This window comes from Phacochoerus africanus, chromosome 4, assembly GCF_016906955.1.
Source record: "Phacochoerus africanus isolate WHEZ1 chromosome 4, ROS_Pafr_v1, whole genome shotgun sequence".
NCBI lineage: Eukaryota > Metazoa > Chordata > Mammalia > Artiodactyla > Suidae > Phacochoerus > Phacochoerus africanus.
The window spans coordinates 45,246,230-45,534,587 of NC_062547.1; the positions used below are offsets into that span (position 1 = coordinate 45,246,230).

A 288,358-nucleotide genomic window follows, 5' to 3' on the forward strand; every position below is an offset into this window, starting at 1 on the left:
ACCCAGATCTCATGTTCTGCAGAGAGAGAAAAATAATAAAAGTGTGCATAACATTGTGAACTCTTTGTGGAAAAGCTGCTGTATTTCTTTTGGCCTTGCCAGTCCCAGGACCACACTTGGCACTCAGTGCTTAGAGAAGAGTGGAGAGGAACCACCTAAATTAAGAAGCTGTTGGGAGTTCCCATCATGGCTCAGTGGGTTAAGAACCTGACATAGGGTCCATGAGGATGCAGGTTCCATCCCTGGCCTTGAGTCAGACTCCGAAATGGTGAGGGCCTGTGAACCTTCTTTCAGAACCTGAAGTAACCAACCAGTTCGTGACTCCCCCAAGGTAGCCATCACCCAAGGAAAATGCCATGTGTCACTTTCATTAGAAATTAGCAGGATTTCCTGAATACTAATATTTTACAGAACACTGAGTAGAAATACCCAGGCCAGATATAAATGAGTTTCTAATAATCTCATGAACAAAATTGTGTTCTATAACACTCTTGCTGTAGCCTTATATACACTATTAAAGTGCCTGAAAATTATAGAAATTATTTTATCGGCTATGTTAATTTCCTCTTGAAACATCTCAACATATCAACTTGAAATTAAGCATCAGAATTCTGCGGTTGCATGTTAATAATCTTAGGTAAACAAACCCAAGGCTGAAATTGTCTACCAAGAATGGAGGGCAGCTTGTTGAAGGTTCACAAACACAATATCGAATAATTATACGTTACAACACTTAACCGTGGGAACACGCAGAAAATTTACAAAGATCAATTGCTCATAAAAAAAAAAGAAAAAAATTTAATCAAATGAGAGCGTTATCTAGTAAATGGTTAGGCAACTTGATGGGAATTCCTTTGATAACACCATTTTGATTTGATTAGTTGTACTATTTTTGTATCTTTAGTAAACAGAGTTTGATTATACTGATGAGTTTCTTTTCTGCAGAAATATTACAAACCCATTAGTGGTGAAGAAAAAGATGTAGGAGGAGGATTCAAAATACATTTTTAAAATTACAACCCACCCTTCTCTCTCTTTCTCTTTGTTTTCCGGTGATACTAGTGTGTGAGGGCCACTGTAATATAGTATAGTAGCCCCCCCATCCACAGGGGATATGACCCAAGATCCCCAGTGGATGCCCAAAATCAAACCCTAGGTATACAGTTGGCCCTCCATATTCATTGGTTGTGCATCCACCAATCCAACCAACCATAGATCAAAAATATTTAAAAAAAAAATTCTGGAACATTCCAAAAAGTAAAACTTGAATTTGCCATGTGCCAGCAATCATTGACATAGCTTTTACATTGTATTAGGTACTGTAAGTAATCTAGAGATGATTTAAAGCATAAGGGAGGAAGTATATAGGTTGTATGCAAATGCCACAACATTTCATGCAAGGGACTTGAGCATCTGTGGATTTTGGTTTCAGGGGACTTGGAATAAATCCCTTCTGGATACAGAGGGATAGCTGTACTATGCTTTTCCTATACCTACATACCTATAATAAAGTTTAGTTTATAAATTAGGCACAGTAAGGGATTAATAACAATAACTAATTAAAAATAACAACTATAATGATATGTTGTAATAAAAGTTCTGAGAATGTGGTCTCTCTCTCTCAAAACATCTTATTATACAAAAGTAATGCCTTTTCCATCTTAAGCACCTATCGTACCATGTGGCTGTCATTTTGCAGCCTGAGGCATGACAGTAAAACTAGCATAGATTTCCTTTTCCTCCTTGACAATTTTATGGGTAGGTGATTCGTTCTTACCATAGATCTTAGCAACTTCAGCATACAATTTTTTTTTTCCTATTACAAACTTTCACCTTTTACTTAAAGGAAGCACTTTACAGCTTCTCTTTGGTCTATCCAAATTGCCAGCACCACTACTCTTGCACTTTGTGGCCATTTTAAAATAAAACAAAGATGACCTGAACATAAGCTTTGTGATACCAAGACAGTTTCTCTGATAACCTAGATGGCTACCAAGTGACCAAGGCAGGATATACTGGACAGAGGGACAGTTCACATCTCGGAGGCATGAAGCAGCACAGCATGGGATGGTGCAAGACTTCATCACCCTACTCAGAATGGTGTGCAGTTCAAAACTGATGAATTGTTTATTTTCTGACCACATTTGACTTGAATAATTGAAACCAAGCAAGCAAAGCATGGATAAGGGGAGCCTACTATACCACAGACTTTGTGACCTAATAGAAATTGAGGTTCTCACAATTTTGGAGGCCAGAAATCTGAAATCAAAGTGTTGGCAGGTTGGTTCCTTCTGAGACCTGTCTCCGGGGCTTGTGGATGGTTGTCTTCTCCCTGTGTCTTCATGTGGTCTTCCCCCGTATCTACCTTTGTCCAAATTTCCTCCTCTTATAAGGATACCAGTTGTATTGGCTTAGGACTCACCCTAGCAACTTCATTTTAGCTTAATCAGTTTCTTAAAGGCCCCATTCCAAATACAGTCACAGGAGTTCCCAGTGGTAATGAACCTGGCTAGTATCCATGAGGATGCAGGTTCACTCTCTGACCCCAGTGGGTTAAGAATCTGGCATAGCTGTGAGGTGTGGTGTAGGTAGAAGAATCGGCTTGGATCCTGCATTGCTTTGGCTGTGGTGTTGCTGGCAACTGCAACTCCCATTCAGCCCCTAGCCCCAAGCTCCCATTCATATGCCATAGGTGAGGACCTAAAAGGAAAAAAAAAAAAAGAGGTGTCCAAATTCAGTCACATTCTAAGGTACTAGGGGTTAGGACTTCAGCATATGAATTAGGGGGCGGGTGCACAATTAATACCATAACACTTCTCTTCCTCCATTAAATTTTTCCTTTTAAATATTTGCATTATTCTCTGTCATTCATATTGAATCACAATTCTTTCTATTGATTTTTATCTCCTCAATTTCTTTCTCATTTTTCTTCCTCAAGTCCTCATTATCCCTTACTTAGATTCCTACAGCAGCCTGTTCCCTGACTTCTCCCATCATCCAGCAGCCAGAGTGATCTTTCATAAAAATCTTGTAGCTGCTCCCCTGCTTAAAACTTTTCCTTAATATTTAAATATCCAAAATTCTAAGAAGCTATAAATTACACTTCTAAGGATTTATCCAAAGGAAAGAATCAGCAAACTGTACAAGTATGTACTTGCAAAGATTTTCTTATAGAATTGTTTGCAATAGAGAAAATTGAAAATCACCCAAACCCCCAATAATATAAGGCTAGTTAAATACAACTTAGATGTGTATTCACGAAATAAAATACCATTCAGCCATGAAAGTGATGAGATCAAGGAATATGTTTGTTGACAATTTAAAAATATCCTCTGTTAAAATTTTAAAAATGCTAAACACTATCTATACTATGTTCTTACTTAAAATATAGATGAATAAAGGATGGATAGATTAAGGGAATTCTGGAGAGACAAAGATCAAATTTTGCCAGTGTTTATCTTTGGTAGTATTACAAGTGATTTTTTTGTTTATCTTGTACCATCTGTTTCTTCAAAAACAGCAATATATTGCTCATAGGATATATTAAATTTTAACAAGAAAAACTCTTCTAATCCTCTTTTCCCCACAGATATAAATTCAAGCTTCTTAGCATTTGTCCAAATATCTTCACCCTGGAGCTAGACTAACTTTCCAGGCACACTTCCTATTACCCCACATTGCCATCCTCCAACCCAACCCTCTGCCACTCTCTGTTCCCCTAGCATGTCTTGGCAGTCTCCTGTCTCTATGCCCTTTCATAGGTTTTTCTCTCTATTACTGAATTAACTTTCTTCACAATGTTTGACTGACAAACTCCTATGCATCCTTCAAAACCAATTTCAAACATCACCTCCCATGTGACCTTTTCCGTATCCCTCAAGATACAGTTGCTCCCTCTTCTGGATCCCCACAGTTCTTTGTTTACAAGCTCAACATATAGTTTCTTTCATCTTGATGATTTTTTATGTTCTTTTACTACACTGTGGCAACTTCAAAGACTAAATTCAAACCTTAGTAGTTAAAGATCCCACAGGAAGTTGGCCCCCATTTATGATGGGGTACATCTGCTGTAGGGAGGAATGGGAGGATTGAAAGATGGCTTGAGAACTTAGATCCAGTCCCCCTTTCTCAGGGCTTTTTCTGACCATCCCTACTCTTGCCTCAGGCTAGACCATGTCCCTCCAGGTTATCTTGGCCATTTCCTCCACTGATTACTGCCAGCCTCCCTCTTGAGACTTTCTCCCTAGGAGCAGGATCCATGCAACTCAATGTGCATGTCCAATGCTCGGCACTATAAGCACTCAGATCTTTTTTTAATAACTAAGTGAGAAAAGTTGCCAGTCCAGCGCCTGCCCCACAGCAGCCTCAATCTAGGTAACGTGTCCCCTTTCCCGAAGCCTTCCTCAGATGCTCTGAATATTCCACACTCTGTTCTATGCCCAAGAAATCCCTGCCCTCTACAGGAGTCCCTGGCAGAAATCACATCACTGTTCTCTTTCAGAATGATTTTGAAATATTCCCACCAGAGATGTTCTTTTAAGGCTGGAGGAAGCTCTACCTCATGCTCCATAATGAGCTATGACATTTCTCTCAGCTTTATTTATGGCTCTTTTAGGAAGGACCCCTTTCAGGACCATTAAGAAGAGTGTGGACAAGGATATATGCACTGGGAAGAAAAAAAAAAGAATAAAAGGAAATATAATAAAATGTAAACCCTGGCTTTCTCAGGGTAGTGGGCCAGTGTGAGAGATTCTTCTCCATATTTTCTATAATTTCTATATTGAACAGGCATTGTGTTTCTAATAATAAAATAGCATCCTTTTAAAGAGAAAGGCTGGAGTTCCTGCTGTGGTGCAATGGGTTAAGAATCTTATTGCAGTGGCTCTGGTTGCTGAAGAGGTACGGGTTTAATCTCTAGCCTGGTGTAGTGGGTTAAAGGATCCAGCATTGCCACAGCTGCAGAACAGGTCACAGCTGTGCCTCAGATCCAGTCCCTGGCCCAGAAACTTCCGTATGACATGGGTGTGGCCATAAAAAAATAACTAAAAAATAAAGAGAAAAACTGTCCTGTTATGTCTGCAATAACATATGAGTAAATTTCAGATTGCATTTCATCACTGTTATGTGCAGACATAATCTCACACCCTGGGAAAATGAGCCCATGTGGGATAGCAGAATGGGGCACAAAATGGCCTCAGTCTCCTTCCCAGCTCATGGGATACTCACCTGTCTGGGGACAAATCAGCATCAGAAAGCCTGGGCCAAAGAAGCAGGAGGTAGTCCCAAAAAAGCTCCATGGGCCTCAGGAGGAAAGTCACGGAGCCTCCAGAAATGAAGAAAGGTCTCAGAGTCTCTGAAAATATTCCAGAATGATTTTCCTGGCCTCACTCTCAGTTGGTTTTGTTTCCTTTCTGACAGACTGAAACCTTTCACTTGATTCAACTAGTCGCATATGACCTTATTTCCATCCATCTGGTTCCCTCAGTCTGTGGCAGCTCCCTCTTCAAGTGTGCCTCCAGATCTGTCATGACCACAGCAGGCTGCTTTAGGAGCCTCGCCTGCCTTATGGGGAACACTATACACTCATGAATCTTAAGATCCAGCTACTATAAAAGATTAAGAGCAGAGAGTCTGGAACCAGACGGCTCAGTTGAAATCTCAGCTCGGATACTCGGCCCATGGTTAGGTTGATGGTAATGATAGTACCTACCTCAGGGAGTAGGTAGGATTATTAATGGGGTCTCTCCATGTAAAGCATTTAGCATAGTTCCAGGTACAAGGAATGTGAGGCAAGTATTAGCTGTTACTCTCATTGTGATCAAAACTGCACTGGTTTTCCTTTAGGTTTTTCTGTTTGGGTTTTGTGAGGGGAGAGGAGTTTAGCTGCTAAAACTTGCCATCAATGGATAGGAAGATTAAAGTCAACCCTGCACCCCTCAGATCTTGGACTTTCCACTTGTCAGAATTGTGCAATTGATTTTCGAACCTACAGGCAGCACAAGGAATTTGCATATTTTCCAAAGAAATTCCAGAGAGAAAGTGAGAGGCCAAGTGAGAGAGGGGCAGAGAAAGAACAGTGACAGAGACAGAGAAACAGAACAGATTGAAACTGCTAGCCTGGCAACAAGAATGAGGGCCTCAGAAAAGCTGTTCATTTTCCCAGCTGGGGTGTTTTTTTTTTTTTCGTTTTTTTCCCCGGCTTTCCTTTTTTCATTTGTGTTCACACTTCCCCCTCTTGTGGCTCATCAGAAAATCACAAGTGCTCATGGTTTTCCAGCGGATTTTGAAGTTGGTGAATAGTCTAACTGGCAGTCCTAGGTGAAGCAGCTGGATCAAACCCAGAGGTAGGGATGGAGGGAGCAGACCACACCTGCTCCTCATTCAAGTGTCCTGAGAGCAGAAAGAGCCTGCTCCTCTCTCTCTCTCTCCATTAAAGAAAGACCCACTCAGAGTTCCTGTCATGGCATAGCAGAAACGAATCTGACTAGGAACCATGAGGTTGTGGGTTTGATCCCTGGCCTCGCTCAGTGGGTTAAGGATCCTGCATTGCTGTGGCCCTGGCACAGGCCAGCTGCTGAAGCTCTGATTAGACCCCTGGTCTGGGAATCTCCATATGCCATGGGTGTGGCCCTAAAAAAAAAAAAAAAAAAAAAAAAAAAAGACGAACTCTAGGAATGGGTGTCATTTCCTCAGGTGAATCTCCCAATGGGCTTTTTTGGGGGAAGGGGAGGGTGTAGACTCCTTTGGGAACAGGCCAGTAGGAGAGCAAATGATCCAAGTTCAAGGAGAACTGTGTCCCTCATTGCTCATACGCACCCTCTTCCAAAGCATCTCTGTGTCTCTGCTCACACTAACTTACACCAAGTGCCCATCCTTCAAGAACTAGGGTAAATGTCACCCCTTTCATGATCTCTTTAACCCCCACTTCCAAAACCCTTACTCCCAGTGGAAGTGTTTTTTTTTTTTTTTTCTTGTCCCTCCCCACAGTACCTATCTAGGATGCTAATGTGACACCGGTCTGCTTTGCTTTCTGGTGCAATTATACATACCCATGTCTTATCATCCCATGAGACAGTGAAGCAGAAAGCGGAGGGCCTGGGTTTCATTAATCCCCAAAGACCCAAGTCTCCAGCACAAAGCCTGCTCTGTGGGAGGGACTTAGAATACACTGGGTTTCACACTGGGATGTGTGACTTCACCCATGGGCAATGGTACCATTCCATGGTAGAGGGGCCAGGTGAGGCTGGATCTGAGAGTCTAGGAGTCCCCAAGTGCATCCAGTCCTTTCCACGAGGACTTTCCTGACAAAGGCCATCACACTTATCTATGTGTCCATTTCAAATTTATAGCCCACCTGCATCTGAAAAGTATTTAAATGATCTCTACCACTTATTTTCAAAGGATTCAGAAGCAAAGGAAGGTAGTGAAGGAGGGAGGGAGGGAAACAGGGTGGGAGGAAAGGAGGAAGAGGGGGAGGAGAGGAAGACAACAGTGAAGAAGAAGATGGGGTGAAAGAAAGATACGACAACAAATGTCATGGTTGGCAAATCCAATCCCAGGGTATGTGGACGGCCATTGTACTTTTGTTTGCATTTTTCCGTACTTTGGACATTTTTTCTAAAATGTTGGAGAAAATGAAAAAGAGAACATTGTTTGCAAGTTTAAAAATAAAGGAAATGGCAGAGTAAGACAATACAATCAGGGCACAATAAAAATTACTGTCTTAATCTACGGACTATGCATGGGCTTTGGGGGTTACAAAGCTCAGGAAATTTTAAGTACAAATGCTACGTTTGTGCATTTTCCTAAGGAGGAGGTTTACTTTTTTCACAAGATTCTCAAGGGGTTTGTAATATCGCATGCACCTCAAAAGAGTTAAAATAGTAACCTAAAGGGAACCAAGAGAATAGCCGTTACCAGACATGAGAGAATCAGTGGCCGTAAAATGACAGACTTGAGTAATCAAATTTCAGAGACAAGAAATACCTTGGAGATCGCACAGCCCAGACCTCTATATCCAGATGGGGAAACTAAGTCCATGGAAAGGTCAGTGAGTTTGACTCCAACAAATGTAACATGTTTCACTGGCTCATAAATGACAACTGGGCCCACCATGGTCTCCTTATGCCAGGGGGAATTTTTCCCCCTAGAAAAGCCATCCTGAAACACATCACCAGACAATGGCCATTTGTCGGCCCCACTAGACAAGGACACACATCTTTGTTCTGAGCCAGATGACTACATTCTTACAGGGCTGATTGCAAAGGAAGCTTTGTCGAGGAGGTTATGGGTGTCTCAGTGGGACCGGGGACACGGAGCGGTAGGGTAGAAGGAGTGGGGCCACTAACTAAGATTGATGGATGGTGCGAGCCCAGGCAGGCCAAACACAATGCAGAGATGGCCAAGCGGGGGAGCAAAATTAGTTTGCAAGATTAGAACGTATTAACACAAGTCAGACAACTGTCATGTCACAGCTCCTCACCGTAATGCTGATTGGCAGGCAAGCATTTCTGATTCTGATGGCCACGGAAGCGAGGTGTCTGCAATCTGTCTCGCATGACATCCGCTGGCTGTCAGATCCCCCCTGCTTGGAGAAGTCAGCTTTTCTTGGAAAACTGTGTCCCCTGGGTCTCATAGGGCCAGCCTCCTGGGCCAAAGGTGTGTGGCAAGATAGGAGAAGGCGAGGAGGATGTGGCGGCTGTCAAGAATTTCAGCTGAAGTAGAAAGGTAGAGCTCAATTCCTGAGCTCAGTGCAACAGGTAATTTTGGGTCACTCACAGGCAGGCCTGGAACTGGATGGGGACGTCAGGGAGATGCAAGAGGCTCCATCATTCGGGCCTTAAGGAATGTTTGATTTCACTGGGGAGCCCAGATATACAATGTGGCCAAGTTCAGCAAGGATGCATAGCAAGCCAGAGGCAGCAAAGACTATCCCTGGACAAGCTCCATCCAGTTGATTCTGAGGAATGCCCACTTATCTCTGCCCCACTCACTCTTCTTTAGACTAATAGGTCAGCATTTCAGTATCATTATCATTCAAACCTGAAAATTTGGAAATAGTTATGGCTGGTTACCCAAGTCTTGGGTGGCACTTTTTCTTTGCTTGCTTGCATTGTTTGACTGAGAATCTGGGTTTAATAGATACAAAGTATTGCCTTTGGAATGGATAGGCAATGAGATCCTGCTGTATAGAACTGGAAACTATATCTAGTCACTTGTGATGGAGCATGATAGAGGATGGTGTGAGAAAAGGAATGTGTATAAGTGTGACTGGGTCACTTTGCTGTACAGTAGAAAATTGACAGAACACTGTAAACCAACTATAATGGAAAAAATAAAGATCATTTAAAAAAAAAAAAGAAATGTTGGGAGTTCCCTTCATGGCGCAAAGGAAACAAATCCATCTAGGAACCATGAGGTTGCAGGTTTGACCCCTGGTCTTACTCAGTGGGTTAAGGATCCGGCATTGCCATGAACTGTGGTGTACGTTGCAGACATGGTTCAGATCTGGCATTGCTGTGGCTGTGGTGTAGGCCAGTGGCTGTTGCTCCAATTGGACCCTTAGTCTGGGAACCTCCATATGCCATGGGTGCACCCCCCCAAAAAAAAGAACTTTTGAAAAAGCATATGTATTAGTCTACATAGGCCAGCTTATACTTAGGTGACAAACAAGCCTGAAATGCTACTGGCTTCACATAACAAATACGGATTTCTTTTTCTTTTCTTTTTTTTTCTTTTTTTCTTTTTTTTGCTTTTTAGGGCTGTACTTGCAGCATATGGAAGTTCCCAGGCTAGAGGTCTAATCGGAACTGTAGCCTCCAGCCTACACCACAGCCACAACAACACCAGATCCAAGCCACATCTGCAATCTACACCACAGTGCATAGCAATGCTGGATCCTTAACCCACTGAGTGAGCCCAGGGATCTAACCCACGTCCTCATAGATACTAGTTGGGTTGGTTAACCACTGAGCCACAAAAGGAACTCTAGATATCTTATTCTACAAAATCAGCTGCTAATCCAGACAACTCCTTGTGATAATTCTTCAAAATAGTGATATTCAGCAATTCAGGCTGCTTCGGTCTTGTGGTCCCTCCGTCTCAATGTGAAGCCATGGCAGGAAAAGAGTCAGCTGAAAATAAGCATACCAACTTTTTTATGCTTTGGTCCAGAAATCAGTCAATCAATCAATCAATCAATCAATCTATCTCCCTCTCTCTCTCTCTCTCTCTCTCTCACACACACACACACACACACACACCCCAATTCTGCCTACAGCTCCAGTTCTGCCTACAGATAATTGGCTTGAACCAGTCAGATGGCCTTAACTTAAGTTCAGGGTAGGGACTGGGAGGGAACAGATGACATGTCTCTGTACAATGTGTAAACATAGAGCACACAATTTTGTACTCACCAATGAACTGAAGAGCATTATTAGTATGTGTGCCCTCTGTCACCTTCTCAGAAGCCAGCCCTTTCTGTCCCCCCTCAGAAGTAACTGTCCTCCTGAATTTTGTTTTTATTATTTCCTTGTTTTTCTTTACATTTTACCACATATTATTGTATCTTGAAAGAACATAGTTGTTCAGTTATGCATTTTTTGAACTTCATATAAATGGATGCATGAACTTTGTGATGTTCCTTTTTTACTCAAGATTTATTCATTTTTTTGGCATGGCTGGGGTTCAAACATTTTTCACTGTTTTATAGATTGCTACTGAAAGAATATTAGCAAGTGACCCTTCATACTGTTGAATGGACATTCGGGTTTTCTCCACTTTGGAATATTATAGAGGATGCTGCTATATACATTTTTGCATATGTCCCCAGGGTGGACTTGGGCAAAAATTTCTCTGTAGGAAGTTATCTGAGATGCAAGAAATAATGTTAAGCATAGATGTTAGTAATTATGTGACTCCAAAAACAATCATGTCTTCTGGGTTAGAAAAAAAGGATAAATACAAATGAAACCATAACAGTTGTCTGATAAGGATTGATTTGAAGTTAAAATACCTTAAGGTCCTTGCAATGCTTTGGAGGATAGTAAATATATTGTTTAATTTTTTTTTTTTTTACTTTGACAAGTTAATCAGCAAGATTCACTTTTAGGATAACCACGAAAAGACAAGACATTAAGTAAAGATGAATAATACAAAGGAAAAAATTATTCAAAAATGGCAAAAAGAAAGAGAAATGGTAAGACATATAGAAAGCACAAAAGAAGCTGGTAGAAATGAATAGTTACAATCAATGTAAATAGACTGGGTCTCTTTAAAGACAAATATTATCAGACTGCTTTAAAAAATGAAGCAGCCAGAGTTCCTATTGTGACTCAGCAGGTTAAGAACCTGACTAGTCTGGAGTTCCCATCGTGGTGCAGCAGAAACGAATCTGACTAGGAACAGGTTGCAGGTTTGATCACTGGCCTCACTCAGTGGGTGAAGGATTTGGCGTTGCCATGAACTGTGGTGTAGGTCGCAGATGCGGCTCAGATCTGGCATGGCTGTGGCTGTGGTGGAGGCCAGCGGCAACAGGTCCAATTAGACCCCTAGGCTGGGAACCTCCATATGCGATGGGTATGGCCTTAAAAAGACAAAAAAAAGACACACGCACAAAAAGAACCTGACTAGTCTCTGTGAGGATGAGAATTCAATCCCTGGTCTCTCTCAGTGGGTTAAGGATTCAGCACTGCAGCAAGCTGCACTGTAGGTCACAGATGTGGCTCAGATCCTGCATTGCTGTTGCTGTGGTGTAGGCCGGCAGCTGCAGCCCAGATTCTACCCCTAGCCTGAGAACTCCCATATGCTGCAGGTATGGCCCTAAAACGAAAAAGAAGAAAAAATTCAAAAAAAAAAAATTAAGCAATCATCTCTGACCAGGAGGTACCTCCAACAGTAGACGAGGTCATCACACAGGGCTCTCTGGAACTAGGAGTGACCTCACGTCGAATATCTACCCTCAAGCTTTGGGTTTAAGGCTTCCAGGACAGAATATGCATTCATACTATAACAGTTTCTTGAAATAAATTGCAACCCTTCCATATTTGTCCCTGGACTGGAATAGTTGTCCAGTTAAAGTCCTTTAAATGTTAGCTCCAACTCAGCTCTCAAACCCATCTATTTTATTTTATTTTATTTTTGTGTGTGTCTTTTTGCTATTTCTTTGGGCCGCTCCCGCGGCATATGGAGGTTCCCAGGCTAGGGGTTGAATCAGAGCTGTAGCCCCCGGCCTACACCAGAGCCACAGCAACGCGGGATCCGAGCCGCGTCTGCAACCTACACCACAGCTCACAGCAACGCCGGATCGTTAACCCACTGAGCAAGGGCAAGGACCGAACCCGCAACCTCATGGTTCCTAGTCAGATTCGTTAACCACTGCGCCACGACGGGAACTCCTCAAACCCATCTATTTTAGATGCAATTTATAAAGTTTCCTCATGGATGCAGTTAAGGAAAAACATGTACAAAAAACTTATTAATGCTTAAATGAAAGTTGGAGTTAAGCTGATGTGCTGTTGGACTCAATGTGGGTTATGAGAGAAAGGCGGAATGAGGTATCCATTGAAGCCTTTCAGCCTGAGCCCTGAAATCATGGCTAATGTTTCTCTGAGATGAAGGCGGCTGTAGGAGCACAAGAAAATTCCCTCTAGGATATGTTAAAGCATCCAGGCCACCTGATATAAATTTTTTTTGTCACATGAAGGGCAGTTATATACAAATCTTTAGTGAAAATTTTCAGAAGAGTAAAAAGGTTAGCACTAAGAAAATTCAAAAATCATCCCTCTTGAAGAAGTATCAAGTTTCATTAATTATGCCAAAGAACCATGATGATTTGCAAAATTCTGTGTACGTGGGTAGTCAACAGCTTGGCTCTGGGGAATTTGGGGAGAACCTGGCCTTAGGGTGCAGTGTTGGATAGCCCCAGGGACATTTAACTCTGCTACAATGTGAGCAGTGACCCCTGGGAATTGTGCAATCAATGGCCCTGGCTTGACCGATCTAATGCTACTCAGAAGAGCTGTGGAGAGAGACAGGAGAGCAAACCTCTGTAGCAGGCACCTCTAATGAAAAGCTTCCTTGATGAACACTGAACAGATGTGGACTTGAACTTCCAATGGAATGAAGCCTGGCTTTTAAGCCAATCAATAATGTAGACATGTTGCTTTCTTCTTACTGAAAAAGCACGAATCTTCACTCTGTGGGCAAAACTTTGACTCCCATGGAGCTAAACAGTGAAGACCTTTTGGGGGGTCATTTTTGAAGACTTTCTGAGTACAGGGGAGAAATGTGACTGTGCTTTGGCAGACTCTGCAAAGCTCAGATCCTGTCAAATCCTGAGGCTTTGTTGACCATGCTCTGCTTAGCAGCATGTGACTGCGACATCATACCAACACTGATGAAATTATCATCACGAGTATTAGTCATATGGAAGCATTCTCCTTATTGGTCTCTGTCTCTGTTTGGAGTTTTTAAAGGAGCAGGTTGCTGATGAGGCCTCAAACTGAGGACCATGTCCATTTTCATTTGCAAAACAAAAGCATTTTCTTAATAACCAATTTGGGACCAAGTTGGAGAAATACAAACGATGTATTAAAATGATGCGGTTCAGAACAACATGAATTTGGTTTTTGCATGTGCAATTTGGGTTTGTGACATTCTTTGTTACAATCTCCTCTTGCGTCTTTTGTATTTTGATAAAGCTGATTATAATGATATGTCTGAACAACAAAGACTTAAAAGAAACAGACAAGAAAATGTCATGTGGCATGCTATTCAAAAGATGACCTATTTTAACCATTGCAAGCCATCCTCTTTTCACAGTAGGATTTTCTTCACCAACTGCTATTGAACCAATTCCCATGAGAGTCTTTGAATAAAAAGAAACCAAATCCAAAAGATACCAGGAATTCCCATTGGCTGTGAAGGAGAAAAGAAGCACCATATCATAGCTGAGGAAGGAAAAAAAGGCCTCTAAAAAATGGAGAATCTGAAAGCATTACATTCTAGGTGCCTAAAGATGATTAGGAGACCTTGGCCATTTGATTTCAGATTAGAAAAGCAGACATCAGTGCCTCAAATGAAGGTTCTAAACAGGCAGAAAAACTCACGAAGTCTTATAATTGTGGCTAATTGAATATTTAATAGGCTACTTTAATATGTAATAGGCAAAGATTTCATCAAAGTACCCATTCCAAAAGCATAACCGAGTATTCTGAATGTTTGTGCACCTGGAAGGGAAAAAATATTATGGTATTGATAGAATAATAACTGCTAATGAAATACCTATACCTTTGAAGACAAAATTGTTGACATACTGAGTAGAGTATCATTGTTTCACAAGCAGGAACTACTAGTTAATTAGGATATTTTATCACCAGGAATTCAGATTCAAATGAATGCAAAAATATAAAAATTGCAGATTACCTTGTATTTCTTGATGAATAACGGATGTTCCATTTTCTGTACCAATTTGAATTTAGTAATGTAGGTATTCAGAGTAATTGTCACTTTCAAACTGCATTTTGTTTCAAGACACTAAAGCCATAAGAAAAACTGCCACAGCATATACGCAGTCCATATAATCACATTCATTTTAGCTTCCACGACCTCTGTTCAGAAAGGTTAGGCTGCGGTTATAGGACTGTTCTGAAAATGCTGTGACAGGGTGACTGAAATATCACATAAGGCCTGAAAAATGAGGTAACTAATGAATCATGAAATCTTCCTATGCTAACCTTATTTGAAGAACTATATAAAGTAGTTGGGAAAGTAGATTGGATGTTACAAATGAGACTTCTGGAATATATGTATAGGGACATACTTTTCTTCTGTGACTTTTCCACTCCATGACGAACAGTGTTCAAACTGCCCATTTGCTGTGTGGGCTATCATATTCTATTGCTCGCTAGTCTTGGATACAACAGTAAATGCACTCATACCAACAAGTTGTGCAGGTTGAGGTAACTTATAATTGAACAGGGGTTTTATAGAGTCTGCAATAGCAACCAAAGTATATGGGGGAAATACTGGATTTCTTGTGGCCCCAAGTTCCACCCATTAAGAAAACTTCTACTTGTCCTTCCTAACTCACTCCTTGTAAAATTAGTGTTTCATTCTTCAAAAATAAGGGATACCACCAGCAAGTCTCTGTTTAATTAATTATATGTAACAATAAGTGACCTAAAATTTTTAAAAATTTTTTATGTTGATTTGCAATGTTCTGTCAATTACTGCTGAATAGCAAAGTGATCTAGTAATACATATATATACATTCTTTTCTTCACATTATCCTCCATCATGTTCTATCCCAAGTGATTAGATATAGTTTCCTGTGCTATACAGCAGTATCTCATTGCTTATCCATTCCAAATGCAATAGTTTACGTCTATTAACCCCAAACTCCCACTCCCTCCTGCTCCCCCTTGGCAACCACAAGTCTGTTCTCCATGTCCATGAGTTTCTTTATTTTCTGTAGATAGATGAATGCATATTTTTCAATGAAATTTTTGTCCTGATATAGGCCCAGGAGTGGGATTGCTGGGTCATACGTTAGTTCTATATTTAGTTTCCTGAAGTAGCTCCATACTGTTTTCCAGGGTGGTTGTACCAACCTACAATCCTGCCAACAGTGTAAGAGGGTTTCCTTTTCTCCACACCCTCTCCAGCGTTTGTTATTTGTAGACTTACTAATGATGGCCATTCTGACTGGTGTGAAGTTGTACCTCACTGTAGTTTTGATTTGCATTTCTCTGATAATTAGTAATGTAGAGCATGTTTTCATGTGCCTCTTGTCCATCCAATGTCTTCTTTGGATAAATGTCTATTCAGGTCTTCTGCCCATTTTTCAATTTGTTTGTGTTTTTGTTGTTCAGTTGATGAATTGTTTATATATTTTGGAGATTAGGCCCTTGCCAGTTGCATCGTTTGAAACTATATTCTTCCACTCCGTAATTTGTCTTTTTTTTTTTTTTTTAAGGTTTCCTTTGCTGGGCAAAAGCTTTTAAGTTTAATTAGGTCCCATTGGTATATTTTTGTTTTTATTTCTGTTGCTTTGGGAGACTGACTTAAGAAAACATTTATATGGTTGATGTCAGAGAATGTTTTGCCTATGTTCTCGTCTAGGAGTTTTATAGTGTCTTGTTTTATGTTTAAGTCTTTAAGCCATTTTGAGTTTATTTTTGTGCATAGTATGAAGGTGTGCTCTAGTTTCATTGATTTACTTGCAGCTGTCCAGTGTTCCCAGCACCCACTTGCTGAAGAGACTGTGTTTTTCCCATTTTATATTCTTACCTCCTTTGTTGAAGACTGACCATAGCTGTCTGGGTTTATTTCTGTGTTCTCTATTCTATTCCATTGGTCTGTATGTCTGTTTTGGTACCAGTACCACACTGTCTTGATGATTGTAGCTTTGTAATATTGTCTGAAGTCTGAGAGAGTTGTGCCTTCGGCTTGGTTTTTGTTCCTCAGGATTGCTTTGGCAATTATGGTCTTTTGTGGTTCCATATAAATTTTTGGATTGTTTATTCTAGTTCTGTGAAAAATGTCATGGGTAATTTTTTTTTTTCTTTTTAGGACTGCACCCATGGAATATGGAAGTTCCCAGGCTAGGGATCAAATCAGAGCTACAGCTCCTGGCCTATATCACAGCCACAACAACTTGGGATCTGAGCTGCAGCTGAGACCTACACTACAGCTCACATCAATGTTGGATCCTTAACCCACTGAGCAAGGCCAGGGATCGAACCCATGTCCTCATGGATACTAGTTGGATTCTTTTCTACTGCACCACAACAGGAACTCCCTGTCATGGGTAATTTAATAGAGATTACACTGAATCTGTAGATTGCTTTGGGTAGTATGGATATTTTAAAAATATGAATTCTTCCAATCCAGGAGCATGGATTATCTTTCCATTTCTTTGAATCCTCTTTAATTTCCTTGAGTAATGTTTTATAGGTCTTGGCATTAAATCTGTCACCTCCTTGGTCAGGTTTATTTCTAGGTATTTAATTTTGGGGGGTGCAATTTTAAAAGTTATTGCATTTTTAAATTCCTTTCCTAATATTTCATTTTTAGTATACAGAAATGCAATTGATTTCTGAATGTTAATCTTGTATCCTGCTACTTTGCTGAATTCATTGATCAAGCAGTTTTTGTGTAGAGTCCTTAGGACTTACTGTATATAGTTTCATGTCATCTGCATAGAGTGACAACTTTACCTCTTCGCTTTCAATTTGGATATCTTTTATTTCTCTGTTTGTCTGATGGCTGTGGCTAGGAACTTTTTTGGCAGCATCTCATTGATTTTGAATGGTTCTGTTTTCATTATCATTTGTCTCAATACATTTTTTAATTTCCTTTTTGATTTTCTCATTGACCCATTGATTTTTTAGGAGCACATTGTTTAGTCTCCATGTAGTCAGTTTTTTCTCATTTCTTTTCCTGTAGTTGATTTCTAGTTTCATGCCATTGTGGTCAGAGAAGATACTTGAAATAATTTCTATACTCTTAAATTCATTGAGGTTAGTTTTGTGCCCCTGTATGTGCTCAATCCTTGAGAATGTTCCATGTGCACTTGAAAAGAATGTATATTCTGTTTTTTTTTTGGATGAAATGTCCTAAAAATATCAATTAAGTCTATCTTTTCTATTGTGTCATTTAAGATCTCTGTTGCCTTATTGATTTCCTATCCAGAGGATCTGTCCATTGATGTGACTGGGGTGTTAATATTCCCTACTATTATTGTATTCCCATCAATTTCTCCTTTTATATCTGCTAGCATTTGTTGTATATATTTGGGTGTTCTTACATTAGGGACATATATTGACAAGTGTAATATCCTCTTCTTGAATTGATCCTTTTATCCTTGAGTAGTGTACTTCTTTGTCTTTCTTCATAACCTTCATTTTAAGGTCCATTTTCTCTGATTTGAGTATTGCAACTCCTGCTTTCCTGTCTTTTCCATTTGCATGAAATATCATTTTCCATCCCCTGACTTTCAATTTATATGTGTCCTTTGCCCTAAGGTAAAGTCTATTATAGGCAGCATATTGTAGGCTCTTGTTATTTTAATCCAGTCAGCCACTCTATGTCTCTTGATTGGAGCGTTCAGTCCATTGACATTCAAGGTGATTATTGATAAATATGTATTTATTGCCATTTTAAACCTTGTTTTCCAGTAGATTCTATGTTTCTTCTTTGTTCCTTTCTTTTTTTTGGTTGTATGACTTCCTTTTATTTTATGCTTATGTCCTCTTCTTTTTAGTTTTTGTGAATGTATTATTTGGTTTTGATTTGTGGTTTCCCTGTTTTTCAACTATATTAATCCCTTCCTACGTCTATTTGCTTAAGCCTGATAATCATATAGGCTCACACATTCTAAAAAAAAAAAAAAAAAAGAGTCTAGATTTTAAAAATTTCCTTCCCCACATTTTTGAAATCCTCTTTTAACATCTTCATGTGTATCCTTTTGCTGTTCATTGTGTTTCTCATCACTTTTACAATAGTTTTTTTTTTCTTTTAGATCTGTATGCTGGCTTATTTAAGTGATTACTTTCCAGTTGTGATTTCCTTCATCCTATTTCTTCTTTTATTTAGAAGAGCCCTTTCAGTATTTATTTTAGAATGGGTTTAGTATAGCTCTACTCTTTCAGTTTTTGTTTGTTAGAGAAATTCTTTATTTCTCTGTCTATTTTAAATAATATTCTTGTTGGATAGAGTATTCTAGGCTGCAAATCTCTTCCTTTTAGAACTTTGAATATATCTTGCCACTCTCTTCTGGCCTGTGGTGTTTCTGTAGAGAAATCAGCTGATAATTATGGATGTTCCATTATAATTTACTCTTTTTCTCTTGCTGCCTTTAAAATCCTCTTTTACTTTTGCCATTTTTATTATAATATGTCTTGGCGTAGGCCTGTTTGGGTTCAACTTGCTTGGGGGCCTCTGTGCATCTTGCATCTTGATACCTGTTTCCTTTATATTTGGAAAGTTTTCAGCCATCATTTCTTCAAATATAGTTTCAATCCCCTTTTCTTTTTCTTCTCCTTCTGGAATCCACATTATGGGTAAATCAGGCCACTTTATATTATCCCATAGATCTCTTATATTGCTTTCATGTTTTTTCATTTGGTTTTCTGTCTGTTGTCTTGATTTCCATTATTATATCTTCCAAGTGACTAATTTGTTCCTCTGCATTATTCATTCTGCTCTTCAGTGCCTTTAACTCAGCTTGTATTTCTGCAAATGAATTTTCTATTTTTTCTTTGACTCCTTATGTTTTCCAGTTCTTTTCTAAAGTAATCTGCATTACTGTTCATATCCACTCTTAATTTCTTCATATTTTCTCTTAATTTCTTCAGTATTTTTCACTATCTCATTTTTTACTTTGGTGTCTGTTAGACTGCAGAGGTCTGTTTCATTGTTTGCTCCCTCAGGTGAATTCTCCTGTTCTTTCAGGTAGGAATGGTTCCTGAGCTTCTTCATTTTTCTTATATTTTTCTCATTCTGAAAATTCAGGGAAAACAACTGCCGTAGTCATGGAGAGCTACTTACGTGCAAGAGTGCCCTTGGGTATTTTGTGAGGGCTCATTATTTTTAGTGTGCTGCACATGCTTCCAGGGAAATGGAGGCAAGAGGCAGGGCTAGTAGCCAGTGCCTGTTTTCAGGGCCCTGGGAATGGCTATGGCCCTCAGGCAGGTGTAGGCAGTGCCAGGAGCATTTGGCATTGGCAGCAGTAGGGCATGTGCATTCCTGGACGAGTGAGAGCAAAAATGGGTAGTGTTTGGTTGCAGTGCACTCCTTTGTGCTGAACTCTGAGGTGACTTGGGCCACAAGTGGTGCCTGTTCCCAGGACCCTAGTGGTGGCAGGCCACACCCACCTTTGGATTCTGAGCTGACTGAGTTTGCCCCTGCCACCTGTGGACCATGCAAGAGGCACCCCACCCTGCTTATCCCATGCAGGAGGTGCTACCACCTGTAGGCTAAGCAATAGGGGCCCATTGCCCATAGCCCACAAAAGAGACAGTTTGCTTCTTGCCACCCTCCAAGAGTCCATGTGTGCACAAAGAAATATATTCCTATGGAGGTCCACCTCTCCTCCTCTCACCCTCCCCGACAATGGTACCTTGCTTCTCCTGCAGGCCAAGACCTCCTCCCAGATTCCCTTGGCTGTGGCCCTTCACTCCCCAGCCTATGGTGCACTTCTCTCTAGCCTCCTCAGTTCTCTCCCCAGAACTGACCTCCAGAGCCTGAGTCTCACTGCCCATCCCCCTTACGAGCATCTCAGGCTGTGGTGTCCCAAGAGGTGGTACCAATGGCCTTTGCAGCTCTCTGAATTAGAGCTGCCCTCCTCAGCCCAGCTGCTGTGGTTTTCTCTGAGGCTTTGAGGTCCCTCCTGTCTCGGCTGATCTCCTTCTCAGAACGCTTCCCAGGGTATGGGTTCCTTTTCTCTTTCACAGCTCCCTCTCAGGATTGCTAGTCCCATCCTGATTCCTTTCTCTCTCTCTCTCTTTTTTCCCTTTTGTTCTACCCAGTTTTGTGGAGGATTTCTTGCCCTTGTTTGAGGTTTAAGTTCTGCCACATGGATGTCCTGTGATAATCCTTCTACAAGTAGATTTTTTTAATGTGTTTGTGGGAGAGGTGAATACCACATTGTACTCCTCCACCATCTTTATCCTGCCCCCTAAAAATTTCTGACAGAGTCCTATGATGTCCAGTGTAGTTCTTAAGTTATCTGGAAAAGTTTCTGTTCCAATGTGTCCCTGACATTCAAAACTTTGAACAATGTGCAAAGTAACTCTTTGAGATCACATCCATTGAACTCCATCCCTGACCAAAGATGAACAAAAGAGTGACATATTTCTTCAACTCACAATTTAAAATGTGGAGGTTGTGGGATGCCCCCATTACTTCCTAAGGAACACAGAGTGTATGAGTTCACAATTCCCTTTGTCTATTTCAGTGGTTCCTGGATGACTGTTATCTACCTTCCTTCTTTGGCACCCTCCCTGTGAATGACGTTAGCATTTCTCACTGAAGGTGGAGCTAACTCTGAATTTTCCTTCTGAAATATATAAGCCTGAGATAAAGGCTGGACAAAGGCTTCCCTTATGTCCAATGGGGCCGTAGAAAAATCTGTCTCTTATTTAGGTCCTACCTAGTCTTAGTTGTGCATAGTCTCACTAATGAGGTATGATCAATATTTCTTTTTATGGCACTTAACCTAGTGTATTCCAAAATTCCATGTCACTAATGAAAGGTACTGTGAAGTCTCACTCTTCTACTTTCTTTCTTCCTTTCTTTTTTTTTTTGTTTTTTTTTTTAGGGCTGTACTCACAGCATATGGAAGTTCCTGGGCTAGGGGTTGAATTAGAGCAGGCCTACACCACAGTTCATGGCAATGCCAGAATCTTAACCCACTGAGCAAGACCAGGGATTGAACCCATATCCTCATGGATACTAGTCGGATTTGTTTCTGCTGAGCCATGACAGGAATTCCCTCACTCTTCTACTCTTAATTGGAGAAAAAGTTTCCAAGAGATTATCTAGACTCATTATGTGGCTCTTCTCCTGGCCCTGTGGAGATATCCAAACTGCTTCATAAAACACCTTACTTTGATGTGAGCCTTGATGATACCTCTTTGAGAACAGTTGGTGAGATGCTGCTTTGGGCCTTGATTTTGTGTGATATATGATAAAAGTGTAATATTTCTCTTTTGTCTTAATGGTATAAGTGTACCTGGAAATGCTTGCCTACAGCCTTTAAAATATCATAATGGGCCTTGGAGAACATGAGATGATGCTACATGAAAGAACAGTAGTCCAGATATCTTTTATCCCTTCTTCTGTTGGTATTAGAGTATCTCATCCCTTCACTGATGATGAACAAATGTGGGACATTTCCCTTTTCCTGTGACTCAAAGGGACATAGCTTTTATTTATAGTGAGGCAATGGAATGGACTCTATCTTTTTATAGATGTATAACTTTAGAACCTATACAACAAATTGCTCTGTTCTTAGTGTCATACTAGAAAGATCTTTATTTTAATCTACTTTATTCCCTTCTCCAAAAATGCAAATAATCTTCCTCTAGGGTTAAAATGGACTCTTGGGCTGGTTCTCACTTTTTCTCCACATCTAAGAAGCCTTTTAAGACCTTATCCTTATATTCTGGTGAACACCCTTCATTCCTGGAAATCATTTTAGAACTTGAACAAGTATCTGTCTAGGATCCCAGGCCTGATTGATTTTGATCCTGAGTACCAGCAAGTACTTCTTGTCTTTGAGAATCACAAGTGTCTTGGAAAGTTTCATTTAGACAAAGAATATCATGTACTTATAAGTTTTAGAAAAATTTTACTATGGTGACTGAAAGGAAAAAATATTGCTATAAGATACAGATAGATTAAAAGTTAAAGGAAAAAGAAAAAATATGTATCTTACAAATACTGTACTAAAGGAATAAGATTTTTTCAATGAAATATAAACATGAAATTCAGAGAATACCCCAAACCATAATTCCTTTGAACAGTCTAATAAAATTTACAAACTTCTGACAAACATGACTAATATAAAAAAGAAAAGCCCAGAAATACTAGAAATGAAGAATAGGACATAATTCAGATTTGGTAGAATTTAAAAGATAATAATGAAATATTCTCATATTTTTATGCCAGTAAATAATTGATACATGAATTATAAAACCCTCCAAAAATGAAGTTTACCAAAATTGACCCTATGAAAAAACAAAAAGGATAGTCCAATAGCCCTTAAATAAAGTAAATTGGTGCTTTAAAAAAAAAAAACTTGCAAAGGTCTTATTGATTTGTCTTACTGGTTAGTCAAAATATTCCTATCTTAAAAATTATTCCAGAAATAAATTTATGTAATTTTTTTTTATTGAGTATCACATAACTTGGATTTCAAAACCGACTATGGATAAAGAAATTCGGTGAAAGAGACACTGCAGAAAATCTATTTGCATTCAAAGAACACGTGTAAAGACTGTAATACATTCATTCTGCCCAACATAAGTATCACCGTTGACAGATATTTTAACTTTAGAATTCTTAATCCACAAAACATTCTATTAGTGTTCACTAAAATGTACCCACATATTTGCCATTTCCTTTACTTTTGCTTTCATCCCTCAGATCTTCCATTTATTTTTCTTTTCTATTTTTAGGGTTAATTTTTATTTCTTAAAGTGTAGTTGTGCCAATTTCTGCTGTGTAGCAAAGTTACCTAGTCATACATACATATACATTCCTTATTTATGTAGACCTCCCATCATGGTCTATCCCAAGAAACTAGATATTATTCCCTGAGACCTTCCTTCTAAAACCCTTCCTTCCGCTTAAAACACATTCTTTAGAATTTCCTTTAGTGAGGGCTATTTGACGACAAATTTCATAGTTTTTTTTTTTTTTCTGAAAGTGTTATTTGCCCTTCATTCTTTTTTGGGGGGCCACTCCTGAGGCATATGGAGGTTCCCAGGCTAGGGGTCAAATCAGAGCTATAGCTGCTGGCTTTTGCCACAGCCATGTGGAATCCCAGCCGCCTCCGTTACCTATACCACAGCTCATGGCAACCCTGGATCCTTAACCCACTGAGTGAAGCCAGGTATCAAACTTGCATCCTCATGGATACTAGTCAGGTTTGTTACCACTGAGCCAAGATGGGAACTCCTCCCTTTATTCTTTTTGTTTGTTTGTGTTTTGTCTTCTTAGGGCCGCACCCACAGCATAAGGAGGTTCCCAAGCTAGGGGTTGAATTGGAGCTGTAGCCGCTGGCCTACACCAGAGCCACAGCAACATGGGATCCGAGCTGCGTCTGCGACCAACACCACAGCTCACAGCGATGCCGGTTCCTTAGCCCACTGAGTGAGGCCAGGGATTGAACCTGTGTCTTCATGGATACTAGTCAGATTCGTTTCCATTGAGCCACAATGGGAACGCCCTCCCTTTATTCTTAAAAAAAGTTCCCTGTAGTTATTTTCCCTCAGTACATGGAAGGCAGAATAATATCTCTCCCCAAAGATATCTACACCCTAATGCCTGGAACCTGTGAATAGATTACATTCCGTGGCAAAGGGAATTTGCAGATGCAATTAAGGCAATTGATCCTAAAAAGAGGGAGTACCCAGGTGAGTCCAGTCTAACCACATGAGCCTTTAAAAGCAGAGGACTTACTGAAATCAGGCATATGTAGCTGAAAAGGAAGAGAGATGTAGCAGAGGAGAGAGATTCCAAACATGAGAAAGATTTGAGGCGCTGCTGGCTCTGAGACATAAGGACTTATCCACCAGGAAGAAAGAGAACTCTAGGATCTGAGGGCAACCCCAGCTGACAGCCAACAAGGAACAGGGACTTCAGTTCTGCAGGTGCAAGGAAAACTAAGTCATATCAACAACCTCAATGAGCTTGGAAATGGGTTCTTCCCAGGGCCTCCCAATAAGAGGTCAGCTGGCTAACAGCCTTATAAAACTCAGAGCAGAGAAACTGGCAGAGTCAACCTGGACTACAGACCCACAAAACCGTGAGATGGTGTATTTGTGTTATATTAAGCTGCTAAATTCATGCTCATTTGTTGTGACAGCAATAGAAAACTATTACTCATACATCGACAGTCTCATTCCATGTACGGCTTTCATTTTTGCTGTTGAAAAATGGCGGTTGTGGAGTTCCCGTCGTGGCGCAGTGGTTAACGAATCCGACTAGGAACATGAGGTTGCGGGTTCGGTCCTTGCCCTTGCTCAGTGGGTTAAGGATCTGGCGTTGCCGTGAGCTGTGGTGTAGGTCGCAGATGCGGCTCGGATCCCCCGTTGCTGTGGCTCTGGCGTAGGCTGGTGGCTACAGCTCCGATTTGACCCCTAGCCTGGGAACCTCCATATGCCGCGGGAGCGGCCCAAGAAATGGCAAAAAGACAAAAAAAAAGAAAAAGAAAAATGGCGGTTGTTTTAATTATCATTTCTTTTAAAGTGTTTTTTCCTCTGCCTAACTTTAAGATCTGGTCTTTGATGTTCTGTGATTTCATTTTTGTATGTCTGCACGTGGATTTCTTTATATTATTCCGGGTGGGAAATCATTGTATCTTTTGTCAGTGCTGGAACATTTTGAGTCCTGATATCTATCTATACATATGATCACTGCTCCATTCTCTTTCCTTCTCTTTTGGAATTTTGGAATATATTTTTGACATATACTGAAACTGTTGACTCTGTATTCAATTTTTCTTACCCTCTTTTCTATACTGTCCATCAAAGACACTCAGATATGTGCTTTTTTTGTATATATTCTTCCAGTTTATCAGTTTACTCCTCAGTGGCGTCTAATCTGCCTTTTTTCTTTCCAGCTTTATTGAGATATAATTGACAAACAGCACTATATAAGTCTAAGGCGTATAGCATAAAGACTTGATTTCCTTTTTTTTTGCTTTTTAGGGCCGCACCCATGGCCTGTGGAGGTTCCCAGGCTAGGGGTCCAATCAGAGCTACAGCTGCCAGCCTACACCACAGCCACAGCAATGCGGGATCCTTAACCCACTGAGCGAGGCCAGGGATCAAAAACCCTCAACCTCATGGTCCCTAGTCTGATTCGTTTCTGCTGCACCACGACAGGAACTCCATGACTTGATTTACAAACATCATAAAGTGATTATCATAGTTAAGTTTAGTGAACATCCATTGTCTCATACAGATCAAAAATTAAATAGAAAATTGCTTTCTTATGATGAGGATGCAAGATTTACTCAGCAGCTTTCATAAATTATGTAGAGCTGTGTTAATTATATTATGTCATACATTACATCCCTAGTACTTAATTTATCTTATAACTGGAAGTCTGTCCTTTTGGACTGCCTTCATTCAATTCCCCCTCCACCACCCCCACCCCCACCTCTGATAACAAATCTGATCATATTTTAATGAGTCTCTTTATGAAGTATAATTGACCTCCAACACAATTCCTGTTACACAGCATACTGATTCAATATTTCTGTAAATTTCACAATGCTCACCTTTTTAAAACCATCTATTTTTAATTTATAATATATATATATTTATTGTTTTTAGAAGTTTATTCCTGTTTTAAACCCATTTCATAATTTGTCTTGCCTTTTTCAAATAGTGTGTATCCTCTTTTCATTTCTCTAAAAATTAAATATTCTCATTTATAGTCTGCATTTGATGATTCAAATATCTACATTCAATGTAGGTCTATTTCTTCTAATTTTTTTTCTAGCCCTTAGAGTGATTAATTTCCTCTTGTTTTGTTGGGTTTGTGGGTTTTGTTTTTTTTTTTTAAACGAAGTTTATATATCCTGGACCCTTATCTGTGGAAATGCTTCGAGGCCTTTGAAATTGTTTCATCCAGAGAAAATTGTATTTTCATCTGATTAAAGGACCACTTTAATTAAAATCCTGGGCTTGGATTTTTTTTTTTTTTTTTTGTCTTTTGTCTTTTAGGGACGCACCTGCGGCATATGGAGGTTAGGGGTCCAATGAGAGCTACAGCTGCTGGCCTATGCCACAGCCGTGTAGGATCTGAGCCACGTCTGCAACCTACACCACAGCTCACAGCAACGGGATCCTTAACTGGCTGAGCAAGGCCAGGGATTGAACTTGCAGCCTCTTGGTTACTAGTTGGGTTTGTCAACCACTGAGCTGCTACGGGAACTCCCAGATTTTTTTTTTTTTTTTTGACTGGCCCAAATAATGTAAATTCAGGCTGCAAATTCTTGTGAGAACCATCTTGTGGCATAAACTTTTCTGCACTGGTGCCAAGAATCAAGACAGGCAGTTTTCCTTCCAGCCTCTCCTGGGTCAGAGGTTCGGGCTTATTTCTAGCCCACACGTATACTAAGGATGCAATTCTTTAGAATCCCAACTTTTGGCTGGCAGGCTTTTCTTTAACTTTCCACTTCAGGCAGGCCCTCGACTTGGTTTTCATTTAGCAGTACCACAAAGGTTCTGAGAGCCATGCTCTTTTTCATCTGGTTTAGCGAATGGCCTCCAAGTAAAAGCCTGCTTCTTGAATTTCTACTTTCATTTGATTCCTAGAGTCTTATTCCCTTGCCAGCTCGTTAGAGCCTTTAATAAGGTGTTGTCTATAATGTATTTACTGTTTTCAGTTGTTTTCAATAAGGCCAATTAGGGCACCCTGTATCTGGCACATGGCTAGACATGGAAGTTCCAGGGGCTCTTACCCTTCTGCACGATGAATTCTCCCAGGGGAAGGCAAGTTAACATCTGTCTTTTCTCTGTCTTTCTCCTATCTCTGGTACCTTCTGAGGCACTAGAACCCAGCAAGATGGAAGCCCCATCCTACCCTCCATTAGTAGGTGTAGGCTTACTGGTCTGATTCACGCTGCTGTCCTCTCCACTGTTCCCACTGTGCCTAATGCTCTGGCCATGCCTGCTCCAGTTCTGCATCTTCCTCACAGCCCCCATTCTGCTGACCCAAATCAACCTCACCAGATTCCCATACCTGGCACAGAGATGAGTTACATTGGACTGCACTTGATCTCTGATTGCCAGTTCCTTTCCGGGAGGTCTCTTTGTCTGCTAACATTCCTGTCTGACCCGATCCTCCCTGGCACAAACAAGGACGAGAACTGTACCCTAACCCGTGCTAGAGCCAAGTGTTCACAGTCATGTTTCAGAATGCAGCATGCAGTAAGAAAGGAAGAAGCACAAACTTTGGCCCCAAAGTATCAAAGTTCACAGCCCGGAACTTTACCACTTAAATTGTCTCTGCCTCCATTTCCCCACGTGAAAATAACTTTTGTCAGATTATTAAAAGTACTGGAGAGGATGTATATAAAGCAGCTTTTGCAAAATAAATGTTTTAATTTGGTACCAGCTGGCAAGAAGAATATAAACAATGGCTACGGTGTTTCTATGGTTGAGATTTTTATTCTGTCCTGTGAAGACTGGATTTTGAATAATTACAGAAAGAATAAGTTTGCTGTTAGCTATCAGTGCTGATGTAGGAAAGGAGAATCAATTATCTGCTGCCAAAATGGAATGTGGCCTAGTGTGGGATGTAGGAGGATTGACAGCCAAAATACTAAAACCAAAACTGAGAATGTGGCAGAAAAGAGAACTTGGGTCAGAAGCAACAAACACCACCTGGGGAGCAAATGGTAAATCCTTGCCGTTTCTTACACTGCTCTTCCCTCCCTCACCCCTGGCAGGCATTACTAATCAATGATGATGAAAAGAATAATAGTTCTTTACCAAATTCATTTATTTATTCCCCAAAATAATTCCACGATACAGGTATTATTTTTATTAGACTTTTATAGCTAAAGACACTGAAGCATGAAGAGGAAATGTGTTTAAGATAAAAGCAAGCAACAGAGCAGCCTGGCTCCAGAATGCAAGCCTTTAGCCACTTATGATATGTTTCCTCTGTAAGAAGAGTATACTATCCTGCTCTTAAGAGACTTCCCACCCATATAGCCATGCAGGAAGCCACTAACAATTATCTGTTATCTCCTAAATAAAACAAACAAACAAAAAAAACCAAATCTGACAACTGACTTTCATCCAACAATTAAAAAAATGAGTGAAATTTGCTTAAAAATGTAATTTCAACTCAAATCATACAACTCTTTCTTACGTTGGGTGAGTATGGTGTAGAAGAAATAGTTATATAATGATCAAGAGTTCCTTTTCAGAAGGAAAAAAAAAAAAGCAATTTCATGGTTATCAACATTTATACCAGAAGAATTAATGGAATTCTTTTCATTTGTTGGTAAAGATAACCCCAAATTTAGATAATTTCACTAGCAAAAAAAAAAATGCAATAAGTAATAATTCACTGTCTTGTCTTTATTAAGCAACAACAAAATCTGAGTACTAGAACTTTCTTTTTGGGGGTGGGGGGGCACTACACTTGCGGCATATGGAAGTTCCCAGGCCAGGGGTCAAATCAGAGCTACATCTGTAGGCCTACACCACAGCCACAGCAATGCCAGATCCGAGCCTCATCTGTGACCTACACCACAGTTCATGGCAATGTCAGATCCTTAACCCACTGAGCAAGGCCAGTGATCAAATCTGCATCCTCATGGATACTAGTAGGGGTCGTTACTACTGAGCCACAACAGGAAATTCCAAGAATTGTCCATTGATATGTATGGAGCAAGCCCCAAATAAAGGAACTGGGTGTCTTAGTTCCCTGAGCTGCCTCTTCTCAGTTCATGGATCTCCATTTAAATCTACTGACTCACCAAAGATCCACAGAACCTAGATGGATGAGAATTGACTCTGGAAAAATGTTCAGAAAGTGAACTTATATCCAGGATCTGACAAGATTTCCTTTCCTGCTACACAAGCACAGAGCATTCGCTGAGCCAGGCCCAGAAAACAAGAACATTGTATTGTATGGTTACCAGACGGCCCCTTCCCCTCTCTTTGGAATTTGACAAGCAAATTGGCATTTGTGCTGCTGAGACTGTCACAGAACAGTGATTGTTAATTATACCCTAGATGTCCTGCCTCATTCTGTCATGGATGTATTATGCTAAATGTGTGTAGTGAGCAAAAGATCTTAAATTTGATTTCAAGTTGCATATCTCAGCCTGCTGCCAGACCCGCCCCAGGGCAGAGAGCCTCTAAAGCAGGCTGTTGAGAGTTTGGCTCCAGAATTCCTGGTTCTAACTTAGGCTGGGAAGTATTCAAAGGGTCCAGAAGATGTCAGTATGAATCCTTGAGTCTCTCCAGGTCAAGTACTAACACATCAAATTACATCAGCCACTGCCCTGGAAAGGTCTCTCTAGATAGGCCGTTGTATGAGCATTAGCTTCGGAGACAATATCTCCCCTAAGGATCTACTCCTCTAATTGGTCAAATTCTGACCTCATGTCTCAACCCCAAAGCAGGATGAATAATGCAGTCTCGGTTTTAAAGAACTTCAAGAGATGAACAGGTGAATACAAAACAGGCAACATACAAAAGCAAGTTAAATAGTAACCTGAAAGTTACAGAAAGACTCCCAGACATTCTTACAAGGAAACAGCCTGGAGTTTCACCTGCTTGTCTGGAGTCTCTCTTGTCCAGGGTTTGAGTCGTGACTCGACCTAAGATTCAGCAAAGCGAAGGAAGCCTTGATTTTACTTATTTTTTTATTTTTTTGCTTTTTAGGACTGAACCTGTGGCATATGGAGATTCCCAGGCTAGGGGTCCAATCAGAACTACAGCTGCTACCCTACACCACAGCCACAGCAATGCCAGATCCAAGCTGCATCTGCGACTTATATCAGAGCTCACAGCAACGCCAGATCCTTAACCCACTGAGCGAAGCCAGGGATCAAACCCACAACCTCATGGTTCCTAGTTAGATTCGTTTCTGCTGCACCATGATGGGAACTCCAAGGAAGACTTGATCTTAAAGGCAGAAGATAACGCACAGCTGAAGTGGGCCCACATGGTCCACTGTGGGAAGGAGAGGAAGGCCCACCAGCACGTTCAAACTCTCCAGAAGGCCATCAGACTCAGTTGCCAAGAGATAGACAGGGAGATGGCCCTCCTGGGCAAGATCTTAGAGAAGGTGAAAATATCCACCGGTCATTTGACTCAAAGCTACCAGCATGGATGGAGTGATGGGAACCTTACTTGAGGAGCAACCTCAGAGAAAGAGACACAGACTGCCTTCACCAATGACCACTTTCTTCCTATTTGGTGATGTGACATCCAGCATCTGCAAGCATCTTCTACTTTTGCTGGCCAATTTCTTCACTACTCTCTGAAGAATCCCTGTGGGAGAGCTCCATGTCACTGCCAAATACTAGGCCCTTGAGGAAAATTCTGGAAAGCAAGATAGGATTTGCCTTCTGGAGGTGGGAGATGAGGTTGCATGTAAATTTTAAGGAAAGGCCTCCACCTTCTTTTCTTTCTTGCCTTTTTCTTCCAGTCTTATCCATGGCATATGGAACTTTCTGGGCCAGGGATGGAATCTGAGCTGGGCTGTGACCTGCGCCCCTTCTGCAGCAACATGGGATCCTTAACCCAGTGCACCAGGCTAGGAATTGAGTCAGTGCCTCCACAGAGACAAGCCAGGTCGTTAACCCCCTGAAACACAGGGGGAACTCCAAGACCTCTACTTTGCTTGCCTGCTACAAGGGCCTTGGAAACGTCTTATTCAAAATTAGGAAATTGGGAGTTCTGGTTGTGGCACAGCAGAAATGAATCCAACTAGGAACCATGAGGTTTCAGGTTCGATCCCTGGCCTCGCTCAGTGGGTTAAGGATCTGGCGTTGCCATCAACTATGGTGTAGGTCACAGACACAGCTCAGATCTGGTGTTGCCATGATGTAGGCTGGCAGCTGTAGCTCCGATTCGACCAGCCTGGAAACCTCCATATGCTGCGGGTTAGACCCTAAAAAGCAAATAAAAAATTAGGAAATTGCCTGCAAGGACCTCTATAAGGAAGCAGCTAACCTAGTATGAGGCAGTGAATTTCCTCAGATGGGTCATGTGTTGCGTTTCTCAGGACAATCCATCCAAATAAAATTTCCCCGAAGAACTTTGAACTTGAGAAGCTCTGTAGAATGATAGGTAAGCTCATTATTAAAATTTAATATGTTTAAGGCGTAAAGAAGAAATGTTTTCAAAGACTCAAGAAGTGGTGTGCCCCTCCTCCCACCTTGTCCTTCAAGGCATGTCTGGGTTCAAGGGAAAGCACAGCAGAGCTGGAGCTGTGGGAGAAGCCTAGCCTGAAAAGTGGAGCTAACAAAGACCCTGAAAGCTTCTCTCTCCCTCTTTCCTGGCCTTCCCCAAGGCCAGAAACATGAGGAGCCTCACTCACATGTAGTGTCACCCCCATATCCTGGCCATCATCCACCGTTACCATGGTCTGCACCAAACTGAGAAATGACTCTGCTTGAAAGATTGATATGCCTGCAGAGGGACCAATTTAGTCTCAGGATGGAGGAGAGACCACAGACTTTAAAGAAAATGCCATGTAAGTGATGTAAGTAAACTGACAATCTCATTTTTAAAATATGTGTTGGCAAAATGTGAAATATGCAAATAGCCCTTTATGGATTTCTGTTTGGACTCCGTGGTTTTCTTTGAGGGCCTCAAGTCTAAGACTTACAAACACACACATAAAAATAGTCTCTAATTTCTGCTTTTATCCGTCATGGATAGCCTCAAACTGTATAAAGAATCACTGATAAAAATCACAAGAAAGGAGACAGAAGACTGTGGACATAAATAGAACCTCTACAAAGGGACCATCAGAAATCTCTAACAAAAAGGAATTTTAAAACAATTGTTCCCAAAAGCTGTCATTGCGTTAAAAATGGAGCTGATAACATACGGCATCTACTTTGATTTGTCTTTGATGCTTAACTCTGAAACTAGGCTAAGGAAAAACTATTTGAGAGATTTTTCTGGTATTGATCAGAACTGCACAGGATTTCTACTTTGATTATTTAAGTTATATTTCATTGTCACATTCCTATTCACTTTCTCCCTGAAATAATCTTCATATCTACTGCTGTAATTTTAACAAATGAATAAATAAAATTTTTTTATCAATGCTTAAAATTATTTCATTTGAAATGGGAGTTCTCATCGTGATTCAGTGGTTAACAGATCCAACTAGGAACCATGAGGTTGAGGGTTTGGTCCCTGCCCTTGCTCAGTGGGTTAGTGATCCAGCGTTGCCATGACCTGTGGTGTAGGTTGCAGACACGGCTCGGATCCTGCGTGGCTGTGGCATAGGCCGGTGGCTACAGCTCTGATTAGACCCCTAGCCTGGGAATCTCCATATGCCACAAGTGCGGCCCTAGAAAAGACAAAAAAAGGAAAAAAAAATATTTCATTAGAAATGTAAACTTAAGTGTGAGAAAAAGAATGTGTGTGTGTGTGTGTGTGTATATATATATATACACACATACATATACAGGTCACTTTGCTGTACAGCAGAAATTGACAGAACATTGTAAATCAACTATAGTAAAAAATAAAAATCTTTAAAAAAAATACAAATTAAAGCTATATTTTTCAAACAAAGAGAAAGTTCAGAATTTGTCAAAGTGCTATACTTCTGTTTTTAAGATCAAGCATGATGTTTGGACTTATGCGTAAAATACTTGTGCACCAAAGTGGAATGTTCATGGGCTTAGTGTCAGACAGTCTTTGTTCAAATCCTGTCTTCCATGACCAGTTTTGTGATGTTGGGCAGGACGAAGAGTCTCTGTGAACCTCAGTTTCCTTATTTGTAAGAAGGGATTAATAACTATTAGCACAGTCATTTTAGAAATTTAATGAAGCTGTGGACATTATGGTCCCTGGTACAGAGCAGGTGCTCAAAATAGGGCAACTATGGAGATAGTAGTTGTAATTTTTTGGACCCAAGTCCTAGCTCCTACCTTAATTTGCTGTCTAATTTTAGGCAAGTCTCTTTACTCCTAAGTGTACGATGTAGAGATGGGACTAGATGGTCCCTACATCCTTTGCAGGAAAAAGTTTCTGTTTCTAACAAGTTATGGATCTAATATCTGAGGCACTGTAAGAAGGGTCAGGGAAAACTGCATAGATGCAAACATGAAATTTGGTTGATTTTAAATGTAGCCACATTTACTGTCATCAGGCACTGGTCTAAAACTTTTTCATTTATGAACACATTTAATTCTCACAACTCTATGATTAAAGCATTATCATTACCCTATCTTACAGATGAGAAAACAGAAAAGCACAGAGAGGTTATGTACCTTGCCCAAGGTCACACAGTAAGTGGCAGAGCCAGGATTCAAACCAAGGAAAGACATAGAACTCTTATTTGTTTTAACCAGTATGCTTTATGGGTTTTCTAAGGAGATTGGCTTACTGATAACTAACCCTCCGTCCTCCAGTCTCAATTCACAAGTAATACTAACACTTATTCATTATTACTTTTCTTTCCTGGGCCCAGAGCAGACCCTTGTAATATGTTTGCCAGAAGACAATGGTTCTACATAGGTCCAGAGGCATAGTTACCTTCTAGTAAGTATCTGGTGCTAAGTGCATGTTTTTTTCCTAATTAATTAGCCTCTTAATCAAAGAAATGTGGTTTCAATCCTCACATTAGTAACAACCATTTGATTTTGGCAATATATTTCACTTCTCCAAGCCTCTGTTGCCCTATGTGTAATGAAAGATATAGATGGGAATCTTTTTAAATTTATTTTTTATTGAAGTATAGTTGATTTATGATGTCTTAAGTTTCAGATAAGCAGCAAAATAATTCACATTTTTGTGTGAATTATATTCATTCACATATATATGTGTGTATACATATATATATATATACACACAAACACACATTCTTTTTCAGATTTCTTTCCCTTATAAGTTATAATGAATTATTGAGTATAGTTCCATATACTATATGGTAGGTCTTTGTTGGTAATCTATTAAATATATAGTAGTATGTACATGTTAATCCCAAACTCGTAATTGATCCCTACAACCCCTTTTCCCCTTTGGTAACCATAAGTTTGTTTTCTAGTTGATTAAGAGTGTTGTGTCAATTTCTGCTGTACAGCAAAGGAACCCAGTCATACATATATATATTCTTTGCCTCATATTATCTTCATCATGTTCTATCACAAGAGATTAGATATAGTTCCCTGTGCTGTAGAATAGGATCTCATTGCTTATCCATTCTAAATGTAGCAGTTTTCATCAACCAACCCCAAATACCCTGCCCATCACATTCTCCCCACCCCCACTCCTTGGCAACCACGACTTTTTTCTCAATGGCTATGAGTCTTTCTCTTTTAGGTGCATTCGTGCCATATTTTAGATTCCACATGCAAGTGATATCGTGGTATTTGTCTCTCTGACCTCACTTAGTATGAGAATCTCTAATTGTATCCGTGTTGTTGCAAATTGCATGATTTCATTCTTTTTTATGACTGAGTGGTATTCCATTATAAATATGTACCTTGCTTCCTCCTTTTTTTTTTTTTTTTTCTTTTCAGGGCTGCACCCACGGCATATGGAGTTTCCCAGACTAGGGGTCCAATTAGAGCTGTAGCTGCTGACCTATGCCACAGCGACAGCAATGTCAGATCTGAGTCACGTCTGCAACCTACACCACAGCTCACAGCAAGGCCAGATCCTTTTACCAGTGAGTGAGGCCAGGGATTGAACCTGCATCCCCATGGATGCTAGTCAGATTCATTTCCACTAAGCCATGATGGGAACTCCTGTTCTTCTTTTTGTAATTCTTACAGTTGGTAGGTTAAGTTGTTGATTTGAGATTTTTCTTCTTTTTTGAGGAAGGCCTGTTTTGCTGTATACTTCCCTCTAAGAACTGCTTTTGCAGCATTCCATAGATTTTGAATGGTTGTGTTTTCATTGTCATTTGTCTCCAAATTTTTTAAATTTCCTTTTTGATTTCCTTGTTGACCCATTTGTTTTTTAATAGCATGTTGGTTAGCTTCCATGCAGTCAGTTTTTTTTTTTTTCGCATTTTTCCCCCTTGGTTGATTTCTAGTTTCATTCCACTGTGGTCAGAGAATGTTTGAAACAATGTCTATACTCTTAAATTGGCTGAGGTTAGTTTTGTATCCCAGTACCTGATCAATCCTAGAAAATGTTCCATATGCACTTGAAAAGAAGCATATTCCTGTTTTTTCAGATGTGCTGTTCTGAAAATATCAATTAAATCTAATCGTTCTATTATTGTGTCATTTAGGATCTCTGTTGCCTTGTTGATTTTCTGTCTAGAGAATCTGTCCATTGATGTGAGTGCAGTGTTAATGTCTCCTGCTGTTATTGCGTTCCCATCAATTTCTCCTTTTCTGACTGCTAGTATTTGCTTGTATGTATTTGGGTGCTCCTATATTAATGGCATATAAATCAACAAATGTAACATTCTCTTCCTGAATTGATCCTTTTATCCTTAAATAGTGTCCTACTTTATCTTTCTTTATGGCCTTTGTTTTAAAGTCTTTTTTGTCTGCTATGAGTATTGTGACTCCTGCTTTCCTGTTATTTCCATTCGCATGAAATATCTTTTTCCATCCCCTGACTTTGAATTTATATGTGTCCTTTGGCTTAAGGTGAGTCTCTTGTAAGCAGCATATTGTAGGCTCTTGTTTTTTCAGCCAGTCTGCCACTGTCTTTTGATTGAAGCATTCAGTCCATTGACATTCAAGGTAATTATTGATATTATGTATTTATTGCCATTTTAAACCTTATTTTCCTGTTGATTCTATGTTTCTCCTTTGCTCCTTTCTTTCTTTGGTTGGACGACTTCCTTTTATTTTATGCTGGTGTCCTTTTGTTTTTAGTTTTTGTGAAAGCATTATTTGATTTTGATTTTTGGTTGCCCTGTTTTTCAAATATGTTAACCCCTTCCTATATCTGCTTGCTTTAGCCTGATTGTCATATATGGTCAAATACATTCTTAAAAAAAAAAAGAGAGTCTAGATTTTCTTAATCTCCTTCCCCACATATTATGATTTTAATGTCTTTTTTTTAACATCTTCATGTTTATCCTTTTGCTGTTCCTTGTGTCTATCGTCACTTTTACAAATAATTTATTTTTTCTTTTTGATCTGTATACGGCCTTATGTAAGTGATGACTTTCCAACTGTGATTTCCTCCATCCTACATCTTATGTCTTTCCTATTTAGAGGAGACCTTTCAACGTCTTTAAATATGTTTTGCCACTCCCCTCTGACCTGTAGAGTTTCTGATGAAAAATCAGATGATAACTGTTCTGCAGACTCTTGAGAACATGCAGATTCAGTCTGAATTCGGACAACCGAAAGAAGAGCCAAGACACTGTGGGTAGGTCCGACTACTGGCTTCACAAGTGGTGGTGGCAGCAGCAGCAGTGACAGGGAAAGTCCCGCCCACCTTTTATACTAGTACAGAGCAAAGCCGGCAATTTGCCAAAATGTTACATAAGGGGTGGTCAGCATCCTATCCTGCTGTGCCTGTACATGTGTAAACATCATTATGTAATACTTGCTGCATCATTCCTCACTGGAACAACATAGTGGCTAGGCAAAAAGAGCCAGAGTTACTCCATTTCCCCACGATAACCTTATAGGGGTTCTCATGTTATGTTATTTGTAGCTTTTCCCTAGCTGTTTTCAGTATTTTTTCTTTGTCTTTAATTTTGGTCAGTTTGAGTATTATGTGTCTCACAAGTAGATCTGACCCAGATTCTTATGGAGTCTATGCTTTGCCCTGGGACCCAGTGCACCTGAAACCCTATATGTGCCTTCCAAGAGTGGAGTCTCTATTTCTTCCAGTCCTATGGAGGACTCCTGCACACAAGCCCTACTAGCCTTCAGTACCAAATGCTCTAGGGGCTCTTCCTCCCAATACCAGACCTCTGGGCTGGGGAACCTGACATGGAGACTAGAACTCTGACTCCTGTGGGAGAGCCTCTCCAATATAGTTATTTTCTTGTCTGGGGGTCGCCCACCCAGCAGGTATGGGATTGTTATATCACAAATTGGCCCTCCTACCATCTTACTGCGGCTTATTCTATATCTTTGGGTGTAGGATATCCTTTTTGGTAATTTCTAGTCTATTGCTTTGATAGTTATTCAGCAGTTAATTGTAGTTTTGGTGTTTTAGTGGGAGAAGGTAAGCTTAACTCCTTATTTTCCACCATCTTGCCCAATCAGATTCTTGATATTTCAATTTTCTTAAATTAACCAATGCTTAATTTGTGGTCCAGTATGTGATTCTATCCTGGATAATGTTCTATGTGCACTTGATAAAAATATGTAATCTTCTAACTTAGAATGTAACACTCTATAATTATCAAGTCCTCTGGTATAATGTGTCATTTAAGGCCCCTGATTACTTGTTGATTTTTCTGTCTGGATGATATGCCTATTAATGTAAGTAGGATGTTAAATCCCCCCCCCATTATTGTGTTACTGATTTCACCTTTTATGGCTGTTAGCATTTGACTTGTTGTTGAGGTGAGCCTCTGTTGATGCACATATATTTACAATTGACGTATCTTCTTGGATTGACCTGTTGGTCAATATGTAGGGTCCTTGTTTGTCTCTAATAACAGTCTTTATTTTAAAGAGTGATTTGTCTGGTATAAATATTACTATTCCTGCTTTCTTTTGATTTCCATTTGCATGGAATACCTTTTTCCATTCCCTAAGTTTCAGTCTGTGTTTCTAGATCTGAAGTGTGTCTCTTGTAGATAGTATACATACAGATTTTTTTTTAAAATCCATTCAGCCATTCTTTTGATGGAGAATTTAATCCATTTAAATTTAAAGAAATACTCAATACGTATGTTCTATTGCCATTTTGTAAATTGTTTTAGATTTATTTTTGTAGATCATTTTTTATCTCTTTTTCTCATCTATTGTGATTTGATGATTATCTTTAGTGTTGGATTTGGATTCTTTTTTGTGTGTCTCTCTTATTACAGAATTTTTTCTTGGTTTGTGGTTACAATGAAATTTTTATATAATAGTCAATATTTATAATGATTGTTAGATATTGCTGATCTCTTGATTTGAAATGCATTTAAAATACCCTGCTCTCATCTCTTCTCCTTTCCTGATTTCCAGTTTTTATATTATTTGTGTAGGGATTATTTTCTACATTTACTGATGAGCTTTTCCTTTTCACAATTTTTTGGTTTATAGTTGTGGCCCTTTCTGTTCTGCCTAGAGAATTTCCTTTAGCATTTGTGATAAAGCTGGTGCAATGATGCTGAATTCTTTTAACATTTGCTTGTCTGTAACATTTTTTATTTCTCCATCAAATCTGAACTAGATCATTGGCTTGGGAGAGTTTTTTTTAAGTTTTATTGAATTACAATTGAGTTACAATGTTTTAAATTTCTGCTGTACAACAAAGTGATTTGGTTATACATATATACATACCCATACCTTTAAGTTTCTCTTCCCAAATAGGTTATCACAGAATATTGGGTAGAGGTCCCTGTGGGGAGACTATTCTTAGTTGTAGATTTTTTCTCTTTCATTACTTTAAATATATTATACCACTCTTTTCTGACCTGCAGAGATTCTGCTGAAAAATCAGCTGATAAACTTATGGGAGTGACTTGTATGTTATTTGCTGCTTTTCCCATGTTGATTTTAATATTTCCTGTCTTTAATTTTTGTAATTTGGTTACTAAATATCTCAGAGAGTTTCTCATAGGGTTAATCCTTTATGGACCCTGTTCTTTCTGTACTTCAGTGACTGTTTCCTTTACCAGATTAGAGAATATTTCTACTATTATCTTTTCAAATATTTTTTCATCCCCTTTCTCTTTCTTCTCATTTTGGGATCCCTATAAGCTAAATCTGGGTGCATTTGATGTTGCCACATAGGTCTCTTAAACTGTCCTCATTTCTTTTCCTTCTTTTTTCTGTTCTGCAGCAGTGATTTGTACCAGCCCATCTTCAAGTTAACTGATCCTTTCTTCTGCCTCATTTATTCTGATGTGGATTTCTTTTTGTGTATTTTTTATTTCATTTATTGTATTTTTCAACTATGTTTGGTTGTTATTCATATTTTCTAACTCTTTGTTTAAAACTTCTTATAACCCCTCACTCTGTGTATCCATTCTTTTTTTTGAACTTGTATGAATATTTTCATTTTTTAAATAAATTTTATTGGAGTATAGTTGACTTACAAACTGTGTTAGTTTCAGGTGCACAACAAAGTAAATCAATTATACATATACATATGTCAATTCCTTTTTGGATTCTTTTCCCATATAGGTTATTACACAGTTTAAATAAATTACCCCACACTATAGAATACATCCTTGTTACCTATCTATTTTATATATAGTAGTGTGTATATATCAATACCAAGCCCCATGTTTTCCCTTTGTTAACCATAAATTTGGTTTCAAAGTCTTTGAGTCTGTTTCTCTTCTGTAATTTCTTTTATTAGATTCCAAATTTTAATGACCTCATATATTTGTCATTGTCTGACTTCACTTAGTATGACAATTTCTAGGTCCATCCATGTTGCTACAAATGGCATTATTTAATTCTTTTTTATGGCTGAATAATATTCCATTGTGTAGATGTACTAATTCTTCTGTTGATGGACATTTAGGTTGCCTCCATGCCTTGGCTATTGTAAATAATGCTGTAATGAACACTGCGGTTCATGTATCTTTTTAAATTATGGTTTTCTCTGGATAGATGCCCAGGAGTGGGATTGCTGGATTATATGGTAGTTCTATATTTAGTTTTTAAGGAACCTCCATACCATTCTCCATAATGGTTGCACCAGATTACATTCCCATCAACAGTGAGGAGTTTTCCTTTCTCTACAATTTTATTGTTCATAAACTTTTTGATGATGGCCATTCTGACTGGTATGAGGTAATACCTCATTGTAATTTTGATTTGCATTTCTCTTTTAATTAGTGATGGGTATCCATTCTTTTCCTGAGTTCTTGGATAATCTTTACAATCATTACTCTGAACTATTTCCTGGTTAGATTGTCTATCTCCACTTCACTTAGTTATTCTGGGATTTTACTTTATTCCTTCTCTTGGAACATATTGTTCTTCTGTTTTGTTGTGTCTAAATTTCTATTTGTATTTTTATGTATGTGTTAGTTTATTTATTTTTCTTGACCTTGGAGAAGTGGGTCTCTGTAGGGGATGTCCTATGTGTTCCAGCAGAAAGTCCCCTCTCATCATTCAAGGGCCAGGGGCCAGCTGGACCCAAGGGTAGGATGTGAGCTGCATTTTCAGACTCAATTCTGTGGGCTGTTGATTGTAGTTTTCTTGCTTCTGGTCTCTGTCCCCTGATGGGTGAGGCTTGTCTAACAGCTTGCACAGGCTTTCTGGTTGGAGGACCCAGTGCCTGCTCACTGCTGGGTGGATTTGGATCTTGGCTTTCTAATGGGCAAGGATGTGTCAAGAGGCAGATGTGGTCCCAGGAAGTCTTCAGGCAGCCTTTCAGCTGATGAGTAGGGCTGTGTTCTTCCCCTGTTACTTATTTGGCCGGAGGTATCCCAATGCTGGAGACTACAGGCTGTTAGGTGGGCCCAGGTCTTGGCACCAAAATGGCAGCCTCCAAGAGAGTTCACACTGATAGATATCCCCCACTCCCTCTACCAGTAGTGTCCTCATTCCTAGAGAGTGAGCCACAACCACCTGCCTCTCCTGGAGACCACAAAGACCAGTGGGTAGGTTTGGTCCAGATTCAATAAAGTCACTGTTTTTTCCCTGGGTTCCAGTGCACAGAGAAACCTCCAAGAGTGTGAGCCCTCCAAGAGTGATGTCTTTTTTCCCTCCACTCCTGTGGAGCTCCTGCATTTGAGCCCCAGTGGCCTTCAAAGCCACATGCTCTGGGGGCTTCTCCTCCTGACCACCAGGCATGGGAGTCTGGTGTTGGGCTTGGAACTCTCACTCCTGTGGGAGAACTTCCACAATATAATTGTTCTCCAGTTTGTGGGTCACCCGCCTGAGGTGTATGGGATTTAATTATGGCATGAGTGAACTTCTCCTACTGTTTCATTGTGGTTTCTTCCTTATGTCTTTGGATGTAGAATATCTCTTTTTGTAATTCCCAGTCTTTTTTATCAATGTCAGCAGTTGGTTGTGATTTTGGTGTGCTTGTGAGAGGAAGTGACCTAAAGAACCTACTCTGCCATCTTGTCACCTCAGGAAAAAAAATTGGACATCCTTAAAGGACATATTTTCTCTTTTTTTCTTATTGGAATTTGGGGATAATGTCCAGAGCTGGAGCAGCCATTTTCATTGGATGTAGATAGCACATATTGAATTTCCATAGGCCTCTCTCTTCCAGCCTACTTACCACCACAGGAACCCAACAACGACTTTTAAGATACAACACCAAAGTCATTATTCATGAAAGAAATAATTGATGGGCTGAAGTTTATTAAAATTACAAACTTCTGGTCTGCAAAATATGGAGTTCCCATTGTGGCACAGTGAAAATGAATCCTACTGGTACCATGAGGTTGTGGGTTCAATCCCTGGCCTTGCTCAGTGGGTTAAGGATCTGGTGGTGTTGTGAGCTGTGGTGTAGGTCACAGATGTGGCTCAGATCCCGAGTTGCTGTGGCTATGGTGTAGGCTGGCAGCTGTAGTTCTGATTTGACACCTAGCCTGGGAACCTAGGCTGTGGGTGCAGCCCTAAAAGGCAATATATATCTATCTATATATATAGATATATAGATATATATTATGTCGAAGTAATGAGTAGACAAAACACAAATTTGGATAAAATATTTGTAAAAGACCTATCTGGTAAAGGCCTATTTTCAAAAGTATACACAGAACTCTTAAAACTCAGTAATTAGAAAAGCAACCTGATTTTATAAGTAGGCCAAAGACCTTAACAGATACCTCACAAAATAAGATATAAAGATGGAAAATAGGCATAGGAAAATGTGTTCAATATCATATGTCATTAAGGAAATGCAAATGAAAATAGCAATGATATACTACTACACACCTATTAGAATAGCCAAAATCTAAACACTGACAGCGTCAAATGCTCATGAGGATGTGAAACAAAAGGGAACTTTCATTCATTGCTGATGGGAATGGAAAATAGTTCCAGTCACTTTAGAAGACAGTTTGGTGGTTTCTCACAAAACTAAACATACTCTTACTACACACAGCCCAGCAATTATGCTCCTTGGCATTTATCCAAAGGAGTTGAAAACTTATGTTCACACAAAACCCTGTGCATAGATGTTTATAGCAGCTTAATTTACAATTGTCAAAACTTGGAAGAAACCAAGATGTCCTTCAGTAAATGAACAGATAAATAAGTTGTGGTACATACAGACAATGGAATATTATTCAGTGCCAAAAATAAATGGGCTATTAAATCATGAAAAGATGCGGAAACATTAAATGCACATCTCTAACTGAAAGAAGCCAAACTGAAAGAACTACATAACATATAATTCCAACTATATGACATTCTGGAAAAGGCAAAACTATGGAGACTGTTAAAAAATCAGTGGTTGTTAGCATTCCCATCCTGGCACAGCAGAAATGAATCTGACTAGGAACCATGAGGTTGCAGGTTCGATCCCTGGCCTCACTCAGTGGGTTAAGAATTCGGCATTGCTGTGAGCTGTGGTGTAGGTCACAGACGTGGCTCGTATCTGGAGTAGCTGTGGTTCTGGTGTAGGTATAGCTACCGATTAGACCCCTAGTGTGGGAACCTCCATATGCTGCTGGTATGGCCCTAAAAAGCCAAAAAAAAAAAAAAAATCAGTGGTTGTAGGAGTTGAGATGAGGAGGGAAGAAAAGACAGATCCCGGAGGGTTTTTAAGGCAGTGAAATACTCTGTATGATAACATAATGATAATCACACTTCATTATGCATTTGTCCAACCCAGTAGGATGTACACAGCCAAGAATGGATGATAATGTAAACTATGGACTTTGGGTGATCATAATGTGTCAACATAGGTTTATTGTAACAAATGCACCATTTTGGTGGGGGATATTGATAACAGAGCAGGCTACACATGTGGGGGCAGGGGGTATGTGGCAAATCTCTATACCTCACCTGTGAAACTTAACAGCAAGTAAAATTAAGTCTTAATGATAATGATAATTTCAAAAGAATAGGAAAGAAAGATCTAAGGCTGAGGGAACCAAGAGCCTTTTCAGTAGTGTTGAAATACAAATGGCAGAAGGGATACCTCCATTGTAAAATCCTCTCTGAGGCCATACTGCCCTCTAGGGACTTGTAGCTCTGTCCTGTCTTTTCTCTGGCTATATTAAAGTTCAGAATAATTACTGTCCTTTTAATATCTCTTTGTAACACCCACATATTCATAGCATAAAGAGATGATGTAACAAAGAAAGGAAACTTTATTAAAAAGCAAAAGAAGAGAAGGTAGAAAAGTTGAATATGGAATGGGAAACTCAGGCTAAAAAATTGAAGAGCCTTAAAAAAAAAAACAATGTTATTTAGAAAGGTGGAATTTTTTAAAGAGAACATTTAAAAGAGGAATGAAAGAGTGACATCAAACCATGGATGGAATTTACAGTTAAAATCTGTAGGTGGTGGGATAAAGTCCTGCCCTCCTCCTCTGGGCTATAAAGGTCAGGACAGACAGGATGATCTGACTCAGCCTTAGCTGATGAGATCCTCAAAGTCTAGAGATTTTACAACAGCCTGAAGTGTGGACCGCATGCTTGGCTGAATCTGTGAGCAGCTTCTGGGCTTCCAGTGGCTGATCTAACCAAGATGCCAGCTGAAGAATCCTACTCTGGCTCTTAGAATAAGTGATACATGAAAAAGTCCTTCCTGGAGATCCCATTGTGGGTCAACAGGTTGAATCCAACTAATATTCATGAGGATGTGAGTTCAATCCCTGGCCTTGCTCAATGGGTTAAGAGTCTGGGATTGCCACAAATTGAGCCATAGGTCACAGATGTGGCTCAGATCTGGCATTGCTGTGGCTGTGGCATAGGCTAGCAGTTGTGGCTCCAATTTGACCCCTAGCCTTGGAATTTCCATATGCCACAGATGCAGCCATTAAAAAAAAAAAAAAAAAAAAAGGTCCTTCTTTAGCTTAGCTTAGTGGTTTCATTTGAGGTCTGCCCCACTATCAGAGTTAATGCAGATCCTATTTAATGACCATCTCCTGCATGCAGTCATTTCCCCATGCATCACCCCCTCATAATTCTCATATTTGTGAATTAAGATTCCTGAATATGTTACAAGATGGCAGAGTAGAAGGACTTTGAGCTCGCCTCCTCTCACAAGTACACCAAAATCACAACTTTCTTCTGAACAACCATCAGTAAAAAAAAGAATAGAACCAACAAAAAAAAGATGCCATACCTCCAAAGACATAAAGGAACCACAATGAGATGGTAGAAGTAATATATTCAAATATATTCAAATCCCATACCCCCCGATTTGGATGACTCACAAACTGGAAAATAATTATATTGCAGAATGTTTCCCAAAGGAGTGAGAGTTCTGAGCCCCATGTCAGGCTCCCCAGCCCAGGGTCCAGCATTGGAAAGAACACCCAGGGCATTTGGCTTTGAAGGCCAGTGGGGTTTAATTGAAGGACCTCCAAGTTCTGGGGGCAAGAAAGACTTCACTCTCAAAGGGAGAATACAAAATCTCACATGCACCAGGACCAAAGGCAAAAGCAGCAATTTTATGGGAGCCTGGGCCAGACCTATATGCTGGTCTTGGAGGGTCTCCTAGGGAGGTAGTAGATCACCCTGGAGACATAAAAACTGGTGACAAATATATTGGGGAGTATCCACCTGCAGGAATTCTTACTGGAGACTGACATCTTGCTTGGGTCATTAGCACCAAGACCTTGTTTGTCCCGTCATTTGCAAATGTGTTCTCCCAGTCCAGAGGTTGTCTCTTCATTTCATTTTTTTATGGCTTCATTTGCTCTGCAAAAGATATTAAGTTTGATTAGGTCCCATTTCTTTATTTTTGCTTTTATTTCTGTTGCCTTGGGAGACTATCCTAAGAATACATTGGTACAATTTATATCAGAGAATATTTTGCCTCTCTTCTCTTCCTAGGAATGTTATACTGTGTTGTCTTATATTTAAGTCTCTCAGCCATTTTGAGTTTATTTTTCTGTATGGTATGAGGGCGTGTTCTAACTTTATTGATGTACATGTAGCTGTCCAAACTTTCCCAGCATCATTTGCTGAACAGATGGTCTTTTCCCCCATTGTATGTTCTTGCCTCCTTTGTTGAAGATACTTGACTGTAGGTGTCTGGGTTTATTTCTGGGCTCTATTCTTTCCATTGATCCCTATGTCAGTTTTTGTGCCAATACTATGCTATTATGATTACTGTAGCTTTATAGCATTGTCTGAAATCTGGGAGGGTTGTGCCTCCTGCTTTGTTCTTTTACCTCAGGATTGTTTTGGCAATTCTGAGACTTTATGGTTACACATAAATTTTAGGATTATTTGTTCTTGTTCTGTGAAAAATGTCATGAGTAATTGGATAGATAGAGATTGCATTAAATCTGTAGATTGCTTTTGCTAGTATGGCCATTTAAACAACAGTAATTCTTCCAATCCAAGAGCAGGTGATGTCTTCCCATTTCTTTGAATCATCTTCAACTTTCTTATTAATGTTTTGTAGTTTTCAGCATATAAGTCTTCTACCTCCTTTATCAGGTTTATTCCTAGGTATTTTATTTTATTTTTGATGCAATTTTAAAAGAGATTGTTTGTTTACATTCCTTGCCTGATATTTCCTTCTTAGTGTAAAGAAATGTGAAAGATTTCTCTATGTTAATCTTGTATCCTGCTATTTTGCTGAATTCATTTATCAGTTCTAGTAGTTCTTGTGTGGAGGCTTTAGGGTTTTCTGTATATAGAATCACCATCTGCATGTAGTGACAATTTACCACTTCCCTTCCAATTTGGATAGCTTTTGCTTCTATTTCTTGTCTGCTTGCTGTGTCTAGACATTCCACTACTATGCGGAATGGAAGTGGTGAGAGTGGGCATCCCTGTCTTCTTCCAGATTTTAGTGGGAAGTCTTTCACCTTTTCTTTGCTGAGTATTATGTTGGCTATGGATTTCTCATAAATAGCTGCTTTTGTTATGTTGAGATATATTCCCTCTACACCAACTTTGTCAAGAGTTTTTATCATGAATGGATGTTGAATTTTGTCAGATGCTCTTTTCTGCATCTGTTAAAATAATCATGTTATTTTGGTCTTGTCTTTGGCTGATGTGATGTATCCCATTGATTGATTTGCCTGGGTGAACCATTCTTGTGCCCCTGGGTTGAATCCAACTTCTTTGTAGTGTATGATCTTTTTATGTGTTCTGGATTCAGTTTGTTAATATTTTGTTGAAAATATTTGCATGTCTATTCATCAAAGATTTTGGATGGCAGTTTTCTTTTTTGGTAGTGTCTTTGTCAATTTCGATGGGCTGTATGTTTCTAGGAAGTTGTCCATTTCTTCTAGTTTGTTGAATTTATTGGCATATAATTATTCATAGTAATTCCTTATTTTTTTATTTATGCAGTATCAGTTGTGATTTCTCTTCTTTTATTTCTTTTTTTGGCCACACATACAGCATGCAGAAGTTCCTGGGCCAGAGATCAAACTCATGCCACAGCAGTGACCTGAGCCACAGCATTGGCACTGTCTTGTCCTTAACTGCTAGGCCACCAGGGAACTCCTTCTACTATTTCATTTCTCATTTATTTGGGTCCTCACTCTTTTGTGGTTGCCCTATTTTTAAAATATGTTAACTCCTTCCTATATCTACTTGCTTTAGACTGATAGTCATGTAGGCTCAAAAAAATTCTAGGGAAAAAATTGCATTTTCTTACTCTCCTCTATATTTTATGATTTTGATGTCCTTTTTTATGTTCATGTTTATACTTTTGCTGTTCATTGTGGTTAGCATCACTTCCACAGAAATTTTTTGATTAAAAAAAAAATCTAGGTACTAGGTACTAAGTGATTGTCTTTCCATTGTGATTTTGCTCTTTCCTGTAGATTACTTCTTTTCCATTTAGAGAAAGCCATCCTGTTTTAATATTGCTGTGTTCTTTTAGTTTTTTTCTTGTCTAGAAATTCTTTATCTTTACTTTGATTCTAAATGATAATATCCTAGTTTGCAGATTTTTCCCTTTCAGGACTTTGAATATGACTCACCTCTCCCTCCTAGCCCTTAACGTTTTTGTAGAGGAATCAACAGATAGCCTTATGGAGGTTCCCTTGTAATTAACTCTTTGTTTTTCTCTTGATACTGTAGAATTATTTTAGGATACTCTACTTTTAATCTTGATATCTTAATTATTATATGTTTTCTTGGGTTCATCTTCTTTGGAACCCTCTGTGCCTCCTATACCTAGTTATTTGTTTCCTTCTTTGTATTTAGGAAGTTTGCAGCCATAATTTCTTCAAATAAATTTTCAATCCCTTCCTCTCTTTCTTACCTCTTCTGGGATCCCTATTATGCATAGATTGGTACACATTATTTTATCCCATAGGTCTCTTATGTTGCTTTTACTTTTTTAAAATTTGGGTTTCTGTCTCCTGTTCTATTTGGGTGATTTCCATTTTATTTATTTATTTATTTGGTCTGCACCCATGGCATATGGAAGTTCACAGGCTAGGGGTTGAATCAGAGTTTCAGCTACCAGCCTACACCACAGCCACAGCAAGGCCAGATCCAAGCCACATCTGCAACCCACACCATAGCTCAGGGCAGCATTGGATCCTTAACCCACTGAATGAAGCCACAGGTCAAACTCAAGTCCTCACGGATACTAGTCAGTTTCGTTACTGCTCAACCATGATGGGAACTCCTGATTTCTATTATTCTAACTTCCAAATCACTTAATTGTTCTGCACTTTTCATTCTGCTATTCATTGTCTTTAGTTCAGCTTTTGTCTCAGCCAATTAATTTTTAAATATTTCTTGGCACCTCCTTATAATTTTTAATTTCTTTTTACAGTAATCTGCATTTCTGCTGATAGTGTTTCTTATTTCTTTCAGTATTTTCATTTTCTCCTTTTTGAACTCAGTGCCTATTAGACTGAATACATTGTTCTTTCAGGCGAATTCTCTTAATCTTTTAATTGGGAGTGGTTCCTCTGCTTCTTCACTTATATTTCTCTTACTCTATGGGTTTACAAGAAACAGTTATCTACTCTAGTATTGGAGAGCTGTTATTATGTAGGAGCATACATTTGCAGCCTGTGCAGATTTAATATTTTGGGGGGTAAGAGCCGTCTTTAGTATGGATGTCTGCCACCTCTTTTCTCAGTGTATGCTGGCCATTATCCCCTTGATAGGAGGTGTGACTGGTGTTGTGGTGACCAGAGCCTATACTGGATATTTAGTGGACTTCTCTTGTCTCTGTGGTTTTCACTGCCCTGTAATGGGCAGGGTTTACTTCCTGGTTGTTGGAGTAGAAACCCCCAGATACTTTTCTGAGCTGCAGTTCTGATCAGTGTGTGGTAGGCAGAATTGGAGCGCTCTCACTGGGAGAGGAGCTATTGAGTATTCCTCTGCTGGAGCTGTTCACTGCTGAGTGTGTTCTGTTGTGTCACCTGTCACCCATTGTGCTGGCTCACAAAGTACATTATTGTTGGCATTTCCCTCAGCCCCATCTCAACCATAGGAATACCATCAGTTAGCCCTGGTGCCTCTCAAGTACTGTTTTCACAGGTCCACCAGCAGAGATACCAAGACTGCAATAATCATGCACCTGGACCTATATGGCAGCTGTGGAAGCAGCTCAACCCCTGCCCCCATGGTCATGTGCCCATAAATGCTACAGCTGCTAAAGCTAGACCCAACCCAGCCATGGGAGCATCTATTGTCTGTTCGTATGCCCCACAGGTGCTGAATTTACAAAGTTGGCAGATTATGTGTACATTGGCTTGCACAGCTGTAGGAAGAGATTTCAACCCTGCTTCCTAAGTCATGTGGTCCCTGGGGCTCAGCTGTGATTTCAGCCCAAACTCTCTATGTGGGCAACCCACTGGCATCTGTTCCTGGGTCCCACCAAGGCAGTGGTTGGCATGGGACCTGGCTGGGCTATATGAGCCTTACCAGGCAGGAGCTGGCTGAGGCAGCAGGTGGGGAATGAAAGCCAGCTGGGATGGTGGCTGAAATAAGCAAGCCTGGAACCCATAGATGCAGGGGCTTGTATGTGGAGGAAGAGGTAGCTGTGGCAGCCCCATTCTCCTTGTGCCATCTAATAATGACGTGTTTCTTCTGTGTCAGGCAGGGCGCTCCTCTGTGATCACTCATAGTGGCAGCCATGTCACACTCCAGCCCCTTTAGGTTGTCTCCAGGCAGCCAATGCCATTCCTCTCCCCAAATCTGTCCTCTAAACCCTGAGTTCGAGGACTCAGCTCTCACCCATTTCAGTGAAAGCTGTCTCAGGCTAAGGTGCATGAGGCAGTGGCATAGACCATCTGTGTAGGTCTCTCTTTGTATTTCCTGTCACAAACCACTTGTTTCACCCTGCTCTGAGACTCTGAAGCTGATTGTCTGTCCTGGCTGATCTCCTTGCCAGTGAGGGGGCTTCCCATCATGCGGGAATCTCTCTTCTCTTTCAGCTCCCTCCCAGGGACAAAGGTCCTGTCCTGCTTCCTTTCCCCTCCTGGGGCAAAGGTCCTGTCCCCCTTCCTACCCAGTTACGTGGAGACTTTTTTTGTCCTTTTAGGTATTTAAGGTCTTTTGCTAGTGTTTAGTAGGTGTGCTATGAGAATGTTCTATGTGTAGATATATATAGATATAGATATAGATATAGATATAGATATATATAGATACATGCATGCATGCTCATTTGTCACATCTTATTTACCCATTCATTTGTTGGTAGACATTTTAGGTTGCTTTCAGGTCTTGGCTATTGTAATTAGTACTACATTATGTCCAAGAGTTGGATTGCTAGATCATATGGTAACCCTAATTTTTTTTAGGACCACACCAAGGCATTTGGAAGTTCCCAGGCTAAGGGTTGAACCAGAGCTATAGCTGCCAGCCTATGCCACAGCCACAGCCACAGCAATGCTGGATCCCTGACATACTGAGCGAGGCCAGGGATCCAGCCTGAATCCTCATAGATACTAGTCAGATTCGTTTCCACTGCACCACAACAGGAACTCCTGGTAACTCTATTTTTATTTTTAAGGAACCTCCATACTGTTTTCTATTGCAGTTGCACCAATTTAATTTCCTTCAACAATGCAGCAGTGTTCCCTTTTCTCCTCACCCTCTCCTGCATTTGCTACTTGTAGACTTTTTAACAATGGCCATTCTTACCAGTGTGAGTTGGTACCACATTGTAGTTTTAATTTGCATTCTTCTAATAACTAGTGACGTTGAGTATCTCTTCATATGCCTATTGACCATCTCTATGTCCTATTTGAGAAATGTCAATTTAATTATTTTACTCACTTTTTGATCAGCTTGTATGTTTTTGTTCTTGTATTGAGTTGTATGAGCTATTTATACATTTTGGAAATTAAGCCCTTGTTGGTTGCATCATTTGCAAATATTTTCTCCCAGTCCATATGTGTTTTTTTCATATTATTTATGGTTTGCTCTGCTGCACACAAGTTTTTAACTTTAGCTCTCATTTGTTTATTTTTGCTTTTATTTCTATTGCCTTTGAAGATTGACCTAAGAATACATTAGTACAATTTATGTCAGAGAATGTTTTGCCTATATTCTCTTTCAGGATTTTCATGATGTCATGTCTTATATTTAAGGCTTTAAGGCATTTTGAGTTTATTTTTGTGTATGGTATGAGGGTGTGTTATAACTTCATTAGCTTACAACAGTTATCCAAATTTCCCAATACCACTTCCTAAAAAGCTGTCTTATTCCCCTTGTATATTCTTGCCTACTTTGTCAAAGATTAATTTACTGTGCATGTGTGGGTTTATTTATGGGCTCTCTATTCTTTCCATTGACTTATTTTTCTGTTTTGTGCCAATACTATGCTATTTTGATCATTGATTTAATTGCATATTACTATGTGGCTTAGTAGTATTGTCTTCAATTTTGGAGGGTTATGCCTTCTGCTTTATTCTGTCCTCTTCAATGTTTTGGAAGAGCTTGAGAAGGATCAGCATAAGCTCTTATTTTTATATTTGTTTACTTGGATCCTTTCTTTTCTTCTTGGTGTCCCTAGCTGGGCACGAAATTTGTCAATTTTGTTAACCCTTTCAACAAACCAGATCTTGGTTTTATTGATTTTTTTCCTACTGGTTGTAAACCTCTATTTTATTTATTTCCTCACTGATCTTTATTATTTCCCTCCTCCTGTTGACTTTAGGTTTTGTTTGTTCTTGTTTTTTAATCCTTTTAGGTGGTAGGTTGGTGGGGGTTGAGTTTTTTTTTTTCTTTCTGAGAAAGTCTTGTATTACTATGAACTTCCCTCTAAGACCTGCTTTTGCTGCATCCCATAGATTTTGATGGTTGTATTTTCATTGTCAGTTGACTCACAGTGTTTTTAAAATTTTTCTCTTTGATTTCATCATTGACCCATTAGTTTTTTAGTAGCATGTTATTTAGTCTCAATTTAACTGCATTTTTCTTTTCTCTTTCTCTGCTTGATTTCTAGTTTCATGCCATTGTCGTCAGAGAAAATGATAGGAATGATTTCTATCCTCTTAAGTTTGTTGATGCTTCTTTTGTGTCCCAGTATGTGGGCAGTTGTAGGGAATATTTCATGTACACTTGAAAATAATTTGTATTTTGTTTGGAGGGCTATTTATCCTAAAACTATCAAGTCTAAATATTCTATTGTATAATCTAGGATCTCTGTTGCCTTATTGTTTGTCTACCTGGAGGATCTCTCCATTGATGTGAGTGGGGTGTTAAAAAATTACTATTATTGTGTTACTGTCAATTTCTCCCTTCATGTCTGTTAATGTTTTTTTTTTAAATTTATTTAGGTGCTCCTATATTGGGTGCATATGTTTAGTGAATGGAGACTCCTCTTCTTGTATTGATCATTTTATCATTATATAGTGTCACTCCTGATCTTTATTTATATCTTTTGTTTTAAAGTATATTTTTCCTGAGTAGTGCTTTCCCCACTTTCATGTCCTTTCCATTTGCATGAAATATCTATTCCCCTCACTTTCTTTTCTTTTCTTTTTTTTTTCTTTTTTTGTCTTTTTGCCTTTTCTGGAGCTGCTCCCACAGCGTATGGAGGTTCCCAGGCTAGGGGTCTAATCAGAGCTGTAGCTGATGGCCTACACCAGAGCCATAGCAATGTGAGATCCAAAGCACATCTGCGACCTACACCACAGCATATGGCAATGCCAGATCCTTAACCCACTGAGTGAGGCCAGGGATTGAACCCAAAACCTCATGGTTCCTAGTTGATTCATTAACCACTGAGCCATGATGGGAACTCTTCCCCTCACTTTCAATCTATGTATGTCCTTCTTCCTAAAGTGAGTCTCTTATAGGCATCATATTATACACTCTTGGGTTTTCACTCAGTATGCCACTTTGTCTTTTATTTGGAGCATTTAGTCCATTCACATTTAAGGTAATTTTTCATATATATTTGTTGCCATTTTAAACCTGGTTTTCCAGTTGATATTTTATTCTTCCTTTCTTTTTCCTTTTGTGGGTTGATGGTTTTATAATTGTGCTTTCTTCTTTTTGTTTTTGAAAATCTATTGTACATTTTTGATTTGTGCTACCTTGTTTTTCAGGTAAACTAACCTGTTGCTGTACCGACTTGCTTTTTTTTTTTTGTCTTTTGTCTTTTTGTTGTTGTTGTTGTTGTTGCTATTTCTTGGGCCACTCCCACGGCATATGGAGGTTCCCAGGCTAGGGGTTGAATTGGAGCTGTAGCCACCGGCCTACGCCAGAGCCACAGCAACGCGGGATCCGAGCCGTGTCTGCAACCTACACCACAGCTCATGGCGACGCCGGATCGTTAACCCACTGAGCAAGGGCAGGGACCGAACCCGCAACCTCGTGGTTCCTAGTCGGATTCGTTAACCACTGCACCACGATGGGAACTCCCCGACTTGCTTTATATTCTTTTCTTATCTTGTTGCATTAGCTAGAACCTCCAGTATGATGTTGAAAGGAGTGTTTAGAGGAGATATCCTTGCCTTGTACTTGATCTTTTGTGAGAGTTTTAGTTTCTTAGTAGGAAAACTTCCAAGATGATGTTAGGAGTAGGTTTTTTGTAGATATTCTTTATCAAATGGAGGAAATTTCCCTTTATTCCTAGATTATTTTTTTCATGTTCCAAATGCAAACCCCATGGAAATTTTATTTATTTTTTAAAAATGTTGTAATTAAAGGATAGTTGATTTACAATGTTGTATCAATTTCTGCTGTATAGCAAAGTGACACAGTCATAATATATACACATTCTTTCACTCATATTATCTTCCATCAGGTTCTATTATAAGAGGTTGGATATAGTTGTCGTGCTATACAGTAAAACCTCATTGCTTATCCATTGTAAATGTAATAGTTTGCATCTACAAACCCCAAATTCCCAATCCATCCCACTTCCTCCCACTTCCTCTTGGCAACTGCAAATAAGTTCTCCATGACTGTAAGTCTGTTTCTGTTCTGTAGATGAGTCCATTTTGCCATATTTTAGATTCCACATATATTTGTCTTTCTCTTTATGACTTACTTCACTTACTATGAGAATCTCTAGTTGCATTGATGTTGCTGCAAATGGCATGATTTCATTCCATTTTATGGCCAAGTAGTATTCCATTGTGTATACGTACCACATCTTCCTAATCCATTCATCTGTCAATGGTCATTTATGTTTTTCCCATGTCTTGGCTATTGTGAATAGTGCTGCAATGAACATACAGGTGTATGTATCTTTTTCAGTGAAAGTTTTGTCCAGGTACATGCTCAGGAGTGGGATCGCTGAGTCATATGGTAGTTGTGTATTTAATTTTTAGAGGTATTTCCATACTGTTTTCCATTGTGATTGTACCATTTTACATTTCCACCAACAGTGAAGGAGGGTTCCCTTTTCTCCACATCCTCTCCAGCACTTGTTAATGATTGCCACTCTAACTGATGTGATGAGGTACCTTGTTTTTTTTGATTTGGAATTCTCTAATAATTAGTAATGTTGAGAATTTTTTCATATACCTGCTGGCCATCTGTCTGTCTTTGGAGAAATATCTATTTAGGTATTCTTCCCATTTTTCAATTGGGTTGTTTGTTTTTTTGTTGTTGAGTTGTATGTGTTTATTTTTGTGTATGGTGTTAGAAAGTGTTCTAATTTCATTCTTTTATATGTGGTTGTCCAGTCTTCCCAGAACCATTTATTAAAGAGACGATCATTCCTCCACTGTATGTTATTGCTCCCTTTGTCATAGATTAATTGACTGTAGGTGCTTGGCTTTATTTCCAGGCTTTCAATCCTCTTCCATTGATCTATATTTCCATTTTTGTGCCAATACCATACTATTTTGATTACTGTAGCTTTGTACTAAAGTCTGAAGTTAGGGAGCCTGATTTCTTCAGTTTATTTTTTTCTTTTCAGTATTGCTCTGGCTATTCAATGTCTTTAGTGTTTCAACATACATTTTAAAATATTTTGTTCTAGTTTTGTAAAATGTCATTGGTAATTTGGTAGCAATTGCACTGAATCTGCAGATTGCCTTAGGTCAGATTGTCATTTTGACTATATTGATTCTTCCAATCCAAGAGCATGGTATACTTTTCCATCTATTTGTGTCTTCTTTGATTTCTTTAATCAGCATCTTATAGTTTTCAGAGTACAGGGCTTTTCTTTCTTTAAGTAGGTTTATTCCTAGATATTTTATTCTTTTGAGGCAATGGAAAATGGCATGGTTTCCTTAATTTCTCTTTCTGATCTTTCATTGTTAGCTTATAGAAATGCAGTCAATTTCTGTGTATTGACTTTGTATCCTATGACTTTACCAAATTCATTGATGAGCTCTAATAGTTTTCTGCTAGTGTCTTTAGGATTTTCTAGGTGTAAAATCACATCATCTGCAAACAGTGATAATTTTACTTCTTCTTTTCCAACTTGGATTCCATTTATTTCTTTTTCTTCTCTGATTGCCTTGGCTAAGATTTCCAAAACTAGTTGAAAAACATTGATGAAAGAGGACATCCTTGTCTTCTTCCTTATCTTAGTGGAAATGCTTTTCAGTTTTTCACCATTTAGATTGATATTAGCTGTGGGTTTATCATAAATGGTGCTTTTTTTTTTTTGGCTTTTTAGTGTTACATCTGCAGCATATGGAGGTTCCCAGGATAGGGGTCAAATGGGAGCTATAGCTGCTGGCCTATGCCACAGCCACAGCAATAGGATATCCAAACTACATCTACAACCTACACCATAGCTCACAGCAACACCGGATCCTTAACCCACTGAGCAAGGCCAGGAATCTATCCTGCGTCCTCATGGATGTAGTCAGGTTCATTTCTGCTGAGCCATGATGGGAATGCCATAAATGTTTTTTACTATATTGAGGTAGTTCCCCTGTATGCCCACTCTCTGAAGAGTGTTTTGTTTTTTTTTTTTAAAGAATAGGTGTTGAATTTTATCAAAAGCTTTTTCTGCATCTACTGAGATGATCATATGGTTTTTATTTTTCAGTTTGTTGATGTGGTGTATCACATTGATAGATTTGTGGATATTAAAGAATCCTTGCATCCCTGGGATAAATCCTACTTGACCATGGTGTACAATCATTTTAATGTATATTTATATGGGGTTTGTTAATATTTTGTTGTAGATTTTTGCATCTATGTTCATCAGGATATTGGCCTGTAATTTTCTTTTTTTGTGTTATCTTTGTCTGGTTTGCATAACAGGGTAATGATGGTTTCATACAATGAACTTGAGGGTGTTCCTTTCTCTGCAATTTTCTGTAAAAGTTTCAGAAGAAGAGATGTTAACTCTTCTCTCAATGTTTGGTAGAACTCAGCTGTTAAGAATCAGGTTCTGGGCATTCCCATCATGGTACAGTGGTTAATAAATCTGACTAGGAACCATGGGGTTGCGGGTTTGATCCCTGGCCTTGCTCAGTGGGTTAAAGGTCCAGCATTGCCATGAGCTGTGGTGTAGGTTGCAGATGCAGCTTGGATCCTGCATTGCTGTGGCCCTGGAGTAGGCCAGCAGCTACAGCTCCAATTTGACCCCTAGCCTGGGAACCTCCATATGCCAAAGGAAGCAGCCTTAGAAAAGGCAAAAACACGAAAAAAAAAAAAAAAGAATCAGGTTCTGGGCTTTTGTCTTTTGGAAGTTTTTGGAAATTTTTAAATCACATTTTCAATATCAGTACTTATGATTGGTCTATTCATATTTTCTATTTCTTCCTGGTTCACTCTTGGTATGTTGTACATTTGTAAGAATCTGTCCATTTCTTCTAGCTTGTCCATTTTATTGGCATATAGTTGCTCATAATAGTCTCTCATGATCCTTTGTATTTCTGCAATGTCAGTTGTAACTTGTCCTTTTTCATTTTAATTTTATTGATTTGAACCCTCTCCCCTTTTTTCTTGATGCATCTAACTAATGGTTTATCAATTTTGTTGATCTTTTCAAAGAACCAACTTTTGGTTTCAATTATCTTCTCAGCTGCTTTCTTTTTCTCTATGTTGTTAATTTCTGCTCTAATCTATATGATTTCTTTCCTTCTACTAATTTTGGGCTTAGTCTGTTCTTCCTTCTCTAGATGTTTAAGATGTCAGGTTAGGTTATTTGAGTTTTTTCTTCTTTCCTGAGATAAGATTGTGTTGCTATAAACCTCCCTCTCAGAGCTGCTTTTGCTGTGTCCCATAGGTTTTGTATTGTTGCATCTTCATTGTCATTTGTCTCTATGTATCTTTTAATATCCTCTTTGATTTCTTCAATGATGCATTGTTTAGTAGCATATTGTTTCACTTCCAAAGTTTGTGGGTTTTTTGCTGTTTTTTTTCTTCTTGTAGTTGATTTCTAGGCTCATAGCATTGTGATTAGAGAAAATGCTTGAAATAATTTCAGTTTTTAAAAATTAACCAAGGTTTCACCTGTGCCCAAAATGTGATCTATCCTGGAGAATGTTCCATGTGCATTTGAGAAGAAAGTATATTCTAATGCTTTGGTGTGAAAAGTTCTATAGATAATCTAGTTAAGTCTATTTAATCTAGTATATCATTTAAAGCCTGTGTTTCCTTATTGATTTTCTGTCTGATGATCTGTCCATTGCTGTAAGTGGGGTGTTAAAGTCCCCCACTATTATTGTGTTACTGTCAATTTCCCCTTTTACGGCTGTTAGTAGTTGCCTTATATATTGTGCTGAACCTAGGTTGGGTGCATATATATTTACAATTGTTATTTCTTCTTCTTGTATTGATCCTTGATAATTATGTAATGTACTTCTTTGTCTCTTGTGACCTTCTTTATTTTAAAATCTATTTTGTTTGATGTGAGTATTGCTACTCCTGCTTTTCCATAATTTCCATTTGCATATAATATTTTATTCCATCCCCTTACTTTAAGTCTGTATGTGTCCTTAGATCTGAAGTGGGTCTCCTGTTGACAGCATATATATGGGTTTTGATTTTGAGTCCATTCAGCCGTCTTTGTCTTTTAGTTGGAGCATTTAATACATTTACATTCAATGTAATTACAGATAAGTACTTATTGTCATTTCCTTATTTTATTTTATTTTATTTTGGCTTTCTATTTTGGGTCTTTTTTCTTCCCTTCTTCTTTTTGTTGTCTTCTTTTATGATTTTCTGACTGTCTTTAGTGTTATGTTTGGCTTGGTTTTCCTTTTTTATGTGTGTGACCATTATAGTTATTTGACTTGTGGTTGCCCTTATATTTCAATGTAGCCATCTATATGTGTGCAGAATTCTTTCTGCTTGCTGGTCTCTTAATTTCAAATGCATTTTCAATGTTCTGAATTTGTCCTATCCTTTTCTCATGCTTGCTAGTTTAGATATCATACTTGACAAGGGGTGATTTCCTACTTTTAAATTATCTTTGCCTTTACCAGTGAGCTTTTTCATTTTTAATATTCTCATTTCTAATTGTGGCTTTTCTTTTTTTGCTTAGAGAAGTTCCTTTAGTAGTTGATGTACCAGTTAAGCTGATTTGGAGGTACTGAATCCTCTTAAATTTTGCTTGTCTGTTAAGCTTTCCATCTTTCCATCAAATCTGAATGAGAGCTCTGCTGGGTAGAGTATTCCTGGTTCTAGGCTCCTCCTCTTTATCGCCTCAAATGTATTCTGTTATTCCCTTCCAGCTTGTAGAGTTTCTGCTGAAAGATCAGCTGTTATCCTTATGGGGATTCCCTTATATGTAATTTGTTGCTTTTCCCTTGTGGCTCTTAATATTTTTCTTTGAACTTAATTTTTATCAGTTTGATTAATATGTCTCGATATATTTCTTCTTGGGTTTATTTTGTATAGAATTCTCTGTGCTTCTTCTGCTTGAATGTGTGTTCCCTTCCCTTACTGGGGAAAATTTCAGTTATACTATCTTCAAATATTTTCTCTGGACCTTTCTCTCTCTCTTCTCCTTCTGGAACCCTATGATGTGAATGTTGGTGTGTTTAATGTTGTCCCAGAGTTCTCTTAGAGTCTCCTCAGTTTTTTTCATTCTTTTTTCTTTATGCTTTTCTGTAGTAGTGATTTCCACCACTCTGTCTTCTACCTCATTTATTCATTCTTCTGCCTCCATTAACCCGCTATTGGTTTTTTCTTGATTATTTTTCATTTCAGCTATTGCACTATTCATCTTGCTCATTAAATCCTCTAGCTCTTTGTCAACATTTCTTTTAAGTTCTCCATCTGTGTCTTTATTCTTTTTTCAAGATCTTGGATCATCTTTACAATCATAACTCTGAATTCTTTTGCAGGTAAATTGACTATCTCTTAATTATTTAGTGGTTGTTGTCTTGTTCCTTTGTCTGAAAACTGCTTCTTTGTCATTTCATAGTGTCTACATTTCCGTTTATCATCCCCTTGACAGTTGGTATGTAGATGTTGAATCAGGTGCCCAGTCCTGGAGTTCTTAGGGGTGATAGTGGTTCATGTGTACCCAGAGCATGTGTAGGGAGCAATGGTATCACACTTCTCCTGTAGCTGGGTGGCTGCTAGGGATTGGGATAGGGTCTGTGAGGCAGGTATTTCACTGTTCACAGTATTGCTTTTGTAGCTTGCAGGGGTAGCAGTGTCTCTTACAGGCCCTCCAGTTAGCTTGTAGTTTTGAAGGCTATTTTTCGTAGCTTGCAAAGTCAGCAGTTTCTCCTGTCACCCCTCCCTTTGCAGGGAAGGCTCTAGGGACTGCTCTCTGTAGATACAGGGGCAGATGATGCTGTTCTGCCAGCACTCCCCTTGCTTGGCCACTCTATGGATCTCTCTAAAGCCTCAGGGGTGAGGGTGGGGGACTTCTCCCTAATTGTTGCCCACAGGCTCTCTCCATAGCTGCAGGGTATATGTTTCTGGAGGTCCCTCCCCCTGCCTTGCTGCTGGTAGGAATGCTCTCTGTAGCCTTGCAGATTGGAATCTGGGTTAATGGGTCTCCCCTGGCTCCCTTGGTGTGGAACAAATGCCGCTGACATGAGCCTTCCCAGGGCCACTTCAGCGGCCCTGTATCTTGTGCTTTTCTCTGGTTGGGGAGCCCACAGTTCCATCAGACAGCAGGCACCAGTAGCCCTCTCACAGGAATGGGTCCTGCCACCTGCCTTCGGGAGCTGATTGGATGCTGCTGGCACAAGCCTCTGCAGACTTTCTGTGTAGAGCTGAGATGCCTGTGGTTTCCTTGATCTTTCAGGGGGATGGGCACTGCCACTGCTGGCAGCTCTTCTGGCACAGGTTGGGCTCCACTAGTGCCCCCTGCCAGCAGGAACCAAGAATTGTGTTATTTCCCCAGTCAGTTACTATGCTTGCTCCAAGAAGTCTCTATCCCTAGGGGCAGGACCACTTCCCAGCCATTTCTAGGCAGCCACTACCACCCAGTGGTTCCCCGGGTGAGGCAGGCAGTGTCCTGTAGTTTGACTAAGGGGGTGTAGGAAACAAGACTGTAGTGGTGGATCCCACTTCTTCCAGCACCCCCAAACAATGGTGTCTAGTCTCTAAGCCCAACTGGGTTGCTTCCACTTAGATTCTCTCCATTGTGGTCACCCTATACTCTAGTCCCTCCAAGCTGTTTCCACATGGCCAACCCCGGTTTTTTCCCCACATAGCTGGCCCCAGCTCCCCCTTTGGGTCTGATCTCTAAGGCCAAAGTTTTAGTTCCCAACATCTGCTGGCACCCACCTTTGGTTCCCCATTGCCCATAACACTGACCGTTTGTGGAGAACTGTCTCCTTTTTAACTGTTTCGCACCATTTGTCTAGAGTTCCTCCTCCGTTTTTGCCAATCTTGTCACTTGTGAGGGAACTTTCTGGGGTACAGGAGCTATTCCTCTTTCCAGCTCCCTCCTGGGGGACCAGGATCCATCTTGTTTCCCTTTGCTTCTTTTTCTCTTGTTCTTCTTTCATATTTCTTATGTCCTATCTGGTTTTGTAAGGTCTTTCTTGTTCTATCATAATCTTGAGGTCTTTTGTCAGTTTTTTGCAAATTTTCTGTGCTGAGAGTTCCATATGTAGTTGTATTTTGGGGAGTAGATAAGCCTTACATCCTGCTACTCTGCCATCTTAGCCCTATCTCCATGATAGCCATTCTGACCAGTGTAAGGTGGTACCTCATTGTATTTTTGATTTGCATTTCTCTAATCATTAGTGATATTGAACAATTTTCCATGTGTTTACTGGCTATCAGTATGACTTTATAAAAATGTCTATGTAAGTCTTCTGCCCATTTTTTCAATTAAGTTGTTTGGTTTTGTTTTTGTTGTTGTTGTTCCATTGTATGAAATTTTTGTATATGTTGGAGATTAAGCCCTTGTCAAGCCCTGAATTCATTGATCAGTTCAGGTAGTTTTTGTGTAGAGTCCTTAGAATTTTGCATCATTTGAAACTATTTTCTCCTATTCTATAATTGTCTTTTTTTTAATGGTTTCCTTTGCTGTGCAAAAGCTTTTAAGTTTGATTAGGTCCCACTGGTTTATTTTTGTTTTTATTTCTATTGCTTTGGGAGACTGATTTAAGAAAACATTTGTATGGTTGATGTCAGAGAATGTTTTGCCTATGTTCTCTTCTAGGAGTTTTATAGTGTCTTGTTTTATGTTTAAGTCTTTAAGCCATTTTGAGTTTATTTTTGTGCATAGTGTGAGGATGTGTTCTAGTTTCTTTGATTTACATGCAGCTGAGGAGACTGTGTTTTTCCCATTTTATATTCTTGTCTCCTTTGTTGAAGATTAATTGACCATAGCTGTCTGGGTTTATTTCTATGTTCTCCATTCTGTTTCATTGGTCTGTATGTCTGTTTTTGTACCAGTACCACACTGTCTTGATGACTACAGCTTTGTAATATTGACTGAAGTCTGGGAGAGTTATGGCTCCTGCTTGCTTTTTGTTCCTCAGGATTGCTTTGGCAATACTGGGTCTTTTACAGTTCCTTATAAATTTTTGGATTATTTGTTCTAGTTCTGTGAAAAATACCATGGGTAGTTTGATAAGAATCATATCAAATCTGTAGATTGCTTTGGATAGTATGGCCATTTTAACATTATTTTTTCCAATCCAGGAGCCTGTGATAGCTTTCCATTTATTTGAATCCTTTTTAATTTCCCTGATTAATGTTTTATAGTTCTCAACATATAAGTCTTTCATCTCCTTGGTCAGGTTTATTCCTAGGTATTTAATTTTGGGGTGCAATTTTAAAAGGTATTGCTTTTTAACATTGTTTTGCTAATATTTCATTGTTAATATACAGAAATGCAACCAATTTCTGAATGTTAATCTTGTATTCTACTTTTCTGAATTCATTGACCAGTTCAGGTAGTTTTTGTGTAGAGTCCTTAGAATTTTCTCTATATAGTATCATGTTATCTACATGTAGTGACAATTTTACCCCTTCTCTTCCAGTTATGATACCTTTTATTTCTTTTGTTTTTCTGAATGCTGTGACTAGGACTTCCAATACTATGTTGCATAAAAGTGGTGAGAGTGGGCATCCTTGTCTTATTCCAGATTTTAGCATAAAGGCTTTCAGCATTTCTCCATTGAGTATTATATTGGCTGTGGGTTTGTCATCAGTGCCTCTCATCATGTTGCGATATGATCCCTCTATGCCCACTTTGGTAAGATTTTTTTTATCATGAATGGATATTAGATTTTGTCAAATGCTTTTTCTTCATTTATTGAGATGATTATGTGGGTTTTTTTTTTTTTTAGTTTTCTTTTGTTAATGTGGTGTATGACACTCATTGGTTTGTTTATGTTAAACCATCCTTGTGAACTTGGGATGAAACTCACTTGGTCGTGCTGTATGGTCTTTTTTATGCATTGTTGGATTCAGCTGGCTAAAGTTTTATTGAGAATTATTGATTCCCTATTCAGAGATATTGGCCTGTATTTTTTGGTAGTATCTTTGGTTTTGGTATTAGCATGATGGTGGCTTCATAAAATGTCTTTAAGAGTGTTACTTCTTCAGTCTCTTGGAAAAGCTTAAGAAGTGTAGATATAAATTCTTTGTATGTTTGGTAGAATTCCCTGTGAGGCCATCTGGCCCTGGACTTTTGTTTGTAGGGAGTGTTTTTATTACATATTCAATTTCATTTCTAGTGATAAGTGTGTTCAAATGATCTATTTCTTCTTGATTCACTTTTGGCAGGCTGTATGTCTCTAGAAATTTGTTCATTTCATCTAGGTTGTTAAATTTATTGACATATTATTGTTCATAGTATTCTCTTATGTTTTTTGTTTTTTTTTTTTTTTTGGTTGTTGTTGTTATTTCTGCAGTATCTGTTGAGATTTTTCCTTTTTCATTTCTTATTTTATTTGAGTTCCTTCTCTCCTCTTTGTGAGTATGGCCACAGCTTCGTGAATTTAGTTTACCCTTTTGAACAACCAGCTTGGTTTTATTGACCTTTTTTATATTTTTTTGGATTGATATTTTATTGATTTCCTCTCTGATCTTTATGGTTTCCTTCCTTCTGCTGACTTTAGGTTTTGATTGTTCTTCATTTTCTAATTCTTATATGTGGTAGGTTAGGTTGTTGAATTGAGATTTTTCTTCTTTTTTGAGGAAGGCCTGTTTCACTATGTACTTCCCTCTAAAACTGCATTTGCAGCATGCCATAGGTTTTGAATGTTTTCATTGTCATTTGTCTCCAGATATTTTTTAATTTCCTTTTTGATTTCCTCATAGACCCATTTGTTTTTTAGTAGCTTCTTGCTTCATCTCCATGTAATCAGGTTTTTTTTTTTTTTCACATTTTCCTCCTGTGTTTGTGTTCTTTATTCATGCCATTGCAGTCAGGGAATATGCTTGATATAATTTCTACTCTTAAATTTGTTGAGGTTACTTTTGTACCCCAGTATGTGGTCAGCGCTAGAGAATGTTCCATGTGCTTTTGACAAGAAGTATATTCTGGGTGTTTTTGTTTTTGTGGATATAATGTCCTGAAAATATCAATTAAGTCTAAATATTCCATTGTGTCATTTGGGATCTCTGTTGCTTTGTTGCTTTTCTGTCTAGAGAATCTGTCCATTGATGTTAGTGAGGTGTTAATTATTGTATTCCCATCAATGTCTCCTTTTATGTCTGTTAGCATTTGTTTTATGTATTTGGATGCTCCTACATTAGGTGCATGTATATTGACAAGTATAATATCCTCCTCTTGAATTGTTCCTTTTATCATTAGTGTTCTTTTTTCTTTATGTCCTTTGTTTTAAAGTCTATTTTTTTCTGATATGAGTATTGTGACTCCCATTTTCCTGTCATTTTTATTTACATGAAATATTTTTTCCATCCCCTCACTTTCAGTGTATATGTGTCCTTTGGTCTAAGGTAAGTCTTTTGTAGGTAGCATATTGTAGGCTCTTGGTTTTTTTATCCAGTCTACCACCCTGTGCTTTTTTATTGGAGAATTCAGTCCAATGACATTCAAGGTAATTATTGATACTATGTATTTATTGCCATTTTTAACCTTGTTTTCCAGTTGATTCCATGTTTTTCCTTTTTTTCCCCCCTTGGTTTGATGATTTCCTTTTATCTTATGCTTGTGTCCTTTTGTTTTTAGTTTCTGTGAATGTATTTTTTTGTTTTGATTTGTAGTTGCCCTCTTTTTCAAGTACATTAACTCCTTCCTATACCTGCTTGTTTTAGCCTGATAGTCATATAGGCTCAAACACATTTAAAAAAAAAGTCTAGATTTTCTTACTCTCCTTCCCCACATTTTATGATTTTATCCTTTTTCACATCTTCGTGTTTATCCTTTTGCTGTTCCTTGTGTTTATTGTCACTTTTACAAATAGTTGGGTTTTTTTCTTTTTGATCTGTATCCTGGCTTATTTTATTACTTTCCAATTGTGTTTCCTCCATCCTGTATCTTCTTACTTCTTTCGTCTTTAGAGGAGAGCTTTCAATATTTCCATTAGAATGGGTTTAATATTGCTCTATTCTTTTAGTTTTTACTTGTCTAAGAAATTCTTTATCCATTTTAAATGATAATCTTGCTGAGCAGAGTGTTCTCAGCCGCACATTTTTTCCCTTTTATCTTATTTATTTATTTATTTATTTATGCTTTTTTAGGGTCACAGTTGCAGCATGTGGAAGTTCCCAGGATAGGGGTCAAAATCAGAGCTGCAGATGCAGGCCTATACCACAGCAACAGCAACACGGGATCTGAGCTGTATCTTTGACCTACACCACAGCTCACAGTAATGGTGGATCATTAACCCACTGAATGAGGCCAGGGATAGAAGCTACATCCTCATGGATACTAGTTGGGTTCATTACCACTGAGCCACAATGGGCACTCCAATTTTTCCCTTTTAGAACTTTGAATATATCTTGCCACTCTCTTCTTGCCTGTAGCATTTCTGTAGAGGAATCAGATGATAGCCTTATGGAGTTCCCTTATAATTAACTTTTTTTTTTTTTGCTCCTGTGAGCAAGTGAAACTAGACTAATTAACTTTTTTGCTTTTATCTTTCTGCCTTTACAATCCTCTCCTTATCTTTAACTTTTGCCATTTTTATTATAATATGTCTTGGTATAGATCTGTTTGGATTCACCTTATATGGGATCCTCTGTGACTCTTGTATCTCGACATTTGTTTCTTTTAGATTTGGATAGGGTTCAGTCATAATTTCTTCAAATATAATTTCAATCCCCTTTTCTTTTTCTTCTCCTTCTGGAATCTCCCATATACATACTGGCCTACTTTATATTATTCCATAGACCTTTTTATATTGCTTTCAGGTTTTTTCACTTGGTTTTCAATCTGCAGTCTTGATTGTGTGATTTCCCTCCAAGTCACTTATTCGTTTCTCTGCATTATTCATTCTGCTCTTCAATGCCTTTAACTCAGATTTCCTCTCTGAAAATGAATTTTCCAATTTTCCATGGCTCCTCGTTATAGTTTATAGTTCCCTTCTAAAGTAATCTGCATTACTGTTGATATATGCTCTTAATTTCTTCAGTATTTTCATTACCTCCTTTTTGAACTTGGTGTCTACTAGATTACAGAATTCTGTTTTATCATTTGCTTCCTTGGGGGAATTCTCCTGTTCTTTTAACTGGGAATGGTTCCTATGCCTCTTCATTTTGCCTATATTTTTCTTATTCTGTAAGTTTAGAGAAAAAATTATCCAAAGTAGTCTTGGATTGCTATTTATATGGGAGCATCCCTGGGTATCTTTTGAGGGCTTACTATTTCTTTTGGCATGAAGTCTACTTTTTATTTGGATGTTTGCTCTCTCTTTCCTTAGTGTGTGTAGGTGTTCTCCCCTTGATAGGGGGTGTGCTGGTGTATGGTCTGCATGTGCTTGCAGGGAGATGGGAGCAATGGGCAGGGCCTGTATCTGGGCCCTTGACAGTGGCAAGGACATATAGGGAGGTGCAGACACAGGCTGATCTGGGTTGCAGGGCCCTGGGCAGTGGCAAAGACCATTGAGGAGGTGGAGGCAGTACCCAGAGCCTTTGGCAGTGGCAACAGCAGGGTGTGTTTTTTCCCATCGGAGTGTGTTCAACTGGAGGTGCTCCATTGCATGGCCCTCCTCACAGCACACCATGTGATTACTAGGGTCACAGGCAGCACCTGTTCATGGGACCTTTAGTGGGGGGGGGACACTCCTACCTCAGGAGTCCAAGATGGCTGCAGTGGTTTGCGCCCACCCCCATAGCAAGAGGCACCCCATCCACCTACATCCTGTACATGCACAAAGAAAGATGTTCTGATGTCAGCCCCACCCCTCCTCCTCATACCCTCCCCAGCAATGGCACCTTGACTCCCCTGTAGGCCCATCCCTACTCCTGCTCTCTCTATGCTTTGGTGCTCTGCTCCTCAGCCTGTGGCACATCACTCCCTAGCTCCCTCAGGTTGTATCTACATACCCAACCCTAGTCCCTTCCCCAGAACTGACCTCCAAATCCTGAGTCTCAGTGCCCAGCCCCCATTCAAGTGTCTCAGGCTGTGGTGTCCCAGGCAGTGGTACCAATGGTCTATGACCCTCTTTGCTTTGCCTTCCTCAGTCTGACTGCTGCACTTTTATCTGAGGTTTTGCAGTCCCCCCTCTGTTCCAGCTGATATCCCCAACAGTTAGGTGGCCTCCTAGGGTATGGATTCCTTTCCTCTTTCACAGCTCCCTCTCAGGAGTGCTGTTCCCATTCTGATTCTTTTTTTCTTCTCTTCTCTCTCTCTCCCCCTCTTTCTTTTGTTTTACCCAGTCATGCAGAGGGTTTCTTGCTCTTTGTTGGAGGTCTGAGGTCTTCTGACTACTTTCAGTAGATGTTCTGTGCAAATCATCCTACTTGTAGATTTTTTTATTTTGGTTATGTTTGTTGGCAAAGGGGAGCACCACGTCTTACTTCTCTGCCATCTTGATCCCCTCTGATAATTCCTAGTTTAATAAGAGTTTTTATCATGAATGGGGATTGTATTTTGTCAAATGCTTTTCTGCATATATTGATATGACCATATAATCTTTTTTTAGTCTCAGTATAATGGGGTTCAGAACTTTCTTGAATTGTAGAAAATAATATCACAATAATATTAAATCTTTCAGAAATATTCACAGACTTTTATGATACTTTTAAGCAATGATATTGGTAGACTATCTCTCTGGGGAAAAAAAAAGTCTCTGACTTGTAGCATCTGCCAATTTATGTGATATAAATACTCTCACTATTGTCAATTACAAGCTACCAAAATGAGCTCACTGAATGTGAAGTTGAGAAGAAATTCTCACCATTGTCCCTTGTGAATTGGCTCAAGCCAGTCAGCTCCAGCACATTACCATTTACATGCATTTATTTTTATTTATTTATTTATTTATTGCTTTTTAGGACTGCACCTGTGGCATATAGAAGTTCCCAGGCTAGGAGTCGGACTGGAGCTGCAGCTGCTGGCCTATGTCACAGCCACAGCAACGTAGGATCCAAGCCATGTCTGCAACCTACACCACAGCTCATGGCAACACCAGATCCTTAACCCACTGAGTGAGGCCAGGGATCAAACTTGCATCCTCATGAATACCAGTCAGGTTCATAAACTGCTGAGACACAAAAGGAACTCCACATATACTTCTGAAGAAGTATTTTTCATGAAAACCTCATCTGAGAATGCTACTTACCATGTGGTCAAAGACTAGCAAGCCAAGGGAAACTGAGTTCCTGCAGCTTTGAAAATCTTGATCTCCCACTAAATCACTCAGAACTCGACCCACTTATGTATCTATGAAAACAATTCAATTTCCTATGCAATTTTAATAGCTGAGAATTTTTTAATAACTGTGAAATCTTGGGAAACAAGAATTTAGTCTGACACAATTTAATCAGAAAATTAAGACACATTTTGTATGTTTTCTTTTATTAAAGAATAAAACTAGAATTTCCTTCCAGTATATTTTGTCCAACTATGAAATTCATTTAAAATCTCAGAGCAAATCCAACTTTTAAAAAAAGACTGCTGGGCAGCTAAAATTTTTTTTAAAAAATGAGACAAGATTATATATTGAGAGTAGAGAATGAAAGAGGAAGTGAAATCACCCATGACAATCTGTCATATTAGCCATTATGCATTTCAACATCTGCAACTGAAAAGTCACAGAAGTCAAAAAATAAAAATGAAAACGACTCCTAAGGACCACACACTTCCTCATGATATTGCTAGAATATTTAGCCCTCTGTTCATTTCACATAAAAAATAAATTAAGTATAAATAAAGAGGTGAGGGGACTGGTGTGTAGTCAGTTATGTTCACAGGCATGTATTCAGAGGGGCCTTGAAAATGAGGTCTTTTCTTCTCCCCCACTTCCTACACAAAACTCTCCTCCATGTTGCTGCAGAGTAAGAAAGAGTCCACAAGCCGAGGCTGGACCAGCTGCTGGAAGTCAGAGTCCTGGAGGCCTTCAGGGCAGACTCCAGCCAATCTACGCAGAGCAGCCTGGAGAGAAAGTAGGAGAGATCAGGCTGGGACCTGCTCAGGTGCATGTATTCCTTCAACTTTCCTGAGAGATGCATTTCAGTAAGTGGTTTATTTATCAGCCAATTTGAGTTGATCATCACCTTGACACCTTAGTCATCTGATCCTTTTAGTCACCAAGTCACTCTATCAACCTGATCACATAGTCACCTAGTTTCATTTGTATCTTGATCACTATAGTGGATGTTTTCTGAAAGTTTTATGGTCTTGCCATCTTGGTTTTCCAGGCATCTGAGGAAAGGAGTAGTTTTGAAGATCTGTCATTTTAAGAATCTGGCCAATTTAGTGAAATATTTAATTTCAGGATTTGTTTATCTTAGGCTGGAATTCCCAGAAACTTCAGTGGAATTGTGTTTTTTCTTCCAGGTCCCTAGAGAAATCTTAGAACATCAAGGACTATTCATTTAGCCATAAATTCAGCAATGTTCTGAGCAAAGCATTTTGGGGTGGGAAAGAGAAAAGAAAGAGAGGAAAGACGCTCATAAAGTTGAAGGAGATGGACATTCCACCACCCAGATGGAAATAAGAACAGGAGAGAGAGGTGCAGGCAGAGTGAAACCGCAGCCCAGTAGAGAGATGCATTCATCCTGCAAAGCCTGGCCAACTGTCACCTCCTCGGTGAAGCTTTCCATTCCATGAAGCAGAGAAAATCCTTCCCTCCCCTGTACCCACAGCCCTAGGCTGACTTCAACCTTCTCATACTTGATTGCAACTGCTTTTTAAGTGTTTTTCTCCCACATGAGACTCTAAGCTCCTCAAGGATAGAGACTGTTTTGTTTTTCTCTCTATCTACAGCAGGTAGAACAGGGCTTGGCACAGACTCAATAAATATTTGCTGGGGGCGGGGGGAATGAACAAGTGAACTCAACTTAAAATTTGAGTTCTACTGCTAGAGTAACCTGAAACTATGAAAATGAGTCCTATATCTATGTGGACCTCTTTCCCAGTTAGCTGAGACAATGCATACTAGGTGCTCAGTGAATATAAATTCCTTCCTTCTGGCCTATGCACAGCAGGGAACAAGGTGGGAACTTGAGGATACCCTTCCCTTGGGGAAACAAAGAGGAAGTGAAATATCAGAATGACGGAAGAAGCAATGAAGAGGAATGCAAACTCTCATTGAGTATCTGCACACAGTATCTCCTTTAATCCCCACAGGATACAGCAAGGTAAGTATCCTGATCTCCAACTTAGAAATAAGGGGACTAAGGCTCATAGAGGGAAAGTGGCCTTCCTGAGATCACACAGCAGCGCAAGTCTAGGGCCATCATACCTACACAAACAAAAAGCATACTGCAATCCCAGAACACTAAGTTATACTGAGTACAAGCCAGGCATATAGCTCATTACCTGGACATGAGAGCAACTATTGCTGATAAATAGCCAAGTTGGTAAAAAGAGGATGATGTAAGCTGTTTGTTGGACTAACAGGTACTACCATGTGCAAGCTGGATCAAGGAGAAGGGACATGCACCTCTGTGCACATGAGCAGGGTCTGAGACACTAATGGAGACTAGACTCTAGGAGACTATCTCCAGCTAGTATGTCCTGCTTCTCCTGGGGTATGATTTCCCCAAAGGTAACAGCTAAACTCCATCGTACTTTCTGGTTCTTCTTTGCTCCAAATAAGAGAAATAACCCCACTGCCTTTGAGTTATCACAGTAAAAATGGAACCAGGGATCTTCCACAGATGTGAGAATATGAGGCCATCGATGTATTTTACACCATCAAGGGTAAAAATAAAGCAAGAGGGGGGAAAGAAAAAAAGAAGAGAGACAATGAAATAGATAGAAAATGGATCTATGAAAAGAAAAAAATAAGAAGAAAATAGACAGGGAAAAAGATTGAATCATAAAAACAGAACAATCGGGGACTATTAAAAGAGAGACAGAAATAAGCTTGGGAAAGAAAAGAGACTAAGCATACGGGGAGATAAAGAGATGGTGTCAGAAAAAAAGACTGCACCTGGGACAGGAGGATAAGAGGAGAGAGGTAGCAGGACATGGGGAGGAAGTAGAGGTGGGAGAGGGAAAAGGAGAGAGAGACATCCTCGAGGGAAGAGGCAACCTCTGGAAGGAGAGAAAAGCAAAAACAAAACATGAGAGAGAACTAGAAAGAGACCAGAAAAAAACCCCAAAGACAAACAGGCACTCTCATCCCCCTTAGGGTCCCCAGACAGTGTGCAAGATGTGAACCCAAATGATATCAGTGCACCCCCTCCTCTGCGTCCAGGAGCTCAAAGGACCCTTCACCCCTCTGAAGCCTTTTTCTTGGCCTCTGCTTTTCTCAGCGTGAACGGCCAATCTTCCCAGGATCTCAGTCCCAGACAGTCTGAAAACACCCAAATATTAAAACAGCCCGGCTGCGCACTGACAGCTACTTCATTAAGGAAAAAATCAATTCTGTTTGTGGGAGACAATCCACCCTGCCACTTTCCCAGACATGGGAGATGATCATTGCAATGTCCTCCCTTCATCTGAGGAGAGCCTTTGAACCTGGGAAGAAGGCTTGGAGAGGGGGCAGGAGAGGTAGTGGCCCTGCTCACCAGCCAGGGGAGCCACACTCAAATGGACAGCCCCCTCTGGGAGCTGCCAAATCACCAACACCCACCAACACTGGGGGCTCGGGGTGGGCCCAGCCAGTCCATCAGTCCCTCAACCAGGCCAGAAGCAGGCACCAAACCCAAGGTCCTATGGAAATACAAGAGCTGGAAAAGGGCCCTGGCCCTAGGATGGCTCCAGGGTTGGGGGATGTGTGAATGTAGATCCCCTCATATGAGCCAAAGTAGCATGATCAGAGCTACAAGGGGGAGAAAGTAGGGCTGGAAACAAGATGGGATGAATGTAGATCCCCTCATATGAGCCGAAGTAGCATGATCAGAGTTACAGGGGGAGAAAGTAGGGCTGGAAACAAGATGGTTTGGGCAAAAAAGTCAAAACCTTCAGCATTAGGTGGGTCTATGTTTGAATTCCCAAGAGCTTCCCCTTCTAACACCAGGAGCACAAGATAACACAACCCCAGAAGTTCCTGTTGTGGCTCAGGGGTAACAAACCTGACTAGTTTCCATGAGGACATGGGTTCAATCTTGGCCTTGCTCAGCGGGTTAACAATCTGGCATTGCAGTGAGCTGTGGTGGAGGCTGCACTTACAGCTCAGATCCAGCATTGCTGTGGCTGTGGGGTAGGCCAGCAGATGCAGCTCCAGTTTGACCTCTAGCCTGGAAACGTCCATATGCTGCAGGTGCAGCCCTAAAAAAAAAGAGAGAATGCAACCTGCTTCCTACTGGGGAAAACAAAATCCAAGCAGGCATGCCCAGGCACATACTGTGTATCCCCTGTCTTTGAGCCTCAGAGAGCTCCTGGGAAACCTCATGAAGGGAGATTTTGATCTGAGGCTTCAAGCAAGTGCTGGGAGAACTGTAGAAAGGGCTTCTGATTGGGACCAGGGCCAAGGCACAGTGTCAGAGTGATTTAGGGCATGCAGACCTGAGCTGAGCAGGGCCTGGGGCCTGTGGGAGGCTGTCAGACCTAAGATGGGTCAGAGCCAGGCTGTGAAGGGCTGAGCACGTGGACAGTACGCCACAGGTGATGGGGAACCAGGGAGGGATGGATCGCGGGAGAGTGGTATTGTGAACTGTCATGAAAAAAAAAATTAGGCCAGCAACTACACAAAGGATGGATTCAGAAGGAAGGGCTCTCCTCCACATCCAACAACCTGTCCATGAGAAGAAATTTAATTCCTTTTCCCCTGGAAGGTCCTTCAAGGGATTGAAAATAGAGGCCAAGCCCTTCTGTGTGTTCTCCTGCAAACTAATTATAACAATGGAAAAGGAATTGTAACAAGCCCACATAACAAAGCCCTGAATGGAGCTTTAAAGTTTCTTAAGATTGCCTCAGGGCCTATTCAGTGTCAGGCAGTTGCTGGCTGCCGAGTTGTGAAGATATGGTAGTCGAGTTGTGAAGATATGGTAGTCGGGGCCAATGATTATGTGTTTGCCAGATATTAACGCATCTCTCCATGTACTCACTACATCAGATAGAATTAAGGTCTGTGAACTTGCATGAAAAAAATTACACCTTTAGAGTCACTGCTTTCTAACTGATACAGCCTTTCCTTCAGCTGTGAATGTAGCAACAAATCAAGAAAAATCAGCTATGCCTATTTACTTGTTCACCAGTAGAAATCAGATATCTTTTTTCTTTTTTTTTTTTTTTTGGTCTTTTTGCCATTTCTTGGTCCACTCCTGTGGCACATAGAGATTCCCAGGCTAGGGGTCGAATCGGAGCTGTAGCCACAAGCCTATGCCAGAGCCACAGCAATGCGGGATCCGAGCCGCCTCTGCAACCTACACCACAGCTCATGGCAACGCCGGATCCTTAACCCACTGAGCAAGGCCAGGGATTGAACTCGCAACCTCATGGTTCCTAGTCCAATTCGTTAACCACTGAGCCACGACCGGAACTCCGAAATCAGATATCTTTTGTAACTGAGCAGGATCCTATGGGACCCTCCTTGGACAGACACCCACCCCCATATCTTCTGCCTGCCCCTTGTATGTAGAAAAACTTTAGTCTCCTAGGCTTCCCCAAGTTCTGAAGAGTACATTTAATCAGAGAAGTGAGAAAAATGAAGAAAGGAAGGAAAACAAGCAAAAAATAATAAGAGTTTGGCCATTGTAAAAAAGGTCAAGGATGTTTTAGTTCCTCCTCGGAAGCTATATAGAATTAGCCGTATAGTATTCTGAGCCATATCCTTTGAGCTGTTTTGCAGATACTGAAACCTCCAACAGGTGGAAGAAGTTAACCTGCCCTGAGTGGGTGTCTTGCCCAAGGCACATCAGCTCCTGGCCAGTGATAGCTCTTGGATTTTGTCCAGCAGCTGACCACCTTTGCCTCAAGGACAGCCTCAAGGACTTGACCAGGCATCACTGGTCCATGGCACTTTCAATTTCGTGATGAAGGAAATAAGGGTCTGGTTTTGGTCTGCTTCTGCTAATGAACAGGCATTTGGGGGCTGACAGATGTGATGCAGGAAGGTAAGCCACTTTGTATGTACAACCCAAAACTCCCCTTCATCTCCACTCTCAGCTTTTCCTCCCCAAAACCATCTTTTTTGTATTGGAGAGAGGAATAATCGTTGGACTTCTACCCTATTTGTGAGCTGGTTCTTTGTTTCTTTGGATGCTAGCGTTTGGCTTTGGGGGTGCCATTTGTGCTTTGTTTTTATTGTCTTTCTAAGTGGGAAACATGCCCTTTGGGGCATATTTTGAAAAAAAAAAAAAAACTCTGATGATAGCTATGAACCTATGACTAAGGAAAAAATGATTTAACATTGTGTGACCACAATATTATTTAGAATCGAGAGAAAATCAGTTAAGATGAAAACTCTTTAGAAATTCCAAAACTGGTTCTTTTTGCATATGCGGTTACAAAAAGCTGGCTTGATAAAATACTTATTTTTCAGAATTCTGATCCTGAGAGGGAAAAAAAAAATTCTTAGGAGAAAACTTGAAGTTAATGCTTACGCTCTTAAAATAAAAATACAACCCACTTTGCCTGAGACTTCAGCTTTGGGTTAATTAATAAAAGTTCAAACCAAAAAAAAAAAAGAGGAGAAAGAGGCTTTTTAAGCTCAGGTAATTATATTTAACTTATTCCCCCAGCTGTTGTTTTTTAGTTTTGCATTTCCTAGATTAATTGCCATGACACACAGGTCATGATTCCCTGTCTTTCTGTTTGCATACTGTTTGTTGTTTAAAATCTAGCACAGGAAACTATGTCTAGTCACTTATGATGGAGCATGATAATGTGAAAAAAAAAAAGAATGTCTACATGTATGTGTAACTGGGTCACCTTGATGGACGTAGAAAATTGACAGAACACTGTAAACCAGCTATAATGGAAAAAATAAAAATCATTATAAATGAAAAAAAATAAAGATCAATTGTAAATGCCACCAAAAAAAAAGGAATCCTTGTTGGGAAAAGTTGAAGAAATTGTTAGACTTCACCCTTTTTAGTTCTGTCTTGCAGGAATTAGATTTTGTTCTTTGTGTACATGTTTGCATTTTTCTTGTGTGTAAGGGTGTTAGCTATGGAACTCAAATTCGTTTCCTGAATGTAGCTCCCTGAGTTGCATTTTCCAGAATTGGACTGCTTTCCATTACAAACCAATGAAATATAAAATCATGATTGTCCTTTGTAACATGGCTTGGTCATAATGCACCTTAAATTTTTAAAAAATGGCCCAGGAGTTCCCGTCATGGTGCAGCAGAAATGAATCCGACTAGGAACCATGAGATTGTGGGTTTGATCCCTGGCCTCGCTCAGTGGGTTAAGGATCTGGCGTTGCCATGACCTGTGATGTAGGTCGCAGATGTGGCTCAGATTTGATGTTGCTGTGGCTATGGTGTAGGCCGGCAGCTGTAGCTCCAGTTGGACCCCTAGCCTGGGAACCTCTGTAGGCCACAGGTGTGGACCTTTAAAAAAAAAAAAAAAAGGCAAAAAAATTAACATAATAATTAAAAAATAAAAAATGGCCCATAAATGGATCCCTTTACTGCATGATTATTATGCAGTTATAGCTGTTTTACAATAGAGGGGGGAATAGAAGGAAAAATTTATACACTAAAAAGTTTTGTATTAAAATATTTGGTTCATAAATTAAAATATCTGATTCGTGAATAAGTTTTAAAAAGAAGCAATAAGATCTGGATACATATGTATGTCTCATTATGATCATGTGTCTTTGTCTTTGGATAATATTGCTGAGGGTAATTTGGAAATGACGTCTATTTAATTGGCTTAAAGAAAAGTAAGTGCTTACAAGTCAAACATTTCTAAATAGAACAGAAAACAGCCCAAATGAATTTCAGGTTCACATAATCTGAAAATATTCAATATTAAATTAATATCTGATATTACAGTTCAAGTTTGTTTAAGTTTGCTAATTAATATAGACATGTCTTTAGAGTCATCAACATTAAGTATAATATTTCTTATTGTACCTAGGTTTCCGGAAAATCAATAACTACACATTATATCTGTTATAATATTTGTGAACAAGAAAATTAACTCAATATAATATTGTCAAAAGTAATAAAATGGAGACAGATGGTACAGAAGATTTTAGGTGAATACTTTAGAAATAATTATGGGAGTTACTGGTAACAAACCCGACTAGGATCTTTGAGGATGCAGGTTCGATCCTTGGCCCTGCTCAGTGGGGTAAGGATCCAGCACTGCCGTGAGCTGAAGTGTAGCTCACAGACACAGCTCAAATCTAGCTTTGCTGTGGCTGTGGTACAGACCCGCAGCTGCAGCTCTGATTCAATCCCTGGCCTGTGAACTTCCATATGCCACAAGTGAAGGCCTTAAAAAAAAAAGAATTGTTTTAGGTTTTCAAATTCTTCATAACTTGAAATTTAGAGTTTTGCAGAATTGACCTAAATGATAAAAGTTCACTGAAGTGTAGGTCATTTTTAATTAGGATAAAATACTGGAACATTGATTTCTAGACAATTCTGTTTACCTACTTTTGCTTTCTTTTGAGAGAGAAAACTAAGATATTTGGGTTTATTAGTTACATGTCATGTCCCACATTAAAAAATTATGCTGTAAAAATGTATGATTTGGGAGGTTATGGGATATGTCCTTAAGTTTGCTAATTAGGAAATACTCATATAACAAACAGGTCACAATTGCTTGATTAGAGATTAAGGTTTAAAAATTATACATAATTAAAACCAGTAAAAATAATAAGAGAAGCATTTCAGTGTGTAAAACAGGTAGGATATATGTTATTAATGGGGAAAGATGTAAAGAATAAAAACATTTTTGTTGAGGAAAAAGAATAATTTTGTCCTAGAGCTGGTTATTTCTGGACAGAAAGTGGGACAAACCAATATGGATACAGAAAGTTATGGAAGGTTCATAGGAAAAGAACCTTAAAAAAGAGTTTTGTACATGGTCAGGATTGATTACGAATAGATTGAATTTAATTAGGTAAATGATTTTTGCTATTAACAGGAAGCAAATACAAGGCTGGAATTTGGTTTTCTCTCTGTGTTAAGGTAAAGTTCCTTAGAATGCTGCTTTTGATAACAGATTCAGTTCCTTTCTCTAGCTAAATTCAGGATGCCTCAGAGGACCCCTGAGGCAGGTCAGAAAACCATTAACTAGGATTCTTTGGTAGATTAAATTACAGGGAAAGTATTCAAATAAAAGGTAACATTAAGCCTTCTTTATAAACACGTATAAAAATACGTGTTCCAGACAGTAGATGAAATTCCTAGAAATGATATATGTCCTGACAAAATGTTATCTATCTTCAAAAAAGGCTCAGACTAAAGGAACTAAATCTTAGTATTAGGGAAATGCCCAGACTTCAGCAACGGCAACTGTTATAGAATCTATAGAGATTATGACACATGTAGATACAGTTCATTAAGCTTCTATACAAATTAACCCCTCATTATCAGACTTTTTGCCATCCCAATATCCTTATAATATAGCAACAAACTGCTCCTAAATCAGAGAGAGTAAGATGGGCAAACACTAGTTGTGAATTAAATAGCCAGGGCTATGGGAAAACCAAGGCAGTCACGTGACTCTTCCTGGCCCCTTGACACATCCCACTTTTTTATTTGATGGGTTAAAGCCTTCCCTTGCTGCCAGGCTGATGCCCTCACAATGAAAAAGGAAACCATTAAAAATGTGTTTTCTGCCGAGGGTATGTGTTCTACAATCTCTGGTGATCAAGACAGCCACCTCGCTGGGAAAATCATACAAGCTTTAACAAAAATCTTACAACTTCTTGAAATGATCACTGTCTCACTGTCACTACCATCCTCAAATATCAGGCAAGGTTAAAAAAAAAAAACTAGTGGAAAAACTGTACTCAAACAGAACAAAAATTAATTACATGGAATTAAATGAACTGATAAGTATTATAATTTTTATGACGTTTTGTCAGATATATTACTGGCTTTTAATCTTCGTTTTTCAGATATAAGCGAGCCTTTCCCCTTAAGCTGATTATGATTCATAATAACATGGTAAATTATAACTTTGTAAGTAGAATTGTAATGTTTTTCTTTTCACACCACCTGATTATTCCATAAATTAGAAACTCGCAGGTTCCCAGAAACCTTATCAGATGAATAAGTATACTTGTTCCCTCTTGACAAGTTTAAGAATCTCAAGCTATATTTGGAGGATCTTGAGAAGAGGAAAATTCACTCAAAGTATAGATACTGCAAGCAGAGTCTGTGACAAGGCTTTGGTGTTTGGCTTTCCTGGCCTTAAGATGCCTTTTAAGAGTTCAGTCTGAGATTCCTTATGAAAAGTTCCAGCACAGCCAATATTAAAAAGCCTATGTGATCAATTAACCAGATTTATTTTGCAAGCAAATTAATCTTTTGGTGTTGTTATTGTTAGCAGTTATTCTTTTATTATACATATGCCTATGACAAAATCCCAGGCCTCCAGAAAGGTATGGGTCTTGAGGTTTAGATCTAAAAATGGTCTACAGAGGAGTTTCTGTCATGGCTTATCAGTAATGAACCCGAATAGTATCCTTGAGGATGTGGGTTCAATTCCTGGCCTCACTCACTGGGTTAATGACCCAGCATTGCTGTGAGCTGTGGAATAGGTGGCAGATGCAGCTTGGATCTGGCATGGCTGTGGCCGTGGCGTAGGCTAGCAGCTGCAGCTCCAATTTGACCCCTAGCCTGGGAATTTCCATATGCTGCACCTTCAGCTCTAAAAAGCAAAAAATAAAAAAATTAAAATGGTCTACAAGAAAACTAATATGTGTGATTACTGAGTAAAATCTCAGCCCTTCTTTTCCTGGGGGAGTTCTATATACCATCTCTCCTTTGACCCAACCACTAAGCAAGTGGCAAACAAATTAACCTTAATTTGGATATATTTGGTAAAAATGAGGGTAATTTTAGAGTGGGGAAAAAAGATTGTTTCAATAGATATTAAATTCTAGTTTTGTTAAATGAGGTCAATATTTATTATTTAAAACTCATTTCACAAGTAGCCTTTTGTGGTTTCCACTGTGGCTCAGCAGGTTAAGAAGCCGACATAGTGTCTGTGAAGATGAAGGTTTGATCCCTGGCCTTGTTCAGTGGGTTTAAGGATCCTGCATTGCCACAAGCTGTGGTGTAGGTCACAGATGTGGCTAGGATCTGGTGTGGCTGTGGCATAGGCCATCAACTGCAGCTCCAACTTGACCCCAACCCAGGAACTTCCATATGCTGCAGGTGTGGCCCTAAAAAGAAAAAAAAACAAAAGCCCTTTGTTGCTGTATTATATCATTGTAAAGTTTTGTGAGTTATTAAAAAGATATTCTAAATTTGTTTCTGAAGCTAATCACTGTAATCTGCCTTTGGATGAAGATCAGATGTCCCATGATCTATAATCAAGGGACTATCACACTGGAAAAAGCATCATTTAAAGGACTGTCTCCAACCTAGATGAAGGCTTTTTATCAGTTATTCTTAAGCACCTTATTCACGAAGAAACAGAAGATAATTATCTCCTAAATTCACATATCTAACTTAAGAATGCCCTCTGCTTTGGACTGGGCTATAGAAGGGCTGCTGACCCCAAATGAGTCATACCAGGATGAGAAGAAAACAGCAGTGGTAAGCAGCTGACCAAGAATCTGGACCAGGCCTGTAAGACTAATACTAATCTAATGGAACTGATTTACCAAAAGATTGTCTCCCTGTCCACACTGAAAGTTGTTATATTACTTTTTATTATATTTAGAAATTTATTTTTTAATTTTTAAATTTTTACAAAAAATTTATTGAAGTATAGTTGATTTACCTTTTTGTGCTAATTTCTGCTGTATAGCCAAGTGACTCAGTTATACATGTGCATATGTGTGTGTGTGTATATTCTTTTTCATATACTTTTACATTATGGTTTATTACAGGATATCGGATATAGCTCTCTACGCTATACAATAAGACTTTGTAGGAGTTCCCGTCGTGGCTAAGTGGTTAAAGAATCCGACTAGGAACCATGAGGTTGCGGGTTCGGTCCCTGCCCTTGCTCAGTTGGTTAATGATCCCGCGTTGCCGTGGGCTGTGGTGTAGGTTGCAGACGCAGCTTGGATCCCGTGTTGCTGTGGCTCTGCTGTAGGCCAGTGGCTACAGCTCCGATTCGACCCCTAGCCTGGGAACCTCCATATGCTGTGGCAGCAGCCCTAGAAACGGTAAAAAGACAAAAAGAAAAAGAAAAAGACTTTGTAGTTTATCCATCTTATATATAATAGTTTGCCTCTGCTAATCTCAAACTCCGAATCCATTCCTCCTTAACTCCCTTCCCCTGGGCAACCATAAGTCTGTACTCTGTCTATATGACGTATTTTAGGTACCATGTGAGTGATATCATATGGTATTTGTCTTTCTCTTTCTGACTTAGTATGAGAATCTTTAAGCTCATCCATGTTGCTACAACTGGCATTATTTCATTCCATTTAATGGCTGAGTAATATGTGTATGTACATTCATCTATTGATGGACATCAATGATACTCCATGTCTTGGCTATTATAAATAGTGCTGCTATGAGCATTAGGGTACATCTATCTTTTCAAATTACAGTTTTAATCCTTTCAGGATACATGACTAGGAGTGAGATTGCTGGATAGTATGGCAACTCTATTTTCATTTTTTTGAGGAATCTCCATATTGATTTCCATAGTGGCTGCCCCAATTTACATCCCCACCAACAAGGTAGAAGGGTTCCCTTTTCTCCACACCCTCCCCTGCATTTGCTATTTGTAGACTTTTTTAGTGATAGTCATTCTGACCAGTGTGATTTGGTACCTTGCTATAGTTTTGATTTTTGCATTTCTCTAATAATTATGTTAATCATCTTTTTATGTGCCTATTGGCCATCTCTATGTCTTCTTTGGATAAATGTCTATTTACTTCTTCTATCCATTTTTTGATTGGGTTGCATGGTTTTTATGTTATTGACTTATTTGTATAAGCTGTTTGTATATTTTGGAAATTAAGTCCTTGTTGGTCACATCATTTCAAATATTTTCTCCCATACTGTGGCTTGTCTTTTTGTTTTGTTTACGGTTTCCTTTGCTGTGCAAAGACTTTTAAGTTTAATTAAGTACCATTTGTTTATTTTTCTTTTATTTCTGTTGCCTTGGGGTACCAACCTAAGAAAACTAGTAGGATTTATGTCAGAGAAGATTTTGTCTTTGTTTTCTTCTAGGAGTTTTATTATATCTTGTCTTATATTTAAGCCTTTAAGCCATTTTGAGTTTATTTTTGTGTATGGTGTGAGGGTTTACATGCAGCTATCCAACTACCCAAACACCATTTGCTAAAGAGACTGCCTTTTCCCCACTGTATATTCTTGCCTCCTTTGTCACATATTAATTGCACTTAGGTCTGTAGGATTATTTCTGGCCACTCTGTTTCATTGATCCATATGTCTATTTTTTTTTTCTTTTAATGGGTGCATATGCAGCATGTGGAATTTCCCAGGCTAGGGGTCAAATTGGAGCTTCAGCTGCCAGCCTACACCACAGCCATAGCAATGCCAGATCCTTAACCCACTGAGTGGGGCCAGGGATTGAACCCACATCCTCATGGATACTAGTTGGGTTCTTTACTACTAAGCCACAACAGGAATTTTCATTTGTCTATTTTTGTGCCAGTACTATGCTGTTTTGATTACTGTAGCTTTGTAGTATCATCTGAAATCTGGGAGGGTTATGCTTCCTGCTTTGTTCTTTTCCCTCAGGATTGCTTTGGCAATTCTGGGTCTTTTATGGTGCTATATAAATTTTGGGATTATTTGTTATAGTTATGTAAGGAATGTCATGGGTAACTGGATAGAGGTTATATTAAATCATATACTGCATTTGATAATATGGCCATTTTAACAATAGTAATTCTTCTAATCCAAGAGCATGGGATATCTTTGCATTTCTTTGAATCATCTTCAATTTCCTTTATTAATGTTTTGTAGTTCTCTGCATACAAGTCTTTCAGCTCCTTGGTCAGGGTTATTCCTAATTATTTTATTTAATGGGATTTTTTAAAGGTATTTTTTGTTTATATTCCCTTTCTGATATTTCATTGTTAGCATAAAGAAATACAAAAGGTTTCTGCATGTTAATCTTGTACCCTGATACCTTATTGAAATTGTTTATCAGTTCTAATAGTTTTGTGTGGAGGCTTTAGGGTTATCTATATAAGAATCATGTCATCTGAGTATCGTGAAAATTTTACCTCTTCCCTACCAATTTGAATACCTTTTATTTCTTGTCTGGCTGCTGTGAGGACTTCCAACACTACATTGAACAGAAGTAGCAAAAATGAACATCCTTGTCATGTTCCAGATTTTAGTGGGAAGGCTTTCACCTTTTCATTTTTGAGTATTATGTTGGCTGTGGGTTTCTCATAAATAGCTACTTTTATTATGTTGGGATATGTTCCCTTTATACCTGCTTTGGTAAGAGTTTTTATCATGAATGGATGTTGAATTTTATTAAATGCATTTTCTGAATCTATTGAGATGATCCTGTTGTTTTTGTTTTTTCTTTTGCTGATGTTATGTATCACATTAATTGATTTGCCTATATTGAACCATCCTGTGAACACTGGGATGAATCCAACTTGGTTGTAGTGTATGATCTTTCTTATGTGTTGTTGGATTTGGTTTGCTAATATTTGGTTGAGAATGTTTGCATCTCTAGAGATTTGTCAAAGATATTGGCCTGTAAGTTTCTTTTTTGGTAGTGTCTTTGGTTTTCATATCAGAGTGATAGTAGCTTCATAGATCTTTTGGAGTGTTCCTTCCTGTCAGTCTTCTAGAAGAGCTTATGGAGTATCAGTATAAGTTTTGTATATTTGGCAGCGTTCCCTAGTAAAGTCATCTGGTCCTTGATGTTTGTTTGTAGGGAGTTTTACTTTTTTTTTCTTTTCTTTTGTTTTTTGTCTTTTGGAGGATGCATCTGTGGCATATAGAGGTTCCCAGACTAGTGGTCGAATTGGAGCTGTGGCCACTGGCCTACACCACAGCCACAGCAACACAGGATCTGAGCCGTGTCTGCGACCTACACCACAGCTCACAGTAACGCCAGATCCTTAACCCACTGAGCGAGGCCAGGGATGGAACCCACATCCTCGTGTATACAAGTCAGGTTTGTTAACCACTGAGCCACAATGGGAACTTTGAGTTTTCAATTGTAGATGCTATTTCACTCCTAGTGATCAGCCTGTTCAAGTTATCTGTTTATTCTTTTCTTTTCATTATGGATATACTCATGACATATGGAAGTTCCTGTGCTAAGGACCGAATCTGAGCCACAGGTGCAATCTATACCACAGCTGTAGCAATGCCAGATACTTTAAACTACTGCACTGGGCCAGGCCTCCACAGTGACCCAAGCCACTGCATTAATATTCTTAACCACTGTGCCACAGCAGGAACTCCTATCTGTTTATTCTTGATTCTGTTTTTGTGACTGTATGTTCCTAGAGAGTTGTCTATTTTTTCTAGGTTGTCAAATTTGTTGGCATATAACTGTTCATAGTATTCCCTTATGCTTTTTAAATTTCTCTGGTATCAGATGTGATTTCTCCTCTTTCATTTCTCATTTTTTTCTGAGTCTTCTGTCTTCTCGGAGAGTTTTGCCAGAGGCCTTGTCAATTTAGTATACCCTTTCAAAGAACCAGCTATTGGTTTTATTGATTTTTCTATTTTTTAATCTCTATTTTATTTACATTCTCTCTGATCTTTATTATTTTCTTCCTTCTGTTAACTTTAGGTGTTTTTTGTTCTTTTTCTAATTATTTTATGTGGTGGGTTAGGTTATTTATTTGAGATTTGTCTTGTTTCTTAAAGAAGGCCTGTATTGCCATGAATTTCCCTCTAAGATCTGCTTTTGCTGCATCGCACAGATTTTATATGGTTGTGTTTTCATGTCATTTGCCTCAATACATTTTAAAATTTCTTCTTTGATTTCATTGTTGACCCATTGGCTTTTAAATATCATGTTGTTTAGTCTCCGTATGATTTTTTTCTCATTTATCTTTCTGTGATTTCTATTTTCATGTCATTGTGGTCAGAAAAGATGCTTGAAATAATTACTATCTGCTTAAATTTTTTGAGGCTTGTTTTGTGCCCTATTTATGTGGCCAAACTTAAAGAATATTCCATGTGTGCTTGAAAAGAATATGGTCTGGGTTTTTTGAATGTAATGTCTTAAAAATATTAATTAGGTCTAACTGTTCTATTATTTAGGATGTCTGTTGCCACATTGATTTTCTCTCTCAAAGATCAGTGATGTGAGTAGAGTGTTAAAGTCACATATTTTTTCCCCCTTTGGCCATGCCCATGGCATGCAGAAGTTCCCAGGATAGAAATCGAACCTGCACCACAGCAATGGCCTGAGCCATAGAAGTGACAACACTGGATCCTTAAGTGATAATTCACAGGGGAACTCCAAAAGTCACATACTATTATTGTATTCCAGACTCCCTCTATGTCTGTTAGTATTTATTTTATGTATTTGGGTGTTCCTATATTAGGTGCATATATGTTGATAAGTGTAATATTCCCTCCTCATGTTGATCCTTTTATCATTATATAGTGTCCTTATCTTTCTTTACAGCCTTTGTTTCAAAGATTATCTTGTTTGATATGAGTATTGTGACCCTCCCCCCCCTTGTCATTTCCATTTGCATGAGATATCTTTCTCCATCTCCTCACTTCCAATATATGTATATCCTTTGCCATCATTTGGGTCTCGTCTAAGCAGTCTAGTACAGGCTCTTGTTTCTTTATCCTGTCTGCCACTCAATCAAAACAGTGTTTTGATTAGAGCATTTAGTACATTTACATTTAAGGTAATTATAATTTTTTTGGTCTTTTTTTTTCTTTTTTTTCTTTTTTTTAGAGCAGTATATGGAGATTCCGAGGCTAGGGCTCAAATCAGAGCTGTAGCTGCTGGCCTATACCACAGCCACAGCAATGCAGGATCCTTAACCCACCGAGAGAGGTCAGGGATCAAACCCTCATCCTCATGGATACTAGTCGGGTTTGTTAACCACTGAGCCATAACAGGAACTCCACATTTAAGGTAATTATTGATAAATATGTATTTGTTGTCATTTTAAACCTTGTTTTCCAGTTGATTCTCTTTCTCATTGTTTCTTTTTCTTTTTGTGGTTTGAGGATCTCATCTCCTTTTATTTTATGCTTGTGTTCTCTTCTTTTTGGTTTTTGTGAATCTGTTGCGTATTTTTGATTTGTGGTTACCCTGTTTTTAAGTATACTAACCCCTTCCTATATCTAGTTGCTTTAGACTGGTAGTCACCTAGGCTCAAAAACAGTCTAGAAAAAAATCTACATTTTCTTACTCTCCTCCGCCATGCTTTATGATTTTTGAGGTCCTCTTTTATAGCTTCATGTCCACACATTCGCTGTTCATTGTGGTTACCAGCACTTTCACAGAAATTCTTTGATTTTTTTAAATATGTGTATTGCCTTTATTTAAATGATTTACTTTCCAATTCTGATTTTTTTTCTTGCCTATAGATTCTTATTTCTTTTCTATTTGAAAAAGACCTTTCAATATTCCTTTGGAGTAGGTTTAGTATTCCTATATTCTTTTAGTTTTTTTCTTGTCTAGAAATTCTTTTTTTTTTTAACGATATGGATCTCATTTGTTTAAAACAGTTTTTCTCACCTTTCTCAAACTGAAAACTGCAAAAAGTAAAAACAGTGCTTTATTGAGCTGTCATTAACTCTGGAAGCAGTGCTGCTGAGTGTCCACACTCCCCTGAAATCTGGGCTCCTCGTGGGGCCCAATCCACCCACAACTTTACAAAACAGTTCTGAAGATTAATCAAATAAAACTATTGTATGTGACATTTACCTTAGAATAAGATAGCTGGGTGTAGGAAAGCCAAGTGTGTTGTTCCATTTAAGTAAACTTTGCACCACAGTTGGGGCATCTTCACTTCTTCAAGGCAAAACAGCAGACAAAACCAAAGGGGAACAAGACAATGGCCAATAAGACGCCCAGGAAGGTGAAGGAATCCTCCAGAACCCTGAACCCACAGAGAGGGCAGCCTCCACTGACAATGATGGAATTGGCAGGGCACCAGGTAACACTTTTACTGTGGATATTGTAGACCCTGGGGTGGTGGGTGGGTACCCTATGATGAGGTAAGGTTAGGGCAACAGTGGGGTGGGAGTAGGAATGGTGCTCAGAGCCTTGAGGGCCACAGGCAAAGTTGCCCTGACTGGCCACCAGATTGTAGGCTGGCAGCTTCCCCTGCTCAGGGACTTGTGGTACATAATGGCTCACTATGCCTGGCTCCTGCTTGTGTTCCCATCTGGCTCTGGCTCGGATTCAGAGGAATGCCTGGATGCCCAGCAGCTGGACCCAGTTCTTGCAGGTGGCAACTGTGCAGGGCTGTGCTACCTGGATGCAGGTGCTGCTAGAAATTCTTTATCTCTCCTTCTATTCTAAATGATAATCTTGCTGGGTAGAATATCCTAGGTTGCAGGTTTTTCCCTGCTAGGAATTTGAATATGTCTTGCTACTCCCTTCTGGCCTGTGATATTTCTGTAGAGAAATCAGCAAATAGCCTTATAGAAGTTCTCTTGTAATTAACTGTTTTTCTCTTGCTGCCTTTAGAATCCACTCTTTAACTTCTGCCATTTTTATTATCATATGTCTTGGTTTGTTTAGGTTTATCTTTTTGGGATGGTCTGTGCTTTCTGTACCTGGATATCTGTTTCTTTATTTACGTTCGGGAAATTTTTAGCCATAATTTCTTCAAATACATTTTCAATCCTTTCTTCTTTTTCTTCTCTTTCTTGGATCCATATTATGCATAGATTGGTTCACTTTATAGTATACCATGGGCCTGTTATATTGCTTTCATTCTTTTTTCATTTAGATTTCTCTATTCTAATTGAGTGATTTCTATTATTCTGTCTTCCATATCACTTATTTGCCATTTTGCATTATTCATTCTACTATTTATTGCCTTTAGTTCAACTTTTGTCTATGCAAATGAATCTTAAAATTTTTCTTGGCTTCTCAGTTTTTATATCCTTTTTGAATAAATCTGCATTTCTGTTGATAGCCTTTATTAAGTCCTTCAGTATTTTCATCATCGCCTTTTTGAACTCGGTGTCTATTAGACTGAAGAAGTCTATTCCATTTTTTGTTCTTTCAGAGGAATTTTCTTGATCTTTTTACTGGGAATGGTTCTTCTGCTTCTTTATTTTACTTATATTTCTCTTTTTCTATGAGTTTAGGAGGAGCAATTATCTACTCTTGTCTTGGGGGACTATTTTTATGTGGGAATATCCTTGTATGGCCTATGTGCATTTAATAATTTTTGGTGCAAGGGCTGTTTTTAGTATGGATGACTGCCACCTCTTTCCAGGGTGTATGCTGACTGTTATCCCCTTGATAGGAGGTGACTAGTATTGTGGTGACCACAACCTGCAGAGAATACCGAGCAGGGCCTCCTCTTTGTTCTGGGGTTGTCCCTGCCCTATCATGGGTAGAGTTTACTCCCTAGTTGTTGGATTAGAAGCCCCAAGATATGTTTCTGAGCTGCATTTCTGATCTGTGGCATTAGGTAGATGGGACTGGATCATTCCCACTGGGATTGGCACCACAGATTTTTCCTCACCAGATCTATTCACTGGTGAGTGTGCTTTGTGGTGTCATCTCTCACCTGTTGTCCTGGCTTACAAAGCACACTGTCATTGGTCCTGCCTCAACCATGAGAATGCCAGCAATTGACCCTGGTGTTTCTCAGGCACTGTTTCTACAAGTCCACCAATACAGATCCACTGAAGTCAGGCCCCAGAATCAGAGTAGTTGTGCACCTGGACCTGCTATGGGAGCTAGAGAGGCAGCTCAGCATTGTACATGTGCTTTCAGTAATAACTTATAGCAAGCAGTGTTACACATCATGAATACTTATACCCTGTGAAAACTCCATTAGAGAATTATTTTCCTCTCTTAAACACTGAGGGCAACAGTGTGGTTAAAAGTAAAACAATAGAGAGTTCCCTTTGTGGCTCAGCAGGTTATGAACCCAACTAGTATCCTTGAGGTGGCCATTGCAGATGGGGGTTCAGACACATTCCAATATTACTGAGAATTGGAGCTTTCTAATAGACTCAAGGACATCACCAGCTATTCTCAAACAATATCTGCTAGCAGCTGCCAACTGCAATCTTATGGTCTCAAGGTCTCCTCCTAACTCTGATACCTGTCTCCTACTTTAGAAATAGTGGTGGCAAATGAGATAGCTTAAGCTATAGCTTCCCAGCAGAAGGCACTAGATTCTTTAGCCAGAATAGTATTCGATAATAAAATTTCCTTAAATTATATTTTGGCCAAAAGTGAGAGAGAGCTGTATAGTGGCCAATAGCTCCTGTTACATATAATTAATACCCCTGGAAAAGTCAAACCCAAATATAAAATAATTCAAAGTCTACTTGGTTACTGAATATATGTAAAAAAGAAACACTCCAAAACTTATTTTCCTGGTTGCCATCTGATTAGGAGACAAGATGGCAAAGTAAAAGGACTTGAGCTCATCTCCACTAATAAAAACACCAAAATCCACAACTGCTGAACAACAACTGATAGAGAATACTGGGACCTACCAAAAAAAAAAAATATTCTAGATCCAAAGACAAGTCACAATAAGATTATGGGGAGGGGGGGCATACTGGATATAATCAAATCCCATGCCCCACAGGTGGCTGACCCACAAACTGGTAAATAATCATATTGCAGAGTCTCTCCCACAGGAGTGAGAGTTCTAAGCCTCACATCAGGCTCTCCTCCAGGAGGAGGAGGCCCAAGAGTATATGGCTTTGAAGGCCAGCAGGGCTTGAGTACAGGAGCTCCACAGGAGTTGGGGAAACAAGATTCCACTCTTGGAGGGTGCACACAAGTTTTCACATGCACCAGAACCCAGGGCAAAGCAGTGACTCCAGAGGAGCCTGGACCAGAACTGCCTGTGAGTTTTGGAGGGTCTCCTGATGAAGCAGGGGTCAACTGTGGCTCACTGTGGGGAAAGGACACTCACTGGTGGCAGAAGCCTCAGGGAATATTCAAATACATGAGCTCTCCTGGAGGTAACAATTTTGGCACCAAGACCTGGCCCCACCAACAGCCTATAGGTTCCAGTGCTGGGACCTCTCAGGCCAAACAACCAGCAGGGTGGGAACACAGCCCCACTCATCAGCATATAGGCTGTCTAAATTCCGGAGCCTACAGCCCACCTCTAAACACACTCCTTGATGTGGCCCTGCCAACCAGAGGGGCAAGACCCAGTTCCACTCACCAGTGGGCAGGCACTGGTTCCTCCCACCAGGGGGCAGACACCAGAAGGAAGAGGAAGTATAATCCTGCAGCCTGCAGAAAGGAGACCACAGACACAAAAAGAAAGACAAAATGAGATGACAGAGAAATATGTTCCAGATAAAGGAACAGATAAAAACCCAGAAGAAAAACTAAGTAGAGATAGGTATTATCACACAATGAAAAATAATTCAGAGTGATGATAGTAAAGATGATCCAATATCTCAGAAAATACTAACCTTAATTAGTTAAACCACTGGAGGCTAAACAACCAATGGTTCACCAAAGAAATCAAATACCTAGAGATGAATGAAAATGAAAACACAACAGTGCAAAACCTATAGGACACAGCAAACACAATTCTAAGAAGGAAGTTTACAGCAATTCAGTCTTACCCAGGGAAACAAGAAAAATTTCAACATAACCTTACACCGAAAGCAACTAGAGAAAGAAAAAGCCTCATGTTAGCAGAAGGAAATAAATCATAAAGATCAGAGCAGAAATAAATGAAATAGAAATGAAAAATAGAAAAGATCAATAAAACTAAAAGCTGGTTCTTTGAAAAGATCAACAAAATGAATAAACCTTTAGCCAGACAAAAGACTCATCAAGGAAAAAAAAGGGTGAGGGCTCAATTCAATAAAATTAAAAATGAAAAAGGAGATGTTACAACCAACACCACAGAAATACAAAGGATCATAAGATATTACTAAAAGCAACTCTGTGCCAACAAAATGGACAAACTAGAAGAAATGGACAAATTCTTTGAAAGGTACAATCTCCCAATACTTAAATAGGAAGAAAGAGAAAGTATAAACAGACCAGTTACAAGTACTGAAATTGAATCTAATTTTAAAACTCACAACAAACAAAATTCCAGATGGCTTCACAGACAAATTCTGTAAAACATTTAGAGAAAAGTTAATACCTACTCTTCTGAAACTCTTCCAAAAAATTTCAGAGGAAGGGACATTACCAAACTCATTTTATGAGGCCACCATCACCCTGATCCCAAAATCAGAAAAAGATACAATACACGCACAAAAATTACAGGCTAATACCACTGATGAACATAGACGCAAAAATCTTCAGCAAAATATTACTAAATGAAATCCAATGATACAGTAAAAGATTATACACCATGGTCAAGTGGGATATATTCTGGGGATGCAAGGATTTTTCAATATTTCAATATTTACACCACATTTGCAAATCAAAGAATAAAAACCATATGATCCTCTCAGGAGATGCAGAAAAATCTTTTGACAAAATTCAACACCCAATTCTGATACAAACTCTCCAGAAAGTGGGTATAGAGGGAATCTATACCCTCAACATGATAAAGGCTATATATGACAAACCCATACCTAATATCATTCTCAATGGTGAAAAACTGAAAGCATGTCTGCTAAGACCAGGAACAAGACAAGGATATCCACTCTTACTACTTCTATTCAACATAGTTTTGGAAGCCCTAGCCATATAAGAAAAAAAACACCCAAATTGTAAAAGCAGCAAAACTGTCACTGTTTGTAGGTGACATGATACTATACACAGAAAATCCTAAAGATGCTACCAGAAAACTATTAGAGCCCATCAATGAATTCAAAATGAAGTTGCAGATATAAAATTAATACACAGAAATCTCTTGTATTCCTATACACTAACAATGAAAGATCAGAAAGAGAAATTAAGGAAACAATTCCATTTACCATCACATCGAAAAGAATACCCAGAAATAAACCTACCTAAAGAGGCAAAAGACCTACACTCTAAAAATAAGACTCTGATGAAACCAGAGATGACACAAACAGATGGAAAATTATAACATGCTCATGAACTGGAAGAATAAGTATTGTCAAAATGACAATATTACCCAAGACAATTTATAGATTCAGTGCAATCTCTATCAAATTACCAATGTCATTCTTCACAGAACTAGAACAAAAAAATCTTAAAATTTGTATAGAAATATGAAAGACCCGTAATAGCCAAAGCAACCTTGAAAAAGAAAAATGGAACTGGAGGAATCAGGCTCCCTGACTTCAGGCTACACAGCCACTGTCTCAAAACAGTATGCTATTGCCACAAAAGCAGAAATATATATAGGTGGAATGGGATAGAAACCCCAGAGATAAACCTACACATCTATAGTCAACTAATCTATGACAAGGGCAAGAATATACAATAGAGAAGAGACAGTGTCCTCAACTTGTGGTGCTGGGAAAACTGGACAGCTACATGTAAAGGAATGAAATTAGAACATTTCCTAATACCATATGCAAACTTAAAATAAGGACCTAAATCTAAGACTGCATGCTGCAAACTCCAAGAGGAAAACGTAGGCAAAACACTCTTTGACATAAATCACAGCAATATCTTTTTTTTGATCTACCTCCTAGAGTAAGGAGAATAAAAACAAATGGGACCTAATTAAACTTAAAAGCTTTTGCACGGTAAAGGAAACCATACACAAAAAAGACAACACACAAAATGGGAAGAAATCTTTGCAAATGAAGCAACCTACATGGGATTAATCTCCAAAATATACAAACAGCTCATACTGCTTTATATCAAACAAATAATAAAAAAAGATCAGAGGATCTAGACATTTCTCCAAGGAAGACAGAAGGCCAAAAAACACATGAAAAGATGTTCAACATCACTAATTATTAGAGAAAGGCAAATAGAAACTACAATGGGGTATTATTTCACACCACTCAGAATGGCCATCATCAAAATGTCTACAAATAATAAATGCAGGAGAGGATGTGTAAAAAAGGGAACCTTCCCACACTTTTGATGGGAATGTAAATTGATACAACCACTATGGAAAACAGTATGGAGGTTCCTCAGAAAACTAAATGCAGAACTACCACATAACCCAGCAACCCCACTCCTAGGCATATATCTGGAGAAAACCATAATTCAAAAAGACACATGTACCCCAAATAGTGCTGTTCACTGCAGCACTATTTACAACAGCCAAGACATGGAAGCAACCTAAATGTCCATTGACAGAGGAATGGATAAAGAAGATGAGGTACATATACACAATGGAATATTACTCAGCTGTGAAAAAAAGAATGAGATAATGCTATTTGCAGCAACACGGATGGACCTAGAGATTATCATACTAACTGAAGTCAGAGAAAAACAAATATATCACTTATATGGGGAATCGAAAAAGAAAAATGATACAAATGAACTTATTTACAAAAGAGAAACAGTTTCACAGATTTAGAAAACAAATTTATGGATACCAAAGGAGAAAGGGGGGAAGGATAAATTAGGAGTTTGGGATTAACATATACACATTACTATATATTAAATGGATAATAAACAAGTACCTACTATATAGCACAGGGAACTCTTCTCAATATTCTGTAATAACCTATACGGGAAAAGAACTGAAAAAGAATGGATATATGTATATGTATAACTGGATCACTTTGATGTAAACCTGCAACACAACCTTGTACATCAATTATACTCCAATGTAAAATAAAAATTGAGTTCGCACTACGGCACAGCAGATTAAGGATCTGGTAGTGTCTCTGTGGCAGCATAGATCCAATCCCTGGCCTGGGAACATCCATGTGCTGTGAGTACAGCCATAAACATTAATTAATATAAAAATTAAATTTATAAAGTAAAACAGGAAGACTCTCTTGGGAATGACCACATTTTGATCATTAACCTCAATTTTCAAATGTTTATCCAGGTACTATGACAAAGCAATCGAAGAGAGAAGTAATGTTTTCATAATATTAATTATTGATTCTAAGCTTGAAACTAGGCACTATTTCCAACTCTGTGTCCCTTCCCCACATCGAGGCAGGACTACGCCCCATTTCAGCAGGAAGTAGCCAGGTTGTTGCCCTGGTCTCTCAAAGAGTTGGGAAAAGTTAAAATTTTGAGAAATGGTAACTTAAACCTAATTCCTCTGCCAAATTTATGATGAACCTCTCAATCCAAAACTTTATTCTCTTTCTCTGCACCTGTTCCTCTCATTCATGGTTGAACATCAAAGACGGGGCGGGGTGAGGGGGGGGAGCGCTATAACCAAGCAGGACCCTATGGGGCCTTCCTGGAACAGTGCCCCCGGCCCATATCCTCTACCTGCCTTTGATGTGTAGAAAAACTTTAGTTTGCTCGGCTTCCCCAAGTTCCAAAGAGTACATTTAATCAGAGAAGCAATAAAATGCAGAAAGAAAGGAAAACACTCAAGCGTGACAAAATAATAATAGTTTAGCCATTAAGCAAAGTCCAGGCCCTTAGTTCCTCCTCGAAAGTTATAGATCATATTCGGAGCCATATCCTTTGAGCAGTTTTGCAGATACTGAAAGCCCTACCAGGTGGATGGAATCAAAAGGTTGATGATACTGACTCCTGATTACCCTACCACCAGCTAATCAGAAGCATGTCCATGAGTTGATCACACACCCCACAACCTCCCTCCTTATCCTGTCTTGAAAAACATATCCCTGAAAGCCTTTTGGGAGTTCAGACCTTTTTTTTTTTTTTTTTTTGTCTTTTTGCTATTTCTTTGGGCCGCTCCCGCAGCATATGGAGATTCCCAGGCTAGGGGTCGAATCGGAGCTGTAGCCACTGGCCTACACCAGAGCCACAGCAACGCGGGATCCGAGCCGCGTCTGCAACCTACACCACAGCTCACGGCAACGCGGGATCATTAACCAACTGAGCAAGGGCAGGGACCGAACCCGCAACCTCATGGTTCCTAGTCAGATTCGTCAACCACTGCGCCACGACGGGAACTACAGTTCAGGCCTTTTAAGCACTAGCTACCTGGACTCCTTGCTTGATGCCTTGCAATAAATGCTGCATTTTCCTTCACCATAACCCAGTACCAATAGACTGGCTTTACTGCACATGGGCAAAGCAGACCTAAGCTTGATTCGGTAACAATTTCACATCCCAATACATTTTTTGGAGGTACCTTCAAATATCATTTATGCTCATGGCTACTCAAGACTTACTGCTAGCTTTTATTTAATGTGTTCATTTAAAAGTATATATATGTGTGTGTGTATATACATATCTTACCTGTTTAAATGGCCTAATAATTATTTTATTATGATTTTCCTTTTAAGCCTATGTATTTTATGATATCCATTTAAAACCTAATACTGAGAAGGGGTCCATAAGCTTCACCCGATTACCAAAGGCACAAAAAAGATGAAGGTTCTTCTGCAGATACCAGAATAAAAGCCTCATCAGAGCTGAGACTTTAATCTTTTTTTTTCCCCCACAGTTGTATCTCAAAGCCTAGAAGCATGTAGGGGCCACAGAATCTCAGAGCAAATTTTTAAGAAAATTTACAGCACTTAGTGGCCTACCCAAGGTCACATAGTTTGTAATGGCTAATCCAAGACAGGTATGTCCAACTGTAATGCTTGGTGTGTCTACCACCATACAGTGCCCATCAGGCGTTTTCAGAAATGGGATGAACTCAGTATTAAAAAGGGGGAGAGGCAGTTCCCATCTTGGCACAGTGGTTAACGAATCTGACTAGGAACCATGAGGTTGCGGGTTCAATCCCTGGCCTTGCTCAGTGGGTTAAGGATCTGGCATTGCCATGAGCTGTGGTGTAGGTCACAGACGAGGCTTGGATCCCGCATGGCTGTGGCTCTGGCGTAGGCTGGCGGCTACAGCTCCGATTAGACCCCTAGCCTGGGATCCTCCATATGCCGCGGGAGCAGCCCTAGAAAAAGCAAAAAGACAAAAAATAAAAAAAATTTAAAAAAAAGGGGGCTAAGGAGGGGCTTTATTGTGAAACAACTTGAAGAACTTCTAGACCTAGCTTCTCTCTCATGGTCTCTGAGGATCTGGCACCCCCTTCTGGAAGTTGAAGGGCTTATACAATGAACACTTCCAACTGTTAGCTGCTCTGTTTTAGGGTTTGATGCAGCCTAGCAGGGAGCAGTGTAGAGACAAGGCATGTATCCCCTGTCCAGGGCTCTTGATAATTTCATGGTTGGACCCACATATCAAGAAGTTGGGTGGGACTTCCCAGGATGCAGGAGCTTTGTTGGGGGTGAAGATCCTGGGAGCTGGCTGAATAATACGACGGTCCTGTCCTATCCTACTCCATAAAGCAGGAGGGAGCTACGAAGCTGGAAGAGCACCAGAAGAGGGGCTCAGTTTGAGGAGGAAAGAAGGCTTTCTCACAGTGTCCCCTTTGGAACAGATAGAAGACATTATAGTCTAGCTTCCATGTGCTGCAAGCACCATGACAGCACCACCACCACCACCCAGCATTCTGCCAGCCGGCCCCTCTGATGTTGACCCACTGTTAAGGGTTCATGGGTTCTCTAGGATGCATGGTTACTAAAATTGTGGTAATGGGGTTACCTCCTTTCCCATACATGACCTCATATAATTTTCATCACAGTCTTATGAACTAAGTCACACAAGTATTACTTTTATCACCATTTTAAAGAGAATAGTGAAAACCTAGAATAAGCTTCCTGATTTACCCAAGCCAACTGCAGCACAGCCCATTCTCCTGGCCCCTGGCAAGCCCAAAGCCTGTGAAGAAAGCTGGGGAAGTCTGGGAACTCACCAGGCAGGCCACCAGCACGGCATCACTGCTGTTCCTCTCGGAGGGCGAGCGGCAGAGTTCGATGAGGCGGGTCATGCCTGCGTGAGACAGGGGGAGACACTCAGGCCTGGATCGAGATGGATCTGGCCAAGCCTGACCCAGAGGTGCTTCTGTCTCTCACACACACTCCTCCACGTGGGGAACATGGGGAAGCGGGTGGCCACCATTTAGCCGGGAAATGTGCTGAGCCGCCCTGAGGAGTTTGGCAGCGAGACTTTCTGCTCCCTCATGTGTGAATGGACCCTGGTCAGGGCCAGGATGAGCTGGACAATCAAAACCAAACCCTTATGCACCAGAACACTGGCCAGGATGGAGCTCACCCACACTGCAGAGGGATGAGCAGCGGAAGACAGTGCAGATCTAGAGTTCCCGTCGTGGTTCAGAGGAAATGAGTCTGACTAGTATCCATGAGGACACAGGTTCGGCCCCTGGCCTTGCTCAAGGGGTTAAGGATCCGGAGTTACTGTGAGCTGTGGTGTACGTCATAGACAAGGCTTGGATCTGGCGTGGCTGTGGTGTGGGCTGGCAGGTACAGGTTCAATTCAACCCCTAGCCTGGGAACCTCCATATGCCACAGATGTGGCCCTAAAAAGACAAAAAAGATACCACAGGTCTTTCTGAGAAAGAACTTCCCAGGCAGGAACTTTTGATTTTACCAGAGTTAAATTAAACATTTACATCTTTATCAGTGGAACTTCCTAGCACCCTTTTTTTTTAACCACTTGACTATTTGAGTCAGAAAATATATTGTAGGAATTCCCGCTGTGGCTCAGTGGAAATGAATCTGACTAGTATCCATGAGGATGCAGATTCAATACCTGCCCTCTCTCAGTGGGTTAAGGATCCGGCATTGCCATGAGCTGTGGTGTGAGTCGCAGATGCGGCTTGGATCCCGTGTTGCTGTGGCTCTGGTGTAGGCCAGTGGCTACAGCTCCAATTAGACCCCTAGCCTAGGAACCTCTATATGCCACGGGAGTGGCCCAAGGAAAGGCGAAAAGACAAAGAAAAAAAAAAAGAAAAGAAAATATATTGTAGCTAAAATTATAGAAGACTACAGGTTGAGTAGATTATGTTTCCTTAACCTTTACAAAGGAAAGTTAAATGATTTTGTTTTTCAGTGAAAACAATTTTTTCAAACTCTACATGAGTTTGAACAATGGTAAAACAAACAAAAAAAAAAACACTGTAAGTAGTAATAAAAGGTGTACAGACAGATTCTGTTTATCCTCCACGAAGTCATTATGAAGCCTGAACCCTCTGCTGCCCCAGAGCCACCTCTTGCTCTCTGTCCTCCAAGTACCTGGATGGTTGGTGACACTACCAGGCCTATCCTACCTCTGCCTGGGGCAGCCTTTCTTAGCCCTCACACCTGAATCTCCTCAGATCACAGCTGAAGAGTCAACCTCCTTGTTAAAACATCCTTTGAACCACCCGGATAAATATGGGCTACTTCTCTGTGTGCCAAACATGCTGTGGACATGCTCTGAGCATTGCTCTCTGATACTCAAGTGCAATTTTTTCTTTCCACATAGGGCTATAAGCCTCTGTGGTCAGGACATGGTTATAATCAATGTTATAAGCCCAGCACTCAGAACAGAGCCTAGCATGGAGTGGATGTGCTGAAAATATTTGTTGGGTAAATAAGTGACTGACTGAATGAATGAGTCAATGAGTGAATGAGCAAAAGGATGAATTCATCAGTGAATGAACAAATGAGTGGTGAAGAAAAAAAGTAAATAACAGAATGAGTGAATGAATGAATGAGGAAATGCATGAATGAATGAAAGAACCGGGTCCTCGTTAAACAGGAAGCCTGCAAGTGAGTCACTCTTCTGGCCACCTTGAACCTCTCTAGACTCCTCCTTGCTTCAGCCCCAGGGGAAAGGAAGCTACCTAAGGGCCTGCACCCTGGGCCCCCCACACCAGCCCTGCTCTGAGTCCTTCCTCAGCACCGCCACCGTGAAATCAGGTTGCTCCCAGCCCCGGTCCCCCCTCGCCACTCCTGCCACAGCACCACTCACAGCTCAGCCGCACAGCCTCTCGTGCCACCTCTGGATCTCGGCTGAGACGGGCCAGGGTCACTGCAGCCTTCTGCTGGACTCGCTCACAGGCCGCCACCTCAGCGGGGGTCCCAGACCTTGGCTTCTCAGACAGCATGCCCATGATCAGCTGGACCCCTGGGTGGAACGCAATGAACAGATGAAGAGCTGAGAGCTGCGGAGCAGGGAGACGTCCTCTCCTTGGGGCCAGCTAGATGGATGGCTGTGGGTTCAAGCAAAGGCTGCTGGGATGGCACAGGGTTCCCAACCAGAGGAGGAGCCTGGCCGAGGTCACCTCATCTACTTCCTCTGCCCTGGGGGTGTCTCTGATTCCATGGACCTAGTCGCTATCCTTGGAAGGGACATCTGGAGGACATCCTTTTAATTTCTGTTTAATGATGTTACTGTGCTTTTATGACATCCCTGATGTTGCGCTAAATACACAGTAAATGCATGATCCCTAAAACCTCCTCATAAACTAAGTACTGTCTGTTATAATTCACTCCGAGGCCCAGAGAGACATGAAGCATTTTGCCTAGGGTCACACAGTAAGCACTGGGGAGCTGGTATCAGAACTCAGATAATCAGGTTACCATCCATCACCTCTTCACTCCAGATAATGGCTGCATCTGAGATAGGTCCAGACATGGTGGGTCCCCCTGGAGGGAGGTGACCCAAACCTAAGCTGGATAATCACTAGATCAAATGCTTTGGGGGGATTCACGTAGCAGGAGAGGGTGGAGTAGCTGGCTTGAATTTGGCCAGCCAAGAGCCTCCCTGCCCTCCCCTGAAACCAGATCTGTCTTCAGATTTGTCCCACAAACCCACACACACACCCACATCCACTCCCACCTCGTGCCTTTGCCCACCTAATTCTTTTTTTTTTTTTTTTTGCCATTTCTAGGGCAGCTCCCTCGGCATATGGAAGTTCCCACTTTAGGGGTCTAATCGGAGCTGCAGCCGCCGGCCTACACCAGGGCCACAGCAATGCAGGATCCAAGCCACATCTGCAACCTACATACACCACAGCTCACGGCAATGCCAGATCCTTAATCCACTGAGCAAGGCCAGGGATCGAACCCGCAACCTCATGGTTCCTAGTCGGATTCGTCAACCACTGAGCCACGACAGGAACTCCATGCCCACCTAATTCTTTCTGCAGGGGATATTCTTTCCCCTCTCGCCCGCCATACAAATAGTTCCCATCCTACAGGTTGTCGTGAATCTCCATCTTCTGTGCACATAGAGGCATTTGCCTGCTTAGAACTTCAACCAGACATGGCCCACAGATGTATTTTTGCTTTGTTTTCTTGCTTTACACATTGTCTACTATTTTTTTTTTTTTAACATCTTGGCTAACATGCTAATTGGGAGATTCCATAAAAATCCTGAGTTCTGGCTTCTGAAAAATTCTTTCTTGATCTGAGAACACTGGGCCCACATTTCTGCATATCAGCAATTTGTTGACGCTTATAAGGTTACTCCTTTATTATTTATTTATTTATTTGCTTTTTTAGGGCTGCACCTGCAGCATACGGAAGTTCCCAGGCTAGAGGTTGAACAGGAGCTACAGCTGCCGACCTGTGCCACAGTCATGCCAGATCCGAGCTGCATTTTTGACCTATACTACCACTCCCAGCAACGCCGGATCCTTGACCAACTGAGCGAGCTAGGGATCGAACCCACATCCTCATGGATCCTAGTCGGGTTCATTAACTGCTGAGCCTCAGAGAGAACTCCCAGGTTACTCCTTTACATGAGATCAATCTAGTCGCTGCCGAGCCCACACCATCCGTTTGTGTTACCCGAGTGGGTCCTCTAGGCATCTAGGTTTGCAGCCTCTGACTTTTAAGACCACAGAGCCCTACAGATCCTTCAAGTTCCAACCCAACTCCTCCCTCTCCCCCATTTCACAGCCAGCACCTGAGGTCTGGAGAGTGGAAGCAACTTTTCAAGTTCACATAGGAATCACTTCCTGGCCAGTGCCTCAGTCATGTGCCTCTAAATCTTACTTGAACCAGATTCCATTTCTAAGTCTCCCAGATCCCAAATCAGGGGGCTATGAGTAATTTTATTGTGGCTCCTAAGATTATGCAGTCCTGGGGAAGGGCTGTTTCTCGCTCTGGTGAGCTGAGTAAGTGCCCCATTTTTTCCCTCCTCGGGGACGCTGCAGGCCCTGCCTTTCTCAACCCTGTAGCTCTGCCACCACACACACTGAACTTGGGGGAAGGTGCTTCTCTTCAACCCTCTTCCTGGCCACAGAATGGAACACGGTCTTCAAAAGCCTCTTATGCCCACAATGTCCCTAAGACAAAGTCAGGGCTGACTTTGCCCTGTGGGGACACGAACAGTGGGCATCAAAATGACAACTGCAGATAGTGCCACAGGATTAAGAAATTTTACTGGAGTTCCCGTCGTGGCTCAGCAGTTAATGAATCCAACTAGGAACCATGAGGCTGCAGGTTCTCTCCCTGGCCTTGCTCAGTGGGTTAAGGATCCGGTGTTGCCGTGAGCTATGGAGCTATGAGCTCACAGACACAGCTCATATCCTGCATTGCTGTGGCTGTGGCGTAGGCCAGTGACTACAGCTCCAATTAGACCCCTAGCCTGGGAACCTCCATATGCCTTGGGAGCAGCCCTAGAAAAGACAAAAAGAAAAAAGAAAAAAGAAATTTTACTAACTCCTTCTGGTCCCAGGAAGAAGTCATTTTCCAATCCCCAGTTTCATACATGAGTCTGACAAAGAACAGTTTCTCATAGGCCAGTGGCTGAGCCCGTAGGGAGAGGGTTTTTGTCCTTTTAATGAATAAGTATATCTAAAGTATCCAGAATGTGGAGTTCCCATCATGGCTCAGCGGAAATGAATCCAACTAGGAATCATGAGGTTTCAGGTTCAATCCCTGGCCTTGCTCAGTGGGTTAAGGATCCGGCATTGCCGTGAGCTGTGGTGTAGGTTGCAGATGCGGCTCAGATCTGGCATTGCTGTGGCTGTGGTGTAGGCCGGCCGGCAGCTTAAGCTCTGATTAGACCCCTAGCCTGGGAACCTTCATATGCCATGGGTGCAGCCCTAAGAAGACAAGAGACAAAAATAAAGTATCCTGAATAGTGCTTAGCTCAAGTATGTGGGAATGAATATCAAATAAATGAATGTGAATCACAGAAAATTCACACAAAATGATGCCTTTCAATTAGCAATAGAGCAATGGGTGATGGGAATGTGTATGTTTGCTCAAACAGCAGGCAACCTGGGCAGAAGCAGCTGCCCAGACTCCCAGCTCACTCATCCTCATTAGCGCCTCTGGTTTCCAACTGGGTGCTAATTGCTCCTTTATTTCTCAGTCAGGGGAAGCCTTCACTACTTGGTTCCCAGCTGCAAGACAGCTGACCTGTCCTCCAGCAGGTCAACGAAACCTGGACCTAGTGACACCTTCTGCACAAGATGGGAGCAGGGAGCAAGAGGAAAGAGATGCTCTCCATGAGGCACCAAGGGATCCAGATGGTCCTGACCTGAAACCCCGCCTCACACTGTTCCCGGGCATGATTTAAAGTTGGAACACATCCTTTGTAGGAATAGGTTTTTACTTTTGGGTCATAATGAAATCTTAGTCTTCTTTTTACCATCCTAATAGCAACTGCCACCCTTCCACCTTGGATTTATCTTCTTGTCTTCCCTGCGGTATTTTCTGCACTTAGCATTCTCTATCGTTTGTTCAGCATCTGCCTCCCACTAGAATGGAAGCCCCACGGAAGCAAGCAAACATTTATATACGGGTCCAGCTGCCCACATGAGCACACGTACGTGTGCGCCTGCAAGTGTGGAGAACCACGTGTACAAATTTATGAGCCTTGGATTTCCCATCGCGGCGCAGCAGCAACGAATCCGACTAGGAACCTTGAGGTTGCAAGTTCGATCCCTGGCCTCGCTCAGTGGGTTAAGGATCCAGCATTGCTGTGAGTTGTCGTGTAGGTCGCAGACGTGGCTCGAATCTGGCATTGCTATGGCTATGGCATAAGCTGGCAGCTATAGCTCCAATTTGACCCCTAGCCTGGGAACCTCCCTATGCCACCAGTGCAGCCCTAAAAAGCAAAACAAAACAAAAACAAAAAACAAATTTGCGAGCCTACACAAAGGCCTTTACACAAACACCAAGGTGCAAGGTCCTATAGAGCCACGTAACGCACACAGCATGCATACTGCTGCAAAGACATACCGTTCTCCTGAATGATGTCAGAGGCGCACTGCTCCAGGACAGACATGTTTGCCAAGATGGTCACAATCTGGAAAAGGGAATTAAGAAGCTAAGGAAATGGGCACACCCAAGCCAAAAGGCACTCTGTACAGATGAGCCAGGGGCTACAAAGCCTTCCTTTAGCCTGTGATTCCTCGTGGTCCACCGGGCCCATCCTTCCGTGGTATCTTCTCCCATCTTCATGGGCTTCTGCCACCCAGATGTGTTTCCCCAGGGACTGATGGTCATTCATCAGCATGTGGCCCTGGGATGGCTCCCTAGGACACCGCTGGAGAGTCACCTGAAGATGGAGTCTCCATTACCTTTCTGCAGGGTCCCTTCAGCTCCAGGCCCTGAAATGCAGCTATAACTGGCAGGTTTCTGTCTAGCCCCTATCCTGGATTGAGTTCGTTCCATCCCAGCTTCCTGCCCTGATACTGAACCCCACCTACGTTCAACTTGAAATGAATGGAGACTATCTGGAGGTTCAGATAGAAATAGTGACTTGGAGACTAAAGGCTGCATTATGCCCTGAGCTTAAGGTATTGTATGCAATCTGACAAGCGTTCTTGCTCAGCTACGCTTTTCTAAGTCTGTAGGCTGCAAGCTTTGCTTGTCAGTCATGGCTGAAGGGCTCTGTCTGTAGGAAAGAGACGCTAATCCAGGTAAACAGGGAGCCCTGGTTACAACATCATGGGCTGGGCAGCCAACAGCACTCCCCATCTCCACCCTCTTGACATAGTCAAAGTTGCACAGAGAACTCACAGCACAAAACTGATGAAGGGTTGACCAGCAAGGGGCCCCTGCCCATAGACCCCAAACTGTACCAGGGTGGCAAACACCACTGTTATGTTGCAAACGTGGCACCTGTTACCTCAGACACCACCCACGGCTCTTGACATAAAATTTAGCAAATTAAAAATCCACCCACTTCCCTGGATGTAGACAGCACTCTCAAGTGGTAATTGAAAATCACTAATAGGGCGTTCCTGTTGTGAATCAGTGGAAACGAATCTGACTAAGCATCCATGAGGACGCAGGGTCGATCCCTGGCCTTGCTCAGTGGATTAAAGATCTGGTATTGCTGTGGCTGTGGTGTAGGCTGGCAGCTACAACTCCAATTTGACCCCTAGCCTGGGAACCTCCATATGCCATGGGTGCGGCCCTAAAAGACAAAATAACTAAATACAATAAAAATCAATAATGAAATAAAGTAACACTGTTCCTTGGTGCAGGCCTATCCCTCTTGAAAAGTTTCGTCAAAGCCTGTCACACAGTATAACCGGAGGCTGTGCTCCCACCCCTGAGGCAGCAGATGACGATCTCCTGCTACAGCTCAGGCAGCTTCAATTCTGAAACTGGATAATGCATAGTAATGCAACATAACACTGACCCATAAAGCTTATTATCTAGATTTTAATTGGTTCAATATTGGTATATTACTCTGGATGATAAATGCATATAACACATCTCTTAAACAGAAAAAAAAATTTGCCACATTAATAGAATATCTGTCCTCTCCCTTCCCCAATAAACACATGCTGGAAAGGGCTTTTTGTTTGTTTGTTTTGGTCATACAGGGAACATGTGGAAGTTCCAGACCTGGGGATTGAACCCGTGCCACAGCAGCAACCTGAGCCACAGCAGTGACAACACCAGATCCTTAACCTTCTGAGCCAGGGATATGCCTTCTCAGGTGGCTGTGGCATCTGTGTGTGTCAGCCCTTCCAGCTCGGACGTGGAAGTGGCCTGCGTAGATAAGTATGATAGGGTGGGTGGCCAGGGGAGGAACAGGACATACCCCACAAGCTTCATCCTGAAGGCCACTCTGCATCACCAGATGTTTCATGAGAGGAATGACAAGCTCCTATCGGCATTTGAGAAAGACAATAGGTCTAAAGGAGGATTAGTCCTTAAAGCCCTCCCTCACCCTATTTTTAGGATTGTGAGTGTTTAGGGCTGAGTGGAAGGAGGGGGAAGAAAAACATAGATAAAAGATATTGTTTAAAAAAAAAAAAAAGGCGTTTCCAAGAGGCATAAAGTGCACAGTCTTTTCTTTTTATTCTTTTTTCTTTTGTCTTTTTAGGGCTGCACCCGTGGCCTGTGAAGGCTCCCAGGGTAGGGGTCCAATCAGAGCTTCAGCTGCCAGCCTACACCAGAGCCACAGCAATGTGGGATCTGAGCCACAGCGGCGACCTACACCACAGCTCACGGCAACACAGGATCCCCAACCCACCGAGCGAGGCCAGGGATCGAACCTGCATCCCCATAGACACTAGTCAGGTTCGCTAACCACTGAGCCACAACGGGAACTCCTAAAGTGCACAGTCTTAGGAGGAAGGAGTCACAAAGCCAAGTCTGTGCCAGACTGCAGTCCATGTGGCCTTCTCTGGGCTCTGAGTGGTAGCAGGTGGCACAACCTTGGTTCCTATGACACAGGGGCTGCTCCCTCCAACCATTACCAGCCCGGCCACTGAGTAAAGACACTTCCCTGACACAGAACCACAAGAAAAGGAAGGCTGGGAGGAAGGAGGGAGGGAGGAAGGAAGGAAGGAAGGAAAGAACAGAAAGGCAAAATAAAAAAGGAAAAGGAAACCTTTGTCTGTAGCGTGAGGTTCATTACCCGGCAATTACTAGCTGTGTCACAGGCACAGGTAGGTCTTTGTGTCAGACTAATTTAGATCCTGTTAATGAAAATTACTTCCTCTTTACAGAACCTGTACCCCATGTGGCTTTCTGAGGTGCAGATGAAGTGTTCAATTAAGCACAATTTGAATAAATGCCAATTATGCCCTGCTTTGAGTCCCCTTTTTGAAACATGCTTGTGTGTACTGTGATGTAGACAGGAAAAAAGATCAACAGCATTTCCGCTCACAGGCAAGCCCAGTGCTGGGATTTTAGGGACAACTGGTTTACCTTGTTGGCTAAAAGAGAGCAGTGCTGTCAGGGGACAGAGTACAGGAGCCAGAGGAACAGGTCTCCCCTGGTGCAGGCTGATTCATTCCTGTCTGATGATTTTTTTTTTTTTTGTCTTTTTGCCATTTCTTGGGCTGCTCCCGTGGCATATGGAGGTTCCCAGGCCAGGGGTCTAATCGGAGCTGTAGCTGCCGGCCTACACCACAGCCACAGCAACACAGGATCTGAGCTGCATCTGCAACCTACACCACAGCTCACGGCAACACCAGATCCTTAACCCACTGAGCAAGGCCAAGGATCGAACCCACAACCCCATGGTTCCTAGTCGGATTCATTAACCACTGAGCCACGATGGGAACTCCTGATGATTTTTAATTAAACCCTATTCCTCCTCCATGAGAGGGTGCTCATCCCTCTGTAGGTATCTGATAAATACAGAGGGTATTGGCCCCAAGAGAGGCCCTAGGTCAGAGGCAGTGTAGCATCGTGGCTAACTGCATGGACCAGCCTAGTCCAAATCTTGGATCTATCATTATTTTCCATCTGATCTTGACCATGTTACTTAACCCTTCTGTGCCTTAGCTAATGAAGCATATTTGTTTTTCTTTCTCTCTCTTTTTTTTTTTTTTTTTTGGTCTTTTGAGGGCCGCACTCATGGCATATAGAAGTCCCCAGGCTAGGGGTTGAATCAGAGCTACACCTGCTGGCCTCCGCCACAACCACAGCAATGTAGGATCCAAGCTGTGTCTGTGACCCATACCACAGCTCACAGCAATGCCAGATCCTTGACCCATTGACTAAGGCCAGGGATTGAACCTGCAACCTCATGGATCCTAGTCAGGTTCATTAACCCCTGAGCCACAAAGAGAACTCCTGGTTTTCTATTTCTGCTATTGAAAAACAAACAAACAAACAAACAAACAAAAAAACACTACCAGAAGCCTAGTGCCTTCAAACTATACAATTTTAACAACTAGGTCCTGGAGTACAGCACAGAGAACTATATTCGATATCTGTAATAAACCATAATGGAAGAGCATATGAAAAAAAATTTATATATATATATATAAACAATCATTTTGCCATATAGCAGAAAATAATACTGTAAATCAACTATACTTCAACGAAATACATTTTTCAAAAAACCTACATGATCTTATCTTGCAATTCCAGGGATCAGAGTCCTAATATGGGTCTTAAGGAGCTAAAATCAAGGTGATGACAGAGCCCTCCTTCCTTCTGGAGACTTTAGGGGAGAATCTGGGTCCTTGCCTTTTCTAGGTTCCAGAGGCCATTCACAGCCCTTGGCTCCCGGCGCCCCACTGCTCTGACCACTGCTTCCTCCGTCACATCTCATTCTCTGGCTCTAACCCTCCTACTTCCTTCTTCTAAGAATCCTTGGGGTTACCCTGGGCCCACATGGATGATCCAGGATAATATCCCCATACCAAGGTCCTTCACTTAATCACATCTGAAAGTATCCCATTCTCCAGCTAAGGTGGCCTATTCACAGGCTGTGGGGATTAGGAGGTGGACAATTCTTAGTGAGGCGCATGATGTGGCCTACTTACAGAAGATAAAAATGAGATAATTCATAAGACTGTTATGAGTAGTCAATGACTTCATGCTTCGTCAAGCACCCAGAACATTTGTTAAATAAAAAGAGTATAACTTGCCCCTCTCAGAGCCTGAAAGGACTCAAGCCTAGAAAGACTTTGCCACGTACCAACCAGTGCAACACCCAGTGTTGCCAAGATGGGCAGCTAATGTGAGATCCCTCTCAAAGGAAAGCAAGATCTCAGAGCAGGAGGAGCCCCTGCCAGCAGAGAACGCAACAAATTTTGTGCTCATTACTTTCTGTGGCATTTTAAAAATTCTTTTTATGGCCACATTGCGGCATCTGGAAGTTCTTGGGCTGGGGTCGAATTGGAGCTGCAGATGCTGGCCTACACCACAGCCACAGCAATGACAGATCCAAGCCATATCTGTGACCTATGCTGTAGCTTGTAGCAACCCTGGATCCTTAACCCACCGAGCGAGGCCAGGGATCGAACCTGCATCCTTACGGATACTATGTCAGGTTCTTAACCTGCTGAGCCACAACGGGAACTCCTCTGTGGTATTTTAAAATCATTTTCCTCTGGCCTCCCAAAGACCTTAAGAACATTGAGGCAAATAGCAAATTGAACCAGAGTTATAGGGGTAATTCCATGTCACTGCTTCAAGAAGAAATGCCCTGGTGTGCTGAGAATGAAGGTGGCAAAGCCTTTTGGCATTAGCAATACGTAGAGGAAAAGGCTCACTCTGTGCTGCTGGCTCCAGGAACACTTGTTCACAAACCAATCTCAGGTTTGTCTCGCAACTCCAACAATGTCAGCCCTGATCACACGCCGACTCTGCCCCTGTCCCTTTCCTTTGCTCTGTCATAAACTAACCCTGAAGACCACATCACCTAAAAGACAAGTGAGAAACACCTGAGACACCCAAATAGAGATAGGTGCTCTGATCTAATAGAACTTAAAAGTCAGAAAATCTGAAAGGAGTTCCCATCGTGGCGCAGTGGTTAACATCCCACTAGGAACCATGAGGTTGCGGGTTCGATCCCTGGCCTCGCTCAGTGGGTTAGGGATCTGGCTGTGCCATGAGCTGTGGTGTAGGTTGCAGACGTAGCTCGGATCCTGTGTTGATGTGGCTGTGGCGTAGGCTGGCAGCTACAGGTCCGATTAGACCCCTAGCCTGGGAACCTCCATATACCGAGAGAGCAGCCCAAGAAATGGCAAAAAGACAAAAAAAAAAAAAAAGACAAAAAAAAGAAAGAAAATCTGACAAATATTTGATGAAAAGTTATGACTATTTTTATGCCGTGCAGTCATTAGGGCAAAATGGCCAAGAGTTCATGGAACTACAATTAGAAGTACTTATTTAATTGCTACATGGAATGTTTAAAGTTCTATTATCAGAGTTCCCATTGTGGCTCAGTGGAAACAAATCTGACTAGTATCCATGAAGACATAGGTTCAATCCCTGGCCTCGCTCAGTGGCTTAAGGATCCAGCATTGCTTTGAGCTGTGGTGTAGGTCGCAGACGCAACTTGGATCTCATGTTGCTGTGGCTGTGGGGTAAGGCCAACAGCTGCAGCTCTGATTCGACCCCTAGCCTGGAACCTCCATATGCTGTGGGTGTGGCCCAAAAAAGACAAAAAAAAAAAAAAGTAAATTTCTGCTCTCCCTGTGTTAATTCTCTAAAGCTCTGGCACCATGTTAATGGCAGAATCCCTTTCGGCCTCTAGGGGAAGTCCTAGTGCTTCTCTGTCCTGCCCTCTTCCCTTCACACCATCTCCCTGTCAGACAGCCGAGAGAATGGACAAGGACATGGGGCTGAAGGATGGAGGGGTCTGAGAGATGGAGGGTGTGGTCTCTTTGAACACACTTGCTTCCCCAAGGCCAGAGAGGCAAGGGGTCCAGGAGAAGGCCCTGTCCTCTCCTCCCATCCTCTCTGGGGGAGCCTCTTCCTCCCTCTGATGGACGTGGTCAGGAGCTGAGAGAACCAGACAGGTGTGGAGACCTAGACGGCACCTGCCCGAGCCCCAAGACAGATATTGCTCCCGTCCTCTGGTACCTGGGTCTTCTCATGGACAGGCCCAGCTTTCCCTTCTCGCTCTGGAAGGGGCAAGAATGGAGGGCTGAGCTCTGGGCTTTGGAGAGGGCTGATAGGGATGGGGTAGGCACAGGTAGTTGTAGAAGTCCCAAGAAAGGATCGGAGAGAAAGGGGGAAATCTAGGGGACTTTGGGAGATCACTGTAAGTGAATGAATTGCTCCAAAAAGCCATCAGAACAAGGCAGATTTGCCTGACTAGTGGACGTGCGAGAATTGCCCCAGGTCGTGGGGAGGGGAATGGGACAAGGCCTGCGTTCAGATTCAGACCAAGGGCAGGAGTTTGAGGACCACCCTTCTGTTGTTTTGAATAACCACCTTATGGGACACCAAGGAGGAGCTATTACTCCCAGAAAGGAAGAGGTTATCTTTTCCCACCCCGATTCCTTTGGATGATAAAACTGTGGCCCACCAGATCCTCTGACAGAGGTTCCTTGCCTGCCCGCTTGCATATCTCACAAGCATCCTATCCTAATAAATCTGTTTCTTGCCTATCACTGTCTCTCGCTGAATTCTTTCTGCACAGAGGCATTAAGAACCTGAACCTCAGTGAGTTCAGAGATAGGGTGAGTGATTCTAATTTAAAACCATGGGTTCAAGCTCCAATCTGGGTTTAGGCTGGGTTCGAGTCCTGGCATGGAGGTTCAAGTCCCAGTGTGTGTTCTGGCTAAGTTCAGTCTGTTAATATTGTCTGTTTCAAGGCCACCGAGACCACAGAAGTACCTTAGATGTAGGTACCAAGCTGTTGGTGAACGAAGCCAAAACTCTCTCCCTGGGAATTGTATCAAGGTTAGGGCATCAGCCTCACAGTATTAGAAAGCATCAGAAATGGTGAGGAGTTCCCATTGTGGAGCAGCGGAAATGAATCTGACTAGGAACAAAGAGGTTACAGGTTCGATCCCTGGCCTCAATCAGTGGGTTAAGGATCCAGCATTGCTGGTGAACTGTGGTGTGTGTCACAGGCGGGGCTTGGATCTGGTGTGGCTGTGGCTGTGGCCGGCAATTGCAGCTCCAATTTGACTCATAGCCTGGGAACTTCCATATGCCGCAGGTGCAGCCCTAAAAAGACAAAAAAAAAAAAAAAAGAAAAGAAAAGAAAGGCCAGTTGATGTTTTCTGGACTTTGTTTTCCCTTGGCTTCTGGAGCAGATCAGGACTTGGCCAGAGATCCTGGCTTCTTCCTAGCCTCTCCAGAAGGGTAGATATGCATATATCTATTCATATGCAAATGAACTTCACTCCTTTAAGTGGCTTATGGTCCCCCCAACCCCCTCCCCACATACACATACTACAATCTGCAGAAACCCACACACAGATTGAAATGACCACACTGATTGAAATACACACAGATTGAAATACCACACTGCACTCATCACCACATTAACCACATTTCCTGGCCCTACCTTTCTGCCCAGTCCCTGTCTGAACCCATCCAAGTCCCTGGATCTATCAAGAGATCCCTGGCCCATTCATTCTTGAGTATCCACTTTGGTTCTGTCAATGAAAAGAACAGTGCCTGCCATATCAGTAAACAGGGGATGTTGCAGCCATCAAGCCATCATCACATTACAACCTGGCCAATGGTGAGCCCTGAGGGAACTCAGGATAAAAACAGTATGCCTGCCATCAAGCCATCAGTCACTGCAGCCCCACCCACACTGTGCACCTTGAAGAGACTAAGAATGAGAAAGCACAAGATACTGGCCCCAGAGGGCGAAGGTGCATATCAAAAGAATGACTTCAGGGAGTTCCCATTGTGGCTCAGTGGTTAATGAATCCAACTAGGAACCATGAGGTTGCGGGTTCGATCCCTGGCCTTGCTCAGTGGGTTAAGGATCCAGCGTTGTCTTGAGCTGTGGTGTAGGTCGCAGACGCAGCTCGGATCCCACATTGCTGTGGCTATGGCGTAGGCCGGCGGCTACAGCTCCAATTCGACCCCTAGCCTGGGAACCTCCTAGAAAAGGCAAAAAGACACAAAAAAAAAGAAAAGAAAAAGAAAGAAAAGAATGATTTCAAGGGGCCCAGATATTTGCATCTTCTCGTACTTGAAAAGGCACTAAATTCCTTAATGTGAGTTACCTGGTTTTCTTTAACAGTAATCTTTTGATGTGATTACCTGGTCAAAAATTCCTATATATCCTGTCTCCTCTCTATCCTCTTCAGAGCAGTCTCTCAGACTTCTCTGAGATGCTGTGTCTCAGGTTTAATCCTCAGTTTTGTCTGCTGAATAAAACATAACTCTCAATTCTTAGGCTGTACATTTTTTTCAGTTGAGAGTTTTAAACTATTTTACAAGCATTATGCTATCTAATTATTATTGAGACACAAGGAAGAAGGAAATACAGATGAGGGTTTTGGGGCTCAGAGAGGTGAAGCAATTCGTCTAAGGTCACACAGCTAGGAAATGGAATCAGGACTTCAACTCAGGTCTGTCTGAACCCAAAGCCTGTACTATTTCTGCTAGATCATATATGTACATGATGGGGCTTTACAAATTGTAGAGGGCTTTTGCAATGTAAGTCAAAATTGTCATACCTCATAACTGGCACTTCTGGCAAATGGACTCGGAATAATGGTATTCACAGCGAGATCTCAGAAGTGCTACAAAATCTGGAATTCGAAAATGCCAAGCAGACAACATGCCTTCATGGGGAGAGAAAATACCAGCATCCTTCACCTCTGTGAAAGAAATTAATTTCTAAAGGCCATAAAGTCCCACTCCATGAAAGTCTCTGCTGTGAATTGGACAAGATAACCACATCCCTTTCGCCCTAGGTTGTCACTGCTCGCAGGCAGGGCAAAGGCCAGCCAGCCCTTCTCCCCACCCCCCATTAACACACCTGTAGCTGGAGCCCCTGGGCATCATGACCCCTAGAAAATACTTCCTGGGGAAGAAAACACAAGCCATATAGATGGCTTATTAGGAAGAGAGTGCTTCTGGATGCCTGACCACATCCAGCTCCCCCAGACTAGCCGATGGGGTGAAAGAGCCCAGGCGCAAGGCTGCCCTCACTTCATCCACGCTCCGAGTGGGTACAGAACAGCCATGGCCATCCAGGCTCCTGCTGGACAAATTAAGTGGACTCAGCTTGCAGGGATGATGGAGAGGTTCCCACTGAGATGTCCAAAGAGAGGTGGACAAATATAGATCCAAGACCCAGAGGCTCTGCACAGCACTGGCGTCACCAGCAGACGCATTACCGGAAGCTTCGTGGGCATTTAATCTCCTAAGTGTTTCGGGGGCGGTAAGCACTTCAAAGTCTAATTCATCTTCGTTGTCTTCATTACAGGGAGCCCTCTGATCACCTTAATCCTCCCTCTGCCACGGGAAAAAGCCATTTGTTTCGTTAATGGGTCCACTTTCCCTAGCTAAGTGGCTGCTCTGAGTCAGGGCGGAAGGTGAAGCCATCCTGAGGATGGTGGGTGATGAACCTGGCTCTGGGGGTGGGGGGATGCGAGGGGGGATGGAGGGGGGGGTACAGGAAAACACTTGACTCCAGATCCAGAAAGAAGTGCCCTCTGCCTAGAGCTTGCCTACATTCTCTCCCCATCCCGAGGCCCCTCCTTCCTTGGAATCAATGAGGTTTCTAGAGGGGAACCAGTTACTCTTCATGAGAGGGGTCTTGGCACTTAGAGCCGTGGGACATCTCTGCTAGACAAGACCATCCCACTTTACAGATAAGGAAAGTCCCCTCTGAAGGCTCCCCATCCAGGGCTGAGTACCACACATTCAAAGGCCAATAGCAATAACATTGAGAGTGGCTCCCATCTATTTAATTGTTCCCATGTGCCAGGAACTTTACCAAGAGTTTGTATTCATTAGTGTATTCAATTCTTACTTTATCTAGGTGAAGTACATACTATTCAACCCCATTCACAGATGAGAAAAGTAAGGCTTGGAATCAATTGCCCAAAGTCACATGATCATACAGCAGAGAAGCTTTGAACCCATGTCATCTGACCCCCGATTGCCTGTTCTTATTGCCTCTCTGCTGGATCTTGTATGAAATGACCAGAGTTGGCTACAGGAGGGGCACTTGAAGGGAAAGGGACCTAAAATTGGAGAGACCCAGCAATTGGAGGCATCGAGCTAAAAAAGAGAGAAGGAGGAACAAAATGGATCATGCAGAGTGAGCCCTCCAGCTCCTTCCTCACGGCCAAGGATGGTGGCTGCAAAGGGCCAGGCTCATTCGAAGCCAAGTGGCCAAGACCAGCCCCATGGGCCACCACTTGTCATCTGTTAGTACTGTCATTCCTTGCCTCTGTGGAACTCATCCAACTCTAAGAAGTGAGAGATAAAACTGGAAACGAAGTCTGGAACTATATCATGGCTTGGAAGGCCAAGTTGAAGATTTTGGATAATTCATTATCTGTGCTTTTCCTTGGAACATCAAGCTTGAAAAATAAGGATATACATCCCTTATTAAGGACTTAGTAGGAACAAAGTATTGTATCCAGTGCTTTACACATATCATCTCACTCACCGGCCCAATGACCCTGCAAGGCAGACCTAATTCATAGATGAGAAAACCAACATTCAAGAGGCTGTGACTTGCCCAAAGTCACCCGGTTAATAAAGGGCCCCAGACAAGATCGACACTCAGTCTCTCTGATCCTACAGCTCTGCTACCTTCTCTTCATTCAAGAGTCCAAGACCAAGGTCTATGTCAGGCCAGGATTTAAGGCTGGCTAGCTACTTGTCAATGTGTAACTTGGGGAATAGTCTCCTGAGTCTCAATATGCTTATCTGTAAAATGGGGTAGATATCACCAGGGTATGAGTAGAACCCTCATACGCAAATGCTTATACATTAGAAATTCTCTCTGAAAGGGAGTTTCTATGGTTGGCTGCCCTTCCACAGGTGATTCTAAAGACAAAAAAGAATGGATGAAGTGCTACCCTTCTTCTTCCCTAAATAAGAAATTAGAGAATTTTACCAAGGATGGCAGCTCTGGGCTAGAGCTGAAGAAATCCAGGGGAAATATAGGACATGAGTCATGGCCTCAGAGGGATAAACTGACATGAAATAACTGGAAAGAAATAAATGTCACTAGAAAAGTCAAACCCTGCATTCTGAGGTGTGGCCTCTAAGAAAAGGAGGACCCCAGGGGGCTGGAGCCATCGGGAAGGCTTCCTGAGGTTGCTGGGGTAGCAGCTGGCATGTCGAGCTGTGGCATCTCAGACTGGGTATCGAGGCTGGAAGAAACAGGTGGGGCTGGGGGCCCAAGATGAAGACAGGGTTGACCTGGGTGGGAGGTTAGGGGATCATCTAACACAATGCTCAGGTACCTGGTGGAATTTGCAAAGAACTAAAACCCGCCTGATCCACTCACTCCCACCTCTGCTAGGGAAATGTGAGGCTGAGTACAGCAGAGGTGGAACAGGAGAGAATTCTACAACCTCAGAGCTCAAAGGCCCTTGAAAATCCCCTCATTCAGTGTTTTCAAACACGTATAGTAGTAAAGTCCTTTCCCCCTGCTACAAAACTTTACATGGAGCAGCAATACACAAAAGATTGAGACGCATACAGGAGTTGAGGCCCAGGATCAAGGCTCTGCTCCAAGCCTCTGTTTCACAGATGCCAAGAAAGGAAGAAATTCACTGCAGGTACAACATCCGACAGGCAGGCGCTGGACATAGACTTTTGGAGGAGGACCAAAGACTTTCCCATGGTGCCCTTCTGCCTCCCAGGATGGACAGGTCCTGATGGAGATGGAGAAAGGCCCTCTAGTGGTTGGGATGGGTAAAGGGAGTGGAGAGCAGGCTGGTGGAGATGCTCCAAGGGCAACAAGGTAGGCTGAGAACTTATTCCTTTACCTTCCCTCCAAACGACCAACAGGTCCCAGGTGTGCTACAGGCCACACTGCACCCCCAGAACCTAAGCCGTGGCCTCCTGCCCTCCGTCTCCACACTTGTAGGTTCTGGGCCTGGTCCCCCCAAGGGCTCACCTGGTCCCGGGTATAAGGCGTATCTACTCTCTGCTTGTCACTGCAGGCCTCCAGGAGGATGCGGATGGCATTCAGCTGCAGGAGCATCTCACAGGCCATCGTGTCCAAGAAGGTGATGTTGGCAAGGGCCGCAGAGGCCAGCAGGAAGACTTCCCCAGATGAGGCCTCTTGGCACAGTTCTGTGTGGTGAGGAGGAAGAAACAGCTTCACTGCCAAGCACTTTCCTATCAGTTACCTCATTTGGTTCCCACAAGAGGTCTGGAAGGAAATTTGGGCAGGTGTTATAATTCTCACTTTACAGACAAAGAAAGTGGTTACTGGAGAGGGAAGTGTATCTGTCCACAGGGCTGGCATCTGAAACCTGATGTGTGAGTCCTAATCCCTGCTTCATCCAACAGGTATTTACTGAGTGAACACCATGAACCAGGCCCCTGCAGTCTTCTGATGGGCTGGAGAATTAAATAGACCAGGTCTTTGCCCTGTTAGCTTACATCTCCTAGTAGTGGGCAAGAAAGAGAAAGACAAATACCATATGATATCACTTATATCTGGAACCTAATATATGGCACAAATGAACCCTTCCACTGAAAGAAACTCATGGACTTGGAGAACAGACTTGTGGTTGCCAAGGGGGAGGGGGAGGGAGTGGGATGGACTGGGAGTCTGGGGTTAATAGATGCAAACTATTGCATGTGGAGTGCATAAGCAATGATATCCTGCTGTATTGCACAGGGAACTATATCCAGTCACTTGGAAGGCACTTGATGGAGGATAATGTGAGAAAAAGAATGTATGTTTCTATATATGATTGGGTCACTTTGCTGTACCGTAGGAATTGACAGAACACTGCAAATCAACTATAATGGAAAAAATAAAAATCATAAAATAAGAAAATAAAATAATAAAAAGTTAATATAGGAGTTTCCTTGTGGCTCAGCAGGTTAAGGATCTGGCATTGTCACTGCAGCAGCTCTGGTTATTGCAGTGGTGCAGGTTCAATCCCTGGCCTGGGAACTTCCACATGCTGAGGGTTTTACCAAAAAGAAAAAAAAAAGTAATATAAACAACTATGAATTCTAATACATGTGAGGAAGAAAATAAACTAGTACAAAAATGGAGAATAACTAGAGCCTCACTGGGTGCGTAAGGAAGGTCCCTAAGAAGATGACTTTACAGCTGAGAGCTTAGGGAGAAAATTAAGTAATGGTGAGAATGTCTGGGGGAAGAGCTTGTCCCAAGCCCAAAAAACAGCTTATACAAAGGCCCTGAGGCAGGAAAGAGCTCCTCATCCATGTGTGCCTCCAGTAACATATGCTAGAAACTGCGGCTGAATTCGCCTTGAGAAAGAGGCTGACGTTAAAATATAAAGACTCTACCTCTCCAGCTGCTATCAGCAAAGCATCAGGATTTCCTTTTAGTCCCAAGATAAGGGTCATCTGACTATAGAAAAGGCCTACACCAAGCCCCTGAATGTCAGGATCTCTCTCTGATCCTAGTGGCCAAAACCAATCCTTGTCACATTCCCCCACTTGTCATCTGTAATGTACCGAGGGTCTCTGAGGAGGAGAGGACCACCCCCCAACCCCTGCATCCCTCCCCCATCTAATACATTCTCCCATGGGCTCCATGTGACCCAGAAAGGATTCTGCCTCAGAGAAGGCATTAAAGGGTCAAAGGTGCTGCCCACCCATCCCAATACACCTGACTTCGGACCCTCAGCTCCAACCTGACCACTAATCAAGGTGCTTCCTGAGTCCTGGCCCCCTCCTACTGATGGCAGCGCTGTGGGAATACCTGAAGAGAAGCCACAATTCAAGAACATAGCCGCAAGACAGAAAGAAAGTTTCTGGGGCAGGATTGAGCTGTGTTCTCTCCTGATCTCTAGTTCTTGCTTCCAAAGAGTCTACATCCCGATTCTGATATTCAAAAGGGCCCCTCTTGGCACCTTCCAGTGAATACAGTTTCTGGTCCCTGCTTATAAGGAAAGAAGCATCAGAGATCTCATTGTGGCTCAGTGGTAACAAGGGATCCATGAGGACGCAGGTCTGATCCTTGGCCCTGCTCAGTGGGTTAGGGAGCCAGCATTGCCGTGAGCTTGCTATACAGATGGAAGACACGGCTTGGATCTGGCATTGCAGTGGCAGTGGCATAGGCAGCTCCAATTAGAACTTCCAAATGCTGCCAGTGTGGCCCTAAAAAGACAAAAAAGAAAAAGAAAAATTACATCAGTTGAACCCCCGCAGTAGGCCCTGCACAGGGCCATTAATTTCTGAGCCCCCTTGAGCAGAAAATAGTTGCCTCCCTTTAGACACCAAAGCTGAGACTCAGAGATGCCGGTGGTAGCAGCAGCTGCTACCACTGATCAGCTGCTTACTCTGTGCCACCGCCGTATCTTTTTTTTTTTTTTTTGGCTTTTTTTAGGGTCACACTGTGACCCTAAATGGAAGTTCCCAAGCTAGGGGTCAAATTGGAGCTGCAGCTGCCTGCATCTGACAGCTCAAAGCAATGTCAGATCCTTAACCCACTGAGCAAGGCCAGGAATCAAACCCACATCCTCATGGATACTAGCCGGGTTCATAACCCATTGAGCCACAATGGGAACTCCTACTGCTGTACTTTCTTTACCTCATCCAGTCATTCCACCCTCACGACAACCCCATTTTTTATCACAGCTTTATAGATGAAGGAGCTGAGGGTTCAAATGTTAAATGATTTTCCCAAAATTGTGAAACTGAGGAGCAATGGTAATCTGGGGGGCCTGGAATCAAATCCAAGTCTAACTTGACTGACTCCAAAGTTCCCATTCTTTCTCCATTCCAGGCTGCCTCCTCTCTCTAGGCCTCTTTACCTCATTCCCAGAGATGCTCCTACAGATATAATATCACTTCAATCAGGAAGGCAATGCCCACCTCTGGGCAGTGCTGCTCCCAAGCCCAGGTATGACCTCAAGCCCACGCAGGGCTGGGGCAGCAGATGAGCCAATGAATTAAGAACCCTATGATCCTCACTTTCCAAGCAGTGCTTTATCCTCTGATTTTTTTTTTTTTTTTTTTTTTTAGGGCTGTACCTTCAGCCTATGGAGGTTCCCAGGCTAGGGGTCCCATCGGAGCTATAGCTGCTGGCCTACACCCCAGCTCACAGCAACACCAGAGCCTTAACCCACTCAGCGAGGCCAGGGATCGAACCCGCAACCTCATGGTTCCTAGTCGATTCATTTCTGCTGTGCCACGACGGGAACTCCCTATCCTCTACTTTTTGAGGAACCACTAGGGCCAGCCAATCCCTACCAGGCCACCTCCTGAGGTCTAGGATTTGAGGTGAGACCACACAACTCACAGCCAACTTTGCTGCAAGGGTTCTTCTAGGTCTAAACAGCCACCCTCATCCTTACACAGTCACCACGGCTACCGCCACAGCAATTATTAACACACCCATCTAAGTGCCTTTTAATTTTGATGCACATTTATTTGAACTACAGTCTGAGTCACCTGGGATGTGTTAGGAAAATTAAATTGAGGATTCCAGTGACTCATTTATAAATGTTTCCAGGGAATGGCAAGAAATTGGAGGACTATTTCCCACCAAAGAACAGAGTTCTGGCTTCCTGCCCAGAAGATAGATCCCATCTGCTGACTCTCAGAGCAGATGCCAGGATGCATCTTCCTCAGGGTGAAAGAAACAGGCAGATTCTTCTTCTCCGGGGAGAAATCCAGCCCAGGCAAAGAAGTATGATTGGACATGTGCCAATCATGAAAGGTCGTTTGGAATATATATGTTTTTATGCATTATTTACTATTATTTATAAACTGGGAGATTTCCTATAAAACTTAGGACTTTTGCCTTTTTTATTTTTTAAATTGGGCTTTCCTACTTGGCAACACTGGACTAGAGTGTATCAGGGACATGCTTTTTTGTTTTGTTTGTTTTTCAGGGCCGCACCCACTGCATATGGAAGTTCCCAGGCTAGGCGTCGAATCAGAGCTACAGCCACCAGCCTACACCATACCCATAGCCATAGCCATGTGGAATCTGAGTTGCGTCTGCAACCTACACCACAGCTCACGGCAACACCAGATCCTTAACCCACTAAGCGAGGCCAGGGATGGAACCCTCATCCTCATGGAAACTAGTTGGATTGTTTCCTCTGTGCCACAAAGGGAACTCCCACGCATGCTTTGGAACTCAATACAAGACTCAACTCTCCTTATTTTCTCCTTCCATCTGGGCTCTTCCATGCTCTTATGTCTCCTGACGGAGCACCACACTCCTGGCAGAAGTGAATCTGAACACTGTTTTGTGGACTTGAGAAAGTTCCTCCACTCCTCTGGGCCTCGGTTTCTTCTCTTACAGAAAAGGCATTAAACTTTATGGTCTCTTGAGTTCCCTCCAGCCAAGACTTTCCACCACCGGCTTCTGTGTTTTCTCAACATGGAATAAATGTGCATGTTGACAAGTTGATTTCTCACAGCCTAGCCTGTGGGTGCCACAGCCCCAGGAACTAGAATCAGCCATAAAGTCAACTTTACAGACCCCCCCCCCTAAGTGCAAGTACTCACAGATCTGAAAATTCTAAAGCTAGAAGGAGCCTTGAGAGAAACAGGTCCCAACCCCTTGTTTCATACAGGAGGAAAATTGTAAAGTGAGCTTTGTAACAGGATGTGGCAAGTGAATAGCAGATGCTCACACAGTGTCTGCGACAGTGCTGCTGCTACTTGTTGAAGGAATGAATCCAAGACAAAAATCCAAGCCCCAGTGTCCTGACTCCAAGTTCACTGTCACAGGCTGTTCCTAAATTTGTGTTATTTCAGATATTCCCAATCCTGGTGTGGGTAACTCTAAGTGCCAACCTTACAATTTCTGAAAAAATCAATTTTCACTCAGTTTCAATAAGATATAGATATAGAGGCAGTGATAGAAGATAGGGCTTGAAGCAGAAGCACAGATCATTGCCAGCACTTATTTAAAAAAAAAAAAAAAAGGATGTGGTTTGCAAAACAAGCTTTCTGAGGACTGTTATCCAGGCAAGTCATTCTTTTTGTTTTGTTTTGTTTTGTTTTGTATTTTTGCCATTTCTTGGGCCGCTCCTGCAACATATGGAGGTTCCCAGGCTAGGGGTCTAATCAGAGCTGTAGCCGCTGGCCTATGCCACAGCCACAGCCACAGCCACGTGGGACCCGAGCTGCATCTACAACCTACACCACAGCTCACGGCAACGCCGGACCCTCAACCCACTGAGCAAGGCCAGGGATCGAACCCGCAACCTCATGGCTCCTAGTTGGATTTGTTAACCACTGAGCCACGACGGGAACTCTCTCCAGGCAAGTCATTCTACTTGGCGGTTTTGCAAAGGGAAACAGGAGGAAGAGAATATTCTAGATACTGGGCTGTGGTTCTCCTTCCAGGAGTGCACATGTCTGAACAGGGGACCCTACAAGAGTCAAAGTTCTCAGGGCCCCAGGAAGCGATGCCAGTGGCGGGGTTGCAGGCAGCAGGTAATGGTGAATGGCTGCTCTCTGAGAAGCCACTGGCCCCAGTCATTGCTGCCGCATTCACTGGGTAAAAATACTGAGATGTCAGGAACCAAGCTCATCACAGTCTCTCTGGCCAAGGAACCGAATCTCAACAGTGGAGGCCCCACTCTTCCCTGGGGCTTGTCCTCGTCCCTGTTCTGAAAGACCAATTAAGCCCAATCCAACCTCAATGCAAGGAGCTTCTCCGAGGGCTGCAAGCATTTTAATGGATGACAACAGAGCTCTTTAAAGCCTGACTCTGATGCTTTCATGGTGGGGTTTCAGCTAGAGTGATCTCTGTTCAGGAGACATGTGGGGAGCAGTAGGGGGGCAGGAGCCCCTCCTGTCCCTTCCTGAAAACAACTGTGACAAGGCCCCTCACCCAAAAATCCCCCTCCCTGCTGGCAACCCTGCCCCAGAGGACTCACTAACGAGGGCTGTCACGATCTCCTCCATGCTCTCCAGGAAGCTGCTGAGATGCTGGGTGAAGGGCAGGTGTGGGGAGGTGACCTGGGCTACCACGGCCGCAGCCTCAGCCCGCGTGGCCTCTGAGTGACTGTCGTCGGTCAGGATATCCGCCAAGCACAGAACGCCGTCCACCTGGAGACGGAGAAAAGGCGCAGCCTTGCGCATCATGGCAGTAATGAGACAGACTCAAGCCCCCTCCACAGCCCAGCCTGGATCCCCAGCGACTCTGGGGGCCTATCCTCCAGCTCCAAAGAGATCCGTGACTTCCCATGGGCTTCTTAGGTAGCAGACACCAGGGGCCAGGCCAAGGCATTCACCACAGGGCATTGCAGTGGAAAAAAAACAGTCACTCAGTCTCACATCCCTAAGCTCCCATCCCAGCTCCCTCTCTCTCACACTGGTTACTCAGCCTCTCTGAGCTTTGTTTCCTCATCCGCCAACAAGGTGTTAGGAATTAAAGAGCTGAGGCAGGTGAGGCTGGATCCAGAAGAGATGCTTAACAAGTGCTGCTCCCCTCCCCACTTCCTGGGTCAGGAGCAAGCTCAGCTCAACATCTTTCCTTCCCATCTTGTCCTCCACCGTCCCCCCACCTTGCCCCCAACAGAGAGAGGGGATTTCCTGGAGGCCCTGCTCTCTCAGCCCCACCAAAGAGAAACAAGCCTGGGCACAGTGGGACCTAAATGACAGATAAAGACTCCAGCTTCCCAGGTCTGCCCTAGCCAGACCTGCTCTTGGCATAACAGCTTCTGCTTATTGAGCACTTAATAGATGCCAGCACCAAAGTGCATGTGTTGTGACATCATTGATCCTTATAATAGCCTCTGAGGTCCGTGCTATTCTATACAGTATGTATGCTATTATATCATTCACCCTTAAAATAGCCTTCTGAGGTCAGTGTTATTATCTTCAATTTACAGATGAAGAAACTGAGACACAGAAAGGTTCATTGACTTACCCCAGAACACAGACTTCAAAAGTAGTTGGTTTGGGGGAGTTCCCAGTGTGGCTCAGTGGTTATGAACCCAACTAGTATCCATGAGGACACGGGTTTGATCCCTGGCCTCGCTCAGTGGGTTAAGGATCCGGCATTGCCGTGAGCTGTGGTGTAGGTCGCAGATGCGGCTCAGATCCCGTGTTGGCTATGGCTGTGGTGTAGGCCGGCAGCTACAGCTCTGATTCAACCCTTAGCCTGGGAACTTCCATATGCCACAGGTGCAGTCCCAAACACACACACACACACACAGATGTAGGCCGGCAGCTACAGCTCTGATTCAACCCTTAGCCTGGGAACTTCCATATGCCACAGGTGCAGTCCCAAACACACACACACACACACAGACACACACACACACACGTAGTTGGTTTGGGTCTAACGTCAAAGCCTGTGGTTTTGAAGAAGCATCGCACTGCCTTCTGCAACATGACACCTGAGCTCGGATCCCAGCCCCTAGCAAAGGGCTGAGCAGGGGAGACTTGTTCTGAGAAAAAGGGGCAGTAACTTGTCAAGATCAGCTCAGCACTGCTCCTGCAGCCCCTCAGATGCTCCAGGACACCCACCTGCCTGAGAACCTGCCACCAAGGGCCAGGGAGACCTTCCCTTGTTAGAGGTCAGGATGGGGAGGGATGAGGCCAGGTAAGAACCAGGGTGAGGTGAGGTGAGGTGAGTTGAGGTGAGAGGCCTGAGCCACTGCTCCCACACCTGCCGGGCCCAGGCTCCTAACCCTACCCCATTACTTCCTGCCACTCAGCTTTCAGAGCTCTCCAGAGGCTGCATCTGGTTTGACTAATTACCTTCACCAAGTCCCAGGCCTCCCTTAAATGCTCTTGGGAGCTGTAAGGTCCATTAGCTGTGAAAGCCCTTGGCAATCGCAGACGCAAAAGAGACAAATGTGGAAACAGGAGCCCAGGGAACTGTCCGCAATAAAACTTACCTGGATGTGCTTAAAAAATGAGAGCAAACAGCAGCCAGGCAGCCCCCGCAGGAGTTCCTGCAGGTGTTTGACTACCAGGCCCTTGGAGGGGCGCCTCAGCTGGGGATGGACTGGGGGATGGAGGATAGGGGGTGAGAGACCAGGTGGGGGCAAGATGCGGGGCGGGACGGGGGGAGCATTCTCTGGGCCTAGAAACAGGAAGCAGTCCTGTCACTGCCAACCTAAGGAACCTCTTAGGCCTGTCTGGTTCGAGCCCTCCTCCTTCCAGCACCACCCAGAGCTGTAGCTAAGGAGCTCCAGCATCCCCCATGTGGGGGGGAATGTCTCAGTCAATCCAGCTCCTTAATTTCATCTTGGGTGCAGATGGAGTTGCTTCCCCGACCCAGTTGGGAATATGCATCAGACCCAAAGCCAATATCCAACACCTGCTGAGGGACGGGCCAATCCAAAGGCACCAGAGAGGCCAAGGGGTTGATGGTCCCCGAGGGCCTGCACACCAGGCCTGCTCCCCAGCCCAGACTGCCACACTGCAAACCCGCTAGGCACAATCTCCCTGAGCGTGGGCTGAGTGCCAGGCCTCGCGCTGCAGCAGAGGGGCAGGGCAAGTGACTCGACCACAAATGACCGTCACACAACATGACTTCTGGTGAGGATGCCACTTCCTGGAAGCCACTCTGATTTAATGCCCACACCCCAGCTGGGCAAGAGGGCCCTCCTGGGACACCCAAGCATGAATGCTGCCATCACAGTATTTATCACACTGAATGGCCCTGTTTCTCCAAGTGGTGTCTGCAGACCAGCAGCACCAAATTCACTGAAAGCTCCCATCGTGGCGCAGTGGTTAACAAATCCGACTAGGAACCATGAAGTTGCAGGTTCGATCCCTGGCCTCGCTCAGCAGATTAAGGATCCAGCGTTGCTGTGAGCTGTGGTGTAGGTCACAGATGTAGCTCGGATCCCGTGTTGCTGTGGCTCTGGCGTAGGCTGTCAGCTACAGCTCTGATTGGACCCCTAGCCTGGGAACCTCCATATGCCATGGGTGCAGCCCTAGAAAAGACAAAAAGACAAAAAAAAAAAAAAATTCACTGAGAGTGTATTCCAAGCACATTCCTGGGCTCCACCCAGACTCTTCAACCGTACCGTCTGGGGAGGCCTAGAATCTGCTTTTTCACAAGGTCCACACCCACTTTATGCACCAGCAATTTGGAGAAGCGCCCCTGGGATGTGACACTCTGCACCTTCATCTGTCTGTGTGTCTCTGGCCACCATCCTCCACCTACCCCAGGAGCTCTGCAAGCCTGGGGACCACAGCCTCTGCACCTGTGGCTGCTCCAGGCCTCGCACGTAGTAGGCTTTCAGTAAAGAGGAATAAATGCAAGAAAGGAGAACTTGACTGAAGACTCGAGGATACACTTTAGACAAGTCAAAATAAAGGGCATTGCTGAAGGAGGGAATACTGTGAGCACAGACCACTATATATAAGTAGGGGCTGCTTCAAAGAAAAACTGTCTTGGGAACATGGATTCCACAGATGCCTGACTCCAGGAAAGTGATCCTGACCCCTGCCTGATGTGTCCTGTCAATGCAACTGCCAACTGTCTGGCTTTCCTGCTAATTTGTTTTAGCTGCTCCAGATCTCTTCTGACCATTATTAATTATGAAATATATCATCCCTTCAAAAAAAACAATATATAGGAGTTCCCACGTGGGGCATCTCGGGAATGCTGGGAGGCGGGTTTGATCCCCAGCCCAGCACAGTGAGTTAAGGATCTAGCACTGCTGCAGCTGTGGTTTAGGTTGCAACTGTGGCTCAGATCCAAGTCCTGGCCTGAGAACTCTATATGCTGTGGGGTAGCCAAAAGTGAAAAAAAAATAATATATATATATATATATATAGACAGCAAATTTACATGGTATCAAAAATAATAAAATGAACATCTGTATGTATATACGTACATCCAGAAATTCTAATACTAGGAATGAACATAAAATCAGGGAGCTCCTGTACACCATTCTTGATCTCGTACCTCTGCCTTTTTTCTGCTGGAGGAGCCTCTACCCTGAATTTTGTGCTTATTATTCCCTTGCTTTCTTGAAAGATGTATTGCACGTATACATTGTTTAGTTTTACAAGGTTTTGAACTTGACATAAATGGGATCATACTGGGTACAGCAATATGCTTTTTTTCCCCAGCCAGCATCAAGTTAGGGAAACTCTTCCCTGCTGTTACATGTGGCTGAGGGCCATTTATTTTCACTGCTGTGTGGTATTTCACTGTAGAAATCGGCTGTAATTCGTGTATGCATTCTCCCGCCGATGGACATTTGAGTCATTTCCCAGTTTTTGCTGTAATATCCTGCACTGCTATAAATATTCTTCTAAATGTTTTCTTGGGCGCACATGCTGGTTTCTCTTGGGGTCTCAGCCGAGGAGTGGAATTATGAGCTTAGAGGGTTTGCACACCTTCAGTGCTGCTGATGTTGCCAAACTGTTTTGCAAAACAGTTGTAGCAATTTAGATTCCCATCAGCAATGTAGAAACTCACTTAACACCATATTCTTGCCAACATGTGGTGCCGTAAAATTTTAAATTCTTGCCATTTTGATCAGCATGTAAATTTTTATTTTAATCGGCATGTCTCCACTCACTATAAGGACGCTAAGAGTGTTTTTGTATATTTCTGTTTTGCTTTGATTGGATATGGTTCTGGTTTCAATTTTTGCCATTTGAATTCCCTCTCCTATGAATTCCTGTTTATGAATTTTTTTCATTTTTCTACTTGGTGGATTGTCATGGGGGCCAATTTCTCAGGCCTTTGACTCTGATGTTACCAACCCGTCACTTAGCCTCCTGCCAGCAAGCTGCCCAGCAGCTAAAGCTGATCTCTGTATCCATCACCATCTCAGCAACTCCAACCCAGCCCAGCCCATGACAGGGGGAGGCCTCAAAGCACCCCCATTCCCACCCCACTGGTCTCTGGGCTTCCAATTGCCTAAACCAATTCCTGAACATCGGAACACCCAGAGGCTCAAGAGTCACACTTACCTTGTGCTGAATCATATCTCCGTATCTTACTAGCTGGACAATTTTTAGTATCTACGTTGAGACTTTATATATAAAATGAGAATAAAAATACTAACCCCAGAGTATAACAGGAATCTAGTATTAACTAAGAGAATGCATGTACAATGCCTGCCACATGGTGGCGCCATCATCCCACCTCATCCCCGTCTGCAGGTTGCAGTCATCTCTCCTAATCTTGGAGCTGGGAGTTTCTTTTTCTTTTCTTTCTTTTTTTTTTTTTTTTTTTTTGTCTTTTTAGGGCTGCACCCACAGCATATGGAGGTTCCCAGACTAGGGGTTGAATCAGAGCTGTAGCCACTGACCTGTGCAACAGCCACAGCAAGGCAAGATCGGAGCCCCACCTGCAACCTACACCACGGCTCACGGTGACTCTGGATCCTTAACCCACTGAGTGAGGCCAGGGATGGAACCTGCGTGCTCACGGATGCTAGTCAGATTCATTTCCGCTGAGCCACGATGGGAACTCTTCACTCTCCTCACTTCGGACCTGGCTTAGGTCTCCCACATAAGCTTCTCTCCAGGGCTACTTTTTGCAGGCTCCTCTGGGACCAAGACCCCTGAGATCCTCAGCCCTGTGGGTTGGGGCTCCCAAGTGCACCTACTTGTTTGAACAATCTCAGATCATGAGGTCCAGAACTAGAACGTTTTAAAAGATCAGTGATTCCGGTTTTCATTCTTGACCAGAAACACTGTAAGACGAATAATTACAATTCTCAGAAGGGAGCAGAGAGAAAAAGTACCATCACACATCTCTCATGTTCACCACACATTTACTCAGCACCTGCACTGTGATAGGTGCTCGACTATATCTGTCTGTACATGGTACAGAGAAGAATCGAGAATAAATAAGGGAGAGAGAAACAAAAAGACACATAGAGAAACACCCATAGAGAAAAAGAAAAGGAGAGGGAGGGAGAGAGAGAGAGAGAGAAACTTATACTTCAAAGGATTTAGAAACTTGACCAGTGCAAAGCCCAGGCTCTGTTTCTCCCTTATTTGGCATTTCTTTCTTTTTTTTTTTCTTTTTTGTCTTTTTAAGGCTGCACCCATGGCATATGGAGGTTCCCAGGCTAAGTGACAGATCAGAGCTGTCTGTAGCTGCTGCTCTATGCCACAGCCACAGTCACTCAGGATCTGAGCCTCGTCTGCAACCTACACCACAGCTCATGGCAACACTTTATTCTTAATCCACTGAGCGAGGCCAGGGATCTGTGTCCTCATGGATACTAGTCAGGTTCATTTCTACTGAGCCACGATGGGAACTCCCTTATTTGGCATTTCTGAATCACCTCCCCATGCCAAAAACTCTCTCCTTTGGGGTCTCCATGATACCCCACTTTAGGGCTCACCTCTTCCCAGCTAAATGCTTCTTAGCCCTAGGTTTTGCCATCAGCCCACTTTGTACCGCTTCAGTCCATAGCACCCAAACCCAAGCAATCTTAAAGGTTCACTATGCTGACCCCCAAACCCAGCCCTCCAGCCCCGACCTTCTTTCCCAAGATCTACGTGGACATCGCCAACCTGCCACTGAGTCTATGTCCAATTTCACCTCCCTGAAGATTCACAGGCATCAGACCCAGTTCACTTAGAGCTGAAGTGCTCATCTTCCCTGCCTTCCCCCCTTGTTCCCTCTCAGACCCAGGGGAGAAGTCACCCCCTCTGTGAGCACACACCTGCTTCCCCCCGCCACAGAGGGCCTCTGTCCTCCCAGCTGCCACAGCACCCTGACCACAACTAGAGCACTTATCTTGCCACACCATCCGCATCTGCTTCCATGCCCGTCTCTGCACTAGAGGTGAGCTGCTCAGAGCAGCTCCTGTACTGAACCCTCTCTGGTCTCCAGCACCCAGCTGAGGCCTGACACACAGCGGTTCACTTGTGAGGTGTGGCTGAGTGATGAGGAAACAGAGGCCCAGGAGGGGAAGAGCCTGCCCAGGCCATGCAGCGAGGTAACGCCAGGGCTGGGACTCCCATGCTGGTCTCTCCATCTGTGGACCTGTGCCCACTCTGTGCAGCCTTTGGGATGGGCAGGGAAGGGAGAAGCCGGTGAGAAGGCCAGGGCCTTGGGGGCTGCTCGGCTCAGCTCCTCTGGTGGGCCCGCGGGGTCACCCCGCCTGAGGCCAGCTTCCTCCAATGCGGGTCCCATTTCTGGAACGTTTCCATCCCCAAACACCCGCTTCCCATCCTCAGTCCCAAAGTCACTGATGCCAAGAAAACCATCTCATCAAAATACCTTCCCATCCCTAACGAAATGGCTGCTGGAAGCACTTAGAGGTGATTAGCTTTTACGCAGAGTGGGATGCTCCTGGGTCTGAGGACAAGCTTTCCTCGTGGAAGGGCATTCAAGCGGTGGTGAGGATGGTCTGGCCCGGTCACTACCTGGGCTTCGGGACGGATGCACCTGGAATCTGGATGCAGAGGGAACGGTGGACTCTGAGATTCTCCCCAGGGTGTGGGAGAAGGGACGTGGAAGCCACACAGTGGAGGAACCCATGTGTACCATAACCATTGCATTAGACGTATGAACGATGTCTCTCCTACTGAATTTCGGAAAAGCATCAGTGGTGACTTTCAGGTGAATATCTAAGGGATACAGGCAGCATACCAAAGCCCATCATATATCCTTGGTGCTGGCCTGTTATTTATTTATTTTTTTCCTTTTTCCGGCCGCACCTACAGCATATGGAAATTCCCAGGCTAGGGGCTCAAATCAGAGCTGCAGCTGCTGACCAATGCCATGGCCACAGCCATGCCGGATCCTTAACCCACTGAGTGAGGCCAGGATCGAACCCATGTCCTCGCAGACACTATGTCGGGTAATTAACCCACTGAGCCACAACAGGAACTCCAGGCCGACTATTTTCTAATGCCTTTCCACCTGTTTAGTTTGTAGGGAAAGGCAGAGGAGCGGGCTGCTGGAAGAGGTACACAGAATCAGGCGAATGCAGTGATAACTCAGCTGCAGGGGCGGCGTGACCCAAAGAGCCCTCAAATCTCCTCTCTCACCTTTCTGTCCCCTTGGATACCAAAAGCCTGCAGGAAAAAAAAAAAAAAAAATCAAAGACAAGGAGCTGTTGGAAACCTGCTGATGGACAGAACCGTGTGTGCTGGGTTACAGGCAAAGGGGAGATTCGGTCACAGTCAGAGCGGGAAGCAAGGGTCGTGGGAGGGAAGCAGAGACAAGTGGGGACCAAGGAACAGGGCAAAGCATTGAGTGGAATAAATGAACCCACGGGCCGGAAGCAGGATCTGAGTGCGGAATATAAACTAGATCAGGGCACCTTCAGGACAAAGTCTGTGAACAAGGCAAGGGCTAGAGGCTTCCTCTATAAAATGATATGATTAATGATGGGCGGTAGAGCTGAGAGCCCAATAAAAGCTACAGAAAGTGAAACAGGCCTTCAGCAGCCGTAAACATTATCTTCCTCCCAAACAAACATACCCAGACCCCACGCGACCTCTTTTGCTTTTTCCAACAAGAAATCTTTGATTACACAGACGTGGATCCCGCACTGCTGGGGCTGTGGTGCAGGCCGGAAGCTGGAGCTCTGATTCGACCCCTAGCCTGAGAACCTCCATATGCCACGGGTGTGGCCCTCGAAAGACAAAAGACAAAGGAAAAAAAAAAGCAAAAAACAAAAACCCAGTCCCCAAATAGACAAATACAAATATGGATCTGTAGTAGGGAATGGAACAATAGATGAAAGGAATGATAGAACCAGTTTGGCAGCCAAGACAGTGACAAAGAAAGAGGTGAGTTATTGATGTGAAAAGAAATCAAGAATTAGGAGTTCCGGAGTTCCCGTCGTGGCGCAGTGGTTAACGAATCCGACTAGGAACCATGAGGTTGCGGGTTCGGTCCCTGCCCTTGCTCAGTGGGTTAATGATCCGGCGTTGCCTTGAGCTGTGGTGTAGGTTGCAGACGTGGCTCGGATCCCGCGTTGCTGTGGCTCTGGCGTAGGCCGGTGGCTACAGCTCCGATTCAACCCCTAGCCTGGGAACCTCCATGTGCCTCGGGAGCGGCCCAAGAAATAGCAACAACAACAACAATAACAACAACAACAAAAAAAAAAAGAAAAAAAAAAAGAATTAGGAGTTCCCCTTGTGGCTCAGCAGTATCGAACCCGACTAGCATCCATGAGGATGAGGGGTCCATCCCTGGCCCCGCTCAGTGGTTCAGGATCTGGCATTGTCGTGAACTGTGGCATAGGTAGCAGTCACAGCTGGGATCTGAGTCAACCCCTAGACTAGGAACCTCCATATGCAACGGGCACAGCCCTTAAAAAAAAAAAAAAAAAAAGGAGTTCCCGTCTTGGCTCAGTGGTTAATGAATCCGACTAGGAGCCATGAGGTTTTGGGTTCGATCCCTGGCCTTGCTCAGTGGGTTAAGGATCTGGCGTTGCCATGAGCTGTGGTGTAGGTCGCAGACGTGGCTCGGATCCCGCGTTGCTGTGGCTCTGGCGTAGGCCAGTGGCTACAGCTCCCATTAGACCCCTAGCCTGGAAACCTCCATATGCCGTGGGAGTGGCTCTAGAAAAAGTAAAAAGGCAAAAAGCCAAAAAAAAAAAAAGAAAAAGAAAAGGAAAAGAAAAATCAGGAATTAAATCACTCAGGAATATAAATAGAGAGGAGTAATTTCCCCACCAAGCAGGTGGTTTTCCTTAAAGCAGATTGTCAAAAAGATGCTCTAGAGGCATTTGGTGTTGGAAGGAGTGGAGTTTGTGAGAAGGTATCAAAAAATCACTAAGAAAAAGTTCATTTTCCTTTAAGTTAGGGTTACTATGCATGTGGTGAAGTGAAATTACCAAGTTTTCAGCAAAGCAGTACTGGCACAGCTGGGATCTGAATCGTACCAAAATGTTTCTAGATCAGTGGTCATTTGCCTGGTTCTCAGATGATTAGAATCATATGGGGAAGTTTTAAAATACTAATGCCTGAGCTTCACCATCAGACATTCTGATTGCACTCATCCAGGGTAGAGTCTTGGCATCAATATTTGTAAAGACTCCTCAATTAACTCCCATAGAGATCCTGTGTTAGACACCACTCTTTCTGGAGGCGGCTGCGGCACAGTGGAAATTGCATAAACTTAGGAGAGTTAAGAATAACCTGGGTTCACAACTCAGCTGTACTACCTGCTGACTTGGTGAGATGAGCTCATTACTCATCTTCTCTAAGCCTCAGTATTCTCATCCTTAAAATGATAATCCCACGCTTAATGAAACGGTGAATGAAATATTGACAGCATTCCCCCCCGAAATCAGTAACAAGATAGAGATAGCCATTATAGCCACTCCTATTTAAAATTTTTCATGGCTGAGTGGTTAACAAACCCGACTAGTATCCATGAGGACATGGGTTGGATCCCTGGCCTCGCTCAGTGAGTTAAGGATCCGGCATTGCCATGAGCTGTGGTATAGGTCTCAGTTGTGGCTGGATCCTGCATTGCTGTGGCTGTGGCGTAGGCCAGCAGCTGCAGCTCTGATCTGACCCCTAGCCTGAGAACCTCCACATGCCGAGGGAGCGGCCCAAAAATGGCAAAAAAAAAAAAACAAACACAAAAACCAAACAAACAAAAGACTAACTGAACAGAAAAATAGTCCAGAAACAGTCTCATAACTCATCACTTTACCTTTGACAGAGGTGCCACTTTAATTCAGTGGTGAAAAGACAGTCTTTTTGATAAATGTTGTTGGATCAATTGGATATCATATGGAAAATGAAACTTGCACACTAAAAAAAATAATAATAATTTGAAATAGATCATTTGCCTAAATGTGAAAGGTAAAATTTAGGTTCTCCTGGAAGAACATATAAAGATTATCTTCATGATTTGGGGGGAAACAAGACTCAAATGGAGACAAGAAGCACTAACTACAAAAGAAAAGATCACTAAATTGGATGTTATCTAAGTTAATTTCTATCCATCAGAAAACATGGTTAAGCAGACTTCCCATCATAGCACAGAGGAAATAAATCCAACTAGGAACCATGAGGTTTCGAGTTCGATTCCTGGCCTCTCTCAGTGGGTTAAGGATCTGGCATTGCCCTGAGCTGTGTGCAGGTCACAGATGCAGCTCAGATCTGGCATTGCTGTGGTGTAGGCGTGGAAGCTATAGCTCTGATTTGACGCCTAGCCTGGGAACCTCCATTGCTGCAGGTGCAGCCCTAAAAAAACAAACAAACAAACAAAAAAAGACACGTTTAAGATAATGAAAAGGCAAACACAGGCTCATTGGCTGAGACTAGATTTTCTCCATACATATAACTGACAAAGGGTTTGTATGTAGTCTATATATTTCTAAAGCTTATATACATCAATAAGAAAAACACAAACAAATGTATATATGTGTGACTGGGTCACCTTGCTGTACAGTAGAAATTGACCGAACACTATAAACCAACTATAATGGAAAAACATAAAAATCATTAATTTAAAAAGAAAAGAGACAACTCCTATTTTTTAAATGGGCAAAGGTCTCAGACATTTCACAGAAGATCCCCAAACGGTCAATAAAGATAGGGAAAAGTGGCCCCAAATTATCACTTGTCAGGAAGATGAAAATTAAAACCACCATGAGAGGTCACTGCATGCCCAAGCAGACCTCAAGCAGGGCCTGCACGCGCAGCCACCATGAGGCTTCAAACTAATTATCTGTATTTTTAAAGGAGCCTATGGGGAGAATGAAACACTCCTTTGGAAACAGTGTGTTCATTATCCATGGGTCTTTCCATCGCCCCTCCCTCTTCCACCCTGTACGTCTCTCCCTCTTTCTCATCGCTCTCCTCTCTCCCTGTCTCTGCCTGTGTGTGTGAGCAGCAGACTCACACCTTGCTATCAGAGGGGTGTGTGGGTGGGTGCATAGGCCCACCGGCTCTGTGCTGTGAAGGCTGGCCTGTTCTGTGCTCCCGGTGCCAGGCTCTCCCTGCTCAAAGTCTACCCCCAAAGCTGCACATCCTACCCTCTTTCTCTCCTTTCCATCTCCCCTTCCTGCCACAGGAACTTCTCGTTTCCCTGTGGGCCTCCAAACCAGCACCTGTTCCACTCCAGAAGCCACGGGGAAGCCAGCGCTGCCAGTGCAGGCCCCACCTCTGCACCTCACCCAGTGCCTGAGCCATCCTGGCTTCTCTGCAGTGTAGCGGCCCTTCTCCTGGGCACAAGCCTCATGTTTACCTCGTGGCTTCTTATTTATATTCTGCTCTCACTCGATTACCTGGGGTGCAGCCAACAAACACACTTTTACCATTGTTTCACCCTGCTGCTTATTGCCCCTCGCCCCACCACACACACACACACACACACTCACACGAGTCCTCAACCACAGGCCTCTATTTATGAATTCGCAGGGAGAGAAAGGTGCCCGGCTCTCTTCTGACAACATACATGGACCCTGGAGTAGAGGCACCAGAATTCCCAGCCCAGCCAGCTCAACACCTGCCAACGGGCGTTCATCACATTCGTTTCCCCAAATCACTTCCTCTGGCACCTAATACCCACAGAACAGCTACCCCGCCCACCAAACAAGAAAACGGAGGCTTATAGGGATGAGGAAACTTCTTTGTGGTTCTCCAGCAGACCAGCAGCTAAGGAGGAGCTGGGCCCAGGTTCTCTCCACTATTGCCCAACCTGGGGACAAGGCCTTTGCAGGGACCTAAGAACTTGGGCTCAGAGCCCAGGAGGGAAAGCTGGAACAAATTACTAGGGCTCAGGAGTTCCCATCATGGCGCAGTGGTTAACGAATCTGACTAGGAACCATGAGGTTGCGGGTTCGATCCCTGGCCTTGCTCAGTGGGTTGACAATGTGGCGTTGCTGTGAGCTCTGGTGTGGATTGCAGATGCGGCTCGGATCCCGCGTTGCTGTGGCTGTGGAGTAGGCCGGCGGCTGCAGCTCCTATTCGTCCCCTAGCCTGGGAACCTCCATATGCCGCGGGAGCGGCCCAAGAAATGGCAAAAAGACAAAAAAAAAAAATTACTAGGGCTTGATGGTACAGAGGAGGCTCGGGGCAAATTCCATATAAAGATTTTTAGCTATTCCATCCTGGCCAAGGGACCCAGCCATGCCTTCACCCCTGACTCCCACCCCACACCCGGGCTTGCAGCTGCTCACAGGCTGCATCTGAGTGAAGTCAGATGGCCTGCCTCTGGCCTCCACCTGCTGCTAACAGTGGGAACGTGGGTGTGCAGGCCACTTCACCTCTCTGGGCCTCTGTCCTGCTATCAGCAATGGGGAAGGATACACCAGAACTCTTCTGGCCGTATTTGTTCAGTCACCCAGCAAATGTGGTTCATCTGTATGTACAAGCCACTTCCCTGATGGGCCAAGGGGTGGGCGAGACCGGGTCTGCCGGTCTGGGAGCTTAGACGCAGCTGCTCTGAGGTCAGGAGCACAGATCATGCCCCTGGAGGCAAACCAAGTACAGACTGAGCATCACGAGGAAGGAAGGCAGTCTGGAAGGCCATCCAGAGATGGGTACTTAGCAGCGTCAGCAAGTGCAGCTGAAACGCTTGCTGGGACAGTGGCACAGCCCAGCCTGGGCAGGTACTCCAGGGCAAGGAAGCCCCAAGGTCGGCTGAGTGTAGGAATCTGGTAAGAAGAGGAAAATAACTTACACTTATGGTGCATTGATTCATTTCATCCTCAAAACCTGCAAGGCAGAGATTATCACTGCACTTATGATGGGACAGGGACTCGGAGGGGTGCAAGGTCAACACACAGTGAGTAAGTGGTGACATTAAACCCAGGTCTGTGTATCAGAAGGGCAGTGTGCTGGAGGCAGCTTGTGCAGAGGGCACCTCCAGTGCCAGACTGGTATAGATTTTGTCCAGTGAGAACTGCTGGGACTTAGGAAGGGTTCTGCTCCAGGAAAGCTGGGGCCAGGCACCGCGGAAACCTGGAAGTTGGAGCCATGTTAGATTACAAAATATATTCACGGCCTCCTCCTGGAGGAAGCTGGCTTAGTAGAAAAAAGACTCTGCTGCCTTGAATTTGCAAATTGGGACACACTCTGGCCCTGACCCCTGACTGGGGCAGAGCAGAGCAGAGCAGATTTTCCACCTCCCAAGGCAGCATGGCAGGCCTGCAGCTGCAGCCATTGTCCACCAGAGAGCGCTGTTGCCCAGCACATGGGGCTGAGGCCAGGCTGAGCTGAGCCTTCTGTTCACTGCTGCACTTGAGGCTGAAGCTGCTGGGAAACGGAGGGCGGAGCGGGGGATGGGCCATGCCTTCTCCAAACAGGTTTGGAATGAGGCATGGCCTGAGAGCCACCCCATGGTGGCCTTCCTTCAGTCTGGACAATACTGCTTGATATCTCTAAGTGAATCTTGCCGGGAGAGGCGGGGGAGCAGGGCAGTGTGCCTAAAACTCTGTTCTCTCTGCATATCCTGACCTCCTTCGAGTTCCCCCAAAGCAGATGGAAGGGGTTGGGAGCCTTGGCATGTGGGGAAGGGAATACGTCACACTCCCTCTAGAAATCCCCTTTGCAGAGCTAGGGACAGCGATGGTATCAATTCCCACTCCCGTCTGTCCACTGTCCAAGGAGAGGGGGCTGACCTGACACCCTGCTCAGTGCCCCCCAGCCAGGGCAGTTGAAGGCTGGTGCCTCGGGGGCGGGAGAGTGGGAGCAGGGAGTAGGGAGCTAAGGCTAAGCGGGTTGAGCCTCAGAGAGAGGTGAGAAGACGTCTGGTTCTCCATTCTGAGGCATTTTGTCTCTCCGTCTCTCTAGGAGCCACTCCTCAGGAAAGAAAGAGCTTCAGATCAAACGAAGCGAAGAAGTCTTGCCTGGCATCCACAGCTCCTCTCTCCCCACTCAGCCTCACTGACATATTAGAACTGACTCCATGAAGATAAAGTAGCTCCCTTGCCTGGGATCTGCACCTGACCGCCCCTTTCAGCCAGTGGGGTGGGAGCCATAGCAAACAACCTATAAGCAAAAAATCAGGATTCTCAGCCTCATGCTCTTCCTCTGCCAGTGTCTCTATGCCTTCCAGCCTCAACTTCCCCTTCTGTAAAATGGGCATGACCATCTCTCTCTGCTTTCCTTGCAAAATGATTGTATGAATCAAATGAGCAAAAGGATGAATTTTTTTTTTTTTTTTTTTAGATTTCTGACCATCTCCAACCCACAGGGAGCCCACAGTGGAGAAAAACTCCTATGTGAATAGCAGCTGGAGAGATAAAGCCTCCCTATCATCCCCTTGCCTCTGCTCTCTCCTGCCCAGGGTCTCTGGGTTCAGGCCTGCCTGTCTGCAGCTCAGCCCTTGGATGTCAGGGCATCTCGATCCCAGGAAGCTGCCCCAGGGAACAGGGGTGGGGGTGAGGGAGCTGCATGGAGACAGGCAGCAGTTCCCCATCCCTTGCTGCTGATGATTTTCTTCTCAGACTTGAAGTTGAGCCCTCCTCCCCTCCCTCTGCTCATCTTTAATTTCTCCATCGATTTTCATTAAACTCTCCTCTTGGCTCTCCTACAGGATGTACTCCTTATTTGAAAAAATGAAATAAGTTCGGGGAGGGGGGAGGAATAAAGAGAAACTCTTTGAAGGCAAGACTGTCTCTAGTCTCCAGGCTGTGCAATGTAATGCAATGCAATGGCCATGCAATTACTAGAACAGTCTCGGAGGTGGTCTGAGGCTCTCTGAGCACTGGACTCAGAACATCCTTATGGCCCTAGAATATTGGTTCCTGCCCCACATCCCCAGCCCCTCACCTGGACCACAGTCTTCAGTCCAGCTTTGGTCCCCAGCCCCCTCTAACCCTACCCTGGCCGATGGCCCTGTCCAACCACGAGTGCCTTCCATTAGCCACTCAGAACACCTGTAACTCTGCTAGGGCTGTCACAAAATCCGAGGACTCAGGGAGTTCCCATCGTGGCTCAGTGGTTATTGAAACCGACTAGGAACCATGAGGTTGTGGGTTCGATCCCTGGCCTTGCTCAGTGGGTTAAGGATCCGGCGTTGCCGTGAGCTGTGGTGTAGGTTGCGGACTCGGCTCAGATCCCGCGTTGCTGTGGCTCTGGTGTAGGCCAGTGGCTACAGCTCCGATTGGAACCCCTAGCCTGGGAACCTCCATATGCCTCGGGAGTGGCCCAAGAAATAGCTAAAAGACATTAAAAAAAAAAATTCCAGGACTCAGGCTTTCTGGGAGTCCTGCAGGGTTTTCCCCAAATCAAGCTGAAAAGGTGAAGACAGATGGGCCAGGGAGGAGGGAAGGGAAGCAGAGTCCAGGTGGGTTCTTCCTCTAGGCAGACCACACCCACCTCTGCATCACGTCAGGGCAGCCGCGTGGAGGAGGGGTCGGCATGTTTTATAGAGAGGGAACAGAGGTTCAAGGAGGAGTCTCTTGCTCCCTAGCCCCCTGCCAGCTCCCCACCCCCCAAGCTGGCAGTCCTCCCTGTTAATGATGCCAATCCACCATCCCAGCTCTAGCCCTCCAGGAAGGCTACCCTGACCTGTCCAGGTGGGCTGGGTCACCTGGCCAACAGGCAGAGTTGAGTCCCTCTGCTGTCACTGGGCTCTGTGGGTCTGAGGCCCTGGTTCCCTCTTTGGCCATCATTGTCTCCATCCCATCATCTCTGAACCGGGTTCAGAGAACACATCCTCCTCCTCTTGGGTTTGAATCCACATCATGAGCTGAGGGAACACAATCTCCAAGTCTCAGTTGCCTCACCTATAAAATGGACACATTGTGGGGACTCATAGGGCTCTAGCCCCACCAGCTTCCCCATAGTGTGCACTGGGAAGCGTCTTTGACCACAAGAGCCCCTCCTGCTGGCCTGCCAGCCAGTGCTCCCTTCTCCACCAGACCGTCATCTTCCTGTTGAAGACTGGGGCTCCCCAAACCCCGGCGACTGGCATTGCATCTTCCGCAATCATAAAAGCTACCATTTATTCAGTGCCTGGTGTGTGCCAGGCACCACACCACTGCACATCTATTCATCTCTGACAGCCTGGGAGGAAGACTTCATCGTGCCCATTTGATTGACAAAGAAAACACATCTCCACAAAGTTAAGTAACTTGCCCGGGGAAACAGGTCCAAGTTCATAGGGGGAAAAGCTTAGATTCCCATCCAGAAGGCCCTGACCTTTAAAGGCCACGGTTTCCCACTGCGCTGGGCTACATCACAACAAGTGTGTGATGAGAAAGTGAATTAGCAGTGGGCTGAGATGGCAGGAGGTGGACTGAGTGAGCAAGGAAGCAAGCGAGTTAAAAGTGAACAACTGGGGGATGGAGAAAGAAGCAGCAGGTGACTCAGTGAATCTACGGCCACGAGCTAAGCCCGACAGATCTCAGGCATCACAACAGCAGGGCCGAGGATGGATGAGGGTATCTGGGGACCTGATTAGACCCACAGTCTGTCAGGTCTCTGTGCAATTTAATGAACCACTTTAAGGTCGGAAGGAAGTAGGGGGAGCCACATGACAGAGATGCATTTCACCCAATCCAGAGCATTCTCATGGCCAATTAATTATGGGAGCCCCGGGGAGGAGGCCAGGCCAGTACATCAGGGGACTGCTGTGACTTTGACATTATCTAAGGAGGGCACAGAGTGTGCCTGATGAGTGCTCAGCTGGCAGAGCCCCAGGCACCTGCTCCCCACCCTGGCTCCCCCTTGCCTGCTATGCTATGGCTTCTACAATCCAGCCTGTCCCGACTTCACCTTCCTCCCTAAACATGGACAAGAGCCAACCTCACAGGAGCATCTGAGGCCAGCACTCAACAGCCAGATCACAGAGGGCAGAGGGTGTGGGCAGGACCTGACGGCAGGGGGCGGGGCGGGGGTGTGTGTGTGCGTGGAGTAGGTGACTCAGTCCCTCCTGGGTGTCTCTAGAACTTCTCATAACTTTGGAAGCTGCATGATGTGGAGGAAAAGAGCATGGACCTTGGCCTCACAATATTGGAGTCAACTCCTGGTTCCGCACAATAGTTTGCAGCCCAGGCTGCCTCTGGCACAGCAGAGCTGAGATTAAATGACTGCCAGGCCATTTATTTAGCTGTGTGCTCTTGAGCAAGTTGCTTTACTTCTCTGAGTCTCCTTTCCTTCTATAAATGATGTGATGATAATGGCAACAATGGATTAATGATTAAGTGACACCATGAAAGGAGGAGTTTAGCAACATGCTTGCCCAATTTGCTTGACATTTAATAGCCAATAAATGTTGGCTATTATCCTTTTCATCACTGTCACGATGACCTTATTACCTGATGGAACTGGGGTCAACAAGCATTTTCTGTAGAGGGCCATGAGTAAGCATTTTTGATTTTGTGGGCCTCACGGTCTCTTGCAATTATTCAGTTATGCTTTTGGAGAGAGAAGCCAGGCATAGACAACACCCAAACAAAGGAGCCTGGCAATATTCCATTAAAAACACTATGGGTCAAAATTTTGAATTTCACATCATTACCATGTGACACAAAATGTTGTTCTTCTGATATTTTTTACAACCATTTAAAAATGGAATTTTTTTTTTTCTTTTTAGGGCCACACCTGTGGCACATGGAGGGGCTAGGGGTCAAATCAGAGCTGCAGCTGCCAGTCTACACCACAGCCACAGAAATGCAGGATCTTTAATCCACGGAACAAGGCTAGGGATAGAACCTGCATCCTCATGGATGCTAGTCAGATTCATTAACTGCTGAGCCATGACGGGAACTCCAGAAAAAAAAGTTATTAACTCATGGGCCATACATGCCAAAACAGACAGCAGGCTGAATTTGACCCACAGGCTGTAACTTGCCACCTCCTGATCCAGAAACTAAGCTCAAAGAGGATAAGGAGTTTTGTCTGTTAGGATTATGCTCCTAGCACACAAAGCAGTGCCTGGCAAACAGCAGACACTTGGTAAGTGTTTGCTGAATGAAAGAATCACAAGCCGTGTGATTCTGTGCAGATGTCACTTCACCTCTCTGGGCTTCTGACCACACGGGGGCTCCCTTCCAGCAAGTCTCCCTCCTGCTCACTGCCTGGCACAGAGTTGTTTTAGGAGTGTCTGTGTCTGGAAAGTAATCTGACCTGGAGGAGGGGAAAGCCCAGAGACAGTGACCTTCTCCTGCACCAGAAGTGGGTGGGTAGAATTAGGACATTGGCCAGAAACAGCAAGGTGGTCCGGGTTTAGCTGCAGGGAATTTTTTTTTTTTTTTTTTTTTTGGTGCTCTAAACCAGCCAGGCATTGAGACAGACTGGATGTTAGACTCAGGCAGACAGGCTCCAAATCCTGGCTCCAAGGCTTACTGTGATTCTAGGCAAGTCACTTACACTGGCTAAGACTCAGTTCCTTCCCTGTCTTTAAGTTGGAGATAGGAGTCGTGCTCACCTCATGAGGTTCTGGTGGGTTAATACAGGAATACCTGTAAGGGGCTAGCTCAACATTTCCCTTGTACTCTTGCTCTGTGGGGCGGGTCTGATTTCCCCTCTGCCCTGGGAAAGTCTTTTGGCTTTGGAGCTGCACTGGAAGGTGGCAGGAAGAATTGCCTCCAGCCTTCCCAGTTGCCCAGGTTTTCACTCTTAACAAAAAAGCCTTGTTTTTCTTCCCTGGACTGAAGTTTTCCCGCAGCTCTGCAAAGTCTCTAAAGCCAAGAAATCCACTGCTTTGGAGGACTGGCAATTCCAGTCCCTTCTGTTTTCTGCTATCATCCTTCCTGCCAAGCAGAATGAAAGGAGACGAGAAGCAAACCCATTTGGCCGTGTTCCACTGTCTAAGGAAAAAAGATTTTATGGGAGACGGGAGGATTATTAAGCACATGAGGCACGAAATGCTCAATGCATTTACTTCATGGAGTCTGTCTGTCTGTCTGTCTGTCTCGCCGCCACCTCCCTCCTCCATTTTGCCACCTAAGAGAGCACACCCATACCAAGACTTCCAACCCTGTGGGAAGGGGGCACTCTGTTCAGAGAGCTGGCACTAGCTCCTTCACCACTTGGCTGTGTGACCTCAGACAAAGGACTTCCCCATTCTGAGCCACAGCTTTCTCATCTGTAAAATGAGCAGATCTCCCATGCACCCTCCATTCTCAGCTCAAAGCACCTCTGAGCCCATGATGCTGTACCTAGTCTCATAACCCAAGCAGATTTGGAAAGAGGTAGGGTGGAATGTAAGACGGCCATCAGTCTAGGAGTCCAGACCCAAGTGAAGCAGCTGGGGGAGGAGGCAGGTTTCCCAGGCAGCCACGACCAGACTGTGGGACATGGATGCCGAGGAAGGGGAGCAGTTTGCTTGTCCCATGCCCATTTAGATCAGTCGCAAGAACAGACCTAAGGTACCTACCGCCCCCTCCAACTCCGTAGGCACCACACTGTCACCAGGACATGCCAGGCCTTTCTACCTCTCTTCCATTAAAAAAAAAAAAAAAAAAAAAAACCCTCAGCATCGTCCTTGAAACTTGGTTGAGAAATCCCCAACTGTCAGCCCCACCCTCCCAACCCCCCTAGCTAAAGTCCTTGAGGGCTCAGGTACAGGCTCAGACCCACACAGGCACATGTGGAGAAGCAGCCTCGGCCCTACAGCCTAGGGTGAGTTGGGGGCAGTGGCTGAAATCAGTCACGTCACGCTAGGTTGGCCTAGAACCACACACCTGCACCAATCAGATCATGCCTTCCTTCCAACCCCAGCCATTCCCAACAGTGTTGACCTATCAGGCACTTGGACTCCAGCTCCCTTTCCCCTCCCCCAGCCCTCTTGGGATGCAGCCCAGCTGCCTGCCCAGGCACCCATGCCCACCCTGCTTTTGGCCATCCTGTCCCCCAAGGAGCTGGATCCTCTTCCTTCTGCTGGGGTCCTGCCATCAATGAAGGACCAACCCCCTCAACCTTGATACCCTCTCCACCTGCCTTGCCTGCCTCCCGATGTGTTCCACCCCCTGGCCTCTGTCAGCCACTCCACCCAAGGAAGCCAGTCCACACAGGAAGCACTGAGGGTCCCTCTGGGCCCTGCCTTTCCCAGCTGAGTTCCTGGTTTCCGCCCCCTTCACATCTTCATCAAGCCTAGTCAGGACCCCAGCAGCTCCATGTGCCTGAAGCCTGGGAAAAAGAGGGATTCAAAGGACTCGCTCCATGAAGAGGCTCAGACGTCCACCAGGAGGTCTGCTCTCCCCACCCACCTGCCTGCTCAGGGCCCTCAAGCCCCCCCCCGCCCGCCCGCCAAGCCGGCTGCTGTCTTACCTTCTCCAGCTGGTGGACACCCTCCTCCACGCAGCAGATGGAGGCCAGCGTGCGGAGCGCCTGGGGGTACAGGCACCGGAAGCTGTCCTGTCGGCAGACCTTGAAGAGCGCTACGACCCCACCCTCCTGCCAAGAGAAAGAAGATGTCACGTGACCTCAGTGGGTACCCTCTCCTGGGGCTGATTCAAGAATAACTGACATCTGGAGTTCCGGTCGTGGCGCAGCTGAAATGAATCCGACTAGGAACCATGAGCTTGCAGGTTCGATTCCTGGCCTCGCTCAGTGGGTTAAGGATCCAGCGTTGCCATGATCTGTAGTGTCAGTCGCGGACGCGGCTCAGATATGGTGTGGCTATGGCTGTGGCTGTGGTGTAGGCCAGCAGCTGTAGCTCTAATTGTGCCCCTCGCCCGGGAACCTCCATATGCCGTGGTTGTGGCCCTAAAAAGACCAAAAAAAAAAAAAAAAAGAAAGAAAGAATAACTGACATCCCTCACTCACCAGGTGTGCTTTGGGATCTGCAGGGCAGCAGACTAGCCACCCCAAAATATGCCACTTTGGCATAAGGATTATTTTGAGCTGAAGGCAATTAAGAAGAAGCAGACAGAGTTCCTGCCATAGCTCAACAGCAATGAATCCGACTAGCAACCATGAGGATGTGAGTTCGATCCCTGGCCTCACTCAGTGGATTAAGGATCTGGCATTGCCATAAGCTGTGGTGTAGGTCACAGATATGGCTCAGATCTGACATTGCTGTGGCTGTGGTGTAGGCCAGCAGCTGTAGCTCTGATTCAATGCAGCCCTAAAAAAAAAGAAAAAAGAAAAAAAGAAAATATCTCTATCCTTCCTCTATTTGCCTAAAAGCAAGACATACAAAGATCTCTCTCCCCTCTCTACTAAGAACAAGAGTTAATCACTGGTGACAACTTTAGACTCTTATCAGCTTGAATTCAGCACCAGAAGAATCCACAGAGCAAACCCCACTAACCAACCTTTATTCAGTATTAGTTTCCCATATACGTGCCTTTCCACAGTTTGCCCTCTGGGCTCAAGGTTCTCTTCCTTTGCCTTATTACATCTTTAAAGATGTATTGTTCCTTTGCTAAGACATCATGTAAGCCCAAGTTCTAACCAACTCTGGGTTACCCATCTCTGACAGTTCCCATGTGTATGTACAGTGCACATGCTAATAACCTTTTTTTTCTTTTGTTAATCTGTTTTTTGTCAGCCCAATTTATAGGGCCCCAGCCAGAGAACCTAGGAAGATAGTAGTAAAAAATAATTTTTCGGAGTTCCCGTCGTGGCTCAGGGGAAATGAATCTGACTAGCATCCACGAGGACTCAGATTCAATCCCTGGGTCTCACTTAGAGGGTTCAGGATCTGACATTGCTATGGGCTATGGTGTAGGTCACAGACAAGGCTTGGATCTGGCACTGCTGTGGCTGTGGCGTAGGCCAGTGGCTACAGCTCTGATGGGACCCCTAGCCTGGGAACTTCCATGTGCCACGGGTGCGGCCCTAAAAAGACAAAAAAAAAAAGTGTTTAAAAAAAAAAAAAGGGGGAGTTCCCATCATGGTGCAGCAGAGACAAATCTGACTAGGAATCATGAGCTTGCTGGTTCGATCCCTGGCCTCGCTCAGTGGGTTGAGGATCCGGCATTGCTGTGAGCTGTGGTGTAGGTCACAGACAAGGCTCGGATCCAGCGTTGCTGTGGCTGTGGTGTAGGCCGGCAGCTGTAGCTGCGATTCAACCCCTAGCCTGGGAAATTCCATATGCCGCAGGTGTGGCCTTAAAAACACAAAAGACAAAAAAAAAAAAATTTCCTCCCCTTTGGTTCTTACACACACACACACACACACATGCATGCACATGCACACACAGTAAAATGCCTGCTCTAGAAATAATGTTACCCTTGGTTGTCTAAACTGGAAGTGGGATTCCCCAGATGCTGCTGGAGCTGGAGTGCAGGGACCAGGACAGGCACCTTTGCTGCGGCCAAGTTCAAGGCCATTGAGCACTACTTCTAGACTCCTGGCCACCCCTTCTCAGCAGCCACCATGGAGCAAGCCTAGAGTCTCGGAAAGAGGTTCTAGAAACAAGTCTGAGGCAGATGGAGGAAAGGGAAGCTGATGCCCCGTGCTGGTGCCACTCTGCCAGCGACCACCTGTTACTTCTCAGATCCTCCCCCCCACCATGGCAGGCGCACAGAAAGGAGGCTTATTTACACTCTGAGGATCATTTCTTTCCATTTTCAGGAAGGAAAAAATGGAAGTCCAGATGGCTGAAATAATTCACCCCCAATCCACATTGGTCTTGTTTTCACTCCTTTACTGCAATGTGTCAAAGACAAAAAAAAAAAAAAATCCTTTGGGATGGATCAGCTTAACTCCTGAGTGTGAGCAAGTAACTTTCTTTTCCTTTTGTGAGAGCAGTTCATGGCCACACCTTTACCTTGTGATGACTTCCCAGGAGAAATCTGGGAGGACTTCTGCGAAGAATCTGGGGGTGAGGAACGCAACCTAACTGGACAACATTTAGTAAAAAATCACCGAAGCCACCTTGGCTTCCTGAGCAAAGAGCCAACAAACAGATCACAAAGGTGACTCACCTGGGCTCCCAGCTAACAGGTGGCAACCCCACCGTGGACGTCCACATCCAGAGCAGGGGAAGCCGGCTACCCCACATCTTGTTTTGCCCTGTTTCCTGCCTCTCCCCTTCCCTAAGCGGGGGGGGGGGGGGGGGGGGTGTCCCTGGGGAGGGGGCGGGGCCGGCAGCTGCAGGAAAGAAGGCGTGAGCACCTGGTCTGAACTTGGCCCCAAGGTGCATTTGCCTTAAACCTCACCCCTCCTGGCTGTCACGAAGCCCATCGCCCTCTGTTCCCCAAACTGGGGAAAGTGTTACAGAAAAAAGGAAGTGGGTTCAGCAAAATTACTATATCCCCTATCAGGTATTGGAGAACTCTTTCAATAAAACATACATGAGGCACCAGGGACTGCTCTCCATCCTAGGGACGTGGCAGTAAAGGGCGGAAAGGACAATGTAGGAGTGACTGGAAGAGGCAGCAATGACCACTAGGACCCAGCGCAGCCTCACTGAAGTAAATCACCCCAGATCCCCCTTCCTCTGCATCCCACAGAGATGAGCCCCAGGCCGTTTTCTTTCTAAGGATGCTTACAACCACAGGGACCAGGATGAACGTGTCCGGCTCCAGAGGCGTTCAGGACTTCTGATATTTTCTCATCAGCTAAGAGTGATCCTCAACTTCTATATCCCTACTTCCTCTTAGGGTAGTTCATTTGGCGGGGAAGGGTCATAAATTCATTCATGCAGCACAAAAATATGAATGGTTCATTGTATGTTAGGCACGGTGCTGGGCACTGCCTTCATCCCTGTCCATACTGAACTCATGGTCTGGCAGACACAGTTCGAAGCAGAAAGAAATCTGGGTAGTGCAACGAAATGAGGAAAGGGGTGCAGGATTAAAAGAGCACAGAGCAGGAACTCCTGACATAATCTGAAGGGGGTTGTCGAAGAGTCAAAGAGAAGTGCTCAGATTTTATTTTATTTTATTTTATTTATTTATTTATTTATTTGTCTTTTTTCCATTTCTTGGGCCGCTCCCGCGGCATATGGAGGTTCCCAGGCTAGGGGTCTAATCGGAGCTGTAGCCGCTGGCCTACACCAGAGCCACAGCAACATAGGATCCGAGCCACCTCTGCAACCTACACCACAGCTCACAGCAACGCCGGATCCTTAACCCACTGAGTAAGGCCAGGGATTGAACCTACAACCTCATGGTTCCTAGTCGGATTTGTTAACCACTGAGCCACGACAGGAACTCCCCGAGAAGCGCTCAGATTTTAAATGCATGTCATTACTTGGACAAAAACATGCTCTGGTATGAGATAAGATACTAACCCCTCTGATTTCTTGCTCCACAATCCTTTATATCTGTCTCCCTACTTTCCCACAGTTCCGGAGACATCTGACAAAGGTTCCACATAAAGACCTTACTCAGAGAGTCACTGACATAAAATCAAATTATTCTTTAAAGTGAAAAGAAGAAAACAAGGTCTTCAGGGTCAGACTTGCTAGCCATTAGTGACTTCCCTCCAAATGTCAATATTTATATGCATCTATGTAGTTCCTATCATGGCTCAGTGGTAACAAATTGGACTAGTATTCATGAGGACGTGGGTTCGATCCCTAGCCTCACTCAGTGGGTTAAGGATCTGGCGCTGCCATGAGCTGTGATATAGGTCACAGATGCCACCGAGATCCTGGATTGCTATGGCTGTGGTATAGGCTGGCAGCTGTAGCTCCTGTTGGATCCCTAGCCTAGCAACTTCCATATGCCGTGCATGCGTGGCCCTAAAAAGCAAAAACAAAAAAACAGACAAAAACAATCTCATATGCATATATGTGTTTAAATATGTATGCACACATATATTTACATTTCTATTTAATCATACATAGTATAAATATTATTTGTATATGTACAGTGATAGATAGGCAGACAGACAGATAGATATAATCTGGAGCAGATAATGAAGAAACTGTCAGAGAAGGCGAGGCCAAGAGCCGGGGTCAATGTGGCAGCCTTCCTTTGGCTCAGGAGACACCACAACCAGCATAACTATATTTAAACCTCTGCACCCATTTGCACTAGATTCTCATTACATCCTTTTCCAAGGCTGAGAAAAATGGTCTTCCTAGCATTTTTAGCTACTAAGAGAGGAAGAGGGGGCAGAGTCTAAACCCCGACTGAAGAATTCTGGTTCAAACTCTGGCTCTGCTGCTAGTTGGTTACCTGTGGCTGAAAATGGGGTTGTGAAAGCTGCATGGCTCAGCCGCTGGGGAAACAATGAGTTAATGTACAGGAAAGGGCCAAGCCTCCAGTGAGGATGCCGGGACAGCCAGGTGGCGGTCGGGCTACAGAAGGCATCCTGCTTAGAAGGGTGTCTCATACTCTCATGAAAGGTGTCCCAAGGGCTGGAATACGTGGGAGGGAGAAGAGGCAGGAAGTGAGATAGAGCGGTTGCCTGGACCGGTCCAAAGCCCCCACAGAGGACCCCAAAGCAGCACTCAGCTTAGAGTGGACCTGGGAATCCGCCTGCGCTTGCAGAATCACACTGTTGGCTGGAGCTTGTTTAATTTTATAGAGAGCTCTGGGCTCAGAGCCCAGCTGTGTAATGGTATGCATTATTCAGACAGGCTTGGGGATAAGCTGTCATAAAGCTGGAGGAGGCCACTTGCAGGGCGTGTAGGCTAGTGGTGGGGGGATAATAGAGGAGCTGGCAGAGGGGTAATTCTGACAAAGCACAGGGGGTTTTCTGTGCTCTGCACTCAGGAAGGGAGGGGATTTGCCACCACCCATCACAGGAGATGGGGCTTATTCCTTGGCCTTCAGGGGAACCCAGGGAATGAGAGGATCAACCTTAGACAGGTTGCCCAAATCATTTCAGATGGTTGAATGGTCCAAAGACAGACCACGCTGGGCCCCAAGGAGGTGGGTGAGCAAGGCCACTAGGGGGAGCTACTTCACACCGGTCCCCATATTGGGCACATTTCCTGAGCATCGAAGGTGAGGATGCCCTGCATACCCGGGACACCCAGCCCCTGTGTTACTGTCGGGACTGGATGCTTCAAACATAGTGATGCTTCAGGGAAACCAGCCCTGCCATCTACCAGTCTGGGAAGTTGGGAGTCATCACGAATCTTCTCTCTGTTTCAACCCTCTTTCTACTCTCCTTCAAAGACCAGAGACAGAAGAAGGTTGAGTATCTGGAGTCAGATCTAAGTTAAAATCTCAGCTCTGGAGGTCCCATTGTGGCACAGTGGAAATGAATCCGACTAGGAACCATGAGGTTGTGGGTTCGATCCCTGGCCTTGCTCAGTGGGTTAAGGATCTGGCATTGCCATGAGCTGTGGTATAGGTTGCAGACAAGGCTTGGATCTGTTGTTGCTATGGCTGTGGCATAGGCCAGCAGCTACAGCTCCGATTTGACCCAGCCTGGAAACCTCTATATGCTACTGGTGTGGCCCTGAAAAGACCAAAAAAACAAAAACAAAAACTAAAAAACAAAAAAACAAGAGACCTTAGTGATGTCCTTGCCTGTGTTTGCTCTAAGTGTTTGGATGCTGAGAGCAGGGGCAAATTAACCATGAAGCTGATGAATTACCATACAACGCCCATGGCAATTAATGAAAACCACTCTGTCCTTCTCAATTTTGTCTTTTCCTCATGTGGTACTGCAGTGGCTGCAAGCAGTTTCAAAATCCAGCCAAGAACCTGAGTTGGGAGATATGTTTGATTTGAATTTGATGGCATGTGTGAAGATGAGGAAGCAGGGTGGATATTAATAATAGATACCATGTGAAGAAAGATTATAGAGGCTCCAAGGGCACCATCTTCTGGTCTCAGGTAGGAAATAAAATCAGAGGGGCTAGTCACTATGAACGATGGAGACAGCAAGGCCCAGAGAGGGGAGGTAATTCTTCCAAGGTCACACAGCAAGCAAATGCTAGAGCCAGGATAGGCTTCCTGAGCCGACTGTTCCCACCAAACCAGCTTCCTCATGCTCTCACCAGGCCTGTCAACAAGGAAGCTCACCTTGGCTATGATGCGGCACAAGGGAGCCCCCTCTTGGGTCAGGCTGAACAGGTTTCCTGTGGTGGATTCTGTGGTGTAGACATTGTCGGAGGCATCGATTTTTCTCACCAGGGCCTAAGAAGAGAAAAAAGTCTGATGGTTACTCACTTATCCCGCCTTGTTCATCTCCCTTAATGGAATACCAGTGGGTTCACATGCCTAAGAGGCTCCTAAAATCTCTCTCTATCCCTGCCCCATCCACGGCCCCACAACAGGGATGATAAAATTCCAGGTTTGGGGAAGACATGAGTCAGGATGAGGTCTGAGATACATTTCCGAAATATGGGATATGGAGTTCCCATCATGATGCAGAGGAAATAAATATGACTAGGAACCATGAAGTTGCCGGTTCAATCCCTGCCCTCGCTCAGTGGGTTCAGTATACGCCATTGCTGTGAGCTGTGGTGTAGGTCGCAGACACAGCTCAGATCCTGCATTGCTGTGGCTGTGGCATAGGCCAGCAGCTGCAGCTCCGATTAGACTCCTACTCTGGGAACCTCCATATGCTGCAGGTGCGGCCCTAAAAAAGCAAAAAAAAAAAAAGGAGTTCCCGTCGTAGCTCAGTGGTTAATGAATACGACTAGGAACCATGAGGTTGCAGGTTCCATCCCTGGCCTTGCTCAGTGGGTTAAGGATCTGGCGTTGCCGTGAGCTGTGGTGTAGGTCACAGACGTGGCTCGGATCTCAAGTTGCTGTGGCTGTGGCCGGGGGCTATAGCTCCGATTAGAGTCCTAGCCTGGGAACCTCCATATGCTGCCGGTGTGGCCCTAAAAAGCAAAAAAAAAAAAAAAAAAAAAGAAAGAAAAAAATATGGGATAAATTCAAATCCCTTGGGCATGGACAACAAATGTGTTTTATTCCAATCAATGAGAAAAATCAGCTCTCAACACTGACGGTCTCAGCAAGCCTCTTTTTGCTGTTGTGCTGGCTCCTAATGAGAAAGGAAACCATCAGGTAAATAAACAAACCACCAAGTTGAAAACCAAGGGATCACTACAGATATGACCAAAGAATTTGCTCATGTTGGATGGCTGTTGGCTAATGGCAAAGTCCAACTGGGCCACAGGTTCAGGAGATGAGTCAAAAGAAATTCTCCTCTGCAGAAGCTTCTTGCTAGAAATTCTCTTCTTGCAGTAGCTTCTCCACGTGCCTTGGGTGGAGAGTCAGGCCAAAAGGGCAACCTGGAATCCTGTCAAAGAGCGGGTACTGATTAAGGCTGAGGGATGGAAGGCTGGTGGCAAGGAGGCTGGGAATGACCAAGCCTAGGACCCCGGGAGGCTCAGGAAAGAGAGCAAATGAAAAATTCATCAACAAATGAGATATGAAGATTATTCCTAGAAGATTTGAGCTTGTTTCTGGGAAAAAGCTTTCCATGTAACTTGAAACCTCTTCATAATCAGCCATTTGTTTCGAAGCATATGATTCATCAATTATAAATGATTCCTACCTGCTAATTATGCTCTTTGCCTGTGTTTCTCCTGGGAGGCGTGGCGATAGAGATGACGGAGTTTTGCCTTTGGGGGTCTCGGGCGAGAAAGTAAGAGCTCTGAGAAGGCCCAGGTGCAGTTTCAGTGGCTAATTATTTTAAAACTAAAAATGGATTTGTTTTGGGAGTTCCCGTTGTGGCGCAGTGGTTAACGAATCCGACTAGGAACCATGAGGTTGCGGGTTCGATCCAGGGGAAAAAAAAATGGATTTGTTTTGAATCAACCCTGCTATTATGGAAAAAGCATAAAGAACCAGGAGATCGGAGATCTAGTGCCAGCTTGTCTTTTTTTTTTTTAACACACTGTGTAGAAGTGTCTATATGATCAACAGCATGGGCTCTGGAGTCAAATTGCCTGGGTTCCAACCCCGGCTCTGCCACTTCTGAGTGCCCCAGAGCAAGTTATTGAGCCCTTCTACATCTCAGTTTATTTATTTAACTGATGGCTTCTGTTCTCCTTAAGAGCCAGCAGTAAGTTGGTGGGAATAACAGCTTTTTTCTCTTATGATGGGGATTTTTTTTTTTTTTTGTCTTTTTGCCATTTCTTGGGCCACTCCTGCGGCATATGGAGGTTCCCAGGCTAGGGGTCTAATTGGAGCTGTAGCCACTGGCCTACACCACAGCCACGGCAACGCGGGATCCGAGCTGCGTCTGCAACCTACACCACAGCTCACGGCAACACCAGATCCTTAAACCACTGAGCGAGGCCAGGGATTGAACCCTCAACCTCATGGTTCCTAGTCAGATTCGCTAACCACCACGCCACAATGGGAACTCCATTCTTATGATGGTTGTATCAATATCTTAAAGTTGCTATATATATATAAAGAACTTCTAGGAGTTCCTGTGGTGGTGCAGTGGTTAACGAATCCGACTGGGAACCATGAGGTTGCAGGTTCGGTCCCTGCCCTTTCTCAGTGGGTTAAGGATCTGGCGTTGCCCTGAGCTGTGGTGTAGGTTGCAGATGCGGCTCAGATCCTATGTTGCTGTGGCTCTGGCGTAGGCCAGTGGCTACAGCTCTGATTTGACCCCTAGCCTGGGAACCTCTAGGTCCTAGAAAAGTGGTCCTAGAAAAGACAAAAAGACAAACAGACAAAAAAAAAAAAAAGAGAGAGAGAGAGAGAACTTCTAACTCAGCACACAGAAGCAAGATAAAAGGGCTAGCAATTACTATATTGTGAGCTCTGGCAATTGAGACAAAGTCCCTTGGCCTCAGCATCCCCATCTGTAAAATGACTTATCTTAAAGGGGTGTGAGGCTCAAGGGAAATAGCCCTTCCATTTTTGTCTTTATTCAAAGTTAGAATTCTTCACACACAGCTGTAGGTACTTCTACCTATAGCAGTCGAAGATGAAGTGTGTAATTAATCAAACTACATTAAATATTAAAAAAATTGTGCCCTAAATAAATGCCTCCTGTAAGATATTTAACAAAACGTAAAATTAATAACCAAGATGGGTCACCGCAAATCTCTATAATGAATGTATTTCTTAGAATCCTTCCCCATTGTTACCGTAAGCAGTTATATAAACGACATCAGTGCTAACATGAAAAAGCAGATTTTACATATTGGGGTCCTGTACCTAAATGATAATTACCTAATGTTCCTGATTAGTATTTGCACTCGAAGCAAATTATCATTACGTTAAACTGTTCAAACCCAATGTCTTTTGCAATCATCTGCTATTAGACCATTTATGTCTGAGGATAATTTCTTGTCTTTACCCATCTATATCATAATCACACCTCGGATATGTCTCAGTGAGTCAGCTCTCTGACAATGAGAAGCTGTAAGCACCCTTCACACAAGGATAAATTTGGAAAGATAAGAGATCAAAGGCTCCGCTGAAATCATCAGGGCTCTAAGTATCACCATGCGTCAGAGCTAGAAGGGCTCTCAAAAGTTTTGTTCAAGATTGTCTTCCGAGTTGAGAAAACTAAGACACAGAAATCGGACCCAAGTTATACATTTGATACATGGAAGAGCTGGTCCTTAACCCCTGTGAATCTGACTTCCTATTTGCCAAGGTCAGTGAAGCCATGTCGCTCAAGACCGGTGGAACCTCCTAGGAACTAGCAGAGATGGAAGTCTCAAGACAAGGAGGAACTCAGCCTTGGGAGCAGCTCTCATTAAATGGAAGAGTGGCCCCCCATCCTGGTGCCATTAGCATCTATAGCACTTCAGCCTGTGACAGCCAGAGCGTCTGTGCAGGGGCCAGAGGTGACTGAGACCCCCACTCCTCTCCCGCTGAGTCCACCACCTTGTTCCTGCCCAGGCCCTCCTTCCCCTGAGTTATTCCCAGCTGACAGTGGGCACAGCAAGGGCACCACTGCCAGCCCATGGCTGCGGCAGGGGACGCCTCAAACAGGTGATTCTGGCTTGAAAATCCCGAGTCTCTTCCTACTCAATTCTCCCTACCCCTTTTCTCGCTCGCCTGTCAGGCCCGCAACGTGGTTTTCCACCACCTGCTCCTGCTTCCTCCCCTTTATTCTTCCCAGACAGCTCTGATCAAATCCTATCTCAGTGTCAGTTTCAAATAAACACAGTCTCTAAAATCAGGTTTTGTCAGGTAATCGAGAAGGAATTGGAAAAGTTTCCAAAAAAAATGCTTTGCTTTACATCATGAGAAGAGTGGTGAGAGGGTGGAAGCAAAAAAAAAAAAAAAAAAAAGGAAGACAGACCCATGAAACCGAATGACAAAAAAAAAAAAAAAAAATTGCTAAGACAGACAGAGTAGGCAGATATGAAACAGAAAAATAGGATCTTAAAGACAAGCAGAAAGGGATAACAAAGGGTTAAGGAGATGCACAGAATCTAACCACTCTAAAAGAAGACTGCAAAAAGGGAGAGATCGTTTTAATTGTTTTCCCATTAGAAAGAGGGACCAAAGCTCAGCTATATCAGGAGGGATCAACTCTCAAACATTATCTTGGGTGAAGTTGCTCAGAAGGAGGTAGAGATAGTGTGAAGCCTCTTTCTAAAGCTTCAGGAAAAGCCTCCATCATTAGAAACAGGGCAGCCCAGCCATGCAAAGGGATTACACAAATGTAGGTAGTTAATGGCCACAAAACTGGGAGTTCCCCTTGGGGCACAGTGGAAACAAATCCAACTAGTATTCATGAGGATGCAGGTTCGATCCCTGGCCTCACTCGGGGGATTAAGAATCCGGTGTTGCCATGAGCTGTGCTGTAGGTCACAGGTGCAGCTCAGAGCTAGCTAGTGTTGCTGTGGCTGTGGTATAGGCCGGCAGCTAGCTGTAGCTCCATTTTGACCCCTAGCCTGTGACCTTCTGTATACCGCATTTGCAGCCCTAAAAAAAAAAAAAAAAAAGCAAGGAAAAAAAAAAGATGGCCACAAATTCTCTGCTAAGCCTCCCATAGAGACGTGGGTTCGAATTTCCCCCCTTTTGAAGGTGGGCTGGACTCCATGACTTGCTTGACTAGCAGAAGCCAGCACTTGGTACAAGTAACATTGCAGGACTTCCAAGGTTAGGTCATAAGAAACCTAGAAGGGCCACCTAGACTTCTTGGAACATTCTTTTCAGGGCCCTGAGCTACCAGGTAAGAAGGTTGAAAACTTCTGAGACTGTCCTGCTAGAGATGCCACGTGCCACGTGTACGATTCCTGATCGACACTCTCGGCTGAGACCAGCTTTTCAGCCCACCCCTTCAAGGCACCATATGTGTGACAAAGCTATCTAAGACTCTCTCAACCATCTGCCAGCTGAATACCCCCGAGTGACTTCTGTTGATGCCACATGGAGCAGAAGAATTACTCAGCCAAGCCCTGCTGAAATTCTCAACCTTTAAAATTATGAGAAATAATAAAAATTGCTGTTGGGGTTGTTTGTTATGTGTTAATAGAATTCTGGAATACAAGACAAAATTACAGATATCAGCATGAAATATCCAAATGATTACTAGATACATTTCAAGAGAAAAGGTTTTTAACATAAGGATATAGAGAACATTTTGGAGAAATGCATGAATTTCCTGGGGAAAGGTGCGGAAAGATGAGACATACTAACAAGGAGACAAAAGAATAGCTAAATCTAGGCTCGGATTAACCTTTGGGAAAATATCCCCTGAGTAGGCATATCTAATGCAGAGAGGCAAAAACGGGTAAGGGCTCTTAGAACTGGAGGTTTGGGGCAGATCCAGACCTTAACTGATTTCATGGCTCTCAAGAAGAGAAATCCTGAAATCTAAAACAACACTTTTGGAAAACAAAAGAATGTGCCAGAACAGAAAGAGAAGTCAAAGTGGGAAAGCTGCTCAGATCCAGCAAATAGGGCTCATTCTGTGACTTAGGTAAGGAAAGAGACCCATATGAGAAGTGGGGTAAATGGTGAGAAATTCAGCTGAGTCTCCCTGAAAGGAGTAGAGAATTAGAAGAGAGAAAACTAAAGGCATAATTCATTATTAGAGGAAAAAGAAAGAAGAAGAAGATGTAGCAGAAAACTGTTATTCAAGGCTAAAAATATTCCAAAGGAATGGGAAGTCGGTGTTCTGAGAAGTTCATGGCAGAAGGATGGGTTCTTACTAGGCCCATAAGGGACTAGACTTCAGGAGATCACAAGAAAACCATCCCTAGAAGAAAGGTCTTAAGGCCTATGCAATTTTCAGCAAGAGGCAGAGACAATAGCCATTATATTATAGAACTAGAGCACCTGTGTATCCCATATCAATTTTTTTTTCCCATTTAGACCTAAAGAATTTTTTTTTTAATATTTAGCCTCATGCATATTTTTAATTGGACAGGTAAATTTCTTCATCATAAGTGTACAGAACAAAGTTGGAAAGAATGTACTCTCCAGACTATAAATATTGACATAAAACCATTACATCATGCTTTTAGATGTAGTCAGTGAAAGCTAAATACCAAAACAACTTGATAGCATCATCATCCACTTAAAAATACATGAATAATCTCTTTAACATTTGAACATTTTTCATCTTTTCTTTTCATCCTTGAATTTATATTTCCATTCCAACCTTCCCTCAGAATTTTATCTTAATGTAATACATTTGTTTAAAAGTGTTTTACTAATCATCCCTTATCGTGTCTGTCATTGAAATTTGAAATTTTCTTTTATTCCCTGTGACTTGTAAGGCTCTAAGTGTTTAAAAATAATCTCTTCTGAGTTAAATTAGTGCTATAATTATTATCAGTACAATTGGTCAATACAACATAGATGATAAATTTTTATAAATAATTATAAGTCTTAAAAGTGAAAATTTGACTATAAATGTATCTCTTAATGAAATGAATGAGGCTTTGTATCCTTTTTAGGCTCCCTAGTTCATTCACTTGTCCATGGTTGAATATCGGCTTAGTGCTATATTTTTAGATGGAAGCCCTGGAAAACTTTGTTCCCATAAATTCCATGAAATGAGGAATGGAAGGAATTTGTGTAGCCAAGCTATTTACCCTTTGAGCAAATTCTCAGTTATGTAATCACAAGGTGATCTATCATCAAACACTATTTTAATGATCTGCCAACTGCTAACTCCTCTAAATTGGTAGAAGCAAAGAACTGGAAACCATTTGACTTGCAAAAGTGTTTGTTACCCAATCATTAGAGGCATTCATTCACTATCAATTTCTGGGAAGAATTCCAAAGTACTTTACCAAGACTTACCAAAGAACTACTAATAACACCCACTACTCTTTCACTTAGAGAACCTTGGATTATCCAAATTATTCAGAAAGGATTAGGAAGATCAAAATATTATTAATTTCATTGCCAATACAATTTTAATCAAATATTTTATGTGTTTCACATATGTTTTATAAAAACATTGAGGCTACAGCTTTTGCTTGTTTAATATATGGAAAATATCCATCATACAACCTAACTGGCAAAGATTGCTCTTATTTAGTCAAGCCAATCAGCCAAGTCAACTTAGCTTTTTCTCAGTATAGATCTGACTTCATTTTTAATTAAAAAGTGTTTAATATGTGTTCCAAGAAATGCTAAGAAATGCTGACAGATAATTATGGAAATCATTCCATAAGGGAAAATGCTAAAAACTGTCAATATTAAAATAATGTAGATCTAAAGTAAAATTTGATTTACTTGAATATGTTCTCAAGCCAAGATAAAACAATTTATTAAACTTTTCATAATGCAAAGTAATACATGGCTATCATTGTAAATTAATTATAAGTCTGGGAATATGACAAAAGACATTGTATTCCTTCAGTAAATACATGTATATATGTATATATATACTAACCTTTGGTGTTCATTTCAAGGAATAAGATCTGAGAATAAAAACGTCCAAAATCATTCAACTGTTTTTAGTAGCTCTCATGATCAAATTTCTTGTGTAATTAAAAAATGAGAAAAGTATCATACTTAAATCTAATTAGTTCAGCTGCTAGGAATTAATTATATCTTTTGCTAACAGGAAGTAGAAATGAGTATAAATATTTCACAAAATGTTTTGACAAAATAGTCTTTAACTGCTTTCTTCAGTAATGTGCATCAAATCTGAAAAGAAAAATCATGCAAAACTTGTAGCTGTGAATTTTATCTAGTAAATCTTGAAAAATGTGGTCTTTCTCAAAAATATTCCAGTTACATTTAAAAGAACCATTATCATTCACCTTTAAAGTCTTTGGCTCTTCAAAGGTACTTTTCTTTCCAGCTAATGACACATCTTAGAGTTGAGCATAAGATACAGCTGAGAGGAAGTGCTTGCCTTGAAAAAGTGCCCCCTGCCCCTGCAAACCATTTTGAGTGTTTGACTTGTCCTACGTGTGCTTTCTCTGCTTGGTCTACGGAGAATGTCCCTCAAGAGCTATGCGTGATTTGAGAATAAATGGAAATGGAAGGGATAGTTAACTTCCCATCACACACACACTCTCTCTCTCTCTACCATTCTATATTTCTGGATTCAGAAAATCCCCACACTGGGCAAAATGCACAATTTCTAATGTTTTCCTCAGCAGAAATATTTAAAAACATGGAAATAAAACATGGAGGCCTAATGGTTTATGGTTTATGAATGCAGACTTCTTTTTTGTCTGATCCTCCCACTCCCACTCCAAGGTTTTTGCAAAGAGGGGCAAGGCACTGTAAGATTTAGGATGAGATTTAAGATTTTCTTTTGGAAAATAATAGAGGGGCTAGTAAAAACTGTATAGTATTGGGAGGATTGTTTTTAGGAAAGAAAACAAATGAAAATTTAAGATCTGGAAAGTGATTTCCTTAAATGTACATGTTCTTGCATTTCTCCTAGGAAGTCTTTGGGAACCTGAAGAACGCAATGCATCTGAATCGACAGACCCCTGGTCCAAGTCACTTGAAGCAACCCAAATCATTGCAGTCTGTGGTGGCAAAAACATGTTTAGAGGGGAGCCTGAAATTAAAATCTGTTAGGAATTCCCACTGTGACTCAGCAGAAATGAAATCTGACTAGTGTCCATTAGGACGCAGGTTTGATCTCTGGATCCCTGGCCTCGATCAGTGGATTAAGGATCCGGCCTTGCTGTGAGCTGTGGTGTAGGTTGCAGATGTGGCTTGGATCCCGCATTGCTGTGGCTGTGGTATAGGCCAGCAGCTACAGCTCCAATTCGACCCCTAGCCTGAGAACCTCCATATGACATGGGTGTGGCCCTAAAAAGACCAAAAAAAAAGAAAAAAAAGAAAGGAAATGTTAAAAACACTGGATGGGAAAGAATACAAATCCAGCAAGCCCTTGTGAAGGAATTACAAATCCTGGCTTTGCAGAAAGAAGAAAAGAAATCACTTGCCCTTCTTGGAGAAAGGAGACATTTTTCTCCCATATATGGTAAACATCATACCACAATTAACCTATGGTGGATGCTTTCCGCCAGTGAATGTTCACCAGTCCTTATGGACCACAGACCACTGAAATTAACCGACCTCCTGCTGCAGATGCAATCAAGACAGTACCTATCACTGACCCCCTTTCTCTCAACTGCAGATGAGTATGAGCTGAGGTCAACCCTAAGGAAAGCATCTTAGGAAGACACGTTGACTGGAATTCCTGCCCTAGGGATTGCGGGTTGGCATGTTTTAACTTTCTGTGAGCGTGTAACAGTAGTGCTCTGATAAAATTGTGTATCCAAGGTGCTGATGCTCTGGGCGCTTTCAAGTAGGGTGGGGAAAGACCAGCACAAATTGAGAAGCCCTGAAGAAACCCCTCCCATTGCTGGAGAGACAATCTGGGCTCTAGCTGCTCAGGAAAACACGACTCCACACATACACTGGGATGAGACCCTCCTGGCTAAAACGAACAGAATAAGACAATTACAGAGAATTCTATTAACCTAAGAATCTTGGACTTTGAATCATTCCTAAGAGTAAAGGGATGCTGGGTTTGGTGTTTTGTTTGTTTGTTTGTTTTGTTTTGTTTCTTTCACTTTATTTCCTCCTGGAGAACTTCAACATGAGATAGGAGACCATTTTAAAAATTTGAACATTTTTCTATTTCTCATCCGGCAGATATGTTTGGATTATCCTTATCCTGCCCTCAAGTCACATTGCAGCCTTTGATTATCTACATTAGACACTATAGCTGAGCAAAATCTGAGTGAGAAATAAAGAAGGAAAGCAAATTTTGAGCTTTAGTTACAAACTCTCCTTAGAGTCAATTTAATGAGCATAACATTATGAGTCATTTCCAAGACTGCTGGGAGCAAAGTCTAAATTGCCTACTGTGATTCCAGAAGGATGCACCAAAGAGTAGAGGTTGTTATTTTGGGGGATGACTCAATGAAGGTGAGAAAAGACAGCCCCACAGGCAGCTGACCTCCTCCTCCAAGGTACCCGGCCATACCCCTGCCTGACCGCAGCCGGATGGATGAGGCCATTAAGATAACAGGATGAATGATGAACACGGAGGGGGTAATCCCTGGTCCCCACTCTTCCTGCTCCATTAGGCAGGGATTTCAGCAACATGACCTCTGCTGGCCTCACTCTCCACCTCCTTTCCATGTCACCTTGCCAAGGGGGGTAGGAATGAGTCAGTGAGTTTGGAAGAAGGAACTGGGTCCATTCAGCTTAGCACCCACCTCTCTTCTCTTACGAAGTGTCCCTGAGGTCTGACAGAGGTCAGATGGATGGATGTTTGTGCCACGTGAAGCTGAGTAAGGATTCAAAAGTACAGGTGAGAGTTAATTTATTCACCAGTGTCCTCTAGAAGTTGTCTTCAGGTAAATCAACTTTTGTAAATGAAGTCTTTTCCTCCTACCTCCCAGTGGCTAATCCTTTAATCTGAGAAATTCTAATCCTTCAGGCTCGTTAATTCCCCATTGGTCACTCCCAACAGTTAAGCTTTAAATTTCCATGCCTACCAAGCAGTTAAATGACCTCACTAAACAATTAGTAATTAGGTGATTAGGAGGCTCTTTTTAGCAAAGCTTGTTAGCGTCTCTTAAGGTAGCTCAGGTCTCTAGTGAAGAATGCTTTGGTTGATGCAATCAGAAGAGTGCCACCAATTATGCCTAGGTTGTCTCACTGAATCCTAACAATAACCCACAGTAGAGGTGGGGAAACTGAGGCCATTACGTAACTTGCCCAAGTCTGCATATCCAGCAAGGATCACAGTCAGGATTTGAAGCCCGATTTGCCTCCAAACACCACACTCAATTCACTACCCCAGGAGGCTCCCATGCCTTGAACTACATACTATCAAGACTGGAAGAAACCTTGCAAGTCACTCAGTCCAACCTCCACCTACTGCCAATGTCCTTCCAGGGTGCTTGCCCACCTCAGCGGCAGCCCCTTCTATGATGGGGTAGCCCTACTGCTTTGCAAACTCCTTCTTCCAAGGAATATCCTATAGATTCACTCCACTGGCCCAAGGTCCTTTTTCCCTTTGGGCCCTAAAGCACAGAACTTTGGAAGTAACAGAGTGTCCATTCTTAGACTGAACATCCCTGCTCCTCCAACGATTCCCCATGGACCTTGATCCTAAGCTCTTCTCCATCCTCCTAGGAACTTCCTCTGAACACAAAGCATCAAGTGTTCTGTTCAAACATTCCTCCAGGCTCCTCTCTGCCCAACCGCTAACTTCAATACCCTCACTCATTGCTCTTTCAATTTCATCACCCACTTCGGTCCCCGTGTTCCACTGGGTCCCTCTGGGACTTGATGCTTCCCTTTGGGACCCTGGCCCCAGCTTGAACCACCACCAGCCCCTACACGTGACTTTCACATCTACTTATCAGATTTAAGTGCCAGCCTCTCAGCACCCCAGGGCTAGCCCTTCCTTCCCTTTGTCCCAGACTCTCGGGGCAGGGAGGGTGAACTCCGCAGACTCTTCTGGGTCTGAAGCGTGAGGGGGCCCAGGGCTAGCTTCATGGACCAGGAGGGGAGCCAGGCCAGAAGGGCCTGGGCCATGTCAAAACAAGCCAGATACACAGAAAAGAGAGCAAGGGAATTCTGGGCTAGGTAGAAGGGGCGAGTTTGGAGAGAGGCCCATGTGGGAAGGGATTTGTTATTTGTGGAAAGCTTTTATTTGGTGGTGGGAAAAGAATGGCAAATATGTAACACAATATTTCTGTAACTAAAAATAACATGGAAATACCTTTCCTAATGAAAACCGTATGGAATCAGCTTTTTCTGGAAGGCTTTTAAAATAGGAAAAGGCAAGAGAAGGAAGGAACATGCATTTAACCCATACTATGTGTTAAGCACTTCTCCTATGCTGTTTGCTGAGTCATCTCACTCTTCTTCTGGGGAAGGTTTTCACTTTATGGATGAGGAAATTGAGGTTAGGGAACTTGAGCTAAGTCCCATGATGAACCACAATTTGAAAGTGGATCTGTCAGGTTCCAAAGCTCTTTGCTCCTTCTCGAAACAAGCACCAGTTTGCCTAGAGGCAGGGGCTGGATTAGCTGACCTTTCTTGATTCTTCTCTATTGCCAGGATTTTCAGAATTGACTTGTTCCCAGCAAGTGCCCTAAGCCCTTTAGAACATTAAGGTTCCACGGAGTGTGCTGTGAACAGTAATTCAACAGGGAAGATTTAAGGTGGTGGGAGCAATCCTGAAGGTACAATTGGGAGATGCCCGGCTCTGCTTCCGACCTTGCTGTGTGACCTTAGGTCAGTCTCTGCCCTCTCTAGCCTCTAGTTTTCACATCTAGAAAAAGCACAGGTGGGCTAGATGCTCTGGAGGACCCAGTTCAGCTCCGATTGTCCTATCTCTCAGGTGTTAGAGCTCACTTGGGGTCTGAGAATGCTGTCCCCCAGGAAAGGCCACTTCAGAGCTTCCCTGAGCCTGGCCCAGTCCCTCTGCCCACCCCTGCCACCCAGCCTGCACTGACCTGCACTTCCCGGGTCAGGGCCAGCTCCAGGAGCTGCCCAAAATGCTGGCCCAGCATGCTCAGGGTCTCACTCACGCAGGCCTTCATTGACTTTAGGACGTGCTCATTCTCCACCTGGAGGCACCTGGGGAAAGAAACCCTGGGTGAGTGACTGGCACTGGAAGGTGGTCAGCCCAGAGCCACTTCAGGGGCCAGATCTGGGCCTGCGGCAGGCCTGGCAGCAATACAAGTGGCCTGGGAAGAGGACATTAGCTTCTGGGGAGTCAGAGATGGAATAGTCCAAGGCTGGCTCATCCTCTGGCTTCCAAGTATTCCGAGAAGCGCTGGCCTGAAAATGGAGCTAGCAGACCATGTCATCAGGAAGAAAGGCCATTAGAAAGCAGCCACATCCATACACAGGGCTTCTTCCTGGAAGAATCTGCCATCACTGTGGCCAGAGTCTAGGGGTGGGGGGTGGGGACCACAGAGGAGGGATGCAGGTGGGCCAGGCATGCCATGCTCACTCTAAAGGTGTATGGCAATGCCTGTGACCCTTTGAGAAATGACTGCCTACAGTATACAGACAGGAGCCTTGAAAATTTTCTCCCCACACAGGAAGATCAAGATCAAATCTACCCTTATGGCCTGAAAATATTTCACACTAGGCCAAAGACCCATGGCAGCCCTAGGACTGTCAAGTTCCAGGTTTTTCTTTCTTTCTTTCTTCTTCTTTTTTTTTTTTTTTTTTGGTCTTTTTGCCATTTCTTGGGCCACTCCCGCAGCATATGGAGGTTCCCAGGCTAAGGGTCTAATCAGAGCTGTAGCCACTGGCCTATGCCAGAGCCACAGCAACGCGGGATCCACACCGTGTCTGCACCTACACCACAGCTCTCGGCAACACCGGATCCCTAACCCACTGAGCAAGACCAGGGATCGAACCAGCAACCTCATGGTTCCTAGTCGGATTCGTTAACCACTGAGCCACGACGGGAACTCCATGTTCCAGGTTTTTCTCCCAAGGGATGGGAGGGGCTGGATGGGGTAAGGGAGAGTGTCAGCACACACCCAGGGGTGCTCGGATGCAAAATTAAGTGTGTGTCCACATCCAAGTATAGATGTGTGTATGTTTATGCATGTGAGATACAGCAAAGAGGGTGTGAGTGTATTTCTGTGATTGTGTGAGTGCGTGTGTATATATCTATGTGTGTCTGTGAAACCCTTGTCAAATGCGTGTGTGAGTATAATGGTGTGTTTTCACCTTGCCTAGGCTCTGGAGATCAAGGGGCTTCCCAAAGCTGTAGGAAAACTTTTCCTTGTTACAATCCTCAAGAATCCTCTTTCTGGAGTTCCCCTTGTGGTACAGCAGAAACGAATCTGAATAGGAACCATGAAGTTGAAGGTTCGATTCCTGGCCTCGCTCAGTGGGTTAAGGATCCAATGTTACCATGAGCTGTGGTGTAGATTACAATCATGGCTCGGATCTGGCATTTCTGTGGCTGTGGTGTAGGCCAGCAGCTGTAGCTCCAATTTGACCCCTAGCCTGGGAACCTCCATATGCCGCCGGGCCACTCTTCTGCTTTTTACATCCTGCCTGGGACCTGAACATGGGGCCAAAAATCTCTGTGGAGTCTTTTAAGGTTGCTGATGAAAGTCAGCGAAAGGTTGGATGGAGTTCCTGCTGTGGCTCAGCAGGTTAAAGGTATCCACAAGGATGCAGGTTCGATCCCTGGCCTTGCTCAGTGGGTGAAGGATCCAGCGTTGTGAGCTGTGGTGTAGGTCACAGATGTGGCTCAGATCTGGTGTTGCTGTGGCTGTGAAGTAGGCCGGCAGCTACAGCTCTGATTTGACCCTTGCCTGGGAACCTCCACACGCCGCAGGCGCAGCCCTTAAAAAAAAAAAAAAAAAAAAAAGTCAGCAAAAGGAAATTCCCCGACCACCACTACCCCCACTGGCCCTGTAGGAGAAGATGCCAGCTCCTTCCCCTGCCTGATTTACCCAGAGGCCAGATTTACCTCTCTGTGACCGCCGACAGCTCTGAGCACTTCTCCATTAGCAGCTTCTCAATCTGCAGAAAAACAGATCAATTTTATTCAATTCAATAAGCATTGGTCAAGGACCAACTGCTGAGCTGGGCCCTCCGGGACATAAAGATGAAGAATCAAACATCTGATTTGGACAACAGGCACATAAACTACAACACAGTGTGACATGAATGACAGAAGAGATCCTTGTCAGCTGCTTTGGGAGCTCAAAAAAAACAAAAACAAAACTGGGCAGTTAGTTACACTGGAGGATCTGGGAAGCTCCAGAGAGGAAGGGGCATTTTGGCTGGGTTTCAAGGAATGAATAGAAGTTTACTGTCTGCAAAGTGGAGCAAGGAACAGGGTAGGGCACTAAGGTGCACAGTCATAGCCAGAGGAAAGAGGAAATGAAGGGGGAATTTTTCAATGGTTCACTTTGGACTTGGAGAAGATTCATGGGTTTTGAGGAGTTCCCGTCATGGCACAGTGATTAACGAATCCGACTAGGAACCATGAGGTTTCGGGTTCGATCCCTGGCCTTGCTCAGTGGGTTAAGGAGCTGGCGTTGCCGTGAGCTGTGGTGTAGGTTGCAGAGGTGGCTCGGATCCCGCATTGCTGTGGCTCTGGTGTAGGCCGGTGGCTACAGCTCCAATTCGACCCCTAGCCTGGGAACCTCCATATGCCATGGGAGCGGCCCCAGAAAAGGCAAAAAGACAAAAAAAGACAAGAAGAAGAAAAAACAAACAAACATGAGTTTTGGGCATTACCATCGTGGTGCAATGGAAATGAATCTGCCTAGGATCCATGTGAATGCAGGTTGAATCCCTGGCCTCATTCAGTGGGTTAACGATCCGGCAATGCCATGAGCTGTGGTGTAGGTCACAGACATAGCTTGGGTCCCACGTTGCTGTGGCTGTGGTGTAGGCCAGCAGCTGTAGCTCCAATTGGACCCCTAGCCTGGGAACTTACATAGGCCTCACTTTCGGGCTTTTAAAAAAAGCAACAAACAAACAAAACCATAGACTTTGGAATCTCAAAGCCTGAGGCTGAATCCTGCTTATACCCTTCACTGACTGTATAACTCTAGGCGAGTTACTTAAGCTCTCTGAGTTTCTGTTTCCTCAGCTATAAAGTGAGGACAATAACCCTAAGCTGATACGTTTAATTAATTTAACTTTTTTAGGACTCAGTCCTTAAAACAGATCTATGAAATAAATAGTTATTATACTTATTAGGATGGGGGAACTAGGGCACAGAGAAGTTTAATAACTTGCTGAGGTCACACAGCAGACAGCTGATTTTGAACCCAGGCGGTCTGTCATCAATGTGGCTGTATTTAACCACTGCACAATGTCTCACAGGAGTTATATTGGCCGCACATGTTGTGCAGGTTAAATGAGATGTGTGTAAAAATATCTAGCACAATTCCTAGCACAGATCAGATACTCAGAGAAGGTCCTTACTGTTTTCCTGGCTTCACTGGAAGGAGAGGGTGGTCCCAGGACAGGAAGAATTCAGCCTCTATACAATTCAGACCCACTCTTCAAAAAGGCAACCCCTCCCATTCTAAGTGCCCACCCATGCCCGTGGCAGGCAACCGACCTGGCCCATCTCCTGAGAGGAGCTCCTGCTAACAGCGCTGTACTCGCTGACCATGGAGCGGGCGTGGCAGGTCAGCCGCACACTCATGCTGTGGACACGTGCCCAGCGGTCCTGGGCCAGCTTCTGGCCGATCCTGCGCAGCTCAGTGCTGATGACCCAGCCACGTTTGAGCAGCAGCTGCAGGGGGTCTCCAGGGCCTGGGCCACCTGCCAAGATGAGGTCACCCTGTGCATCCTCCTCGAGGCTGATGGGCTTCGCCTGCAGGACACACATGCACTCACACTCTGTCATGAGCTTCAGGTCCTCCATCCAGCGCTGGACTGAATCCACCTGCATCAGGTGCAGCCTGCAGCCAGAGAACAGCGCCATGAAGGCTATTAACACGCCACCATTTCCAAAGGTCTCAATTTCAAGCCATCTGATGTCTACTAAACACCTACCATATGCTCATCACTGTTTCTTGAATTCACTTACCTTAATCCTCTTATTTCTTATTATGTCCATCTTACAGATAATAAGGGGCTTTGAGGGAAGATGACCAGACAAATCAGGCAAGGATGTCTGACAGAGTAACAGATAAGCTGTACAATAAGAGGAAAATAGAAATAGCCTAAATATCAAAGATTAGTTATGTCAAGTAAGCCACCGTACAGCTACATGGTTATATAATGTGCACTTATTTAAATTAATGCTTTGCAAAAGTTTAGAGCAAAGGAAAATGTGTGCACTTATAAAGTATGCAAGGCAGTATGCAAAAATGTAAGCACACAATTATTATAACCATGTTAAAAAGCTATATCTAGAAAAGGACTTTAAAGAAATATTAAAATGCTACTGGTTCTTTCGGGTGGTTAAAAAAAAAAAAACTTTTTCTTTTTTTTCAACTTTTCTCTAATTTCCAAATATTCTATCATAAGCATGTACACTAATTTTGTAATGGAACAAAATTAACTCCATTTATACAACAGGAAGAGAATATAGATTCAATCCTAAGATCTTGGTCAAATAAAATTTACTCTAAAATTCACTTGGTGAAATAAATTCAGTAATATCAGATCATTAATGAGGCTTTGAACACCGGTTGCATGGGTTATATTTAATATCACATAAGTGCCAGGCACTGTGGGAAAAGACGATATTAACAGGCTAAGCCTCCCCTCTCATGGAGCTTTTGATCTGTCTAAAGAATCAAGACATAGTAGGAATTCCCACTATAGCTCAGTAGGTTCAGAACCCAACTAGTATCCATGAGGATGCAGGGTCAATCCTCGGCCTTGCTCAGTCAGTTAAGGATCCAGCATTGCTGTGAGCCGTGGCATAGGTCACAGACGTGGCTCAGGTCCCACGTTGCTGTGGCTGTGGTATAGGCCGGCAGCTACAGCTCTAATTGGACTCCTAGCCTGGGAACTTCCATATGCAGTAGCTGCAATCCTAAAAAGACAACAACAACAAAAAATAAAAAAGTGAAAGAAAGAATCAAGACATAGTAATTAGATGTTATAAAACAATAGATTTCAACATCATCTGAAGGTTACTACAGAAAACGTGCGTGGTTAATGATTAAGGCTGAGCTAAGTCTCTTTGCCTTTGGCTGGCAACAGTCTTCTAACTAGTCTTTCTGTCACTAATCTTACCTGCCTCCAGTCATTCTCCACTTGCCACTAGTCATCCACTCATTCCACAAACAAGAATTCAGTGCCCACTCCGTGCCAAGTGCTAAGCTCTGGGCTACAACAGCAAACAAGTTGATGAAAATCATTTCCCTTATGAAGGTTACATTCAAGGGAGAGGACCGTCAACTTCCAAAACAATTCTCAGAATAAATAAGCAATCTATACAATATGTTGGAGGCGGTAAGTGCGACGAAGGAAAAGAGAACAGGGGAGGATAGAGAGGACTGGGGCTGGCAGGGGGAGTCTAGGCAATGCAATATAAAATAATTGGATCGAAGAAGGCTCACTAACAAAGGGACAGTTGAGCTGAGACCTGAAAGACACAAGGGAGGGAGCCTTGTGGAAATCTGTGAGCAAATTGTTTTAGGGAGAGAAAGCTGCAAAGGTCCTGCAGCACACGTGTCCTTGAGATATGTGAGCAATAGCAAGGAGGTCAGAGTTAGCCTGGTGGAAAGAGTGATGGAGGACTTGAGGTGAGAGCAGTAGAGAATGGGGATGGGCAGGTCCTATCGAGCTGTGTGGGGCAAGGAGGGGACCTGGCTGTAGTTTTGGGTCCATACAGGATACAATAGGCAGGGAGGCAAAGCTATCGAAGAGGACTGAACTGATAAAGGTATGCTTCAGATAGCATGGTTAAAATCACATCTTCATATTTAATGAGAAGAAGGAGGGCTTTCTGAACAATGCAGCTGTTTGACCCTAAAGCTTTTAAATGTAATTTTTAACCACAAGGCTTATACTGTTTATGCAAATTGTACATGTGGTTTCTCACAGCTTTTTTTTTTTTTTTTTGGTCTTTTTGTCTTTTTTCTAGGGCCGCTCCCGTGGCATATGGAGGTTCCCAGGTTAGGGGTCTAATCGGAGCTGTAGCCGCCGGCCTACGCCAGAGCTACAGCAACACAGGATCCGAGCCGCATCTGCAACCTACACGACAGCTCATGGCAACACCACATCCTTAACTCACTGAACAAGGCCAGAGATCAAACCCGCAACCTCATGGTTCCTAGTCGGATTTGTTAACCACTGAGCCACGACGGGAACTCCAAGAGAACTTTCTATATGAGGAAATTGTTACTCCTCTGCTTGAGTCTTCAGTGTCCTCCTGCCAACCAGCAACCCCCCATCAAATTAAAATTCCTGAGGCTCAGATGAGCAGCTTCCAAGATCTGGCCCCAGCCTCCCTTCCCACATAGCTCCCTCTTCCATCTTCCCCCAAATATTAGCACTCTCGCCATAAACCCACTCCACTCCACGCACACACAACCTCCTATTCCCCTAACAGAACACTCTTTTACAATTCCCTGTGGCCTTGCATAGACAGTTCCTCTTTCAGACCAGAATCCCCTTTCCTTCTTCGATAGCCTGGCATGTTCCTATTCACCCTCCAATACTGAAACCAAGCAAGATCTGGTAGGGCTCCCAGGAACAAATCCTTGTTGTGTCCCCTGCTTCTTGTTTGTAGGAAATAGGCTTCACTCAGCCTCTTTGATCTTCCCAGAGACATTCCAAAGGGCAGATTCAAACAGTTGCTTATCAGGGAAGGGAGGGGATGCAGAAATAAGGGAGGAACTGTCAAAAAAAACAAAAGGGCGGCAATGGGGCAGGTTTCTGGTTCCTCCTCAAGGAATATACATAACAATGTCTTTGGAGATCTTCTGCAGGAATGAAGGCCCCCACCCAGGTGGAGGATGGCAACTTCCTGCTGGGCACAAGAATCCTGGAGATCCATTCTCACCACCAGCCAATCAGAAGAAAGTCACACACCCTGCAGCCCTCACCCTAATTTTTTTTTTTGTCTTTTGTCCTTTTAGGGCCACACCCATGGCATTTGGAGATTCCGGGGCTAGGGGTCAAATTGGAGCTACAGCTGCCCGCCTATACCACGACCACAGCAACGCCAGATCCTAGCAGCATCTGCGACCTATAGCACAGTTCAGGGCAACACTGGATCCTTAACCCACTGAGTGAGGCCAGGGATCGAACCCGAAACCTTATGGTTCCTATTCAGAGGGATTAGTTTCCACTGCGCCACGATGGGAACTCCCTTCACTCTAAATTTAGCAGATAAAACTCCCCCCCCCCTCCCAAACCACTGGGGAGTATGAGGTTTTTGTTTTTGTTTTGTTTTGTTGGCTTTTTAGGGCCACACCTGCAGCATATGGAAGTTCCTGGGCTATGGGTTGAATTGGAGCTGCAACCACCAGCCTACACCACAGCCACAGTAACATGGGACCCAAGCCGCCTCTGTGACCTACACCACAGCTCACAGCAATGCTGGATTCTTAACTCACTAAGCAAGGCCAGGGATGGAACCCACGTCCTCATGGGTACTAGTCAGGTTCATTACCACTCAGCCATGATGGGAACTCCTGGGAGTGAGGTTTTTGAGCATGAGTCACCTGTTCTCCTTGCTTGGCCCTGCAATAAACCTTTCTCTGCTCCAACATCTGCTGGTTAGTTTATTTGGCCTCACTATGCATTTGGCACACAAACTTTGGTAAAATTTCTGGCTCTAATGCTACTTTCTCTGCAAAGCCTCAGTCAGAGCTCAGCAGCTGCTCCGCAGCGCCCCCTACCTCTCTGTTCATTCTCCATTGCACCACTAACAACATTCTACTAACAGTTGTGTGTGTGTCTGAATTCTCCAAGTCCTGAAAGGGGCAGTCCCTCACATCTGGGTTATTACCAGTGCCCAACATACACCAGCTACACCTATGAATGGGTGGCAGGCAGTTACTACTATACGTCTCCAGAAGACATCTATGCCTCCCCCATCCCACCTCCCCGGGAGAGCCCCAAGAACAATGTAGACTAAAAAAAGGAACAGCCTAAACATTGAGAATCATATTTTATTTGGTACAGAATAGCTCTGAGGAACTGCTCTGAAGAGGTAAAGGAGCCAGGATATATAGGGATTTTTACGACAAAGACAAGGTAGTCAAAACATCAAAAGTTTACTGTTAAAGAAAACCAGACGTCTCAAGTCAAGGAATTTAGTGTATTTCAATGGAGAACAGACTTGTGGTTGCCAAGGAGAAGAGAGAGGGAGTAGGGTAGATAGGAAATTTGGGGTAAATAGATGCAAATTATTGCCTTTGGAATGGATAAGCAATGAGATCCTGCTGTATAGCACCAGGAACAATATCTAGTCACTTATGATGGAGTGTGATCATGTGAGAAAAAGGAATATTTATGTGTATGTGTGCCTGGGTCACCTTGCTGTACAGTAGAAAATTGACAGAACACTGTAAATCAGCTATAATGGAAAAAACAAAAATCATTACAATTTTTTTTTTTTTAAAAAGGAATTTAGTGCATTTCAATGCATGGAATGGTAACAAGTGGGCTCATGGCACCTCAGTTATCTAGGACTAGTATCCTGTTCCTTCTCATCCCAAGTCTCCTCAGGTGCACGGTTGGGGGCGGTTGCAGTGGCTGAGGGTTTGGCAGGGGGCCAAACCATTTGTCTCCATCCTAAGTTCCCTCAGGGTTTATCTTTGGGGGCAGCACCATAGTGACTTGATGGCTGCAACATCCTTTGTTTACCGATACAGCAGACACCATTTTTCATTCGTGACAACATGATTGGAAATGGGATATAGAGGATGGAAATACATATGACCATCATGTTCAAGAGGTACAGAACTGGGAGGCAAACTGACCTAGGGGCTTTTAAAGGGCAACAAATGAACTAGTCACTCATTCACTGACTCATTCTCTCCATAGAGATCTTACAGTGGATGTCTATTATTTTTGTCTTCCGAGCATCCTTCTGCCTTCTGTCAATTGCAAAGACAAGTTACATCAGCTGCCTCTTGGCAGGGCAACCAAGCCTTCAGCACTTCCCTCCTCTTTAGGAAAGGCCCCTCCATCCAGATGTAGGGTGGTTCCCCCAGGGGCCATGTCTGCACCGTGTGAAGACACCCTGGCCATAGCTGGTGGTTAGTCCACAGGCGAGCTCCTAAACCCACCCCCACAAATCCATTCCCGCTCCTCAAACTGAGAAGCTTAGAGCCAAGGGTTACTGAGACTGGAGTTGTTGGACGTAGGTCACGTTCATGATGGCAACTTCAGTCATTCTATGAGGAACTCCAGGATCATTTGGGGACTAGGGGAAAAGGCCAAAAGTTAGTTTTCATTGCTTGCAACCAAAGCACCTTCTTCTTTTTTTGTCTTTTTAGGGCTGCACCCATGGCATTTGGAGGTTCCCAGGCTAGGGGTCAAATGGGAGCTGTCCACAGCAACACGGGATCTGAGCCACGTCTGTGACCTGCACCATAGCTCACAGCAATGCCGGATCCTTAACTCACTGGGCGAGATCAGGGATGGAAACTGCATCCTCCTGGATGCTAGCCAGATTCATTTCTGCTGAGCCACTAGGGGAGCTCCCCCTAAAGCACCTTTTCTAAAACACAAGTACCCAAGTAATTAAGCAGAGTTGAGTCAGTATCATCCTTTAGAGAAAAGGCTTTCTGGGAATTCAAAAGGAGCTGTTCCTTCCAGTTGGAGGTAGGAGATAGAGCTTGGAGAAGGTGGCTTTAGAGCCGGGTGGGGCTGGGACATGTGGAAAGTTAGGAGCATCTTCCAGGGTAGCACAGACAATAGGACAATAAGCAGGTCAGGCGGGCTAGATTTACATATTCTGGAAAAGAGGGAGCAGTGAGGGGGAAAGGTGGCGGGGGAGGGGGAAAGCCCTGATCTTGAGAGGCTCAGAAGCCAGCATAGAGGTTGGGTATTTATGCTGAAAGCCCTGAGAAGCTATAGAAGGGCAGGCATTAGGGCAGAGCAACAGCGGTGGAGACTGGTGGGGTTAAAGCTAAATCACAGCAGGAGTTCCCGTCGTGACGCAGTGGTTAACGAATCTGACTAGGAACCACGAGGTTGCGGGTTTGATCCCTGGCCTTGCTCAGTGGGTTAAGGATCTGGCATTGCCGTAAGCCGTGGTGTAGGTCGCAGATGCGGTTCGGATCCTACATTGCTGTGGCTCTGGCGTAGGCTGGCGGCTACAGCTCCAATTAGACCCCTAGCCTGGGAACCTCCATATGCTGAAGGAGCAGCCCAAGAAATGGCAAAAAGACAACAAAAAAAAAAGAAAGAAAAAATATAATGAAAGTGGGATTTCAGAAGCTGTGTGGATTAAAATCCTAGTCGATTCATCACTCTGCTGCTAAGAGAAATGGAATGACAAAGCTCTTGATTTCCCGGGTGTTTGGGTACTTGTGCCCACGCGTGTCTGTGTTTGCGGATATGAACTCATCTGGGTGTCTGTCTGTAGTATCTGTCCACCGGTGTCTGCGTGTCTGGGTGAGAGTTTGTGTATCTGGACTTGCATAAATCCTCAGATGAGTTTGTGTGTTTACTGGTCTTGCGCCAGAGAAATTCGATGATTAAAAAGCAGATAGGGTGGGGTGGGGCTTGAGTGTGGGCTGTGCTGCATGACTCAGTTCCAAAGAAAAGAGTATCAAAAGCAGAGTGGAAAAAAGTAACTTTGCAGTGGAGAAACCTGGCAGACACCACCTTAACCAAGAGATTGAGGTGAGCCTCAGAGCTGATAAACTGTGTTGCTAGGAGTGCCCATGGTGGCGCAGCAGAGACGAATCCAACTAGGAAACATGAAGTAGCAGGTTCGATTCCTGGCCTCACTCAGTGGGTCAAGGATCCAGCATGGCCATGAGCTCTGGTGTAGGTCGCAGATGTAGCTCGGATCTTGCCACATTACTGTGGCTGTGGTGCAGGCCGGCAGCTGTAGCTCCAATTCGACCCCTAGCCTGGGAACATCCATATGCTATGGGCGTGCCCCTAAAAAGACCAAAAAAAAAAAAAAAAACAACAACAACAAAAAAACTAAGTTGATAGCCTGGGCCCCTGACAGGATGGGCTGAGGACACTTCATCTCCATGGCTTCTTCCCAGGAACTCATCACTCAGTCTCATCATGGGGAAAACATCAGGGATCCAAACTGGGGGGACCTTGTCCAAAAGACCTGACCTGACTGGTACGCCTCAAAACTGTCAGTCTCATCAAACACAAGGGAAACTGAGAAACTGTTGCAGACCAGAGACCCTAAGGAGATGTGACGACTAAATATGCAACAAGATATCCTGGAAAGAATCCTGAAACAAAAAAGGACCTTCCTGGACAAACTAGTAACACCCAGATAAATTCTGGAATTTAGTCACTAGTTTAGTTAACCAATGCCGGTTCCTCAGTTGTGGTGAATGTACCAAGTTCATGTCAGATTTTAGGGGTATGAGGGATATAGGAACACTCCGTACTATCTTTGCAACTTTCTTTAAATCTAAAACCATTTTTTTAAATTTTTTAAAGTTTCTTTAAAAAAGATGAGGTTTAGGCAGGGAGATGGAGTCCAGAGGACAAGCCTGAGGATTTTCTTTCTCTCTCTCTCTCTTTTTTTTTTTTTTTGGTCTTTTTAGGGCCACACTTGTGGCACATGAAAGTTCCCAGGCTCGGGGGCAGAATGGAGCTGTAACTGCTGGCCTGTACTACAGCCACAGCAACACGGGATCCGAGCCACGTCTGTGACCTACACCGCAGCTCACAGCAACACCAGATCCTTAACCCACTGAGCGAGGCCAGGGAGCAAACCCATGTCCTTTTGGGTACCAGTGGGATTTGTTACTGCTAAGCCACAATGGGAACTCCTGGCCTGAGGATTTTCTATCCTGTCCCTCCAGAAAGAACTTCACTCCCCTGACTTCTTTTCCAAGCGGGAGAGTGGGCTGAGACTGGCTGTCTCTCTGACTTAGTGTCATGAACCCACAGAAGGAAACCCTCAGCATCCAAGCCCCAGTGAATGGAAAGACAGAAGCAGGCTAAAGAGCCTCAAGTGGAAGGACAGAAGGCCTGCAGTTGTCTGGGGATGGAAGTTGTCCCCTGAGGTGGGGGAGGGAACACGGCAGGCCTAGCTGGCTTTGTCCTCAGCCTCCATCTCCTGCCCTAGAGCCCAGCAATGGCTGAATCCCAGGGGAGCTTCTTGAACCTGTGCCTTCTGTGCAACGCTACCTCAGGAGGCCTCCCTCTGGCAGTCAGGCCCTCAGCCTGGCTCCCTCCTTTAATTGCCTGAACAGGCCTTGAACCAGAGCTTTCTTGGGACACAAAAGCCTATTGTGTAAGGACCTTGAGCATTAGAGGAGCTTCTGCAGGCCCAGCCCAGCAAGGCTTGCATGTCAGCGCGCAGGGTCAGAAAGCACTCGCTCTGCTCTTCATAAACGGTATGATTGAAAGCAGGCTGCTGCCATGGCTGTAGGGGTTTTTTTCCCTGATATTTTATTGAAATAACAAATGTGCATAAAAGCGAACAAATCATACAATTACGCTATAGTTAGGTAGCGTTTCAAAGTCAAGAACACACCCTTGCAGGAGTTCCCATCGTGGCTCAGTGGTTAACGAATCCGACTAGGAACTATGAGGTTGCAGGTTCGATCCCTAGCCTTGCTCAGTGGGTTAAGGATCCAGCGTTGTCATGAGCTGTGGTGTAGATCGCAGACGCGGGTCGGATCTGGCGATGCTGTGGCTCTGAGATAGGCCAGCGGCTACAGCTCCGATTAGACCCCTAGCCTGGGAACCTCCATATGCCACAGGAGCGGCCCTAGAAAAGCCAAAAAAAAAAGGACACACCCTTGCCTCCAGGAACCAGAAAAAGAATTGATTATTACCAGCATTCCAGAGGTCTCCCTTGCACCCCCTTCTGGTCACTCCCCAATTAGACTAACCGGTATCCTGATTCTTACAACATACGTTACTGTTTTGGGTACGTTTCTTAACCTCTCGGAGCCTCAACTTCTTCATCTGTAAAACAGAGATAACAACAGAATCTTCCACACTAAGCTGATGGAGGAATTAAATGGTGAATGTGAAGGGCTTAGGACACTGCATAGCACAAACGAGATGCTCAAAAAAAAGTTTCTCTTGGCTGTCCTTCCCTATAAAACATTTTAGCACCTCTTGTAAGTATAATAACAGCTAGAATTTAGTGAGCACATTCCATGCGGTAAGCACTGTACTAAGTGTTTTGCATGAATTATTTGATTTACTCCTCAGGACCACTGTCTGAGTTGGATTCTATTATCATCCCCATTTTACAGATGAGGAAACTGAGATGCAAAAAAGTAAAGTCACTCAGGTAAAAAGCGCTCACACTAAGCTTGAAACCCCGGTCTTTCTGGTTCCAGACCCCCCTTTGAGCTGCTATGCTTTGGTGCTTCCAGGCTACCCACCCCTCAAAAAAAGAGAAGAGGAGGTAAACCAACTATAATGGAAAAAATAAAAATCAGTTTTTTAAAAAAGGAAGAGGAGCCTTAACACAGGGAGACAGGCAGGGCCACTTTTCCAAAGAAGAACTTCAGGGACTGTTTATCAGCAGCAGGAAGATGAAGGGAAGCTGTGAGCCACAAACTCTGCCTAAAGCTCTGAATGGTAAGAGGACCAGGATCACGGGCCCCAGGGATGTAATTGCTGTGTTCAGGCCAAACCCACTCCCGGCCATGCAGTTCCAGGAGCTGCCTTCCAGACTGACAGGCTCAGAGATGAGAACAGACAAGGGGCGCCTGTGGGGAAAGCAGAATCTGGTTTTCCTTAAGAAGGAGCTGAAAATAACTTCTCCTTCTAGCGATCGTTTAAACAGATACCTCCTCTTCTTCCCCCAGCAGCAACCAAATGTACAGAGAAGAATAAACGAGCAGATTAGTAAACCCCTGGATCCCTGCCTCCTGCTTCTTCCGAACCCCTGTCAGTGGCTCATCTCCAAGCCCCGTCAAGCAGGCGCTTCTCACTTAGGTCCAAGGCCAACTCTGATCAGGGAAAGGAGGTCGTCAGGGGCCTCCAGCTCACCAGCAGGTGGAGGGCAAAAGGAACTGATGCTCAAGGCATTTATCCACCTTCCACCCAGCCTGACTTTGCCCAGCTTGCTTTGCACTCAGGCTGCCCAAGTTATAACTAAACCATTAAGATAATAATTGTGTTTAGCTAATAAATAATAGAGAATTGGATAAAAAGCAGTTCTGAAATCACAGGGAAAAGAGAAAACAGACAAAGTCTACCGATGATAATAACTAATAGTTATTGGATCTTGCTAGTCCCATGGCTGTAAAATTATTATCACAGTGTTTTATTCTCACAATAACCTGATTAAGTGAACATTCTTTTTTTTTTTTTTTTTTTTTTTAAAGGCTGCGCTTGTAGCATATAGAGGTTCCCAGGCTAGGGGTCGAATCAGAGCTGTAGCTGCTGGCCTACACCACAGCCACAGCAACACAAGATCTGAGCCGGGTCTGTGACCTACACCACAGGTCACGGCAATGCCAGATCCTTAACCCACTGAGTGAGGCCAGGGATCAAACCTGCATCCTCATGCATACTAGTCAGATTCGCTTCTGCTGAGCCACGATGGGAACGTGATTAAGTGAACATTCTTATTGGCTCTATTTTACAGGCGAGAGGTGCAGAAGACTTCCGTGACTTAACAGAGTCAGAACCCCAAGTGGGCAGCCTGATTCCAAAGACTATGTGCATACCGGCCACACTATATAGTTTCTCCACCTGTCTCTCTCATCCACCAGCCTTTGAGATGTCCTCAAGGGCAGGGACCCTTTATCTCTGCATCACCAGCCATCAGCACAGGGCCTGACATACAGCAGGTATCAGTAAATACTTAATTGAATCAGGTAAACCTGAGACTGCCTGGGAAGTGGATTGCGAGCCTCGCCACACCAGCTGAAAATATCTCCAGAACCTGCAGTGTTATTCGGATAAGCATGCGTGCCCTGACCTGGAATGGATCACAGATTAGAATCCCTGAACTCATGGCTTCCTCTGTTCTGGGACTGTATTTCTGAAGATGTGGATGCTATCTTTGGTTGGGATGTCAGACTAGGTACAGGTGAGCTCCTTGCTATAGTTTTTTTCCCTGTGGTTAAAATTTGAGACTGGGTAAGTAACTAGATCCCACAAAAGGCATGATAATAAAGGTTTTGTTTTTCTTTTTTTTAGGGCCACACCCGTGGCATATGGAGGTTCCCAGGCTAGAGCTCCAACAGCTACCAGCCAGATCGAGCCTTGTCTGCAACCTACACGGATCCTTGACCTACTGAGCAAGGCCAGGGATCGAACCTGCATCCTCATGGATCCTAGTCAGGTTCGTTCACCACTAAGCCATGGCAGGAACTCCAAGTTTTTGTTTTAAATAGAGAGCTGGTGTCAGCAGAACCAGAGAGACCTTTGTACAGAGCACTTTGTAATCATTCCATGAAGCAAAGCTCTGGTTGGACAGAGCTTGGACCCTCAGCAACCACTGTCCCAATTCATAGAACTTATAGGCAATGGTTTCCCCATGAGGTGTGGTGATGTTTAGCTGGGCCTTGGAGGAGTGACTGAAGGGAGGAGTTCCCATCAGAAGTGCCTGTCGCCACATGATACTCATAACAAAGATAAAAATATTCTCAGCCAGTTTGATAAGGTTTAAAAAAGTGTACACAATGGGAGTTCCCATCGTGGCTCAGCGGTTAACAAACCCAACTAGCATCCATGAGGACTTGGGTTCGATCTCTGGCCTCACTCAGTGGGTTAAGGATCCAGCATTGCCATGAGCTGTGGTGTAGGTCACAGACATGGCTCTGATCTGATGTTGCTGTGGCTGTGGTGTGGGCCAGTGGCTACAGCTCCAATTAGACCCCTAGCCTGGGAACCTCCATATGCTGTGGGTGCAGCCCTAAAGAGACAAAAAAGACAAAAAAGACAAAAAAAAAATCCTGGCCAATTCGGCGAAACCCTACTGATGTTGATCATGTGCCAGGCTTTGTGCTGGTGACCCCTGACCTTAGGAAGATCACACTGTCTAAGAGAAAAACAGCCATAAACAAATACAGCCCAACCTCATTCATTCTCATCCCAACGTGATGTACTGTAATGTCAAGTATTTCCAGGAGTCCCTATAGTTCATCTCACGTCCCCCCTAAAAAAAGAAAAAAAAAAAAAAAAGACCAGCTCAAAAATAATAATAAAAATAACAAAAATTTTTAAAGTTAAAAAGGGAGTTTCTACTGTGTCTCAGTGGTTAAGAACCTAACATAGTATCCATGAGGATGCGGGTTCAATCCCTTGGCCTCCCTCAGTGAGTTAAGGTGTTGCCGTGAGCTGTGGTGTAGGTCGAAGACGAGGCTCACATTGGCATTGCTATGGCTATGGTGTGGGCCTCAGCTGCAGCTCCAATTCGACTCCCTAAACCTAGGAATTTCCATATGCCTCAGGTGTGGCTGTAAAAAGAAAAAAAAAAAAAAAGACTGGTTCATTCAACCACAAGGCCACACTGGATAATTCTGTCCTCTCTTCTTCCTTGAGCCCCCTCACACTGGGGTATTGTTCTGGCTTCCAGGCCCTGCTGGGTCCACTCAGCATGGCTGCCTTTCCTTCTGGGTCATGTCACGCTGTCTGGTCTCTGCTAGACATCTCCGACTGTCACAGTCACTGCTTCTTCTCTTACCGCTGCATCTTCCAGATACCAATGTGCCACTCTCAAAGCCAGGCATGGCACCGGATCTTCCAGGCATCATGTGGCTTCTGTTGGGCACCAGTGTTCCCCTCAGAGCGTGAACTCCAGAGCTAGACTGCTTGGACTGAATTCTAGTCTGCCTACGTGCTAACTATAACTCTGGGAAAGTTCTGTAGCCTCTGTGTGTTTCAGTTCCTCACTGGCAAAAGGGAATGATAATAGTACCTAATTCCAAGGCTTTTTGTGATTATTAAATGAACTGAATATATGAATATATACATACGCACATACATACATATGTATACAAATATGTGTATATATTTGCATAGAATAATGCCTGATAGGCAATTTTGTATGCATTAGTTTTTCTGGGGTGATGTGAATGAAAGCAGCTATAGCATCAGAACCTAGTTACTTAAAAGTAAGAGAAATAAAGATAAGTTGCAGAAAGATGACAGTAGTGGCAGCATAGTTTTTCAATCTCTCCTTATCCCCATATAAAAACTGACAGAGTAACTAGATAACAAAGCCAAACCCCACGGATAGTGTTTACAACAAAACTAGATGATAAAGTATTCTGACAAACCTCAGAATATAAGCAGGTGGGGACAAACTGCCTGCAGGTACAAGGCTGCTTGGTACCATCTGCACGAGAGGAAGAGGAGGAAGCAATAAGATGGCATCTGGTGAACATGAGAAAGGAGAGTCCCAATGTAGCCACTAGGTATTTACTAGAAAGCAGAGTATGACAAATTGAGACGAGTAACTGAAGTCAGAAGGGGTTTGCCTCTCCAAAGAAGTGAATGTAAGGTATTGACTCTGAACTCTCAAAACTGGCCCAACAGGAATCTCTTCCACAACAAAGCACCACATTAAGATGGAACTTTGGGGAAGAGAATCCAAATTGAGCAGGACAGGAGTTCCTGTTGTGGCTCAGCAGCAACAAATCTGAGTAATATCCATGAGGTTGTGGGTTTGATCCCTGGCCTCGCTCAGTGGGTTAAGGATCCAGCATTGCTGTGAGCTGTGGTGTAGGTCGCAGATGCGGCTCGGATCTGGCGGTGCTATGGTTGTGTCATAGGCCAGCAGCTACAGCTCCAATTTGACCCCTGGCCTGGGAACCTCCAAATGCCACAGGCACAGCCCTAAAAAGACAAAACAAAACAAAATAAAAAAATTGAGAAGAACGGAGACAACTGAGACCAAAGGAAGAGATGTTCAGACCAATGTGAGGGCAGAAACAGAGCTAGGAATCTTAGAAAGCAGATCATTCTATCTTTGAACCCTACATAAGAACAAAAGAAGATGGAGCTCTGTAAAGTTAGAACAGCCTTCCTGAACCCTAAGCCTTCCCTTAAAAATTCATGAAAACTAATTTCACATAAAAAATGAGTGATGGAGTTCCCATCATTGTGCAGTGGAAACAAATCTGACTAGGAAGCACAAGGTTGAGGGTTCGATCCCTGGCCTCACTCAGTGGGTTAAGGATGCGGCATTGCCATGAGCTGTGGTGTAGGTCACAGACATGGCTCAGATGTGACATTGCTGTGGCTGTGGTGTAGGCCAGCAGCTGTAGCTCTGATTAGACCTACATATGCCGTGGATGCGGCCCTAAAAAGACAAAAAAGACAAAAAAAAAATTATCATCTGTGCACAGTTATTTTAAAAAGAGAGTGAAAAGCAGGATAATAACGTTACAATGAGAAAATGCCAGGAAGGAGAACGTACACACAAAACAGAAGGAAACTGTAACTTACCATCTCAATATTTCAATAACTATTACAAAATGAGTTTAAATTTTAAGAAAATGATATGAGACATGAAAAAGATGCATAAGACCTCAAAAAGAAGGTATCCTCACTCAGGAGAGAATTAGAAATAAAAGGGAAATGTCATTTTAGAAACAAGGACTAAACAAAAAGAAACTCAAGATAATGCCTTAAGAAAATCAAATATAAAATGAAGAAAATGTTGGAAAGTTATTTTAAAATTTAAGAAAGAAATAAAAAGGATTTGTGAGCAAGCAACAAATAGTAAACATAGACAAAGAAAACATAACATACACGAAGAGTTCCTGAGGGTGAAGTCCCAAAACACAGGAACAGAATAAATACTAAAAACTCTTCAGTCAGGAAAACTTGGCTGGAAGAACATTAACTATAGCGTGTACTACATACATGAAAACAAGCATACAAGGCACACTCTAGCAAGATTATTGGATTTTAAAACAAAACAAAAAAATCCTTTGTGCATGTAGAAATAAGTTCATGTTACTTACAAGGAACAGAAAATTATCCTATGATGATTGGTTTAGAGCAATCCTTTATACCAGAAAAAAAGTGAGGCAACATTTTAAAAATAGTAGACATTCCCATAATGGTGCAGTGGGTTAAGACTCTGACTGCAGTGGTTCAGGTCACCATGGAGGCGCAGGATCCATCCCCAGCCTGGCGCCGTGGGTGAAAGGACACGGTGTTGCTGTGGCTGTAGCATAGGTCACAGCGGCGGCTCTGATTCAGCCCCTGACCTGCAGAACTTTTATATACCACGGGTGTGTCCATTAAAAAAAAAAACTAAATAAATAAATAAAATAAAATAAAAATACTAAAGGAAACCAAGGATTTTATATTCAGCCAAATTGACGTTCAATTACAAGACGAGAAGGAGCTCTGATTCCTATGGCAGCCACAGTGCTGGAAAACAATCACTCAAAGGTAACTAAGATAAAATCAATAAGACTTGGATACCACTCCATCTGGATGATGCATGACCAGGAATAGTCAAAAGATGTGACTCTGATTTTTCCTTTTGGTTTTTTTTTTTTTTTTTTGGCTTTTTAGGGCCGCACCAGTGGCATATGGAGGTTCCCAGCCTAGGGGTTGAATCGGAGCTACAGCTGCCAGCCTACGCCACAGCCACAGCTACACAGGATCCAAGCCGCATCTGTTACCTACACCACAGCTCATAGCAATGCCAGATCCTTAACCCACTGAGCGAGGCCAGGGATCAAACCTGGGTCCTCCTGGTTACTAGTCAGATTCGTTTCCACTGTGCCACAACAGGAGCTCTGTGACTCTGATTTTTGACTTGAGCCTCTGAAGAGACGGGAGAAACCAGTTCAGAAGCAAGGATGGTAGGTTCAGTTGGAGACCTGCTGAATCTAAAGGGACCACTGGCCCTTCTTTGGAAGAAAGCCCGTCCCTCTCACTGGACTGCCCCCCACAGAACTTCATTCCCCAAACTTCTAGGCACTCCCAGCCTCCCCGCAGGGTGTATGACCCACAAAATCTCACAAATTGCACCCTGAATATTTATTCAGCAAATATATCCTTAGCACCTACCCTGTGCTGAGAACCGTTCTGGTTGCTTAGGATACATAGTGAATATACCCATGGAAGGTACATTATAGCAGGGAAAACAAGCAGTCATAAATGTATACATGTAAAAGTACAGGCTATGTTCAAAGCAGATAATTTCTTTCTCTTTTTTCTTTTCTTTTTTTTTTTTTTTTGTCTTTTTGCCATTTCTTGGGCCGCTCCCGAGGCATATGGAGGTACCCAGGCTAGGGGTCAAATCGGAGCTGTAGCCACCAGCCTACACCAGAGCCACAGCAACACAGGATCCGAGCCGCGTCTGCAACCTACACCACAGCTCACGGCCAGATCCTTAATCCACTGAGCAAGGCCAGGGATCGAACCCGCAACCTCATTGTTCCTAGTCAGACTCGTTAACCGCTGCGCCACGACAGGAACTCCCCAAAGCAGATAATTTCTGTTAAACAGCAGAGTGAGAATAAGTGGGGACAAGACTGTTTACGCAAGAGGCAGGGAGGTAACTGCCCTTTAAAATCAAGGGTTGTAGGAGTTCCTGTGTGGCCCCTCAGAAACAAATACAGGGATGCAGGTTCAATCCCTGACCTCACTCAGTAGGTCAGGGATCCGGCATTGCCGTGAGCTGCGGTGTAGGTCGCAGATGAGGCTTGGATCCCGTGTTACTATGGCTGTGGTGTAGGCCGGCAGCTGTAGCTCTGATTCGATCCCTAGCCTGGAAACCTCCTTATGCCGCAGGTGCAGTCCTAAATAAATAGATAAATAGATAGATAAATAACTAAATAAATAAATAAATAAGGGTTGCATATGTATGACTGGGTGACTCTGCTGTACAGCAGAAATCGACACAACGCTGTAAATCAATGATACTCTAATTAAAAAAAAGAACATGCAGAACTTGCAATCAAAGTTAAAATGATTTTTAAAAATAAAATAAAGGGTTGGGGTAGGGCTCCTTGAGAAGGTAAGATATGGTGAATGCTTCAAGGAGGTGAGAAAACCAAACATGCTGAAATACAGGGACTGAGCATTCCAGGCAGAGGGAACAGACAGTGCAAAGACCCTTTGTGGAAGGAGCCAGGGGGTTTGAAAAACAGTCCAGGGGTAAGTGTGGCAGGATTGGAGTGAGTAAAGGAAAGATCAGTAGGAGGTGAGCTCTGAGAAGGGATTGGCTAGATCCTGGAGGGCCTGGGAAGCCATCACAAGCACTCTGGGATTCGCTCTGAGTAAACAGGATAATTCCCCTTGAGACATCCAAGGAATCTTGTCACAAGATGTCAGCTGGCTCCACCTGGCCCCTACGCCTTTTCACAACCCAACCTGGAAAGCACACTTACCAAGGGCTTTATAAAAACAACACATGGATTAATTTAGAATGACTTAACCTCCGCTATGCAAAGAACTATAAACTGTTTATTAAACAGTTAATTTAAGCATAACTATTTATGCAACAAGCTATAAATAATTTATAGTATGGTTGGGATATTAACTTCCAACCTCTCTTCGCTAAGGCACTGGTGAACTGGTGAAACCCAGCCAACTGAGACTAAGGGAAATGTCGCTTCTCTGATCTTGTTCACATCTTCCAGTGTTTTCATTGCCTGGCTTCTGATCCATGCTGAGCTGCAGCCGCACAGGCCTTTTTGTGCATTGAGGCTTTTGTGAAAAAGGGAGACGACTTTCCATCTCTCCATCCCTAACTACTGTTCACATGTTAAGCATAGAGCCTTCCCTGGTGTATAGTGTTGGACAGCTCACAGCAGCGCTTCTCCTCAGGGCTCCCCCATCTATGCAATGCTGGAACCAGGGAGGAGGTTATCTCTCCTTTGATGACTCTGCAACATGCTTCCCGAATCACCTATTACCCTGGGGATGGCCTCTGTCTCTCTGTGTTCCTTGCATGGACCCTCAGCTCCAAGCTATAGCACTGGAAAGCATTTTCACATCACTACCCAGAAATCTTCATTTTCTTTATTCATCCTACTCCTTGGGACATATGCATTGCATAATATTTTCTGTTGATAATGACCAACAGACAATTAATTGTTAATTAATGTATAACATGGTAAGAGAGTTGATCCTCTTTTTCAGGTATTCCCAGGAGAGCTGGCCCACCAATACACCCTGAAGCTAACAACTGGGACTAATTTGTGAAGGGGACATGGATAATGGCATTACAGTCATTTTGTCCCATCCATTTCTCCAGGCTGTGGGCCTCCATCTGTCTAAAGCAGGGCTTGAAGGGAGGGAAAAGATGTGACTATTCCAACAAATCAATTTATTTATTTTTTTGTCTTTTTGCCCTTTCTAGGGCGGCTCCCAAGGCTTATGGAGGTTCTCAGGCCAGGGGTCTAATCGGAGCCATAGCCACCGGCCTGCACCAGAGCCACAGCAATGCGGGATCTGAGCCGCATCTGCAACCTACACCACAGCTCACGGCAACGCAGGATCCTTAACCCACTGAACAAGGCCAGAGATCGAACCCGCAACCTCATGGTTCCTAGTCGGGTTTGTTAACCACTGAGCCACGATGGGAACTCCTCCAATGAATCAATTAAAAAAAAATATATATATATATATAGCACAGTTCCAAGCATGCTATAAAGAAGACTATTTATTGAATACCTTCTGCATGCCAGACACATGTCAAGTGCTTGCACCTGCAGTATCTGTCTTGCAGTGACAGAAATGCTATTTATTATGCCCTATTCTATAGAGGAGGAAAAACTGAGGCTCTGAAAATTTCCTGCCGCTAGTCAAAGGCAGGGCAGCCCAGGTCTGCCTGACTCCAAAGCCTGTGCCTTTGCCACCTCCCCAGCCTGTCCAGCATCTATGGAGTGTGCTGTCATTTCTCTTTCAGAAAGAAAGCCAGGGGACAGTGAATTTGGCTCCAAGTGACTGTTTCCAGTCCAGGGAGCTAATGTATACATTTCACAGCTGCTTTTTCTGATAACTCAGAGCTCATTTTTTAACTTTCTCAAACTCTGGCATTTTGGATGCCCTCAGAGAAAGAAGACACTATTAATGCTCCCTGGCCTTTCATTAACTCAGGAACAACTTACTTCCAGCCTCCAGCCCTCTCTCCCCATCTCCTTTTCACCCCGGTGATGCCTCTGCATCCTTGAAATCTTGGCCTAAATGTCTCCTCTGAAGTAGGTTTCTCTGACTCCCAGGTGAGCTTCTGTCCTATGGGTCTGGAGCACCTTGTCTTTCCCTGTAGTGACCCAGGTCTCCACTGTTTAACTCCTTGTTTATCTGCTAGACCCTAAGCAGGGAAGGACCTGTGTCTGTCATGCCCTCCCTGAGTGCTTCCCCTTGTGCTGGACCCGACACAGTGAAGAGGCTCCGGGTATATTTATGGAACTGAATTAAGCTGAAAAATCTATCAAATGGGAGTAACAATGAACTGTACTGTCTCATGGGGTTATTGTGATAAGCTTCATAATCATTACTGCTAACATTTATTGAGGCTGGGCCCTGTGCCAGCTCTCATGGGGACGGCCTCATGCAGTCCTCACAATGACCCTGAGGACAGGGCACTATAATTATCTTATTTTTACAAATGAGGAAACTGAAGCTTGGAGAAATTACACGAACTATCGAACATCACCCAGCTTGTACGTGGCAAAGTCTGGCTCTGAACCCAGCCCAGCAGACTCTAGACCCCATGTCCTTAAATGCCTCTCTAAACTGCATCATGAAAGACTGTGCTCTGTCCCCATGGCATGTTTAGGTCTGTCCGGTAGAAATTATAAATGCATTCTCACACCTAGGAGCCGAGTCTTTATTGTCCTCAAGTTTCACGGCTGTAACACAGACCTGATGTGCGGACTAAAGAGAAGTTAGCTTTATCTTTCCATTTTGTTCTCCTCCTTACCTGAAGGAGAGTGTTTTCTTTGCCAAAGTGGAACCTTGAGGGGAAGTCACATGTCTAAGGTGTCAGCGGCCCTCCAGTTACCTCTGCAGGGTGCTGGGAAAGGCAGGTGAGAGTCCAGATATCACCACTAGAGGATGCCCAAGAGCAGGTTGACCCACAGACTCCATCAGCCTCCAGCCCCCAGCCCGTGCACCCTCTTCCTCCACCACATTCTCCCTCCACTCCCAGCCTCAGCCTCCAATCAGGAGCTTTTTTTCCCCAGTTGTGGGGATCCTTTGGCTCTGGCTTCAGAAGGGTCCCAGATGCAGAGACCAGGGAAGGCTGCCTATTCCTCCAGGCCCCACAGCTGCCATGTGCCGGGGCCAGGCCTGGAGCCCCAGTGTCCTGGTGTTTTCTGTAAGCATTCTTAGCACCAACCTGTTCCAGCAGCTGAGCACAAAGCTGAACAGGAGAAAATCCTAGGGCTCACGCAGCTCAGGCATGACCCGGAACAGGCAAGAAAGCACTAAGACTCCAATTTGGTAATAATTACAACAGTAGCTAATGTGTTGAGTTCCAGCAATAAGCCCAGCAGGCAGTGTTCTAAGCCCTCGCTATATATTGTCTCCTTAATCCTCCCCACAGCCCTGGGAGAAAAGACTATTATTTACCCCCATTTACAGAGGAGGAGAATTCTGCTGGGAGAGGTCCCATGGTGGGTATGGTAGGTGGGAAAATCAGTACTCAGACCCACGCTCAAGAGCCCAGAGTCTCTCCTCCTCTCAACTAAACATCCCACTGCCATCACGATGCTGTGAACAGGAGGGTCTAGGATCACAGGAGACCGAGGGCCTGACTTCGCCTGGGAACAAGTACACAAAGGAAATGACATTTGCCCTGGTTCTTGGGGGAGAGGAGCTGGCCAGGATGACAAGGGGAAAAGGACTTGCACATAAATGTAAAAGGGGCTAGAGACATAAAAATAGTAATACAACCAAGAGTTTCCTTGGACTCAAGCATCAGCCACCAAGGAGGGGTGGCCAGAAAGGGGCCTAAGGAGAGAGACAGGGACCAGTTGATCAAAAACCTTGAATACCATGATGAGGAACTTGGGTTTAATACTGAAGGCAAGTTGGAGCCACTGAAGACATTTCAGAGGGAGTTCCCATCGTGGCTCAGCGGAAGTGAATCTGACTAGCATCCATGAGGACATGGATTCAATCCCTGGCCTTGCTCAGTGGGTTAAGGATCCGGCGTTGCTGTGAGCTGTGGTGTAGGTCGCAGATGTGTCTTGGATCCTGCATTGCTGTGGTTGCTGCATTGCTGTAGGTCAGCAGCTACAGCTCTGATTCAACCCCTAGCCTGGGAACCTCCATATGTCGTGGGTGTGGCCCTAAAAAGACAAAAAAAAAAAAAAGAGAGAGAGACACACACATTTTAGAGCAGGGCAGTGACATAATTGTGGCCTGGAGTGAGTTAAATACTACATAGGAGGGTGACCTATTGGAAGATGATGGTTATAAAGCAGAGAGAAGACGGAAAGCTGAACTAAGGAAGTGACATGGGACTGGAAGAAGTGGATGGTCTGGGAGGGAGATGAGGAGATGGGAGGGTGAAGGAGGGGAAGGAGCAAAGCTGGATCCTTCTCCATCCAGGGAGAAGTTAGTTTTCATTTTGCTTGGTTTCAGGGTGAGGCACAATGACACATAGGCTATACAAGGCCACAGCAGGAGTGGGAGCCAGGCTCTGCAGAGAGGTCCATCAAAGAGGCCTCAGGCCTCCCCAGGAAGGAGTCCAGGCCTGGTGAACCCAGCATGGCCCCACCACAAGCCTGTCCACTCCCAGCCGCGGTCACTGTGCCGCCACATAATGAGATGCTCTTCTCAATTTTGGAGTCCGGGTCTGCGGCTCCTTAAGGTTTGGACCGCCTTAGCGCTGAGCATCCCATAATTGCAGAGCTCACCAGATTCTCTGTCATTAGCTCTCTGGTTCTCAGGGCCCCACCTTTCCTACTGGATTTGCTGATTGGCCCCCAACATGAAAAGTCTGGCTGGACAGGACAGCTCTTGCTGTGTGGTGGGGGCTGCCTGCTGTCCTTCCACCTCGCCACTCCCAGGGGTTCAATGGTCTTCAGTTGTGCACTTGGCGCTGCCAGCTCACTATACAGGAAATGTTTCCATTGCAAGTACAGATGATCTGATCTCTCACACAGAGGAAGAGAATTGAACACTGAGGTCAAAGCAGATGGACTGGCAATGAGTCACATACCCTTCATGGTGGAAACTTCACAGTCAGGAGCCTGTAGGGTCTCCAGCCAAAGAGCTGGAGGGGCCAGAGGCCAGGACCAGGGTTGGCTTTCTGCCATCTCCATGGTGAACTGGAATCTGAGCCTGATGCTGTGAAGATAGTCCCCATCCATGTCTGGGGAGCAGGGAGAGCATCCCAGAGAGCGAACGGGACTCCCAGGAGCCCTGACCAGTTCCCAGCAGAGCCTCTGAAGAAGCAGATCCCTACTCCCCAAATCACCCTTCTCCTTGCTCTCTGATGGTGGCCTTCCTGGACATCTGAAGGGAGGTGACGGAGGCCCCAAGTCTGGGTTTTTCTAGAGTTTGGCAGAGTCCAAACACAAAGCCAGATGTAACCATAATCATCTCCACAGACCAGGCTACCGGTGGGATATATATATATATATATATATATATATATATATTTTTTTTTTTAGCTGGAATTATCCAGGGTAGAGTTGGGGAAGGGAGGAGTAGCATCGTCCTATACCAAGGAGTTACAGTGTGAAACAACGGGCTCCCGAAAACATTTCTACAATCAGAAGGAAGTAACTACCCACACAGCAAGCAGGGGGAATTAATAACAATGGGGCACCTTCTGGGGTATCCATAACACTCTCCTTCTGCCCTCACAGTGGTTTGAAGATTGGAGATTACCAATCCATTTTAGAGATGTAGAAACTGAGGTTTGGAGGCATTACTTAATGTGTCCAAGACCTCACTGTTAATCGTCATAACAAAGTCATAATAAATGGATTGAGTGCTTGATTCTGGACAAAGGCTTGATGCAATCTTAATTGCTCACTCCACCCTCAAAACAATCCCACGAGGGTCATGTTGCTGACATTTGGAAGGTGAATTGACTTGACCAAGATCTTACAGTGGATGAGTGGAAACAAGAATCCATGCAATCTGATGCCAGAGCCTTGCTTTAACAAAATGCCATGTTCTTTAATGGCCTTCAGCAATTTAGCCAATATTCCCACCCTCGAATTCACAGCTGGGGCTCTTTCTAGTGTGCTAGGCGTCCCTTATGTGACATAGCAATGCCTTGTTAAAGCCTGTGATCATTTAAAGACCAGAGTATGTCTAGTCATTTTTCACACTCTTGCCTTATTTCTTTCTGGAAGAGGATAGGGTGTGTGTCATTTAAATCTGAGACAGAACTCCTAGCCCACTGGTCCGACCATCACAGGGCTCTGATGAGTTTGCACCAGTAATACTGCCAGAGCAGGGAGCCAGGGAGACTGTTCGAACAGAATGGGAAGTGAGCCTCTCAGGACTCTGGCTGCAAAGGGTCTTCCCACCCCCTCACTGCCCTGCCCTGCCTCTGCTCTTGCCTCTCAGGTGGCCCTCCTCATTCTTCTAAGCCCATCACTGGGGGAAGGTAACCATGCCTGATGCTTCAGATGTCAAAAGGAACCATTTTTCCCAGTTCAGCAGACCTGTGCTCTGGCCTAGGTACCAGCTCCTCATTGCCAGATAATCCTACTGGCCTGGCACCCAATGTTCCCCAAAACACTGGGAGTCAATAGTTTGTGGAAATCTTTGCCTACCTTCTTGTTGGTGCATTTAACTTTTTTTCACTTAGAATGAAATTTTAAGAGTTCCCATTATGGCTCAGTGGGAATGAATCTAACTAGCATCCATGAGGATGCAGGTTTGATCCCTGGCCTCACTTAGTGGGTTAAGGATCCAGTATTGCCATGAGCTATGGTGTAGGTTGCATCCCACATTGCTGTGGCTGTGGCATAGACCAGCAGCTGCAGCTCCAATTTGACCCCTAGCCTGGGACCCTCCCTCCATATGCAGCAAGGTACGGCTCTAAAAAGACAAAAAAAAAAAAAAAAGAATGAGACTTTAATTATTTCTTCAAAATCTGGAATTTGGGTTTCGCTGCCTTACTTTATTCCACCTGCTGGGTTCAGTGGCGAATTCTCAGTAAAAGAACACCTCTCTGTGCCAAGAACACTTGGTAATGGCCTCCCAGCTTTACTGAACACCCCAATAGGCCAAGGTACTGGGCTAGGTGCTGGGATTATAGAGGAGAGGTGGCAAGACTATGATCTCCAAGAAGGCAGGACATTCTGTTGCAGTATGATAGAATCCCTCCACCTGGCACTTCATCAGCACTTGATCAACATTAGCTGAAGGACTAAATGATGGTAAATCAGCAGTTATGGTTCAGTGTGCTCCGTACGGCACTGTGAAGGCAGCAGAAAGAACTTGGGGGGCACAGAGAAAAGCTGTTCAGCCCAAGTTAGCATATCTGAGAAAGCCTCCCAGGCCAACACCAGAGGGATGCCTTCAAGTTCACCAGGAGAAGCAGCAGCTGGAAGGCCATGGGGTTTCAGACAGAAGAAACAGCATGTGCAAAGGAAGAAAGTCACAGGACCACATGTTGGGAAGGTGGCAAGATGCCAACAGTAGTCGGGGGTGGAATGAATTCAGTCAAAAACAAGAACTTCAAATCATAAAGCATGTTGGAGGGCTGGGATTCGTGGGTGTCTCTGTATTATAGCCCAGCACAGCAAGGCGATCTTCCCCCACCTTCCCAGAGAATACTTTTCCAGGCCATACCAATGGGGCTTCCATAAAACCTGAAGAGAACACCCTCAAATGCTAGAAGGGGTTCCCAGACCAGCACATCTTGCAAATTCCATCCTAGCTACCAGGCAGACACTAAGCCTCTTTATGCAGTTCACCGGGAGGAAGAAGACTTTGTTTTGGTCAGTGGGATTCCTTCCCAGTCCTGAGGCACCGTAGTCATACATGTTTGTCCAGAAAAGGGAAAAGACTCTCCAAACCTCATTCGTGGACACCTGGTACATTAGAGCTGAATGGGTTGCTGGGGAAACTTTTGCCTAGGTCCTCATTCTCAGATGAAGAAACTGAAGCTCAGAGAGGGGACAGGATCACCTGAGGATGCACAGCAGGTTAGCGCAGAGCCAGGGCAGGGAAGGAAGGAGGGAGGGAGGAAGGCAGGATGGAAGGAAGGCCAGCCTCTGGACCCTGGCTGCTGCTCCCCACTACGGCGTGTTCTCCTGCAAAAGACATTTAACCATGAAATTGCAGAGACACTTTCTCCAACGAATTTAAAACCAATGATGGAAAATATTTCTGAATAACTATTCTTTAGAAGGAAAAAAAAACGTCTCTCCAACTGTCTGACTCTTTCAACCAATTAAATCTTTGGCTTCCATTCAGAAAGCATATTTAAATGAATCAAGGTAAAACACTATTTTATCCTTTCCCTCCAAGAAGCGTTTTTTTATGATAAAGAATGAGAAAAGCTTGCTAGACACAGAAGAGTATCTTGGAAAAAGAAACAAAATTCGAGCTGTGGAATTTAATTTCTCACAGTCACCTGAGACTCCTCAGCCATCGGTCATTCATTCATCAAACCCTTATTAAACATTTATTCATTCAACAACCATTTACTGGGCTTCAACTGTGTGTATTTTAATTACAGGAGCACAAATATGAATCAGAAATGGCTTTGGCCCTCAGGACATTTAGCACTGAGTGGGAGAGATGACATTTACATAAATCATTATTGTACTCCTCACAGCCTGGCCCAAAGTAAGTTCTTAGCCTAAAATAAATTTCATTCCAATGAATGAGTGAATAAATGAAACTGATATGTATTACAGGTCACTGCAAGGATTCCCCTGGGGCTAGGACACAGAGCTGCTAGAATTTACTGGAGGCTGGGTAGAAGAATAAGCTTAAGAAGCACAGCCCAGGGAAGGCTTCCACCAACTCCAAGACAGCACCTGAAAAGTTTTTTTTTTTTCTTTTGTGGATGTTCCACAGGCTAAGGGTCGAATCAGAGCCACAGCCACCAGCCTACACCACAGTTCACCACAACACCAGATCCTTAACCCACTGAGCGAAGCCAGGGATTGAACCTGCATCCTCATGGATACTAGTCGGGTTCATTAACCACTGAGCCACGATGGGAATGACACCCGAAAAGTTTTATGACAGCTCGATTCCCCTTTATGGGCCTCAGTTTCCCCATCTTAAAATGCAGGGGGCGCACAGATGAGCTCTGAGGAGACTTCAACGACAACACTGGAGGCCTCTACAATCCCAGTTCCCGGCACTGTAAGGGAACTCGAATCCAGCCTCTCCTAAAAATAACAGTGAATCACTGTCCCTCTGCCTTTACAAGGTCACGCCCTGGGTTTCTGTGGATTTATCTTGGGAGATGGGAGAAGGAAGGGAATTTGATTCTAGCTCTGATGGGCCTTCCTTTCGGTTTAAACAACAGAAACATATCCAATTATCCCACTGACAATTACAGTCTGCACATTTCACCGCAGGCACAGTAAGCAGCCCAGCAACAGAAAACCAGCCACAGACCAAGGGTGTACACATGCAAGCCATTATCTACTTGGAGACAGGCTGGCCTGCGACGGCCCCCACTGGCTCAAGGAAGCTGGGCGGGTCCCGGCCAGCAGGCCAGGGGGCGACCCAGGAGGCCGCCTGCCACTAGCTGTAGCTGCACCCAGTCCCAGCTCGGCTCAGACTCCAGGCTGAACAGAAACTTGGTGAGAAAGTGATTCCCTCCCTGTGAGACCCTCCAAATAAAAGCACCAGGTTGTAGACTTGCTACAAACACAGGACTGATCAGGTCAAGAGATGAGTCTGTTAGTTGCAGGAGGAAGGGACCACGCCCACTTCAGTCATCAAATGTCCATAAGCACACGAACCCCATACAAAGCACATGATCATGAATGATTTGTTTATGTAATGCCCTCAAGAACATCATAGAAAAGGCAGCCCAGATAGAGTCCTGGCCAGCACTCAGATTCAAGCACCATCTGGGAACAGGTACCCAAGCTCTGATCCTTGTCAGCCCTTCCTGGACAAGTAAGTGACAACCTCCTCAAGCCTCGGGTTCCTCACGGGATGGACACTGTACATGTCGTGCAAATCCCCCCTCAAGGAAGGACGTGCTGCCTCCAGCTGGCAGCCCCCCCAACCCCCTGAGACCGTCTCAGTGCCACCTCGCCTGAGGTCATGCCCTGTCCACACTGCCTGTTCTGATGACAGATCAAGGTGGCATGTGAAGGTCCTAGCCACTCTGGCCAATGAGCCTGCTCTGAGCCCAAGGCCCCTATAAGGTCAGCTGAGGTCATCATTGAGCAGGCATCACAGCTCACCATTTCCCCCTGCCCAGGCCTGCTTCCCTCTCTCCCTTCCATGGGTGTTGGGCCCAAAGGCACTCCTGAAGAACCATCCTGAACTCTCAGCTCCATCCCCATGGCTGCTTCCCAGAGGACTTAACCTATGCTCCCCTCAGTAGCAAAACAGATATAAAAAGTGTCCACACAGGCTGCTGTGAGGATGGAGTTGCTATGTGCAAAAGCACCCAGCTTGTAGCAAGTGCTGGATGAGAACAAGCCAACTTTGTTATGGAGGTACATAAAGACCAGTCCTTGCATCCGTATCCCCACTCTCCCTGGCAGGAAACCAGAAGGGAACTGTCAGGTGTCCCAGTTTGATCTGTGGGTAAGAGAAGTAGTGGAAGGAAGGAGAGAAGGAAGGGAGGGATGGGAGAAGGAGAGAGGAAGGGAGGGAGGGAGCGAGGGAGGAAGGAAGGGGAAGGAGTGGAGGAGAGAGGGAGGGGGAGGGCATGTCTGGATGTGGCCCTGTTTGTATCCCTGAGACTGGCCTCCAACCCACCCTGTAGTAACCTCTCCATAGAGACAGTGAAACCCAAGGCCTGGGCCATCAGGATCCCCATAGAAGATGCAGGCTATGTTGGGATGATAGAAGGCACAACTCAGGGAGCAGGCAGACAGGTGGCAACACCCTGACCACCATAGCTGGGTCCACGAAGCACCACCACCCAGCCTAGAGCCAACAGTGGGGAGAGGGGGTGGTAAATCAGTGTACCAGATGCCCAGAGACCCAAGAAGAAAGCAAAGATCAGCTAGAGACACAGCAGCCACAGTCTTCTGCAACCCAGAGAGCTGATCCCCTGCTCCCTTCACTCCCAAGAATATATCCTTGAACCTCCAAAGACGTATCTGAACCTGAGCTTGCAAGAGTTTCCACTGCTGAGGGAGGGAGGTGGGAGTGTTACTGTTACCAGGATGACCTGGTGAAGTGTGGGCTGGCACTCGGAGGTCTAAAGAGACTTCTTTCCTGGACCAACCAACCCCCACCTCCCACTCCCCAGGCCCCTGCACTTACACAACCTTTTAAAGTAACGCCCTTGGCCTCCCTGTTACAGAAGATAAAGCCAGGGCTCAGGCAGGTTAAGTGGCAGCATAGTCACATAGCCAGTAGGAAGTGCAGCTGGGCTTTGAGCCTAAGTCCTATTCCAAGACCTATATGCTTCCAGCCACTTAGAAGGAAGGAAGAGAATGGGCCAACTTTGTTACGGAGGTGAGTAAAGACCAGTCCTTGCATCCGTATCCCCACTCTCCCTGGCAGGAAACCAGAGGGAAACTGGCAGGTGTCCCAGTTTGATCTGTGGGTAAGAAAAGTAGTGGAAGGAAGGAGGAAGGAAATGCTTCATTAATGTCGAGTTTGCACATTAAAGTTTCCAAGCATTGAATTTCATTCTTTGGCTCATCTATTCTGTTATTTTTAAAGATGAAAGCTTCCCGGGACATTCAGATGCAGTTAGAAGTTGAGAGGCCTGTCACAGCCCTCCTATCACCCACACCCATGCAGCTCCGGATCCCGACCTCTGGCCTCAGACTCAGTTGCTCCCTGTCCTCTAGTCTCTTCCAGGAACCGGCACCTAGAAAAACCCTTTCTGATGCTATTTGCACATGAGGGTCTCAAATACCAAAGGCCTAACCCATACGATCCACCCAGGCTGCGGGATGATCCCACGCAACTTGACAGTATTTATTTATTTTGTACCCTGAGGTGAACAATGGCACTAGAGTGAGATTCCGTCTCAGCGGAACACTACAGAAAGAAGTCAATTATCCAGCATTAATTATTTATCTGGGGACCACAACTGTGGTGTTAGTCCCCACGAGAGAGGCCTCTGCAGCTTGGAACAAGAGGAAAGAAGAGGTGGCTGCTATTGTCTGCCTATAATGCAGCATGAGACTGAACAAATGGACCCCTGTGACATCCTGTATATATGCAGAGCTCTGCTGTGAACGTGGCCCATCCACATGCCTCCAGAACACAGACAATGAGCAGGGTGGGAGACGATTAAGAGGATTATACTCCTCCAGGGCTCTGGGTAGGCCTGGCCTGGCCCTGCCAGGCTGTTAATATATGAAAGAAAATACCACCTTCTCTCTGCAGCCCACCCGGCCCTATTAGAACTAGAAGCTTAAAGACATTCTAAACAAATATTTTTGCAGGTTGCAGTGTTTGTACACACATGTGGAGTCATATTTCCTCCCAAGGTATTTGCTGTACAGTATTGGTTCGAAAGCCTAACCTGCCTCCAAAAGAATAATGATCGGGTTTCTAAATCATTTTTATGTAATTTAACTTTCTTTTATCCCTAAAAATTCTCAGGAGCTTGGAAGAGAGAGATCAGTGGTTCCCAGGGGCTGAAGGTGTACCAGGAGGTGATCTACCCTGGCCCCATATTCTCTACTCCAGGGACTTATTGTTCATCTAAAGAGGAAGTTAACACTGTTTGAACAGTTCTATGGGCCAGGCGGAGCTTTTATATGTCGAGTCTCATCACAACCTGATGATATAAGTATAAAATCTCCACTTCGTAGATCAATAAACTGAAACCCAAGGTTCAAGGAGCAGAACCAAGAATCAAGTTGGAGTGGGGGGGAAGGATTTCTAGAATTCCTTAAGATCATCTACATGAAGAGCCCCAGTGGATTTTTTTTTTTTTTCCTTTTTAGGGCCACACTCATGGCATATGGAGGTTCCCAGGCCAGGGGTTAAATCGGAGGCACAGCTGTCAGCCTACGCCACAGCCATAGCAACACAGGAGCCAAGCTGCATCTGCAACCTACACCACAGCTCACGGCAACGCTGGATTCTTAACCCACTGAGCAAGGCTAGGGATCGAACCCACAACCTCATGGTTCCTAGTCGGATTCATTTCCACTTCACCACAACAAGAACTCTCCCCAGTGGACTTCTGACTCGAAGCAGGCACTCAATAAACAAAGGTGCCTTTTGGTAGCTCTCACTGCATGGCAGACACTTTGCATGTATTAGTAACTCATTTAATCTGCATAACAACCCTATGACGTAGGTCCTATGCGCTGATGGGGTTGAGGAGTTCATACAAGGTCATACAACTAGTAAGAGGAGGAGCCTGATGTTGAAGCCAGGCGGTCACGTGTTCAAAGTGGATGAAGCTTGCTCAAATCATGAAAGGAAGAGGCAAATCCCCATCTCTGAGAACACACGTGTATCCTTACAGGTTTGCATCTCACCACCTCTGAGCTCTACCTCAGCGTCTGCAAGGAAAGATATTAAGCCTCCATAGTATCCCTTATTCTCTGTGTCAGGATGCAAAGGAAATGCTTGACTACATTTCTCACAGTGTCCACAGCCCCCAATATTTCTTTTTTTTTTCTTTTTTTTTGCCACATCTGCAGCATGTCGAAGTTCCTAGGCCAGGGATCAAACCTGTGCCCCAGTTGCAACCTGAGCCACAGTTGCAGCAATGCCAGATCCTTAACCTGCTGTACCACAGGGAACTTCCAAGTATTTCATATTCCTACAACTCTTTCTAATAATGACTTTGGGAGAGCAGACTGATGCTATTATAGAGATTAACCCAGTTTCAGTAGACTTTTAGCAAATATTTAATAAATCTCTCTGATTTTACTGATTTATTTATGTATTTTATTTCTTTTTTTTTCTTTGTAGGGCCACACCCGCGGCATATGGAAGTTCCTAGGCTAGCAGTCAAATTGGAGCTGTAGCTGCCAGCCTACACCACAGCCACAGCAACATGGGATCCAACCCACATCTGTAACCTACACCACAGCTCACGACAATGCCGGATCCCCAACTCACTGAGCAAAGCCAGGAATCAAACCCGCATTCTTATGGATACTAGTTGGATTCATTTCAGCTGTTCCACAACAGGAACTCCTCTTTCTGATTTTATTTATTTAGTTATTTTTGTTCTTTTAGGGCTGCACCCGTGGCATATGAAGGTTCCCAGGTTAGGGGTCTAATCGGAGCCATAGCCACTGGCCTACACCACAGTCACAGCAACACCGGATCCGAGCCGCATCTGCAACCTATACCACAGCTCACAGCAATGCCAGATCCTGAAACCTACTGAGCAAGGCCAGGAATAGAACCTACAACCTCATGGTTCCTAGTCAGATTTGTTTCTGCTGCGCCACACAGGGAACTCCCTCTTTCTGATAAAAAGCAACATACATTCCACAAAGAATACTCAAACACCAAATAAACAATATGGAAATGCATGATGTAAATAGGTTGAAATCCCTGGTAATTCAGGTGGGGAGGGTAAGAATAAAAATTTGATGGTGGTACATATGATACATAGAGACACCACAAAAGAAAACAATGATTTAATGGCCTTGCAAGGGCTGCTTAGATTCTGTTGCCTCAAAACAGCTCCATCAAAATGAGCAGGAAGAAGCTCCCATTGTGGCTCAGTGGTAACAAACCCAACTAGTATCCATGAGGATGTGGGTTCGATCCCTGGCCTCACTCGGTGGGTTAAGGATTGGGCATTGCCATGAGCTGTGGTGTAGGCTGCAGACGTGGCTCGGATCTTGTGTTGCTGTGGCTGTGGTGTAGGCTAGTAGCTGCAGCTCTGATTCGACCCCTAGCCTGGGAACTTCCCTATGCTGTTGGTGCGCCCCCCCCAAAAAAAATAGCAGGAAAAGAAAAGCTAAGAGGAAGCACTGAGAATGCAAATTACAAAGTTCCTCCATAGGCTTACCAACCACACTGGTTTGCCCAAGACTAAGGAGTTTCCAAGGACACAGAACTGTCAGTGCCAAATTATAGTCCCTGGCAAACTGGGACAGTTGGGCACCAGAGATTGCTGCCCTGGTGCTTCTACCTTTGCTTCTGGCTCAGGCCTCCAGGACCAACCAAGTCAGATCCACACCTGCCTCCCTACCCCTTTCACCAGCATGAAGGCAGCTCTGAGGTCCCCAGGTCTCTCCTTCTCCACTCATCCAGGCCTCACCTGCTGTTCAGTGCAGCCCCACCCCCGTCCCCCACCACTTCCCCACACTGCCCAGCTCAGGGCAACAAGTATTTCCCAAGGCCCAGCTCTGTGCCTACTCCTCTCCCTGGTGCTCTGGGAGAAAGACATCTGAGCGTAGACAGACTCCTTCCACGAGGCTCAGAGAGGATCCTTCTCCCAGCGGCTCCAGCCTATTGGCTGAGGTGAGACCTGGAGCCTCCTCAGGGGTCCCCTATCTTAGCAGCACACCCCCCTTGACTCTTTGCTTCATTGTCTACCTGGATCCTAAACCACAGCTCCATGGGGCAGGATGTGGCTGACTCCTCCGTGCCCCAGTGCTCAGGCCATTTGTATTTGCCGAGTGAATGAGGGATCCCCAAGATATTGTCCTGAGCTTCCCCGCCCCCCACCCAGCACAGCCCTCAGGGATGTGGGGCCATTTGCAAACCACAGGATCCTGGGGTGGGGACTCAGCCAGAGTCCAGATAGGGCAGGGCTGGCCCTGAGACACAGCAGCGCTACTTACCGCTGACCCTGCAGGGGGATGCAGTCCAGGTGTCGGCCTCCTGGCAGCGCCATCAGGTTGACGCCGATCTGCAGCAAAGCCTGCCCGCAGCGGTTGGGGCCCTGGAAAGAGAGGGAAGGATGGTGTCACTGAGGTCCCCAGAGTGAAGAGGCACAATTGTTTTCTTTCCCAAATTCTGACCACAGGGAATCAACACAGGTGTGGAGGGAAGCCACTCTGGCCCTCCTCTGCTGTTTGAGCCAATTTATACTCTACTCTCCTCATACAAGCCATGCAGGACTCAGGTTTGATCTTGGTTCTAAGTCCCTAGCCTGGTGCAAACCCCTACAATCCTTTCCCATGTCTCACTGCTAAACACTTAACCTAAACCATTTTGCTTTGTACCAAATGCTGGAAATACAGACCAGCAAATATTGCATGGGACATACTTAGACTTAAAAAAGTACACGGGGAGTTCCTGTCGTGGCGCAGTGGTTAACGAATCCGACTAGGAACCATGAAGTTGCAGGTTCGATCCCTGGCCTTGCTCAGTGGGTTAAGGATCTGGCGTTGCCATGAGCTGTGGTGTAGGTTGCAGACGTAGCTCGGATCCCGTGTTGCTGTAGCTGTGGCAGAGACCAGCAGCTACAGCTCCGATTCGACCCCTAGCCTGGGAACCTCCATATGCCGTGGGAGCAGCCCTAGAAAAGGCAAAAAGACAAAAAAAAGTATATGGTTCACCTGAAACTCACATTTTACTAGGCATCCTGTATTATTAGCTAAATCTGGCAACTCTACATGCTAATTCCCTAACTCTACCCATCTCAGGGTTGGTTCTTCACTTTGTTGACGCCTGGGAAATATGACACTATAATGGGCATGGTGGTTGCTTCCCCAAGTCCATTCCACTTTAGATGATGTAATTTCACCCAAACTGCCAGGAAGTGGTTCAGGAATAGGCCTGTGACCCAATTCAAGCCAATGAGCCATCACAGGATGGTCTTTAGGAAAAGTTTACTTTCTCCTAACCACTAGCTGCAAGGTGAGACTGTATCTCTCCCGTTGGACCTGAACAAGGAATCCGATCGCTCCACTGCTGCTAGAGACCATCTTTGCAATCACAGAGGACCCAACTGGAGAAGAAGGGCACAGAGAGGGAAAAAGACATGCATCTTTGATTGCTGAGCCCCTCAATCAACCAACACTGAGTCTGGCCCACCTCTGAGCTTCCTAGTGTGTAAAATCATAAAGTTCTTGTCTAAGCGAGGGTTTGGGTTCTGGAACACCCTAAAGCCACCTAACTATCAAGGGAACCCAGGTCCCTTGGCTTGCTTGTGCCTCTCAGGTTAGACCAAGATGACAGTGTCCTTCTTCCTCCATAAAATCAGCTGCCACCTGTTTATCTCCTGCCTCAACATCATTTCCCCATCCCTCCCTCTCTCCCTCTCCTTCTCCAAGCCAATAAAGAAGCCTCTTTTTTTTTCTTTTTTATGTCTTTTTGCCATTTTCTCAGGCTGCCCCCATGGCATATGGAGGTTCCCAGGTTCGGGGTCGATTCGGAGCTGTAGCCGCCGGCCTACGCCCGAGCCACAGCAATGCGGAATCCGAGCCACGTCTGCAACCTATACCACAGCTCACGGCAACGCCAGATCCTTAACCCACTGAGCAAGGCCAGGGATCGAACCCGAAACCTCATGGTTCCTAGTCGGATTCATTAACCACTGCGCCACGACGGGAACTCCTAAAGAAGCCTCTTTAAGGAAAATGGAGATTCTGCCACCTTCGTCTGGGTGAAGCAAGAGTCAAGAGAGGACCGGCTGTCACCTGTCACGTCCCGAGCTTGAGGACAGCAGATTGCGAGACACCCAGAGAACTCAAGTATGAACTTGTGGAAGGAGACAGCTGAGGGGGGCAGCAAGGCAAGTCCAGAAAAATGAAACTCTTACACTATGATTTCAAGTGACCCTTGTGAGAAAAGAACAGAGGAGGACTTTAATTAATAGTGATGTGGCTGGACATAAAGTACCCCCTTGAGATGCTCAGAATAAAAGACGAAAGAACGAATCTGCAAAGGATAGGGAGGCAGGAGCCCAGACTAAAACTAGGGCTTTAGAAAATTCCAGAGACTCACTGCCACTGCCTGCTCCCTGACCTACAGGCCCCACTAGATGTGAGACCCTGGAGGGCAGGGACCACTTGGTTCCAAGGGCCAGGCACTTAGCAAACACTCCATATGTCTATAGAAATAATGAGTGGAATGAATTTTTAATACATTTACGTGGAGCCCTAACTCTTCATCTGCAACCGAAGATAATAATATCTGTTTTACAGGGCTATTATAACAATGACATAAGATAAAGAAGGCAGAAGTGTCAGGCCAGGTCGAGAGCTAAATAAATAGGTTTTGTTATCATGCCCTGAGAGGCTGCGGTGTGTTCAGCCCCGTGGTCAGCTTTGCTGGGGGAGATGCAGAAAATGAGATAAAGCATATAAAGAACCCAGCACAACAACAGTGCTCCACAAAGCCTCTCTCGCATCAGGAGTATCACAATTTTTATTACTTTCATTATTTTCATTATTGAGAAGGTATATTTTTGGAGCCCAGTGAGTCAGCAGGCTGAAGAGAACGTCACAAAAGAAAAAAAAAAAAAAAAAAAAAAAAAGGCCATAAACAACAAAATGAGGTATCTGTTCTTTCTTCAATAGGTTTGACGAAAAAAATTCGAAAGGGAAATACCAGCATCTCAGAGTGAATGCTTTGACGTGATCAGAACGCAGGGAGCAAGCAGATCTTATTTTAGTTCCGTCTTCATCATGGAGAAGAAAAGGGGCAGAGGAAAAACTTTGGAGAGGGAACTAAAACTGAAGGCAGGTGACAATAGGAAAGTTTAAGGCCACAGGAAGCTCCAAGGCCCTATAAAGTATGAACCAGTTAGGATTCTGTGACTATTGGAGGAACCTTGGGGTCTGATTAAGTTGTAGCAGAGGGGCCCCAAGAAAGAGGGAGCTGTCATGGGCAGACACCTCAATGCAGGAGAATGTTCTGATTTTCCAAGAGGTAGATTCCAGAAACATAGCTTGACGGCCACGAAATTATAGAACAGATTCCTAATCACTGATCAGTAAGCCCTTGGGGCAGAAGCTAGCTAGAGTCCAGCAGGAACAGGTCAGGCTCAAACAATTTCTTCCTTTTCATTAGGAAGCACTGGGGCTCTCTGCTGAGGGAGCTTCAATAAACCTCATATATCTCGATTTTGTTAGGGCACCAGCCTCATTCCTCCATTTCATCCAGAGCTTCCCAGTGGTTAGGCCCTCAGAGGCTGCCTACTAACCAAACCTTGGTTCGTGACATCGCACGTGTTCCTAGAGGTTGGCGGGGGGGGGGGGGGGGCTCTTGGGGACATCTGGGCTGCACACATATCACTGCCCTGTGCACAGACCGTACTATTTATGCCTGCTTCTTTCCCTCGATGAGACAAAACTCTTTGATGTCTGAAACCACACGTGCTCAATGTGGGACTAAGCACCTACATGGCTACAGCCAGGATTGTGACTTAGATTAGCTCTCAGAGGGACCACAGCTCATATTCACCAGGGATGGGGAACAGGTAAAAGAGAATGTCTGGAAGGTGAGATAGGGACGATTAAGAGTTAACCCAGCTGGGAGTTCCCATCATGGCTCAGTGGTTAATGAATCCGACTAGGAACCATGAGGTTGTGGGTTCAATCCCTGGCCTCGCTCAGTGGATTAAGGATCTGGTGTTGCCATGAGCTGTGGTGTAGGTTGCAGATGCAGCTGGGATCTCACATGGCTATGGCTCTGGCATATGCCGGCTGCTACAGCTCCAATTAGACCCCCTAGCCTGGGAACCTCCATATGCCCCAGGTGCAGGCCTAGAAAAGACAAAAAAAAAAAATAGAGTTAACCCAGCTGATGTTTACAAAGTGCCAATAAGAATATCAATAATGGCTAATATTTTTGCATGTGTACTATGTGCCAGGCACTGTTCTAAATGCTTCATATCACATTAATTCATTTAATACTGTCATCATCCCCTTGCTACATGTGAGACCTCTGAAACTTAGTGGAAATACATGCATTGCCCCATATCACACAGCTGGTAGGTGGCAGAGGACTGGCATCCAGTTTTTATGGTCCAAGGGGAGATGAGATACAGAAGCAGATGAAGATGATGAAAGCAACAAAAGTGACACAGGTTCAGCATTTGCCACGAAGAAGTGTGACTCCATTCCATGGGGGTGACACCCAGCCCCATCCTTCACACACAACTGAGCCCTCTTCCCTCTCACCAGGGCTAACCACTGCTCCCACCTCCCAAACTCTTGCGTCCTCCAGCTTCCTCTAGGGTGAGCCCTAAGTGACACTGCCAGAGGACAGAATAATCCTTGGAAAAATGAAGCCCCCAGACACTGTACCCCAATGGCAGGAGGAAGATGGCTACAGACAGTGGGGATAGCTCTTCTGTTCCTCATGGCTGGTTCCTTTGATGAGACATCAAGATAGAGTTATGGGTCCTAAAGAGATTAGGGGGTGGGAAACCACTGTCCCACTGAAAGTCTAAAGTGTCACCAGCTTTGTAGAAAGACCTGTTTCAAGAGGGCAGAACCTCAGGGAGGCCCCCACAGCCTTCGAGGTGGCTAGCCCCTCCCACTGCCCTAAGCCAGACTCATTCTATGAAGCAGAGTCAGAGTAGAGCCCTTCCAAATCTATATAGCATGTCAGAAAGCCAAGAATGGATTCAAGGGTACCCCCTGCCCCATGCCATCTGTTCTCACTGGTGCTGCAAAATGACATTTTTGTTTTTTGGGGGGTTTTTTTTGGCCATGCCTGAGGCATATGGAAGTTCCCAGGCCAGGAACTGAACTCACACCACAGCAGCGATCCGAGCTACTGCGGTGACAATGCCAAATCCTTAACCCGATGTGCCACAAGAGTATCCCTGAACTTGAATTTGTGGTCCGACATCTGTATTCAAATCCTGATTCTGTGCCTGATAAGTAGCTGACCTTGGGGAAAGCCTTAATCCACATGAATGTGGTTTCTACCATTATACCTGCTTCCCAGGAGCCTTAGGAGAATGAAATGAAATCACTTATAAAACTACCTGACAGATAATACAATATAGTATAATATACTATAATGCAATATATCATGTGCTTGGCACATGCTAGCCTCAAAGTGAGAGTATCCTTCCTCATGGAAGGAAGAATGGAGAAATATATCTCAGGGCAGAGATGCTACCTTGCCTAGGAGACAGGCAAAAAGGACACAGGCACAAGTGAGCAGGAAAAAAGGAAACCCTATCACCTCCACCCGCTGCCTGAGGCTCTTCCTAATTCACTGGAAATCCTACCCTGGAGCCTGCAGCCTGAATTCTTCAGGGCTCTTGGCTGTGTCTCCCCACCAGGGGTGGCTCGTTTACAAGAAGGACTTAAAGCCTTAAGTGTCTCTGATTTAATTCAAAGCCTGCTGGGACAACTGCTCATTTGGACAGCTCATTTCTGCTCCTGCATCCCATTAAAGGCAGCCCTTGCTCACCTCCATTTGGCTAAGGACTCAGCTTGGGCTCTGGAGGAAATGGAGGCTATTTACAGGAAATTATTCAATTAGAACCAGGAGCAAGGGTGGTTTCTGCCGTCGTCTAATGGGCCAATCCGAGTGAAGCTCAAGGCAGGGCTGGGATTTTTAATCTACAGAATCCATTAGGGCTGTCAACAGGAGCAGGACAGTAAATATTGCGGAAAGCAGTCAAGCTCTTGCAGCAGCAACAGAGAGAGGAATGGGAGCTGGGAGGGACCCAAGGTTTCAGTTGAGTCCCTCACTTTTTTTTTTTCCTCTCTTTTTAGGGCCACACCTGCGGCATATGGAGGTTCCCAGGCTAGGGATCTAATCAGACCTGTAACCGCCAGCCTATGCCAGAGCCACAGCAACTCGGATCCGAGCAGCATCTGTGACCTACACCACAGCTCACGTCAATGCCAGATCCTTAACCCACTGAGTGAGGCCAGGGATCGAACCTGGTCCTCATGGATGCCAGTCAGGTTCATTAACTGCTGAGCCATGAAGGCAACTCCCTTTTTTTTTTTTTTTGGAGTCAAGTCCCTCATTACACGATTCCCTACCCCCTCATTACTTCTCTGTAGACATTATCACAACCATAATTAAACAATTAACTGTGAAATTTGTGCTTCACATCCCTCTCCCTTGAGGATCCCGGGGGTGGTCACTACGTCCGACCTGCTCACTGCTGGATCACCCCCTGACTCCCCACTGCTCCCTTCCTCCTTCCTGACACAGTGCCTGGGACATGCCATCAGATCAATTAACACTTGTCAACTAACTAGGTAACGTGTGCAAGGAAACTCAGCTTCCTCGCTGGTTCATAAGGAACAGAAGAGAATTGAACAATGAGGTTGCAGGTTCGATCCCTGGCCTTGCTCAGTGGGTTAAGGATCTGGCATTGCCGTGAGCTGTGGTGTAGGTCACAGATGCGGCTCGGATCTGGCGTGGCTGTGGCTGTGGTGTAGGTCGGCGGCAACAGGTCCAATTAGACCCCTAGCCTGGGAACCTCCATATACCGTGGGAGCGGCCCTAAAAAGCAGGAAAAAAAATAAGAGAGAGAATTCAGTGAGGGAATGGAGGGAGGGCCTTTTGCAATCACTGCCTGGAAAGGACGCTGCATCCGAACAGCCAAGAGGCAGAGCCACCTGTCCCTCCTGAGTTCTTGCAGTCCTCACTGCCTGGGGGTACCCAGTCAGACAGCCTCCCTCCCTCTCCCCAGCTCCGTGCTCCAGAGAGACAGACAGACAGATGGACCAAAGGACAGCCCCAATGCTGCACAAAAACTACAATAACAGATAACCAAGGGAAGGCTAAGGGAGGTCCAGAGGGCCTCCAAGCAGAAGTAGGTGAGAATGGACAGCAGGGGGAGGGGGTCATGGGAAGTTTCTCAAGACGTGACCCGGAAGCTGAAAGGAGAACGTGGGAATAAGGGAAGGAGCAGGAGCAGGAAGGAAAGGGTGTGCAGGCAGAGGGAAGGGCATGTGAAAGGCACAGAATCCTGAGCACAGTAAGATCAGGGAACTGCAAGTGTTTCTAGAAGGCTGGGGCCCTCTGGGCTGGTGGTGGAGTTTAGAGGAAGCATGGAAACACAGAAAAAGGAGTTGTAACTTTCAACCGGGGAACAGACCAGATTTCTTAAAGGAGGTGACACCTGGACTGAGTCTTTCATTTTTTTTTAAGGGCACACCCGTGGCATATGGAGGCTTCCAGGCTAGGGGTCCAATCAGAGCTGTAGGTGTGGCCTACACCACAGTCACAGCAATGTCAGATTCGAGCCTCATCTGTGACCTACACCACAGCTCACGGCAATGCCAGATCCTTAACCCACTGAGCAAGGCCAGGGATTGAACCCCCAACCTCATGGTTCCTAGTCGGATTCGTTTCTGCTGCACCACAATGGGAACTCCAAGATTTGTAAAGCAATGACAACAGGCCTCCCTCTTCCCCACTTTGGCCTCTTCTGTGTGACTGTCTCCCACAGGTGGCAATGGTCACCAGAGTTACTTCGGTACTACAAGCTGTGGAGCCGAGGCTCCTGCAGCAATCAGATACTTTAAGAATGCTGATTCCCAGGGGAGATGCAAGACACCAAGCGAGCTGCTACCCATCCCTGCTGAATGGATGGAGCCTCATGAAATATAGAGCGCTCTGGCTCCCTGAAGGAGGCCCCACCGGCCCTCACAGCTGTCAAGCGACAGAGTCCAGCAAGCAGTCAGAATAGACCTCAGGGCTCAGAGAACCAGGCTTTGTGCCTTCAGGTGCTGAAAAGCCTGGCTGGACAGCCGAGAAGGACTGTGCATCAGGTTAGAGGGGGCCCACCAAGACCTCAGCCCCGCTTCTCAATTCTGGGCCCAAAACAGGTGCAGCAAAGCAGAAACAAGGTCCCAAGCCACCACCTGATTAATTGGATACATCTGGTTCCCAGACCCTACCTGGAAGGTAACAAGAACCTCATCTGCTCAAATATGTCCATGAACTTGACAGGGGTAAGACTATAGCTCCCTCCCAAAATCTAGGCAGCCTTCTTGGAGGAGCTCACATCATAACCTTAGAATATTAGAACTAATAGAAAGCTTTAGAGATTACCCTTTATAATAATAATAATAGCAGCAATAATACAAAAAGGAGGAGGAATAGGAGGAGAAATACATATCGGGTGCTAACTGTGTGTCTGGCGCTGCTCTTTCACTGTTCTTTTCTCCTTTTTTATTTTTTATTTATTTTTTATTTTTTGTCTTTTGTCTTTTTAGGGCCACACCTGTGGCATATGGAGATTCCTAGGCTAGGGGTCTAATCAGAGCTGCAGCTACTGGCCTACACCAGAGGCACAGTAACACCAGATCCAAGCCACATCTGTGACCTACACCACAGCTCATAGCAATGCCAGATCCTTAACCCACTGACCGAGGCCAGGGACCGAACCCGCAACCTCATGGTTCCTAGTCGGATTCGTTTCCACTGTGCCATGACGGGAACTCCACTGTTCTTTTATCCTTTTCTTTTCTTTTTTTTTTTGGTTGCAACATGCAGCAGCTTGATGTGGGATCTCAGTTGCCAGACCAGGGATTGACTCCAGGCCCTGGCAGTGAAAGCTCCAAACCCTGACCACTAGACCACCAAGAACCTTCCAGGCACTGTTCTAAATGCTTTACAGTGAATGCTCAAAATAACCCCATGAAATAAGTTGCTATTATTATCCCCAATTTTCAGATGAGGAATCTGAAGCACAGAAAGTTTGGCTCAAACGGAAGGAGAGATTTGCCCAAGGTCATACAGCAGGTCCAGCTATACCTGGGACCTGCACCCAGGTCTCCTCACTCCCATAAACTCCTCTCTAGAGAAATGCAAAGAAGGCTTTGCCTCGTAAGAGCCCATCAGAGACCCACCCAGGCTCAGAGGGATTTACCCTAGGCAATCAATGGTTCTCCATCTGTAAAAAGGGATAACTATACCAGCTCTCTCTCCTTTGCTGCAATCACCAAGCGCAGAGGAAGGGACAGGGGACTTGGAAGTTCCAGGGATTCCTGCTCTGATTTGGCTCGGCCTTGGAATGCAACAGGCAAGCTGACTCAGAGGTGCCCATAAGGCTCCAGAGGTTGGAGAAAATAGGGCCAAGTCCAGCTTTTCCTGCTGAGGCCCGCGAGCCTGTGCGAGGCAGTCCCCCAGGGAGGCCCAGGCTCCTGGTGTCAGGAAAGCCATGGCCACCCCCTCCCTGTGACCCAGGGTGGTCCCTTCCAGGCTCTGGGGCTTGGACACCACAGCTGCCCATAGGAGGAGCACCAAGCCTTGAGCCTCACCAGGAACCTGCATCTACTGGCATCTGGGAGCTGGCCTGAGCTGGAGATCTTCTAAAGGTCTAAGTGAGAAAACAGTACCCCATGTCTCTTTGCCCTTAAGTGGTGTGCAGTCCCCAAGGGAGGCTTGACTGGGCCTTTGGGTGACCCCCATCCAGATCTCCGTTGGTTAAGAATGCAGACTTGGAGCCAGACTGCCCAGGTTCAAATCCCAGGTCCATCAGTTATTAGCTGTGTGACCTTGGGTACTAGGTTTCCTTATCTGTAAAGCTGGGTTCATATACATTAAGGATAAAACAGAAGTGATGGTCCCTTCTTCTTGGCACTGCTGTGCAGATCAGCGAGATCGCATATGTGCAGTACCTGGCAGCCAGGGGTGCTTAATATAAAGACAGGTTCCATTTCTCTTCTGGGGAGGATGGTACCCAGCAGCAGGGAGGCAGCCACACAGGCCATTCTGCCATCTTCTGAACGATGTCCACCCAATCAACGGCTCCTCACTCTTTTTAACTTTTTAATTATCCACTCTCACTTTCTAACTTTTTCCTGATGTAAATGTTAGCCAACAGCTTGAATATTCTTTAGCTTTGATTCACAAAAGCAAGAGTCCTCTCTCCCTGGGCCCAGGTCCCAGGATGCTAAAATTAACAAGCAGTATACTTTAAGCTAATGACTTACTGGCTGCCATGAATAGACATAACTCTCAGATAAAGGCCATTAGAGAAAATTGAATAGCTCCAATGTGGCGAAAATTTGGATACATCCTGTTTCATAAATCACGCTCAGAGGTCACACTGGGCAAGCTATTTCCCTGTCTGAGTCATGATGAGGACCCAGGTTGAAGGGGATCTGTATACCCTTGGGGAAAAGGACAGAGGAGAGAGAACTGTACAATCTTTTGTAGTTTCACAAATATCATTTTTTCTTACTTCTAAAGCTGTGATTAGATGATACTGCTACATCGACAACCAGGATCATCCAAACTTCTCTGATTTTCTTTCCCTCTCAAATCCTCCAAACTGGAGGTTGCTCAGTAACATTTGAAAAGCAGCATGATGAGGTTATGAAAATCTAAAAGTTCAGCACTGGGATTCTAACGCCAGTTTTGCTTCTTGTTAGGCCTCTCTGATCTTTAGAAGTGCGAATAGAATCTAACCTCAGGGTTGCTTTATTTTATTAGATAGATAGATAGATAGATAGATAGATAGATTGATTTTAGGGCTGCATCTAAAGCATATGGAAGTTCCCAGGGTAGAGGTTGAATTGGAGCTACAGCCTCAGCAACACCATATCTGAGCCACCTCTGCGACCTATAGTAGCTCATGGCAACATCAGATCCTTAACCCACTGATCGAGACCAGGGATCAAAGCAACATCCTCATGGATACTAGTCAGGTTTGTTTTCACTGAGCCACAATGGGAACTCCATGGGTTGTTTTAAGAATCACATAAGATTGGAGTTCCCGTCATGGCTCAGTGGAAGCAAATCTGACCAGCATCCATGAGAACGCAGGTTTGATCCCTGGCCTTGCTCAGTGAGTTAAGGAACTGGTGTTGCCATGAGCTGTGGTGTAGCTCCCAGACCTGGCTTAGATATGGTGTTGCTGTGGCTGTGGCTACCACTCAGAGTCGACCCCTTGCCTGGGAAACTCCATATGCTGCGGGTGCAACTCTAAAAAGACAAAAGACAAAAAAAAAAAAAAAAAGAATCACATAAGATCATGTATCCTGCATGACACTTACAAGAGTGAGTGAAATAATAATACCATAAACTACTTGACCCAGGGAGGTAAGTTAACGATGTTACACAGGAAGTCTCTTGGTATCTACCTCCATGTCCAATGAAAGAGCCACTTCCTACCAGACCTCAGACCCATGAGCTGTTTCGCACTAAAGGGAATTAAAAAGCAGAATATATTGCATATCTTGGGAAGAAGAGAAGTCTCCCATGGGGGAGATTTGATACGACCTCGTACATACAGACCATGTTGTTAATACCATTTGTTAACATATAACAAACAATGACATTAAGATGCTTTCTATAATCAGTAACTTTGACCATGAAAAAACAATTAACATCCCAGCTCACACCCTATGTGACACAAGTAGTGTGGGACATTCAAAGGAGAGTCCAGACTGAAACAATGAATCAGCCACAATGGCAAAGGGTTCTCAGCAGCTCATTAACGAAAAGGAACTAAAGACAGAGAACCAGAACCCATTCTAGAGCCACTGCATGTAAATCAAATATTGCAGAGAGAGCACAACACAGTCATTCTCAGCAACCCTACTGTCATTGTCATAACATCCTCAGATAAAGAATCCTTTATGTGGGGGTGCGGTGTCAGGTACTCAGACCACACATCCCAATTAAGATCATGAATTAAATAACTGGGGCATACAGTGGGTTAAACATGAAAAACAGTCCATTTGCAGAATGCTATCTTATCAGACTCAAATATATTTAGGAAGCCATACATTACAGTAGCACCTGAAAAGGGCCTTACATGACATCTAGCACATGGTAGGAGTTCAATAAATGTTAGCCAATCCCCAACAGAGTGTTTCATGGTTATTCAAAAACATCTTACTCTTCCATAATTCTGTGCATTGTCATGCCACTCCAGTGCATCCAGACTGAAATCTGGAAGCAAAAAAAAAAAAAAAAAAAAAACCTCTCTTTTTTCATCTCCAGGAAATATCATTGTTTCAGAACTCAGCTTTAATCCTACTTCATCTGCAAGGCCTTCTCTATCCACTTTTAACCTATAGTAATTTCTCTTCCCAACAAATTGCCGAGGAGTAAATTAAACTCTGAAGTCTTGAAAATTTTTAAATTACTTTTTAATAGAAGATATGGTTTCTTCATGTGCTTTTTCTCTCTTCCCCTTTTTGCCTACTGAGTGATGCCAAAGCAGCTGGAAAGGTACAGCATGGCAAAACCAAAAGATGAAAGAAGAGGAATCCTGAATCACAGTCTGGAGTACAGCCACCCAACCCACATCAGCCTGCATAGATACCCAGAAATAAACATAATGTGCTAAGCTACTAATATTTGGAGGGGGGTTGTTTGTTACACCAAATAATCCTAATTAACCTAATTGTGAGAATTAAAGTAAATGCAATATTTAAGGCACCCATAGGTATTCTAGGCACAGAAGTCTCTCAATACATATTTCTTTTCCCCACCTTCTCAATCTTAGAGAAGATGATAGAATATCGTGTTTGTATACTGACAATTAGCCTTCTGGACACTGACTCTAATTCATGGACAATACAGCCAGAGTCCAGAAGTTGATGAGGGAAGTGTGGAATGGAATAAATACCTACAAACATTTGAAGTCCTATCAAGCCTGAGACTAAGGTTCTATTTCTCAATCACTGTCTTTTTTGTTACTATGTATCCATTCATAATAAGAGCCAAAACATAGTATTGTCAGATGGTTCCAAGATGCATTTTCATATTTTAACATGAAGTTGGGATTTATATTTCAATCAGTGGCATCTTTGCATTGTGTCATAGTTTAATTAAAAGCATGTTTTCTTTTTTTGAAGTGAGAGGGCACCTCACAATCTGTGGCATCTTAAATTTAATAAAATATTGTATTGGGCACACTTCTAGGTGCTTCATAGATGCAACTTAACTTGTTTCTAAGATAAATCCAAAAAAGTTAGTACTACTATCACCCCCATTTTCAAGACATGGGAATGAAGATTCAGAAAGATTCAATAATTTGTAAGATATAAGTAAATTAAGTGAGGGTAATAAATGTACCCTCTCTTTAAGGAAATTTATACCATGCTATTATTTTTTTTTTTTTTAGCCTCTGATTTTTAGTTGATAATTGAGTCCTCCCCTTAGAGAGAAAGCTCACAAGGGAATTTTATGTATAGCAATATGGTACACCACATATTCAAAAACATTTCTTTATAAGAAGAATCTTAAATAATTGATAAGGATGTTTTAATGTTTTTAAGATGTACTACTTAGCTGGCAAAAATGTAAGACATCTGGGAGTTCCCGCCATGATGCAGTGGAAACCAATCTGACTAGGATCCATGAGGATGCAGGTTCCATCCCTGGCTTTGATTAGTGGGTTAAAGATCTAGCATTGCCGTGAGTTGTGGTGTAGGTCACAGATGTGGCTCAGATCCAACATTGCTGTGACTGTGGTGTAGGCTGGCAGCTACAGCTCTGATTCGAACCCTGGCCTGGGAGCCTCAATATGCCATGAGTGCAGCCCTAAAGCAAAAAAAAAAAAAAAAAAAAAAAAAAAAAAAAAAAAAAAAAAAAAAAAATTAAGATACCTGGAGAAGCCAAAGGGAAAGCAAAGGTAGGAACCAGGAATAATAAGTATGAGTTGAAAGGAGTTTTTGCCCTGAAAATATGCTGAATGTGTATTTCCTAAGCTTCTGTTCCATGTGTGTACAAGGTAGGGCAGACAAAGGTGACTAGGGACTATGGAAACAATAAAATAACGGCCCAGAAGGCCATAATCTCAATGCAAGGTGAATGAAAAATAAATCTGTACAGAATATGTGAGAAAAGTCTAGCTCAACCTTGCTGCAGGGTTAAAGGGAAGTAAAATCTCTCCTGAGAATTAATGACCACAATATGATGTTTATAAAGGTTTGTTGCCTGAATTCCCATCATCTATGAGAGGAAAAAAAACCTCAATTAGAGAATTTAGCTTCAAGAAATAAAAGGCAGTCTTTGAAACAATTTCAAGGAACAGAGGCTATAAAATTTGACCAAGCACATTTCAGAAAAAAAAATAGAACTTCTATAAATTAAAAATATAATAATTAAAGTGAAAAACTCATTGGATAGATTAATCACAGCTAAAGACTGGATTGGGATATTAGAAGATAGAACAAAATAATCTAAAATGCAGCCCAGAGAGAGAGAGAGAAAATATGAGAGAACCAAAGCTAAGAAGTAAAAAGTAAAATAGTTTCACAAGCATCTCATTAGATTTCTAAAGGAAGAGGTGATATCAAAAAACAAAAACAAACAAAAAAAAAGTGGCTGAAAAATTTCCCAGGATTCTTGAAAGACAAAAAAATCTTTTAAATCCAGGAACGCCAATGAAGCCCAAGCAGGAAAAATGCAAAAGACATTCACACCCTAGATAACTTATAAGACTAAAAGAAAAAAAAAAAGGACAAGAAGATTCTTAAAGCATCCAAAAGTAAAAGAAAAAGAAACACAGAGACAGGGACAAAGAGAGAAATTAGATTTACAGGTGACCATTTACTAACAATGAAGAAAGTCAGCAGACAATAGAAAAATATCTGATTACAGAAAATAATTATCCTAAAATTCTATACTTAGAGAAACTCTCTTTCAAGAATAAGATAGAAATAAATACATTTTCAAACAAGTAAGACTCATAAATATCTAAAAGATTTATTTCAGGCAGAAATATTATAATGTCAGATGAAAGGTTTGAGATGTAAGAAAGAATGATGAACAAACATTCTTACTATATGAGTAAGTCAAAACAATCACAGGAGTTCCCATTGTGACTCAGTGGTAACGAACCCAACTAGTATCCATGAGGATTTAGGTTTGATCCCTGGCCTCACTCAGTGGGTTAAGTATCCAGCTTTGCCATGAGCTATGGCATAGGTCACAGATGCGGCTTGGATCCTGCATTGCTGTGGCTGTGGCATAGGCCAGCAGCTACAGCTCAGATTTGACCCCTAGCCTGAGAACTTCCAAATGCTGGAGGTACAGCCCTAAAGTAAGTTAAATTGTCCTAGGTTTCTTTTATTTGGGAAGATGAAAATAGAAATGTAAACTAACTTTTGTTTTATTAGGTCATTACTAATGCTATAATATTTAGGGTAAACAACTAAAAGATATACATAGAGGTAGAGATAGACATTACCCATCAAATATGTAGAGTGAAAAAAATAAGAAATAAAAAAAAAATCCAAAAGAGGAAAGAAGTGTAATGTGTTTCTTGGGGGGAGTATCAATGAATAATAGTAATCACAGTAAGGAGAGATGACCTAAACTAACTGCTTAAAAGCAAAAAGTATAAAGCATGCATTACAGAGAGAGAGAGAGAAGGTGTGCTACGTGCTGGCTATAAGAAATATCCTTAAAGCAAAAAGATCTAAAATAGCTTAAAGTTAAATGCTACAAATTATATACCATAGAAATATTTTATCTAAAGAATTCTAGTGCTAATGTATTCATACAACACAAAACAAACCTTAAGACTCTAAGCATTGTAGAGATGAGGCGATTCACTACATAAAAAGTTCAGCCCATCAAGTAGGTATTATGATGAGGATGTACTTAATAATGGTAACACAGTCTTAAGGTATACAAAGTAAAAATTGACAGGAGTTCCTACCATGGCTCAGTGGTAATGAACCCAACTAGTACCCATGAGGACACAGGTTCAATCTCTGGCCTCCCTCCATGGGTCAGGAATCTGGAATTGCCATGAGCTGTGGTATAGGTTGCAGATGGGGCTTGGATCCCTTGTTGCTATGGCTGTGGCATAGGCCAGCAGCTATAACTCCAATTCGACCCCTAGCCTGAGAACTTCCATATGCCGTGGGTGCAGCCCCAAAAAGCAAATTTATTTTTTAAAGCAAAATTTTAAAAAATGATAAAATTTCAAGGAGAAATGAACAAGTTCAGAATCACAGATGGAGATTTCAACACAATTTTGTCACTGATTGATGGCTCAAGCCAAAAAATTATTGGTAAAGATACAGAAAATTTGAATGGCACATTCAAATTTAAGTTAAGTTAAAGTTAATTTAATTAAATTTAAGTTAGAGTTAATGTTTATGAAGAGAACATCACATTCAACTTATGAGGAATATACATTCTTTTCAGGGATTCTTGAGTCTTTTTTTTTTCTAATGACTAGTGGCTAGATCTTAAAGAAAACCTCAGCAAATTTCAAATGATTGGTATCCTACAGATTGCAATCTCTACCCCAGTATAAACACCCACCACAGGCTTAGATTATTTTAAACATACACATCATAGGTCACAGAATAAATTATAATAGAAATTAGAAAACAAACATGAATAATTACGGAAAAATACATATAAAAATCATGTGGTATACTGATAAGTAAAATTAAGAGCAAAAATTGCAGGCTTAAATTAGAAAATATGAAAATTATAACTTCTAAAAACATAAGAAAGTTTTTAAAGAAGAGTTTCAAAGAAAGTAACAAAGAAAAATAGTTAAGATAAAAGCAAACTTAAGGAAAACACAACAAAAATATAAAACAAAACAAACACAAATGAAATCAAAAGAGTTAAAGTTAGTTTTTGAAAACATAAATAAAAGATGAAGTATTGGTAATATCAGAAAAATATCAGAAAAAAGAAAGAAAACACAAATAATACCATCAATACAAGGTAGTCTATTACTACACATGCAGTAGAAATAAAAAATATGTATTCCATTATATGGACAAGAATATTCTGCAATATCATTGAAATTATAAATAAACTAGATAAATTCCTAGAAAAATACAATTTACCAAAATTGAATCAAGAAGAAATAGATCAGGGTTCCCATCGTGGCTCAGCGGTAATGAATCTGACTAGGAACCATGAGGTTGCGGGTTCGATCCCTGGTCTTGCTCAGTGGGTTAAGGATCTGCATTGCCATGAGCTCTGGTGTAGATTGCAGATGGGGCTTGGATCCTGCATTTCTGTGGCTGTGGCATAGGCTGGCGGCTACAGCTCTGATTAGACCCCTAGCCTGAGAACCTCCATATGCTGTGGGTGCAGCCCTAGAAAAGACAAAAAAATAAAAGAGAAGAAGAAATAAATCTATAACTACTGAATAAATTAATCAATAGTTAAAACTTCTCATAAGGAAATACCAGGCACAGAGAAGTTCACAGATGAGTTTTTATCATTGAAAGGAAAGATAATTCTTCCTTCGTCAAGCTCTTCCAGAGAATAAAAGAAAATATACTTTAATTAATTTTATAAGACTGACATAATTTTGATACTAAAACTAAAGAACACAAGAAAGGAAATATATAGGCCACCTCATGTATGGACATAGACAACAATATACTAAATAAAATATCAGTAAACAGAATCCAGCTATACATAAAAAGAATAATAAATCATGACCAAGGTGGGTTTATCCTAAAAATATATGGCTGCTTTAACATTATTAAAGAGGTTGATGAAACTCACTACATTGATACATTAAAGAAGAAAAAACCTTATGTTCATCTCAATAGACAAAGAAAATTAATTTTGTAAAATTCGACAGCTGTTCATAACAAAACATTTTAGAAAACTAAGGCTATAAGAGCTCTTCCTTAAACTGATTAAAAGGGATCCATCAGGAAAAAATATACAAGAATAACATAATTATGACATGTTGAAAGCATTTCCTGTGAGATCAGAAACAAAATTAAAATGCCAGCTCACACCAACTTCTATTCATTATTGTATTACAAATCTTAGCTAGTGTAGAAAGAAGGCAAATGTATAAGAATGAAAAGAAACAAAACTGTCATTATTCACAATTGACATTATTTTCCACAAGACTGCCACATCTGCCTGTGCACAACAGCATACAGCCAAGGGGGGAGAGTGGAGGATGAAGTCCACCTCTGCTGCCCACCAGCCACACACAACCTACACAGGCCTGGGTTCACTGGATACAAACCTGCAGTCCACTTTGCAAGCCAAGTCTCTGTGGATCTATTTTTCCCAGATATAGTACCTTGCCCCAATTCCAATAAAAACTTACCATGAACTAACATATTACCCTCAGTTGCCAATATAGAAAACCCAAAGCTATCTACAAATAAATTGTTTTAATTCATAAAAGGGCTTAGGAAAGTGGCTAAAAATGAATATGCAAAAGTCAAGTATAGTCCTAGATACCACCACAAAAATAAAGTGAAAATTAGGAGAGGGCATTAATAACAGCAACAAAAGATATATATGAGACATAAAAATGAATCTTAAAATGCAAAAGTCCGTTATCAAGAAAATTATAAAATATTATTAAAAGGCCAAAATAAATGAAGGTCAAAATAAATGAAGAGCTAGTTCATGTACATAGACAGGAAAATGTCAATTCACCATAAATGCATCTACAGATTCCACTCAATTCCAATCAAATCCCTAAGAGATTTTTTTTTCCTTAGGACTTGATGAGTTAATCCAAGATTATTTCTGAAAAAGAAAAAGAAATTGGGGGGACTTCCTGCCAAATGATAATTTTCAAATAGTAAATATAATGTAATGTTGACCCAGGAATAAACTTAGAGAATTGAATAGCATGCCCCAAAATAGACCAAAGCAAGTGCAGAAACTTGATTAATGACAGAGGAGGGGACAAAAGGAGAGTCAGAGAAAGAGCACATACACACATCCCAAACCATAAGCTGAAAGGGGGATGGAGGATAATTCCCCCTGTTGTTCCCGCTGGTATACAAGAGGAGAGCTCCTTTTTGCCCACATTTATTGCCCCTGAGCCTCCCTCTCATCCCAGAGCAAAGATTGAGCTGATTTGAGCTAGAGAGAAACAGCTAAGAGGGTTGTTCTCAGAGCCCCCTTCTGCAGACAGAAAAGGCCAGCCAATCTCCAGGACAAGCATATGAGAAAGCTTCTGAAAATGAGAAATGGAAGGTTAATTAAGAAGACCTCATATATGATTCTTTTAATGTGCTATGAAATTCAGTTTGAAGATCAAGTGGGATTTATTCTGAGATGTGAGGAGGGTTCAACATACACAAATCAATAAATACACCACATTACGAGAATGAAGGATAAAAACTATATGATCCTCTCAATAGATTCAGAAGAAGCATTTGACAAAATTTGATCACTTTTCATGAGAAACACTCTCGAAAAACTGAGTATAGAAGGTACATAGCCCAACATAATAAAGGCTAGATATGACAGACTTACTGTTAACATCATATTCAATGGTGAAAAATTAAAAGCTTTTTCTCTAAGGTCAAGGATAAAACGAGGATGTCTATTGTCACTACATCTATTCAGCATGGTATTAGAAGTCTTAGCCAGAACAATTAAGCAAGAAAAAGAAATAAAAGGCATTCAAATCAGAAAGAGAAACTGTTTCTACTTGCAGATAACATCCCTTACTTATAGAACACCCTAAAGACTCCACACACAAAAAAAGTTAGAACAAATAAGTGAATTCAAGTAAAGTTTGGGGATATAAAATCAACATGCAGGGAGTTCCCATCGTGGTGCAGTGGAAACGAATCCAGCTAGGAACCATGAAGTTGCAGGTTCAATTCCTGGCCTTGCTCAGTGGGATCTGGCATTGCTGTGAGCTGTGGCATAGCTTACAGAGCTGTGGTGTAGCTTACAGACATGGCTCAGATCCTGCATTGCTGTGGCTGTGGCATAGGCTGGCAGCTGTAGCTCTGATTGGACCCCTAACTTGAGAACCTCCATATGCCACAGGTACAGCCCTAAAAAGGAAAAAAAATGCAAATATCAATTGGATTTTTATATAGTAATTACAAACTATTTGAAAAATAAAGAAAACAATCTCATTTACAATAGCACCAAAAAGAATGTAATACCTAGGAATCAATTTAACCAAGGAGGTGAAAGACGTATACACTGACAACTGTAAGACATGGATGAAAGAAACTGAAGAGCACACAAGTAAATGCAAAGATAGGCCACATTCATAGATGAGAAGAATTAATATTGCTAAAATGTCCATACTACCCAAAGCAGACTCAATGTAATATCTATCAAAATTTTAATGGCATTTTTCAAAGAAATGGAAAAAAAAAATCCTAACATTCATATGACATCACAAAAGACCCCAAATAGACAAAACAATCTTGAGAAAGAAGAAAAAAGCTGGAGAGATCACACTTTCATTTACCACTGTATTACAAAGCTATAGTAGCAAAACTACATGGGACTAGCATAAAAATGGACACAAAAGACCAATGGAAAAGAATTGAGAGCCCGGAAATAAACACCAGCATAAATGATGAATTAATACAATGAAGCCAAGAATACTCAATGGGGAAATGAAATTCACTTCAATAGATGGTGCTAGGAAAACTGGATATTCACATGCAAAAATCTCTCACAAAATTGGATGCTTAACCTTATAAAAATTAACTCAAAATGAATTAAAAACTTCAACATCAATCCTTAAACTCTAAAACTCCTAGGGAAAAAAGGTCCTTGACAATGGTCTTGGCAATGACTTTTTGGATATGACACCAAAAGCACAAGCAACAGAAGTAAAAATAAACAACTGGCATTATATTAAACAAAATAAAAACTTCTGCACAGCCAAAGAAACAACCAACAAAATGAAAGGTAACCTATGGAAAATGGGAGAAAATATTTGCAAATCCTATGCCCAAAAAGGAGTTAATATCTAAATGACATAAGGAAGTTAAACAACTCAATAACAACAACAAAATCTAGTTGAAAACAATGGGCAGAGGGCATGAATAGACATTATTTTCCAAGACATACAAATGGCCAACAAGTACATGAAAGGTGTTCAATAGCTATCATCAGGAAATGCAAATCAAAACCGCAATGAGAGTGGGATAGACTGGGAGCTTGGGGTCAAGAGGTGTAAACTATTACGTTTGGAGTGGATAAGTAATGAGATCCTGCTGTATAGCACCAGAAACTATATCTGGTCACTTGTGATGGAATGTAATGGAGGATAATGTGAGAAAAAGAATGTTTGTATATGTGTGTGTGTGTGTGTGACTGGGTCACTTTGCTGTACAGTAGAAAATGGACAGAACACTGTAAACCAACCATAATGGAAAAATAAAAATCATTTAAAAAAAAACCCACAGTGAGATATCACTTCATGCCTGTTAGACTGGTTATTGTCAATGAAACAAAGGATAACAAGTGCTGGCAAGGATGTAGAAAAAAGGGAACCCTTGTGCACTGCTGGTAGAAATGTAAATTGGTGCAGCCACTATGGAAAATAGTATGGAGGTTTCCTCAAAAAAAAAAGTAAAAATAAAACTACCATATGATCCAGCAATTCTACTTCTAGGTATACGTTTGAAGGACATGAAATTGCTATCTTGAAAGACATATCTGGGGAGTTCCCATCGTGGCTCAGTGGTTAACAAATCCGACTAGGAACCATGAGGTTGCGGGTTCGATCCCTGGCCTTGCTCAGTGGGTTAAGGATCTGGCGTTGCTGTGAGCTCTGGTGTAGGTCACAGACGCAGCTCGGATCCTGTGTTGCTGTGGCTCTGGTGTAGGCCGGCAGCTACAGCTCCAATGAGACCCCTAGCCTGGGAACCTCCATGTGCCACAGGAGTGGCCCAAGAAATGGCAAAAAGACCAAAAAATAAAAAAATAAATAAAACACCTGAGCTATAGATATAGAGAGGAGATTGATGGTTGACAGGGGCTAAAGGTTGAGGGAAATGGGGCGATAATGATCAAAGGGTACAAATTTTCAGTTATAAGATGAATAGGTAATGGAGATTTAACGCAAGCACAGTGACCATAGTTTACAAAACTGTATTATATATTTGAAAGCTGCTAAGAAAATAAATCTTGAAAATGCTCACCACACCAATAAAAAGGTAACCATGTGAGGTGATGTATAACTAACCTTATTGTGGTAATCATTTCACAGTAAATATGTGTATTAAATCACCACATTGTACACCTTAAACTTACACAAGGCTACATGCCTATTATAGCTCAATAGAGCTGGGGGGGTGGGGAGGGGAAAATAGTCTTGGCCAGATACCCACCACCCTGCTAAAACAGTCTACAGCAGACAAGAGCACAGGATCATCAGGGCAAAAGCCATTGCAGAGAACCTGCTTTCTGCCCAGACCTGCCTTTGCATAACGGGGCACAGGGACAAGCACAGCCTCTCACTACTGTGCCTGGGTGGGGTGGGGCTGTCTCAGGCTGAGAACAACTTTGTGTGTGACAGGTATGTGGGGGCCGTCCTGATACATGTGCCATCTAATGAACAGTGCAACCCCTACCCCATGCAGTCCTTAGAATTCCCCTTTCCAAACTCAAAGGGTAGCACAAAAGAACATAGGCCAGCAGCCAAGCAACCTGCAGTCTCATCTCAGCTCTGCCAGCAATTAACTCTGAGAACTTCATCCAGTTTTAACCTCTCTGGGTTTCTTTTTACATATGCAATCTTTTTCCATATGCAAACTAGAAATCATAGTATATCTTCTAGCACAGTTGTTGTAAAGGCTGAAATACACTTAGGAGATTGCACTGATTTGTATTCCTACACAAGATCATAAAACTAAGAGGGATTTTGTTAGTCGATAATATTAATCTATGGAAATAATTTCCATAAATTATTCCATAAAGTTTCTCAAAGACTTAAAGGAATTAATCTATAGAGGTGGAATTTCAGGCAAAGTAAAAGAGACCTAGGCAAGGATAGAAATCTGGAAGTTAGGGAGTTCCCGCTGTGGCTCAGTGGTAATGAACCTGAATAGTATCCATGAGGATGGGGGTTCAATCCCTGGCCTTGCTCAGTGGGTTAAGGATCTGGTGTTGCTGTGAGCTGCAGTGTAGGTCCCAGATGTGGCTTGGGCCCTGCGTTGCTGTGGCTATGGTGTAGGCTGGCAGCTCCAATTCGACCCCCTAACCTGGGAACCTCCATGTGACCCGGGTGCGGACCTAAAAAAAGACAAAAAAAAAACCTGGAAGTTAAGATTTTAACCAAGATTCCTATTAACCTTATGTAGGCAAGAAACCGGGAAGGTTATCAGACGGGTCCTCTCTTCTAATCCTGTGGTTCAAGAAAAGGAAGTGGAGGTTCTGAGAGGGCAAATGACTTGTCCAAGTCACAGAGTAAATTTGTGGCTGAATCCAGACTAGAATCAGCCTCCAATCAGACCCCTAGCCTGGGAACCTCCATATGCCACGGGTGCAGCCCCAGAAAAAACAAAAAACAAACAAATGAAACAAAAAAACAAACAGACTAGAATCTCAGTTCTTTCTTCCCTTCCTCTCAGGTTCTGTCCAAAACCTGCCCTAGTCCATAATGCTACCTTCAAAAGCACGATAACCCCACACCTGAAGAAAGCTCCCCTTCTCCAGGACAGCCCCCGAGGGATACCAGACTCAGGGCTCTTTTTTTCCTGTATCTATAGGTTTGGTTTGCTGATGCGTGTAACTCACTTCCCTCCGTGTGGAAATCCCTCTGCCAACGCCATAGCAGAAGACAAACAGAAGGTATTGACCAAGAGCTTAACAAACAATTGCTCATCCAGCACTGAGGCCATCACTGGGGTCTGAGCTGACAGGAGCCACAGCTCAGAGCTCTCTGACTCTTCAGGAAGTTGTCTCCCGCTCAGCCCTCCCCACTAGGATCCTGAATGTGAGGATGGAGGCACATAGAAGGACAATTCCAACACAAATCCTGCTGTTCAGTCACAGACCTCTGCATGCTGTAGGGAAAGAACAGGACTTGTCCTTACAACTGTGGCTTTCAGCTCCTTGGGACAGCAGGGGAGCAGATAAGTACGTTTGGTGACATCCAGTCCAGTGAGGGCACAGCTTCAGGTCAGACCAAGCACTGGACTTGCATCCCAAACATGCATCTCAGGTGCCCACCTGGCGGCTGCAACCTCCTCTGTGGGCTACTCTCTCGAGCTGGGCAGGCACTCTCTCTCTTGCAGTGGCCTCAGGCACAGGACACCCAGCCCCTCGGCATACTTGTCCCCTCTCCCTCTCAGCAAGCACCCTTGTGACAGCAGCCCCCCTCCCCCCGACTCCCTCACTTCCATGGCCATCTTGCCAAAGGCTATGAGTATAACTGAGGTAGGGAATGGTCATGGGCCAGACCATCTGAGTGCACGAGGGATCCAGAGCCAGGCTCCTCCGAGTTCACAGGCAGTTCTTTCTGATCCCACGTCTGGCCCACCCTGAGACCCGTCTAACATCAGCCTTGATCAAGAGGGCATCTGCTCTGTATCAGGCTGCAGCTAGATGGCAAAGAAGTAGAGGCATAAAACAATTTCCTTCTTCTTAGAATGTCCTCTTCCATTGAAAGACACATATACATGTATAATTAAATAAGACATAGTAATTCTTCCAAGATGAGTTCAAATAAGATGCGTGACCTTTCTCTGCCACATGTGCTCTAAATGGCCTTGGACAATTTATGCCCCCTTTCTGGGCTTCCACTTTCTCATCTGCAAGAGGAGAGGGCTGGATTAGATAAGGTTTCCTCTGAATCTAATATCCCCACAATGCAAGGACCCCATCCCCAGAAGCTTCTGAGTCATTCTGGAGTTCCCATTGTGGCTCAGCAGGCTACGAACCCAACACACTCTCCATGAGGATGTGGGTTCCATCCCTGGCCTTGCTCAGGGAGTTAAGCACCCTGTGTTGCTACAAGCTGCAACACAGGTTGCAGATGCAGCTCGGATCCTGCATTGCCGTGGCTGTGGCACTGACCAGCAGGTGCAGCTCCAATTCAGCCCCTGGCCCAGGAACTTCCACAGGCCGCAGGTGCGGCCCTAAAAGAAAAAAAGAAAAAAGAAAAATAAGTAAATAAAAGAGTTGGTAGGGGCCAGAGATCAGACCAAACTCTTTCTCTAGCTTGCTTTGCCCAGAACCCAGGGTGTTTCATGTTCTTTGCTCAAAAGAAGCTTCAAGTTACAGGAGACATCTGGGGTTTGTCCCAGTGACAGCCACTCACATTACCCGCTGCTTCTGTTAGCCATTATAGCCCCCACATCACCGCATCCCCACCTGCTGTGCATCTGGGGACCACCCCAAAATTCCCCCCAACCTCAGAGTCCTTACTTGCCATAAAGGCCAAGAAAGCTTATATAAGGCAATTGTCTTCTTGCCCGCCTCCCAGCTCCCAGGCTATGCTGATGTTAGTTTCAGCCTCTTAAAACACAGCTTTTATTGAAACGTTTCCTTGAAGATCTGTCTCCCTAGTAACTCTCAACTCAGTTCTGAACTCCTTAGCCTGGCACTCATGACCCTCCAGACCCCATCTCCAAACCACCCTGCCTCTTTCAGCCTTACCAACCTGTCCTCACCAACACATCCCTTATGCTCACACTTTAAGGCAAGCTCTCTACTTTTCTGCACGTCAAGGTTCAACTTAAATGTGGCCTCCTCCTGGAAGCCTATTCTGACCACCCCCAGACCACACGGCATCTAGAATACTAATGGGCTGACTGCTCCCACCCCTACCCTAATATTGCCCTTTCACTGCCTCCTGGCCCCTGTTTTTGTTGTTGTTGCTGTTGTCTTTTTAGGGCCATACCCATGGCATATGGAAGTTCCCAGGCTAGGGGTTGAATCGGAGCTACAGCTGCCAGTCTACACCACAGCTACAGCAATGCGGGATCCGAGGTGCATCTGTAACCTACATCACAGCTCCTGGCAATGCCAGATCCTTAACCCACTGAGCGAGGCCAGGGATCGAACCTGCGTCCTCATGGATACAAGTCAGATTCATTTCCACTGAGCCACGACAGGAGCTCCCTGGTCCCTGTTTAAACAACTGCCTATCAGAGAGAACCTCTTGACCTGGTATAAAAGTACAAGTTCCCTCCCACCCTTGGAACGCCACCGTTTGTTATATTTCTCTGCAGCACCCAGCACCATTCTGCATGTATCAACTGTTTAATATCTTCCCACATCAGAAAGCAAATTCTGCAAGGGCATGTGTTTTGCTCCCTGCTGTATCTCCACTGCCTAGAACAACGCCTAGCACAGAGTAGGTGCTAAGTAGATTGTTGCTGAATCAATGAGTGAGGGAGGGAATGAGTGAATGAGTCTGTAACCTAGATCCTGGGCAACTTCAGGCTTTTTTCCAAGATGCCCTTATCTGATGTGGCTGCCATTGTCCTAGGTCTGCTCAGCCCCAGCCCTGTTCAATGTCACAGCAGATGGACAGCACACATTCCGGGGGGGCTCTTTGTAAATGACAAACCTCAGAGACCAGAAAGAGCAGCTTCTGGAGGGGTGGGGCCAGGATTAGTCTACTGCCTACTTTCTAAATGCCACATTTTAAATCCCACTGTCTTTCACCCACCTTCCACCCCCCGCCTCTCTGCAAACTCCACAGGGTTAAAAGGGTAATTCCGGTAGAAAATTAAGACAAAACAAAAGTGTCCTCTTCTCCATGATGGGTCTTACAGAGAGCTGTGTTCCTCTTTCCCCTTCAAGCCTGAGCCCAGAGTAATTCTGCAGAGCTCCGCTACCACCTTCTATCTATCTGATCAAGGAGCTTCATTCTTTAAGCACTCATCACCACTGAAAGAGGGCACAGGACACTAGAAAAGCAGGAGGTGAAATCAGAGGAGAAATCGACATGGCAGCACCTCCCTCTCTTCCTGTTAACACCCTGCAAGCACATGTGGCCCTTGACCAACACGGTGACACCTCCCCAACCTGATGTCACCTCACCTGGGCTCCTGGGCTCTACAGACCATGTAAGTGGAATGAAGGAGAGGCAGGTGAGGGTGGCTCATCAGTCTGGAGTCCTGCTACAGATCCAGTGTAACCTCTTGTTTGTGAATGGATAGGTGGGTGCTGGGTGCAAGGGTAGGTAAGTGACTGAGTGAAGGCAAAACAGATGGAGAATGAGTGAGTGAGAAATGCAGGAGTGAGTGGGCCAGAGTGACATTTTGAATGGGCTTTCCTCCTAGAGCATTTGGCATCTTTGCAAGGACAGCTCACTGGGCTTAGTAAGAGCCTCTCTCTGAATTCTCTTTCAGGCTTATGTCTAGCACAGTCTCAGGGGTAGGGAAGAGCATGGCAACTCCTGACTGATGCAAATTATGCAAGTAACACTCAAGATCCAAGGAGCCTTCATAAATAGTTGTAAAGATCCTTTGTATAAGCAGCCAAGAAACCAAGTCAGGACCATTTGGAGTCCCCTTAGGTCTCCTGTATCTTCTACAAACCAAAGAGGGGTTACAGCTCAGGGATGCCATATCACTTAGCCATCATCTCCAGGGAGCTCCTTAGAATCATCCAGGAATTAGATGTCACTTGTCACCCCAGAGCTCCTGAATGACCATCTAATTTCTTTGCCTAGGAGAGAGGAAGGTGTTGGGGTGGGGATGGGCAGGCCTGTGGCAGATAAGGCACCTCAAATGAAAAATGTCCTAAACTGAGTTATTATCTTCCTCCTCAGATCTGCTTCTCCCTTATAATTTTTTATTCTACTGAATGGCACCACCATCTATCTGGTTGCTTAGCTGATAAATCTTCATTCATTCATTCATTTATCCAACAAATATACATGGCATGTGTCAGTAACATGTTAACAGCTAGGATAAAGTAATGAGAAAAACACATCATCAAATAGGAAAAGCAAGCATTAATTACCATGAAATAATTATAAATGTAGAATCACAACTATGATAAAGCTTTGAAGGATTATGTGGTGTTGCAAAGCCTTGTAAAATGGGAGTTGACCTAATCATGGAGGCCACACAAGTGACAGCTGAGCTGAGAACTGAGACACAGGTAGGAATTCAGTAGGGGAAGACATGCAAGGAAGAGCGTTCTAAAGAGAGGAACTGCAAATGCAAAGGCCTGGCAAGCCCCAGGGACTGAGACAAGGCCAGGAGAGAGGGCAAAAGGAGAGCTGGGGGAGTTCCTGTCGTGGCTCAGTGGTTAATGAATCCGACTAGGAACCATGAGGTTGTGGGTTCGATCCCTGGCCTTGCTCAGTGGGTTAAGGATCTGGCGTTGCCATGAGCTGTGGTGTAGGTTGCAGACACGGCTCAGATCCTGAGTTGCTGTGGCTCTGGCATAGGCCGGCAGCTACAGCTCCAATTGGACCCCTAGCCTGGGAACCTCCATATGCCGCGAGAGCAGCCCAAGAAATGGCAAAAAGACAAAAAAAAAAAAAAGGAGAGCTGGGTAGGCAGCACGCGTTGGACAAATAAGACCTCATAGGGCTTGTTAAAGAGGTTGGACTTCAGCTTAAGATCACTAGGAAGCAACTGAGGTATTTTTAAGGAGGGAAATGACATGAGTCGTGTTTTGAAACGCACTCTGGTTGCCGTGTTAGAACAACTTTTTTTGAGGAAGCCAGCAGGGGTCTAAGTGGACCAGTTAAGAAGCTCTTGCAGTACTCAGGAAAGATGAAAATGGTCCCTTGCACTAGTGATACTGGTGGAAACAAAGAGAAATGATAGATTTGAGAGGTAAAGAGAACATCAGCCAGACTTGGCAGTGGCTTGAATATGAGCTGTAGAGGATAATTGCCAGCTCTCTCTGACTTGTCGGCCGTAGAGAGGAAGGAGCCATTCAATGAGATCTGAAAGACCTGAAGAGGATGACATACGAACAGGACAGTGCTGAGCAAGAATGCAGAAATTCCACTTTTGGACATGCTCAGTTTGAGAGGGGCTGAGATGTCAATCTCCCCCCTTCATCTTCCTCACCTTCAGCATTTAACCCGTTACCTGATTCTCCCTCCTCTCCATCCTGTTTTATTTCAGGTCCTTAAAATTATTTCTTGGAAATTAAAGTAATCTCCAGGCGCTCTGTCCTTCCAATCGACCCAGTCCACCCTGTAGATCCTTCTAAATATCATCTCCTCAAAGAGGTCCTTCCTGACCACCCATCTAAAGTATCTCTATCTTCTTACTCTCTGCCTCAGAGTGTTATTTTCTTTCTAAAAACTTATAGTTATTTATTGTATTTTTTATTATAGAAATAAATATGGACATAAGTATATGCCCTAGGTCTGTTTGCTAAGAGGGCATAAAAGCAATGACACACCAGTAACAAGGAGCACATGTAGCCCCCAGGTCTGGGTTTCTAATTAGAATTCTCCATTAAAGAGATCCAGGGCTCCTTGGAGAAATGACTAATTCCAGGGAGCAAGGAAAGAACAAAATAAGCCTGGAACCTCTTGCTAGAGCAGTAAGCAAGCAAGTGCTTAGAGAATCATGGGGAAAAGTAAAAAAAAAAAAAAAAAATCAGGAGCCAGTTTGTAGAGCCTCTCACTGAACAAATCTGGGACAATTCAACCATCAAAATAAAATATGCAAGAGTTCCCTTTGTGGCTCAGCAGCAATGAACCTGACTAGTATCCATGAGGATATAGGTTCAATCCCTGGCCTCAATCAGCGGGTTAAGGATCCAGTGTTGCTGTGAGCTATGGTGTAGGCTGTGGTGTAGGTCACAGATGTGGCTTGGATCTGGCATTGCTGTGGCTGTGGTGTAGGCCAATAGCTGCAGCTCCAATTCAACCCCTGGCCTGGGAACTTCCTTGTGCAGCAGGTGTGGCCCTAAGAAAAATAAATAAAAAAACAAATTGTTTATAACCTATTGAATGAATTAATTAAGAATCCGTGAGTCCATAGGAAGGAAGGAAGGAGGGAGGGAAAGAAGGAAAGAAGGGGGGGAGGAAGGGAGAGAGAAAGAGAAAGATAGAAAGCGAAAAGGTAAAGATCTTTCCTACAGTAGAATGCCAACAAATGTAGACAAAATGATGGATTCAAAAGTATCAATGGTGATAAAAATCAGTGAATAAACATGTGATGAGGAACAGGATATTTACATAACCTCGGAGTACCTCTCCACAAATTATTTATTAATTATGAAGGGAGTGGAGACACTGGTGAACCTCACCTTAGGCAAGTGATGAAAGCTTCCATCACCAGCGCTGGGACAGTCCCCACATCCTGTGCTTGCTGACATGCTAACCTCCCTTCAGTGCTACCCCTGCCCCACATGCATAGCTGGAACCCAATCATGTAGAACCATCAGATAAACCCAGATAGCGCAGGGAACTATATCCAATCTCTTGGGAGAAACTGTGATGGAAGATAACATAAGAAAAGGAATGTACATATCCGTATGGCTGAGTCACTTTGCTGTACAGCAGAAATTGGCACAGCATTGAAAATCAACTATACTTTAATAAAAAATAAATATTGAGATTCAAAATTAAAAAAAAAAAACCACAAGAGAAAAAGACACAACAAACTGAGGGATATTCAACATGATGACTTGCCTGTACCATTCAAAAACGCAAAGGTCAAGAAAGATAAAGCAGAGGAATTGCTCTGGGTTAAAGGAGACTAAAAAGAAAACTAAATGCAACCTCTGGACTGGACCCTGAATGGGGCACAGGAAATGAGAGAGCTACAGAGACATTACTGGGACAGAATTGTACTGTGATAAGAGAATACCTTTTTTTTTTTTTTTTTTGGTCTTATTGTCTTTTTAGGGCCACACCCGCATCATATGGGAGGTCTTAGGCTAGGGGTCGAATGGGAGCTACAGCTGCCGGCCTACACCACAGTCACAGCAATGCAAGATTTTTAACCCACTGAGCGAGGTCAGGAATTGAACCTACATCCTTATAGATACTAGTCTTGTTCATTAACTACTGAGCCATGATGAGAACTCCTGAGAATATCCTTGTTTTAAGGAAATACACAATCACATATTTATAGGCAAAAAGGCATCATGTCTCTAATTTAATCTTAAATTGATCAACAATATAAATATTTTATATGTATTTATATGTAATAAAATTATAAACATTTTCAAACATATGAAAAATAAGATATAATTTATATAGATAAAATATACATAAGCAATAAAAATAATGTATTTTATATTATTGGAGAGAGAAGGAATGAAAATGAAGTAATTGGAGCATCTTGTCCCAAATGAAAGGAAACAGATGAAGGATTTTTCTCTCCAGTCTTGCAAATTTTCATTAATTTGATGTGCTATCAAGATGAAAAGTGACATAAAATTGTTTGTTTTTAATGACTGCTGAATGAATGAGTGGGCCCATATCCAACCAGGACCCACCCCCACCCCCTACTTAAAAATACCTCAGGGGCCACCCATAACTGCCACAATAAAAATCCAAACATCTCAGCACAGCCATCAACAGCCCGTTGTAAGGTCTCCCATCTCTTTCTCATCACTAATGACTGGTACCCTCACTGCTCAGAGTCCCCCAAACTCACCACAAGAGGCAGTGCTTCTGTGCCTTACCATGTGCTAGTTAGTTTCTTGGCCTAGAAAGCCCTTCTCTTATCCTGCTGGAAACTTCCTCTTATCTTTCAAGATCCAGACCAGGTCTTTTCACCTCTGGGAAGGCCTCCCTGATCGCCCCAGTTGGGGGGTGATACTTCCTCTTCTGGTTCACTGGTACCTCCAGGACTTCCCATCATCATAATAGGGATGGGGTAGGCACAGGTAGTTGCAGAAGTCCCAAGAAAGGATCATAGATAGAGAGGAAAATCTAGGGGTTGTTGGGAGATCACTGTAAGGTAATAATTGCTCGGGAAAGCCATCAGAACAAGGCAGGCTTGCTTGACTAGTGGAAGCCGAGATGTCGTGTGGGGGGATGGGATGAGACCTGCATTCAGATTCAGACCAAGGGCAGGGGTTTGAGGACGGCCCTTCTGCTGATTTGAATACACACCTTCCTGGATACCAAGGAGGCGCTACCACTCCCAGAAAGGAAGAGGTGGTCTTTTCCAACCCCCACTCCCTTTGGATGATAAAACTGTAGCCCAGCAGTTCCGGGGGAGCAGAGCCTCCTTGCCTGCCCGCTTGCATCTCACAAAGCATCCTATCCTAATCAATCTATGTCTTGCCTATCACGTTGTCTCTTGGGGAATTCCTTCTGCGCGGAGGCAGGAAGAACCTGAACCTCAGTGAGTCCAGACACTGGGAGAGCGATTCTAATTTAAAACCGTGGGTTCAAGTCCCAATCTGGATTTAGGCTGGGTTCGTGTCCCGGCGCATGGGTTCAAGTCCCGGTCTGTGTTCTGGCTAGGTTCAGGCTGTTAGTGCTGTCAGTTTCAAACATGTCCCACAGACAGGGCTGTCACTGTGTGTTCACGAGCCTGTCTTGCCACTGCGGCTTGAGGACACCTGTATGCCCAGGGTTCTGGGGGGTCTTGGCACATCACAGTTACTACTGCAGCATAAAGCAATGAATGATTAATGGTGGCTAAATTTTCTGCATCCTCCAAGAGAGCTCCCTGAGTTCAGTCCCTTTCACAACCTTCAAAAAATACAGAAGAAAGGGAAATGAGGGCTCTAATTTTATGCATGAGGAAAGTGAAGCCCAGCGTAGGTAAGATAACATAAAGTACCCAGAGGCTGAGCTAGAGCTGGAATCCAGATCTCTTGCCATCAGCCCTGTTCTTTCCCAGAGAGAGGTGGGACAAAAAGGAAGAATATGCCATTTATACTGACTGTGCCATTTATGGTTCATCTATTCTTGTTTTTCTTTGTTTTTGTTTTTCGTCTTTTTAGGGCCACACTGGAGGCACGTGTTAGGGGTCGAATTGGAGCTGTAACCACCAGCCCATGCCACAGCCACAGCCACGCCAGATCCAAGCCACGTCTGCAACCTACACCACACCTCTTGGCAACGCCGGAGCCTTAACCCACTGCGCAAGGCCAGGGATTGAACCTGCGTCCTCATGAATGCTCGTCAGATTCGTTTCTGCTGAGCCACGACAGGAAGTCCAGTTCATCTGTTCTATGTCAGACACTATGCTGCAGTAAACCTTCTAGTTCTAGCATTACCATCGCATTACAAGGAACCCCTTTTAACAGACCCTGAAACAGGCTGCGAGTCAGATCTGTCTGAGGGCAATGCCCACGCACTTTCCTCCGCACAGTGCCAACATGTGCAGCCACCTCTGACCCTCCATCAGGGGCAACAAGATGGCCTGCATCAACAGTCCTGTCCCTCCACCATGTCTTTTAATCCAGCACCACACACAGACCCACGACGTAGCCCACAGCCCCAGACCACAGGCTGCATTTTGCATGGTTTCCAAACCCAGGATATTTGGTTTGTAAGACAAAACCTCCATTTCTCCAGCAGGAAGTGAACGCCATACACAATTACCCAGCCAAATCGCTGACGCCTACAGACGCTGCCCCCACGCCGAACGAGGTCTGCTCTGCCCAGAGATGTCCTTAGAAGATCCAGGACTCCCCCAGAGCTTGGCACCAAGGGGACCATGCAGCTGGAAGAGGGGAGACTGGGCTGGCGGGATCACAGTGTCTGGGTGGAGACGCAGTTCCCAGGACAGACACTGCTCCGGGGAAGAAGAGAAGCCACAGAAACCCACCTCAAGGGACTAGTTGGCAGGGAGGTGGCAGGGTTGGCAGGGGGATCCCTGCCTGGCCCAGGAGGCCTTCCCTACCTCACCCCTGCTTCCCAAGGAGCAGCAGTCTCCATCTGAGGCCCCAAAGACCAAGGATGCTGATGGCATTCAGGCCCTAGAATGAGAAGGGCCGGCCCTCAGCTCTTCCTCACTTGACCCAAAGGCCTGGACTTTCCTGCTTTCAGGGCCTCTGAACTGGGGAGTGGTCAGTGGACTACAAACCACAGAGTTTTCACCACAGACTCTGGCGTCAGACAGACCTGAGATGGAATCATTGCTGGCTCTGCCTTAGGCTAATCATTTAAACTTGTGCTTCAGTTTCCCTGTCTTTAAAACAGCAGGGCCGGTTTCCCAGCGTTGTTGCAGAAGTTGCCTGAAACAAAAGATGCAAAGAGCCTAACAAGGGACTTGGCCCTTAGTAGATACTAAAAGAAATATACGTAGCTGTGCCTAAGCCTTACCCTACAGAGGTTCTGACTGTCTCACCCAGGGTGGGCTGGATTTTAAACCTGTTTTCACGTGGTTGAGCTTAAAGTCCAGGGAACAACCAGAAGCCTCAGCAGAGATGCCCGGAAGTCTGAGTCTTACCTTTTCAAAGTGGCATCTATCCAGGAAGGAGCAAACCCCTCGCCAGCGCCAACCCACCAGCACACCCCCTTAGTGCGGGATATTTCCTGAGACTTCAGGCCAATGACTCCGCCTTCCCTTGGTAACCACAGGCTTCTGAGAGGCTTAATCTTGAACATGGGCAACAGCTGCCAGCCTCAGGTGACGATGCATGCCGAGAAGCGAGAAGAAGCAAGATCCTAACACAATGCCTGAAAGCCCGCCCCTGGAGTCCTTCTAAGTAATCTTTAGTGCTAAGCATTGCCCCTTACCCCTCCCCTTTCCAAGCATTAATGCCTTTGGGCAAGCTAAAATAATCATTCTTGGAGTAAATTAGATAGAAGTTTTGCCAACTTTGCAGAGTGGCCAGAACCCTGCCCTGCATTCCGATGACCCTGGTGACGCAGATCTCCTGCAGATAAGAAGGGCCAAATGACTTTCTGACCACTTGGCAAACTTGAGAGCCTCTCATGGGGGTGGGAGTGAGTACTAGCCAATGGCCTCGCAGATCCAGGGGAGGGGGCAGAATAGCCCCCCTCGTTTGTCCCTCCACCCTCCAAAACCCACGCGCCTCATCCTGAGCTGGAGCTCCAGAAGGGCCATTCATGCTGGCAGGGGCAGAGCTCAGGTCCAAGAGACACAGACTTCCCAACACAGCCCTGGGCCTAGACAGGGTCACATGAGGAAGGGGTGACCAGGGAGCCAGGGCTAACATAGGGCAGGGGTCAGTCTCCTTCGGGCACCCAGACACTCACGCTTTTGAGACAAGGAGAAGCTGGCAGCTGAAACAGTCAGAGCAGGGGGCATTTATCAATGGCCCAATTCATTCTCAACAATCCCCATTGTTTGAACCCGCACAGAGATGGGCATTATCTCCCAGAGCCACTAGAAAGAAAAGCCCCAAGACATGGTCACGAATCAGAGCCTAAAGATATTAGAAGCCAAAATTGAGACATATGGTTTGAAATATTTGAAATTGGAGATGTCCCCAAAATATCCATGCCACATGGTTCTCATTCTCAGAGACCAGCAGAATGTTTAATTGCCGATTGTTCATTTACTCATTCTGATGTCTTTCTACAAAGGATGTAGGAGTTTCAGTTAAAGATGTGTATAAAGTTGTTAAAGCAAAAATTAAAAGTCAAAGCCATGATTCTGATGAACACAGTTACCAGGATAAAGCAATATGATGAATTAAGAGCTTCCTAGCAACCAGAGTAAGAAGGGAAACACATAGGTTATGTCAGGAGCTCAGGAGTCACATAGACCTGAAGAAATTCCTTGAGCACTCGAAGCCTCAAATTCCCTGTCAGAGAAAAAAAGAAAAAAAAAAGGGGGACTATTAACCTAATAAGGTTGTTATGAAAAGTAATTAAAATAGAGCATGTAATGCAGGTTCAATAAATGGTGATTGCTATTATCACCATTTTGGGGTTGCCTGATTTCTCTTCTTTAAACTGGAACTATGTTAACTTAGTAGGGTTGCCTTGATGCTCTGAGTCCTCATTGTTGTTCTGAAATTCTCATTGGTAGGTGTCTGTATTTGATGAATTAAAAACTGGGGAAACAGGCACTTTCCATTGTGGCTCAGCAGGTTAAGTACCCAATATAGTGTCCATGAGGATGCGGGTTCGATCCCTGGCCTCGCTCAGTGGGTTAAGGATCCAGCATTGCTGCAAGCTGCAGTGTAGGCTGCAGATGCAGCTTGGATCACGCATGGCTGCAGCTGTGGCACAGGCCAGCAGCTGTAGCTCCAATTCAACCCCTAGACCGAGAACTTCCATATGCCACAGGTGTGGCCGTAAAGAGAAATTTAAAAAGGAGGAAACAGCCTGGGACTAAGTCACAGTGGGTACCAGTCTTCCAGAGCTTTTTCCTGAATCCTAAGATCGCTGGGAGCCTCCACACTCTGGCCTCCCTAGAAGGCTAGGGAAGGCACACAGACTTTCTTCCCCATCACGTTTGCCGTATAAAAGCCTGCCCTGCTGACCACAGCCTGCCCTTATTAAACCATCCCCACAGGTGAAGCAGAGGACCAGGCCAGGGAAAGGTAGATTCCAGCACCCCTTCAGGAAGTGGCCGTAGCCCATCTGCTCCCCTGCCCATTAGGGGAGTTTGTAGGGTGAGAACTCAGGCACTTCTTAGCTCAAACCATAAACACTAAGAGAACATCAGTGTCATCTTTCTAACTTCCCAACTGATGGAGCATATTTAGTAAGGGCGGTTCATTGAGGCCATAGGAGAATGGCCAGAATGGGAGTGGTCCAGAGCCATAATAACAACAGCAGCAGCAGCAGCAGCAGCCAACTGATATGATGGGACACCTACTCTTCCAAGCACTGAAAGTTCAGTGTGTCCCCAACAGTGCTCAGAGGGAGGAGGTCAGGGAGAACAAGATTCCATCAAGAAAAGAGATAACCACTGGGAAGGAACAAAGCTAAGGCTCTCCCTTCCAGTCTTGCCTGCACACAGGAGACTCAAAGCAGGGCTGACTAAAACCAAAAAGAGAAGGAATCAGTTCAGCTCATGGATCCTCCCTGTCAAATGACGCCTGGGCCCAGCCCACAGGAGGCTCATTGCTTTTTGGCTACAGAGGGTATCCAGAGAATAAACTACAGCCTGGGGCAAATTATAGGTGCTGAGCTCTGTCTCCGAGCCCAGGCTGGCTCTACTTGCCTCACCAGCAGTCCCTTTCACTTCGAAGAGTGTAAGGCCACTCCAAAAGCGGCCTTAGTTCCAGATCAAATGGGACACTCCGAAGGCAATGTATTAACATCTGCCCAGACCTTTAGCCAAAGCCCCTGACTTCAGATATCTTTTTTTTTTTTTGTCTTTTTGCCTTTTCTTGGCCCGCTCCCACGGCATATGGAGGTTCCCAGGCTAGGGGTCAAATTGGAGCTGGAGCCACCGGCCTATGCCAGAGTCACAGCAACGCAGGATCTGAGCCGCGTCTGCAACCTACACCACAGCTCACGGCAATGCCGGATCGTTAACCCACTGAGCAAGGGCAGGGATGGAACCCGCAACTTCATGGTTCCTAGTTGGATTCATTAACCACTGCACCACGACGGGAACTCCTGACTTCAGATATCTTAAGATATCTCTTAAGGCAGTTTCTTAGACTTGTCCAAGGTGCCATATGTAGGCTAAAGGGGACCTAAAAGCGGGCCTAAGAGGCTGCAAGTCGGGCCAGGGGTGCATGTGTTTATATAAGCATGTTTGACACATGGAGGTGCCTGTTGCACATGTGTCACTGTCCTCAGGTGTACGTGCTGAAAGTGCATGAGTGTTTGCACAGCTGTCCTGAGACAGCACGAGTGGGAGTGGCCTGAGAGGCTGGAAGGTGTGCACACATGAGCAGCTGTGAGCATGTGGGTGTGGGCCCCCCGGTTGAGTGTTTGTGGGTGGGCATGGCTTTGCAGTCTGCTCATCCCCTTGTCCTCCTCCCCCCTCCTGGCATGACAAAGGGGCCATCTCTGTGCTGTCTCCCCGACTCTGGCCAGCCAGCAGGGCTTGCTCAGAACCCCACTCAGTCTAGGATTGACTCTGAGCTCCTGCCCTGCTCAGAGTCCTGAGAAACCAAAGCCACATGACCCACAGAGAAGACACCCCAGTTGGGGACAAGTCAGGTCACCCTAGAAAGTTTGAGTTCAGATAACATTCCTTACCCACCAACTTCTGCCTTCATCAGCTCAGTCACATGCATCCAGCCATTGACACACACTTGCTCAGCCCCGGTGGAGCCTGCCTACCACACACACCTGAGTCTGCACTTCCAAGAATACAGACACAGCCCACACAGACAGCGTGTGCCACCCTGACACACATGCCACCTGTGGGCACACTCCAGGCCCCCCTACACTAAGTCCACCAGACACACACTGACACATTCTCACCCATATTCACTCTCTGGGACATATGCTAGAAACTTCCATATGCTCAGGTACTGGCCCAGACACACTCCCTCCCACTAAAGTTCACCCCCACTCACAAGCATTCACACTGACACACTTACGCCTAAATCCGAATAGTCCCCAAGCATGCTCTGTCCCAGACTAGGCTGGGCCCAGAATGCAGTCCAGGAGCGCGCCTACTTACTCTGACGGAGCGAGAGAGCCTGCGAGCAGCTGCGTGCAGCGGCCAGGCCGGCGGTGGCAGGCGCAGCTGGGGCGCCAGAGGCTGTAAGCAAGTGACCCGCCCGGCCGGCCCAGCCCGAGGGCCGCCCGCTGCCCCGCGCCTCCGCCCCGCTCTGCCCCCGCCCGCCAGCAACAGCGCGCTCCGGGCCAAGCCTCTGTCCCGCGTCAGCCACCAATGCCTGGAGTCTCAGCCGGCCGCGAAGCTATTTTGGTGCCCCTGGCAGCGGAGACCTCGCGCTCTTGGCTGTGGGGAGCGCTGGAATGGGGACGTGGTCAGGTCTAATTAGAGACCTGGCTCACCAGGGAGCCTCGGAGCCGTCCTGGCGGGGGTGCCCACATGTGCCCCACATGCCAACATCTGGAGAGGGAAGGGAATGCGCCGATCCTTTCCCTTGGAGCTGAAACAAAACAAGGAGGGGTTTGGGTGCAGTTCACAAGCCCTGCGGGGGAAGCCTCTGAACTTTGAGCCGCCCCAAACCCCTGAATTCCGCTTGATTTATTCACCGCAGGTGCTTTCCTTTGGAACCCGAGCTGCTCACATTAGATGGCCTACCTGACAAAAAGGACAGAAGATGCTTGTAGGGACTCCTTCTAACTTGAGGCACATCAAACTTTCCCTCTGGACTTCTTTGTATCAGATGGCCAAGTCTAGAGAGGAAGTCTGATTCCTACCCAAAAGCTCAGGAATGTTGCATTCTTGAGCTAGAAGGAGGCTGCAAGGTCATTCCATCCAACTCCCTCCACCCTGCCATGAATTCCGCAGGGGGCCTGGAGGGCCTCTACCCACTCTTGGGGATCTCCAAGGAAGAGCAGACCCTAGCCTCCCTTGGGCACTGTCCCCAATCTTGAATCAGTTCATCAGCAGGAAGTTCTCCTTGGCGTCTAACCTAAATCCCTCCTGTGCAAACTCCTCCTGTGCAATATTCTTGCACATTGTGTTGCAGGACAGGAAAACCAGCTGCATCTCCAAGACACAATGACCACTCCAAAGTCCCATCTCAGCCTCTCTTCCTTGATGATAAAGTCCTTGTTCCCTTTTTCAGGCCCTGGCTAAAAAGGATGCCTGCTTCCTGGCCCTGGACACATTGCAATTCCTGACATTAAATCAACTGCCTCAGGCATTCCCATTATGGCTCAGCAAAAACAAATCTGACTAGCATCCATGAGGGCACAAGTTCAATCCATGGCCTCGCTCAGTGGGTTAAGGATTCAGCATTGCCATGAGCTGTGATATAGGTTGCAGACGTGGCTCGGATCCCGAGCTGCGGCTGTGGCACAGGCTGGCAGCTACAGCTCAGATTCTACCCCTAGCCTGGGAACATCCATATGCCTCCGGTGCAGCCCTAAAAAGACAAAAAACAAACAAACAAAAAAACTGCTTCAGCTTTCCCGGGACCTCAGGTTCTATAGGTGTCCAAGTCATTCCCTTCAGACAAGCCAGCTTGACTGCAGCCTCCATCCATTCATCTGCTCCCTAGACTCTTGAGAGGGGCTTTGGTTTCTACCTCAGCAAAGACTGTCTCAGGGCCTGGGAACACAGTTTGGGCCCCCAGCACCTACATGGCTGGGCATTAACACTGAAGCTATAGCCTTCCTCAAATAGGCAAAGTTTCCAGAATCTTCAAGTCTATTTCTGGTAAGTCAGGTAGTGTTTAAAAAAAAACCATCTGTATAGCCTGGACATTGTCCTCAAAGAAAACTGACTTTGTATCCTGCCTCTTTTACTTTCTTCCTTTCTTTTTTTTTTGCTTTTTAGGGCCACACTCGTGGCATACAGCAGTTTCCAGGCTAGGGGTCAAACTGGAGCTACACTTAGCTACAGCTGCTGGCCTACACCAGTGCCACATTAAGCGCAGATCCGAGCCGTGTCTGCGACCTCCACCACAGCTCACAGCAAAACGGGATCCTTAACCCATTGAGCAAGTTCAGGAATCGAACCTGCAACCTCATGGTTCCTAGCCAGATTTGTTTCCACTGTGCTACAATGGGAACTCTGTGCCTCTACTACTTTCTAGCTGTGTGACCTTGGACAAGTCACTTAATTTCTCTGAGGCTCAGTTTTCACATATTTACAGTCGGGATCATAATAACCTCGGCCTAGTTAATACATTACTGAAAGAATAACATGAGATTGGGAATATAAAAGTTTCTGGAAAGGTGTATTTTTCAGTGTGATTGAGATAGAATGAGGCTTAGATCATAAGTACAGTCAGTATTAGCAAAAAAGCCTCAGGGATCTTTCATTTCCAGGTCCAAATTCGGTGCCTGAGTTTCAGGACAAGAGAGGAACAGACTTGGTTTGCTAGATGGTCCCTTAGGACACTTGGTATGGGTGTCCTCCACCCTGCATTTACGAATACACTCACACACTCATGCATGTACACACACCCACGTGCACGCACACACACATCCACGTTCCCAGATACATACAGTACAGCACAGCCTCCTGGGCTCTTGTCGGCCCCATAGGCCCCAGCCGCTTATACCCTTGCTGGCCGTCTCTCCATTCCCAGGGGGCCTCCTCATGGCTGCAGCAAATCCAAGTCTCCTTACAGAAGCCCCTGCAGGCAACTCCTATCTCCTTGCCCATCCTGGGCCATGGCCCCAGCAAGGCCTGCGATCCCAGGCAAAGGTGGAAGAGACCTTCTCCAAGGCAGCTCAGAGCCAAGGCCGTGGAGGGAGCTCAGAGGTAGAGCATCCTCCCCCTCAACCCCCTCCCCTCTGCCTGCCTGGCTTCCCAGCACTGTCCTGCTTAATTCTTAATGGAAATTCCATCCCCAGCACCGGCCCTGGCTGGCTCAGAGAGTCCAGGCTTGGGCCAACAGCAGACTCCACCCAGAGACAGGAGGCCTGCCTGGCCCTATAAACACAGACACACTCATGTTCACATACATGCGTACGCACGCAGCAGACACATGTGCCCTGTCCTTCACAAACTCAGAGAGGCTCACCCAGAGGCAGACACAGAAAGATAATAAGCACTATAATCACTGGCATTTATTGCATCATGCAAAGCTTTTCGTAGGTATCAACTTCCCAAATCCTCAAGATGCCACTGGGTTCAAGGATGACTTAGCTCTTAGCCCTAATTTGCATGTGAGCAAACTGAGGCACAGGGAGGTGAAGCAATTTGCATTAGGCAACTAGTATTAATAGCCTAACACACGAGCACAGAAACCACACTCAGGGGCATTTTGCATTGTCATTTTGCCACCATAGTAACTTGTGGTGGAAGTTATTCCTACTCCCATTATACAGACAAGGAAAGTGGAGGCCAGATGGTTTAAATCACCACCTGTGGCCTCAGCTTGCAAGATGAAGGGAGGTCCTACACAGATATGCATGGGAGCTCTCATGGAGGAACAGGGAGACACACAGATAAAGAAACACATGCATGCAGGGGCACAACCACAAAAAGTTACCCCTACCAAACTAGAAGCCACAAGAATGGTCCAGAGCTGCGTCAGGCAAAGGTTCTCTCTAGCCTAACCCTATGTTCTTCTTCCCTCTCAAATGGCCCATTCCCGCTCCACTGACTTCACAGGTTACTTCAGGAAGGACGCACTAGATCTAACTGGAGGGCAGATTTCAGGTTTACAGTCAGCCAGCCTCAGCTCCAAAGCCAGTTTGCCCAGCATAGCCCACATGGTCACTGGAAGAAGTCTCAGATGCTCTTTGGAAGGGATCATGAATGATGCAGGTTCAAAGACTCTGGGCACCATCAGGGGCTTGCCAAGGAGAGCTCCTAGCCCTGAGGCCCAGATGAGGCTGCACAGGACCCGCAGGACATGTCATGGCACATGAGCCCGGGCCTTGGCAGAACAGAGCATGGATTGCCAGAGGGAGCTGGAGCTGCACTGCCAAGAGGTGGCAAGACTGTGGAGGGAGGGCATGGACCCATGACGGGGCAGGGCCCTGATAAAAGAAAGAGCCCTGGGCACTGGGGGAATAGGCCCACAAAAGAAGAGAACAGAAGGATTTAGCACTCCAGGAATTAATCTACTGCTGGAAGTCTCTAGGCTAAGCTGGACATCTCCCAGCAGGGGCCGTGCTGGCCCTCAGCTTCCTCCCCAGCAGCCCCAGTAGAGAATGCCCAGGAAGGCCTACTATAGCCAGGGCGATCTCTATTGTCTCTCACGGCTTCCCACCCCATCCCCATCCCAGAATTCCCCAACTGTTCCTGCTGTCACAAGCCCCTCCATTCTGTGACCCAAGGACAGCTTAGCATGGCAGCCTTGAAGCCATTTGCATTAGAAAGGAGTTTTTCCAGACTTAACTCCTACAATTGCCTCCGGAGTCCTGTGGTCAGGCAGTGGCTCTAAGAGGGGGAGACACCCTGAGCCTAAGAATTTGCATTTCCTAGAGGTTCCAGGAGACAAGGATGGTGCTGGCCTAGGACTCTTGCTCTGAGAACCACTGCTTTGTGGAATAAGAGAAAATCAGAGGTCATTCCAGCTCAAAACAAAAAGCTCACCCTAACTTCAGAGTGCAAATGGTTTCTTCTGAAAGGCCCCTAAAGGGAGAATTTCCATCCTGTTGGTAGTTTGTACTTTCCTTCCCCAGCCTCCATCTGTAGGTCAGTCTCCCTTAGGCTCTGTGATGGTTCCCTATGCCTCAGTTGATCTCAAGTACAAGACAGCATCTTCCATGCTGTTCCCCACCTGCTCAGAGAAGGTTATCAAGATGAGGCACCTGCACAAAAATAGCTGATGACCAGACAGGCTCTCAGCTCTGGGGATGGAGATATCTGATCAGAAGGTCAGGATGATCACAGCTGAAATGCCAGCCCACCCAGAGATGTGAGCGATGGGCAAGGAGCCCAGCACCCATGGTGGTGACCTCATGTACTGCAGTCCCCTCCCACAGCCCTGAGACATGCACATGGAGACACCGCCCTGCCTTAAGGAGTGATGGCAGGATGGGCCACCCAAGTAAGACAGGGAGAGGCAAATCTGGCCACAGGCTGGTGTGGACACACCATTGACTCATTCGGTCAATGGCCCATCAATCTCCCCAGGCCTCCTCCAGCAGGGTTCTCAAAAGGAAAATTCTCTCCAACCCCCAGAACCCGTGTGAGAACGTGTAATGTAACCAGAATAGAGGATGTAAGGGCCCTGGAAAGGCAGGTGGAGATCTCTAGGAGCAGAGGTTCAGAAGTTTTATCACCTACCAGAATCACCTGCGGACAAGGTGGGTGGGGGTGGAATGCAGATTCCCAGGCCTCCCTCAGAGGTTCTGATTCAATGAGCTGGAGCCCGGGTGCCTCTCTCTTCCTGGTTTCATGTTCAGTGACTTCACGTTGGTAGCTTGAAATTGGCCACGAGCAGAGGATCTGTTTACACCATAGTCATTGGCCAAAAACTACATACAAATTGAGGGATTTTGTTTTGCTTGCCTTTGCTTGACTTGGCTTTGGAGAGCCTGTTGTGGCAACTTCCCAGCCCACTGTGGGGCATGGGGGTCTCCATTTTCAGGCCTCCCAAGCAACTATGATGTAGGCTGTTTGGAGACAAAACACTGACCTAGTAATGAGGTTCTAACCCAAACCCCTCATTTGACAGATAGGGAAACTGAGGTCCAGCAAGGGAAAGAATCTTGGCTGAGGTCACTCTAATAGGTCCTTTTCCTTGACCCTCTCCTGCATTCTCTCCACCACACACCTGCTGTGACTCACTGGCTAAGAGAGGAAGGGCAGGAAGCTCCCTCCCCTTGTGAGCCATCAGATTCCCTTTCATCGCAATGTAAATTTGAATAGGTGGAGTTCCTGTCATGGCACAGTGGAAACAAATCCGACTAGGAACCATGAGGTTGTGGGTTCAATCCCTGGCCTCGCTCAGTGGGTTAAGGATCTGGCGCTGCTGTGAGCTGTGGTGTAGGTCGCAGACGCAGCTCAGATCCTGCATTGCTATGGCTGTGGCATGGGCCAGCAGCTGCAGCTTCGATTGGACCCCAAGCCTGGGAACCTCTGTATGCCGTGGGTGCGGCCCCAAAAAGCAAAATAAATAAATAAGTACATACATTTAAAAAAATAATAATAAATAAATAAATTTGAATAGGTTACTGGTGGCCAGATCCCCTGACTTCAAGTGCCCTGGCCAGCAGGTACCTGAACGCCAGGGCTGCCCTGCCCTTCCCAAGCCTTCGCTCTTCAACTCTTCATCCAATTCAAAGAGATCTCCAAGTATCCTCCCAACAGATTCCCTCTTTACTTAAACGAGCTTCTTCCCACTACTTAAAACCAAAACAACCTTGAGAGACATAGCCACAGAAAATAAGAAGCTGGGATCCTGCCCCTTTGTCTCTCCCCCTATTCCTCACCCTCAGATGGGATGCAGAAGGAGAGGTGCAAATGTGTAATTCTCCAGGGCAGTGGTTTTCCAAGAGTGGTCCTAGACCAGCAAAATCAGCAACCTCTAGCATCGTATTGGAAATGCAAATTCTCAGACCTCCTCCTACGACTACTGAATCAGAAGCTCTGTGGCTAGGGTCCAGCAAGCTGTGTTGTAACCAGCTTTCCAGGTGACACTTTGAGAACCACCATCCTAGTGGGAGGGGCTGTAAGCTTCTGCCTCCCTAACAGTGAATCAAAGGCTGTTCAGCCCAGGGAAGAAAGGCTATCAGGGTGCAAGCTGTGTGGCCAATTATACTCCTTCTTGGCCAGGCTCCTTCACCCCAGGCTCCTGGGGAATCTCAAGCATCCCAACTGCAGCCTTGCATCCTGAACTAAGACAACAGCCAATCTTTCCAAAGTCTATTCCCCAAATAGCAGGACAACCTCAACAGAGACATGGCAGAAAAGTGCTACTTCTGTTAGTGTCTTGGTGCCTAATTAAGGGGGTGACTTCATGGATGTTCCCTGGCCCTTTGATTCTCAGGGGATTGCTCTAGCTGGCCTGGGGACAGTTTCAGGAATCCTTCTGGAAGTAGGCCTGCCAATGGCATGGCTCTACAAGCCACTTTGGCCTCTCCAGAGTGAATCTACTGTTTCCTCTGCTTCTTGTGCTGCCCAGGTTCAGGGAGAAAGATGAGCTTCAAGGGTAATTGAAGAAGCGAAGCCTTAGGAAGAGAGCAAAATAATATAATAACAAAATAACTACGACTGCGTTACCAGGCACTGGCTTCTTCCTGTACACAGCCCTGCATATAAGCACTTTCCGTGGTTTTCCTTGTTTGCTTCTCACTGTGATCCAATGATGTAGTTATTACTATCCCTCTTTAGAGGGATAAGAGGGGTTCAGTAGCTCTCCCAAGATCACACAGCCAGTTGATCAAAGAATCAAACCCAGGTCTGTCTGACTATAAGTCCACAAGCTTCCCAGGGAACAATGTGCAAGAACCTGGGTTCAGAGTGGCACCTGCAGCAGGAGGAAGGGCACTTACTGCTGAGAGGGATGGCCAGGTGTTAGCTCAGATAGGCTGGAAGAGGGCAGGGGAGGGGAGGCCAGGTGACTTCTGGCAAATAAAGGGGCAAAAAATGGGTGGGGCCTTGAGGACCCCAGGAAGGAAGAGCCCTGCTCCCCTGGGAAGTAGGGGAAGGAGCCAATCAGGATTGAGAATAGCAATCCTAGCCAGGCTAGAGTTGAAAAAAACATACATTTGAAATGAAGCTAGTGAGAGCCATCACACAAAACAGACTTAGTGACTCCAGATCTGAGCTTGGGGACAGGGGCTGACCCCAGGTCTGAGACGTGCTCCGAGGCAGGGACTGCAGGAGCATATCTCTATCTGAGGAGGGAACCAGCTGGAACCCCACCTCACCACAGATGAAAGATGCCTTAAGTGGGGTACTGGGTGGTGCTGCTCTGGCCCAGACCCATGAATAGTGGGGCCTGTGGTTAGAGCAGTCTGCGTGGGACTGGGATCATTGTGGAAGCGTGGAGCCTGATAAGGAAAGAACTTCCCCCACCTGGAGAGTGGGAGGCTCTGGAAGTGGTTTTGAGTCGGAATCCAAGCAAGTCATTAAATGGCACCACCCTGCCCTGGCTGATCAAAACAAAGACCTGAGTCATTTTTGTCTTTGCCTTCCCTCACCATCCCCCTCCCCCAACATCCAAAGGTCAGCTCTCCTGTCTGCTCCACCTCCATCTCGAATCCCAGACCGTCTAAGCCACCTTAGCCACTAGCTGCCAGAGGCATTCTTTAACAATGCAAATGAAACCACATCCTCCTCCAACCTAAAACTCTTCAATATCTTCTTCTTATGCCCTTAGAGTAAAAGTTCTAGACACTTAACTCTGGCTCACAAAGCCGTGTGATTCTTTTTTTCTTTTTTGCCTTTTTGTCTTTTTAGGGCCGCACCTATGGCATATGGAGGTTCCCAGGCTTGGGCTCCACTGGGAGCTGTAACCGCCAGCCTACCCCCACAGCCACAGCAACACCAGATCCAAGCCACATCTGTGACCTACACCACAGCTCACAGCAACGCCGGATTCTTAACCCAGTGAGTGAGGCCAGGGATCAAACCTTCAACCTCATGGATGCTAGTCAGATTCATTTCCACTGAGCCACAACAGGAACTCCAACTCTATGTGATTCGTCTCAGGGTCTCAGGTCACATCTGCCTAAGAGAGGTCTTCCCTGACCATGCCCGTTAAAAGAGCCCTCCCTGCTTGGGATTAGTAAATGCAAACTATTACACTGAGAATGGATAAGCAGTGAGGTCCTACTGTACAGCACAGGGAACTATATCCAGTCTCTTGGGATAGAACCTGATGAAAGATAACACGGGAAAAAGGAGGTATATATATCATATATCATATGGATATATATATATCATATATCATATAAAGAGAAAAAGGATAGCATGAGAAAAAGGATATATATATATCATATATCATAAGGATATATATATATCATATATACATACATATATACATTAGGCTGGGTCATTCACTGTACAGCAGAAATTAGCACAACACTGTAAATCAACTATACTTCAATTTAAAAAAAAATTTAAAAATAAATAAATAAAAGAACCCTCCCCTGGTATTCCCCTGTTAATATCACTTATCACTCTCTTAAATTTCCTTGTTTAATTATTTGTTTGATTAATGTCTGCCTCCCCCATATCCCACTCCCTGAGAGTAGAGGCAATACCTGGCACATAGTAGATGTTCAGTAAATTTCTGTGGGATGGCGTTCCCATCATGGCTCAGTGGTTAACGAATCCAACTAGGAACCATGAGGTTGCAGATTCGATCCCTGACCTTGCTCAATGGATTAACAATCCGGCTTTGCCATGAGCTGTGGTGTAGGTTGCAGACCTGGCTTGGATCCCGCGTTGCTGTGGCTCTGGCGTAGGCCGGCAGCTGTAGCTCCGATCGGACCCCTAGCCTGGGAACCTCCATATGCCGAGGGAGAAGCCTTAGAAAAGGCAAAAAGACAAAAAAATAAAATAAAAAAAAATTTCTGTGGGATGGTTCAAGCCTGGAGGAGGAAGTAGCTCCCCCTCATGTGGCAGAGGCCAGATATGATCGAGACCATCCAGGAACCAAGCACTAAAAAGATAAATGGAGCCAGACGGAAACCCAACCGCTGAGAAGAAGAGGACTTGGGTTTCCAAGAGTTTTTCCTTGTGAAGTGTGTTTGCACCCCTGGTTCGTGAGACCCAACAGCTTCCCTGTCCTGGATGTTCCACAAGATACCTTACACTCTAACTACATTTTTCTTATTTCCCTTAAACTGGCTGGATTTTTCTTTTTTTTTTTCTTTTTTTTTTTCATTTGCTTACAATTTAAAAAGTCCTGGAGTTCCCTTTGTGGTGCAGCAGAAACGAATCTGACTAGTATCCATGAGGATGTGGATTCGATCCCTGGCCTCACTCAGTGGGTCAAGGATGCGATGTGGCCGTGAGCTGTGGTATAGATTGTCTCCATGTACCAAGAGAAGGCCTGGTAGTTAGTGAGAAGGAAATAGCAATCCGAGGCTTCTGTCTTATCTTGTGACCCTGAGTGAGTGTTTTTTCTGAGGCACAGAGGCTACAGCCCCTGAGATCTAGTCTAAGAGTCCTCTCAGGTGTATCTGACAAGGACACAGGGCCCATAGAATAAAGAAAGGGGCCATCGTCCAGGCAGAAGACTTGTTCTGTATATTTTTATATCCCAGGCAGGTCCAGCAGGAAAAGAAGTCCACTTAGGTGGGACTCAGAGACAATTTAATGAAAGGCTATTTATGGTCAGAGTTAAGAGGATAACAGCTGGTTTGAGGCACCCAGGGACTAACACATGTGAGAAGATGCTACTACATCTAAGTCTAGGGGTGAAGGGGGAAACAGCTTACTAGTGTTCTGGTGGAACCATGGAAGAGATCATCTCAAAACCATGGCACCAAAGCGGGAAACAAATTCCCCAACCTCTCTCTGTCCCTCCGCTGATCTCCAGCCAGCGCCTCCATTAGCAAAACCCCAACACGTAGCCCAGGTGATGTCCTCTGAGGACCATGGAGCAAGAGCAGAGAAGGATGGAGAAGATGGAGGAGGGTTTACGGTACAAATGGATGAGAACCAGCATCCAGAGAACAACCAAGACCTACAAACTCTTGAAATCCCTCACAGCCTCCCTCTCATTTCAATCTCCATAACAAAGTACTAAGCTCTCCAGAAAGGCGCTGAATTGTTAGAAAGGTCTTGATAGGCTCATATTTACAGCATTGGCTAAGAGCCCTGCCAAAGACAAAGGCAAGAGCTTTAGTTAAGCCGTGGCGCACCTGCAATAGCTGCCATGACAGATTCCGGAAAGGTTTCACCAGGAGATAAAAATTCTGACAGTTTGAATAACTGAGAAGCCTTAATGCCAAACCCCAGATACATTGTTGAGAATGGATGGGTAATTTCCCAGAAAGGATCCTTCTCATCGAAACCATGCCCAGCCAGGACTTTGTAGGATAGAAAAAATTGATCTACTTTAAATTCCTTGCAATTAATACCCACCTATGGTTTAAAAGATCTGGCCTCAGACACACACATTCGTCCTAAAAGGAAATTCTCCAAAAACCTATCCATGCCCAAGCCACATTAGAAAAACTTAGTGGGTTGGGGATCTGGCATTGCTGTGGGCTGTGGTGTAGGTCACAGACACGGCTCAGATCTGGCATTGCTATGGCTATAGTGTAGGCTGGCAGCTGTAGCTCCGATTAGACCCCTAGCCTGGGAACCTCCATATGCTGTGGGTGCGGCCCTAAAAAGACAAAAAAGAAAAAAAAATAGGAACAATGGGGAGGACAGGTTTCAACACAGAGGAGCCTGCTGAGAGAAAGAGCATTCCGCCAAAAAGAATGTGCTATTTCAGAAAACAGTGACTTCACTATTGCTGAAAGAACTTTGGTCCAAGAAAAAAAAAAATGAATAAATGTCAGTCCTCGCGGGGTGCACGTCACTCAGAATACAAGTGATCAAGGCAGTCCCTGACCTTGGGATGCTCACAGTCTAATAATGCATAAAAAATATAAATAGACATCTCATATTACAGATAATATGAAAATTGTGTTAAAATGTCCCACCACAATTGTGGCTTTCAGCTGTATGTCCCTTGAGGCTGTGTCATTAGGTGCAAATGCATTTAGAATTATTGAATCCTGTTGGCAAACTTTACTTTTTGCCCTTATAAGATGGTCTGCATTATCTCTATGATGCTTTTTGCCTTAAAGTCAGTTTTATTCCAAACTAATATAGCTACACTACCAGTATTTCAGCTACGGTGGCATAGCAAATTGGTCATTCTTTTTACTTTTGCTCTTTCTGTCTTCTTATGTTTTAGATACTTCTTATAAAGAGTCTATAGTTAGCCTAGTGCTTTTCATCGAGTCCATGTAAATAGAGATAAAGGAGTTGTGTGCTATGCAAATGTTTCTCTGTGAGAAGAGCTTTCCAAGGAAACAGTCCAAGCAAAGGCTCTAGGTAAGAGTGTGCCTGGGGTTTTGGAGCAAGAGTAAGGAGACTGGGGAGGTGGAAACTTGTGAACAAGGGAGGCAGGGAACAGGAGATGAGGGCAGAGACAGAATGGCTGGAGAAACGCCCTGAGTAGTGGAAAGGGGTTGGGACCCAGGGCGACAATGGAAGAAGTGGCTCTTGCTTGGAGGATGGAAAGTGCCTCTAGGGACACTAGTGGGAGACATCGCTTGGGAGCAGATACCAGTGTATATAGGTGTTTTGGTGGAGTCTATAGAGGCTCTCTTCCGCCTGATGTCATTTTTTTTTTGTCTTTTTTAGGGCTGCGCCCTTGGCATGTGGAGGTTCCCAGATGAGGGATTGAATCAGAGCTGTAGCCTACACCACAGCCACAGCAACACCAGATCTGAGCAGAGTCTGTGACTTACACCACAGCCCGTGGCAATGTCAGATCCTTAACCCACTGAGCGAGGCCAGGGATCAAACCTGTGTCTTCCTGGATGCTAGTCAGAGTCATTTCTGCTGAGCCACGATGGGAACTCCAGACTGATGTCATTTTATCAGCAAAGCAGGAAGCACAGTCAGAGGCTGAGAATAAGGATGGTGGAGGAGGTGTTGGGATTTGGAGGAGAAGGTTTAAATAATGATCTAGAATGACTGGGAGAGTGAACGGACTAAGGACATATGAGTTCCTGGCAGCAATAAAGGCTTAATTAAGGCTCATGGTCATGGATTCATGGATTTAAAATGAGGCAATCAATCAATATGGTTAAGTTATTTTCTCCAGGTATTAAAAGTTCTTGGTCCAGATGCCAAGTGGCTGAAACCTTCTATACTACCTTCTACTGAATGGCCACTTAGTCCCTCCTCTAACACTTGGGTGACAAGGAGCCCATAACTTCCTCAAAAGCCCCTGCTATCATTAGACAATGCCCATTGCCAGAAAGTATCTCCCCATGCCTGGTGGGCATGTCTCTTCCCATTTGTTCTCCCCATGTTTTGAGCCTTTGGGTCTGTTTCTATTTTCTGTTGTTTATGTTGCTCTATCTTCTCTATCCGTAGTCATTCAGGAAAGTTATAACATATCCAGTTGGTGAGGCTGGGAAAAATAAGAACTCTTACACACGGCTGGTGGGAATCCAGAATAGTAGATTACCTGTACATAGCAAAATGATGTATGCTTTTACTCGTGGTCTCTACAGGCCAACTGGTAGAAAGAATACAAAACGGTATCAAATTATATTAAAATTAGATTAACACGATCCTGGGATGTGCTCGTGCATGTTCTCCCTAAGGAAATAAATATGAATGTTTTATGAAATTTAGCTCCAAAGATGATTATTGCAGCACTTTTACAATAATAAAAATCTGGGAACAATGTGCATGTGTATATAAGGGGTTGATTAAATAAACTCTGGCACATTTATTCAATGGACTATGAAACAGACATGAAAAATGATGCAGGAGAAGAACATGGAGAGGCATGGAAAGATGACACTGACAAAGACAGGTTTCAAAGAACTAAGCTTGGTGTGATACAATTTTATAAATATGCACATAAGAGATAAAAGGAAAAACACAAACCAACCATTAATGGTGGATTTCTCTTGATGATGAAATAACTAAGAAGCATACTATTCTCTCATCCTTTTTTTTTTGTCTTTCCTGTATTTTCTAAATTTTCTGCCTCAAAAATTTTAATTTTATAATTAAGTAAAATACATTCTTTAATGTTTAAATTAAAAAACCAACCCACCATCCCTTTGACATTGAGTTCAAGACTAACACCTTCATAAAAACCTTCCTTATTTTGTCTTCACTCTCCTCCCCCCACAGGAGCATCCTGTTGTCAAACTGCAGGGATCCCCATTCATACCCAGAAAGCCCCCACCTCTCTCCCATCTCTTCCCCGGCCTTTGTCCTGTGCAGGAAATCAAGAAGGCAACAAAATGGGTCTTGCTATGGCTGCCCTTTTCTCAAAGTCCCTCAAGCAAGAGTAAAATTCCAGGCTTCTTCCTCCCTAAGGACTACCATTTGCCCCTAAAATCCCGAGTACCTTTTATAGGACTTTGCCTCATCCCTGTGAGGGAAATGTCATTATCCCAAATTTACAGGCCAGACAACTAAAGCTCGGAGAGCTAGAATGACAGGTGCATCTTTGAGACCTGCCTGGGATGGGACTAGAAGGAGGGTATCCTAGCAAAGCAAGTTTAAGCAGCTGCTTGACGCGCCCTCTGGTGGAGAAGGGGCTACTTCTCACCCAGAGGGAGGGACTGCGGGGAGATTAGGGGTATTTTAAGATGCTGTCAGACCCTACACTTGTATTTTTGATGTCCTCACTCCACATTATGTTAAAAATTAAATGTTATTCCTATACAACTACAAAAGAGTTGAGTTGGAGTAGACCAATGAACACGTAGATATTTAAATAAACAGTGATCTGTTTTACCACCTTCATATTTTGTAGCCAATCACATACTTTGGAAATGTGAATATTTTCATGGATTCTTGAGAAGTTCTTAGGCCTTTAGCTCATCAGTCTGAGAGATGAGTGATAGGAAGTCCAGAGCCTTGCCTCTGTAGCTATAGCTCAGATTTGGAGTCCCAAGGAGGCAGCAGGAGCAGCAACCAGCATTGTGACTTGTCTGGCTTGGGGAAAGGCCCACACAGATGAGATGATGCTCCTCAATGGTACTTGGAAAGCCATGAACATGGTCCTGCCTCCCACTAAATTTTACCTCCTCATTCTGCATCCCTATGCAAACATCCTGCTGCTCAAGAGCAAGTGGACGATGGTTTATCCTTTACATACAAAGGCTTCTCGATAAATAGTTCCTCTAGCTCATACAGAACATAGGTCCTTCCCCAGGCACTCACTGAGCTCAGCTAAGACTGGCTTTACTGTCCAATGCTGATTTTACTACAAGGAGCTCATTCTCAAGGCTCAGAGGTCTATAACATTTCTCCTCCATCCTGGAGAGATTACCATCAACCAGTTTCGAAGGATAGGTTTCCTTCCGATGATCCCTGCCTTCTCATCTCCCAAGAGGCCTTCATGTGGTCAGCATCATTTTAATATTCATCATTAGCAAGGCTCCTCCTACCCAGCCTAACACTCCTTCTTTGAAATCAAGACCAAAGGAAAGAACAATTCCCTTTTGGTTACCTGGACCTCTTTTCCCAAGTTCTAGTTGATCTGATCTGTGAAACAGGCCTATTCCCCCAAATAACTGGGACAAGGAACAAACATGCCCTACAGGAGAGACCTTATCTTCCACAGAAGGGCCTTGGCTTTATCCTTGAAATAAAATGTCATATCCTTATAAGCAAGCTCAATCTACAATACTCATTTTATAAGATTTTAAAGTTATACATCATCCCCTAACACAAGATACATGAAACACTGGAAATTTTTATTCTTATTATTATTCTTATTTTTATTCTATTTTATTCTTATTTTTATTCTTATTATTCTTTTATCCTTAACCCACTGATTGAGGCCAGGGATGGAACCTGAGTCCTCATGGATACTAGTCTGCAATGGATCCAGGTATAGTAACTTGTGCTATCTTTCTAAGGGTTTAGATCTGAAGGCAAGTCAAGAATCATTGAATATATACTATTATTTAGAAAAGGTTATTCTCTTCCAAAGTAAACTCTGAAAGACATTTGATGAATCTTCATTCAGCAATTCAAATTCTAATGACTGCCATATCTAGTTATTCAATATAGATCTCTCGATGCTACAGATTGTGCTGGCCCCTTGGAAGTCCTCAACTCTATATGATTTTGGGTGCAATTGTCCTTTTTTGAAGGGGGGTTAATTATCTAGAATCCAATCTTTCCTTCCTCTTAACACCCTGACCTCCCATTTGGAGAATTCCTTTTTGTGTGCAGTCTTGGTAGAAGGTAATTTTTGCTACAGTGGAAGCTGAATCTATGCCTAACCTAGCACAGTGGGAATGCAAGTACACGAGGTCAGCTCAGCAACCTTGTAGGATTCTAAATCTTGAGCAAATAATGTAGAGTGACTGGAGATTGTATTCATCACATTGGCAACAACAGCGTGAAGACATCTATTCCAGCCCTATGACTTTTTTTTTTTTTTTTCCGGCCACACACTCCTCATATTAAAGTTCCCAAGCTAGGAGTTGAGTCAAAGTTGAGCCACTGCCAAACACAGCCACAGCAACGCTGGATCTGAGCCGTGTCTGCAACCTATACCAAAATTCATGGCAATGCCAGATCCTTAACCCACTGATTGAGGCCAGGGATGGAACCTGAGTCCTCATGGATACTAGTCAGGTTCATTACTGCTGAGCCACAAAGGGAACTCCATGTGACATTTTTTGAAGTTGTACTAGACCTCAGAAGCACCCCTAGCTTTTCCGTTTCCCAGCTTTGTCCTCCACTTACCCACTGTAGCAGGCAGCCTCTGAGAACACCCCCAGTGATCCTTGCCTCCTGGTTTTCACATCTTCGTGTGTTTCCCTCCCACACTGTTTCAAAGTTGGCCTATGTGACCAGGAAAATACAACAGAAGTGGTCGGGTATAAAGGACACTGCTCGGACTTCCCTTTTTGGCCCAGCATTAAAGAATCTGACTAGTATCCATAAGGATGCAGGTTCAATCCCTGGCCTCAATCAGTGGGTTAAGAATCTGGTGTTGCTGTGAGCTGTGGTCTAGGTCACAGACATGGCTTGGATCCCACCTGGCTGTGGCTGGTGTAGGCCAGCAGCTTTAGCTATTATTAGACCCCTAGCCTGGGAACTTCCATATGCCACAAATGTGGCCCTAAAAAAAGGAAAGAAAAAAAAAAAAAGGACACTGCTGCTTTTATCTTGTTCTCTCATTTCTCTCTCCCCACTTAGGCATCTTCTTTCCTCCATCATTGCTTGAGGATAAGCCATGACATGAACAACCTTACGAGGAGGCCCCCTGGCAATAGACACATGGGTGAGCTAAGAGCAGCTCCTCCAGCACCCCCCTAAATCTTTGGAGACCACAGTTCTGAGTGACATCTTTACTGCAACCTCAGAGAGACCCTGAGCCAGAGCCACCCAGCTAAGCCACCCCCACATTCTCACCCTCAAGAATCCAGTGAGGATGTGATATTATTCCAAAAAAAAAAAATTATTTTTCAGCATGAGAGAGCCAGAGGTCATTTCTCTTGCTTGCAGCCAAGACCCTTAACCGATACACAGATTGATTGCATGGGTGAAGTACAGGAAACAAAGGCTCAGAGAAATGTGCAGAATATAGGAAATGTAGAGTCATTTATCCAGCTGATGGGTGGCAGATAGCACAGAAGTCCATTAATATTTCAGAATAAGAGTTCAGCAATTATGACACACAGGGAAAAGTTAGTTAGCTGGAGTCAAATGCCCATCAAGTCTAAGGGTGTGGGGAATCTGAGTCTCTCAGGCAGGAGGTGTTTGCTTATGCTGCTAAGATCCCCAAATTCTCAAGGCACGATCTGAAACTCACAGACCTTCCATGATAGTGCTAAAGAAATTTCGCATCAATTGTAGGACCAAGGCGACCAAAATCCAAACGTGGAGTTTGAACATCATCACAGAATTCCATTAGAAGGTCATCAGGTAGCTTAGGTGAAATAAAGCTGTCAATCAGTAATGAGGATGATCCTGAGATTTCAGAAAGGAGATATTTGGATTGATTCAGGGGCTTTTAAATATCTAAAATCCGGAGTTCCCATCATGGCTCAGCGGAAATGAATCTGACTAGTATCCATGGGATGCAGGTTCGATCCCTGGCCTTGCTCCGTGGGTTAAGGATCCGGTGTCGCCACAAACTGTGGTGTAGGTCACAGACACGGCTCAAATCCTGCATTGCTGTGGCTGTGGTGTAGGCCAGCAGCTACAGCTCCTCTTCAACCCCCTAGCCTGGGAAGTTGCCATGGGTGTGGCCCTAAAAAGCAAAAAAAACCCTGAAATCCCCATTCTTCTATTGAGGCTCTTACACCCAAGAAATAAGCCTCCTGTACCCAACTCAGAAAGCTATTTTTCCTTGTTGAGAATACTTTTACCTTGCAAAAGAAGGCCTGTTCCCCTCATGCCTATTATATATAATGGATGGATAGATAGGTGATAGATAGATAGATAGATAGATAGATAGATAGATAGATAGATAGATAAACTTCCTAGATATAAGGTTTAATGCTATCTTATATCCATGATATGTGTTGTAAATCTAATAGTTGTCAACTGCTTTTTGTTTTTTTTTTACTTTATTACATCCTTTTAAAAAATAGGTTTTTTTTTTTTTAATTTATCAATTTTTTCTTCTATGGGAAACACTACTAAGCTTGTTTAAGATGACTTCTGGAGTTCCCATTGTGGCTCAGTGGGTTAAGGAGCCAACATAGTCTCTATGAGAATGCAGGTTCAATCTCTGGCTTCACTCAGCAGGTTCAGGATCCACTGTTGCCGCAAGCTTGGATCCAGTGTTGCTGTGGCTATGGTCTAGGCCTCAGCTATAGCTTCAATTCGACCCCTAGCCTGGGAACTTCAACATGTCACAGGTGTGGCTGTAAAAAGAAATAACTTAAAAAAAAAATTTTTTTTAAGATGACTTCTTACTCTGTTGTCAGAAAGATTTGTATTTTATTCTAAAGGCTCTCAATAGTTGCATTTCACAGTAGAGTCCCTAAACCACCTTGAATTGATAATTTGCAAGGTGTGGGACAAGATCCAAGTTCATTTTTTTTTTCCCACATGGATAACCCTTCTCAACCATGTATCTCTCTCCTATTGTGTAGATTTTCTTTTAAATGTCTCTCGTAAATTGCCGGGTAGAAGCAGTGATAGTAGGCTTCTAAAGAAGCCTTCTTTTACTGATTTTAAAAGGAATGTTCTACTGTTTCTCTAATGTTTCTTCACTAAGATGGTAGTTGTTGCAGGTTTTTAGTAGATGGCTATACTCAGGTTAAGAATGTTCCTTTCAGGAATTGCCGTTATGGCACAGCAGAAATGCATCCAACTAGTATCCAGGAGGATGTGGGTTCGATCCCTGGCCTCAATCAGTGTGTGGGAAATCTGGTGTTGCCATGAATTGTGATGCAGGTCACAGATGAGGCTGGGATCCTGCTTTGCTGTGGCTGTGGCTATGGCTGGCAACTGTAGTTCCAATTCAACCCCTAGCCTGGGAACTTCCATATGCTGCAAGTGCGACCCTAAAAAGAAAAAAAAAAAAAAAAAAGTTCCTTTCTATTACTCATGGCATCTACCAAGCTAATCATATTATTAGGTTTATGAATTTTTTTGGATTAAAGCATTTTCTTTTCTTTCTCTCTCTCTCTCTTTTTTTTTTTTTTTTTTGGCTTTTTGTCTGGTAGGGCCGCACCTGAGGCACATGGAGGTTCCCAGTCTAGGGATCTAATTGGAGCTGTAGTCTCTGGCCTACACCACAGCCACAGCAATGCCAGATCTGAGCAGCATCTGTGATCTACACTACAGCTCACAGCAATGCTGGATCCTTAACACACTGAGCAAGGCCAGGGATAGAAATTGCATCTTCATGGATGCTAGTTGGATTGGCTGACCACTGACTGCAGAGCCACGATGGGAACTCTGGATTACTGGATTTTCAAATGTCAAATTACTCTTATGTTTGAGGGCAAGCAAATACTGGTTGTGATACATTGTTTTATACACACTGTTATACTTTGCTCTTGTTTTAAGATATATTCATGAGTGAGGTTGAACTGTAATTTTTCTTTCTCATAAATTTATTGTCTGGTCTTATTCTCTTCATCATACTGACCTCCTAAAATGAGTTGAGCAGTATTTCCTCTTTTCCTATTCTTGAGAAATTTTTATATATCAGTAGAATTGTTTCCTTTACCATTTGGGAGAATCATTTGTAAATCCAAAAAGTTTATTTTTTTTCATTGTAATAATATTTTACAAAACTGATTCTCTCTCTCTATGTGTATATATATACAGCTATTAAAGATTCAGAATTTCTATTCCTACTTGAATGAATTTTAAGAGGTTTTATACTTTCTAGAAATGTATACATTTTATCTACGTTGTAAAACTTATTGGCCTAAAGATAGTTACTGTCATTTCATCTCTGCTGAGTCTATGCTCTCTTTTTAATTCTTGACACTGTTTGGATCTGCTCTTTTTAAATTGCTCAACCTCACTAGAGGTTTGTCAATTTCATTAGTCTTTTCAAAGAGCAAACTTTTGGCTTTATTGATCCTTCTTGTTATATCTTCATCTTATAGTTCATTAATTTCTGCTTTTATCTTTGTTGTCTCCTTTTCACCTCCTCTGAGTTTTCTCAGTTTTCCTTTTTTAAGTTCTCAAATTGAACGCTTCAATTTAGGTGTTTAATTTAACATATAAAATTTAGCTCTCTAAATTTTACCCACTTTTCTTTTCGAATATTATTATTCAGGGCTACAGCATTTTGTAAAATTCCTACTTTTACTGCACCCCCAAATCCTGATAGGAGGTATTTTCATTATCATTCAATTCTAGACATTTTAAATTTTCCATTATGGTTTCTCCTTTGAATCCTGACTCATTTTAAAATCTTAGATAAGGTACAAGGATTTAAATATGATGGTGATGAAGATGACCTTCTGTCTTAATTGCATTATGGCCAATAAATGTGCTGGCCACGACGAAGTAAGCTCACTACAACCTGTCTCTCCCACGGATTATAACTAAAACCTCCAGACAGAATACAAAAAGGATCTATCTGAAAACTGGCAAAAGTAAGCAATAGCAGGTACATCAGGGAGGGGGCAAAAAGCATGACAAGAATGCCTATAATTCCTGGGGGGGGGTTTCTCTTTTATTTTCTAAAGTTAGCCCAAGGGTAGTCTCAATCGAGGAACTGTGCAGTGGCACAGACAAAATCCTGAGAGAATTCCCTTCTTTCTGACCAAAGGACAAAAAGAAGAGCCCCTTCAATCTAGCATCTCCATTGCTTTTCCTCTCTCTTTTTTCCCCTCTGGCCCGGTTCCAATGCCAGCTCTAGTGTCAGAGCTGCACTGCCATAGTGATGGCAGCAATACAGACAGCTCAAACCTGTATCACTGACAAAAGTACCAGAAAAAGGGGGTCTTTGAGTGCCAATGAGTGTATAAATAAATTGCACTGGGGATGATGAAGGATCTAAAATAACCAATATCATTTTGAAAAAGAGTTAACGATTTTGTAGGATCCATAATACCTAACACTGGGCTTTCTTTAATACCACAATGTGTTTAAATATATCAAGACAGTGTGGTGTTAGCAAAAGAATAACCACATTGATCAAAGAAATATAACTGGCGGTCTAGAAATACACATGCTCAGAAATGATCAATTGATTTTTGACTAAGGTGCAAAGGTCAGTAAGCAGTGAAATAATAATCTTTTCAACAATTGGGGGAAAAAGTAAATGCTAACTCTAATCAAAAGAAAGCAGGGCTAGATATATTAACTCTAGACAGAGCAGACTTCAGAGCTAGGAAAATTATCAGAGATAAAGAAGGGCATTACAGGAATTCCCTTGTGTGGTAGTAGGTTAAGGATCTGCCATTGTCAGTGCAGCAGCTTGTGTTGCTCCCATGGCATGGGTTTGATTCCTGGCCCAGGAATTTCCACATACCATGAGCACAGCCAAAAAAATAAAAAATAAAGGCATTTTGTAATGAAAAAGGCATCACTTCTCCAAGAAGATATAACATGCCTTAACATATATGCCTAACAGTAGGGCATCAAAATACATAAGGTGAAAATTAATAGAAGTGCAAGGATAAATAGACTGATTTGCTATCAAAAGTGAAGACTTCACACCCTCTATCAGAAATGGGCAGATCCAGCAGGCAGAAAGTGTAAGGACAGAGTTGAACTCAAACAGCACCATAAATCAACTGGATCTAATAAATACTGATATACTCTTCCTTTATCCAACAACAGAAGAATCACATTCATCTCAAGCTCACATGGAATGTTCACCAAGAGAGACCACATTCTGGGCCAAAAACACACCTATAAAAACATTTAAAAGAATAAAAAATCATACAATATCTGCTCTCATACCATTAAACTAGGAATCAGCAACAACAAAATCATTGGAAAGTCCCAAACTAGGTGGAAATTAAACAGTATACTTCTTTTTTTTTTTTGTCTTTTTGCTATTTCTTGGGCCGCTCCCACGGCATATGGAGGTTCCCAGGCTAGGGGTCAAATTGGAGCTGGAGCCACCGGCCTACGCCAGAGCCACAGCAAGGTGGGATCCAAGCCACGTCTGCAACCTACACCACAGCTCACGGCAACGCCGGATCATTAACCCACTGAGCAAGGGCAGGGACCGAACCCGCAACCTCATGGTTCCTAGTCGGATTCGTTAACCACTGCGCTATGACGGGAACTCCTAAACAGTATACTTCTAAAAAAACTCATGGATCAAAGAAGAAACTGCAATAGAAAACTTAAAATGTTGCAAAATAAATGAAAATGAAAACTTATCAGGATTTGTGGAATGCAGTGAAAGCAATACTTACAGGGAAATGTATGGCATCAAATGCAAATAGTAAAGAATAAAGATCTAAAATCAATAGTCTTAAGTTTCTTCTTTAGGAAACTCTGAAAATAAAAACAAATTAAATCCCAATTAAATGGAAGAAAATAAACAATAACAATTAAACCATAAATTAATAAATTGCAAACAGAAAATCCTTGAAACCAAAAGCTGCTTTTTTTAAAAAAGATCAACAAAGTAAAAAAGTCTCTAGCCAGGCTAGCTAAAAAGAGAGCACGAAAGGACACCAACTACTAATATCAAAAATGAAAGAAGGACATCACTCCAGATTCTGTGAACATTAAAGGGATAATAAAGAAATACTAAGACTAAATATCCATCAATGGAAGAATGGATAAAGAAGATGTGGTACATATATACAATGGAATACTACTCAGCCATCAAAAAGAATGAAAGAATGCCATTTGCAGCAACATGGATGGACATAGAGATTATCACACTAAGTGAAGTAAGCCAGAGAAAGAAAAACACCATATTATATCACTTACATGTGGAATCGAAAAAAAAGGATAGAAATGAACTTATTCACGAAACAGAAACAGACAGACTTTGAAAACAAACTTATGGGGTCAGGTTGAGGGGAGGGATGGACTGGGGTTTGGGATTGGCATACGTACACTGTGGTATATGGAATGACTGGCCAACAGGTACCTGCTGTATATATAGCACAGGGAACTCTACCCAATATTCTGTGATGATCTATTTGGGAAAAGAATTTGAAAAAGCATGGATGTGTGTATATGTATAATTGAATCACTTTGTCCTACAGCAGAAATCATCACAACATTATAAATCAAACTAAACTTTAAAAAATGAAGAAGAAATAAAAAGAAAAGAAAAAGAAATACTAAGAACAACTCTGCCCACAATGCCAAACCTGGTGAGAATGTGAAATAGCAGGAAGTTTCATCATTGCTGATGGGAATGCAGATGCTACCAGCCACTTTGGAAGACTGTCTGGTAGTTTCTTACAAAACTAAACATTTCTTTATCATATGATCCAGCCATTATGCTCTTTGGTAATTACCCAAATGAGTTGAAAACCTATGTCCACAGAAAACCCTGCACATAGATATTTAGAGCAGCTTAATTATAATTGACAAAATTTGGAAGCAAACAAGAGTTTCTAGAGTAGATAAATGGATAAACTGTGGTACATTCAGACAATGGAATATTATTCAGTGTTAAAAAGAAATGAGCTATATCAAGTCATGAAAAGACAGCGAAGAAACATAAATGCATATTACTTGTAGAAGAAGCCAATCTGAAAAGGCTACATATTGTATGATTCCAACTAGGTGACATTCTGGAAAAGGCAAAACCAGTGTTTGCTAGGGAAATGTTGGGGAATAATGAACAGGCAGAGCACAGAAGATTGTTAACCAGTAAAATATTCCATATGCCATTATAACGATGGAGATGTGTCATTATACTTTTTTCCAAATCCATAGAATGTACAACACCAAGAGTAAACTCGAAGGTATACTATAGACTTTGGGTGATGATGATGTGTCAACATAGGTTCACCCTTGGTAAATATATATTGTTCTGGTGAGTGATGTTCAGAATGGGAGAAGCTACGCATATGCAGGAGTAGAGGCTATAGGAATATCTCTGTCCCTGCCCCTCAATTTTGTTGTAAACTCAAAACTGTTCCAAATATTTTTACTTAAAAATATAATATAAACAGTATAGAACTATGTAAAAGATGCATATAAAAGAAAGACAATAAAAACAAATCATAGTGGTTGAATTAAGCTTATTGAAATCTTTGTTCATGTATTGATTTTTCAAAGTTTCTGCAATTTGTCTTTTTTAATTAGGTAATACAATTATGTTTATTGTATTGAATGCAGTAACAAGCAAAATACATACTACTACCTGTGAACTATTTGGAGTAATTATTAAGAATGTAAATGTAGGAAGTTCCCCATTATGGCTTGGTGGTAATGAGCCCGACTAGTATCCATGAAGATACAGGTTCAATCCCTGACCTTGCTCAGTGGGTTAAGGATCCAGCATTGCCTTGAACTGTGGTGTAAGTCACAGATGCAGCTTGGATCCTATATTGCTGCGGCTGTGGGGTAGGCCAGCAGCCGTAGCTCTGATTCAACCCCTAGTCTGGGAACTTCTATATGCCGTGAGTGGAGTCCTAAAAAGCAGAAAGAAAAAAAAAGAACGTAAATGAATATGGACAAAGATTAAAATGTAATTGTAAAAATAAAAGACCATTTAAGGGAAAAAAAATATAGACACTTGCCAAGTGACTCAGATACCCCACTCCAAGGTATTTACCCCAAACAAATGGAATTTATTGTATTTGTTTCCTAGGAATGCAGTCACCAATCATCACAAACTCAGTGGCTTGAAACAACAGGAATGTATTCTCTCGTTCTAAAGTCTAGGTGACAGAGGACTACACTCTCTCTATAGACCCTGGGGGAGAACCCACTTCACACCTCTTCTAGCTTCTGAGAGCTGCTGGCTGATTTGGTTTCCTTGGCTTGTGACTCCCTACTTATATCTTCATATTACCTTCTCCTCTGTGTACCTTCATCTGTCTATATCTCTTATAAGAATGCATCATTAACATGGAAACACTCTAAATGTCTATAGACAGAGGAGTGGATAAAGAAGATGTGGTACATATACATATGGAGTATTACTCAGCCATTAAAAGGCAAGAAATAATGGCATGTGCAGCAACATGGATGGACCTAGAAATTATCATGCTAAGTGAAGTCAGTCAGACAGTGAGACACCAATATCATATGCGCTCACTTATATGTGGAATCTAAAAAAAGGACACAATGAACTTCTTTGCAGAACAGATATTGACTCACAGACTTTGAAAAACTCATGGTTTCCAAATGAGACAGGTTGAGGGATGGGGGAGATGCACTGAGGATTTGGGATGGAAATGCTATAATTTGGTTTTGATGATCCTATACAACTATAAATGCAATAAAACTCATTGAGTAATTAAAAATGTAAAAAAAAATAAGAATGCATCATTGGATTTAAGACCCACTTGGGTAAACCAGGATAAGCTAAGATCCTAACTTAATTACATCAGCAAAGACTCTTTTTTCAGATAAGGTAACAGTCACAGTTTCCAGGGACCAGGACATACGCATATCTTCTTGCGGGCCCCCATTTAGACCATTATACTTATTTATACACAAAACTTTATACACAAGGGTTTACAGCAGCTCTATTCATAAATGCCAAAAACTGGAAACAACCCAGGTGTCCTTCAATGGATAAATGGATTAACCAACAGTAGAACATTCCTTCAATGTAATTGTCCAGCAACAAAAAGAAACAAACTATTCATACATGCAACGACATGGATGAATCTCAAACGCATTAGGTTAAGTAAAAGAAAGTTCAAAGCTACATGCTGATTCCATGCATATGACATTCTGGAAAAGGCAGAGATATTTGAATAGATATTTTCCAAAGAAGATATACAAGTGGCCAACAGGTGCATGAAAAGTTGTTCAACATCACTAATCATCAGGGAAATGCAAGTCCAAACCACCATGACCTATCACCTCACCCTATTAGAATGGCTATTATCAAAAAAACAAGAAATAACAAATGTTGGTAAGGATATGGGGGAAAGGGAACTGTTGTGTACTATTGGTGGGAATGTAAATTGGTGCAGCCACTATGAAAAATAGTATGGGAGTTCCTCAAAAAATTAAAATAAAACTACTATATGATCCAGCAATTTCATTCCTGGGCATTTATCTGAAGGAAACGAAATCACTATTTTAGAAAGATATCTGCACCCTCATGTTCATAGCAGCATTATTTAAAATAGCCAAGGAGTTCCTGTTGTGGCGCAGTGGTTAATGAATCCAACTAGGAACCATGAGGTCGCGGGTTTGATCCTTGGCCTTGCTCAGTGGGTTAAGGATCCAGCATTGCTGTGAGCTGCAGAGTAGGTCGCAGACTCGGCTTGGATCCCTTGTTGCTGTGGCTGTGGCTGTGGCTGTGGCATAGGCCAGCGGCTACAGCTCCGATTAGACCCCTAAGCTGGGAAACTCCATATGCCATGGGAGCAGCCCTAGAAAAGGCAAAAAGCCAAAAAAATAAATAAAATAAAATAAAATAGCAAAGACATGGAAACAATCTAAGTGTCCACTGATGGATGACTGGATAAACAAAATGTGATACTTAGGAAGATATAGATATAGATATGGATATATAGATATCGGTGTATACAGAGTTTTATATATATAGTGGATACTAATCACTATTAAAAATGTTACAACATGGAGGGAACTTGAGGGCATTATACTAAGTGAAATAAGTCAGACAGAGAAAGGCAAATACCGCATGATATTTATATGTGAAAAAAAAAAACACCTGAACTCAGAAACAGAGAAGAGATTGGTGGTTGCCAAAGGTGGGAAGAGGGAGGTACAAAATGGTTGAAAGTAGTCAAAGAATACAAACTTCAGTTGTAAGTAAGTCCTGGGGATGTAACGTACAGCGTGGTGACTGTAGTTAACAGTACTGTATTACATACTTTAAAGTTGCTAAGAGAGTAAACCTTGAAAGCTCTCATCACAAGAAAAAAAAAAATTGCAACTATGTGCCTTGATGGGTATTAATTGAACTTATTTTGGTAATCATTTCACAATAAACACATATATCAAATCCTTATGTTGTATGCCTAAAACTAATACAATGCTCCATGTCAATTATATCTCAAAAAGAAAAATATTGAGGGATTAGAGACAAAATGGCTAAGTAGAAGGACTTGAGCTCACCTCCTCTCACGAAAACACCAAAATCACAACTAACTGCTGAACAATCATCGACAAAAATGGACTGGAAACCACCAAAATGATCCCACACCCAAAGAAAAAAAAAGAAGCCACAATGAGATGGTAGGAGGGGCGCTTTCAAGATATAAGCAAGTCCCATGCCCGCCCGGTGGGCGACCCACAAACTGGAAAATGATTATATAGCAGATGCTCTCTCGTAGGAGTGACAGTTCCAAACCTCATGTCTTGTTCCCCAGCCTGGGGGTGTGGCATTGGGAGGAGGAGCCTCCAGAGCACTTGGTGTTGAAAACCATCAGGGCTTGAGCCCAGGCGCTCCATGGGACTGGGGAAACAGAGACGCCACTATTGGCAGGCGCACACAAGGGTCCACCTGCACAAGGTCCCAGGACAATACAGGGACCCCAGAAGAAGCTGGGTCAGACTTACCTGTGGGTCTTGGAGGTATCCTGGAGAGGAAGAGGTCAGCTGTGGCTCACTGAGGGGGCAGGACACTGGAGGTGGGAGCCCCAGGGAATATCATCGGCATGAGCTGCCCTAGAGGCTGACAGCTTGGAGAGATCTGGCCCCACCCAACAGCTGGAAGACACCAGTGCTGAGAAGCCCTAAGTCAGACAACCAGCAGGGTGGGAACACAGCCCCATCCATCAGCAGACAAGCTGCCTAAAGTCCTCCTAGGCACACAGCTGCCTCTAATCAGAACCCTCCTGACAGGGCCCTGCCCACCAGAGAGACAAGACCGAGCTCCACCCACCAGTGGGCAGGCACCAATCCCTCCCACCAGGAAGCCTATGCAAGCCCCTGGCTCAACCCCACCCACCAGGGGGCAGACACCAGAAGGAAGAGGGGCTACAACCCTGCAACTGGTGGAAAGGAGACCACAAACACAGAAAGCTAGACCAAACGAGACAGCTGGGGAGTTACCGTTGTGGTGTGGTGGGTTAAGGATCCCACGTGGTCTCTGCAGCAGTTCAGGTTGATACTGAGGCACGGGTTTGATCCCCAGCCTAGCACTTTGGGCTAAGGACCTGGCATTGGGATGCATGCTGCATTGGCTGCGGCTGCGGCTTTTATTCTATCCTGGGGCCGGGAACTTCCATGTGCTGCAGAGTAGTACATTCCAGACAAAGGAACAAGACAAAACTCCAGAAGAACAATTAAAAAGAATAATATTTTTTAAAAACTCTAGAGACAGAGAACATAATAGTTGTTATCAGGGTTTGCGGGTTGAGGGGGCAATTGATGGCAAAGGAGAAATGGGAAACTTTTGAAGAGAAATGAAACTGTTTTGTACCTTTTGTGGTAGCGATTACATGACTAAGATGTATTGGCAAAACTCATTTTATATATATAACTTATTATCATTAATGTTACATATAATTTTATGTATATACTATATATAACTGAATCACTTTGCTGTATACCTGAAACTAACATATAATTTTGCATGTGATTTTTATATATATGATTAATAATATATCATATATACACATAAATAAGGTAATTGAGGGATTTGAACTATTTAGTTGTTAAATGGAATTTTAGTTATGTTTAAGAGTCCTTCCCATTTGGAGATACAAGGGGAAACACTTACAGATCTATTGGGTGGGGGAGAGGTTCCAGGGAGGTAGATAGCTCATAGGTGTAATAACATTGACCACAAATTGATCATCATTGAAGCCAAGTGTTTTAGTTCATTCAGGCTTGTATTATAAAATACCATAAACTGGGTGGCTTATAAACAACAAATATTTATTTCTTAGAGGCTGGAAAGCCCATGACCAGGGCACCTGCAGATTTATATCTAGTGAAGGGCCCAATTCCTCACTCACAGCAAATTTCTCACTGTAACCTCACAGGGTAGAAGGAACAAGGGAGTTCTCTTGGGCCTCATTTATAAGGACACTAATCCCATTCATGAGGGGATCTCTTTATGGCTTAATAGCCTCCTGAAACCCCCCCATCTCCTAAAATTATCACTTTGGGAGTTAGGTTTCAACACATGAATTTTGAGGGGTATGCAAACAGCCTATTGCACCAAGTAATGGGAACAAGGGATTAATGTATTATATAAAGACTAGATTACTTCTACGTTTTAAATTTCCCATTTGTCTTACAATCTGCGGATCTACTGTCTCAGGCAGTGAGGTCAAAGAATGGATCACAGGTCTCTGGAAGACATCGGGAGCCATTGTTGAGAAACATACACTGCAGTGATTTCTGGAAACCAGCACCTGTGTCAACCACTATCTGTCTGTGTGACCTTGGACTTCACATTTCCGTGCCTCTGTTTTCCCAGGTGTAACGTGAAAATGATAAGGGGGCCCAGTCCCATGGCATTGTCCTAAAGATGAACTGAACTAATAGGTATAAAGCAGTGTCTTAGAACACCATCTGGCCCGTAGTAAGCACTCAAAATACATCTATTATTATTATTATCATATAAAAAGATAATTTGAAATGAACCAACAGGGTCTTGAAACAAGTGTACCCAAAATATGTTTTTAATCTTAATGAAGTTCACAAATGGCACAATATTAACATTTCCTTAAACAAATTATACAATCATGTTCTTAGACAAAGCACAGCATCACCATTACATGTGTCCCCAGAGGCCACAGAGGCAGTGATTTAATGTTAAAATTTGGCAGAGCTGCCATGATCAACAGGACAGCTTTCAAAGAACCAATTTGCTACCAGAGAAGCTAATGAGAGATGCCATCGCATTTACTGCACATAGAATCAAATATAAAAAAGATGCACAACAAATATGGAATTAGCTTATTTTGCATTCAGTTTCATTCCTTCCAAGTGACAAAGGTGCTTTTTTCAATATCTATTAGGATGCAAACATGTTATATCTTCCATGGGGCCTTCTCACCAAGTTGTTGTCAGCAGAAATTAATTGAAGTGGTGAGTTCAGCTTCATGGTAACCTAAGATGAAAAAGAAATGGAATGAAAAAGAAGAAGAGGAGAAGAAGGAAGAAGAAGAAAAGAAGACGAAAGAGAAGTAGGAGAGTAAGAAGGACCAGAAGGACACAATCACAATTATTACTGAAAAGAACACAAATTTACAGAAGTGCTTCTTCTTCTTTTTTTTTTTTGTCTTTTGTCTTTTGTCTTTATAGGGCCACACCCATGGCATATTGAGGTTCCCAGCTTAGCGATTTAATAGGAGCTGTTGCTGCTGGCCTACGCCAGAGCCACAGCAACACCAGATCCGAGCCTCATCTGCGACCTACACCACAGCACATGGCAATGCCGGATCCTTAACCCACTGAGCGAGGCCAGGGATTGAACCCGAAACCTCATGGTCCCTAGTCAGATTCATTTCCGCTGCTCCACAACAGGAACTCCCAGAAATGCTTCTTTAACTAAACAGTATTTATAAATTACAGATGTGAGATGTAAGCAGGCTTTTAACGCAAATGATGAGAAAACAATTCAATGGTCACTGTTAATATTAGCAGCACTGTTATATTACAGCCCACTGGTCTGAATCTGAGAACAATGATCAAGAGTTGAGGGCAAAATAAAAATCATTATAAATGAAAAAAAATCATGGACATGGAGAAGAGACTTGTGGTTGCCAAGGGGGGAGGGGGAGTGGGATGGATTGGGAATATGGGGTTAATAGATGCAAACTATTGCCTTTGGAATGGATAAGCAATGAGATCCTGCTGTATAGCACTGGGAACGATATCTAGTCACTTGTGATGGAGCATGATAATGTGAGAAAAAAGAATGTATACATGTATGTGTAACTGGGTCACCATGCTATACAGTAGAAAATTGACAGAACACTGTAAACCAGCTATAATGGAAAAAATAAAAATCGTTATAAATGAAAAAAAAAAGAGTTGAGGGCTTTTGGAACCTGAGTTCATTAATGGCCAGTGGCTCGGGCTAAGATTTGCAAGACTCTCCCCTTCTGAACCCATCTCTTCTCAGAAAGATGACACTGCATCTCTGCAGCCTATCCTAGTGCTCTGATTTCAAGTGGAGTTGTAGGAGGAACTCAGAACCTCAAGAGGAAGAATATAATTGGAGAGTCCTAACCAAATCCCTTCCCCTCCCCATCCGACATATAAGGCAGTCACCTTCTTCCTGGAGTCATTTCACTGCTCCTGAAGCTCCCTGCGGCGTCGGCCAAATGCTTCAGAGCCCACATCGGTGGGCACAAAGTTGCTCTTCACCATACCCCCAGATCTGCTCAGCAAGCCTGCCAGCCGATGGGTCACACAGGTAGCAGTGTTGCAGGACCTCTTCTGGGCAGTGATGCTGATTTATAGGATGGAGAAAGGACAGAAGACCTGTCAGTGAGAGGCTGGGGCTGCAACCTACCCCCATGGAGCCCTCATAAAGAGAATTGTAGCTAGTTGACACACCACTTAGAATAAGTGTTTCTCCTAAATGCAATTATCAAAGCTGTTAGGGGAAATGGCCTGGCAGCCTTTCCAAAGACTTTCACAAAACACCCCAATTCTAAGACATGAGGCAAACCCCACCCTTATCATTCCTTGCACGGGGTGGATTTGGGATCAGGAAGGAGTGGTCAGCAAAGGCCCAGCCCCACCCCAACACACAAGGAACATACAGAGGCCATACCCCAGCCATGAGCACCAACTAAACCACTTTCTAAGGAAAAAATGAAAATTCGTTGAAGTCTTACCTGAAAGAGGCGCAGAGCACAGGATTTGCAGCATCCCCCCCCCCCACCCCACTCCCCTAGCTTCCCCCACCAGAAGTGCTTACCTGCTCCTCAGCACAGCTGTTCTTATTGCTGGAGCGGGTTCACAGGGACCCTCACCAAGTCCTGTATCCCACTACCCTGAGGCTCAGGCTACTTTTAAGCACTCTCAGGCCTTGGACAGGGACCAGAGTAACGACCACCAAAGTGAAAATCCTTTAGAAAATAGGTTTATTAATCAATGATGAGGCATGAGGGATGAAGCAGGAATTGGAGGACTCTGCCATGACATCCTCTGGGATCTCAGAAGCTTCCCTGACTCTTTTTTTAATCTCTAACCTTGTCTGTGAGTCCTACTCTTTTTCTTTCCACTCAGAGGTCCCCAGCATTCTCTGTCATAAGCAAAGCTACCCACACCAGCTTGAAGAGCAATCAGAGTGAAATCTGCATGCATTAATTTCATCCATGGGAACAAGAAGGGAAATCAGGTAGGAGGGGAAGAAGTTCAGTTGGCGTCCTGGGGCATCCCACGGGGGAAGAGGTCCCTCTCCAAGCTGCTGGCTATGTCACTTTTCTTGCCAGGTGTTTCAGGCCCGAAGCCCATGCCAGAGAATCTATGAAAGTTGTTCAGGTTCCTCCAGTACGCACTCAGCACACAGGTACTCAGATTACTGCACCGCTTAGCTCTGGAGCTGTCCAGGCTGCAGGGAAAAGACATGCCAGACAATACCATGCCCCAGGGCTGCCCCCAAGGGCACTCATGCAGAAGGTTAGACCAGGGAAGGGGGACCTGGAACAGAGGCAGGAGGGGGCAAGCAGGAGGGTGGCTCATGCATCCTCCATTAGGAGGATGCAGAGGTTCACTGAGCCAGGGCGATGTGGCGAAGGGCTGTGGTGGGGAGGGATGACCTTTTCTGGCATTCCACATGCTGCTCAGACCTTTATGCTCTGCATAGAGGTTCCCAGGGCAGATGCAGGTGCTACACATGCCTCTGCTGGTGTGAGCCCCAAGCTCAGGGTGCACAGGGAGGTGGGGCTGGGGAAGAGTGTCTTGACTCACAAGAGCATGCACATCGCCACACATTCTACGCATCTAAAGGCCCTGGACCTACCTCAGATACTGTTCTACCTGACCCCACTCTCTACAAAGCCTTAGGCTTCACCTGCCAAATGGGTGATGCAGGCACCTTGCAGGTGTGAAAGAACAACATACACAGGTTAAATTTTCTAAGACATCCTGAGCTATACCAGGTCTATCCCCTGGCCTCACACTTACCGGTCCTAACATATCCAATGCTGGGCTTCTCCTTAGTTGGGCAAGATCAAGTCCCAGAGTAATTGATCCCCTACCTCTCCATTTCATTTCCTAACAGCTTCCAGGAATGGATCATTTCAATGTATCTAACCACAGTCCCTCCAGCTGCACCTGGACCGCCTCTGCCTTCCATGTAGACTGAGAATGGCTGGGTCTCAGATCCTGGTGAGGAGCCTGCTGGGCTCCTGGCCAGATGTTGTTTTTCCTACCTTTCTAGAATATGTCCTCCTGAATGTGCCAAGGGTGGATGGAGTGCCTTACCTGGAGCCCTCTGTCTCCTGCTCCTGCTCTTGCTCCAATTCATTGGTCTTCCTCTGGACATAGGCTTTCACCAGTGCAGCCAGCAGGAGGCGACCTTCCTTCTCACTGAGTGGCCCAGGATCTGGGAGGGTCTCCAAAGCAGACCTGGAGAGAGGAAGCAAACCCAGTACAGGCTCTAAGCCACTGCCTGCCTCCTTCCCAGGATCAGCAGCCAGGCTTCCTGGTCCCTCTGGCTTTCCCTGAGAATGTGGCTCTCCTGACTCCCAACCCACAGGGCTCAAGGCCAATGTCCACTTGAGGATGTTGATTCACTGGGAGCTTCCCACTGCTGTGGCTTCAGAGGCACAGAATCGCCTGATCCCAGAAGCAGAGGAAGGAGAAAGCTCTCATGGCTTCAGGCTGTCTCACCTGAGTGGTGTCGCCTGGAGACTGCCTGCTTGGCACAGGACCAAGATGCTGAAAGCCAGGAAGGGGGAGGATTTCCCGAAGCCCATGATGCCTCTGTAAAGGGAGAATGACATTACCACTGCACCAAAACCAAGCACCGCCTGGAGCCCACAGACCCAGGTTCCAGTCTGGCCTCTGCCACAACTGGTGAATCCAGGCAGGTTATCCCATCTCCCCAGGGTTCGGTTTCATTCATTTGTCAGATGGGCTGCTTTGAATCTGAAAATATATATTACACTGAATTGCTTGATACAGCAGAAACAGATATCATGGGGTGAGGGTGGGAGATTCTGGTTTTGTTCTGTGGAAAGCCAGGAAAAAGCCACACGCATCCACATAAATCCACAACTTTTGCCCTATGCAGAAACCAAGCGAGGACCCACCCTGCTGGAGACTTGCTCTCCTGAGGTGGCCATTGTGCCTATCTTCTAAGGGGCTGAAAACTCTAGGACCACCTTCACCTCTGCTGGACTTCCCGGCCAACAGGTGGGAGAGGGAGGCAGGAAGGGTAAATTGGAAAGCAGCACCTATCTCCCAGCCTGTGCGTTTGGATTTGGGGATAATTTAACGTGCTAGTTACTGGTGTCTCTGGACTCTGCCCGCACAGCCTGCCTCCAGTGGAGTGGGGTTTAGCAGCAAGTGCTGGGTGCCAGCTCTCCAAGGTGAGCCCAATGTTCTAGCCGGCTGACTGCATTGCCCCAAGTCCCTACCAATGCCCCAGGAACGTCTGTGGGCTGGAGGTACCTCAGAGAGAGGCTCAGGACTCAGCCATCCTTCAGAACACAGACTGCACAGGGCACTCCCGGACCAAACTCAGCAGGATCCTGCATGCCCACAATGGTGGGCACTAATGTAGGGGCTGCAGACCCTCCTAGGTGAGTTCACCATGCTTCCAGCACCCAGGTGAAGCCCTGGGGATGCTTGTGGTTTTATTGGCACTAGTTAGAAGAAAATGAGCTGACAGCCCCTACCTCCCGCCTTCTCCCCGAGCAAGCCAAGTGGGACAGACAGCTAGGAGCACCTAGTTCTAGGTGGGCCGCGATGGCAGCAAGAAGCAAAAGAGAGGCAGGCAGGCTAATGGCGCAAACTGGATGAACTAATGCAGCGGCTGGTAATTAGAGTGTGCAGAGTGGGAAGTTCTCACCTGGCGACTGGAGTGTCAGGAGAGCAGCGGGAGCGGCCGGTCCACGGGGATAGACACAACGCCTGCTGTGGGTGTCTTCCTTGCGGAGCTCTCCGCTCTTATGCCAGTGATAGGGGGCGGGGAAGTCCCCACGAGCCGGCGCGGCCAATCCAAAGTGGCCAGGAGCGACCCAGCTCCCATTGCGTCATTGCTCGCTCTCCCCACACCGGTCCACTAGGGAGGGGAACCATCCGCTCTGGCTGTCATTTGCAATGAGGTCATTGCTTAAGGAGAGGGAGGGCTTGGAGAGGTTGGAAAGACTTCGGAGTCCAGAAAGTGGGAGAAAATTGGGGAGATCCTGGCATCACCAACAGTGAGGGGCCAAAGTTTCTCTTACTTTCTTTGTGCCTGAGCTCTGGTCTCCAATCCCCTCCTGCTACACCAGTAGAGACCCTGGCCGGATGACTTTAATTCTGAAGGGATCTCTGATGAAATAGCCTACAGCAGAAAGGGGGCGGGGGGAGTGATGGGGGAAAAGGGTCTTTGAAAGACTGAACTCTTTGGACCACGTGGGGTGATGTAGCATATCCTCAGCTCCCACCCCTCCTTCAACCGCACCCTGGTACCCAGGGCCCCACACTTCTTTTACCTCCAGTTTGACAATCTAGCTTCCTTTGCCTCACTCCTCCAGGGCAGGTAGGAGTGGAAGAACTGGGGAAGGGGGCAAAGCTGGTCCTGACTGTACAGTGCATTAGGCATCCCCCTCATAGCCCCCCTCCCCCACCGAATTCTCTATCATGGGTTCAGCATCCCCTTCTCTAACCGGGGATCCTGCACTGTGGCACCAGAGTTGGTTTACACAGCTGTCCACCGCTTCTGCGTTCTGTTTGCCAAGCTGCTGGGCCGGGACATCTGTGTCCCGGTTTCTACCTGTCTCTCCCCACACTCCCTCCCCACTTTCCTGAATCGCTTGACTGCAGAGCTGCCCGGGGTCAGAGCGAACCCACGAAGAAGAGCAGGTGCAGCAAGCCCAAAGGGTAAACTTAGGACTTTCACATCCGAGCCACTCGCAGCCACGGGCCAGTGGGTGCGCGGACCCATGCTTCCCGCGGGGGGTACCTCAGGCGCTCACCTACCTGGACCCCAGCCACACGCTCTCCTTTCGCACTCATACACAGACATTCTGCAGATCTCCAGCATTTGCTGCAACAGACGCGCCCAAGCCAGCTGTTAGCGAAGAAGGGAGAGCTCATCAACCCAAAGCGACCTCGCCCAGATCCGAAAGCAACCCCTCAAGTTTCTGATTTCAGGAAAAGGCACTTTTATGTACACAGGGGTACACACTGTCCCCCAAGCGCACACGTAGACATAAGCACAGGCAGGCGCATGGACTCTGCATCTGTCTTTTCCCTTAAGGAAAGCGGAGTCTGGAGTCCGCGCCGGCCGCCGGAGCCTGCGGCACTCGCAGACAAGGCGATCCCAGCTCTGGCAGAAGGGGCGTAGAGGGGAGTGGGGGTACAGGCAGTGGAGAAGAAGTGAGAGAGTGCACCGATCCTCAGGGCCTCAGGCTAGCCCTACACGACGTGGTGGCCACGACCCCAAATATGCCCTCCGGGCCCTCCTGAGCTCGCAAAGCCTCTCAAGAAGCTTCGCTCCAGAGTGCGGAGCAGGGAGCTAAGGCAGAGGTTAGCGGAATGCCCGCAGCTGGTGACGATTGCTTCTGCAGGTCAGAAAGGAGTTCAGGGACGTCTGTCTAGACCCTCTGGGTCTTATTTTCTCTGTCAGGACCTCACTTGTGGTTTGCCCTCCAGCACCCGGGCAACTAAAACTCCCGGTAACAGGCCCAAAGAATCCAGGCCGCCGAACGGGGCGACTCTTGCCGGGCCTGCTACCCTGGCGGGCAGAGTACACGGCGGCTGCCTCACCCGGAGTCCCTCCTACTCCTGGGAACGCTAGGCGGGCGCCTAGAACGTGCCCGCCGGCTGCAGTGGACAGGAAACAGGGCAGGAGGACTCCAGGACCTCTGCAATCCCGCACCAGGAAGCGCTGCTTTCTGAGGGAGTTAGCTGTACCAGTGGGACTGTCTCTCTGCACTTCATTTGTAGGGCTCGCTTTCGGGTGCACCTAGTGACACCGAAGAGGCCTTTACTTGGGGCGCCTTCTCCCAGAGCCCTGCAAATGACAGGGAACACTTCTGCATCCTTTTCCCAGATTCTGGGCGGGAAAGGGGCCGCGGAGTGGAAAGGCGCAGCTGGGAGCTAATGCCTCTGCGCTCTTCACTGCCTTTTCCCCACCTGGGCCACCGCCTCTGAGGTCTGGCAGTGAGTGCAGCCCGCAGCAGCAACTCACAGCAGCACAGCTCTCTAAAGAGGGCCAGCATAGGGGGCGGGGTAAGAGAGAAGTCCTCAAAGGCCCAAGACCCAGCAACTCCAGGCTCTCTAGTCTCCCCAAGTCATCTGCTGCGAGCTGAGCCCGGGAAGCCCTCAGCGCAGGTGGAGTGGGGTGTGTGGGCTGGTCTCCATAGAGGCCCCAAAATATGAGCTTTGGGGGGAAGTTGGACCCCTTGGGGCTAAAGGCTGAAAAGCTGGCAGTCTCTCCAGAGATTCTGTGTCACAGGACTTTTTGAAGTGTTGGGACCGACATCCTTGCTGCTACCCAGCTGAACACAATCCCTGGCGGCGCTCTCCACTGCAAAAGCACGCAATCGGTGGTCCATAATCCGAACAGATCTTCCACCCGTGGTAAAGTCACTGAAAGTTTCTGTAAAATCTGCGAAGACTTGTATCCCTGAGCTCTGGCAAGAAAAAGGAGTGTGCATCCGATCCTGAGGCCCATCTTCACAAAAATAGACTTGGTTCCAGACTTTAGGTATCTTCTTGGGTACCCCTATGGACCGGCTATTTTAGCTCAGAATGCCCCCGAATTATTTGAGCTAATCTTCCTCCACTAGTCTCTGGAGAATAGTAGGTGCACAGCAAATGTTCGGTGAGGAGGGAATGATCGAGAGAATGAATGAATGAACCGTTCCAAAGGTTCATTACAGTAAGAGTCAGCAGTAAATTCGCAGCCAAGTTGAATTGGACCCAATTTAGATCCATTAGATGGAAAAGCAGATTGTTGATCCAAAGGCACATCTCTTCGTGTTTAATAAGAGGAATCAGTGTTCTGGTGAAAACTTTTGAATCTAATGTGAGAGGAAGGGCCTCTCTTCAGAACTCCAGCTTGAAAAGCAAAATAAGGCATTTTCCCTCAACCCATCCTTTATTATATTTGTGAGTGAATGGAAGAAAAAGTCAATAAAATGCTTTGCTTTCTAAATTGAGAAAATTACATTTTGATTTTCCTGGAACTGTTCTGAGCTTCAAGGCATCTCCAATCAAACTAACTAGCATAAGGATTTACAGAGAATAGCTTCCCAGGAATATCTTTATCCATTAAATTGTCTCAACTGTTTTGAGGGGCTTGGTTTAACTATTTTATGTAATTACCTTTACATCTTGAAAATGATAGTCATTACATTTTAGAGAGAAACAGATTCCATGTACTATAGCTTTTGAAGTTTATTTTTATTTAACTGACTCTCCGTTTTCTTTATAAATTTCCTTGGAGAAATATTCCTTAGGGGAAAATTTTATTCACTCAACAAATATTTATGGAGGACCTACTATGTGCCAGGTATTGTTCTAGGCACTAGCCATTCACAGTGAACCAAGCAAAAATCCCTGCCCTCCTGATGCTTATATTACAATGATGTATTTAACAGGAGCCCTTGTATATAACCCTCCACCCAAATAAAACACATACCTATCCCATCCACATCCTCTCAATATAGTAATATCATCTATTTGTCCGTCAAATAGATATGAGGGTTTATATTACTAAAACTACATATGGACCAGCTAAGTCACATACTGTACTTTAATTACATTATCTTATTTTTAGGTAATAATTCCTCTCTCTTTTCATTTAAATTTCTTTCTGCCAATCACTTGTTTATTCCTTTTCCTAGATCCTATTTGTCCCTCATTCTTGGTTTACTACCTCACTTTGGTGGAGTAAACTCATCATTATATGATAGACAGATTTTCTGGAAATAGAATTCTAAGTTGGAAATCATTTCCATTCAGAAGTGTGACAAATGGTGAATATGTCTACAATTCTGAATGGAAATTCATTTCCATTTATTCTTTGGTATAGGATCTCTCTCTCTCCCTCCCCCTTTCTCTCTTCTAGCTCCCTCTCCTTCTTCCTTTCTCTGTTTCAGTCTTCTAAAATATTATGACGTGCCTTGGTGTGGACTATTTTCCTTTATTGATCTAAATACTAGGAGAACACTTGCAGTAAGAAAATTCATTTTCTCCAGTTCAAGAAAATTTTCTTGCTTTTTTCCTTTGAGAACTCTCTCTCCCTCCCTGCCCCCTACCCATTCAACTTCCTGGGAAGCTTTTATTTTCAAATTTATACTGTTTTTAAATTCTTTTGATCATATTTTTAACTTCCAATGGCTTTTAAAAATTATATCTTACTTTGTACATCCTCCTGTTTTATTTGATGGGTACATCATCTAGCTCTCTGAAGCTTTTAAACTTGGGTCATTTGTTTTGTTCTTTTCATTTTAGAGGCTACCCTCACATTTCTGGTTCTCTTTGACTGCTGATTTATATTTAAGAGGGAGGTAATAACACGCTAATCAGAAGATGGGGATGGAAGAATTGTCCATTAGTGGACCTGAATATAGAGTGATTACATGAGAGCAACCCCGCCATTTTATTGGGAGGGGAGCTAAACTATGAATAATTGTAGGTCTTTTCCCATGGCTTTTTGTTTGCCCTAAGAGGACTCCTGCAAGGATCAGCAGGATAGGGGATGAGTGTGGAGTATAAGCCAATGAGTAATAAAGGAGGCTGAGAGTTTTACCCCTCATTATGAAGATCCTCCAGTCTTTTCTGGTACCCAGTCATCTAACTATAGGACATGAAATATAGATGGAAATCTTGGGTCTATCTCTTCATTTTAAAGGCTTGCAATCAATCCATTGTTTTTTCAGCCCATCCTAAAACTCCACCAGCAGAGGCAACCAATTGTTCAGAGTCTTGAGCTTGTCTGTAGTCCTTGCTTCTTGATGGTTTTCCCTGCCCTACTAGAGTCTGAACTAGAAACGTATGTCTCTACATAGCTTTCTGTTCTGCTAAACCAGGTAAGAAGACTGGCTGAAGCACAGGATGTACAGACAATTATTGCAGAGCCCTCAAATTAGATTTAATCCACTGAGCATGTGACCTCAACTGATTCCCACTCCCCATCACAGGCCACCTGCCTGGAGGCTTCTTTCTCCAAACCCCAGAGAAATAGAGATGCCAACATCTAACCCGCAGAAGTCCCTTAGAGAATATTTTTAGAGTTGTCTGTGCCTGCCAGAGACAGAGAATGAGCAAAGCATGGTGGCCCAGACCCAAGCTGGTCACTCTGAGAGCTGGACAGTGAATGACGTCAAGGAATTACTCAGGTTAGGTTCCTCTGAGATGATTAAAATTCTTTCTTGGCTCAGACTCACAGGAACCAAATTGACTCTCTGCTCCCTGTCTGAGAGCATCTTCCACACTGCAAAGAAAGTTGAAATACAGGTTCTTAAAACTTTCTTGTAAAGCCAATCGGATAAAATCTCCTGCATTCAACACTCTCGGAAAAAATGAGAGCTTTTGCTAAAGTAAACTAGATAACTGAAACATACTGTAAATGGAAAACACATCTTTTAAAAGCCATTTTGGATGGAAATCTTTTTTAAATGCATGACATTCTCCTCTTAACCTTCTCTAGATGACTCACAGCCATCATCAAGAGAAGATCAATCACTGTGCTGTGCCCTGTGTCAAGGCCTGAGTGGGTTGGACTGTTTACCTCCATACCTGCTGACCCTGACTTCTGTGCTTTTGAGCTCTTGGTCCATTGTTTTCAGTTATTCTATATTTATATTAGCATATTAGTTATTCATATTGTTGACTATGAGATCCTCACAGTCAAAATCTGGGGATCATATTTTTTGTTTTTTGGTGGTTTCTTCTGGTCACTGTTGATATATCTGCCAAGCCCCGATTACTTGAATTTGCACCTGCTAATTCAACATCATCAGGAAAACAACAGAAGCATATTCAGTAGAACTGGCTGGAGCAAATCAGAAGTAAGAACAGTTAAGAAAGGACCTGAGTGTCTCTCTTATGAGTAGTGGCAAAGAGCTCTAACATATTTTCCTACTTTTTCTGTCCCTCAACTATGTCTTCTAGAGGGTGTTTCTGGGTAAGTGGGTGTTTCTATAGGGTTGAGGAAGTTTGAGATAGACCATAGATTTAAAGGAGGGTCTTAGGAAACAGTGCTGTCCAAGAGAACTTTCTGCAAGAATGGGAATATTCCAAATCTGTGCTGTCCAAGACAACAGCCACAAACTACATGGGGCTCTTGAGCACATGAAATACAGCAGTGCAACCAAAGAACTGAATTTTTTATTTAATTTAACCTAAATGTAAATAGCCACATTTAGTTAGTGGCTACAATATTAGAGATCACAATCTCTAGTAGAAAGTAGATTCTGGAGCCAGGCTGCCTGTTGTTCAAATCCTGGCTCTCACACGTATTAGCTCTTTCTTCATAGACAAATGGCTTAAACTTTCTGCACCTCAGGATCCTCTTTTGTAAAATGAGGATAATAATATTACTTATTTAATAGGGCTGTTGTGAGAATTAAATAGGTAATAAACATAAAGCACTTAGAACCGTGCACTGCAACTAGTAAGTGCTTTATCCATGTTAACCATTGTCTTACACTGGGTTTCTCCAGAAGCAGAACCCAAGACAAGAATCTGGGTCCAAACCATTAATTGGGGCATTACGCCAGTATGGAAACTGGAAAGTGAGACAGGGAAGAAAAGACAATCTTTGGAGAGTACAATAATACGCAGGTTACTTCAGCAGGCAACTGGGGCTTTATCCTGTTGGAGACCCTCTAGGACACTATAGAGAGAAAGCCTCAGAATTATTCCACTCAAAGAATGATGATTTATTTATCCACCAACTCCAGTCCATCACCAGTTTAAAGGTGCTCCCAAGGGTGCTAACTCCTCAGCACATCTGGCCAGTCCTGCATGGCCAGGCTTCTGTGGCCAGAGAAAATTCCCAGGCAGAAGGTCATAGGTGCTTGCAGCGGAAAGCTATAGGTACAAATGGGAATAATAAAGACTGCTTAAGGCTCTAAGATAGTCCATTATAACCCATGTTATTATCATAAAGAGTCTGGCACTGTTTAATGACCCTTCCCTAGAAATAGGCAAGAATAAGTTTCCTATTCATAATGTGTTGTGAAAAGATTAGCTAAAAGGCTGTGACATGCTGACATCACTTCATTGACTTCTCTCACCCACCTGATCCTTAAGGTTTTTTCTCAGAGTATCTAGAAAACTTTGGTGGTCCCTAGTCTTAGGGTTATTTATCTTTGGTGCCTCCTTCAACAGTAAACAAACACCAAGAAAATCAGTGCCCTCTATTCTCTTGCAGCAATAACTCAAACACAATAAGAGCCCTTCTGTTCAAAGGAAAATATAAAGGACATGCAGTCAAAGACTCATTAAAGCTGCATGAGCTTGGGGCAGTGGGGGCAGGGAGATCCCAATCCTGATTTATAAGATTTCATGACTTGATTTGTTATTTCTTGTTGAACAGACTATTTTCTCAAATCTAGCATCTTAGAAATTTTCTTGGCCCAGAAATTACTGGGACATTTCTCTTAGTTATTGTTGAAAATAATTATATCAGGCTTATTTTTGCATATGCGTGTTTTCAGCACTCTTTCTCTCTCTCTCTCTCTGCGGGGTAGGAGGGACATGTGAAAGTTCCCCAGGGGTAGAACCTGCTCCATGGCAGCAACCCAAGCTGATGCAGTGACAACGCTAACTCCTTAACCTGCTGCACCACAAGAGAACTCCTCAGCAATCTATCTTGAGGGGTTAAAATTAATTTTTTTTTTTTTTAGGGCTGCACCTGCGGGATATGGAGGTTCTAATCAGAGTCTACACCACAGCCACACGGATCCGAGCTGCATCTGTGACCTACACCACAGGTCACAGCAATGCCAGATCCTTAATCCACTGAGCAAGGCCAGGGATCGAACCCACACCCTGATGGTTCCTAGTCAGATTTGTTTGCACTGTGCCACGATGGGAACTCCAAAATTAAATTTTCATACTCACTCCTGAAAAGATGGAGGACCATGGGAGACAGCCGAATGACTCTTAGCAATAAAGCTAACTGTAAACACTTGACATTGTATTCTCAGGGTGCTTAGTTGTATATAACAGACATTGTATTCTCAGGGTGCTTAGTTGTATATAACAGAATTCTCTAAGCTAAGTTGTAAGAAGTTATTTGTTACAAGGTATTGAGTAGCTTACAGAATTGTTTAAAGGGCCAGGGAATCCAGTCTGGATGCCACACAGCTAAATATAGCACATTCAGGAGAAACTAACCACACCCAGTGTTTGAATAGGAAGTCCACTGCTGGTCACTTACAGTAGTCATGATTCCAGGAACTCTATGAGTGCCCCTAGAAACGTTCAGTTTTGCCCTCCAAGTCTTTTGTCTTTTTGTTGTTGTTGTTGTTGTTGTTGCTATTTCTTGGGCCGCTCCTGCGGCATATGGAGGTTCCCAGGCTAGGGGTTGAATCGGAGCTGTAGCCACCGGCCTACGCCAGAGCCACAGCAACGCGGGATCCGAGCCGCGTCTGCAACCTACACCACAGCTCACGGCAACGCCGGATCCTTAACCCACTGAGCAAGGGCAGGGACCGAACCCGCAACTTCATGGTTCCTAGTCGGATTCGTTAACCACTGTGCCACGACGGGAACTCCCTGCCCTCCAAGTCTTTATGAATGCCTCTGATTGCCAAAGCCTAAATTTTGTGTGGAACTCCAGCTCCAAGAAGACCTGAGAAGAAATGTTTTTAATTTTTTTTTAATTGTGATTTGTTTGTTTGTTTGTTTTTGGCCACATCCACAGCATGCAAAAGTTCCCAGGCCAGGGATCAAACTTGAGCCACTGCAGTGACACCAGCTCCTTAACCTGCTGCACCACAGGAGAACTCCTAATTTTCTAACCTCTATAGAAAGGCTTACAAGAAGGGGTTTGGATGGGAACTGAGTAACGCACATGCAACTTCACTTAAATGTCTAATAAGCCTCTCTAGGTAATCATGTCCAAAAATAATTTTGGGATTTTTTTTCCTACCAAATCAGTTCTTCCCCCACTTTTACCCATCATAGTAAATGGCAGCACAAATAAGTAAGTAGAGTCAGCTCAAAGTGTAGATATCATCCTTAATTCCTCCTTTTCCTTTATCTATACCTAATCCATTGATAAATCCTATTAACTCTACACTTCCCATCGAAAAAAAATCCTAAATCCACCCATTTCTCTCTGTCTCCACCAGTATCTTAGTCCATTCAGACAGCTGTAACAAAACAACAGACTAGGTAGCTCATACAACAGAAATTTATTTCTCACTATTCTAGTGACTAGGAATCTGAGCTCAGGGTGCCAACATGACCACAGGGAGAGGCCTCTTCGAGGTTGCTGCTTCTCGTTGTGTCCTCACATGGCAGAAGGCGCAAGGGAACTCTCTGAGGTTTCTTTTATGGGGCATTAGTCTCCTTTATGAAGACTCTGCCCTCGTGACTTAATCACTTCCCTAAGTCCCCAACTCTGAATACCATCACACTGAGCATTAGGATTTCAACATATGAATTTTCGAGGGATACAAACATTCAAACCATGGCAACTAAGGACCCTAATCCAAGCCACCATAATTTCCTGCCTGAACAATCCCAATAGTCTTCCAACGAGTCTCCCGGATTTGACTGTTGCTTCTGTGATCCCTTTTCCACGTAATTCTCAGAGTGCTCTTTTAAGACAATAGATCATATTGGGTTACTCTTCTTCTTACAATAATCCAATAGAGTTAGGTTAAAAAATTTAAATACTTATCCATAGCTTTAAGACAGACATGGTCCAGCTCCTATCCATCTTGCCAGTGCCCTCTGATGCTAGTCTCCCCTCCCCTCATATACACATACTGGACTTTTTGAAAATCTGAGAACTATCACACCAAGAGATCTTCTAACCCACAAGCTTTGCACTGTCTGGTTCCTCTACCTAAAAGCCTTTCTCTTTTGGATCCGCCATCTATGGTGGAACCGCCGCCAAGATGCAGATATTCGTGAAGATGCTGATGGGCAAGACCATCACTCTCGAGGTCGAACCCTCGGATACAATAGAAAATGTAAAGGCTAAGATCCAGGATAAGGAAGGGATTCCTCCTGACCAGCAAAGACTGATCTTTGCTGGCAAGCAACTGGAAGATGGACGTACTTTGTCTGACTACAACATTCAAAAGGAGTCCACTCTTCATCTTGTATTGAGACTTCGTGGTGGTGCTAAGAAAAGGAAGAAGAAGTCTTACACCACTCCCAAGAAGAACAAGCATAAGAGAAAGAAGGTTAAGCTGGCTGTCCTAAAATACTATAAGGTGGATGAGAACGGCAAAATCAGTCGTCTTCGTCGGGAGTGCCCTTCAGATGAATGTGGTGCTGGAGTTTTTATGGCCAGCCACTTTGACAGACATTATTGTGGCAAATGTTGCCTGACCTATTGTTTCAACAAACCAGAAGACAAGTAATTGTATATTGGTTAATAAAAGACGTGAACTAAAAAAAAAATAATAAATAAAAAATAGATAAATAAAAGCCTTTCTTATCTGTCAATCCTCCTCTTCTATGACATTGTACAGACATACAAACACCAACACCACCAGTTTTGATGGCGAGTTCCTTATCACTCCTCAGTTTTCAACTTGAAATGTCAACTACTTTAAAAAGACCTTCTAGGAGTTCCCGTTGTGGCGCAATGGTTAAAGAATCCGACTAGGAACCGTGAGGTTGTGGGTCCAATCCCTGCCCTTGCTCAGTGGGTTAAGGATCCGGTGTTGCCATGAGCTGTGGTATAGGTTGCAGACGCAGCTCGAATCCCGCGTTGCTGTGGCTCTGGTGTAGGCCGGTGGCTACAGCTCTGATTCGACCCCTAGCCTGGGAAACTCCATGTGCTGCGGCAGCATCCCTAGAAAAGGCAAAAAGACAAAAATAAATAAATTAAAAAATAATAAAAAGACCTTCCATAACCACCCTATCTAAAGAAGTCCCTCTTTTCTGTTTATGACATTAAGCTGTTTTAATTTCTTTACAGAACTTATACTGTCTGAAATTACCTCTGAAAACTACTTGTTTGTATATTATTTGTCTTCCCTCACTAGAATGTAAGCTCCTTGAGAGCACTCTCCTTGAATACATTGCTCACCACTGTATCTCCAGCACCTGGAACCATGCCCAGCCCAAAGGTTGGATTTGATAAACATCTGAAGAATCATGGAAGTATGTGAATGCTTACTCTGCAACACTGAGTGGTATGCTAAGAGCTCTACTTGGACGATTTTACATAATCCTTATATATTAATCTGGGTTCTCCAGAGACACAGAATCAATAGGAAATTACATACATGATACATTTACTATAAGAAATTGGATCATATTGCTTAGGGAGTCTGAGAAGTCCAAAACTTATAGTCAGCAAGCTGAGACCCAGGAGAAGAGATGATAGAGTTCCAGTCTGAGTCTGAAAGCAAAAGACTAATGACAGCTCAAGACAGCCAGGCAGAAAGAAAGAATTCTTTCCTATTCAGCTTTTTATTCTTTTCAGGCTTCAATGGATTGAGTGAAGCCTACTCAAAATTGGGGAGGGCAATATACTTTACTCAGTCTATGGATTCAAATGTTGATCTTATCCAGAAACACCCTCACAGGCACACACAGAAATAATGCATAACAAATACCTGGAAGCCCTAGAGTCAAGCTGATAAATCAAATTAACCATCACACTTAATAACAATGCTATGAAACAGATACTGTTATCCTTGCTATCTATTGGAAAAAAACAAGGATAGAAAAGTTAAGTACTTGCCCAATGTCACATCTAGTAAACTTAAGGGCAGGATTTAAGCATAGACAATCTGACTCCAGAGCCCACTTTTAAATATTTATGTTTATTTACCTCTCTCAAAGCAATTAGAGATATTTAAGGAGAAGCAGGAAGCTCTAGATAAATGGTCTCCTGAGCTCAACCATGTCAAGTAGGCTTGGGCAGTAGAGTGAACTGTAGGGAGGCCAACCATCTCTCCCAGATACCCAGCCCTAATTGTTACAGAAGGCTTTTGGGGGGCCAAATTAACTCCCTTATAGACCATCACATTCCTTTGAATAATATTTTTTCATTCCCTTCAATGTATCTGAAGACCAGGGCAGCACCCTAGAACTTTTCAGAGAGGGTGCCTCTAGTCCCAAGACTAAAGTCCAATCTCTCCTTAACTGACTATTTCTCCACAGTAGAGAAGAAGTGGTAGACTGCATAGGTCAGAGGTGATGTCTGTCTTCCAGAATTGAATGAATGAATGAACCATCAGTTGTAGGAGTCAAGGTTAACCAAAACTTTTGCCTTAAGGGCAACAAATATAATATTCCAATTGAAACCAGGTGCTGGAGTTCCCGCCATGGTGCAGCGGAAACAAATCCGACTAGGAAGCATAAGGTTGTGGGTTCAGTCTCTGGCCTTGCTCAGTGGGCTAAGAATCCAGTGCTGCCATGAGCTGTGGTGTAGGTTGCAGACACGGCTTGGATCTGGCGTTGCTGGGGCTCTGGCATAAGCCAGCAGCTGTAGCTCTAATTAGACCCCTAGCCTGGGAACCTCCACATGCCAGGGGTTCAGCCCTAAAAAGACAAACACACACACACATACACAAAAGAAACCAGGTGCCCATACTGAGAAGGCAGAAGTACTATGCAAGTTTCTGTCTAGAGATGGACAGTGCTTATTTAGAACAGTGCCTGGCACATAGTAACCACTCCGCATATATTTGCTAAATGAATAAAAGTGGTATAATAACTCTATGCTTTATTGTTTGTTTTGTTTATTCATCATCACCACTGCCTTGTTAGATTGTTGATGTGTTTGGACTCGAAGTTTGTGATCTAGAGGTAGGGAAAACTGCATTGTTCTGCATAATAGAGGGATAAAAAATTAAAGTTCCCTTAGGGCAGTCTGGAAATGATGGGTGAAAGGAGAAAGAGGAAACAACTGAAGCCCTAGAACTCACAGGGGGTAAAGAGCAAGGGAGAAACTCTTCTAGTTAGAGGATGAGGTGAGGGATTTAAAAAAAAAAAAACTGAAAAGAACAGAAATGCCTAATATGAAAATTTAGTTTGGAGTTCCCCTTGTGGCTCAACAGGTTAAGAACCTGACTAGTATCCATGAGGATGCAGGTTTGATCCCTGGCCTCGCTCAGTGGGTTAAGGGTCTGGTGTTGCTGTGGGCTGCAGTATCGGTCACAGATGTGGCTCAGATCTGGCATTGCTGTGGCTGTGGTGTAGGCTGGCAGCTGCAGCTCCAACTCAACCCCTAGCCTAAGAACTTCCATATGCTGCAGGTACAGCCCTAAAAAGGCAAAAGAGAAAAGAAAAGAAAGAAAATTTAGCTGATTTACATAGCTTGATGTGACTTCATCTTTTATCCCCATATCTTTAATAAAATTGATTATAACCTTTTCTGTATTGTTGGACTGGATATCTTTGAGGAAATCAAGGGAAGTGTTGCATTTTTATCTCAGAGTCTACATGAGGCAGAATCAAAGACAACACATACAGAGGCTAGAATGGAGAGATGATAAGGCATGGAAAAGGGTCTAAGATGACGATCTTGTAAGGGATTGAAAGGGATTGGTAGACTTCAGTTCACACCTGGGCTATACCAGCATTGGGACAACCACTCAGTGAATGGATTTCTCCAGATCATTGCCTTCCATTCAGTAGAAATGGGAGTCCTCTACCCTTCTTCCTTATAAGATCCCACTGAGAAGTTGTTCACTGAAAAATCTTCATCCTATTGCATCAACCCCCTTGAACTCACTGTGCCTGCCCCCAGATCAGCTGTGATTCACAAGTAGCAAAAGAAATCCAGTAGAGGGCAAAGCTCTCACCTTACCTTCCTTATTAAAAGCTTCTATATTCTCATGTGTCATTTGGTAATGGAGACTGTCAATCAGTCACCTCTTCTCTGGTTCTCATTTTCCTTTCTTCCAGCTAAGCTCAACCTTCAGCCCACACAATGGAAGTCAACAAAATGAGGTAAAATCTTTCTATGTGAGTCACTGTGGGTGACTATGTTCGGAGAGCACTGTGGGGCGAGTAGCCATAGCCCAGGCAAGTGTTTCAGCCATCCAAGAACTGGCATGCAGCCCAAGAAACACTCTCACCTGATGACAGACTAGTGGGTTGAGTCCTGGAGGAAATTGTTCCCAACAGCCGGAGAAAGCGTCTCTTGGCTCATGCACAGCAATGCTCTTCTCGATTAAAAATGTTGTCATCATTCACGCCGCAATGTAAAATCCTTTTTACATTGTGCTCACATTTCTACAGACTTCCATCTACTCTGCATATTAAAGACGGGACCCTTCCATGAAAAGGTGACATCTCTAAGTTACTGTTCTGCCCAAACAGCCCTATATAATGGACAGAAAATGGTTTGCTGTCCCTCAAAGGGCAAATGCAAGGAAGGAGGTTTCCATGAGCTATTTTTTTTGCTGAGCACTCAGAGGAAAATTATAAGTGGTTAGAAGAAGGCTTTGTTTTCTAAAAGACTGTTAGTTATTCCTGAGAAATCCCTCTTCTTATTCCCGGAGAGAGGTCATCTCTTAGATGCTGTCAGTCAGACAGGGATCAGCAGCCAAGGAGAGGGGCTCAGGGAGATTTCCAACTAATGCAGCCAGAGGAAAACTGCCAAAGAAGCAGGGCTCCTTAGGATAAATAAATTGAAGGATATTTGGGGGATAAAAATAAATCCTTTTTGAAAATGAAAGATGGAGGGATGCTGTATACACAAATTGCCCTGTACATCAAATTCTGAACAATGATGTCACCAGGGCTGGCCCTGCAGATCAATGACGCAAACAAAGATCTTCTCAGATATGCTTGCTAGCCCTTTGCTCCAAAGGTATCTATCCTGTCTCCATCTCATTCCCATAGGATTTTTTTGCAGGGGGCTCATAAAGATTCCTCTCTAGTCATAATTCTGGTGGATCTGGGCTGAGACCTTTGGGATAGAATATGTAGGGATTGGAGGAATACAACCTAAATACAGAGACTGGCAGAGGAAAGCAAGGTTGTCCAGCCTGGTAGTATCTGAAGACAGATTTTCAATTCCAGAAGCAATCAGCATTGTGTGTCAGATCTCACTGATGAAACACAGTGATCAGGACTCCACGAGGGGAGGGACCACCCTGAGATACTTCAAGTCATAGGGTATGGAGCTCACCAACACCCAACCAGAAAATTTAAGTTCCTGGAAGCTAAAAATCCCCCTTCCCACTCTGAAAGTGCTGAAATGTGGTAGAGAGCTAGGCACCAACACAGGAGTTCAGGACTAAGTGTAAGGACAGAAGAAAAGTAGGGGAAGCACGAATTGGTACTGGATGAAACATGGGTTCCTAGTTATAATTAATAGGAAAAAAAAAAGAGAGAGATGGTCTGCAAGGAAAGGATCTAAAAGGACTCTAATAGGAGCTGAGCGGCTGGCAAGTGGTGTGAGGAGCATGACAATTCCAGACCCTCTCAGGTGGTAGAATAGTGACTATTAAGAGAAATTCTGCCACAGTGAGATGATGCTACTATGGAGGATTCATAATTAAATTAGGCAGCCAGGGGGATAACAGTGGTTTGGTTGCAATTCTCAAAGAATTCTGAAACAAAACCCAAGAAACCCCAAAGATTACAGTTCATGGTTGAACTTAATTTTTTTTGTTTGTTTGTTTTTTGTCTTTTTAGGGCCACACTCACAGCACAGAGAGGTTCCCAGGCTAGGGGTCGAGTAGGAGTTGTAGCTGCTGGCCTACACCACAACCACAGCAACACAAGATCTGAGCCTCATCTGTGACCTACACCATAGCTCACAGCAATGCCGGATCCTTAACCCATTGAGGGAGGCCAGAAATAGAACACACATCCTCATGGATGCTAGTCAGGTTCGTTAACCACTGAGCCACGATGGGAACTCCCCTAGTTGAATATTAGATAGTTAAACAGGCAGTCAGGCGTTTCTATAAGATTTGTAAGTCTTGTCCACCCCTTCTTGTTCTATCCCTAATCTCATTCTGTCCACCAATAATGCACCTTAGTCCTTAGGCTTGGCCAAATAGTAAGTGTATGTTCAGTTCAGAACAAGTAGTTCAACAGCAAAGCCAGAAGACAGCCTGAATCAGCTTTTTCCCAGGGCATGCAGCTTCTTTTGAGGTAGGGACACTTATCTAATATTAATAATAGTAGTAATAATAATAATAATAATAATAACAACCACGTTGATAGCACCAATAACACTATTTCACAAGTTCATACATCTAAGCTAAGTGCTGGCATTTGTTATCTATGTATTAATCTTCACAGCATGTATTATCTATTTTATTAATCTTCACAAGAACCCAATGAGATATGGTCCATTACCATGGAATTCCATTTTACAATTGGAAAAAAAAAAAAAAACCCTGAGACTCAGAAA

The 288,358-nt window shown here is 43.9% G+C and overlaps 3 protein-coding genes and 1 pseudogene across 4 annotated transcripts; 1 reads left to right on the top strand and 3 right to left on the bottom strand.

Moving 5' to 3' along the window:
- Positions 1-68,548: 68,548 nt before the first annotated feature.
- On the bottom strand, positions 68,549-236,623 carry INSC (INSC spindle orientation adaptor protein). The gene is made up of 13 exons (XM_047776215.1): positions 236,548-236,623; positions 198,340-198,440; positions 165,021-165,366; positions 163,410-163,462; positions 161,419-161,542; positions 148,592-148,705; positions 141,981-142,106; positions 120,773-120,944; positions 114,835-115,013; positions 102,300-102,366; positions 98,071-98,226; positions 96,011-96,087; positions 68,549-68,986 (listed from the first exon to the last, which is right to left on the bottom strand). Exons 2-13 carry the CDS (start codon positions 198,390-198,392, stop codon positions 68,858-68,860), a joined length of 1,596 nt encoding a protein of 531 aa, XP_047632171.1. The 5' UTR covers positions 198,393-198,440; positions 236,548-236,623; the 3' UTR covers positions 68,549-68,857.
- On the bottom strand, positions 78,801-78,914 carry LOC125126614 (uncharacterized; annotated as a pseudogene).
- A 29,693-nt stretch (positions 236,624-266,316) lies between the features above and the next one.
- Positions 266,317-271,742, bottom strand: CALCB (calcitonin related polypeptide beta). 2 transcript variants are annotated; one of them, XM_047776219.1, is made up of 5 exons: positions 271,691-271,742; positions 270,508-270,600; positions 270,100-270,243; positions 267,934-268,114; positions 266,317-266,767 (listed from the first exon to the last, which is right to left on the bottom strand). In XM_047776219.1, exons 2-4 carry the CDS (start codon positions 270,591-270,593, stop codon positions 267,952-267,954), a joined length of 393 nt encoding a protein of 130 aa, XP_047632175.1. In that variant the 5' UTR covers positions 270,594-270,600; positions 271,691-271,742; the 3' UTR covers positions 266,317-266,767; positions 267,934-267,951. The 2 variants fall into 2 exon arrangements, with proteins under 2 accessions (XP_047632175.1, XP_047632174.1); XM_047776218.1 differs by lacking the exons at positions 266,317-266,767; positions 267,934-268,114 and adding an exon at positions 268,727-269,224.
- Positions 271,743-281,877: 10,135 nt separating this feature from the next.
- Positions 281,878-282,393, top strand: LOC125125347 (ubiquitin-40S ribosomal protein S27a-like). Its single transcript, XM_047776217.1, has one exon. The coding sequence runs from the start codon at positions 281,916-281,918 to the stop codon at positions 282,384-282,386; it is 471 nt and encodes a 156-aa protein (XP_047632173.1). The 5' UTR covers positions 281,878-281,915; the 3' UTR covers positions 282,387-282,393.
- Positions 282,394-288,358: the final 5,965 nt, after the last annotated feature.

Bases quoted from the DNA above. Each gene is read 5' to 3' on its own strand.
- CALCB (XM_047776218.1), bottom strand. From the start codon at position 270,593: ATGGGCTTCGGGAAATCCTCCCCCTTCCTGGCTTTCAGCATCTTGGTC. The intron at 270,244-270,507 runs GTGAGACAGCCT...TCCTCTCTCCAG, and splicing joins CTCCAGGCGACACCACTCAG to GTCTGCTTTGGAGACCCTCC. The intron at 269,225-270,099 runs GTAAGGCACTCC...TTTTCCCTGCAG, and splicing joins CAGGAGACAGAGGGCTCCAG to CCTGGACAGCTCCAGAGCTA.
- INSC (XM_047776215.1), bottom strand. From the start codon at position 198,392: ATGGCGCTGCCAGGAGGCCGACACCTGGACTGCATCCCCCTGCAGGGT. The intron at 163,463-165,020 runs GTCGGTTGCCTG...GTTTTTCTGCAG, and splicing joins CCTCTCAGGAGATGGGCCAG to ATTGAGAAGCTGCTAATGGA. The intron at 120,945-141,980 runs GTAAGACAGCAG...CTCCGTCTCCAG, and splicing joins GTGTCCACCAGCTGGAGAAG to GTGGACGGCGTTCTGTGCTT.
- LOC125125347 (XM_047776217.1), top strand. From the start codon at position 281,916: ATGCAGATATTCGTGAAGATGCTGATGGGCAAGACCATCACTCTCGAG.